At 43.5% G+C, this 288,358-nt stretch overlaps 1 protein-coding gene, 1 long non-coding RNA gene and 1 pseudogene across 5 annotated transcripts; 2 read left to right on the top strand and 1 right to left on the bottom strand.

The window, feature by feature from the left end:
- Positions 1-59,579: 59,579 nt before the first annotated feature.
- Positions 59,580-62,959, bottom strand: LOC142007467 (uncharacterized). Its single transcript, XR_012643942.1, has 3 exons — positions 62,842-62,959; positions 62,655-62,705; positions 59,580-60,498 (listed from the first exon to the last, which is right to left on the bottom strand). It is a non-coding gene; the product is annotated as an uncharacterized LOC142007467 (long non-coding RNA).
- Positions 62,960-68,409: 5,450 nt separating this feature from the next.
- On the top strand, positions 68,410-235,156 carry POT1 (protection of telomeres 1). Of its 4 annotated transcripts, none has more exons than XR_012643941.1 (20): positions 68,410-68,454; positions 115,616-115,740; positions 130,954-131,026; positions 137,405-137,496; positions 144,439-144,549; positions 150,492-150,539; positions 152,065-152,179; positions 171,765-171,895; positions 181,877-182,167; positions 187,347-187,502; positions 202,876-203,039; positions 204,160-204,248; positions 205,799-205,840; positions 207,133-207,289; positions 213,218-213,423; positions 219,228-219,363; positions 223,143-223,237; positions 226,616-226,720; positions 232,100-232,205; positions 233,149-235,156. XR_012643941.1 is itself a non-coding variant. In XM_074984120.1 (20 exons), the coding sequence occupies exons 2-20, from the start codon at positions 115,627-115,629 to the stop codon at positions 233,259-233,261; spliced, it is 2,256 nt and encodes a 751-aa protein (XP_074840221.1). In that variant the 5' UTR covers positions 68,410-68,454; positions 115,616-115,626; the 3' UTR covers positions 233,262-235,156. The 4 variants fall into 4 exon arrangements, 3 of the variants coding, with proteins under 3 accessions (XP_074840221.1, XP_074840220.1, XP_074840222.1); XM_074984120.1 differs by having other exon boundaries at positions 171,840-171,895; positions 226,616-226,707; XM_074984119.1 differs by having other exon boundaries at positions 226,616-226,707.
- LOC142019209 (zinc finger CCCH domain-containing protein 13-like) lies at positions 71,069-71,853 on the top strand (annotated as a pseudogene).
- Positions 235,157-288,358: the final 53,202 nt, after the last annotated feature.

Genomic DNA, 288,358 nt, shown 5'->3' with positions numbered 1-288,358 from the left:
CTTCACTTTTTGCGAATAACCCAGAGTATGTCTCCAGTGGAGCTGGAGGTGTAATGTCCAGCTCACATAGATAGTCCCACAATACTTCTGATTAAACTAAACCAGAAGGGTAAGCACAGAGGTGTGAGCAGCAGGCTGAACTAGCCACCCCAACTCTTAGGAGATGTTCAAGCTGTACACAGATCTGATCATGCCAGAGGATCGTAATAGCAAGACAGTAAAACATGTTTTACCTTATTGAGGAATGAGGCAATCAGATGTTCACCTTTCACCACTGGCTCAACTTTCTTGGAAATCCTAAGAGGTCTTGCGATCTGTTTAACACAAAGCAGAATAAAACTAAGGAGCAACACAGGTTATTGTTATTATTATTATTATTATTATAGACCCCTATAGTACTGGCTTGTGCACACTGGCTGACACAATGCAATTTTGGATATTTGTCAGATCCCTGATGTGAGTGTGCACAGTCTGTGGTGCTTGGGCCAACCACTTGCAGAAACAGTTGTTCCAGGAAAGTCATCTTGAATTACATAGATGCTTAGATATTTGGCAAGCAGCAGAAGCTTCAAGAGAAAGGATTAAACCTCTAAAAGAAGTGAGACAACAGCAAAGAAGCAGTGGTGTCCAGAGTTTCATATCCATAGTAAGATGCATTTCCAGTAGGAGATAACACAAGCAAGTAAAGTGTGCCCCACATGGGAGATGGCACTGCAATGTGGCAAGTTGAACCATTTTAACAGTGTGGGCAAAAGCACAGGGCAGTCCCAGAAAGATTCAGTAAGACTGAAACAATAGGGAGATGGCATGTTGGTGAGAACATCAGGACCTCTTCCTTGATTCCATTAGCATATCGGTTTCAGGATGATGGGACAGGAAAGCAACAGGGGATAATGACAACCTCTGTACATGAAACAATGATAAGAGGAATGGCAATTTCAGCTGAGTAGCAGGATGTCCTGCACTGTGATTCTCTTGGGTGAATTGGGGAGTCAAATGCACCCATTGCATACAGCAGACACACTCCATTAGTATCATAGAACATTAGGACTGAAAGTGACCTCAAGAGGTCATCAAGTCAAGTCCCCTGTCCTCTTGGTAGGACCAAGCACCATCTATATCACCCCTTTTAGATATTTATCCAACCTGTTCTTAAACATTTCCAGTGATAGAGATTCTACAACCACCTTAGGCAAGCTATTCCATTTCTTAACCTGACAGTTAGAAATTTTTTCCCAATGTCCAACCTAAAATGCCCTTGCTGCAATTTAAGCTCATTGTCAAATAAAAGCACAATGTAAGCTGCATGAAAATATAATCTCATAATAAGTAACCTGAAAATAACAGACAGCACCAAGTAAATTTTGTCCTGGCAGAAGATCATCATTCCAGTACCCTTGTGCAGAATATAGCCCGACAAGCCCTTGGTCTGCTCAAGGTGCAGCATCAGAATGTTATTGCTGCTGTACAGGAAGCTAAAGGGTGAATCCCGTGGAAAATAGAGACAATTTTAAAAGCATATGGGAATATTTTTAAATGTAATGGGTACTTTGAAGGAAAGTAGTAACTGGCAGTAGATCCCTGTGTGGATGTTCTGGTACATACCATGAAGTAAAATTCCAGTGGGGAAAGGGCTGGAATAGCTCAAGGCAGGAGGAGGAGGGAATCTCCTCCACCCCAAATTTGGACTGGCCTATGGTGAACATGGCTTGATAAAGGGAGACCCTTGCCTTCAGGAAGTCCCAGGGCAATGAGATGGTCCTCCCTGAGTCTCTGAGGCCCACAAGGAGGCACCTGGAAGTACAGGATCCTTTGGGGATGCTCAAGCCATCTGTCACAATATCCACCATCCACTGGTTTTGGCACATAAGCCTGGATAAAGAGTCCAGCATGTTGACAACCTTTGCAACACCATTCAATTACTACAAAGACGGCTGTGCATGCTGATGGGTGCAAGCCCAGTATCAGAGGTGTTCCAGAGAAGACCTACCTAAGCCCTGGAATGGCTGCTTGAGATGAAGATAATTGCAGATTATATCTTCACTGTAAATGAAGAGAGCAATGATGTGGAAGTTGAAGGAGGTCATGAAAGAAAACCTCAGGACTTTCTGCAGTAACGTGGGAAAACACATAAAACTGAAACTAGTAAGAAAAATGCGTCTTAAGCAGTGCAAGGTATCTACTCACAGCAGAGTGTCTGTAAGCAGACCCTAACAAGATCAAGGCAATTAGAGACATGCTGGCTCCAGTGGATGTGAAAAGAATACAGTGCTTCACAGGAATGATAAATTTTCAGTACAAATTCTGTCCATACCTGGCTGCAGTGGCAGAACCCATAAGTTGGCTCAGAAAGAAGGTTATTGATTTGAACTGGGCAGATCCGTCCCACCCCACAGCACAGAAACAAGTAATAATGGATAATCATGTCCTGAAGTACTACTACCAGGAAAGCCAATGACAGCACAGTGTGAACCATTGAAAAAGAACTGTGGGTAGCTCTTTTGCAGGAGTAGTCAGTCAGTTATGTTGGCAAAGGCCTGCCAGAGATTAAACAGGGATGCACCTAAACTGAAAAAGACCTTCTGGAGTAGGGCAATCTGGAGTAGGGAAATTCCATCAACAGACCTATAACCACTCACTATAATAAATCAGACCAGAACGCCCTAGAGACAGTCCTGGCAAATCCCTTTGTGAGCATTCCTGTATACAAACCCAACACTAAAGAAGATAGGGTTAAGGAGATCTCTCAGGCAGGTGGACTTGCCAAAGCCACAGCTGTTTTAAAATGAATACAACTGCACCAAATTGAATGTATTTGTTTGCACCAGCTGAAGTCAATGTTCTTAATGCTCTTTACTGGGATTTACATACCCTATATGTTAACAAATACGTAAGCATAAAAACCTTCCTAGTGGAGCCACATCTAAGGAAACTGTTGCACTATCAGAGGGACAGAATAGCTTGTATGCCAACTACGGCTTTCATTTAATCCTGGATTAAGAGAAGAGGGTACACCTCACACATTTTGACCATACCATTTCCTCTGTTTGCAACAGCGGAAACATGCCCCTACTGAGATCACACAAAATGCAATTTGAAGCATAGAAGCATCCAGCACAGCAGTATTTATGTGCTGCAGCTAAAACAATCCATCATTCCTGATGCTTATCTGATGCCCTGCAGATCTGCTGAAATGATCTAGCTCTTAGTCCTGAGCATCTAAAGAGGTAGGCTATTCTGACTCAATTTTGTCAGATTATGTACATTTGTAACATGAAGTATGCGCCAATCCTTTGTGACCAATTGAGAAAACTATTCATTTTATTACACCCTAAACACATGACAAACGATGGACCTTTGGGAAACTGCAATGCACCTTCACTCTGTGCTTTAACATTAAAATAGATGAATGTGTCTCAGAAATAGTTTTTCCACTGGATTTCCAAAAACATCTGTAAACTTTAGTGGTTGTTAGGATTATTCTTTATTGAAATGGTAAGACATAGAAAGGAAACAATAGTACAGATACTCTACAGATTCTACTGTACTTTTTAATTAAAAGCTTTAAAGATTAAGATACTTTAAATACCACAGAGGCATAAATGTAGGTATTAAAATTAAATGTTGTACCATTTGATGTGTTAGATTCTAATGTTATAATAAAAAATAACTTCACTGGTCACTTTTGGGAACATTTTACTCTCTTATTTTAGGCTAAGTCTAGACTGGAGTGATCTGTTAACAGAACCATCTATTGGACAACATCTTCCAATAAAACTTCTGCCAACAGATCACGGCCAAACTGCCGACTGATCCACTCTGTCAACAGAGAGCAGCCGGACTGCCACTCTATCAGCAAAATGGCCAAGCAGAAGCACAGCAGACAGGGCAGTCCAGTGTTCTGGAAGCCCTGTCTGTTGACAGAGGGATCCCCAGAACCAAAGTCTGTCAATTAAGACATTAAAGAAAAGCCATTATTACACTAGTTATGATAACATCGTAAAATGTATGCACTGCTACTATGTCAAGAGCTATGTCTATAATGTGGGAAATATATCCTTAAAGTTTGTAGCAAGGTGTTAATCCCCAGAAGAGGGGAAAACCTGTTTCCTTGCCAGATATATATCCCTCTGTTGAAACAGAAATTGAATATCGCCTTTTTCATAGTCACCAATCTGAGTTAAATGCAGATGAAGGACAATGCAATTTAACAGGAAATAAAGACTAGCTTCATTTTGGGGGTACACTTCAAAGGCTTACTGGACTTCACCTAGAGGACAGGATAAGCCTCCTGTTAGTCTACATGTAGCTTTGTCTGTGCAGCAGCATGAGAGATTAGGATAAGTAATGGAGCTTAACACACATCACCTGAAATGCAAGGGAATGGAGCCACATGTTCATGCTGTACACTAGGTGGGAAGAGTAATTAACTGACTCCTGGAAAAAGGAGATCAGCCATATAAGTAGACTTAAGGAGCTCAGTTGGAGGGAAACTTCAAGAAAGGTCAGGGAGTGGAGGGAACACCCGACTTGCCAAGGTGTGTGGAGTGGGGGGATCTCTGAGCTTCCAGAAGGGGAAACATCAGCTGGAAGGGAGAGATGGAGGGCACGCTGGCCCCCTCATCCTTAAGTCAGCCCTGAAAGCTTCCCAGAGAGTGCTGTGTGGCATTCTGGCAGCAATTGAAAGGACCCAAGCCACCGATGCTCCTGCAGTAGCAACAGCAGCAACCAGGAGCCCCTGGTACTTTTGAATCACTGAGCCCTTGATCAACTGCCTCCTGTCCCTCCAGCACCCTTCCACCATCAGCAGGCCAGGGATAGGTAGATCTTCTCTAAGGGCAAGAGTATAACAGGCAGGATACATCAAGGAATGACAGTGAAGCTGGAGGGTAGGAATCTGAGGACTTGTGTGAATTTTTATTTGACTTGTTCCTGCTGCCCTGGAAGGGCTTTAGATCTTTATGTGACTTGACCAAAGGGGCAAGCTACAGAATGCCAGAGACGGGGAGTCAGGAGAAGATGCAGACTGAGAAAGGCCAATGCTGGCCAAGGAAGTGGCTGCTGTAGAGAAGCAAAGGGTGACGTCCCCTACAGTGCTGGCAGGTACAAAGTGGCATTCTAGAGGTGACAAGGCACATTTACACTTAAGTAAATCTGTTATTAACTTGTGAGGCAATGTAAATGGAGGTTGTTGGGGTGATTAACAGATTGGTGGTGTTAGGAAGCTGATGCCTAGTTAAATACAAACCTCTTAAATAAAGAGAAGGTAAAAAGGTGATTCTCAGTCCTAGGCACCACCACACCAAGATCCCACACAAAGTCTGTGGGAGACTGGGAAATTATATCTAGTTTTTACAACTCCTGTGTTAGCATCCTGCCCACTGGACCATCTCCCCTCACTGCTTCATGAAATCTACTCTCTCCAAGAGGAGAACCAGGGCTCATCTCACTTTCTCTCCCAGCCCCACACCCAGCCCACTTACTTGCAGGGGAGTGGAGAATGTAAGTGTGTCAGATTAGCAACACTGTGTGATTTGAAGAGGGGAATAACCCGATAGGTTAAACTCCCCTATGTGGCTAAGTAAGGGCTCTGAAAATCTGGTCCAATGAGGGATTTTAATTATTTCCATAAGTAGACTGTAAATCTATAAGCATGCTTTTAGGATTCATTTAGAAACATGCCTATACAAATTTGCAGATATGTAAACAGCTGCACCGTTACCTGTATTGAAGCCAATAAATACTTAATGTATTCTAAGTAACATAACCTTTTCAAGCCAATGCCACATCCGAGCCTAATGCTTGCTGACACAATCTATTTTGGCAATTATTTTTAAAGGTCTGTTTCTTTTCGTTTTATTAGTGCATGATAACGCTAAGCCGCAAGGCATCCAATTTCTGAACTAAACATTGAAAGACAGTAGTTACTACAGAGGACTAAATGAAAAAGATAGAAATGATAGTAAGTTGTTTGAAAAAAAATTATCTGCATTCTTTTTTTTTCAGAAAGGTAGAAAAGGTTCTTGCACAATTTAGCCAGTGAAAGAATGGTTGCATTTTATTGCCAGCCCATCCTCTTTCATTTAATTCATGTGCCTTCTAGTCATTTTGAAGGCTAAGGGTACATGTTGTTACAGAATGTGAGAGGAAAAAATTAGCCGATATGAAGTTGTGCAACTAACAGGCATTTGGCAGTTAACTGTGTTTGTAGAAGACATTGACAAGATGAGCTGGCAGGGCAGCTAGGTGGCAAGTTAGGAATCTCTTCATTTTGGATTTAAAATTACAAAAGCAGGGAAATGAACAGAAGGGCTTTTTCAGTGTTATAAAACACAATTTTCATTTTTTTCCTTTCACATTTATTCGCTCTGAATACTGTAGAACTATAAAATGACTGCTCTAACACGCACTGAAGTTCACTAATTGTTCAGGTGTACTGTTATCAGGACTTTTCTGAAACAAGAGGAAAGGCAGGGTGTATTTTATTTGTTCTGGTTTATATACATTTCATAGATTAGCCCAAGGACTGAGTGCTGCTCTGAGTTACATCAATGCAATCTTGGCTTGCTGCAGTGTAACTGAGAACAGAAGTTGACCTTTGCTTTTTTTGGACATCAGGAGAATACTGTAGTATGAATAGGAAGCTATTAATCAGTAGACATAAAAAGCTTGTTCAGTACTATTTGGGTTTCAGACATTTGAGAAAGGGGATCTTATGATGAAAATAATGATATGGCTTATATGAGCTGCAAGTTTGTAGTTGGCATTTTAATAACAGCAGAAAAGTACCATTACTAAAAGTTTTGACCATAATAAATACAGTAGTTAAGCAGGGAAGAAATCAGTTGACCACCTTCTCCTATATGTGTAATATTACTGCTTACTGGAATGACAATAATGAGAGAAAGACAGATGTTACAGCACGAAAGTGATACACTGTCTCAGTGAAAAGGTTGTGAGAATTTTACATGACAATAGATTTTTCTCTACTCTCCTTTAGAGGAACAGTTGAACCATTTTTGATGAAATTTTTCCAAAGAAATTCAACCTGAAACATACCTCAGATGGAAAATTTCAGCTCAACTGATTAAAATGTCACAAAGTTATAAGCAAAAGGAATTAGACATACATATATATATATATATATATATATATATATATATATATACACACACACACACACTGACAGCAGAGGAACATATATATGACATATATATATATATATATATATATATATATATATATATATATAAAATTCCTGTTGCTTAGAAATAGTATCGAACAAGGCTTTTTATGTCTACTGATTAATACCTTCCTACTCATATATAGATATATATACATATAGGCTACGTCTACACGTGCACCCAACTTCGAAATAGCTTATTTCGATGTTGCGACATCGAAATAGGCTATTTCGATGAATAACGTCTACACGTCCTCCAGGGCTGGCAACGTCGATGTTCAACTTCGACGTTGCTCAGCCCAACATCGAAATAGGCACAGCGAGGGAACGTCTACACGGCAAAGTAGCACACATCGAAATAAGGGAGCCAGGCACAGCTGCAGACAGGGTCACGGGGCGGACTCAACAGCAAGTCGCTCCCTTAAAGGGCCCCTCCCAGACACACTTTCATTAAACAGTGCAAGATACACAGAGCCAACAACTAGTTGCAGACCCTGTATATGCAGCACGGACCCCCAGCTGCAGCAGCAGCAGCCAGAAGCCCTGGGCTAAGGGCTGCTGCCCACGGTGACCACAGAGCCCCGCAAGGGCTGGAGAGAGAGTATCTCTCAACCCCCCAGCTGATGGCCGCCATGGAGGACCCCGCTATTTCGATGTTGCGGGACGCGGATCGTCTACACGTCCCTACTTCGATGTTGAACGTCGAAGTAGGGCGCTATTCCCATCCGCTCATGGGGTTAGCGACTTCGACGTCTTGCCGCCTAACGTCGATTTCAACTTCGAAATAGCGCCCAACACGTGTAGACGTGACGGGCGCTATTTCGAAGTTACTGCCGCTACTTCGAAGTAGCGTGCACGTGTAGACGCAGCCATAGATATATATAGATATATATGTGCACACATACATATATGGAAACAGGGTTTTATACTAGACATGCAGGCATCTTAAACTATTTTATTTACATATTTACTTAACTATTTACTTAAACTATTTTATTTACATCAAGGACAGATGATGTAATCAGGAATAGCTATAGTTTAAGATGCCTGCATGTCTAGTATAAAACCCTGTTTCCAGGGTTCCAGGGCTTATAACTTTGTGCCAGACTTTAACAATTTTGGCTGAAATTTTCCAGCTCAGGTGTTGGTCTCAGGCTACATTTCTTTGGAAAAAATGGTTGATATTTCTCCAAAAGGAATTAAAGAAGAATACATTGTTATAGTCACGTTAAATTCCTTCATCCAGTTCACTGAAAAAACAGTATTAACTTTGGGCTTTGGAACAGGGACTTGAATTTGACAGAAGACATTACTGTGGTGTGAAGAATATATCTTTTGCATCTCCTGTGTGGGGGAAAGAAACCATAAATTTAGCTAAGTTTTCAAAAATTTCAGTTCATGTGATGAGTAGGGATGTTAGATTTTTGACAGCTAAATTCTCTGAATAACTCATCTGAACTGAGAATATTGCAGCTGGGCTTTCACTAAAAGTGTTCTTCCTCCCAGCAGGCAAGGCTACTATGGTGCCAGGTACTGAAACACAGAGCTGGTAAACTTCATCTCCTGTGTTCTCAGTGCTTCCACACTGCTGAAAAGAAGCTGCCTCACTCAAATACAAAGGGTTGAGGAGCTGGACTTGTGGGTGTAATGGTGCGGGAGGGGAACACTATGGAACCAGGAACCAAGGAAATGACAGGGTATGAGAAACCAAATATGTATCCATGATGTGGAACATGGGGTAAGAGACTGGGGCAAGAATCTGAGAGGATGCTAGAGCTGCTCCATGGAGCTGAGTGGGTATGGGAGGTGAGGGGAGTGGGAGGAGGAACTAGGAGTGAGTAATGGAATGAAGAGCTGTGGGACAGGGGGCACTGGGACTGCCATGCTGAGCTGGTGCAGCAATGTGAAGGAAACAATGTGAAGAGACAACAGGGAGAGACTGGCACTGGGTTGAGGACATACTGCTGTGGCCAGGGATGGAAGGGATCAGGATTATCAAGGACAGAGGATGATGGTCTGTAACCATTAGAGTACTGTCCCTTCACAATCCAAAATGAAACCCAAGATTTCCGGGTTTTAATTTTCCTCTGCTGTCAGTAAATATGCCTGAAACTCACTGCCAAAGAGATATATGTCGCATCGCCTTCTGTGGGCGAGGCCGTACAGAGGATTGTACCCTGTTGTGCTATCAGGTATTCTGTTAGCTGCAATAGCTAGGGTCTATGCTATAGACCCAAAGTTTCTAACTCTGCTGTTAAATCACATTGGAGTCATTGATGTTCCACATGAAAAAAAAATGTTTTTTCAGTTGCCTTTTCTGAAAAAAATTATATACAAAAGCTAAGTTGAATGGTAAGGCTGAAAAATCAAGCACTCAGAAGTTTGGAAATGACAGAACTAAAGCGTTGCCTGTGTCCTCGGTCCTCAAATCCTGTCCTCCCATTTCTAAAAGTGGAACAAACCCAGATCTGTTGTAACAGAGCAGCGATAGAGATGTAGCAGTTACTGTAGGTGACTGTGAAGACAAAAGTAGCTGACTGTAGATTCAGTTCCCATAAAATAATAATTAAGCCCTAATGGTTAAGTGGCATTCCAGCAAAGGGAGAGATAAAGGCCTATTCTATTATTTGGTACACTGATTTTGGACTTTATGGGAAGAATTGAGGCTCCTCATTACTAATTTCTATTTATTGATCCAGGCATCATAAAAAACAAAATAAAACCACTCAGCATTTTGAACGAACCAGTTCCCCTAACAGTGGTAACTACAAGCTCTGTATTCCACATTGTCCAACCTAATGCGATGACCCCTCCCAACCTTGGTCACTCAGGATAAGTGCCAGTAAAATTTAAATAAATAAAAGGAAATGCTTCCTTGTATCACATGCAGTTAATCTGTGCCACTCAGTAACATAGCACATCTTAGAGTCAAATACTGCACCTGGGTTTTTAAAGAATTGGCTAAATTTATGGTAATAATGACATGCATGCTAAGGCAGGGGGATCAAATCTCATGCTTCAGTGAATCAGCTGTTCAGTGCAGAGGAGAAAAGGATGTTCCATCATCTGCAAATGTACACAGTTAACAAGGCTCATTATTGGGGTTGAGAATGGAGTGTTGCAACTTTCCTAAAAAGCTAATGATCTTGGCCATTTTCTGAAGCAGTTTATTAAACAAAATTGTCCAGTGCTCTAGTCGGGCATAGGAATGTCATATTATATTGGCCAGATCCTTGACCCCTGATATTGCCCCTTTGTGCCACTCTTGTGATACCAAGGAACTAGAAAGCTCCCATGTTGGAGAAATGTCCAGCTTCCGTAAAACAGGTGTAGCCAGCTTTAAACCACCAATAATTATCTCCCAGCCCAATTCTTAGAAAACAGATTTGTCAGGCATGTGGTAAAGACAAGAGAACTCATGCATCCAGCATCTTGAGCCATAGCAATAGGATGGAACGCTGGAGCAATGAATCAGAGGGGTCATTGAAGCTGATGTGTTAGTGAAGCCCTTTATCTGTGATGAGCTGACTGGTTTTTGGCTTTGCTCAAGAGATACAACAAAACAGCAAAAATGTAACACTTTAAAGACTAACAAAATGATTCATTTGGTGATGAGCTTATGTGGGACACAGCCACTTCATCAGATCAATCTCATTTCCAATACAGACTGACATTTATAAGTACAGAGGACCAGGAGATCCAGAGAGGAACCACACAGTGCGGGTTTTGAGTCCAACTTTCTGAATCCCGGTCCCTGGCCTTATGAAAAGCAATTTATACCACTTTCAGTGCTGCTCCCACTTCAGGCTCTATATATTATTTAACACAACTATAAAGGTTTTTAAATGGACAGTTGCCATTCTGGGTGCCTTCAAGTAGATCGATATATCTATGAATGCCAGTTAATTATTTCTCTTTCAGGAATTCTAGGATACTAAAATAAAACAACATTCAGACTAGCCAGGAGGCTTTGTAATAACTCACATCTGTTTTTTAATAAAATTCTGACTTTTTCCTTTGAGGAGAATCACATTTTATGGCAAGAGATCTGTAAATTAAAATTTTAAAACTGGAGGTAAAATTCTGAGGAGACAACTCTCTGCTTTCTTACATGATAATCCTCTGAAACACAGAGATCAAACTATCAACTTATTTTTTAAGAGAGAATCATGACAGTTATTCTCTTTCCATTTTATGGTTTCACTGGCTCAATCTGAAAGTCACTGCTCATTTCTTAGCTTTCACTGCATTTGCATTGATTTCATCTGATTTAGGAAAGATTTTAAGATTTGGTCCTGTGTTTTCAAAGCCCTTCTTATCTACTTGGGCTCTGGTTCTGTCAGGACTTACATATGTGCTGAATTTTATTGCTTAAACTGATGATACCATAAAGTAAATACCACTGAATTAAGAAAACTTACTAAAACCTGTTACTTTGTTGCGCTAATAGAGTGTCTGATCAGAGACAGAATTATTTGTGACTATGAGGAGTAGAGGAACCCCATCCATCATGAGATGGGGAGGATCTCTTCCTTAAGGCTGCCCTCTGTCTCTAGGCAAGAAGAACTCAGGGTTCTAAGACCCAGTAGTTGGAGTCTATATAATGCCCCCTGATCCAAAGGAACCTAGACAATAGGGCAGCCCTTCTCTGCAGGGTAGCAATGCCTAATTGCCAGAGTCCATTGAACTACCTTGGCTTACAGGGCACTGAAGCCTAGCAGCCAGAATCAATAATGATACCATGGGTTTGTGGGGCAGTAAACCCTAGAGTCCAAAGTCCATAGACTTAGCTTTATTCACAGGGAAGTGTGACCAAGAGGCCATCATCCACAGATTTACCCTAGTTCATAGGGCATCGTGGCCTACCAACAGAGTCAGTAGGATTCTCCCTGGAGTGGAGTTGTATGGCCTACTGGCCAGTTGGTGTACACAGGCTGCAACCGATGGAGGTTGGTGGCAGTCAATATATGGTGGACCCAAGCCCTCCTGGTTTCACCAGGTCCCAGCCTAGTACCCTGTCAGCAGTGGGTGCATCCACCATTGAGGCATCAGAGATCCTTCCACATCACACTGACTGTCACTGGGACAATGGCTAGTTCTCCCAAGGCTGCTTCCTACTGTGATACTCAAGGTGGCAGTCTGTGTGGCTTTCGGATCTCCAAGTTCCTTATCCTCTGCAACTCCCTGTAGCTCAGACCTCCCTAGGTTGTCCACAGGCAGATGGACATCTGCTTGGGTCTTGGCATCCCCAAATTTTGCTGTATAAGTCTGCATATGTTCCTGAGTGGGAACCAGACCAGAGTATCCTTCTCTTCCAGAGATCAGCACTGAATGAGCAGAGCTGTTCCCTCCTATACCAATGCTACAACTGGAACATGCGCAGCAGCGAAATGGGACATGGCTCCCTTCACCCACAGCGAGGAGATAATCTTTTTCCATCCAGTGCAGCATCAGTTTGCCTGTGGCATTAAAGACATGTTGGGAAACAATGAAAGCACAAGCCGAAGAACTGAATTTACCAGAACAGATTGCCCATGTGCTAAGTCAAATCACAGAGTGCAATCATTTGCTATGAAAATAACTAATGAAGGAAGACTTGATAGAGATGTTCATGTGGAAGGTGTGGATCACAGCTTGGTACCAAAAGTATGTTCCCTTTGGGAAACTCTGTCATAAACATGGGAAAAATAATCATTTTGCAAAATGCTGCAGATAGGTCAAGAGCATCCAGTTCCAGAAAAGCCTTATGGGAAAGTAGGGACTAACTTATTTACAGGGGCAATCAAAGGATTATTTTATAGTCACAAATTGTTAGTCTCTATATCCAGAAATTTGCACACTGACAAGTACTAACGGAAAATCAGTGAGAACCAGCATGAAGGGATTCTTCTCCAGACATGGAATTCCAGATGAAGTCAGTAGCAATAGTGGGCCCCAATTTTCCAGGGTAAGTTTTAGGGAATTTGCCATAGATTGGGATTTTCATCACATAATATCAAGTCTGAATTACCCCAAATAAAATGGATCCATGGAATGATCCATACAGACAGTAAGGAATCTTAAGAAAAATACTATTGACAACAGGATGATTTGTATAAAGCTTTGCTGGTTCATCAAAGTGCACTTGTGAAGAATGGCTTTCATCCAGTTCAGTTGTTCAGGGGAAGAAGGATCAGATCTAAGTTACCAATTGCTGATAACCTGCTGAAATCCCATGGCGATGAAACCATACAGAAGATGAAATACAAGCAGAAGTGGAATAAGAAACATTACTTTAATGAAAGGGCCTGTGTTCTTCGATCTCTTCACCTATGTGAGAGAGTGTGCCTGAGAAATCACACCTCTAATACCAGGGAGCAAAGAGGTACCATTAAAGAACAGCTACAACCAAGGTTTTGTGTAGTCCAGGCAGACCAGGGGGACACATTTTGATATAATCAAAGGGATCTCTGAGCAATCCTCCAAAATTCCAACACATTGACATCTAAAGTGGGACTCTGGCATTTCCAATCTGACTGATCCTTTATCATCAACGCACAAACTAGGAACTGTGACGGCAGAAGAGAACAATTCGGACTCTAAAGAAAGGCTGATGCTGAGAAGATCAGAGCTGGAAATCAGATGTCATGAAAGCCTCACAGAGACTTTCTAACTACCTGAAGAAGGGACATTTGAGGAAAGAGAGTGGTAAATAGTCACTTCAGAATGATGTGCCAGTAACCTCTCAAAGAAACCACACATTAGGTTTATGGAAATGTGCTACACCAGTTAAGAATTTAATGCATGTGTTATCAGATAGTTGTTAGCTGCCTGTATATATTTATTTAAGAGTTATTTCATTTTTCTTTCAGAGGAAAGATGTAGAAATATGTTTGTGGATAATATGTATAATTTACAGATGCTGCCTCATAAGGGGCAGTGTTACGAACATAGGAATTTGGAGATCTGCTGTGGAGTCAGGCGTTGGAAACAACACATAGCTTTGTGCAGTACTTCAACACAATAGCTCCCCAATTTCTTTTATGAAAGTTTTATTCGTGTTTCATTCACTAGTTGGTTATTTAATGAACTCCAAGATCATAGCACTTAACATTGGTGAAAGAAAGGGTTGAGCGAAAGCAAACCAGGAGAATGACAGAGCAGAGCTTGCCATTGGTGAAGGGTTCCTAATTATGCTGATGGTATAAATTAGGTCTGCCCTTACACAATCCCAACTTGCACCAGATCCAGGCAACCCTGAATCAGGGAGTCACCACTCGCTGCCTGTAGCTGTCCTTCTCCACTTTGTCCAAGGACAGCTATTACTTTCAAATACAAGTTTAATGAGACGTCTTGAATGAGCAGTTCCTGATCCTGAGGTGAAGAACATTATATATGTTGCCTATTTTATGCTGGTTCCTGATAGGAGAATTTGGAAAGAAGACTGCTATGCCTCCTGTAAATTTTGCATTAAAAATCAACACTGGTATCCCTCTGATTTCACCATCTCTGTTGTTAGAACGTATTCAGTCTTAAAGTGCAAGAAACTGTGCAAGACCTTGTGAGTAACCCACTTTCAGTTGTAGCAAATGCCGCAGACCAGAAAGAAGTCAAATTGTCCTGTCACTTCATGCTATTTTTCATCTCAAGGACAAAATGTCAAGCTTTTGGAATTTACAAACTTGTTGTGTGAAACAGCTGAATTGATTTCCAACTTTCTGAAAAGTGTTTTGAGCAAGAATGGATTGAACTTGTCAAACTTGGTAGCTCTCTGCGCTGCCAATGAAAATGTCAGGTACAGCTGCACAAGTCAAACTGGTTCAAATCATGTCTGCATGAATGTAACAGAAGCAAAAGGATCTTTTTCTTGTACTAGGCTCTCAAATGTGTGATAGTTAGGACAGAAGCAAGTGTTCTGATAAGTGCTAGGCTATGAGAGAAAAGTAACTGCATCCAAGATTGCAAGTCACAATTTTTCTGGTTCTACTTGTACCATAAATCCTTCAAGGACCCTTGTGACTTTGTGAATATCAATTACACCTCTGCTCACACATTCAACAACTCACTGGCTTATACTGCTGCCAATAATTGAATGAGTCCTGCCGCTTTGGCCAGGTTTGAAATACCATTTCTTGTTCTCTGAAGGAATGCCATATATATTGCAACAGTTCCATTAAACAGTGAAATTGATTTTGTCTTTCTTTAAAGCCCATTATTCTTATTCAAAAAAAGTCAATCCAGTTGCTGAAATAGGCTGAGCTATCTCACCAGACTTCGTGCAAGAGATTAAAACAAAAAGGACTAAGTTGGAAGACTCAATCCCCCATGAAAAATGTAAAGTAGAATCACGCAAAACTACTTGATTTGCTGGAGTCAACTGATGTGGAAAAAATTCAACGGGGGAAAATGTGGAATTCCACGTTGTAGCCATTAGCTACTTTTATAAAAGGTTCATCTACTAAAGAACATTTCCATATTCTCATCATTTCAAGCTAACTGCACCTGTGTTCCTCCCTCAATGCCTCATTCTCAGATCTTCAGTAGGGCAGGGAATCTTCTCTGATTTCCTTATGAATGGGGAGTTTTAAGGTGATATTCCCTGCAAGCCAGTCTGCATATTGGCTAGAACTGAGGCTTAGGAACAGCGTATAGCAACAGTTACATGCTACCATGTTGATCCTTCGAAGCAAGTATATTTATTCCTCACACGGGTAGCCATGTTAGTCTATATCCACAGAAACAATGAGAAGTCCTGGGCACCTTATAGACTGACAGATATTTTCGAGCACAAGCTTTCATGGGCAAAAACCTGCTTCATCAGTTGCATGTAGTGGAGATTCCAGAGGTCTAATTATACAGGTTCATGAAAAGGAGGAAGTCCCAGTCAAGAGGAAGGCCAGAGCTGAGGAGGTCAATTCAGTCAGGGAAGGTGTGGCCCACTTCCAGCAGCTAATGTGGAGGAGTGAACACCAAAAGAAGAGAAACTGCTTTTGTAGTTGGCCAGCAACTCCCAGTCTCTGTTCATAAAGTGCCACAGGACTTCTCGTTGTTTATTCTTCAGGGAGGAGCATCATAGGGAAAACATAAAACAATTAACAGATTTAAGGTTCCAAGAGCCGCCCCTCAGTTTTATGGGTCCCAAGCGAACCAAAGTCTTTCAAAGTTCCTTTGTAAGTTAATGCCTGCTGTGGTGTCTGTCTGTTGATATGCCCAGGGGTCTATTCTCTTCCCCTCCCCAGCACAAAGGCGTACTTTTGTGTTAGTTTTGGTTTTTCTGCTTGTACAATAAAGCTACCACAAACCTCAGTTGTGTTTCCATCAGCTCCCTTTGCATCTGTTTCCTTGTTTGCTGGCTCCAGAAAGATAACAGCTGGTGATAATGAATTTATATACCACTAACATCCCGTGCTCACATTGCCTGGCCATGAAGAAGAAAACATAAGCAAATAATACTATGAAAAAGGGAACACAGGCTATGTCTACACTAGCACACTACGTCGAAGTAGCCTATTTCGAAGTAAGAACATCGAAATAGGCTACTTCGATGTGTATCATCTACATGTCCTCCAGGGCTGGTGCTGTCGATGTTCAACGTCAAAGTAGTGATGAGGCATGTTGACAGGAGCCACCCTGGAAGGAAAAGTGGAGTGTCCACACACACAAGCGCTCCCCATCGAAATAAGGGGCCAGCAAAGCCTGCGGATGAGGTCACAGGCTGGACGAGCTCTTCTGGGGCAAGAGCAAGCCGCTCCCTTAAAGGGCGCCTCCCAGACACACTCGGCCTGCACAGCACGAGGTCCACAGAGCCGACAACCCGTTGCAGACCCCGTGCACACAGCAAGCAGTGACCATAGAGCCCTGCAGGGGCTGGACAGAGTGTCTCTCAACCCCTCAGCTGATGGCTGCCATGGAGAACCCCGCTATTTCGATGTAGTGGCACGTGGATCATCTACACAAGCCCTACTTTGACGTTGAACATTGAAGTAGGGCGCTATTTCCATCTTCGGACGGGAATAGCAATTTCGACGTCTCACTGCCTAATGTCGATTTCAACGTCGAAATAGCGCATGGTGCACGTAGACGCGATGTGTGCTTTTTCGATGCTGTGCCAGCTACTTTGAAGTAGCTGGCTAGTGTAGGCGCACCCACAGAGACACAGGAGCTGGCAGGTAGACTAGAGCTGCATTTTGCTGCTGGGATAGCAGGTACCAGCTAGCTACAATGGGAGGAAGTGGGCAAATAAAGACAGTACACAGGATAAAAGTAATGAAGTTAGTGGTGCCACTGTTCAAACAGAAGCCTTAAAGGGAAAGCTAGCACAGACTGAGCATGTGCAAGTAGGGTGGGCAAGGTAATATATCTTATTGGATCAGCTTCCATTGTTGAGAGAGACAAGATTTCAGGTATACAGAGCTCTTCAGATCACATATGCAAGCAGACAAACAATATTAGCTTAAACTGAAGGCCTATAATCAGCAGAGGGAGTTCAAGTACAGCCAAAGGGGTATACAAGTACACAGGGAACAGAAGGCAATCAGATGCGAAGAGTGCACAGTGAAGGAAGAGGGTGAAAGAGAATTTCCTGTGCAAAAGGCACCCAGGAAATTTAAAGGGAGATCAATGATATGGCAATTTTTGTGGGCAATGTTGGTGAGTTTGATGAAAACCATGAACCATGGGTGGATTTCAAATATTTGAGCAATTTTGTAACCTGTGACATCATTCCAGATGAACAAAAAGTTTTAACCTTGCAGATATTGATGGATGTATATGACTGGTGTGTGACCTGTTAACTCCCACTGTGCCTGAACTGCCATTTACACCATAACAACTGCAGCAATTCAGGAACATTTTTCTCCTACCCCACTGATGGCAGTACAACGAATTCTGTTCCATCTGCAATATCAAGGAAGTGGAGAGTCAGTAGCACAATTTGTTGCTACTTTTAGAAGCTTATCAGAGTGTTCACAGTTTGGAAAACAAATTATGCCTTGTGCGATCAACTGGTCTCTGGAATACACGATGGTGAGACCCAGAAGAAATTATTGACTATTTCAGGTCTTAAATAAAGAAGCTTGTTGAAGTTACTATTGTAATGGAGACCACAGAGGAGTCTCTGCCATAAAGGGGGAGCTGAAATGTTTATCACCTGCATCAGTAAGACAGTAGACTGTGAAAACATTAGGGTTTCCTGTGTGGCCATTTTATGCAAACTATGCATTCTGAAAAAGACTGCTAGGTACATTAGGCAGAAATTGTCAGAAGAAACCACACATCACTAAGACCTGCCATACTGTTCAATGACCAGCAACAAAGTGACCATACACCCAAGAAGAAACCTATGAAAGGGTCAATGCTGGGAATTCATAATGCAGAAAAAGAAGAATATTCTAGTCATACTGACCAAGACTTAGCAGTACACATGTTAAGGGAAGCTTGAGTCAGATGTAACACGTGGGTCATTCCCATAACCATCCCGTACATTGGATGAACTGGGGCAGCAGCCCCAGGCCCTATGGTGGCTGCCTCAACCATCTATGAATGGGAGGGAAGGGGTGTTACCTGGTGCCAAAGGCTGGTTGGCAGAGGGGTCACGGATCATCACACCATGCAGGCTATGGGAGCAGCAGCCTGCTCTGCCCTGCTTCACCGTGCTATGCTGATCTTCCAGCCTGCTGTGCCTCACTTCTCCACAGCAATGCAAATCAGAGCACCCCTCTGGTTCCTGCTGCTGCAGAGAAGTGAGATGCAGCAGGCCAGGATGGTGGTGAGACCTGGTTGCAGCAGGACAGAATAGGCTGCTGCTCCCATCACCTGCGACGGGGGTGACCCCTGCTGCCTCCACAGTACCCAGCCCTCAGCCCCAAGTGAAGCCTGGATTCCATTGCCTGTGGGCAGCGATATAGTGGCAAGGTGACAGCAGAGCAGGGGTGGAGTAGGGACTGCAGCATGGGGAAGATTGTCCTGGGCCTCATACCTGGGGCACGGTGGGGAGGGGTTTCCCCAGGCCATGGCCACCCATTAACACAGCCTCCTCCTTGATTATAAGAGTTCCCACAACAATGGAGCTTAATACTACAGATGCTTTTTAAGCAATTTCTGCATCTACCTATCACCCAACATTTTCACAAGTCTTGCTGAAAAAACCCTCCATAGTTTTGAAGTCTTACACCAGAGACAAGCCACTTCCAAAAAGCAATACACCTGGTAAAAATACTGTCAGTTTGTGATTGAGGAAAGTATTTGGCAGATGTTGCTTTAGAAGTTCAAGGTGAAATGGACCAAGATCAAGGTCATCTGAAAAATACCTTGAAATCTTCAACAAACTCCAGGCAGTCAACCCACAATTTTTTAAAAAGAACTTAGACAGATGAGCAGCATATCAGTGAAGTTCACTGTTGAGTCTTAGCCAGCCAAAAAAATGCAGGCCTAGAGTCATGCATTAATCTCTAAAGCCTCTTATGAAGACTAATTTGGATTATTTAGTGATCACTGGACTGTTGTTATTAGTGTCATACTGTGAGTCGTCTCCACCTATCACACCAATGATCAAGAAGGATGGCTCAGTCCTAATTTGTGGAGATTTCAAAAGGACACCAAATCTAATTTTATAAACAGACTAATATACACTATCTTGTATCAAAGACTTGTTTGCTACTTTTTGTGGAGGACAGTGTTAGAGTAAATTGGATTTGCTCACTACATACCTACAAATGGAGATTGAGTTGGTGTCTTGCAAATATCTCACAATCAACACACAAAATGGCTCATTTTGTAACAACAGGTTACTTTTTGGTATCACATTGGCACCTACCATATTCCATAAAGCCATGGATGAGATCAGAAGGGAATAAAAAAAGTTCAGTGCTATTAGAACAACTTCCTTGTTTCAGAAAAGTTTCCAATGGATCATCTTCAAAATTTCAAAGCTGTTTTCATTTGGAAGACCCTGGACTGAGACTACATTAAGACAAATATGAGTTTTTCACATCTTCCATTGAATGTATTGAACCTATACATGTGTAAGGAATTTCCAGAGAGAGAGAGAGAAGGTATTTCTTTGAGTCTCCCTGCCAGAGAACGTGTCACAGTTACTTTCTTAGGACTGCTTAAGTATCAGGGCAAATTTTGCCTAGTATGGCAACAGCACTTTACATTTGTTGTCACAAACAAAGAGAAAATGTAAATAGGCTAAAAAGTGTGAGCACGCATTTAAGGAAGCAAAGAAACTGTTAACACTAGCCAAAGTTCTTGTGTACTTTGATGTTTCATTGCTTTTGCAGTTGGCTTGTCATTCTTCACAATATGAAATGGGTTCCATTTCTCCCATTTTCTTGAGCGCATGGTGAAACCAATTTCCTTCTGTGGCAGGGTGTGACTCACCACTGCAGTTCCCCATGCTGGATGTCCCGGGGATCAGCTCTGCTAGTCAGCGTCCTCTCTTCTGGTGGACTCTTGCCACCATCTCTTCTGCTCTAGGGACCAATGTCGCTCCCAAGACTTCAACTTCCTCTTCATGAGACAGCCCTTTGGCTATGCCACACTACATGTTCTTCTCAATATCTCAGTCCCTCAGTCCAGCCACATTTTCAGTCATGAGTTTGGGAGGGAACCTGGCCCTGCCCACGACTCTGGGTACCAGCCCAGGGACCCTGTAGATGGCAGGCACTTCCTAACTGGATCACCTTCTCCCATTTTGCCCCTTCTGATTACTCTGTAAGATCTTTCTGGGCCACTTCCCTTGTGGCCCTAGCACCATCTTTACCCTTACTTCAGGGCCTCAACCTGCACATTCCTGCAGCCCACCAGGAGCTTCCTTTTGTTCCCTGGGTCTCTGAAAAACTGCTGTGTGCAGGGTGCTTGCTGCCCTCCACCTGCAAGGCAGCTAGTCTTCCTCCTTCCTCAAGCTCCAGGGTGTGACTGGAGCTGTTCTGCACCGAAGCCCTTGTGTGGGTTGCCCATGCCTGACTGACTGCTCCTCTAAGCCCTTCTGTGTTTGGTTGTCTCCTAAGCAGCTTGGGAGGTAGGGCTCTATTAACCCCTGAGAGCCCAGTGTTGGTCAAGCATCCCATCACACCTTCACTGCGTGAACACTGGAGAAGAATTATGTGCATAAGAAAGGAGGAAGTGCGCAGGCTTTACTTTGGAATTTGTAAGTTCCACTAACTATCCAACTACAGCCTTGGTCATTGCCTCAGACTCCTTGGAAACATAGTGAGGTGGATTTTGCTAGATCTTTAGAAGCTTATATGTTTTTGGTCATAGTCACTGCCCATTCAAAATGGCCAGAAGATTTCAAAATGACTTCTGCTACAGCTACCAAGATCATTGGACATCTTTGTACTTTGCACATCAAGTTTGGTTTACCATCAGCATGGCAAGTTATATAGATCCACAGTGGTGGAGCTCTGGCAAAATTCAGGACTAATGTTCAGGGACAGATCTCTGCAATGGCCCCATTTGCCACCCCTTTGTGTCCACATCCCACCGCCAAGTGTCCCCCAGGCAGCAGGCAGCTGCCCCTAGCAGCTCTGCACTGTACTTATTGGTTACTGCTGCCAACAGCAGCAGCAAGCAACCTAGCCCCAGCCTGCTCTGCTGGCTCCCAGCATCAGCTACTGCCACAGGATTCTAGCACCCCCCAATCAATAGTGCCAGGGCAGTCTGCCTCAGAAGGAAGGACCCTTTCCTTTTCTGAACAGTGGGCCCCTTTGCCCCAACACAGTTGAGTGCCAGCCTGTAGTCTCCATTGTTGGTTATCCAGCAAGGATATTCCCCAATACCTCACACCCCTGTGTCCACTGCTTTCTCCCTTCTCCCACCACTGGGTGTAGTCCTCCAGTGCCACCTCTAGGCCAGGGCCAGCCCTTATAAACCCTTTGCCTCAGAGTCCTCCTTGTCTTTTTCAGATGTCCAGCCTTGGAGTCCTCCTCCCCACAGTACCAAAACCTGAGGTCCCACAACTCTGCTTTCTCCACCACCCACCAGAACTGGGGGCCTCCATCCATCTGCTTTTCTGCCTCTGCCTCTCTCTCTCCCCACCCTCAGAAAACACAAATTTTAGAGCCCTTCCCCCATGCTCAGGGGTTCTGGGTGTCTGCCAGCACCAGGCCATATATAGGCCCTCCAAGAGCCACCCATTTCCTGAATCTTCATTGTAATCATAAAAAAAAATTGCAATATAACATTATAATTATACAGCTGGGTATTATCAATATTTAACCTGCAGCCAGCAGCTGCCCTTAAAGTTCACTATAACTAGGTACCTACTGTATGAAAAATGTAAAGGGGGGATCACACACAGGCTGATTTGCCACGACCTGCACCCCCTCAAGGGATGGCCGATGGCAGTTCCTCACCCCAGCAAGAATTCCATCTCTGAGTGGTCTTATCATGACATCTGGACCTAAGCAGCAGCCTGGGGCCTGAGTGAATGTTATGACATCCCACCTTCATTCACTGTTTTTGCTCCACTCTGGACAACAAGCAGACTCAACCCCCACCCTCAGGTTACAGTGAGTGGCAGAAGCAGGGGATAAGGTGCACATATGATGGCTGCCCTCCTCAGTACTCGCCACTGGGGAGATAAAGGAGCTTCCTTGACCCAAGAGAGGCCTTAGGAGTACTTGCAGTGACAGTGGTGTGAGGTGAGTGTGCTGCTGAGGGTGGAGAGAGAGGGCCCCGCCCCCAGAGCTTACTGCTGCCAGTGGGGCAGTGCTGCTGCCAGAGTCCTCATCCTGTCACACTCCAATCCTCTGCCACGTCCCTATGCCCCCTTCTGCACCACAAACCTCATGCCCTTATGCATAGGAACCAGGGGGAGACATGCTGCTGCTTTTTGGGAGCCCCATGGAGTCATGGCTCACACATAGCAGGGCAAGCCCCAGACTTCACTCACCAGTGGAAGCTCTAGGGCCTGATTAAAATGACTGAATGGCCAGATGCAGTCTGTGGCCATAATTTGCCTGTCCTTGAATTAAGCATAATACCCAGAGGCACTGAGACCTCATCTGGGGTGAGTGAAGACTCTGCTCTACAGCCTCAGCTGAGAACCAGCTGGCATTTAGCTCATGTGGTAGAGTGCAGGGCTTTAGGCTCTATGCTTGCAGGTTCTATTCGTGGGGCTGGCACCCTGGATCTGTTGGCGTTAGATAAGGATTGTGTCTTCTTTGCCTCTGCAAAAGATAGCACTGCCAGCTGCTAATATCCTGCTAACTGCCGGGGGGGAAGGAGCATGAAGAAATACTGGCTGTGAGGTTTATGGTTAATGAAGTTGGATAATAACATGAGACAACCCTTGCTTATAAAACCTGAGTACCTCTTTTTCAAGAAAACTATTTACAGAAGTACTGCACCTGCCTCTCACATTCCAGGTTAACTTCCTGGTGTCTCCTCCAAACTCTTGTCTGCTTCAACCTATGCTCCTGTCTCCAAGTTAGATGAAGATTGCAGAAGTGTGTGCCACCTACTGACTTATCCATTTCATCTCCTATAGTACCAACCATTATTATGTTAAAAGAGATACACCACATTTTCCTGAAATACATCTTTGCTGTCTGACAATTTCTCAGCTCTGTTAGCTAGTTATTAGTATTCACATGGCTACCAAGGCCAGCCCACTGTCCTATGACATACTTATTTCTTGAGATTTAAAGTTAACTCAATTTATTTCTAAACTAGTTAACAACCTCCAAGATGTCCCATGAAGGTCTCTCAAGACTAGCTGCTGCTGAGTGATATTGGCTTGATGGACTACAGAGAGATCAGAGAAACTGTCAAATTTGGCACATCTGAACTGGTATTTAAAGACAGTTTGACAAAGTAAGCCATGTGAAAGCTATCTTCAAGGAAACATATGACAAGTGGTCAGAACTTTCTTAGGACAAACACTGAGTAAAGTTACTCAAAGATGAAATGATGGCTGTGTTCAAGAAACTTATGCCAGCTTTGTTCTCTTTAATACTGCTCTTGAAATATTTTGTTTCTCCTTTGAAAATCCAGTAGATCCATGACACAAATAATCCTTGATTTCCGATTGATTTTGTATGTCAGGGAACTATAATTTGATTGGTTAAAAGATGCACACTGAGGTTTGATCATGAATAGATAGGAATGAATCCAGCTCAACTGACTTCTGTGAAACTATGATCACTTAGAACAGTTGATAATGTGGCACCAAATCATAGGAGATCATAATACGCTCCAGAAGAGTCTTTCTGATGCGAAGTACAATTAACTGAATATACTGTCTTAATACTGAGATCACAACAGTGCTTCATTAGCCAATGTGCACGGTATAGATGGATCTAGCAACTCATGTCTTTTATGTCCCTTGCTAGGTGCAACTCATTTTGTGCTTTAATCTTTCTTGCTACATGCTTCTGTTATTGTTTTATATTCTTCTTTTGCAAAAGGTCCTTTTTATACTTTTTGTGTGATTTCTTTCTGATTATCAGGTCATTAAAGAGCTCCTGTTGGACCCATATTGGCCTCTTAGTATTTTTTCTATATTTCCTTTGCATAGCAATAGTTGTGTGTTTATGTCTCCTTGAGAAACTGCTAGTTTTCCTGAACTGCTCTAACCCACAGATGTTTTTCACGTGATGTCATGGATTCCCATGGTGTACATGGCAGGTTGTAGGGTTGCTGCCTCTCAGTCAGACTTTTGAACCATATTTTGGCTGGCTGTAGCACTTACATAAGGGAGACAGAGTATGTGACGCATTATTTTAAATATATTTAATGCGCTCCCAGGTCTGCTATTAACCAGCTCAGGTGGCACATGGCACCACCTAGTGGCTAAAAATTATACTAGCTTTAGCATTCCATCATCTTTTAGACCTTCCCTGCCAGTTCTCTAAGTTGTTAAAAGTCTGTTTTTTTGAAAGCCATTATGCTAATTCTGCTATGGAGCAAAGAACAGCAAGAGGATAGAACTGTTTCAGGTAAGGAAAAGCGAATCATTTCCCCTGTTTATGTTAGACAGGTGGAGTTGCAGGTGAAGAGCAGGTCTTAATTTCACTCACGCGTTTTGATACTCCGCTGACATAATCCCACTTCATATACCCTGATGCAGTGGGGTTTTGGAGCATGAAACACATGCCCAAATAAATCTGTTAGTCTTTAAGGTGAAACAGGAGTCCTTATTGTTTTTACAAATAGAGACTTACATGGCTACCACTCTGATACTTACCCTGAAACTAGGACTCTTCAGAGACTATCTATAAAGTCTCCTCACTGGATCCCCTCATCACTAAAGTCCTCTTGGGGTCCAGAACTGAAGACATTAAGAATCATCCCACACTACAGTAGTAGCAGCACTTCTTGTGGACTACTGAGGAAGCTACCTATCCTTGCTTTTACCTACTAGCTAAGGTATCTGGTGGTGATGGACAGCTATCTGGATTCCATCGATGCACATTGTTCTTTACAAATTTGTCTTTTTACTGCCTGAGGTTGACTTCCTTTGTCCTCCTTTACCACGTTCTGATCTTGTCACTACTCTGCCCTCTGCCTCCTCTTCCCTGTCCTAGCCCCAACCCCCCCTCATTATCTATCTGTTCTTGCCCCCCATGGCTCAAAAGCCTCCCATTCTCACATCCCTGTCACCCACCTCAACTCCATCACCTCAGATCTGCCCACCTCTCTGAGCACATGCACAACCCCTTAGGCCAAAATGGTTCAATCAAGGGGAACATATCAGTGTCTTAATATCTCTTATAAGCAAGTCACTGATATTTGGTAAATGAGCTTGCAGCCAATTTTCTTCCTCCCCATCTGTTTTCCAGGGGACAGCTCAGGCCATTCAGCACAACTCAGAGCTCAATCGGGATTTCTCTATGTTATGTTTGCTGCTCCTTTTGGGTCATACACAAAAGCAAGAATCCCAGAAGTGCAGTGGACAGCTTCTACATCTAAGGAGTTGGGAGAGATAAACCTAAAGATTGCAGTATGCCATGCATGGTTTCCCCTGTACCAAGAATTTCCCAGTGATCTGTTCAAACTTACATTCTAGACTCTTTGTGCTATCAGAGTGGTGCACAGGAGTCAGAACTGAGACCAAACTGTTGTCTAGTCTGTGCAAAATTATTTTATGAACTCTTCAACTTAAGGATCATATGAATATACTCACTGGCTGAGTCTACATGAGAAGGCTCTGTCGACAGGTCATGGTCAGAAGGGATTTCCCAGAAAAACTTCTGTCAACAGATTGCATCTACACATAAAAGCAGCTTGAAAGAGTAATCCGCTCTGTTGACAGAGAGCAGTGAGACTTCCCGGACGTCTCTCGACAGAATGGCTCACAAGAAGCTCTGCAAACAGGACTGCCCGGTGAAGCAAAAGCCCTGCCTGTCAACAAAAGGGTCCCTGAGTGTCGACACAGTTTTTTTGTTGACAGAACACTGTCATGAGAGGCATTATATGTGAATGGGAAGAGGTATAATGCTGCCAGTCGATGTGCCAGGTTTTGTCAACAAACTGTTGACAAAGCACATTTTGTGTGTAGATGCTCCACAGTTTTTCCCAACAAAAGCCCAATTTTGCTGGGAAAAGTCTCGTGGGTAGACAAAGCCAGTCTGTAAAGCATTGATCACACTTTTTGACATAGTAAATGTTAGCAACAGTAGTAAAAATAAGTAGTGGTAATCTAATTGAAAATGTGCATTTTACAATCATAGTATGAAGTTTCATATTCAGTTACATATATTTAGGGCCCTATCAATTTCACAGCTGAAATCTGATGTCTCCTTGTTCCTAGGTGCATCCTCTGACGTGGTAGAGGATGACTGGACTTGTCCCTACTCTGTATACTGCTCTGGGGACAGGAGGGAGGGACCAGACCAGATCCACCTCTGGGTGCAACCTCTGCTACAGGATGCTCTAGAACTAGGCAGCAGTCAGATGTTCCTGCAGCTGGGGGAGACTTATGGAGTTGGACTGTAACTTCATTGTGCTGCTGGAAGCACTCCATCAAAGAGGGCTCCTAGTTCTGGCTCACATGAGAGGGACAGGATTTATCGCTATCCTGCATACCCGCTGGGGTGGGTGGTGAGGTGAATCAGATCTACCACCAGGTGCCTCTCCCTGCTACAGGATGTGTTCTGAGTCTGCGCAGCAGCATGAAGTTCCCATAGCTGGAGAAGGCAGTTCGATCAGATCTTCTTGGTGCTGCTTAGAGCACTTGAGTATTATTTGCTGCTATAACGTGTCAAGAAAGCCTGTCAAGATTCACATGACCTTTTTTACCGAATTGAAACAAACTAATAATGGTAACTGGAAGGGGGCACACCCTGTGCAGTGATGAGGGCAAGGAATGAGAGTGAGGTAAAAGGTGGAGAGGTTTCTGCAGCTGGGAGAGATGCCCAAGACCAGACAAGCACAGGAAAAGTAAACATGGTCCTACCTAAACTGGTCAGGACTACTAGCTAGGAGTCCCTGGTAGGAGTGCTCTCAGCAGCACAAGTGGAATCAGACCCACTTCTATCTCTTGGAATCTCCTTAGACAGCAGGAAACTCATCAGTTGCTGTCTTCAGAGTCCGGCAATTGAAGCAACACAGAAGTGAGGGTGGCAATCCCATGACCCATTGACAAGAGGTTTGCAGTACTCCCCATCTTCTTTTGGGTCAGAACACCATGCTTACAATAGCAGGAAATTTCATGGTATCAACAGGGGAAAATGTGAAAGATACCAATGTCCAAATCCCATAGCTATGAAGGACCATGAATTTGATAGGTTGCTACATATATTACATTTATGCAAGTCCAAAGTTTGTATGTATGGAATTGAGAATAGAATTTAATCCAGTATATGCACACTTAGATTTTGAGAAAAGATGACTAAGTGGGGGATATGATAGAGGTCTATTGAATCATGAATACTACGAAGAACGTGAACAAAAAGTGTTAGTTATCCCTTGCAATAACCCAGGAACCAGACGTCACTCCATCTAATTAATTAGCAACAGGTTTTGGACAAGCAGAAACGGACATCATGAAAGCCAAAAGCATAACTGGGTACAGAAAAGAATTAGATAAATTCATGGAGCAGTGGTCCATCGGTGACTACTAGTCAAGGTGGTAAGGGATGCAACCCCATGCTCTGGGTGTTCCTAAACATCTGACTGCCACAAGCTGGCACAAGACAATATATGAAGGAACTGAGCTGATTTGTGCTATATGATCCTTCTGTCTGGAAGATCAGTGCTGAAAGAATGCTTGTGGGCCCACTGGCAGTGCCTTCTGGAAGATTCCAGTATTCAGTATTATTGTGATAGGGACATATCCAACACATGGATCATTCAATAATTGCCCTCTACTGTTCATTGCCACTGGAGCATCTTGCACTGGACATTGTCAAAAGACAGGATAGCTGGATTAGGTAGACCATTGGTCAAATCCAGTTTGGCCATTCTTATGTTCTTAACAAACAACTTCATTGCCCATAGGAACTTTTTGCTTTAAAATTGTGGAGGGAATCTTGGATAGTTTTCAACTGTAGTTAAAAGAGAAATAATTATTTTTTCATTAATTTAAAGAAAAAGCATTATCTTAGTCAGACTCCTAGCCCAGCGTGATAAGCTCTGATGGCTCACCAGTTGTTATCATCCTTTAGCTTTTATGTGTATATTAGAAATATTAAAGTCTACTCTAGGGATCCTTCTGCTGAAGTAATCAATATTCCTTACTCCCTATTGTTAGTGATCCCTTTCTTAAAGTTTTTAATCATTCTAGCTTATGCTGTAAGAGGCATGCTATGGATCTTTTTCAAGCTCATTAATTTAAAATAGTCTTGACACAGAATTAAAAAACCCAAACCTATCTTTTATTATAATGTTTTTTTCTAATCTCCTTTTTCTTGTGTGATCACTGTCTACTTCATTTTGCTCTTTATTCCTTCACATCAGCTTTCTCCTCCTTTCCATTTAGCTATGCCTAAATGAGATGATTAACTAGCGGGTGTCGTGTATAAGCCATCTACACAAGCATTATCACCCCTGTGAGTCAGGGACAGCATGATTTTGGCAGGAAGGGGCTGTATGATAAAAATCCCCACAGATACATGAAGCTTTAAATTGTCATTGCTTGCCCATTGGCAACACTGTAACGGTTCTTTTCGACTGGTAGCTCCCCCGGGAATTTGAATTGTTCCATGCACTCATCCATATTCATGAGTCAGGGGTATTCAGATTTGCATAGGGGCAATCTGATTGGGTGAGCCTGGATACCTTCCAGAACTTTCCATCAGATTGTGGACCTAGTTGAGGACTTTACCTGCATGGTAATGATCTCATGAATTATACATGAGGACCTTCTATAAAAGCAGGGCACGCAGCCCATTCTGGGTGGCCCTGGACGGGAAGGTGTGGCTCGCAAGAGCGTCCGCCAAGTCCCTAGGCCAGCCCTTTGGGGCAAAGACCCAAGAGAGGCGCAAGACTGTCACCAGCTTGCTTTCCTGGGGCGGCGGCTTTGGCTGCAAGGCGGCGTCCCTGAGACCGAGCACACCAGAGGTTGAACTGGCCTGCATCCATGCAGGTACTGCCTCTCTGGTGCTGCAAACCCCAAGGCCTGCCACGAGACCAGCAGCGCCCGCCTTCATCGCCTGCTCAACCAGCAGCGATCTACTACCGGACATGACAAATCTTTATCAAATAAGTATCCTAACATACTGGCAGGCCTGTGCTTTGTGCAGGGTCTGCATACGGAGGCAGCTGCATTTCTGCCAGTAGCTTAAGGGACCCCTAGTAGGGGAGCGGGGCTGATCCCCCTGCTGTGTGCCTGTCAGGCATGGCAGGCACAGTACCCCGAGGACAGACCTTAGGCCGGGCCTTGCTGGACACTGGCTGGGTTCTCGTGCAAGAGACACTTATTAAGACTTTTTTCAGTTCAGAACTGTTACCACTTCAATTAATTTGTTTATCATAGATAGTTCTCTTAAATAGATAAGCTGTTTTATTAATAAGAACCTTAGTGATAGATAGGATTGTTAATTAAGTTAGTAATAGATAGGATTGTTAAACCATTTAGTAGTAAATTATAGGTAATAATTGTTAGTTTATTAATAACCTAGTTAGGAGGAAATATGTTATTAGCCTGTTAAAATATTGGTACCAACAAAGAATACTTACCAGGGTGAAGGCGTGGCCTCCCCTCTCCTTGTCTTATCTATTTGGCTTGATGGAGAGGTAGCGACCTCTATCAGCTTTTCAAAAAATCTCTATTACTATTGGGATCGGAGTAATACCGGTCCCCAGTAAGGGTAAAGTGGAGTAGTGCCCTCTCCCTTCCTTTTATTTCAAAATATATACATACAAGTTACTTTCCTTTGAACTGGCCCTGGGCTGAATTTACCTGAGACCACATCACAGTCTGGTAGTAAAAACGGTCATCTTCCTGTTAATTCAAGTAAGTGTATACTAATATTAGAATAGGACTGGCAGTAATACTTACCGTTCTTTCCTAGTGTATTAATAAACCAATTGTGTTTCTCATCTCTGTTGCCTGCCTCATTGCTCTCCTCGACCTCAGTCTTCCCAGGGGGTGCCAGCGTGGGTCCGCATCCCCTAGGGACGCACCCCAACAAAGGCCGTGGGGGTGGGTTCTGGGACCTAAAAGGTGGCAAGGGTCTTCCCACCACCTGTCAGGAGCCCAGCATTGCTGGAGAGTCCCTGGGCAGCAGGATAGTTTTAAAAACTCACTACAGTAAGAACTGTTCATGACAATCCAGAAACATTCATTAATTTTGGGCTGTTTATATACAATATATATTAAACTTTCATATGGGCGCATGTAACATCCATCAACTTCCCCGGAAGACTTGAACTTGTACAAGAGGCCTGCACTTGACTTAGTACTCATAAAATAAGCATCACAAAAAATTCTAATTTTTAACCTCTCCTGTGTGGGTAAGTGAGTTTGTAATGGTTTTTACAGCATGTAATTTTATTTTGCTTGGACATTGTGAAGTAATAGGGTTAAACCACAGAAATGGAGGTTTAGGTTGGACATTAGGAAAAATTTCGTATCTGTCAGGATGGCTAAGTACTGGGAAAAAAATGCCTAGGGTGGTCATAGAATCTCCATCACTGGAGATATTTAAGAACAGGTTGGATAAATCTCTACCAGCGATAATACAGATGGTGTTTGGACCTGCTGCAAGGGCAGGAGACTGGACTTTAAGACCTCTTAAGGTCCCTGTCAGTGCAAGTATTCTATGATTCTGAGACAGTAATTCTAAGACTGCATCTACACTGTGAGATAAATTGGAATGTATTATTATTAATTTTGTAATGCTGGAATTTATAAATTCAAATTTGACTATCCTTATCTCCCCATGTGCTCCTCACAAAATCACCTTATTGCTGCCACGCTTGATTGGCAAACATTGAATGTTGCAGCAGTGCATTGTGGGACCCTATCCCACAGTTTCCTTCTCCTGTAGCTTTCTGGGTATGATTGCTGGTATTTGACATTATCTCCCCACATTGCACTGCCCTCATTCCCCTCCCGTGGTAAGCAAACATCCGTTTTTTCAGTCAGAAAGAAGGAAAAGTAGGGCATCAAAAAGATGGCCAAGTTAACAGAAATCTCTTTCTTCTGTAACTGAATTATCAATGATTGAACAAAATCAGCAGGTAGAAAAAGGGGTCTACCATCAATCAAACTTTACACATGCCCCCTTTTCCATTTAGCCAAGTCCCCTTTCCCCTTTAGCCCCACCCCTTTTGCCGGAAGTCCTGGCCTGGCCATTTTGGCTCCACCCACCCCATCACTAGAAGTCTCGTCCCCTTAACCCTTTCGCCCCTCCCTCCTGTCACTGGAAGTTCCGCCCCAACCCCTTTAGACCCGCCCCTGTCACCGGAAAATGTGCCCTTGGGGGTAGTAGTACATCCGGGTCAAGTGGGATACATGACAGGAAGTAAAGGGTGTCATGTGACCCCTCGAAGGTCTTGCCCTGCCACCCTCTACCAATCAGAGCATAACGTTACCCCAGAAAGAGGCCATCTTGTTCCAAGAGCATGAGAGGCAACCCGACAAGGTAGACGGCTTCTCCTTGTCCACCCCTATGGAGAAAGGCAGCCACAGCTTGCAGAAGTCAGACAAAGAGAACAGAAGAGAAGCCAAAGAGCTAAAATGAATGAATGAGCGAGGTATGGGGGGGTGGTATAATGGGATTTGTAAAACCTGAAAAAAAAAAAAAGACCACAGGATCTTACATTATTTTCTTTCTGGCAATCTCTCCACAGCTCGTCGCGGCCTTCCTAGAGGACCCTAAAACCCAGGACAACGTTGGTGTCAGAGAACGAAGAAGAACTGGGCCCACCTTGTTTTTGCTCAACACCGATACAAACCACTGAAGATAATGCCAAGGATGATGGCTATGAGGAACTTAGGAAGAGGCTTGGTGTGGAACTGGCTGAGCCAGTACCAGGTCATCAGTGTAAAAGAGTTATGCATTCGATTGTACACATTGCTGTTTGTGCTGTCCTTAAGCACTGCCTTTGGGAAAAGCTTTTTGAAGATTGTGAGGGCTGTGTCATAGGTGTACCAGGCCAAAGGCACCATGACTGTGTGACTTGGACTTCTGAAGATATAAACTGCAAGCTTAAGGACCTGTGTGCTGAAGTGTGTTTGGAAAGCTTGTTAAATACAGTTATTGCCGTAGGTTACGCTATGCAATGTCTGTGTTTAACTCAAGAACATTTAGCGCAAGGGATGACCTTGGTAAATGCAGGGCAATTCAGTCAAGACCCTTACAGCCTTTTAAAGAAAATGACCAAATCAGAAGACACTTGCTTGGAGCTTTATATTGACCGCCTGGTGCGTACAAAAAGTTACAGAAACCTGCTTAAAAAAACACTATTTGTAGGGTATCTAAAATGATTAAGTTAGAAAATGGAGAAGGATCATATATGAGACATAAAACGTGGCAGTTTTAAATATAAACAAGTATTGAAAAGAGTTTTTGCAACAATCTGTTTTTCTGTTAGAAGATTTGCATGGCCTTTAAATCCATAAAAGTTTGGGTAGAAGACCATGCTCTGCATGTCTTTTTAAAATAAATAGATGAAAGTTTTGTAAGAACCCAGCTAGCTCTTGTATTTTTGTGTAAAGGGCCCCCATTTACAGAAAAAGCCTGAAAGGGGGTATAGTATAATCTTTTGGGGGGAACCCTCCAGAAAGGTGTTTAAACAAAAAAAGCTGAATTAAGACAGGGACATGTGCTTGTGTACAATAGAGCTGGCTCACCCTGTTGAACTCAATGGTTTAACCACACCTCACTAAATAGCCAGGGTGCTCTACTCAGTGGCTAGGGCTAGGTGTGACCACTTACCCTTGCTGAGGTTAGTGTTCACCACTTAAATTCAATGGGCATTCATTAAGAGAAGAGGTTGGATGGGTATGGGAGGGGTTTGAGCTCTGATGAATATGAAACTGAATTAAAACTCAGACCCTATTGGACAGTTTAACGATCACCTTGGCTTTTGTAAAACTCTATTGGTCAGTTTTAAATAAAACCTCAGGAGCTGACTAAAGGATATGAGTCACCCTTTCTAGCAACTCAGGGACATTAAAACAATATATTTAAAATCCCTACAACTGCAATGTTTTAAGAGTCCCAATTTTTCCACCATAGTTCAGAACGAGCAATTGTTAAAATTGTCAAACATTAAAAACCTACAGGTATGTGTAGAGTGCTTCCTATGCTTGCTTCTAACATATGAAATATTTAAAAAAAAAGAAAAAAGAGAAAAACATTCCTGGCTATTTGCAAAGGGACCCTGATTCAGGAGAGGGTACAGTAACATTAAGGATAGTTATGCATGATGATTTACTGTTTAATACTATAAGAAGGTACTGCAGGGCTCTGGTTTCCACTGAAACAGGAAAAAACAAATGCATTTTAAACTAAAAGCAAAAATTGCCAAAAGATAAAAAAAACCAGTTGTGCAGTCAACCCCCACCAGAAAAGGAGAGCAGTAGGGAGGGGTGGTGATTTAATCAACTTCATTGACTTTTATTTTTGAACAAAGAGTTAAAATGATATAAAAACCTCAGGGATGTGGAGCAACTTCTCTTTTCGCCAGAAACTATCTTGAGCTGAAGTGCTGTTGGATCTCAGGACCAGGTATATGGCTTGTTTTAAAATCTGAAAATTAAATTCTCTATTACCACTCTGTCCATGTCGGCCTTACTAAATAAGGATGCCTGTGTTTTTTTTTTTACAGTGTGTTCTGTTTAGCATGGAATCATCAACGTCAAGATGTATTTTAACAAACCAAGGTAAAACTAATTTTAACTATAGTAGTGCTTAGTGCTGCTAATTAGTCTTAAAAAATGTGACATAAAGCTTTGATGCATTTTGGGGAATAATACTTTTGTTTTTTGGTCTTTTATTTCATAGGCCCAAATACATATGGGGAAAAACAGAAGAGCCCAGGGCCACCATGCCTTTACCTTGCGGTAGAAGGTAACTTTCTGTAACCGTGGTGCTTTCTTTTAATTAGTTGTAATGTGCTGTTTGATTTGGGAAAGGGGGCTCTGCAAGTCATAGGTGTGTTTATGGGTGTCATGCTTTTTAAAAAGCATATGGTTAGCAAACTCCTGGTTTAGAGTGCTTGGTGGGTTTCTTATTTGTGCAAAATGTGTTTTTAAAATAAATGGTCAGTTTCGTGTTGGGGACCTATGCTAGAGATAAGTGGGGGGTTACAGTATTTTTATTTTAAAGCAGTTTTGGTTTGTATTCTGCAAAAATGTGCTTTTTTAATCTTAAAAAGTGCTGGCTGTAAAAGATTGGGGGGCTTGTGCTACAGAGCAGTGTGGGTTCTTTTTAAAAAAGTGCTTTGTTGCAAACTATTGGTTTAAGGTGTTTCAAATGGCATGGGATTAGGGGTTTATTTTTAAAAAATTATTTTTGCTAGAAGTTTTTAAACTGCCTCTGTGTGTGTGTGTGTGTGTGTGTGTGTGTTAGCAAACTGCTGATTTAGAGTGCTTGGTGGGTTTCTTATTTGTGCAAAATGTGTTTTTAAAATAGATATTCAGTTTTATGTTGGGGACCTATGCTAGAGATAAGTGAGGGTTTACAGTATTTTTGTTTTAAAGAAGTTTGGGTTTGTATTCTGCAAAAATGTGCTTTTTTAATTTTAAAAGTGCTGGCTGTAAAAGATCAGGGGGCTTGTGCTGCAGAGCAGTGTGGGGTTTTTTAAAAAAGTACTTTGTTGCAAACTGTTTGTTGGTTTAATGTGTTTTATAACGTATGTTGTTCGCTTCACAGTAAGGTCACAAAATGAGACACCCTTAGAACAGAAGGCAAACAAACTCAAAAGAAAAAGGAAAGAGACAACTGAAAATGAAAATTCACCAGCATCAAGGACTGATGGATGGATGAAGCCCAGTAAATATCTGTTACATATACATATATTATATCTGCTTATTATGTCTGCTTATTGTTTTTTGTTTTGAATGAGGGCTTGTTTATTAAGTAAAATACATAGGCGTAGGTGAGAAAAATGGTAAAGTTAAAATCTCTGATGTGTTTTTTAACATTTTTATATGCTCCACCTCATTAGGCATGTGCAGCTCCCCTGACAACGTCATAGTCAGAGCCATGGGGACACTTCCACCAGAACTGGTAAAGAATCAGGAATCTACTAGATCACCAACAACGGCAACAGCCACGCAAAGCAGCACAAGAGCAGAGATGAAGCTGCAGGACAGGCCACAGCTTGTACTCAAGGACGAAACAAAAGACTCTGCTAACACGCAATCAGACTCCATTTTCTCAGTGGTCAACACCACACCGACCCCTGAGGAAACCGTGAGCGAAAACACTTTCATTCACAAACCCGGAGCGCATGCTCTAGGGGTTGTGAATAAAAAACCAAGGAGTGACAGCACCAGCCATGCAGGGGCATTGCAGACACACACACACAACTCCAGTTTCTCGGCAGTCAACACCACACCGACCCCTGAGAAAACTGTGAATGAAAACTTCCACATTCACAAACCTGGAGCACATGCTGCAGGGGTTGCGAATAAAAAACCAATGACTGTTAGCACCACCCCCGAAGAGGGTAGTGTTTATGAGCAATCTAACATGTATTATGGATTAGTCTCCTGCCTTCATAAACTTACCACAACCGTTCGTAACTTTGAAAAGATTTTGCAAAACTCATGCACGGAGTTGTGGCAGCCTGTAATTTCAGGGGGTTTAGATAAAAGGACAGCTAGAAAAAACATCAAAAGGGCAAAATCTCTCATGAATAACTTGAAAGGCTTTAAGTTTCTAGAGGGTAGTTCTAAGCAGACATGCCTAGTCGTGGAAAGGGTCAGGGGCAAAAGAGGAATCCTCAGGGGTTCCCACCAGATAAGGTATAAACAAAAGGGGGGACAGCATTTTGCAGATAAAAAGTTCCAGGCCAACATCACTGCAAGAGTTTTAAAAAAGCCAAAGAGGTGATGAGATAAAAATACCAGAAAGAAATGCCCCCACTGGAGGCTCACAAATGGCTTATCTGACCTGCGGGGTGGTGAGGAGTCTGTAGATGGGCTCCTGTCTAGTCCTGATGACTCTCTCAGAGGCCTCTTTGACCCTGAAATACCAACTGATGAAGAAGATGCCCTGATGGTCCTGTAGAACCTCCCAGTTCCCCTGGTAATGCAGAGGTGCATATGGAGTGAGTGAGATGTTGGCAGTGTGAAGTACCTAGATCTGGAGGGGCAGTGAATTGTGAGGAATTTCGTTTTGTAAATCTTGAGCAAATAAATTCAGCTGAACAGGTTGTTGAAGCCATACGTAGCGGGATACAGTCAGCTCTCGATGCTGTTAATGGAAGGACAGGTCCTGATGATTATGTTCAGTTGCACTTAGACAGCCGTAATTTAACTGACCCCTTATTTTCAGTCAGAAGAACTAGGGATGGCCTCTCAGCTGGGGAGTTCTTAAATCAGAACTGAAAGCTGTTACAGAGTAATAGAGAGCTGCACCTCGGTGGGACGTTGCGCCTCGTTGTGACAGTTGTAAAAAACATGGGTGGGGGTGGTCATAAAATTTTAAATTCTATCCTCAGTAGTCAAATCACCCATAGAAACAGATGCTATTTAGTAGACCTCACTTACGCCCTAACCCTAACCCTAACCCTATGGTTCTATAACTTTTTGTACACACCAGGCTGCCAGTATAAAGCCCCAAGCAAGTGTCTTCTGATTTGGTCATTTTCTTTAAAAGGCTGTAAGGGTCTTGACTGAATTGCCCTGCGTTTACCAAGGTCACCCCTTGCACTAAATGTTCTTGAGTTAAACACGGACATTGCATAGCGTAACATACGGCAATAACAGTATTTAACAAGCTTTCCAAACACACTTCAGCACACAGGTCCTTAAGCTTGCAGTTTATATCTTCAGAAGTCCAAGTCACACAGTCATGGTGCCTTTGGCCTGGTGCACCTATGACACAGCACTCATAATCTTCAAAAAGCTTTTCCCTAAGGCAGTGCTTCAGGACAGCATAAATAGCAATGCATACAATCAAACGCATAACTTTTCTACACTGATGACCTGGTACTGGCTCAGCCAGTTCCACACCAAGCCTCTTCCTAAATTCCTCATAGCCATCATCCTTGGCACTATCTTCAGCGGTTTGTATCGGTGTTGAGCAAAATCAAGGTGGGCCCAGTTTGTCTTCATTCTCTGACACCAACATTGTTCTGGGTTTTAGGGTCCTCTAGGAAGGCCCCGTCGAGCTGTGAAGAGATTGCCAGAAAGAAAATAATGTAAGATCCTGTGGTCTTTTTTGTTTTTTTCAGGTTTTACAGATCCCATTATACCAGCCCCCCAAACCTCACTCATTCATTCATTTTACCTCTTTGGCTTCTTTTCCATTCTCCTTGTCTAACTCCTGCAAGCTGCGGCTACCTTCCTCCGTAGGGGTGGACAAGGAGAGGCTGTCTACCTTGTCGGGCTGCCTCAATAGTGGTTGGGTTTGGGGGTCAGGTTCCGATGTATCCGTCAGCAAGGGTTGGGCCAAAGGGCTCCCCTCGGCTACTGCCTCCCCCTCGGAGCTGTCACTGACGTAGCACTTTCTCCACATGCGGCGGAGACCCGTCAGCACATAAACAAAGTCCGAACTTCTGGCAGGGGTGGTGAAGGAGTCCATCTTCCCGCTCAACATTTGCACGATTTCTGAAACACGTGCTCTTGGAACAAGATGGCCTCTTTCTGGGGTAGCGCTATGCTCTGATTGGTAGAGGGTGGCAGGGCAAGTCCTTCAAGGGGTCACATGACACCCTTTACTTCCAGTCACGTGTCCCACTTGACCCGGATGTACTACTACCCCCAAGGGCACTTTTTCCGGTGAGGGGGTGGGCCTAAAGGGGTTGGGGTGGAACTTCCGGTGACAGGAGGGAGGGGTGAAAGGGTTAAGGGGTGGGACTTCCGGTGACGGGTATGGGTGGAGCTAACATGGCCAGGGCAGGACTTCTGGTGAAAGGGGCAGGGCTAAAGGGGAAAGGGGGCGTAGCTAAAGTTTGGTGGCTGGTAGGCCACACCCCCAGAAGTGATGCACCAGGGTGGGACTTCCAGTGACAGGTGGGTGGAGCTAAAATGGCCAGAGCAGGGCTTCCGATGAAAGAGGTGGGGCTAAAGGGGAAAGGGGGCATGGCTAAAGTTTGATTGATGATAGACCACTTATATTACTTATGTGTCTTCTCAACTGGCCAGCCACTGAGGCCATGTCTACATGGGTGTTTAGCACAACATTGCTGCCAGCAGCACTATGCTAATGAGGTTTCTAGAAATTGCAAATGGTGCCCATTTGCAAACTCATGCAGCTAGTTAGCATAGCTGCATGAGATTTCTCTGTTGGCAGAGTGGGGTGCTGGCAGTAAATATGCCATATGAACATACCTCTGCCGGCCAACCCTACCTCTGTTTCCAGTCCTGATACCATTCCCATTAAGCGTGGGAAAGACCTTCTGTGAGTCAATGAATGCTACAAAGAGAGGTTCCTATTGTTCACAGCTTTCTCAAAGTAGGGCACAGAAACAATTGGCAGGGGCTTGTATCCCTAATCTTGTACTTAGACAGCCAATTGCATTTTTTTCAGCATAATTAAATGCCTACTCGAGCAACTAAATTTAGTCAATGCATTTGATCGTGTGTATAATTATGATTTATTGGAAATGACTTTGTGTGCAGTACTTGCTTTCTACTTGCTACTACTCAAATTACTAAAGGACATATTTGGTGTGGAAATCATTTAAAATATTTTCATGGTAAGGTTTATTTCTGTTAGAAACTCTATCAAAAGCAATAAAAGATGCACATAACCACTGCCAATATACAAAACAGAACAAAGAACTAAAGTAGCATAAACAAGAAAAATGATGCAATATGATACAAAATAAGGTACATTCAAGCCTAATAAGTGCATTAACCGTATTCAATCAGATGTATATATTCAAACAGCTGACAAAAAACAAATGCAAATCTATTTCATAGTTCAAGCAAATAAGAACATCGTCTTAAAATGGCTCAGGGTGGCAGTTTAAATTGTGTAAATACTTTAAGTAGTGAGTATGAGTTAAACAGCAGTTAGCTTGAAATTTTACAGCATCAAAAGCCTAGAACTTCAGCAAATGAGTCTCTAGGATTCTTTCTTCAGGACACCCTGCTTCCCAGAATTTCCTATTTTAGGGAGCCATGGGAGCAACAGAAGTGATGGTCGTCCTCTTTTATGATACACCAGTGATTAAATTGGGAACCCTAAAAACTAAAAACAAACTATATCTTGAGTTAAAGCACACTAACTAACTGGGAGCAATAATAACTCATATTGCTCTGGATAGACACAGAAGGGATGAGTCACAAATCTGCCATTGAATTGCACGTGTGCGCTTCTTTTTCTTTATTGTCCAGTCCCCAAAGTGTTGAGTGTATATGAGAAATTCTGAGCACCTGCAGTGCCTGCTGACTTTAACAGAAATTGGGGTCTCTCATACCTCCTGGAATATCTCAGTACCAAGCCTTAATTGAACTGAACTGAGGGAGGGCTCTTGAGGAAGCAAAATCCTAAACCCATCTCATGTGGAACTTGTTGCAAATGGACAAAGCTCAGTACCATGCAGGAGCACTTTTCAGGATCAACTGCTAGCAGTTAAATGATTGCAATTATTTATGAACAAGTCCACCAATTATATTCTGGGGGGCAATGTCTGGGTGAAAAGATTAACATAGTTTATCCTAGTATTTGCTATGTCATATGATGGAGAAACAGTTTCCAAACTAATCCCCCTTTTTCAATAGCTCAAATAAATTTATTTTGAGTTGAAATTTAAATTTGACCAACTTATCATCTAGATGTGGAAAATATACACATTTTCGGTGTTCTGCTTAATATTTGCGCTTGCCTGTCTCAATAATGGCAAAAAAAAACACTTCAAAGGTCACTAGAGGAATAATAAACAATTGAAGATTAAAGGCAAATGGCACTGTATTTCTAAAGTTCTGAAAGTTTGAAAATGAACTAGTCTCTCATGCATGATAGAACAATTTCTGTTCAGTTCCTCATAGACCCCTGAAGCTAAAACAGATAAGGACTATGGCGCTCACTGAACTGCTTTAGCTTTAGCGTACCTTTAACTTGTTGAGATCTCAGAATTAATACTGCCTGAATTAAAGATGCCTTAGTAAATGTCTAGGATGCCTCAGATAAGGGCACACTGTACAAGTGTTTTAGCAGCTGTCAGTTAGCTCTAATGATATTGAACAGAAAGGAGGTGCTGCTGAAGAATCCACACTGAGGTACAGTTAACAAAATATTCCCTTTTCTTCCTTATTTTTCTGCTTTCACATGCAGGTGCATCCATACACATACACCTTGGCTATGGTTACACTGACCCAAACTGCCAGCTGCAGTATGCAAATGAGAGGTCTTGAAAAGGCAAACGGCTGCTCATTTGCATATTCACTCACCAGCAGGTGCTGTCACCAGCACTAAAAAAGCTGTGTAAACGTCATTCTGTCGGTAAAACTCCTGCTTTGTCAGTAGCCTCTTATGCCCAAGCAATTCAGTTGTGCCAGTTCAATCACTGATGCATCATAAAAGAGCACAACCATCATCTCTGCTGCTACTTTGGCTCCCTAATGCCTGGTCATAAGAGGCTGCTGACAAAGGGGTTTCACCAGGGATATAAAATGCAACAATTAACATGAATGCAAAATTAAAGGAAAGAAATCAACACACAAGAAAAGGAATAAAAATCAGGTGGCTGAGTTTGTTCTTACACTGGTGTAAATTTGGAGTAACCCTGCTGAAGTCAACGTAGTTACACCAGTACAAATATAGTGTAAATCAAAGGTGAATCAGGTTTAGTGTTTTTAAAACAACATTAATTCAACCACATTGTATATAGATAATAATCTGCATTTTTGTTTTCTTTGCAAAATTTATGCCTTTGTATTTTCTATACATAGATATAAATAGATATACACATAGATTATATCTATTATGTATATCTAAATATCTATATAGCTCTGTATCTTCACTGACTTCAGCAGGGTTACTCCAAATTTACCCCAGCGTGAAATGATGCACTTAGGCACATGCTTTACTTTAGTACAGTGGAATGTGCTTAAGGGTAAGAATGTATGTAACTGACTGCCCTATCTTGGTTCTACATATTAAATATGCAATATACAGGCTGTGCAATGTAGCTGAATAATATTGATTGCAATCATGTTTTTAAAATGTTGGCTGTAATTTCTTATCCTTTAAAATACATAGTTATTTTTCACGTAATTGCTATGTATATGTGCTAAAGTAAAATTACGCTAGCAGATTTAAACAGAATCCATTTAGGAAATTAAACTACTCTCAGCTACAGTGTGTTACCACATTGCACATACTGGCTATGTCTACATTCAGGTGGATATTAAGTGAAGCAATTAAGCATGTGCTTAACTTCAATTTGCAATTAAATTCATTCCTACTCAGAAAAGTATCAACTTAAGAACTTCAGTAAACCAGGACCTTTTTTATATATAGTCATTTATGAAATATTGAATACTAAATTAGTTATACTTATCAAGAATTTTAAAATCTAGCATTGTATCATATGGAGATGGCTGAAGAATGACAATTCAGTTCTGTAAAGGAGTGTGAAATTTCTGAATTTTAATACACTTTTGACTCAAATCCCCAACATTTCAAAATCCTCAGCAAGGGAAATATCCGGAAAAAAAACCTAGATCAATTACAACTTTTTTATTTTAAAGTTAATATTGTATATATAATATACAATGTTAAACATTGAAACAAAAGTAATTTCAAAACACAAAATATTTAAATAGAACATTTCTACATTGCTGGAACTTTTTTAATGTTTTAGTGCTCTTTCAAAAGAGCAATTCTAGTGTAGACAAAGTCAAAATGATTCCAGCAATATTTTTGAAACCACATGGCATAAATTAACAATAAATTTTGCACCAAATCTCTCATTTCTATGTGTCTGTTTCATTTCTAATGAAGATGAAAGCTGTTAATGAAGGTTATTTGTGCATATATAAAAGGCAGATTAATTGGGTTCTAACATCCAAATTTTCAAAGGTATCTAAACATCTAGGCCGTAGCTACACTAGCCCCCACCTTTCGACCGGGCGATGCTAATGAGACACTACCATGAATATGCAGTGCCTCATTAGCATAATGGCAGCCATGTGCACTTCAAAAGTGCTGCTTTCTAAACACACACCACTAGTGTAGATGGGGGCCTTTTGAAAGGACTCCCTGGATTTCAAAAGCCCCTTCTTCCCAAAACCAAGTGGGAAAAAGTGTTCTTTCGAAGACAGGGTTTACTTTTGAAAGAGCTGCATCTACACTGCTTTTCTTCTTTCAAAAGAAATGTAAATCTGTACCTCCTTTGCATTTTCAATTTCCCTCATTTGCGTGTCTCTTTCGAAGAGGAATGCAAGTGTAGACACAGCCAGTGTGTTCAATGGCTCTATTTTGAAGTAGTCTACATTGTGTGGCTGCACCTACACTTGCATTCCTCTTTCGGAAGAGACATGCAAATGAGGAAAATTGAAAATGCAAATGAGGTGCCAGATTTACATATCTGGCACCTCATTTGCATATTCTTCTTTTGAAAGAGCTTCTTTCGAAAGAAGAAAAGCAGCACAGACACCGCTCTTTCATAAGTAAACCCCATCTTCGAAAGAACCCTTCTTCCCATAAAAAAAGGGAAGAAGGGTTTTTCAAAGATGGGGTTTACTTCCAAAAGAGCTGTGTCTACACTGCTTTTTTCCTTCGAAAGAAGAATATGCAAATGAGGCATCAGATATGTAAATATGTACCTCATTTGCATTTTCAGTTTCCCTTGTTTGCATGCATCTTTCGAAAGAGGAATGCAAGTGTAGATGCAGCCTGGGTGCACTTACACTAGCCCCTTGTTTCGAAATTAATTTCTAAAGGGGCCCAATTTCTAAAGAGGCTGCAGAGTGTCTACACGCCCACCAGCCTCTTTCAAAATTGTTTTCCATGGAAAGGGGCACAAATTTTGAAACTGCTCTTCCCATCTGAGATCAGGAAGAGGAGCCCCTTTCGAAACCAAATTTCAAAATAGGGCATGTGTAAATGCTCTGGGCCCACAATTTTGAAATGGTGGGTCCACCATGGCGGTGGCTTCAGGGAGTGTGGAGACAAGCTAGCAAGCCCCAGCGGGGCTCTATGGTCCCCAGGCCAGCCCCTTAAAGCCACACGGCCCCGGAAACCCTGTGCAGGAAGCTGAGAGTGTGCCCAGGGCCTGAGGACCATGAGCACTGCCTGGCAAATGCTCCAGCAGCCCAGACAGACATGCCACACAGCTCACCAGCTGGATGGCGAGCCCCCCACATTCCAGGGACCCCCAGGAGGCCCCCACCTCCCAGCCTGAGGGGTCAATGGAGGAGAGCCAGGGCCAGAAGAGGAGGGGCCCCTCCTGGACAGAGGACGAGGTAAAAGACCTCCTCTGCCTCTGGGCAGAGGAGGAGGTGTTGCTTCATAGCATTCAGTGGCCCTGCAATGCAGCTGCCTTTAAGCGTCTGTCACTGGGGCTCTGGAGGTGGGGACACCCCAGTGCATGGCCAATCAGGTCTGATCAAAGGTCAAGGAGCTGAGGCAGGCCTATAGCCGGGACAGCGACACCTGCAGGTGATTGGGGGCAGTGGCCAGCCCAAGGTGCCTGCATTACTGGGCATTGGAACAGCTCCTTGGCCTAAAGGACATCCCTGAGCCATCGGCAGTGGTCAACGCAAGCGGGCCCAACACGAACCGGGAGATGGACCTGCACGATCAGCCGGGACCATTGAGCCAGACCACACTGGCGAAGCCAGGGAGCGACTCAGAGGAGGTGGAGCTGCTCATGATTGCCATCAGCTCTGGTACTTCCAGCCAGGCCCCCTTGAGGCCGGTGTCCCCGGACCTGTTCTCCAGAGCCCCAGGTAGGTAATGGGTGGATTAGGTGGCCTGGGAGGGCCTATCCCACGTTCTCCTGCTCCGTCCCAAACCCAGGCGTGGCACCAACCAGCACCCACACCCATGGACAGCACCCTGGCCCTCCCGACTGGGAACGGACCCGGGGGCCAGGCTGCAGCCAGCGGTCGCCCCACAGATGCGGTCCAAGTGGGTACATGGGAGCCCCAAGGTGGGGTCAGCAGGGGAGGCACCACCTTGGGGAATGGTGGGGGGATGGGTGGTGTTTCCTAGGCCCAGGCAACAGCACTGACGTGTGGCTTCTCTCCCCCTTGTGTCTCCACAGCACCATCCTCTGAGGGCCGGACCACACCTGCACCACCATCTGACAGAGCTGGAGAACCCTCCTCCCCATCATCCAGGCTGCCGCCTACCCAGGCCCAAAGGGCCCGACAGCACTGCCATTATGACCCTCAGGAGGCGGCAGAGGCCCACACTGCAGCCATCCATGAGCAGATCGCCATGTTCCAGAGGTGGCTGCAGATGCAGCAGGAGGACAGGGCCTGGTGGAGGGAGGTCTGGGCTGAGGCAGCCGCAGCCATCAAATGGCTATACCCCCTGCTGGCCCCCTCTGCTGCCCCTGAACCCACTCCGCCACCCCCGAACCCGCTCCTGCTGCCCCAAAAATCACTGCCCTGATCCCACCCACCCTCACCCCATCTGCCTGGCTCACCCTGGGCTGCTGGCTGATTGCTGGTGCAAGCTTGGGGGAGGCTGTCCCCTCAAGGCCCCCCCCAGCATTCCGTCACCCCTGCCTCACCCAGCCCACCCCAGCCCCAGCCCCTGACTCACCCTACCTCCCTGTCCTGCCAGCCCCTCCCGGCCCCAACGGGGCCACCGCACCCAGGGTGTCAGGGGCCCCCATACCCACCAGTGGTCTTGCCCCCCACCCCCGTGGGGGACTAGACCCACCTGTGCCTCTGGCCCTAGCCATGGAGGCATGCTCTTCCCGCATTATATATAGTTCTCCCCCATTATCCCCCGTATTTAGCTCTGTTAGGACGACCCCACACCATTTTACCAGTGCTGTTTATTTACTTGTATATAGTTGGCTCCCAGTAATTAAACCCTTTTTTTGTGCACCCCAGTGTCCCCTGTGCATGGGGGGACTGTTCTGCAGGTTGGGTGTGAGCTGGAGTGCCAGGTGGAGGTCAGCATGGCTCCCACTCAAAGGCCTCCCAGAGGGCTTCCCAGACCCTAACCCATTGCGTTGTGCTTGACAGCACGGGGCCATGGGCAGCCGCTCATAGACAAGGCCACAGTCCGAAGCCCTCCCCAGCATGTAGCACTCGTGCTTGCCGTCTACTACATTGTGCAGAACACAACAGGCCGCAACCACCCTGAGGACATTGGGCTGGATGACGTCCAGCTGTGCATTCAGGCATCAGAAATGCCCCTTGAGACATCTGAAGGTCTGCTGTACCATGTTGAGGGTGTGGTTCATGCGGCTGTTAAAAGTGTCCTGGCTGGCTGTGGTGTGCGCATGTAGGGGTGCATCAGCCATGGCTGCAAAGAGTACATCCCATCAGCCACTATACATGGTGGCATCATTGTGTCCCCCAAGGGGAGCTCCCAGGCAGGGATGTAGTTGCCCTCCTTGATGTGCCGCCCTAACCAGGAGTTGCTTAGTACCTGGGTGTCATGAGCTCACCCGGACCAGCCCACACAAATATCACAGTACCAGCCCCGGGCACCAACGAGCATTTGGAGCACCACCAAGTGGTACCCCTTGCAGTTTATGTAGCGTCCTGTGCTGTGGTCCGGGGCACGGATAGCTATGTGTGTGTCATCGAGTGTGCTGAAGCAGTTCGGGAAACTGAGGGCTGCAAATCCTGCCATGGCGTCATCCAAGTCACCGAGGCGGATGGCCCTCCGCAGGATGAAGCGATTGGTGGCATGGACCACTTGTAGAATGGGGGCACCGACATGTGGGACCTGCACACTGGGGGCCCCCTCCCTCTTCCCCTGCAAGCCCCCCACCCGGGAGCCCCCTGCCCCCTCCCTTTCCCCTTCCCCTGCAGGCCCCCCACCCAGGGGCCATCTGCCCGCCTCTTCCCAGGGTGGATGTGGGACCCTTGTCTGACTTTCCTCCAGGAGGATGGCTCTGATGGTGACCTAGCCCACCCTGAATTGGTGCCCTGCTGAACAGTGGCTGGCCGGGGTGGCAAGTTTCCGGAAGGTGATCCCCACACTCTTCTTGACTGCGAATGCAGGCCACATGTGGGTGTCCACATGCTGCAGGGAGGGTGTGAACCACTGACACAGCTCCATGAATGTCTGCTTTGTCATTCTAAAGTTTTCGAGCCACCTTTCATTGTCCCACTGGCTCAGTACCAGCCTCTCCCACCAGTCCCCACTGCTGCGGTGGCTCCAGAGGCGCCATGGGGGATGGGAAATGGGGAGCGGCAGTTGTCCCGTTGCCAGGACCTGCAGGACCCCACTGGGGAAGTAGGTGGGCCCCAGGGCATCCACCACACCCAGGATGGCAATCACCATCTGGGTCCCACGGTGGGTGGAGGCATCAGCATCAGGCAGCTGCTGTTGCTCCATTCTCCTCCTGTTCTAAAAGCATGGTCCACACAGTCCTGTGTACTGCTCTGCGGTTCTCTGTGTATGCAGGGTGGATGTGTTTGGGAGGGGCCCTTTAAGGTGGCTGCTGGCTGTGGAACCCAAAAGGGCTTGTCGGCCATGTGTGACCCCATGCGTGGTGTTTCCAAGATGATTATTTCGAAAGAGCCCGTATTCCTGTGTGGACGCTCCCTTTCAAAGAATGGGGGTGGTTCTTTCAAAACAGTGGATCGGTGCAGCGATCCATTTTGTGTGTGTAGCTGCACAATTTCGAAATCCCTTTTTTCAATTTTGATTTTCGATGTTCCCCCTTTTGAAATTTCTTTGTAGTGTAGACACAGCCCCTGTGTGGACATTCTATTTCGCAATAGCTGAGCGTTATTTCGGAATAAACTAATCTGGAATAGCTTATTCAGAAATCATGGAATCATAGAACACTAGGCCTGTGGCCACACTTGGCCGAAACGTCAAATTGACCATGCTAATGGCCAGTTTGAAGATTACCAATGAGGCGCTGAATTGAATATTCAGTGCCTCATTAGCATTAGGATGCTTCTGGCCGTGGCACTTCGAAAGAGACACTTTTGAATGCACACAGCTCGGGGCGGCTACACAGGGGTCCTTTCAAAAGGACTCCGCACATTTTGAAATCGCCTTATTCCTTTCAGCTGAGGGGAATAAGGGAATTTCAAAATGCACAGAGTCCTTTCAAAAAGGACCTCCATGAAGCTGCACCGAGCTGTGAGCATTCAAAAGAGGTGCTTTCTAAGCACCGTGGCTGGAAGCATCCTAATGCTAATGAGGTGCTGAATAATCAGTTCAGCACCTCATAAGTAATCTTTGACATGGCTATTTGCATGGCCATTTTGAAGTTTTGGCCAGGTGTGGCCACAGCCTAGAACTGGAAGGGACCTCCAGAAGTCATCAAGCATCGTCTAAACCATTCCCAATAGGTATCTATCTAACCTGCTCTTAAAAATCTCCAGTGATAGAGATTCCACAATCTCCCTAAGTAATTTATTCCAGTGTTGAATCATCCCGACAGTTAGGAAGTTCTTCCTAATAAACCTCCCTTGCCATAGTTTAAGCCCGTTGCTCCTTACCCAATCCTCAGAGGTCAAGGACAACATAATTTGTATATTTTCTAAGGACCGGTATTTTTTTTTCCAAGGACTGACACTGGGCTGTGGCACACAGTTTGGGAAATGCTGCCTCAGACCATTTCTCCAGTTTGTCCAGATCATTTTGAATTTGAACCTATCCTTCAAAGCAGATGCAGAATCACAGGGCTGGAAGGGACCTCAGGAGGTCATCTAGTCCAGCTCCCTGCTTCAAGCAGGATCAACCCCCACTAAGTCATCCCAGCCAGGGCCTTGTCAAGCCAGGACTTAAAAACCTTGAGGGATGGAGAATCCACCACCACTCTAGGCAACGCATTCCAATGCTTCATCACCCTCCTGGCGAAGTAGTTTTTCCTAATATCTAACTTACACCTCTCCCTCTTCAGCTTCAGACCATTACTCCTTGTTCTGCCATCTGATACCACCGAGAACAGTTTCTCACCCTCCTCTTTAGATCTCCCCTTCAGGAAGTTGAAGACTGCTCTTAAATCACTCCTCAGTCTTCTCTTCTGTAAACTAAACAAGCCCAAATCCCTCAGCCTATCCTCATAGGTCTTGTGCTCCAGCCCCTTAATCATTTTTGTTGCCCTCTGCTGAATCTGCTCCAGCAAATCCACATCCTTTTTATACTGGGGGAGCCCAAATCTGGACACGATATTCCAGATGTGGCCTCACCGGTGCTGAATAGAGGGGAATAACTACTTCTCTAGATCTGCTGGAAATGCTCCTCCTAATGCACCCTAATATGCCGTTAGCCTTCTTGGTATCTCCCAGCTTGGTATCATCTGCAAACTTAAAAAGTGTACTCTATGCCAGTATTTAAATAATTGAAGATATTGAATAGAACTGGTCCCAAAACAGATCCCTGTGAAACTCTACTTGTTGTGCCCTTCCACAAAGACTGTGAACCATTAATAACTACTCTCGGATAAAGGTTATCCATCCAGTTATGCACCCACCTTATAGTGGCCCCATCTAAGTTGTATTTGCCCAGTTTATAGATAAGATTGTGTGGGACCATATCACATGCCTTACTAAATTCTAGGTATACCACATCCACCTCTTCTCAAGATTTATTATACTGTAAAAAAAAGTTATCAGATGGGTATGGCATAATTTATTCTATACAAATGCATGCTGTCTGTTACCTATCACCTTATTTTCTTCCAGATGTTTGCAAATGAATTCCTTAATTATTTGCTCCATTATCTTTCCCAGTGAAGAAGTTAAATTGTTGGTCTGTAGTTTACTGGGTTATTGTTTTTTCCCTTTTTATAGATGGGCACTATGTTTGCCCTTTCTTCAGTCTTCTGAAATCCCTCCTGACTTCCAGGACTTTTCAAAGGCGATAGCTCAACGTTCAGAACCCTCCTCTATCAGCTCCTTAAGTGTTCTAGGATGCATTTCAGCAGGTCCTAGTGATCTGCAGACAGCTAATTTTTCTAAGTAATTTTTAATTTGTTCTTTTGTTATTTTACCCTCTAAACCTACCAGCTTCCCACTAGTTTACATTATTAGGCATTTCTGCATTGGCCTTTTTGGTGGAGACTGAAAAAAAAAGAAGTCATTAAGCATCTCAGCCACTTCCAAGTTTTCCTGATGCTGTTTCTCCCTCCTCACTGAATTACAGGCCTATCCTGTCCTTGGTCTTCCTCTTGCTTCTATTTTATTTATAGAATGACTTCTTGTTGCCCTTTATGTCTCTAATGCTGCTGTGTAGACATAGCCTTTGTGCTGTAATCTGTTTCATCACAAATGCCAAGGGAGTCAAAATTGATTAATCATTAATCAATAATTAATCAAGTCAGGAATTTTTGAAAGATTGTTAAAGTCTATTTTGTTTTCATTAATACCTATTTAACTTGTGTGTCAATTATCAATTTGAATAAATACCAATTTAAGTGACAGCATTTGACTAGTCATCCCTGAAACCTTCCAGAGGTATTCCAGCAAAGCTAGGAAGATCAAATTTGGTGCCTCATACATTTCTAACAAAATTAACACACTAGAAAAATTATTTAAAATGAAGACCACAGAAAATGTTCCCAGACACTGAAATATATCATAAAGAAGCACATTGGGGCACAACTGATAAAACAAATACAGGGCACCACTACATAGCTCTGATGAAAACAGTTTTGTTAATTTGTGCACACAGATTGCAGGTGGCTAAACTCTCTCGATGCTTTCTTTGAAGTTATAGACATTAAGGTGAGTGACTGAGATTTTTATCTATTGTCTTCTGCCACCTGAATGCACTTGCTAAATTTCACATGCCATGAACATGTGTCATGGTAACGAATGTTCCACTGTTATATATACACATTTTAAAGATTAACCACACTCAGTAATACCATTTTGATTTTAATTAGCTTATATGTGCTCATGCTGCATTTATTCCTGGGTTTGCAGTGAAAAAAAGGATTCATTGCTTCTGATTTTTTTTATTCTACTATCCTAATAGCAGGATGTGTGTCAATAATAAGACATTACCTCAAAGGGAAATGATCAAAAAGAGATTTATTTTTGCAATAGATTCACTAACAAATATATACACACAAACTACTTTATAAGAGAAAACAACACAAACTACTATCACAAGTCAGACATTTTAGGTTTAAGCACAAAGAGCAATACTGCATCACAAAGAGCTAGAGAACACAGCTGAATGTAGAAAAGATATGAAGACAAAGACAGACGCAAACACCTAGTTTTTGTTCACTTTTACAAAGGGCTATTGGGAGGCAAGATAAGATTAATTGAATCATCTGCAAATTTGACAAGAGGATGATACTGCTAAGTTAATTAGCCTACTATGGTATTGCAATGAGAGGATAAATGGTAAGTATATTAATTTAGTGGAAGACTTACAATTTTTAAAAAAGAATAGATTCTGCTTTGTACTTTTGGCAAACAATTTCCAGCCTTTAATTCAATCTCCCTTACCTTCTCCCCCTGAAATGTCTCTTTAAGTGAAATATGATCCAAAGTCCATCGAAGTCAATGGAAGGATCCTTACTGATCAGGTTCCAAAACCTCATGTTGACTTTTGTGATTTGGGCTATATCCTGTTAGCATCAGTGTTGTTTAGCAGGGTCACTGATAGGTGTGCTGTCTCAGTGAGATTGTCATGTTAGTTTGTAATAATATCCAATAAAAATCCTCCAGCACCTTAGGCACTAAGGCTATGCTAGACTGTCTCCCTAACTTGAAATAATTTACACAATTTGCATAAATTACTTTGAGTTACCTTATTTTGAAGTTTTTGGAGAATGTTGGTGATAACTTCCTGGCACAAGTGCTTAAAGGAACTGACCAGGGGCCATATGCAACTTGACATGCTGCTCACAAACAGGGAAGAACTAGTGGGTGAAATAGAAGTGGGTGGCAACCTGGCCTGAAGTGATCATGAGATGGTAGATTTCAGGATTCTCACAAAAGGAAGAAAGATGAGCAATAAAATACAGACCCTTGATTTCAGAAGTACTGACTTTGACTCCCTGCGAGAAATGATAGGCAGATCCCCTGGGAAATTAATATGAAGGTGGGAGGAGTTCCGGAGAACTGGCAGTATTTTAATGAATTCTTATTGAAGGCACAGGAACAAATCATCCCAATGTGTAGTAAGAAAAGCAAATATGGTAGGCAACTGGCTTGGCTTGCCAGGGAAATCCTTGGTGAGCTTAAACTCAAAAGGGATGCATATAAGAAGCGGAAAAGTGAACAGATGACTAACGAGGAGTGTAAATATATGGCTGGAGAATGTTGGGGAGTAATTCAGAAAGCAAAAGCACAATTGGAACTGCAGCTAGCAAAGAATATGAAGTGCAGCAAGAAAGGCTTCTACAGGCATGTTAACAAAAAGAGGGTTATCAAAGAGGGTATGGGGCCATTACTGAATGAGGGAGGTAACCTGGTGACAGATGCTGTGGGAAAGGCTGAAGCACTCAATGCTTTTTTTGCCTCAGTCTTCAGGAACAAGATCAGCTCCCAGACTATGGCACTAGGCAATGCAGTATGGGATGGAGGTGGGAAGCTCTCGGAGGGTAAAGAACAGATTAAGAGCTATTTAGAAATGCTAGACAAACACAAATCAATGGGTCCATCTTTAATGCATCCAAGGGTACTGAGGGGATTGGCAGAGGTTATTGCAAAGCCTTTGGCTATTACCTTTGAAAACTCGTGGAGAAAGGGAGAGGTCCCGGATGATTGGAAAAAGGCAAATGTAGTGCCTGTCTTTTAGAAAGGAAAGCAGGACAATCCAGGGACCCATAGACCGGTCAGCCTTACCTCAGTCCCTTGAAAAATCATGGAGGGGTCCTCAAGGAATATATTTTGAAGCACTTGGAAGATGGGGAAGTGATCAAGAGTAGTCAACATGGATTCACCTAGGGCAAGTCATGTCTGACTAATCTGATAGCTTCTATGGTGGGGTAACTGGCTCTGTGGACATGGGGAAGTCAATGGATGTGATCTACCTTGACTTTAGCAAAGCTTTTGATACAGTTTCCCACAACATTCTTGCCCATAATTTAAGGAAGTATGGATGGTATACATAGACTGTGAGATAGATAGAAAGCTGGCTAAATGGTTGGGCCCAAAGGGTAGTGATCAATGTCTCTATGTCCAGTTGGCGGTTGGTTTCAAGTGAGGTACCCCAAGGATCAGTTCTAGGGCTGGTATTGTTCAACATCTTTATTAGTGACCTGGATGAGGGGGATGGATTGCACCCTCATCAAATTTGCAGATGACATTAAACTAGCGGGAGAGGTAGATATGTTGGAGGGTAGGGATAGGGTCCAGAGTGACCTAGATAAATTGGAAGATTGGGCCAAAAGAAATCTGATGAGGTTCAACAAGGACAAATGCAGAGTCCTGCACTTGGGACAGAAGAATCCCAAGCATTGTTACAGGCTCGGGACCAGCTGGTTAAATAGCAGTGCAGCAGAAAAGGACCTGGGGATTACAGTGGATGAGAGGCTGGAAATGAGTCAACAGTGTGCCCTTGTAACCAAGAAGGCTAGCAGCATATTGGGGTACATCAGGAGAACCATTTCCAGCAGATCTAGAGCAGTTATTATTCCACTCTATTCAGAACTGGTGAGGCCACATCTGCAGTATTGTGTCTATTTCTGAGCGCCCTCCCCCGCCCCCATATAGAAAGGATGTGGATGCATTGGAGTGGGTTCAGCGGAGGGCAATGAAAATGATTAGGAGTCTGCAGCACATGAACTATGAGGAGAGGCTGTGGGATTTGGGCTTATTTAGTTTGCAGAATAAAAGAGTGAGGGGGTATTTGATAGACTTCACAATAAGTTCCTCCTCCTCCCTTCTAACTTTGAAGGGTGGCTTTAAGAGGATTGGAGAAAGGCTGTTCTCAGTAGTGATGGATGGCAGAACAAGAAGCAATGGTCTGAAGTTACAGAGGCAGAGGTGTAGGTTGGATATTAGACAAAGCTATTTCACGAGGAGAGTGGTGAAGCACTGGAATGTGCTTTACCTAGCTCGGTGGTGGAATCTCCATCCCTAGAGGTTTTTAAATGCCAGCTTGACAAAGCCTTGTTTGGAATGATTTAGTTGGGGCTGATCCTGCCTCAGGCAGGAGGCTGGACCAGATGACTTCCAAAGGTCCCTTCCAGCCCTAGGATTCTATACTTGTATGATTCTATGAACTCGGTGTCATCCAAATGGTACTGAAGTTTGAAATAAGTGCCTATTTTGAGGTTTCTGCTCCATCTGTCATGATGAGGGGTAGAAGAAACAGAATACTGCACTCTAAATAGCCATGATCGAAACAGTCTTGCTATTTCAGGCATGGAGAAAAGCTGCAAGGTTGCTATTTCAAGATACAAGTGTATCTTGAAATAGCAACTGCAGTCTAGACATAGCCCCACATATTTCTTTGTTCATGAGCTTTTTAGGTAAAACCCACTTCTATAGATGGAAATGGAATGAAAAAACAGAATCCAGGATTTATATAGCAGGAAGCAGAAGGGGGAAATTCAAAGGATATAAAGACTAATACTTTTTGGAAAGCCACACTGACTGACCACCTACCTTTACAGAAAATCTAAGATTTTTTATTCCCTTTTGAAGCCCTAATTATGGGGTTGCTACCAGATTCTTCCATAATCACATGATAAGTTACAGTGCCCCTTCCACAGAGTCAGCAAAGCAAGCACCGCATCTCAATCTACCACTCTTTCTTAAATTCTCTACTCTTTCTTTATCTCCTGGATAGGCAGGAAAGTTTTCTTCTGGTCAGCCTGAGTCTTTCTGCATCCTGTACTTTAATGATAAGTCACTGGAACTTTGTTTCTTCTGGCCAGACAATTTTGTTTATGAGTCAGCAATAAAGATGGTGCAGTAAGGATGCTACCTTGAAATACTGACAATGGACTGGAAAGCATTCCGTAGTTATAGTATTAGAACCAATGAATGCTCTATAAACATGCTAGCAGCAATGATATCACAAAATAGTTGCCATTAATTGCAGTTATCAAGGTTCAAGCATTATTGTACGCTAGGAATTATAATAACTTTTCTTCCGAGAAGAACTAGAATGCTTTATCTCTGCCTTGGAGTTCTTCTTGTCTAGCACAACAAACCTTAATAATAAATAAGACCCTGCTTGAGATTCTGATTTCAATTACACCAAGATCCATTTTGTTAGGAACACCTACAACTAGTGTACTGCAGGAGAGATTTCTTAAAGCTAGAGAATTGAAAAAACTGATTGTCTGATAATTATTAACAACACTTAACTATTCATTGTCTTAGGTCTGTGTCCAGTACTGGAAATTCTTATTTTAATAGGTATTTTTATGTAAGAACTAACCAGCTTTGGTCTATTTGTTCTTTTCTCCCCAAATGTCTTTGTATTTCTTCCAGCCTGTCTCTTCAAAATCACACGTAACTCTATGATTCCATCCTATACCAGGTAATACTGAATAAGCAAGTGAACAACTGGGACTAATACTCCTGATACACTGCTACTACTAATACACTGATACACTAATTTAGCTGACCTCCTCCCCCTCCTGTTTTACCTCCAAATTCTTCACACAGTTAGTCAAAGCCAAAGCATAGTTATATTATTATCATATCATTCTGCTTCTGCCATCTCCCATTTTCTTATTACAGCAATTATTGCATCTTGTATTATATTTAGATTATAAATTACAGCAGGCATTATCTCTTGTAACATACTTATATAGTGGCTAGTACAATTGAATCTTGGCCTAGGCAAGGCATCTAGACACTACTGTAATATAAATAATATTAATAACAAATAATTTAGGCAGACAAATTTTATGTGAATTTTAGTTGGTCTTGGACTTTTAATTCTTGATTTTTCTGCAAGAATGTAAGAAAAGCCTATGTGTCTTCCTGCCAACTACAGAAGGTAGATTATTAAATACTAAATCTGATGGTGGCAAGCACAGAGAAACAATTATCAGAGAGGTAGCTGTGTTAGTCTGTAGCTTCGAGAACAAGAAGTCTTGTGGCACCTTATAGACTAACAGATATTTTGGAGCATAAGCTTTTGTGAGCAAAGACCCACTTCATCAGATGCATGGGGGGCAGGTTTCAGTGTGGTATTTAAAGAGTGGGGTCCCAGTAAGAGGGAGGGCCAGAGCTGACAAGGTCAATTTAGCAAGGTGGAAATGGTCCAGTATCAACAGTACTTATCAAAAGAGGAAAAAACAAGTCAGATCAGATAGGGGGATGTGAGCCTTTGTCAGAGTCTAATGGGGAGATATGAGCTCCCAGAGCAGAGAAACTGCCTTTGTAAGCTGCGAGTCACTCCCAGTCTCTGTTTGATCTGTGGTTAATGGAGTCAAATTTGCAAATAAATTGCAGCTCAGAGATTTCTCTCTTCATTTGACTTTTAAAATTTTTTTTTGTTTCAGGACTGTCACCCTTAAATCTGCCACTGAGTGTCCAGGGAGATTGAAGTGCTCCCCCACAGGCTTCTGTACATTACCGTTCTTGATGTCTGATTTATGTCCATTTATTATTTTACAGAGAGACTGTCAGTTTGGCCAATGGAAATTGCAGTGGGGCTTTGCTGGCACGTGATGGCATATATTATATTAGTAGATGTGCAGGTAAAGGAGCCCTTAACACCAACTATACCATCTGGTCATCCAGACAGGCTGGCTTCAGGGACTGATTCCATTGCACACACATGCCACATTCACATCTTCCTCACTCACAGAAAGGAAAGCTCATTTTAGAGAAAGCAATTTCTTTTACAGAGAGGAACAATCAGGATTTCTTTGACTTATGGTATCTATAAACAATTTCTTATCAACTTATAACACTCTATAGACCCAGCAGCTGCCACAAAACAAAGCTCATAAAACAAAACACAACCATATAGAACAAAGCTACATCTACAAAAAAAAAAAAAGCTACTGTTACAAAGCTTACAGAGAGTTACAGGAGAAAGTTACAAAACTTACATCTTCATTTTACTGGACTGAGCAAATGCTTTACACAACAAGAAGTACACACCTTATTTAATGACTCATTTAGGGATTTTTGAAAATCCCACCTTTTAATATAGACACTCTTTAGGTACCTAAATACCAATGTATGAACCAAAATCTAGCCAGCAAAAGTTTACGACTTTAATGACTCTATACGACTCATTAAAAGTCACACAGTAATTCAGTGCCAAGGTCAAGAATGGAACTTTGGTTTTCAGTTCTCTCTCTGCAGAAATGTTGTATTATTGAAAAATTATAGTAGATTTCAAACATTTAGGCCATGTCAATGTGGGCAAGGTTCCTCGACAAAACCAGGCTTTTGTTGACAAAACCTGAAGATCATCTACATGGCCAAAGCGTGCCGTCGAAAGTTCATTGACAAAGACTGGATGTTCAGGCAACAGCATTATACCCATCCCTGATTCGGTATAAGGCTGTTGTTGACACTGTTTTGTTGACAAAGTGCATGTGTAGGAACTCCAGAGCCTCTTCTGTCTACAGAGAGGTCCTCCACATGGCGCCAACCAGCTGGAGCCAGGTGGTGCTCCATTTGGTTATCTGAACTCTTTGATACCTATCCACGTTTAAAGGCACAGGAAGCCTCAGAGGTGCTGTTCAGGAAGCTGGAGGTGTGTCTGCCAGACAGCTATGAGGGTGATGGGTATACTCCACACACACTGCTATGGGATGTGGTCGTCCGGTCACGGGCATACCTGCAGCTGATACCCTGCCCCAGCAGCCTCTCCTCAGAGGGATAAAATAATGTCCCAGCCCACTCAAGACTGCCCTACCCCACTCCATGGACCTAGGTGAGGGATCCCAGGATCTCCCCTGGGGAGTGAGAAAACATGCTCCTCTTGGTCCGGCCCCAAGATCAAGGACTTGCTGGCTCTCTGGGCCAAGGAGCTGCTCATGCTGGACCTGAGTGCCAAAAGGCAGAATGCCCCTAGCTATGGGTGCATCAACCATGCCCTGGTTGAGCATGGCCTCCCCACCTGCATCCTTGAGCAGGTGCATGTGAAGATTAAAGGCTACATGCAGGCCAGAGATGCCCAATGGAGATCAGGCAAGGAGGTGCCCACCTGCGCTCACTACAAGGAGCTTGACCTGATGCTGAGGGGCATTGATGGTGCCCCAATCCTGGAGGCCATCAATACTGGGGAGGAGGCCCTCCCCAGCTGAGACAGTATAACAGGAGTCCGGATCATTACCCAAGCCAGCTGAGGCACCCTCTGACCCCAAGTCAAGCCAGTGCAACCTGGTGATTGCCCTCTCCTCTGATCCCTCCAGTGCCAAGCCATCAGCATGGGCATCCCCAGACCAGTTTGCTGGATCATCCAGTGAGTCCCCCATGGAGCATGTACACCCAGGCCGGTGAGGTGGGGTGGATGCACCACAAGCGCCACTGGAACAGCCCATGCCCGGAACCCACATGGCCAGGTATCCCACCCAGACCCCCAGGCAACCTGCAGACATAGCTGTTGGCCCGCTGACATTCCCACAATGGGCTACATAACCACCAGGGTCCCGGGAAGGAGGCTGCCAGCCCCTGCCATGCATGGGAGCAGGCTGCCTATGATGATGGGCATACCCCACACACCCTGCTACAGGGTGTGGCCATCCGGTCACAGGCATGCCTGCAGCTGAGACCCAGCACCCACCCCCATGGACAGCACCACTCCTCTGTGGCCCTTCCATCGGGTCACTATCCTGTCAGGCTGGGCTGCAAGCGGGTCTGTGGCTGGCCCATCCTCATCACACCACTGCATCCCTGTATGGTGGGGCCCTACATGGACAGGCCATGGGCACGCACACCCAGAACAGCCCCATCCCATGGCCCAGAGGGTGGGGACAGTACTGCTCATAGGTGGCTGGGAACTGGACATTGGGGCTGTGCATCAGGAAGGACTCACCTTTCCCACTTTCCTCCATACTGCTGCACCTGAGTCCAAGGGCCACGACAGCCCCCATGCCAAGACAGGCAGACCCCCTGAGGAGTCAGATCCATTGGAACCCGGACCTGCACCTTGGAGGAAGGGCACCCCACCACCAGTGTGCTGTGCCCGTGTTTGGAGGGCCCATCACTGGCTGGATGAGGAGGGGCAACGGTTGCTCGCTGCTGCCATCTGTGAGCAGACTGAACTCTCCCGGAATCGGCTCTGGAGGGAAGAGGAGTGGCAGGAGTGGAGGGAGCAGCCCTCTGAGTGGTGGCTGGCCATGGTCGACTGCGCCCTGGACCTCGTGGAGGCCTGTCTGGCCCAGGGCACTGAGTCCCTGGTCCCTGCTGCCACCCTTCTGCCGCCACCAATGTCCTCCCTCCCACCCCTGTTGCCGGCTGCCCCTAACCATGTCCTCCTTGAGCCTGTTCACTAGGTGCTGCTGTAGGCTTTGCAGAGGGCAGTGGAGGGGGCTGGTGTACCTGCCCCCCGGGTCTCCCAGCCCCCCCTGCCCCTGGGTTCCCAGGCCTCCCTGCCAAACCTGACCCAACAGTACTCCCCACATGTCTGAGCATCCCCATTCCCCCTGCCTCATCAGCACCCCAATGAGGACCCTGGATGGGAAAGGGTCCCGTAGCTGGCATGGCTCAATGCTGTCTACCCTCTCACTTGACTAGGGCCCCTGCTCCTGGTTTGGAAGCTCCCTCCCCATGCCCCACCTCATAGTTGGACATGTGGCACTTTTGTGTATAGTTCAAAACACGTGTTTATTTTTGCACACAGTTATTTGTACAGTTTAGAAAATAGTTCTATTTATTTTGTATGCACACCTTTGGTTTTTAGTTAGTAAACTGTTTCTATTCACCAAACCTGCATCCCTCCTTGTGAGATGGGTTTGGGGGAAGGGAGGGATGGTGGTGGGGAGGATGAAGGGCTGCAGCTCCAGGGCACCTGCCGGAGGTGACCTGGGGAGGATCACTGGGGCCTGTGGGCAAAGTGCTGCTGCAGGGCCTTGTGGATGCGCACACCATCAGCATGTGCTTGGTGGCTGGGGTCGGCACCCCGGTGCTCATAGGGGCACCTGCCCTCTGGCACCCATCTCTAGGGGAAGTCCTCCCCACTCTGCTCCACCAGGTTGTATATCTGGCCATGATATGTGGGAGTGTTGTGCTCCCCCACATCTAGCTGATGCAGGAGGCACCTGAATGTCCCCTTGTGAGTTCAATGGAATTCCATGCCTGGGTCACTCACAAGTTGTATAGGTCCTGGGTGGGGTCCAGGTGCCCAGTGCATGGCCTCATCAGCCATGGCAGAAATGGATAGGCTACACTGCCCACGATGCACAGGGCCATATGCATGTCCTCAATGGCCAGCTCCCAGAGGGTGACACAGGTGCCTGCCTCCATTCTCCAGAACAGGCTGGAGTTCCGGAACACCCTGGTGTTGTGGCTCCTGCTCGACCACCCAACGTAAATGTCCAGGAACTGTCCTTGGTGGTGCACCAGGGCCTGCATGACCATGGAGTGGTAACTCTTCCTCTTTATGTATCATCCAGCACTGTGCTTCTGGGCCTGGATGGAGATGGGGGTCCCATCCAGTACCCCGAAGCATATGAGGAAGCCGATGTAGTCAAAGCCAGCGATGACGGCGTCTACATCTCTGATCCAGCATCAGCCTCCACAGCAGGATGGCATCAGTGACTCACACCACCTGTGATGGGTCAGAGACAAGACATGCCTGTGAGGGTCTGGGGGGCATAAGGCCCCTGGGCTAAAGCAAGCCCCACGTCCATCAGCTCCCATCCGCTATCCCATTCTCCTTCTCCTGACCTCTCCCCAACCCCCTGTGCCCCCGGCCTCCCTCCCACTGTGCACAGCCTGCAGCAGGCTGGTTTCCTCAGTGCATCAAGACGGCCCTGACATAGGACCTCCTGATGCTGAATAGGTGACCCATGCAGCAGTAGCTGTCAGGAGTGGCCAGCTTCCAGAGGGTGATTGCAACCCTCTTTTCCACGAGGATGGCAGGCTGTGTGTTGGTGTTATGTCATTGTAGGGCAGGGGCAAACCAGTTGCACAGTTCCAGGAATGTGTCCTTGCGCATCCTGAAATTCTGTATCTGTTGCTGGTCACCCCAGCATTGTCCCATGATCAGGAGCTTATGGGGTGCCGCCAGATCCGCCTAGGCACCCGAGGAGGTGGGTGCAGCTGGGGCACTATGCCATCAGGGGCCCGCTGTGCAGGCTGTCTCTGGAGGTTGTCTCCCCAAATGTGCTCATAGAAACTGGTGATGGCCAGTGGCAGAGAAAGCAGGAGCTGCTCCACAGCCCTGGGTGTGCTCAGGGGCTGTTCTGCCATGGTCATGGTTGGGAATGGTGGGAGTTGGACAGTGGGGAAGAGCGTTGGGTTAGGGAGGGTGTGGGGTCAGTGGGATTAGGTGTCAGGAAAGGAGGGGTGTGAGGAAGCGTGAGAAGTCAGGTAAGGTACAGTGGGGTTTGGAAAGAGCTGTGTCTCTCTCAAAGAGCAAGGAGCCCTGCAACAGCTCAGCTTTCCCTCCAAGAGGTAGACAAGCCTCCGTATGGGCAGAGAGTGTGGGTCGGGGAGGGTCCATTAAAGGTGAGCAGCAGCTGCATTCCAGGAAGGGTTTTCCTTCCATGCATGCCTGCCCTCTTGGGTTACAGGACTGGTTCTGTTGACAGAGCAGCCAGAAAGTGTAGATGCTCTCTGTTGACAGAGCAGCTCACTGTTGTGAGCCGCTTTTGTGTATGGACATGATCTGTCAACCAAGGTGGTATCAGGTACACCCTGCCAACAGGCATGCCTGTCAACAGAGGAAGCCCATGTAGATCTGGCCTTAAAGTATGTACACACATCATTCCTGCCAGTTGCATTCTTTAAAATGATCTTATGTATAAGGTCTTACTGCCTAGTTGTTTACCTATTGTTCACATTGGTTATAGTTAATTACCAATCCAAAACACAGGATAAGTTTAGATGTGAAACTTATCAGTGACTTTGGGAGGGTGAGGAGGAAGAGGAATTTTCAAGGACACAATCATTAGGACCCCACAAATTTCAGAATTAAGATTGAATTTATGTGACCCAAACATTTGAAAGTGAGAAAAGGCCCTTTTAACCCAGCCTGCTGGAATCTTGCTGTGTTTCTTAAGCTCTCCAGGTGTACTGATGCTAGAGTTATTCCCACTTCCCTATTCAATTGTGTTCATGATAACACAATGCAAAATTCAGTGCATTCTAAGCTTTCATAAATAGTAAGTAGAATTGACAATCTAATTTCAAAAAAATGCTAAAAGCATCATGAAAAGTACTGGGGAAGGAAAAATGAAGGCATGTGTAACAGTGCATGGGTATATAGATTAGCTATACACAAAGTTTGATGGTTCCAAATTGTTTGACGTGTATGTTACAGAATGTATTCTATAGATAAATAAATAAGTGAATTACTGTGTCTACTCAGCATTAGCTGGCAGATTTCTTACAGTCATTTCTGAAGATGTGGATCTTAAGAAAGACTTTTCAAGGAGAGGATAACAGCTTTATGATTTAGTTCAGGCATCAAATATCTCTTGAATGATATGTAAAGGTAAACCCAGTTTAACTTTGTGATTTCCAGAGTTTTTTTGACTTATTGGATTGAATGCCACTACAAGAATCTCCTTTCCAACTGCATAATTGCTTCCTTCCTTTATGAGGTGTTTCTTTCTAAATTCAACAGTAGAACAGGTCACAAATTTTACGGTTTACTTTGAAACTGAGACTGGAAATTTAATCCTCGCCCACCCCCAGGTTTCTGATCTCCGTTGGTGGCTTCAGAAGTAAAGGTTCTACATACAGACCTAGACTGCCTACCTCTATCCTGCTTTGGTGTAGAGGCAGACATCATCACATGTCAGAAGGGATCTGGAGAATAAAAACGCTGATGAAATGCAGTCAAAATATTTTATGAGAATATGTCAATTCCATGAAATCTTTCAATCAAAACCAAGCAGAGAGGTGTCCCTGGTTCTCTGAGATACCCAGTTCCCCCACAGCTTACCTGGTGAATTGCTGGAGAATGGGACTTCCCAATTTCCCAGACACCTGGAGATCCTTGGGATTGTATTTTGTTTAGCAAACATCAAAACACAGTCAAAAATTAGAGTTTTTGGCTTTTCATTCTGATTTGGGATGAAAAAAATGAAAACATTTTTCACAGGACAGAAATTCCAATTCCCATTCACCTTTAGCTAGCAAACACAGGAAAGAAGTAAACCAAAAAGTAACTGGAGAGATGAGAGCACTGAAGACTGCAGGCAATCAGGGAAGAGTCAGTACCTAGTAAATGTAAAATCCTTTATCCATGCAGTGAAAATAAATAGCACAGATCCAAAATGGGTTATTTTCATCATGTTGGTAAAAAACGGCCCTAATATTACCTTTGCATGAAACCAAGCAGTCCAGTTGCCACAGGGAAATAAAACCTAGAAATTGTGAGTCGTGGTGGAGATCCACAATAATAAATCTGTTCTTATATTAGGTTGGCAATCAAGAAAATGACTGTAAGAAATATATCCAAAAGAATCTCCTTGAAAGAACTTCTTTACTTAAACCATACTTTACTATTCAGCTATGTTTTTATTGTGTCTTTTACACGAAGTATGATCAATATACTTTAGAGAAAAAGTATAGTTAAAAAAGAAAGAAAGAAAGGAAGAAAGAAAGAAAGTAAGTAAGTATTGGGAGGGAGAAATAATTTGATTTTTTGCTGTAATACCATAATATGACCATTTATGATTTAATATCACAATTTATATTGTGACAAGCAAGCAAAAGCAAGCAGTATTGAGAAAGTGAGAACTGTAGACATGATGAAGTGAGGAGAGAGGCAGAGTAGGTTGGCTCTAGAGATGTACTAGAGTAGGGGTGAGCCAACTTTTCACATCAGGTCTCCATTTTTGGCTCTGCAATTAGCTGTGTCCCCAAACTGTCTACTAAATCCAAACCAATGGAAATTTCAGTTGTTCATATTAAAAAAGCTTTCAGCAAGTATAAGAAAATAAGTACGTAGAATGTAAAGATATATTAATCATTATATAAATGTGAATATACATTCAAAAAAAAACAGTAACAGAGGTACAAGAGTGAGAAGAACTAATTTTGATTGGGGGAGAAGCCTGGCTATCATGTTGTGTCATGTACTTTATAACACTGCATTCGCATACAGGGTAAACAGATTTTTGTCACATCAAAGCTCCATTTAAACAACACCATGTCTTGAGGATTATGTATCACTGAAATGCCAGTGCCCCTTTTGTATCTCCCTGCAGACTTCAGGCACTCTCACCCTCAGAGTCCTCTTAGATTCCTTCTAACCCTTTTTCCACACAACAGTCCAACAGCACTGCAGAAGTAAGGTGGGCATGGTATGATATTGCCTCCCTTACTTTTGTGCTGCTGCCATCTGAGCTGGGCCCTTGGCAAACAACAGCTACGCTCTGGCCACCCAGCTTTGAAGGCAGCAACACAGAAACAAGGGTAGGATTTTATGGTATTGCCAACCTTAAATCTGTGTGCTCCTTTAGGTGCTGGATTTCGGGCTAGCAGCTGCTATTCTCTGGCCAGCCCAGTAGTGAAGTCGTCATAAAAGTTAAGTGTGGCAATAGCACAACACCCCTACAACAAAACCTCTGAGTTGGGCCCCTGGTTTGAGAAACACTGTTGTATCCTATAAAAGCATACAAGATTTTATAGTGAATCTGGTAGGGCCATACCCCAAACCATCAAAAACATCCAGTGTTTCCCATGGCTTGCTAATTTCCATCTTTGATTCATCAAAAGGTTTTCTAAACTGGTATCCTCACTTCTATAAATCCCACCCCCATCCTTTTTTTTTTTTTTTTGCCTGTCTATATGCTGGAATCCTAACTTGTTTTGAAAGAATTTTAGAAGGCCTTCACCTCTGCATCTGTGTTAATCCTGCCAGACCCATCCAACCTTTTCATTATTGAGCTAAATGCATCCAGTTAGGCAATCAAAACCATACTACCAAAACAGCAGATGCCACCAAATGTTTTTCACCTCCGTGGATTCTATTCCAGGCAGTTAACACCCACAAGACTGAACTGTAATCTATGACAAGGAGCTATCCATCATGGCTGCTTTTGAAGAGCAGTAACACCATGTGGATGGTATATGCCTCCCCATTCAAATGTTCACTGATCACAAAAATATTGAGTATCTATATCCTGTGAAGGTCTTTAAGACCATGCCAGAGCCATTGTCTTGTATTTTCTTGTGTTTGGAGTTTATTCTGCGTTACCAGCCTGGGGACTACAATGGCAAGCCTGAAATGTTCTCCTGCAAAGGAAGTACCTCAACAGCAGTGAAAGGTAATTAGAACCTTGCACAATCTTGAAATCCCACCATCCTGTTATGTGCTCTGTGTAATGTTTAGAAAATAAGGTAATAAGAAAATATAATTAATGTTCAGTATAAGATAGAATAGTTGTTATAGAAAGATTCTTTGTTGTTTGTTGTTATTATGAAAAAAGATATATTGTTAAAAATTTGTTTAGAAAGGAAAAGTGTCTCCCGTTATTTGTATCTTTCAGAAGGGGAAGATGAGTGGTGGAAAATGAGGTTCTATTTATCTTGACTCTTCTGGGTATTTGTGCCTATGGGATTCTACTAAAGTGGAGTGAATTCAGGCAAGATGTTCACAATTCAATGGTCCCATCCAAACAAACAAAACCTTTGCCAATTACATAGAGGAATGTGTATTTATAATTCCAGAAGTTAGGAAAACAGCAACTAAAATAATAATGGGATTTATAAGGATAATGGAGGATCTATAGCCCAAAATCTTATGAAGATAAGGTTTATCATTGATGATACCCACATATATATTTTTTATTTAATAACCAAGGAAAAGGAATGTTATGGTAAACATCTTAAGAAAATTCACCACAATTCTTAAATTGTACTTGGAAGTCAGTAGAAGGAGTAGGCACCATAAGTAGTAGAGTAGGTAGAACTGGATTGTGGCAGTAGCATTTTTGGAAGAGCTAAAACTAACTGACAAATTGTAATTTCCCTGCAGCAATGATAGGAAGAACAATGGACAATATGAAAGCAACTAGGAAATTTACCTGGCCTTGCTCGTGTGTGTAGGTCAAGTAAGACTTTTTTTCCCCCATTTTTTGAAAATAAAGGGAAGGTCTATATGGTTTATTTAAATTAGTGTATTTTTGGAAAATAAAGTAAAAAGAAGTTTGTAGTAATAGAAGTCAGAGCAATTCATCAAATTTCTTTGTGTTCCTCACTGTTGTTTGCTTGAGCTATTGGTGGGAGTGGAGACACCGCATCAGAGATTTTGGTGTGTGTGGGAGCTCAGGCCAGGCAGTGGAGCGAGGGTAAGAGGTGGAGGGCTCAGGCCAGAAGCTTTGGTGTGCGTGTGGGTGATGGGGAAGGGTCCAGCCAGAGGAGGAGTGGCAGAACAGGCCCTTAGGACGGGGTTTGGGAGGTCTCAGAGAGCTTACTGGGGGCAGACACAGTAGCGAAGGAGGAGTTGGTCCATGGGGAGCCAGGGCTGTGTTGTTTGGCCCTGGCATTTCCTTGGGAGGGTCCATGCTGTGATTCCTGGCCCGAGCATCGTGGAGGGGGGAAGGGGCAGAGGGGACAGGAGCTGGGCTTCTGAAGCCACTGCATTAGCTCCTGGGCGGGAAGGACCTTACCACAGTGTGGGAGAGGATGGGATCCTGTGGCCTGGGCAACACTTTCTGCGGCTGCACCCTGAACTGAGGAGCAGGGGGCAGGAGGAGGCATGGTGCTTTTCCTCAGCCATGGCAAAAACAGTAGGTGGGGGCCTCGCATGGCGACTCTATTTGCTGGCCCCTGGGATAGTGGTGAGTGTGTAGGGCAGGGGTCAGGGAACAAAGGCATGGCTGTGGTTGCCACCACAGAGGTTTTTCTTGTCCAGGTGGGGTGGTGGTGACCAATGCCATAGCCAGCTTGCCTAATCCCTGCAAGACCAGGGGAGAGGGAAGTGGGTGCTGCTCAGGGGTTTCTGCTCAGCGTTCCCCTCTGGCTCCCTTATTTTTGCCCTCTGACTCCCACACCCATTCCTGTTTTCTCATTAGTTGTCCCCTGTATTCACTTCGGGACCATGCCGTTTAATGGACCCCCCACTCCTCAGGGGGATCTTTTAGTTGTGAGTGGGCTGTGCCTGCCCACTCCTCAGTTTCCAATCAGCAAGAACAGGGGAGAGGACAGGGCTGAGGCTTTTGTGCTTAGTCCCACCCCCCAGAGCAGGAGCAGTTTGTTTCCTGGTGCTGGGCAGAACAGTGGGGGGCAGGGGGAGAGGGAGGCTGACATACTTTTAGAAGTCCTGTGGCACCTTACAGACTAACAGATATTTTGGAGCAAAAGCTTTAGAGGGAGAAGACCCACTTCATCAGATGCATCTGTTAGTTTATAAAATGACATAGGACTTCCTGTTGTTTTTGAAGATACAGACTAACTCAGCAACCCCTCTGATACTTGACATATTATTGGCCTGCCAACAAAAGACCTGATATCATAGAATCATAGGGCTGGAAGGGACCTTGGGAGGTCATCCAGTCCAGCCCCCTGCTTCAAGCAGGATCAACCCCAACTAAGTCATCCCAGCCAGGACCTTCTCAAGCTAGGACTTAAAAACCTCGAGTGACGGTGAATCCACCACCTCTCTCAGCAACACATTCCAATGTTTCACCATCCTCCTGATGAAGTAGTTTTTCATAATATTTAACCTCACCCCTCCCTCGCGCAACAGGGGAGCACAGGCTTGCTTGGCTGAGCCTGATGGAGTGGTGGTGGTAGTTCTAATGGTGTACCTATGTCTGCCCTAGGAAGGGCACAGCAGTGCAGTGAAAAGGGTTATGAATTGTACACCTAAGCAAATCAAGAATGCCTAAGCCTGGGCACGAAGCAGAGAGAGAACAGAGGGGACGATGCTGGGAAGTGCACCAGGCCTGAACAACCCGACTGTCCCCATATTGGACTCCTGCAAAAAGCTGCCTGCTAGAGGCTAACGGTTAGTCTCGCCTGTGCACGATCATACACCACCCGCTCTCCTGCCCAGCACCAGCCAGGAGTGAATGAGTGACACGTAGTCCCCAAGGAGAGGGTAACCCTCAGCTCCCCCTTCTGCCCAAGACCCAGCCCGTCTCCTCCCCGCCAGACCCCTGCCCTCCCCCGCTGCAGCTGCTGGCTCTGCCCTAGGCCCCCAGCCCGTTTCAGGGCCAAAGCGGAGCCGGCGGGGCGGGGCACTGGCCTCCCCTGGTTTACATCTCGCTCCGCTGGACACTGGAGCCAGCGGGGGGAAGAGGGACGCTCGCCCGCTCCTCCTGCCGCCGTTGCTGCCCTCGGCCCGCTGCCGTCCTCCCCGCAACCCTTCATTCGTCCTCACACGCCCCAGGCCTTGCGCGCCCGCCGACAACAACACGCCACGCCACAGCTTCCCACAAGTGCCACTGCGCAGGCACAAGGCGCTCGGGAGTTGGGGGCGGGGCAGCTGTTTCTACGGTTGCTACGGCGCATGCTCAGAGCTCGGTGACATGCGCAGTGACAGGTACGTGATGGGGGACTGAGTTTGAGCCTGCGGCGCGCAGCCTTCTTTGCCCTGTGCCAGGTACCTGCCCGCCGGCTGAGAGGCACCGCGGTCCCGCCTGGCTGCGGGGTGGGGAGGGTGATAATGGGAAGGGGGGAACTGTGCAGGGCGCAGCGATGGCGGGTTTCGCTTCAGCTGCAGCGTCCTGGGATTGGGGCGAGGCTGGGGGGCGGGGCAGATCCAGGTTTTTTCTTTAAGATGCCTCCCTCGTCAGCCGTCCGTGCTGTCCCCGGGGGCGGGGGCGGGGGCGGGGGCTGCGCTCTGGTCACGAGCCCGGAGCCTTCCGTCCCCCGTTGTGCAGCGAGCCCCTCTGCAGAGCTTTCCCTGCCCTCTGACCTTCCTTCCGGTCCTAGCTGGCAGGGTTGTGAATGGGGCTGAAGTAAACCACTGCCCCTGGCTTCATAACGGGCTCTAAATATAAACATCGCTCTCAGCCGCTCTCAAAGACTTGGCATCATTGATTGGTACCTGCACTAGAGAAGATGCTTCTCATTGTATAATTACGGTTGGTTTCTCCCTGAGTGAGTCTTCATTTAGAGAGGCAAAGGTTTAACTTCTGTGTGTTTGCAGGCCTAGGTTATCTGCAAAATGTTACAGCTTGGAAGGATCAGCTCAGCCTTGTCTTTTCATTTTGAGATCCTTTCATTTCACCATTTGTCACTTTCAGTGGTGCTCATTTTACAGAATGAGCTCTTGTTTGTTATGAGCAGACACTAAAGATCCCATGGAACTCTTTGTACCTTAGTTCACGTGCTCACTGCCAGTGCGTCAATGGCCTCCCACCCCAGAACTTTACAGGTGTTGCACAAGTAGCAAATAAGTTTGAAATTCTTTGAAATGAATGACATCACATAAATGCAAAAAATCTGCTCAGAACTTTCCATGTCAAATGATAACATGGGGTGAAAAGATATAAGGGAGTTTTTATGGTTGCTATTGAGATAAGAATGTTCTTAGCCCCTTGGCTAGATACAGACTTGAAATTCTGCAAAAGCAGCTTACAAGGCCTTTATAAGATAATGAGTTCTTTATATTGCTCCATGGCCAATTGCCTTGCACGTGGATACCCTACAGTTGTTAATACATAATGTTACAGGCACAAATACATTAAGCAAAAAACCCAACAACAATAGTTATTTTTTTGCATATGAGTTGTCCGAATAAACTTAGTGTCATATTTACATGCATAAAGATAAACATCTGTGTAGTCAGGACTGTAAACTGTTTTGTGCTCTGTTTGCATGTACTTCAAAACTATAGTTTGAAACCACAAATTTTACATTATTGTTAAAGTGGCATATTTTATGAGGGAATTTAAAGCTTTCAGCTTGTCCCAAATTTTGCTGAAATATAGGCAGAAATTACATTGGCCAGATATCAGGCAGTCTGTGCTAATGGACTTGGCTTTTGCTGATGTCCACGTTTTTCGTAACACCTTGAAGAGAATTCTTTTAGAAGCTCTGTTTCCACCCTGTGGTTTGAAGAGTCCCTTCTTGTCTGTCTGTGTTCAGTTGTCTAATAAATGTTCCCTCCCATCTCTGTCTTTTAGAGCCTTCCAACTATTGTACTTTGTGGACTCTATCCAGACTAGAGCATCCATCATTGAACCATCAATATGCTTCTTGTATAAATGTAGTTGATTTTTATATGAAAGTCCTTAATGGTCTTTATGGATTCTTCTATTCTGTCTTCACTGGTTATTCTTTACTGCTTTACTCTTTACTCACCACTCAGCTGCTGTGAGGAGGTTTTTCTGCTGTTTGTCTTTTGATCGGCTTACAAATTGCTTCAGACGAAAGGTTACAAAGTTTGCAGAGAACACTTATAAGAAATGTAGAAATTACTGTTTGGTAGAGTTGATGTAACCTGCAGTAAAATGAAGAGAACTCTGGTGGTTGCCATTTCGTTAAGAATGTAAAAAGCTGGATATTAGGAGGCTGCTAATGTTTTCCAGTGGTTTTGGACAAACTAGGGCTAAAATGTATTTAGATCTTTGCAGTCAAAACCTACTTGTGTTAAGAAAACAATTTCACTTATGTTGGTAAAACTTCTGTTGCTCAGGCTTGTAAAACACATAACATCACTACAAGGGCAGTCTTTCAGTGGCATGACCATATCAGGACAGCTGTGCTGTTTTAGCTTGTAAGTGTATACATGGCCTGAGACAGGCCAGCAAACTGTGGCTCTGGATGCTCTTTAAGGAGTCATTTGCGGCTCTGGATGCTGCTGCTGCTGACTCCTCTTGCAGCTCCGTACCACCGCTGAAATAACAGAACTGAGTTTAATTGGCTTAATGGCTATCAGGGCTGTAGGAGGGAACTGGCCATTAAACCAACTCAGTTTATTTCTATTATTTCAGCATGAGCAGGGCAGGGAGCCACAGAGAGCCCCTCACTCACCCTGCTACCCAAACGTCCACACCTCTCTGGTTGCGCTACTTTTCTGGCGGCCCCCATGTCTGCGCAACGCTGATCAGTGACTGGAGCATGCTGTGCTCTTGTCTTTTTCCCTATCTCGCTCTGTATGCAGGCCCAAAAGAAGGACTCTCCCCTTGCCCCTCCCACCCTCTCTGCCCCAGGCAGCGCAGGGAAGGTGGTGGGGAGCAGGCAGGCAGTGGAAAGAGCAGTCATGCAAAATGTTAAAAATTAGAAGGAAGTTCACAATAGAAAATACCAAGGCTATATCCAATAGCATATTCCAAAGACACAGGTGTTTGAAAGGCTTGGACCCAGTACAAGAAGTACTGCAGAGTCACAGTGCTGTAATTGGCTGAAGACAGGCAGCTGCTTCTATGGGAACACATGTAGATTCATACATGGCCCTTCTTTGCGAGGTAAAGGCTATGACAGCAGTTATAGAAGGTCACCAGAAAGGCCCACTGGGCATCTTCGGAAGAGAATGAAGAGCAAGTGTCCAGATGTGTAAACTGAACCACAGAAGCAAAATACAGAGGAATCATCCTCTCCCGTTAGGAAAGAGTGTTCAAGAGGAAGGCATATAGAGAAAGAAGACATCAAAATTACAAAGGAGAGGATTCTGAAAAGTAAAGAGGAATATGGAGACTGGGAAACAAATAGAAAAGTCTCTGATAATGGAGAAGTTAATTATGACTATGAACATGAGCTGTCTTTGGAAATGAAATGTCCAAAGATTCAGAGAGAGCTCATGAAGCTTGAACAGGAACACATGGAGAAGCGAGAGGAAATAGTCATTAAAAAGGAGATTTCTCCAGAGGTGGTTAAATCTAAATTATCGCCTTCCCCTTCACCAAGAAAATCTAAATCTCCTCCAGTGTGCATGTCTTGGCTAACCCCTGGAGCAGAACACCTCCATGCCAGCCCTCTTGCTGCGTGCATGTGGCCACCCAGCATAGGCTCCCCAGCCACTGCCATGGATCAATTTCTGTATCTCATTAATTAGTGATAATGTGAATAAGGGAAAGACAATCCTAAGATTCAGAAGATTTGCTAAGTAGGATTTGTGTTTTGTTTCATCATCTTAGTTCCTTTTCCCATTGCATTTTATAATTTGATTTAAAAAGTAGTCAACGTGTCTTTATTTGTGCTTCTGTTACAGTTTTTTGGGGCCCAGTCTTGTAAATACTTACAGGCCTGCTTAAGAATGGATTAGGGCCCAAGGTAATAGCTATAAACAGGATTACAAAGAACCAGACACAGAAGACAGAGTTGACTGGCTTACCACATGTAGTGTGAAGCATATGCAGAAATGTTTCTAGGATCAAAGATTTGTAATATTGATTCCTCCCTTTCCCCTGAAACTGTCATATATTAGAAAGACAAGGACCAACTTTTTGTTAATGAGAGAGACAAACTTTCATGCTACAGATACCTCTTCCTCAGTTTTGGGAAAGGTCCCTTAGAGTATGTGCAATCTGTGTGGGCTGAATTATCTGTTTGACCTTGTGTTTAGCTTTGATACTCTGTGTACCTATCTCTGAACTCTGGCAGAGCTTTGTGTAAGTCTGTATTGCTCACCACAAGTTGGTCCAGTAAAAGATATTATATCATCCATCTTGTCTCACTGATATCCTGAAACTCAGGCTGCACCTATGCTACTAGATAAATTATAATTTATTAATATTGATTTCATAATTCTGGAATTCATGAGGTCAGATTTGACCATCCTCACCTCCCCATGTGCTCCTCATTAAGTCGACTTATGGCTGCAACACTCAATTGTCAAATGTCACCTGTTGCAGTAGTGTATTGTGGGAACCTATCCCGGGTGCTCGCGAACAGGGTGCGTGCTAACAGGAGGGAGTTTTGAGAGGCTCTCCTGGAGGAGGAGAAGGAAGGAGCAAACTAAAGCACCTTGGGGTAAGTGGCTGCTTATATTTGGAGGCTTTGGGCTTGTGTGTGTGTGTTTGTTTGTTTGGAGTGCTGAGCTGAGTGTTTGTTTGAAAGGCCATGTGCTCAGGCAGGCAGTTGGAAGCTGAGAGTCTTGATTAGGTTTGAATTGAACCACCGTGTGCTGATCGGCTGAGCTGTAGGCAGAGGGAGGAGCTATCAGGGAGGCCGAGCACTTAAACCCTGCTAGTAAGCGACCAGGGAGCTTTGCGACCGGGTGCTCGCGAACAGGGTCCGTGCTAACAGGAGGGAGTTTTCAGAGGGGAGTTTAGAGGAGGAGCTTGGAGGCAGCCAGTGACTTCTATTGCCCTTAAACTAAATCCTTTATAACAACCTCTATCTGAAACATTTAATTAACCCTCATATATAATTAGAGTAGGAAATGGAGGCAGAAGCCCAGCAGCAGAGTGGGAGCTATCCTGTTTATTGTGTCGAGTGCAGTATGTATGACTACCTACCCTGTGGGTGGGTGGCGTATGTGTGCGCTCGATGAAGGAGCTCCTGGCCCTCAGAGACCGAGTGCATGCTTTGGAGGCCAGGGTGGCTGAACTGGAGGAGCTAAGGAAGGCAGAGGTGTTTGTTGATGAGACTTTCCGGGACATAGTAGGGCTGTCCCACCTCCAATCTGACAGTCCTGATGCTGTTACGGAGGATGAAAGGCTCAGGGAAGGAGAGCAGTCAATGGGAGCAGAGGGAAACCATCCCATAGTTGGGACCCTCCTTCCAGAGGGTGATGTTGTATCCTCTCGTGCCGAGGATACTTCTCCGGGGGAGGGAGCGCCAGCTGTTAGGAAGAAGCAGGTTTTAGTAGTGGGGGATTCGATCATTAGAAATATAGATAGTTGGGTTTGTGATGACTGGGAGAACCGTATGGTGACTTGCCTGCCTGGTGCGAAGGTTGCGGATCTCTCGAGGCATCTAGACAGACTTATGGGCAGTGCTGGGGAGGAGCCGGTCGTCGTGGTACATGTTGGTACCAATGACATAGGGAAGGGTAGAAGAGATGTTCTGGAGGCCAAATTTAGGTTACTAGGAAAGAGACTGAAATCCAGAACATCTTTGGTGGCATTCTCTGAAATGCTTCCAGTTCCACGCGCAGGGCCAGATAGACAGGCAGAACTTCAGAGTCTCAATGCGTGGATGAGACGATGGTGTAGGGAAGAGGGGTTTAGATTTATTAGGAACTGGGGACACTTTTGGGGTAGGGGGAGCCTATACAGGAATGATGGGCTCCACCTAAATCAAGGTGGATCCAGACTGCTGGCATTAAACATTAAAAAGGTCATAGAGCAGTTTTTAAACTAAGAGGTGGGGGAAAGCCGATTGGTGCGGGGGAGCACCTGGATCGGACGGAGACTTCTCTTACACGAGGCTCCATAGATAGGGATTCCCTAGAAGTTAGTCAGATAGGGAACGTGGGAAATAATATATGGGCAAGATCAGATGTGAAACAATCGCATATAAAAAAATCCAACGCGTCTGTGAAAGGCGGACATATAAATAGTGGTAGTTTTCTAACGTGCTTTTACACTAATGCTAGGAGTCTGTCTAATAAGATGGGTGAACTGGAGTACCTCATATCAAAGGAGGAGGTTGACATAATAGGCATCTCAGAAACATGGTGGAATGAGGACAATCAGTGGGACACTATCATACTGGGATATAAATTATATCGGAAAGACAGAACAGGTCGTGCGGGTGGCGGAGTGGTACTATATGTGAAGGATAATATAGAATCAAATGAAGTAAAAATCCTAAAGGAATCAAAATGTTCCATAGAATCATTATGGATAACAATTCATTCCTCTAATATGAATATGGCATTAGGAATATATTACCGACCACCTAACCAGGACAGTGATAGTGATGCTGAAATGATAAGGGAGATTAGAGAGGCTATCAAAATAAAAAACACAGTAATAATAGGAGATTTCAATTATCCCCATATTGATTGGGTGCATGTCACCTCAGGACGGGATTCAGAGATTAAATTTCTTGATGCCTTAAATGACTGCTTCTTGGAGCAGCTAGTACAGGAACCCACAAGGGGAGAGTCGATTCTCGATCTAGTCTTGACTGGAACGCAGGATCTGGTCCAAGAGGTAACTGTTACTGGACCGCTTGGAAATAGTGACCACAATATGATAACTTTTAATATTCCGGTGTTGGGAAGAACACCGCAGCGGTCAAACACTCTGGCATTTAATTTCAAAAAGGGGAATTACACTAAAATGAGGAAGCTAGTTAAACAGAAACTAAAAGGTAGAGTAATTAAACTAAAATCCCTGGAAGCTGCATGGAAACTGTTTAAAGACACCATACTAGAGGCCCAACTTAAATGTATACCCCAAATAAAAAAACACAGTAAGAGACCTAACAAAGAACCACCATGGCTAAACAGCCATGTTAAAAAGGCAGTGAGAGAGAAAAGGGCAGCTTTTAAAAAGTGGAAGTCAAATCCTAGTGAGGAAAATAGAAAGGAACATAAACACTCCCAAATTAAGTGTCATAATGAAGTAAGAAAAGCCAAAAAAGACTTTGAGGAACAGCTAGCCAAAAATTCAAAAAACGATAGTAAAATGTTTTTTAAATACATTAGAAGCAGGAAGCCCGCTAAAAAAGCAGTGGGGCCCTTGGATGATAAAGATATAAAAGGAGCGATCAAGGAAGACAGTGCCATTGCGGAGCGATTAAATGATTTCTTTGCTTCAGTCTTCACGGCTGAGGATGTTACAGAGGTTCCTAAATCTGAGCCAGCCTTTTTAGGTGACAAATCTGAGGAACTCACTCAGATTGAAGTGACATTAGAGGAGGTTTTGGAATTAATTGATAAGCTGAATAGTAACAAGTCTCCAGGACCAGACGGCATTCACCCGAGGGTTCTGAAAGAACTCAAATGTGAAATTGCGCAGTTATTAACAGTGGTTTGTAACCTATCCTTTAAATCCACTTTGGTACCAAATGACTGGAAGACGGCCAATATAACACCAATATTTAAAAAAGGCTCTAGAGGAGATCCTGGCAATTATAGACCGATAAGTTTAACATCAGTACCAGGCAAATTAGTAGAAACACTAGTAAAGAGTAAAATTGCAAGGCACATAGAAGAGCACGAATTGTTGGGCAAAAGTCAGCATGGTTTCTGCAGAGGGAAGTCGTGTCTAACTAATCTATTAGAATTCTTTGAAGGGGTTAATAAACATGCGGACAAGGGGCACCCAGTGGACATAATATACCTAGATTTCCAGAAAGCCTTTGACACGGTCCCACACCAAAGGCTTTTATGTAAATTAGGTGGTCACGGGATAGGAGGAAAGGTCCTTTCATGGATCGGGAATTGGTTAAAAGACAGAAAACAAAGGGTGGGAATAAATGGTAAATTTTCACAATGGAGGAGGGTAACTAGTGGTGTTCCCCAGGGGTCAGTCCTGGGACCGATCCTGTTCAACTTGTTCATCAATGATCTAGAAAATGAGGTAAGCAGTGAGGTGGCCAAGTTTGCAGATGACACCAAGTTGTTCAGGACAGTCAAAAGCAAAAGGGATTGTGAAGAACTACAAAAAGATCTCAGCAGACTGAGTGATTGGGCAGCAAAATGGCAAATGAAATTTAATGTGGGTAAGTGTAAGGTAATGCATGTTGGAAAAAATAACCTAATTTACACGTAGTACATGATGGGGTCAAATTTAGCTACGACAGATCAGGAAAGGGATCTTGGAGTTATAGTGGATAGTTCTCTGAAGACATCCACGCAGTGTGCAGCGGCAGTTAGTAAGGCAAATAGGATGTTAGGAATTATTAAAAAAGGGATCGATAATAAGACAAAAGATATCATACTTCCCCTATATAAAACTATGGTACGCCCACATCTTGAGTACTGCGTGCAGATGTGGTCTCCTCACCTCAAAAAAGATATATTGGCATTAGAAAAGGTTCAGAAAAGGGCGACTAAGATGATTAGGGGCTTGGAAAGGGTCCCATATGGGGAGAGGCTAGAGAGACTGGGACTTTTCAGTTTGGAAAAGAGGCGATTGAGGGGCGCTATGATAGAGGTATATAAAATCCTGAATGGTGTGGAGAAAGTGAATATAGAAAAATTATGTACCTTTTCCCATAATACAAGAACTAGGGGACACCAAATGAAATTGATGGGTAGTAGGTTCAAAACTAATAAAAGGAAATTTTTCTTCACACAGCGCACAGTCAACCTGTGGAACTCCTTGCCCGAGGAGGCTGTGAAGGCCAGGACTCTATTAGGGTTTAAAAAAGAGCTTGATAAATTTTTGCAGGTTAGGTCCATAAATGGCTATTAGCCAGCGATAAAGTATGGTGCCCCTAGCCTTCATAACAAGGGCAGGAGATGGATGGCAGGAGATAAATCACTTGATCATTGTCTTCTGTTCTCCTTCTCTGGGGCACCTGGCATTGGCCACCGTCGGCAGATGGGATGCTGGGCTGGATGGACCTTTGGTCTGACCCAGTATGGCCATTCTTATGTTCTTATGTTATGTTCTTACAATTCCCTCATCCCTGTAGCATTCTGAATATGCTTGCTGGTCTTTGAGGTCATGTTCCAGCATTGCATTTTCCTCATTCCCTTCCTGTGGTAAGCAAATGTCCTTTTTTCCCGTTTGGAAGGAAGGAAAAGTAGGGTGTCCTCAGAGACGGCAAAAGAAGCTTGCAGAAATGTCTTTCTTCTATAGCTGAATTCTCAACTGGTCATCTGCTGAGCATTCCCCCTCCCATGACTGGATCTGATCACTGAAACTAATACAGGGAACCAGACTATATTCTGAAGGTTAGAAGAAAGAGAATAAAAAGTCTAGGAAAAAAGATTTTTGACTTTCCTTTTCTCTACACAGACATTGCAAACTTGGGTGATGACAGTGAAATGTCTTTTGGTATACTATAAGGCTTCTGTGCAATGACTGTGTTCTCGACTCGCCATCCATGGAGTGACTCCCCTCCAATCACTGCATCCGATCTGAAAATAATATGGGGCCTGGACTGTATTCTCAAAGTTAGAAGAAAGAGTATAGACGAGTCTAGGAAAAGAGATTTCTGACTTTCCCCTTCACTAGACAGGTATTGCCAACACAGGTGATGGCAGTGAAATATCATACGCTGAACTTATAACGGAAACAGGAATCTCAACTAGGCCGCCCCCCTCCTCCCCATGTTTCTGAGGGGGTTAAAGCATGAAAACTGATAGAAAATGTTAGATAAAAAGATTTTATAAATGAAATAGCAAATCAGCAGGTGTCTGCAATGGACAGCAAGCTCCCAAAAATATTTGTGGGGTGGGGTGTTGGTCTTTGGCTGCAGAGCTGCTTGGAATGTCGAAGTAGCTGAAGTAGTCCCCAAGGCTATCTTAGCTGCTGGGGAGACTTCCCCCTGGTGGCAGCAAGCCCCCGAATGTCTTAGCCACTGCACAAGCTGGGACATCACCATGCCTGGCAGGGTGGTCAGCACCAAACAGCAGGCACGTCCTTTTATTGGGTCGGGGCTACCCATGTGATGTTGATGAGCGCAGGAAAGACCCTGATTGCATGGTGTCTGTAGGGAATGGAGCAGGGTTCGCGCACAAGTGTAAAGTAGTTTCTCAGCATCTTATGCAAACACAACCCCCACAACAACCAGGTGGTGTGGTGGGGAAGCAACTGGCTCTGGGCAGCACAGAAAAAAATAAGTGTGGAGTCAGAACCACCGACTCCATGCTGGGGCTATTTATAATGGGTAGATGCGTTCACAGCACTAATTGCAAAGAAAGAAAGTCATTTCTCAGGCTCTTGTACAAACATGAGCCCACAGCCACAGGCTTGCTGCTCCCGCTTTGAAATTTATGGTCTTACTGTTACCTAATTCCAATGCACCTGGAGAGCAGGGGCCACAGTGGAGCACTGTGGGTTAGATGTAGGACACCTCTGGAGGCTAGTAAATTTGATTTTAAGACAAGGTGCTTCCACGCTGGCCTATAATTGAACTTCTGAATTTGAGCTTGACGCTATACTGGTCAGGTAACAGCGATATTGTAATCTCAATATTAGTGCTCCGAAAATCAAGCTAATGGTATTTAAAGTGAAGACAGTCATTTGGAAATATTGAGCTAAATGCCTTAAATTCAAATTTATCTCGTAGTGTAGATGCAGTCTCAGATGGTCACAGTAACGCTGCATACCCCCAGTATATGATGATGATGATGATGTAGTATTAGGCACAGCATGAAGATTTTTAACATTTTTTCTTTTATAAAGTTTAATGCCATTTTATTTATTTTTTAAAGAATACCTGTTCCTCTAGTTCTTAAAGGTAACTTTCTGGTGAGTCAGCTCCAGGGAAGCAAAAATACAGTGTCTCCACTGTCTCACAATGCTGCTACACAGTTTGCTCAAGAAGGGCAGTGATTTCAGATCTAGACTGAATGTATTGGCAGATCTCTTTGGGTAACTTTATATAGCTTCTAGACCACGTTATCTGGCTGAAATCATAGTTATTAGACCTGCATTTTCCCAAGTAATAATGCAATGCAAAAAAGCAAAGTTTAAAAACAACCAAAAGTACAACTGTATTCAGCAATTTTTAAGCAATCCAAATGTGTGAAGTGATTGCTAACAGTAACAGGTGGTCAATTTGATCTTTGTCATTGCTAATAAGTCAGGCACTTCACATTGCTAAAATATTTACTTGAGATTTTTATTTTTTCTATATTGATAATTGCGTGCAACATTGTCCCTGTGAAAGAGCGGTTTTTATACTGTTTGCTACCTGTAGGCTATGCCTACACTAGGACACTATGGCTACGTCTACACGTGCAGCCAACATCGAAGTAGTTTATTTCGATGTAGCAATAATGTCTACACGTCCTCCAGGGCCGGCAACGTCGATGTTCAACTTCGACGTTGCTCAGCCCAACATCGAAATAGGCGCAGCGAGGGAACGTCTACACATCAAAGTAGCACACATTGAAATAGGGATGCCAGGCACAGCTGCAGACAGGGTCACAGGGCGGACTCAACAGCAAGCCGCTCCCTTAAAGGGCCCCTCCCAGACACAGTTGCACTAAACAACACAAGATACACAGAGCTGACAACTGGTTGCAGACCCTGTGCCTGCAGCATAGATCCCCAGCTGCCGCAGAAGCAGCCAGAAGCCCTGGGCTAAGGGCTGCTGCCCACGGTGACCATAGAGCCCCGCAGGGGCTGGAGAGAGAGCATCTCTCAACCCCCCAGCTGATGGCCGCCATGGAGGACCCAGCAATTTCGACGTTGCGGGACGCGGATCGTCTACACGGTCCCTACTTCGACGTTGAACGTCGAAGTAGGGCGCTATTCCTATCTCCTCATGAGGTTAGCGACTTCGACGTCTCGCCGCCTAACGTCGAAGTTGCTGCCGCTACTTCGAAGTAGCGTGCACGTGTAGACGCAGCTTATGTCAAAGTAGCCTATTTCGACGTAAGAACATCAAAATAGGCTACTTCAACACGTATCGTTGAAGGCTGGTGCCATCGACGTTCAACGATGAAGTAGTGACGGAGAAAGTCAAAAGGAGCCGGCCCAGAAGGAAATGCGGAACATCCACACACACAAGCACTCCCTGTCGAAATAAGGGGCCAGCAAAGCCCCTTAAAGGGCCCCTCCCAGACACACTTGGCCTGCACAGCACGAGCTCCACAGAGCTGATAACCGGTTGCAGACCCTGTGCACGCAGCATGGACCACCATCTGCAGTAGCAGCAGCAGCCAGAGGCCCTGGGCTAAGGGCTGCTGCACGCGGCGACCATAGAGCCCCACAGGGGCTGGACAGAGTGTCTCTCAACACCTCAGCTGATGACCGCCATGGAGGACCCCACTATTTCGAAGTAGTGGGACGTGGATCGTCTACACACATCCTAGTAGGGCACTATTCCCATCTTCATATAAGAATAGTGATTTAGATGTCTCGCCAACTAACATTGATTTCAACTTCGAAATAGCTCACGGCGCCTGTAGACGCGATATGTACTATTTCGACTGTGTGCCGGCTACTTTGAAGTAGCCAGCTAGTGTAGACGCACCCATAGTTTTGTACTGAAACCTTTTTTTAAAAGAAGGATAACCTGTTACCATGCTAACTTAATTACTAATAGGTACACAGCTTTTTCACTTTGTTGTATGGAGCATAGAAGAATAGTAACGGATTGTCTTGAAACAAATGAGTTGTCTTTCAGACTCAGTATAATTTCCTTTTTGTCCTATATCACAGTCACGTTTTGCTTACTTTCAGATCAATAATATTGTATTGTTTATGTGCATGGAGCATTAAGCCTTAGCTTGCTAATGTTCAGTCTTCATTATTCTATTTGTGCACTGAAGGGATGATAAAAACTAATCTGCGTTTTATTTCTAGAGCATATTTAGCATAAATACAAAATTTAAGATTTGCTGTATTTTTTCTTAATGTGAGTCCAGAAATTTACCAAAGGGCTAAATCTTTTTATATGGAAAGTGCTATGTTGGTATCCATTATGCTTTAAAGCAAAATCCAGTGTTTTGTATTCCAGTATTCAGTACCAAAGTGCATTTCCAATAGGAACAAATGTTTATAAAGGGCATAAAATTAAAGGGAACAAAAGACTTCCCAAATTAAGCATGTTATTTTCTGTACGTTTTTCCATCGATTACTGGCATATTTATGACCATTATTTTAGTACTTAAGAAGAGAGGAAGCATATAAAACAGGAAAAAATAAATATAAAAAGGGACACTAGAGACTTACATGTGTACATGTTTCCTGTGTGACTTCTTTAAGGAAATTCAGTATATTGTCAACATAAGAATACCAATACTAAGTCAGAACATAGGCTATCCAGCACAGTTTCCTGTCTTCTCACAGTGGCCAGTGCCAGGTGCTTCAGAGGGAATGAGCATAACAGCGTTTTGAGCAATTCACCCCCTGTAGTCCAACCTTAGCTTCTGTCAGTCAGAGGCTGGAGAAAACTGGAACTTGGGATATTCCTGTCCTTCTTGGCTAATAGCCTTTGAAAGCCTTCCACTAACTTATCTAACTCTTCTTTTAAATCAGTTATACCTTTGCCCTTCACAACATGCACTGGCAAAATGTTCCACAGATTAATTGTGCATTGTGTGAAGTACTTCCCTGTGTTTGTTTAAAATATTCTGCTTATTAATTTTATTGGTTGATTTGCAGTTGTGTTATGTGACAAAATAAATAAGAGTATTCTCTTCACTTTCTCTACACTGCTCGTGATTTTAATAGAACCATAGGTTTGGAAAAGACCTCAGGAGGTAATCAAGTCCAACTCCCTGCTCAAAGCAGGACTAATCCCAACTAAATCATTCCAGCCAGGACCTATAAACTTTTAGGGGTGGCAGTTCCAGCACCTCTCTAGGTAATCTATTCCAGTGCTTCACCACCCTCCTAGTGAAATAGTTTTTTCCTAATATCCAACCTAAACTTCCCCACACTTCAACTTGAGACCATTGCTCCCCACTCTAAAATATGTCACCACTGAAAACAGTCTCTCTCCATCCTCTTTGGTAAACCCTTCAGGTAGTTGAAGGCTGCTATCAACTCCCACCTCACTGTTCTCTTTTGTAGAATAACTAAACCTAAATCCCTCAGCTTCCCCTCATAAATCATGTGCTCTAGCCCCCTAATAATTTTTTTTGCCCTTCGCTTGACTGTTCTCAGTGTATCTACATCCTTTTTGTAGTGGGGAGAGGGGACAGAACTGGGCACAATATTCCAGATGTGGCCTCACCAGTGCCAAATAAAGAGGAATAATCTCTTTATTGTGAAAACTGGCTGTTTATTCCTATCCTTTGTTTTCTGTCTTTTAACTAGGTACTGATCCATGAGAAGATCATCCCTTTTATCCCATGACTCTTAAATATTCTTAAGAGCCTCTGGTGAGGGATCTGGTCAAAGGCTTTCTGGAAGTCAAAGTATAGTGGTTCAGCTGTAACCCCTTGTTCATGTGTTCATTGAAACCAATGAAGAATTCTAATACATTAGTGCTGCATAATTTCCCTTTATATAAATCGTGTTGCTACATCCCCAGCAAACTACATTCCTCTGTGTGTCTGATAATTTCGGTCTTCGTTATTTCGGTTAATTTGCCTGATACTGATATTAGATTTACTGACATAGTTGTTATGATCGCCTCTGGAGCCTTTTAAATCAGTGTTACGTTATCTATCTTACAGTCATTTGGTACAAAGGGTGATGTAAGCAATATGTTATGTATCACGTTTAGTAGTTTCATATTCGTGTACCTACAGCAGTGTTTCTTAAACTGTGTTCCGTGGAACACTGAAGTTCTGTGACCAACTCGCAGGTGTGCCAGAAGTGTTTGGAAAAATTCACTGTTGGTATATATTTTCTGATATGAAAATCAGATATGTTACTTAATTGCTCTGATACTTGATTACATTACCTCATTTTCTTGTTGCTATATATGTTGCTCTTTTGTTTTTTGTTTTTTGTTTTGTTTTTTTGGTCTGACAACAAGTTTTTGTTTTTTGAAGAAAATTTTCATAGATGTTCCATGGTCTCAGAAAGTTTAAGAAACACCGACCTTCAGAACTCATCTGCTCCTGATGACTTATTTTTAAAGGATTTATTTTTTAATTTATCAAATTGTTCCTAACCTACCTCTGTTGATAGCTGAATCTGGGACAGTTCTTCATATTTTATCACCTAAAAGAATGGCTCAGGTGTGAGGTGCTCCCTTATATCCTTTCCAGTGAAGATCAATGCAGACAATTTAATTTAATTTCATTGCAATGGCCTTGTCTTCTGTGAGTGCTCCTTTACCAACTTGATAATAGAGTGTGTCTGCTGAACACTTGACAGATATTGGCTTCTGAGATCAATTGTAAATCTATTAGGATGGTGGTGTTCAGTATGTTTGCTACGCACCACGTGTGGGGAATAGGATACTGCATTGTTGTGAATACGGGTGCGGGGCGGGGGTTGGCCAATCTGTGGCTCTTGGAGCCTTTAAATGCAGCTCTTCCTGAGAGCTGCATGCTAAGCGTGCTGTCCATCCACTCCACGCATGCACCCCACCGCTTAGTGGGAGAAGCATGTTGCGACGGCAGAGGCTCCAGTGATGACCTTGGTGGCAGCCCCAGTGACCGGTCCAACAGTGGCCCTGGCGGTGGCTTTGGTGAGTTGGTGGCATTGAATTAGAGCAGATGGTGGGGGGTGCCTGGCTGGGGGTTGGGGAAGACGTTTATTTAGAGCAGGGGAGGAGGGATGGGGACTTGGAGTACCTAGCTCTGGGGGAATGTGGTGAGTATAGAACAACAACAACCAGAAGTGTGGTGATCTTTGAATTCTTGCTGGATGGCGCTATTTATTTTTTTTGGTATTGTTTTTAGCTTTGCTGTTTGCTGTTCAAATTCTTTCTTCACTTGCCTTATTATTTCACATTTCTCCTGCATGAGTTCGTGCTCCTTTCTGTTTTCTTCACTAGGATTTGATTTGATTTTTTTAAAGAATGGCTTTTTGCCTCCACTGCCTTTTACACAGATACTCAGCCATGGGGAATCATGTTAGAGGCCCATCTCCTTTTGTTCCAGAAAGAAAAGTAGTGCAAGATTGATGCTGACATGAAATCAACCCTAAAATTTTAATTGTAATCTAAATCCACTGTTTATGTTCATTGCAACACTCAATGGGGGAAAAGAAGAGAGAGACATACACAATTCCCAGGCATGATTTTGAGCTGTTTTTAATTCACCTGCATTTGCTCCAAATTCTTCACACAGAGTACACTCATTTTCTTCTTGCTCTCTTCTAATACATATGTACAGTAGAATTAACAGATGACTCAAGTGCAATTGTGTCTTCTACATACCTACTTGCTTTGTTTTAGAAAGCATAGCGATTAGTAGAGACACCTTCATTGAAAGTCATGTACAGTAAGTAAATTCTTGTTTTAAATGTTCAAGCCAAATTATTCCTAACATTTCCAATGCAAGATTTATGACCACATAAATATAAGTGTAAACTCTGATTTGCAAAGTGCCCACTTTCTGCTGGAGAGGATTGAGCTAAGGGCAAGTTACACTATAGCAATGTATAAGTGCAGCTGCACCAGTGTGGTGTATCTGGTGAGGCTGTTTTGTGCTTACAAGTGAGCCCTCTCCCGTCAGCATAATTACTCCACCTTGGCAAGAAGGATAAGCTGTGGCAGGAAAGCATCCCCCTGCTAACAAAGTGCCTGTGCAGACAGCACAAAACTTGCATTGTTCAGGAGGTTAGGGAGACATTTTCACACTCCTGAAATACATAAATTAGATTGTCTGCCATCGAGTTTCTCTCTTGCTTTCACTGTTGGATGTGGAGATGGGGGTAATCTGTGAGTTGCAGAGCATGAATGGGATGTGGTTGCTCTTCCAGATGAACAGAATGGCTGAAGTGGTTGTGATTGGTTAGGTTAAGCCAAAGGCTGACCTTTTTTAAGACCATCCATTCTAGGCAGCTGCTTGCTAGGCTTTTGTGTGGTGATTATGTTTAAGTGCACATGGTTTTCTCCATAAGTTTTCATTGTTTGAATTTACATTATTTTTCACAAACAATATAAAAGTAAACTGGTCAAACTTTGCTATACAGTTCTGTAGTACAAATGAAAATTCTGTTAATTGCCAGGAGTTGGAAAATTTGCCAAGCATCTGCTAGCCAGTGGGCAAGAGTTTGGAATTGTGTACAGGAGTGTTGTTAGTAAAAGTTCGGGCCAGCCTTCGGGAAGTGATTTATTCTGAAACCAGCTATTGTTGCTAGAGATGGGAAGTTTTCTCTGATTTCTTCTTGAGTGTTGTCCTTGAATTCCATTGGGTGCTTCATTGTTTTGTATCTGTCATTGGCTATTAAGGTTATTAATAAATATGAATCTCTCTTTGTACATTCTCCTTGCACCTTCTAGCTACTTGAAGAAAGAGAGAATTTTTACCCTTTTGCCCTGACAACTGAGAGCTACCTGTTGAAAGTTGGTTTTGTGGCTGCTGGTGTGTGTACGTGAGTGTGTGCACGTGTGTGAGAGAGACTGTTACTCTATTTATACATTTCCATATCTCCCTTTTTTGCCACAAGAGGAAAATTCTGTGGTGCTCCACCTACCTTTCTTGCAGCCACTTTACCTTCTCCTTTCCTATGAATAGCTCCATGTATTGCCTGTCAAGGACTTCTCAAATAGCAGAGTGACATCGACATGATTCTTTCCAATGTTGTATTTCTCACAGTTGCGAATATCAGCAGAGAAATTTGGCAGATTTTGCAAATTCACTGTGGTGCTGTTTTGGAAAGCTCTGAACACCAGGGAAAGTGCTAGAGCTGCCTGCCGGAACATGTAGAAAGACATTATTGCATCAATTCACATTTATAAAGTTACAAATGGTAACCAAAGGGATAGATATGTGTGTTCTGATTTTCATAGCTGCCATGAACCAGAAACTCTTGGAAGCTTCGGTTGCTTGGCAGCTGTGCAAATTAGGACATACATTTTTATGCATGCTCAAGTTAGAGTTCTGCAGAAAACGATAGCTTACACTCCTAATTTTATTAGTATGTTATGTTTAACTTTTTATATGTGTCTAGAATATTTGATAAACAATTTAATATAAAAAAAACTGCTGAAATTGCACAGTATTTAGAGGTCATATTTCATCGTGATTTCCTTGGGCACCTGAAACTCCAGTTGAAATCAAGTAATGTATGTGCTTGTGCTCGGTCTTAGTTTTTTTGTTTTTGTTTTTTTTTCTAGTAATAGTGTTACACAATCTTAACAGAACACTTTCAAATTAGGAAGCTAACCTATTTATTTAAAGTGATTTCTGGTCCTACAGTTCCACTTTTTTGTTTTTGAGGCTTTTTGTGTCTTTTCATTTATGTTTTACTGTTCTTAATGTTTATTCTCTGTTGTATGAAAGACGCATGGAAACAGAATGATCCTTTCACAGGCTTCAACCGAACATGAAATTTAAGTGCTGCAAGAAAATCAAGCCACTATGCACAACTGAGACTCATGACCCTTGTAATACATGAGAAATACAGGAGCAAGCTTGTCCTCTCCTGCTAGATTGTTCATATGACATTTAGGCTATGTCTACATTTGCCCTGAACTTTGAAGGCGGCATGGTAGTCAGCCTGATGGGAGATTACTAATGAAGTGCTGCGATGAATATGCAGCACTTCATTAGGCCAGTTCTCCTCTGCGGCAACTTCGAAGTCTCAAACTTCAAAGTGCTGACAAGTGCCCGCACTACTTCCAAGTGCCTTTACTCCCCAAAAATTTGGGGAGTAAAGGCACTTGGAAGTAGTGCGGGTACTTCAAAATAGTGCGGGTACTTCAAAATACACAGCATGCCGGCGCTTCAAATTTGCTGCTTGGGAAAATTAGCCTAATGAAATGCTGCATATTCATTGCAGCACTTTATTACTAATCTCCCTTCAGCCTGATTACCATGCCTCCTTTGAAGTTTGGGGCAAGTGTAGACATAGCCTTAGAGAAAGAGATCTTCTACCCGGTGGTATTAAATCATACAATAATTTGCCAGTATTACAGCAACCACTGTTGAGACCTATGGACCCTGTATTGCATGCCTGCTATTTAATCTGTGGTCTTTTCTTCAGCAAATTAAGTGATGAACTAGCAAAAAGTTGTAAAATGTATTTGTTATCAAAATTATTCCTGCCTTAAGAGTACACATTGGACCTCTCTAATTCATAACCCTCTGGTTTGTCAAACTCTGTAATCTGGTATGGTTTTATTTTGCTGGGTGACCACTTATCATGGGTGTGGCTGTGTTCCCTTGATCCCATAAAGTTTATTTCCAGCCCCCATTCCTGGCTCTCATTATTCTGTGCTGTAATTTAACTATAATTTACCAATGAATGTGTTCTAAGAGCCCAATAAGCAGTGGAAGCATTGGTAGTGCTGCTAGACAACATGACTTGCCATGGTCCGGCAAATTCTCTCATCCGGCACCGGTAGGATCCTGAGGGTTAGAGAAGATTCAACATGTACTTTGGTGGGGCTGCCAGTCCCAAGCCTGGCCAAAGTGATGAGAGTTCAGCATAAGGCCAATTACCCAGCTGTTTTTCAAAACCGAACTGAACCCACAACATTGCTTTGTTATAGATATAGAACCAGGCTACTATTCTGCTACAAATGGTTGCTCAGTAGAGAATGCTGACCCCTCCTACTGCATCAAGGTTGCTGGTGAAACCTAGGACCTCAACAAGTTTGATGTTAGTAGCAAAATATCCCTTAAAACAATTCAGAATCAGTTATTGAAACATGAGAACAGTATTTCTAACATCATGTAGATCATGCGGGAGATGGCCAACTGTGGACTTCAAGTCCTATGCACCAATGAGAGCCCACTAACAGGTACAGATGATAAAGGATGTTGAGTAGGAGATATAGCTCACCTATTCAGGTCATACTCAGCAGAGGTAGCATTCATTATGACAAGATCCTATGGAAAAACCACTTGTGAGTTGGGAAGAGATGTGATCCACCTAATGAAGAGAGGAAAGGGCATCTTTGTGGGCAGGCTTGCAAACCTAGTGAGGAGGGCTTTAATCTAGGTGTTGTACTGAAAAGTACTGCAAAGGATGTTTTCAGAGGAAAAGGCAAAATGCTGCATTTATTGGTAATACACATATAGCAATCAACACTTATATGTATATGATATATCCCATTCCCATTCTCTCACACACACACACACATGCTTCTGTCTTGTTGCTGTTACCAATAGTTGCTCCCCATAACTGCACTGGCCAGGTGAGATAGATGGGGGAGCGGTGAAGCCAGGCTTCTGCCGATCCAGATCGGTGCTCCAGTGATGACAAGACAAAACCTGGGATCCATGTGCAAGATGTCTTCATTTATACAGTCCTCTCTCTCAGGCAGGTTGCCACAAGTTAGCCATCTCATGCATATGCATAATCTGGGAGAGCAGTCTTAAGAATATGCATTCAGCACCTTCTTCTGGGTGGTGCTTCAAAAGACAGGCACTTGCTGGTGACTCCCAAGGCATCCAGGTTCCATTGTTCTTCTCCCTGGTCTTGGATCTACCTTCTCCATACCTGGAGGTGCTTTTCTCCCACACCTTTCCATTCACACATCATTCACTCAACAGGGCAATCAATTAAGCAATCCAAAAAGAAAGGGTATAGAGAATTTTGTCTTTACCTTACCTACTTCTAGGAACTGTTCTACAAAATATAACTAAATTTCTATATAACAGGGGTTCACACAATGATACATTAAATGACAATATTTAAAAACTCCAATGAGAAAGAAGAAGTTAAAACAGAGATGTATCTACATAGGTTCATTGGGGGAAGGCGATACAAGCCCTGAGGTAAGTGGGGAAGGAGGAGGGGAAAAATAAAGTAGGTTTCCTCAGTGAAGAGGAGAAAGTGGGCCAATCAGCCCCTTCTCTAAGATGCTTGTACACTAATGCCAGAAGCCTAGGGAACAAACAGGAAGAATTAGAGGCCCTGGTGCAGTCAAAGTAGTATGAAGTGGTTGGAAAAACAGAGACTTGGTGGGATGATTCGCATAACTGGAGCATGGTCATGGAAAGTTATAAACTGTTTAGGAAGGACGGGCAGGGGAGAAAAGGAGAAGGAGTTGTGCTCTATGTGAGGGAGCAATAGGATCACTCAGAGATCCAGTATAAGGAGGGAGAAAATCCAGTTGAATATCTTTGGGTTAAGCTTAGAGGTGGAAGTAACACAGGTGATGTTGCAGTTGGTGTCTGCTATAGGCCCCACTGCTTTGTGAGTTATCCTGGGAAGGAGCAAGGCTAAGGGAGTAAACCCTGAAAGAAAAGCCAGAGGGCAGTCCTAAGGCAGTTCTATGCCAACTTCTGGCATTGACCCGGCAACTCCTGCAGCTGAGCTGGTACCAGACGTAGAGGTTATCCTCTCCTTTGGACTGTATCAGTAAAGCCGAGAGGGGGACACTGGCATCTGGGCAGCCCAGGGTCCCCAAAAAAAAAAAAAATTGCCCAGGCTTGCGCCTGGAGAGGTACTCCAGCATCACTTAACAGCGTTGAACCAACACGGGAGGTAACAGATACCGGTTATAAGCTCTTGCTTGATTGGCGTAGAGAATGAGCAGCAGGGTTGCCTTCGATGGTGGGAGAGATCATCGCATCTCACTGGACAGTTACCGCCTGCCTCAAGCTGGGCAGCCCCCAGCCGGTAGGGTACTGTCCCGCCACAGTTCACCTGCCTTACTGGGTGCGTGAGGCTTGAGGTTCCCAAACCTGACAAGTGACTGAAATTTGAGCACCAGGCAAACCAATAAGAAAATCAACAAGAAAAGGAAACCATCAAAGTTTTAAGCTTGCTTGCTGGAGTGTGCGGACCGTGCTGACTGGTTTGACTGAAGATCTTCAGGACATCAGCGACACCGGAAAGACCACTGTCATCAATGAGGAACTGAAGAGGCTCCAAGTTGACATTGCTGCTCTGCAAGAGACGTGACTCACAGACTCGGGATCTCTAAAGGAAAAGGCCTACACCTTTTTCCAGCAGGGTAAAGCCCAAGAAGAACGCAGGGAGCATGGTGTTGGCTTTGCCATCAGAAACACCCTTCTACAAATGGTGGAATTAGTCATGGGCGGATCAGAAAGACTCCTTCAGGTCATATTTCAAACTTGCGTCAGTCGTGTCCACCTGATCAGCGCTTACGCTCCAACCCTGTACGCCACACCAGAAGTAAAAGACAAGTTCTATGATGTGCTTAGTGCTGCCATAGCGCAAATACCTGCTCGCGAACAACTGTACACTTTGGGTGACTTCAGTGCAAGAGTTGGAGCCGATCGTGACTCATGGCCTTCCTGCTTAGGCCACTTTGGTGTGGGAAAAATGAATGAAAACGGACAGCGTCTTCTTGAACTTTGCACGTGCCACAATCTGTGCATCACAAACACATTTTTCCAAACCAAGCCACAGCACAGAGTGTCATGGGGACACCCATGCTCAAAAAACTGGCATCAACTAGATGTGGTCATCACTAGATGTGATAACCTCAAAAACGTCCTTCTGACACGCAGCTATCACAGTGCCGACTGTGATACAGATCACTCGCTAGTTTGCTCCAAACTCAAGGTGATTCCCAAGAAGCTGTACCACTCTAAACCAACTGGAAGGCCCCACATTGATGCCAGAAAGACAGCAAACTCAGACAGAGCCGAAAAGTTCAGAGAGACCCTTAAGGAGAATCTGCACAGCAGCCCTGGAGGTGCCAATGTGTCATCCAGATGGCAGCATCTGAGGGATACAATTTACAACACGGCCTTGTCGGTGTTTGGAAGAAGAGCTAGAAACACAAATGACTGGTTCGAAGCTAACTCCGATGAGATGATTCCAGCCATCGAAAAGAAGCACGCTGCACTCCTGGAGCACAAACGCTCACCAAGCCAGAGTACCCTGCAAGCACTCAGAGCAGCCAGAAAAACAGTACAGCAGACAGCCAGGCGCTGTGCGAACAACTACTGGCTTGAGCTATGCAGCAGCATCCAGACCAGTGCTGATTCTGGTAATCTCAGGGGAATGTACGAGGACATCAAGAAGGCATTAGGACCCACCCAGAACAAGATGGCACCTCTGAAATCCAAATCTGATGAAGTCATCGCTGACAAAGCCAAACAGATGGAGCGCTGGGTCGAGCACTACTCCAAGCTGTGCTCACGTGAGAACATTGTGGTTGATAAAGCCCTCGATGCCGTTGAGCTCCTACCAGTAATAGATGAACTGGATGAGGAACCGACTGTGGAGGAACTGAAGAAAGCCATCGACAGCATTGCAGTAGGAAAGGCCCCAGGCCAGGATGGTATGCCACCAGAGGTAATCAAGTGTGCCACCGACACCCTCCTGGAACCCCTACGTGAGCTACTGTGCCTGTGCTGTAGAGAGGGAGAGGTTCCACAGGATATGCGTGACGCTAACATCATAACCTTGTATAAGAACAAAGGAGACAGAAGCGACTGCAACACTTACCGTGGAATCTTTCTCCTAAGCATCACTAGTAAACTGTTTGCTCGCGTCTTCCTCGGCAGACTCCAGAAGATTGCTGAGAGGGTGTATCCCGAATCACAGTGCGGATTCCACGCAGAGAGATCTACCATTGACATGGTCTTCTCTCTGAGGCAGCTGCAGGAGAAATGCAGGGAGGGGAGGAAGCCACTCTATATTGCCTTCATCGACCTGACCAAGGCCTTTGACTTGGTCAGCAGGGATAGACTGTTCAAACTGCTCCACAAGATAGGCTGTCCTCCACGGTTACTCAAGATGATCCAGTCTTTCCATGAAGACATGAGAGGAACCATCCAATATGATGGTAAATTATTGGATGTTTTCAGAATCAGGAGCGGCATCAAACAAGGATGCATACTTGCTCTGACATTGTCCGGGATCTTCTTCGCGCTCGTCCTGAAGCACACCTTTGGATCTTCAACAGAGGGCATCTTTTTGCACACAAGATCTGATGGGAAACTGTTTAATCTTGCAAGGCTGAAAGCTAAGTCTAAGGTGCGGGAAGTCCTCATCAGAGATATGCTGTTGGCAGATGACACTGCTGTGGTGTCACACACAGAAGACCAGCTTCAGAAACTGTTGTATTGGTTCTCCAAAGCGTGCAAGGACTTCGGGCTTTCCATCAGCCTAAAGAAGACAAATGTACTTGCTCAGGACGTTTCTGAACCTCCATCAATCAGCATTGACAACTATATGTTAGAGGTCATCCATGAGTTCGTTGACCTGGGGTCCACCATCACTGACACCCTGTATTGGAGACTGAGCTAAATAGGAGGGTTGGAAAAGCAGCCACAACTCTGTCCAGACTCAGCGAGAGAGTGTGGAATAACATCAAGTTGTACACCCACACCAAAATGCAAGTCTACAGAGCCTGCATCCTCAGAACCCTCCTCTCTGGCAGCGAGTCTTGGACCCTGTATGCCCACCAGGAAAAGAGGCTGAATGTCTTCCATTTGTGCTGCCTCAGGCACATCCTTGGAATATCATGGAAGGACAGAGAGTTCAGTACCGCCGTCCTTGATCAAACTGGAATCTCAACCATGCACACCCTCCTCGGGCAGCAGGGCTCCGCTGGCTTGGCCACGTCCACAGGATGAATGATGGAAGGATCCCAAAAGACATCCTGGATGGTAAGCTAGCCTCTGGCAAAAGACCTCCCGGACACCCCCAATTGTGCTACAAAGATGTTTGCAAGAGGGACCTCGGGGAGGTAGACATCGAGCCAGATAGCTGGGAGGAGCTTGCAGACGATCACAGCAGATGGAGGCAGGAACTACACAAGGGCCTTCAGAAGGGTGAGATGAGGTTCAGACAGCTGGCAGAGAAGCAGAAAGCACAGTAAGGACCTGCCAGACACCCATTACACATACAACAGATGCAGCAAGGACTGTCACTCTCGTGTGGGCTTTCACAGTCACAGTCGACTCTGCAAATGGTGATCCCAAATGGAACTACGAAGGGTGCGATCCATCGTCTATGTAGACTGAAGGATGCCTACTGAGACTGTCTGCTATAAACCGCCAGATCAGGGAGATGAGATAGATGAGGCTTTTTTCCAGGCAGCTAAGTGAAGCTTCCAAATCACAGGCCCTGGTTCTCATGGGAGACTTCAGTCATCCGGGTATTTGTTGGGAGACCAATACATCAGCACACAGACAATCCAGGAAGTTTTGGAGAATGCTGGAAATAACTTCTTCGTACAGATGCTGAAGGAACCGACCAGGGGCTGTGCGCAACTTGACCAGCCGCTCCCAAATAGGGAAGAACTAGTAGGAGAAATAGAAGTGGTTGGAAGCCTCGGCTGCAGTGACTATGAGAGCGTAGATTTCAGGATCCGGACAAAAGGAAGAAAGGTCAGCAGTACTGTATGGACCCTTGATTTCAAAACAGCAGACTTCAACTCCCTGAGAGAACTGGTGAGTAGGATCCCTTGGGAAACGAAGATGAAGGGGAAAAGACTTCAAGAGAACTGGCAGTATTTTAAGGAGGGGTTACTGAAGGCACAGGAACAAACCATCCCGCTGCATAGTAAAAATGCAAACATGGTAGGCAACCAGCTTGGCTTAACAGGGAAATCCTTTGTCAGATTAAACTCAAAAAGGATGCGTACAAGAAATGGAAACGTGGATAGTTGACTAAGGAGGAGTAGAAACATACGGCTGGAGAATGCCGGGGAGTAATCAGGAAGGCGAAAGCACAATTGGAACTGCAGCTGGCAAGGCATGTGAAGGGTAACAAGAAGGGTTTCTACAGGCATGTTTATAATAAACTGGTTATCAGAGAAGGTGTGGGGCCATTACTGGATGAGGGAGGTAACCTAGTGACAGTTCATGTAGGAAAAGCTGAAGTACTCAATGTTTTTTTTTGCCTCAATCTTCACGGACAAAGTCCAATTCCACATGACGGTCCTAGACAATGCAACATGGGAACGTGGAGGGCAGCAATCTGTGGGGAAGGAACAAGTTCTGAGCTATCTAGAAAAACTAGATGTACACAATTCCATGAGTCTGGATTTAATGCACCTAAGGGTACTGAGGGAATTGGCAGATGTCATTGCTGAACCTTTGGCCATTTTCTTTGAAGACTCTTGGAGATCGGGAGAGATGCTGGATGAATGGAAAAAGGCAAACGTGGTGCCTATCTTTAAAAAAGGAAAGTAGGACAATCCAGGGAACTGTAGACTGGTCAACCTTACCTCACTCCCTAGGAAAATAATGGAGGGGTTCCTCAAGGAATGCATTTTGGAGCACTTGGAAGAGGGGAAAGTGATCAAAAGTAGCCAACATGGATTCACCAAGGGCAAGTCCTGCCTGACCAATCTGATTAGCTTCTCTGATGAGGAAACAGGCTCTGTGGACATGGGAAAGTCAGTGGACGTGATATACCTTGACTTCAGCAAAGTTTTTCATATGGTGTCCCATAACATTCTTGTCCATAAGTTAAGGAAATATGGATATGATCCTTGGACTATAAGATTGCACCCTCAGCAAGTTTGCGGATGACACAAAACTTGGGGAGAGAGAATCCAGAGTGACCGGAATAAATTGGAGGACTGGGCCAAAAGAAATCTAATGTGGTTCAACAAGGAGAAGTGTAGAGTCCTGCACCTGGGGCGGAAGAATCCCAAGCATTGTTATCAGATGGGGGCCGACTGGCTCAGCAGCAGTACGACTGAAAGGGACCTAGGGGTTATGGTGGATGAAGGCTGGATATGAGTAACCAGTGTGCCCTTGTAGCCAAGAAGACTAACGGCATACTAGGGTGCATTAGGAGGAGCATTTCGAGCAGATCTACAGAAGTAGTTATTCCCCTCTGTTCAGCACTGGTGAGGCCACATCTGGAATACTGTGTCCAGTTTTGGGCCCCCCAGTATAAAAAAGATGTGGATGTGGTGGAGCAGGTTCAGCAGAAGGCAACAGAAATGATTAAGGGTCTCGAGCACAAGACCTATGAGGATAGGCTGAGGCATTTGGGCTTGTTTAGTTTACAGAAGAGAAGACTTAGGAGCCTTCAACTTTGTGAAGGAGAGCTCTAAAGAGGAGGGTGAAAAATCTATTCTCAGTGGTGTCAGATGGCAGAACAAGTAGTAGTGGCCTGAAGTTGAAGAGGGAGAGGTGAAGATTAGAAATTAGGAAAAACTACTTCACCAGGAGGGTGATGAAGCAGTGGAATGCATTGCCTAGAGAGGTGGTGGATTCTCCATCCCTCGAGGTTTTTAAGTCCTGGCTGGATGAGGTCCTGGCTGGGATGACTTAGTAGGGGTTGATCCTGCTTGAATCAGAGGGCTGGACTAGATCTCCTGAGGTCTCTTCCAGAGCTATGATTATGTGATTCTGTGAACCTACCGACATGTCCTGTACCAGACTCCAAGCCAGATTGCCAATCATATAGTGCTGTACCAAAAGGGGAATATAGTGATGAGAATACTGGTAAGGTCTATAATTTTCTGCAGTGGGTGATTGATGAAATACTGAAACATGATTTTGTTCTCGTGATGGGTGACTCTAAAGTATTATGTTGTGAAGGAACTCAGATACGAGGTTGTTGACATACTAACTGGTAAGCCACCTGTCTTTTAAATCAATTTCTATTCCAGATGACTGGAGGTATAGCTAGTACTCCAGTTTTATAAAAAAGATTCCAGAGGTGATCCTGGTAGTTATCGGCCTGTAGGCCTAACTTCACTGCTGGGAATATTGGTTCAAACTATAGTAAAGAACAGAATGCTCAGACACGTAGATGATTCATGGTAGCACTTGGGAAGTGCACCGCCTCTCTATGTCCCTGTCAAAGTTTTAATTACTGAATGGGGTGTCCCCACATACCTTCCATCTAAAATAGTTGTTGATGGGGGGGGCACACTGTCTGGTGGGACCAGATCGCCTGGGCCTGTGTTTGTTGGTAAAGAGTGCTCTGGTGTCAATCTACAAATCAGTGCTGAGGGGGAGGACTCTGGCCCAAGAGATTCTCAGCTCTGCAAATCCCCAGGACTGCAACAGGAGGCATAACCCCAGTTTTAATTCCACATTCCCAGTGCTGCCAAAGCATCATAAAGGGGCCGAGAGTGAGCACCCTCCTCAAAATGCTGCTAAGCCATCAGTTGGTCAGAGGCCCCTGCCTGGGCCACAAAGCGGCGTGAGCAGGTACCATTGACTCACGCACACAAGGCATCATTGAGTCCGATGCCTAGCAGCTCTCTAGGCAAGGCAGGACTTGGAGCTGTTAGAGATCTCTCGACACCAGACACTTTGAAGGCTGCCAAAGACCTTATTGACTTGATGCACCTCATCTCCTGATGTGCAGGGGTAAGCCTCTGCCACTGCCCAGACTAGTAGTGCCTAGACCCTAGAGGCAGAATCTCAGTGATGCAACACTCATTGTCTTTGGATAAGCACTGTTCCCAGACTCTAGCATCCCTTGAAATGTGATAGAGTAGTGGTTATGTGGTCAAACATGCCAGACTGAGGATTTGACCTCTCTGAGCACGACTTGCCTTAATGTATCACCTTGAAAGACACAATTTTACATGGTGGTATCTGTGCCAGAGTGAGTCCCAGACAATCTCCTCTGGTGGTTAGACCATCATATGGTTTGTGGGAGTTCCATTCAGTTCTCCTCAATGACCCTCATGACAGACATGTCAGATCTGGGCTGGGCCACCGACTTATGGAAATAAAAGACAGAGAGGCAGTGAGCACAGGCAGAAGTCCCGTTCCACATCCACGTAAAGGAACTCAAAGTAGTGAGACAAGCCTTCCAGACTTTTCAGGACACACTTCAAGGTCAGTTTGTAGTAGTGCTGACCGATAATACCACAGCCGTGTTCTACATAAGCAGAGTGACGCCTGCTCCTCCCCTCTAAGCTGAGAAGCTCTCCAGCTGTGGAAAGTTGTATACCCCATTCAATTCACTGGAAATATCCTATGTCTTGGGGAGTTAGAACAACCGTGAGAATAATCTCATCAGGTCATTTCTCAACTTAGAAGGCTCAGTCTACCCAAACGTATTGCACTCCATGTTCTGGAAATTGGGGAGTCTTTGGGTGAACCTATTTGCTACTAGGAGCAATAGGATGTGCTTGGTGCTCTGCTTTTCCGGAAGCACAGTCTAGTGTGGACCGTGGATATCTTTCTCATATTTTAGGAGTGCGGAGTTCTGCCTCTTGCATGTTTTCCTTCTGCTCCCATTAGTCCGCTGTTCGAGATACGCAGAGATCAAGTGGAGGTGATCTTTTTGTCTTCAGAGTGGCCATGTCAACATTGGTCCTAGATATGTCATACATGGCTGAGTAGTTCTGCTGCATTACCCAGATCTAATCACCCAGGACCATGGTCATCTGGGCCTCCAGTCCCTCCACCTCATGGCTTGGAAGCTTCATGGCGAAACCCAGTGCTTGGATTTGGTGGAGGAGGTGTTGCTTGGTAGCAGGAAACCTTCCACTAGACCCACTTGTGCTGGTGTGAGCACTGTCACACATCTTCACTTCAAGTATCCATATCACTCATTCTTCCTCGAGTGTCCCCGTGGGTGCTCCATGATAGGTGTCAGGCTCGCCCCGGCGCTCTGCTGGACCGTGCATGTGCCGGCGCGCACCGCTCCCTTGCGCGCTCCCAGCCACATGCGCGATCCAGTCCCCACCAGTTCCTTCTTAGCCGTCATCGGCTGCAGACGGAATCCGCTCAGGCTGCGGCCAGAGTCAGCGTATTTAGAGTTTTCAGAGTTTTTAGAGTTTCTTTTCAGAGTTCTTAGTTAGATTGTTTGTTGCTTTATTGCAAAAAAAAAAAAAAAAAAAAAAAAAAAGTAGAAAGTCTTAGTAAACGAGAAGGAGGAGCGGAGGCAACCTGGGGATGTGAAGGCCAGTAGGCCTCCTGCCGCGGCAGGCTGGGGTCCGTGAGAGGGGAACAAGCACAGAGAAGGTGCTAAGTACCCTATTAACAGCTCAAAGACTCACCGCAATGTCCTCTTCAGTATTCAAGAAGTGTGAGTCGTGCTGTGAAGCTATGCTGGCCTCTGACGGGCACAGTCAATGTATTAGGTACCTGGGGGAATCACGCGTCACCCAGAAATGCTCCTTTTGTGCAAAGCTCACGGCCAGAGCCAGAAAGGATAGAGAAATGCGGCTGAAAATGCTGCTGTTTGATAAGGCCCTCCAGCCAGACGTGCCGGAGATGCCTCAACCGGAGGGACTCACAGGGCTCCATAAAACGAAGGCGGTGTCCCTCACCCCCTTGGTGCAAAAACGGAGGAAGCTCTCTCCAGCCCGATCCCTGACGGCGGCCACAGCGAGTGGGACGGGCGTAACACACAGCCCCCAGCCGCAGTCACAAACAAGCGGCAGCGCAGCAGCGCACGTGGCAGAGGCTGAGCCTCCGATTACTAAGTAGCCGGCCCGCGCAGCATTCAGAGCGGCGGCCAGGCAAGTGCCGGAACCGGCGGCACAGACCCCCGCAGCGCCAACGGTGCAGGGCCAACAGGCACGCAGCCTGCAGGCACCAGAGGAGACCACCCGCGCGGCACTGCAGATAAGCGTGCCGAGTGCGGCGCCAACAGCGGGGCCGAGATCCCCGGCACGGGAAGGGACGGAGCCAGCCCTGCAGGGGAGGGGAAAGGCAGCAGCGAAAACCCGGCACCGCAGCCCTTCTCTGGACAGGGCTGCAGGGCTGCTCTCAACAAGTCCTCCCCTTATGCTGCGAACACCAACCAGGAGACATGGGTCTCCCCCAGTCTACCCAGAGCCTCCTTCTCCGTTCCTCCAACCAGTGTCACCATGGCTCGGGCCACCCTCGCTCTTTCTGGGATTTGACCCTCTGGAGTACTATCACAAACCAGTTTCACCATTGTCTCAATCATCCAGACGATCTCGCTCCCCCAGACATCGGGGGTATGCACCTTGAGAGTGGTCCAGGTCTCCATCCCAGGAACCGTGCCCGTGCTGCCACGGTCGTCCTTATCACGCTGGGCATAGACACCACAGGCATACACGCAGGGGCAGGTCCCCCTCGACCGTCCAGTACCCCCGTGGGCACTCACGGACGGGGCGGAAACACAGTTGCCTCAGGGGGAGTTGATTTTGGAACCCCGAGATTTTCCCTCGCAAGCCTCCAGTGAGAGGGTGTACCACCAGCAGCAGGACCCTGAGAGTTCAAGGGAGCTCTGCCCTAGTGGTTCCTCCTTGTTCTCCCCCGACGAGGCTACGGCCCCGGCGATGTTGCCCCCCCGGACGACCTCAAACAGTTTCAGGAGCTGTTTAAAAGGGTGGCTTTCATGCAAGGCATCCAAACAGCAGAGGTGCAGGAGAAGCACCACAAGCGCCTCAAAAACCTGAGGCTTCCGGCCTCGTCCAAAATCGCTATCCCACTCGACGAAGCAATCATGGAGTCTGCTACCACCATATGGCAGACCCTGGCTTCCGCTCCACCTATAAACAAGAGAGCGGGTAAGAAATACTTCGTCCCGGCGAAGGGCATGGAGTTCCTGTTTAGTCACCCACAACCTAATTCACTGGTGGTAGAATCGTCTCAGCAGAGATCGAAGACTTCCCAGTACAAAGCGGAGGGAACAGTCAGAGATGCCAAGAAGCTAGAGCTATTCGGCAGAAAGGTATACTCCTCCTCCACCCTGCTGCTGAGAGTGGCAAATTATGCAGCACATCTAGCGAACCACAACTTCGACAATTACTCCAGGCTTACTTCTCTCATGGATTCACTTCCAGGAGATAAGAAGCCGGTGCTGAAGGCCATCATGCAAGAGGGCTATGCAGCTTCGAGGATGGGAGTCCAGATCGCCCTGGATGTAGCGGACACGGCGGCACGCTCGACGGCTACGGCAGTGGTCATGCGCAGGGAATCCTGGCTCCAGACCTCGGGTATCCCGAGGGATCTGCAGGCAAAAATTGTTGATGTCCCTTTCGACACGCAGAAGTTGTTTGCAGAGTCAACTGATTCGGTCCTTCATTCCAGTAAAGACTCAAGAGCTACACTCAGAACCCTGGGTATTTATACCCCTCCAAACAGAAAGAAAAAGTATTACCCTCAACAAAGGCGATACCCGTACCAACCTCAGCGTGCTCAGTACCAATGGGGCTACGACCAAAGGCGGCATCAACAGCAACAACAGTATAGAACTCCTAGGCAACATTCCTAACAAGGCCGTGCATCCTCGGGGCAGGCCCAAAGGGAACAAGTTTGATGGACAGGTTGAGGGCTGCACTATTACTACCATTGCGCAATGTCATCCACAATTAATATTCCCTCATCGCCTCCGACCGTTCCACTCACAATGGCAAAAGATCACCACAGACAAATGGGTACTGGAGATCATAACCACGGGTTACGTGATCCCCTTTCAGTCGCTCGCACCGCCGAGACCTCCGCCCAGGTCTCATCTCAGGGATGCCTCCCGCGAGGCGAAACTCAAGCACGAGGTGGACCACGTTATGCTTATAGGGGCAGTGGAAAGAGTGCCGGAGCGACTCCAGGGGAAAGGGTTTTATTCACGATACTTCCTCACAGAAAAGAAATCAGGAGGCTGGAGGCCCATCTTAGATCTTCGAGGCCTCAACCGGTACTTGTGCAAACAATGCTTTCGGATGATCACAGTCGCCTCTATACACATGGCACTGGACGATGGAGATTGGTTTGCAGCCCTCGACTTACAAGATGCGTATTTTCATATAACAATCCACCCGGCTCACAGATGTTTTCTGCGGTTTATGGTCAGCAAAGAACATTTCCAATACAAGGTTCTGCTGTTCGGCCTCTCCTCAGCCCCCAGAGTCTTTACCAAGACCCTGGCAGTGGTGTCAGCCTACCTGCACAGACAGGGGGTATTTATATTCCCATATCTAGACGACTGCCTACTGAAAGGGGCCTCGAAGGCAGAGGTACTACACATGATACGCGTAACAGCAAACACGTTTTCTTCACTGGGCCTGGTCATCAACCTTGCGAAGTCAAAGATCGACCCCACACAGGACATAGAGTTCATAGGGGCACGCATAAATTCTATCACAGCAAGGGTTTATCTACCCGACGCTCGCTTTCGCGCCATCGGTTCCCTAGTACAAGTCATTACATAGATCCCCACGGTGCCGGTTTTAACGTGCTTGCAGCTGCTAGGCCACATGGCAGTGGCAACGTTCGTGGTACAGAACGCCAGATTGCATATGCGCAACCTGCAACATTGGCTGGCGAGTGTCTACAAGCCGGCGTCCCACACCGTCCGCAGGGTGGTGTCGCCCATGACAGAGGTGCGCAGATCCCTGCAATGGTGGGTAAACCCCAAGAACCATGCTAACAGGGGTACCCTTTCATCAACCACAAATCTCTATCTTCCTCACCACCGACGCCTCCCACATAGGGTGGGGAGCACACATTGGCGAAAAGGTGACGCAAGGACTGTGGTCCCCTACGGAACAGTCACTGCATATAAATGTACTGGAGTTCAGAGCAGTGTTCAACGCCTGCAAACACTTTCGAGACCATATACAAGGCAAGGTAGTCAGGATCAATACAGACAATACTTCCACCATGTTTTATATAAATCGACAAGGCGGAGCTCGATCCTGTGCCTTATGTGCGGAAGCAGTCCGGCTGTGGAAGTGGTGTATCGCCAACAATATAACGTTGAAAGCCTCGTACTTACCAGGCGCTCACAATGTGAAGGCAGACCAGCTGAGCAGGCGCTTTGCACTCACACACGAGTGGCAGATCTGCTCCGATCTGCTCTGATCGATCTTTCATACATGGGGATTTCCCCAGATAGACCTGTTTGCCACTCAGCATAACAAGAAGTGCCCCCAGTACTGCTCCAGTGCAGGAGTGGGGCAGGGGACCTTGGGGGACGCGTTCGCGATTTCATGGAAGGCCCCCCTGCTTTACGCGTTTCTCCCACAGTGCTCGTCCACAAGGTCCTGCAGAAAGCTGGGAGGGAGAGAGCCCGCACGCTCCTAGTGGTCCCAACATGGGATCGACAGCAATGGTTCCCCTTGCTTCTGCGCATGTCGGATCTTCCACCGCTTCCCCTTACGGTAGTGCTGGACCTGCTCACGCAGGCCCAGGGGTCCATAGTGCATCCACACCCCCGAGGCCTGCGCCTACAAGCGTGGTTAATCCATGGCTCAGCTCCCTAGAAGGTACATGTACGGAGGGAGTACAACAAGTCCTGGAAAGTAGCCGAAGGATCTCCACCAGGAAGACCTACAAGCAGAAATGGACTCAATTCACTGCATGGTGTTCCACCAAGCAGTTAGCTCTCCTTGAGGTGCCTATACCTGTAATACTAGAATACTTACTGGACCTCAAGAGAGGTGGGCTCTCCCTCTTCTCGTTGAAGGTCCATCTCACCGCTATATCGGCGTTTCGGCATGAAGAGGAAGGGCCCACAGTGTTTGCCCATCCCATTGTTACCAGGTTCCTGAAGGGGCTGATAAACCTGTACCCCCCTCGGAAACCGCTTCCACCTTCGTGGAGTTTGGACCTGGTGCTCAGCGTGCTAACGGGACCACCCTTTGAACCCTTAGCCACAGTTTCTCTCCGTCTCCTTACGATAAATACAGCCTTCCTTCTTGCAATCACGTCAGCTCGCAGGTGAGTGAGCTCACGGGAGTTATGGCAACGCTGCCCTGCACAGTATTCTCAAAGGAGGTGGTAACCTTACGGCTGCATCCAGCCTTCGTTCCGAAAGTTTCTTCAGAGTTCCATCTTAACGAACCTATAGTTTTATCCTCGTTTTACCCGAAGCCTCATAGCTCCAGCAAGGAGGCACGCCTGCACCTCCTGGACGTGAGGAGGGCGTTGGCCTTCTACATAGACAGGACTAAGTCCTTCCGGAAAACGGACAGACTCCTAGTCTCTCTCGCTCCATGATGAGGGTCTCTCTTCACAGAGAATCTCGAAGCACATTGTGTCCTGTATAAAGATGTGCTACGAAGTTCGAAAAACTCCTTTACTGGCCCCGCCTAGGGCTTACTCCACCAGGGTGGTGGCGGCATCAACAGCCTTTTTCAAGGGCATCGCGCTAAAAGACATCTGCAGAGCGGTGACCTGGTCATCCTATGACACCTTCGCCAGGCATTATGCCCTACACTGGGTATTCCAAGAGGATACCCGCCTCTCGACAGCGGTCCTTTCGGGGGCAAGCTGCACATAAACCGATTAGCCACCTCCTTTCTTGGGTTACTGCTGGGTAGTCACCTATCGTGGAGCACCCACGGGGACACTTGAGGAAGAAAGAGAAGTTACTCACCTGTAGTAACGATGGTTCTTCGAGATGTGTCCCTGTGGGTGCTCCACCACCCGCCCATCCTGCCCGCTTCGGATCTCTGTTTGGTGTTTTTCAGGAGCATCCGAGGCGGTTGGTCAAGGAACTGGCAGGGACCAGATCGCGCACATGGCCCGGAGCGCGCAAGGGAGCGGCGCGTGCCGGCGCATGCGCGGTCTGGCAGAAACTTCCGGAAAGATCCGATCTGCGGCGCCGGGGCGAGCCTGACACCTATCGTGGAGCACCCACGGGGACACATCTCGAAGAACCATCGTTACTACGGTGAGTAACTTCTCTTTGTGGAGTATTTACTTCATCTGAGGCGGCAGGGGCTGGCAGATTCATGTGTTAGAATTCACCTTGTGCCCATCTTGGCATTTCACACAGGAGAAACTGGGCTCTCTGTATTTGCCAGCTGCACGATGAGCTGTTTCCTAAAGTGTTTGGACAGACTTTACCCACATTCTTAACCTCCTGTACTGACTTGGGATCTTAAGCAGGTTCTCTCTAGGCTAATGGTAACCCTTTCTGAACACCTAGCCACGGTCTCTTCTGTATCACTCCTGGAAGATATCCTTCCATGTGGCTGTTACTCTAGGCTAGGAGTGTCTGAGCTGAAGGCCTTAACCCATGACCTGCCCTACACCATCTTAAGGACAAGGTGCAACTCTGGCCTCACCCAGCCTTTGCACTGATGGTAGTGCCTCAGTTCCACATGGGGCACGACACCTTTTCTTTGTCTTCTATCCTAATCTGCACTCTCAGCAAGGGAACTGGCTCCACTCACTAGGTTCCCGATAGGTGCTGGCATTCTCTACTGAGCGCACGAAACAGTTCATGAAAGGAAACCAATTGGTCATCGCAGTTGCACACCTGATGAACGTATTTCCAGTCTTCTCACAGTGCATCTCATTGTGGATCACGCTCTTCATTGTACTTACTACGACCTTGCCAAGGGTCTGGCTCCATCTTTTAGAGCACAGTAAAAGGCTCAAGCCACATTCTCTGTTTTCCTGGTCCAGGTGCCCATCCAGGAGATTTGTAGAGCAAAAACCTGGTCTTAAGTGCACACATTTACTGCCTGCTACACTCATACAGCTAGCCAGGAAGGATGCAGCTTTTAGAAGGGCAGTGCTTAAGTCCCTTAGCTCCAACCCCACCGTCTAGAAACACCTTGTGAATTGCTTGATTGGAAACAACACAAACAAGCACTTGAAGAAAAAAACAGGTACTCGTAACTGTCATTCTTCAAGATGTGTTCACATCCATTCTATAGTATCCTTCAAAAAGCCTCGTCCCAAGACCCTTGCTTTATAAATGCAGAGTATATTAAGCTATGTGCACACTGTCCTGCTATAAGAAATCCCTTGTAGCTGTTGTATACTGACAAATATCAAATCCTTTGAGCCTGGTTATAGCAAACAGGTGCTAAGGTAATGAGGAAGTTTTAATGCATCTGTTTTTGTCTGCAGTAAAATGCTTAGGAGGGTAGCTTTTAATGATACTTTGTCAGTAATTTGCACAGGTTCTGATGTTGACGTAGCTTGTGTTGCTGAAATGTTACTAAATGAGAGCCACAAATGGGAGCACAGCTTATGTTAAACTTAATAACTCCTCTATCAAGAGCCTTTTGCCTTTGTTTAGATTATATTCGAAGCAGAAAATGTTAAATGCAGTTCTGGCAGTTAGAGCTGCTAGCATGGAAAAAAGCATAGATTCGTCTTCGAGTGGTCCCCGTGGCTGCTCCACAATAGGTGTCAGGCTCGCCCGGCGCCGCAGATTGGAAATCTTCTAGCAGTTTCTCCTGGATCGCGCATGCGCCGGCGCGCGCCGCGCACACAATCCGGTCCCCGCCAGTTCCTTCTTAACCGCCATCGGCTACAGACGGAATCCACTCAGGCTAAGGCCAGAGTCAGATTACTTAGTGGTTTTTCTTTTCCACATGTGATTTGTTTTTCGGTTATTAAACAAGGAAAAATTGAGGAGCGGGGAAGAAAAGAGCAGACGTGAAGGCCATTAGGCCGCCCGCTCCCGCAGGCCGGTTATCACTCTTTGGGGTGGAAAGGCACGGATTAAGTGCTAAGTACCCTCTTAACAATAAAGGACTCACCAGAATGGCCTCTTCAGGTTTTACACAGCGTGAGTTATGCCGTGAAGCTATGCCGGCCTCTGTGGGGCATAGCGAAGGCATCCGACGCCTGGGGGAATTACAGGCTTCCCGGCCGCGTTCTCCCTGTGCTCTGACTCCCCTCCGCCTTCAGTGCAGAAACGGAGGGAACTTTCCCTGGCTTGATCCTTGCTGTGCATCTGCAGCGAGCAGGACGAGCGGAGCACACAGCTACCGGCCGCATACTCAGGCGGCGGCACCCTCACAGGCGGTACAGACCCCGTGGCACCAGCGGTGCAGGGGTGCCAGGCATGGAGCCTGCAGGCACCGGAGGGGGATACCCGCGCGGCACTGACAGCGGGGCTGAGATCCCCGGCAAGGAAGGGGGCGGTGCCGGCCCTGCAGTGGAGGGGCAAGGGAACATCAAAAACCCGGCACCGCAGTCCATCTCTGGACAGGGCTGCACTGCTGTCAGCACCAAGCCCTCCCCCTGTGATACACACGCCGCACTGAAGGCCTGTGTCTCCACCGGCCCATCAAGGGAAAAAAAAAACAAAAAAACCAAAACACCCTCCTTCTCCGTTTCTCCGTTCCTCCAACCAATGTCACCATGGCTTGGGCCACCTTCACCATTTTCTGGGATTGGATCCCCTGGAGTACTATCACAAGCCAGTTTCACCTCTCTTGGTGTCGTCGCGGAGGTCTCGCTCTCCCAGACATCGGGGGTACACACCCCGTGAGTGGTCCAGGTCTCCATGTCCGGACCCTTGCCCATGCTGCCATGGTTGTCCTTATTATGCTGGACACAGACAAACCACAGGCCTGCACCCAGGGGCAGCCCCCCCACCCCCGGCCGCTCAATACCCCCGTGGGCGCTCCCGATCGGGGACAGAAACACAGTTGTCTCAAGGGGTGTTAATTTTAGAACCCCGAGACTTTCCTTCACAATCCTCCAGCGAGCAAGTGTGTCATCGCCCACGGGAACCCGAGGGTTCGAGGGAGGTTTACCTTAGGGGTTCCTCCTCATCCTCTCCAGACGAGGCCATGGCCCCCGGGGATGTCTCTCCCCGGGATGACCTTAAACAGTTTCAGGAGCTGTTTTAAAGGGTGGCTTTCACGCATGACTGTCAAACGGCAGAGGTGTGGGAGAAACATCACAAACTCCTGAAAAATTTGAGACCCCCGGCTTCATCCAAAATTGCTATTCCTCTGGACGAAGCCATTCTGGAGTCAGCCATTACTATATGGCAGACTCCGGCCTCTGTTCCGCCTACGAATGAGAGAGCGGATAAAAAAAAAACAAAAAAAAACTTCGTCCCGGCAAAGGGCATGGAGTTCCTCTTCAGTCACCCACAACCAAATTCTTTGGTGGTCGGGTCGTCCCAGCAGAGGTCAAAGGCTTCTCGGTACAAATCGGGGGATCGGACAAAGATGCTAAAAAGCTAGAGCTGTTTGGCAGGAAGGTATATTCCTCTCCTATCCTGCGATCGAGAATGGCAAATTATGGGCACACCTAGCAAACCATAATTTTGATAATTACTCCGGGCTTACTCCCCTCATGGATTCACTTCCAGAAGACAAAAAGCCAGTGTTAAAGGCGATTGTTCAAGAGCGCTATGCAGCATCGCAGACGGGAGCCCAGATTGCCCTGGACGTGGCGGACACGGCGGCACGTTCAATGGCTACAGCAGTGGTCATGCGTAGAGAATCCTGGCCCCAGACGTCGGGTATCTCGAGTGACCTACAGGCGAAGATCGTGGACCTTCCCTTTGATACACAAAAGCTGTTTGCAGACTCAACCGACTCGGTCCCTCACTCCAGTAAGGACTCGAGAGCTACACTTAGAACCTCAGACATTTATACTCCCCCATACGGGGGGCGGGGGGTGGAATTTATCCTCAGCAAAGACGCTACGCTTACAACCACAGCGTGCTCGATATCAATGGGGCTACGGCCAAGGGCACTATCAATAGCGGCAACAGTACAGAACTCCTAGGCGACGTTCTCAACAAAGCCGTACGCCCTCAGGTCAGGCCTCAAAGGCAACAAGTTTGATGGGTATGTCGGGGGCTGCACTATCAATACCCTCGCTCAATGCCACTCTCATCTCATGTTCCATCATTGCCTCAGACCGTTCCACTCCCAATGGCAAAAGATCACCACAGACATATGGGTGCTGGAGATCATAGCCACGGGTTACGCGATCCCCTCCCAGTCACTTCCACCGACGAAGCCTCCCACCAGGCCTCACCTCAGGGACGCTGCCAAGAGGCGAGCATCAAGCAGAAGGTGACTCACCTTATGTTCATAAGGGCGGTAAAAAGAGTGCCGGAATAATTCCAGGGGAAGGTTTTTATTCATGCTACTTCCTACCAGAGACGAAAACAGGACACCGGAGGCCCATCTTAGATCTTCGGGGCCTCAACCATTACTTGCGCAAGCAACGGTTTCGGATGATCACAGTTGCTTTGATACTCATGGCACCGGACGATGGAGACTGGGTTGCAGCACTCGACTTACGAGATGCTTACTTTCATATAACAATCCACCCGGCACACAGACGCTTCCTGCGCTTCACGGTCGGCCAGAAGCGCTTCCAGCACAGGGTTCTTCCGTTTGGCCTCTCCTCGGCCCCCAGAGTCTTCACCAAAACCTTGGCAGTAGTGTCAGCCTACCTGCACAGACAGGGGGAGTTTATTTTCCCAGATCTGGGCAACTGCCTGCTGAAAGGGGACCTCGAAGGCAGAGGTCTCACACATGATACGCATCACAGCGGACACGTTTCTTCGCTGGGTCTAGTCATCAACTTCGCAAAGTCAAAGTCCGAACCCACACAACATATAGAGTTTATAGGGGCACGCAGAAACTCTATCACAGCAAGGGTGTGCCTACCCGACGCCTGCTTCCGCGCAATGAGTTCGCTGGTGAAAGTCATTACATACAGCCCCATGGTGCCGGTCTTAATGTGCCTACAGCTGCTGGGCCATATGGCGGCAGCAATGTTTGTGGTACAGAATGCCAGGTTGCACATGTCAAGCCTGTAGCATTGGCTGGTGAGCGTTTACAAACCGGCATCCCACACTGTCCACAGGGTGGTGTCGCCCACAACAGAGGTGCGCAGATCCCTGGCGTGGTGGGAAAACCCCGAGAATCTGCTAGTGGGGGTGCCTTTTCACCAACCATAAATTTCTATTTTTCTTACCACCGACGCCTCCCACATGGGATGGGGAGCGCACATCGGTGACAAGGTAATGCAAGGGCAATGGTCCCTTGCGGAACAGGTACTGCACATATCCATACTGGAGCTCAGAGCAGTGTTCAATGCCTGCAAACATTTTCGAGATTACCTACCTGGCAAAGTAGTCGGGATTCAATACCGACAATACCTCCATTATGTTCTACATCAATCGACAAGGAGGAGCACGATCCCGTGCCTTATGTGCGGAAGCACTCCAATTGTGGAATCGGTGCATCACCAACAACATAACGTTGAAAGCCTCGCACTTGCCGGGCGCTCACAACGTGAATGCAGATCAGCCGAGCAGGCGCTGCGCAATCACACACGAATGGCAGACCCGCTCCGATCTGCTACAGTATGCTTTTCATACATGGGGGTTTCCCCAGATCAATTTGTTTGCCACCCAGTAAAAAAAAAAAAAAATGTCCCCAGTACTGCTCCAGGCCAGGAGTGGGGTGGGGGTCCCTGGGAGACGCATTCATGTTTTCATGGAAGGGCTCCCTACCTCACACGTTTCTCCCGCAGCTCTTATGCGCAAGGTCTTGTACATAGCCAGAAGGGAGAGAGCTCGCATAATACTGATAGTCCCGCTTGGGATAGGCAGCAATGTTTTCCTTTGCTTCTGCGCATGTCGGACCGCCCACCACTCCCTCTACCGGTGGCGCCGGACTTACTCACGCGGGCTCAAGGGTCCATAGTGCACCCGCACCCTCAGGGTCTGCACCTACAAGCATGGCTAATCCATGGCTCAGCTCCTTAAAGAGCGCATGTACGGAGGGAGCACAACATGTCCTGGAATGTAGCCGAAGGACCTCCACCAGGAGGACTTGCAACCAGAAATGGACTCAATTCACAGCCTGGTGTTCCTCCAAGCAGTTAGCTCCCCTTGACGTCACTATACGTGTAATACTAGAATACTTATTGGACCTCAAGAGAGGCGGGTTTTTCTCTATCCTCGCTAAAGGTCCACCTTGCCGCTATATCAGCCTTTCGGCATACAGAAGAAGGGCCCATGGTATTTGCCCATCCTATCGTTACCAGGTCCTTGAAGGGGTTGGTAAACCTGCACCCCCTTCGGAAACCACTTCCACCATCGTGGAATTTGGACTTGGCGCTCAGCACGCTATCGGGTCCACCTTTTGCACCATTAGCCACACTTCCCATACGTCTCCTTACGATAAAAACAACCTTCCTCCTTGCAACTATGTCAGCCCACAAGGTGCATGAGCTCGCGGCAGTGATGGCAACGCCGCACTGCACAGTATTCTCAAAGGAGGCGTTAACCTTAAGGCTGCACCCAGCCTTTGTTCCAAAAGTCTCTTCGGAGTCCAATCTTAACGACCCAATAATTTTACTCTTGTTTTACCCGAAGCCTCACAGCTCCGGCAAGCAGGCACGCCTGCATCTCCTAGATGTGAGGAGGGCGTTGGCCTTCTACACAGACAGAACTAAGTCCTTCCAGAAAACGGACAGGCTTCTAGTCTCTCTCGCTCCCGGGTCAAAGGGAGAAGGTCTCTCTTCACGAAGAATCTCAAAGCACATTGCGTCCTGTATAAAAATGTGCTTCGAGCTTCGAAAGGCTCCTTTGCTGGCCCTGCCCAGGGCTCACTCCACCAGGGCGGTGGCAGTGTCAATAGCCTTCTTCAAGGGCATCGCGTTAACAGACAGACATCTGTAGAGCGGCGACCTGGTCATCATATGACACCTTCGCCAAGCATTATGCCCTGCCTCGGGTATTCCAAGAGGATACCCATCTGTCGACAGCAGTCCTCTCGTGGACAAGCTGCACATAAACCGATTACCCACCTCCTTACTTGGGTTACTGCTGGGTAGTCACCTATTGTGGAGCACCCACGGGGACCACTCGAAGAAGAAAGAGAAGTTACTCACCTGTAGTAACGATGGTTCTTTGAGATGTGTTCCCGTGGGTGCTCCACCACCCGCCCATCCTCCCCGCTTCGGATCTCTGTCTAGCGTTTTTCAGGAGCATCTGAGGCAGTTGGTCAAGGAACTGGCGGGGACCGGATCGCGCACGTGGCCGGGAGCGCGCAGGTGGGGCGGTGCGCACCGGCGCATGCGCGATCCAGGAGAAACTGCTAGAAGAATTCCGATCTGCGGCGCTGGGCGAGCCTGACACCTATTGTGGAGCACCCACGGGGACACATCTCGAAGAACCATCGTTACTACAGTGAGTAACTTCTCTTTCTGGTAGAGGTTGAACCTCTCTATTCTGGAACTCTCTTGTCCAGCATAATCCAGCATGATTTTTGTTATCTGTACCATCACTTATCATGGGTATGGCCATGTTTCCCATGGTCCGATAAACTTCGTTTACAGCCACCAGTCCTGGCTGTCAACATTCTGTGCTCTAATTTAACTGTAATTTACCCCTAAATGTCTTCTAAAAACCCAGTAAGTAGTGGATGTGTTGGTAAACTGCTCGACAATATTGACCTCCCGTGGTCTGACAGATTCTCTGGTTTGGCACTGGTCAGGTCCTGAGGCTGCCATTTTGTTGTATAGACAACCATTTTTGTCAGTAGTAAGCTTTTGTCCTCTGTGTGGATCAGAAGCTACCAGAAGGGAATGAGAGACATTTTACAGTAGATTTCATAGCTGCTTGCTAATCAGGAAAGGAATATTAATGTTCTCTGGAATTCCGGTTACAGTTCCAGATTCTGTAGGACTTCAGCGTATTGTAGTGAATGTGGGCCAGCGGGCAGGTGTGATAGTATGGGCAGCAGCACAGCGGCTCGGGGCTTTGCATGGTGGCTCCTCAGGTGTAAAATCCTGTAGTAGTATAGATTCTTTTTTTCAACCTTGCTTTCTTCACCTACCCAAGGTAAGTAAAACAAGTCAGTGTAATCGTTGCTAGTTGATGAGTGTCTGCTTGGTGAATTGAACCATAAACGTGAGTCTAACTTTCCTTGCAGCTCAAAGCCTAAAATATTCTGCGTATTATGCTGAAGATTTTTGACCTTGATAGGTGTTCTGTATGTCACAGAGCCTCTTTATTGGGAAGAAAGTAGTGAAAAAGACAATTGCACCATTGGCCAAGGTAGTATTTTCAGCCTTTTATTCAGTATGTTTGTGGACTATTACATCAGCTGTCTCAGATGTGGCATCAAGTGCTTCATGAAGGTTTGCTGCTTACCAAGATTTCAACTCTCATGTTGCTACATGGTTATAGAAGGTATTGCTTCAAAATTTGCATTACAGTGTAAAAAAATCCTTAAAACACAACCAACTCCTACAAAAAATGGCGTGCATAATCTCAAGTGAGAAGTAATTTGACAGAATTTCTAGATTATACTGTGATTTCTCATACATATCTCATTGCCCGGATACAGTAGACAAAGAATCTAAAAATTAGTTTTACTGGTATTGCTTTGTAACTCATTAATGTCTGTAGGGAGGACTTGATATTAGTTTAGTAGAACCTCAGAATTACAAACAAAGTGGTTAACCACATACCTTATTTGGAATGGGAAAGGACACAGACAGCAGCAAAGACCAAAAAAAAAAGAGGGTGGTGGGTGGGGTGCAAATAAACAAATATAGTACAGTACGCTGTTGAACTATGGAATAAAAAATTTTAAAAATTGACAGAGTAAAGAAACTGTATTTTTCATGTGTATTAAGAAGGTTAAAAGCACTTTTCTTCAGCATGGGGGAGGGATATCTCAGTGGTTTGAGCATTGGCCTGTGAAACCCAGGGTTGTGAGTTCAATCCTTGAGGAGGCCATTTAGGGGGTGGGCAAATAGATGTCACAGCTGGTGTTTAGTCCTGCCAAGAGGGCAGGGAACTGGACTAGATGGCCTCCCAAGGTCCCTTTCAGTTCCAGAAGATGTATGTGTATCTCAAAGGGTAAAGATTCAAAGTTGTTCAGTTGTAAACTTCTGAAACAGTGTCCATAATGTTTTGTTTTGATTCCATTCCTGAGTTGTTTGAAAATCTGAGGTTCTACAGTAGTTAGAATTTAACAGCTTTTTAGGTGCAAAGGTATAAGACTACACTAAAAAATTCAGAGAATGTATTTTACTACCAACTGTAGATGGTCTGTACTACAGGTATAGCAAATGAAGAGGTCCCAGGTGCAGTAACCAGGTTGATGAAGAACAACTCTCAAATCCTCATCCATTGCAATTGCGTCATCTTAATAGTGTATCAAGAGCCCACTATAAGACATTTGCGCAACCTTGCCTGGCCTAGCTGAGTATATACACATGTTGTTAGACTGAGTTGTCACATCTTCAATCCTCTTTTAGCAAGGTAGGGAGATTAAGGTTAAAGTGAGTTCATCAACATGAGCTACAGATTATGGCCTGGGTTGGAGTGTAGCTGTATCTTAGAGGGAAGCAGCAGTGGATCACTGATGAGGGATGTGTGAATAGTGAATGGACTTGACTAACTTTGGATGCTGGGAAGGAAGGAATTAACTTGGAAAAGAACAGGGGAAGTAGTTACTTGCTTGGGGTCTTGAGTTGCTAGAAAACTGTGAGATAGCAGGGCCTCTGGCTCCATAGGCACTGATTTTGTTTTTTAGTGTTCAAAATGGTTCAATCATTACTTATTCTCATTTTTATTTTAGAAAATTCCAAAGCTTACGATCAATATTGCAAATGGCTCATAAGTGTTAAGCGATTCAACAAGCCTTGAGTTGAGAGGTCATAGGAAACATACAGTTTGAATGGATTGAAGTAATGAAAACAGTTCTTTTAAAGTAAATTATAAACACTGTTTTATGAGTTCTTAAGTAGTGATGCGAAAAAGCATTCGTGTTAACTTGAAACCTCAGCAGATTAGTTTGTATTGTTTAACATCTAATATACTGTTAGATAAAATCCTGTTTGTTGAAAAGTACAATAATGTATTGAGTATGATCCTGCAAATGAAAGGCTTTGTTATACAGTAGACCCTCGAGTTATGCGCGGGTTCTATTCCATGCACCCTCGCATAACACAAATTTGGTGTAAGTCGGGGTCTGGCTTTTTCCACAGTGGAAAACATGTTCTGCTGCTGGGGAAGCATCAGAGAGGTAAATCCTGTGGTGGAGGGGCAGTTGGAGAGGGTTAAGCCTGACAGTGGTTTGGGACTGTGGGAGACAGGTAGGGGGTTTGTGGCTAAGCCTGAGGTGGGTTAGGGCTGCAAGGGGACAAGGGGAGGAGTTGAGCCAGATCTCTGCGCAGAGGTGGTGAACTGGATCCCTGCTTGGGTGGTGAGCTGCAGCACAGGGGGTTTGAACTGGAGCTGCGTGTGGGGGGTTTGAACCAGAGCAGGGGTGTTGAACTGGATCTGCACTTGGGGGGACTTAAACCAGAGCCGCGCATGGGGGTTTAAACTGGGGTGGGAGGATTGAACCAGGGCAACACACAAGGGGTTTGAACTGGGGGGTGAGTGGGTGTTGAATCGGAGTGCGGAGGGTTTAAATTGGGGATGCGGGGGGGTGTTTGACCCAGAGCTGGGCTTGAGGTTAGGGGGTGAGCCAGAGGCACTCACGGGTGGTGAGCCGGCAGGGGGGTTGAACCGAGGCTGGGTAGGTTGAGCTGGAGTTGCGCCTGAGGGATGGTGAGCTAGAGCCGGTGGAGGGGTGAGCAGGAGCTATGTGCTGGTGGTGAGTGGAGCTGGGGTGGGGGCGGGGGGGGGGCAGTTGGGCCAGGGGGTGAGGGGGAGTGAGTTAAGCACAACTGGAAAGTTAAGCACAACTGGACATCACACATTTTCAATGTTTACTGTAGGAATCGGGTCAGCTGTGTAAGAGCAGGTTTACGTACTCTGGGTTTGCGTACTCTGAGACCTTACTGTAATTGAAGTTAATTAAAAATATAAAGTATTTTGGTTAGCTTGCCTGAAACCAACAAGAGGATAGAACTGAAAAATCTGAAAGTTCTATTTAAAATAGACAGCTTTTCAAAAGATTAAGTGTGAAGAAATAAAGCAATATTAACTAAAACTATATTTTATTATCTGGTATCTTGAAAACTCAGTTGAGTGAGGTTTATATCACCTCATTATGCACATTAGTCTCATGTCTACTTCGTTATATGAGGGCCTGTGCACAATGTTCTGTTCTGTACATCATTTAAAAGTTGTTTTTATGCCAAAGTCATGCTATACTTTGAAATGCCTTTCTCTTGCTCTCCTGACCCCCCAAATAGAAACTGTTGTAGATTTTTTTCTATGGCAGTAAACTGTTGAGAAAAACATTAAAATAGCTCTTCTGGCTTCCTAGATCAGGGTCTGATACTATTTCATGAAGATTTTATGGGCAGATGACATGATGCTCACTTTGTTCTTTGTTCTGTTTTAAGTGTTATAATTGAGTATTTTTTGTTGGAGAAGCTTAATATAAAACAATTTTTAAAAAAAAAAAAAAAAAAAAGCTTGTGAACTAAAGAACCTTAACTTGATACCTCGTGTCAGGCAAGTGCTACTTTGATACGCTTCACATACGGTTAACATCAGTAAAATATTTGAGATCATCTTGTGTAGAAAATTATAAATATGCCAAATAAAGCAGTTGAACTCCAGCTCAGTTGAAGAGGCTTCATGTTCTAACCAAAGTTTCAGCTAAGTTTAATTCTTTCTTTACTGTATAAGGTAGTAATATGGTAGTAATTAGTGTTTTTATTTTTTAATCTCACTTAGGTAAAGCAGCTATGCCCATTCAAGTCATTGATGGCCCACCTGAAACTCTACTGCCAAGCCATCTGCAGAGAGTGGATTTAAAATACCTGCAAATGGGTTGTGATCAGGCCAACAAATACTTTCAGGTAACTTACTAGCAAGTTAGATCTGAAGAAGTGGGTCTGTCCCAGGAAAGCTCATCACCTAATAAATTATTTTGTTAATCTTTAAAGTGCTACATGACTGCTTTTTTGTTTCGCAAAGATGCAGACTAACGTGGCTATCTCTCTGTTACCACTAGCAAGTGCGTGCATTGGTCACCCTAAAAATATTGCCAAAAGTACAAGAGATGTGTAAGCTCCTCTTATGTGGCCCTGGAATCTCTATATCCTCACAGGATTAAAGGAGTATGTGATTGTAAAGGGCTGTATATCTCTAAGCTGTAGTTCACACAACTTGGGCAAAATCCTGATTCCCAATGAAGTCAGCAGTTTTACTTTGTGGGTACTCCAGCTGTGGAGCACCCACCAGCAGCCTGTTCGTTCCTCATCCTACCCAGCAACTCTCACCAGCCAGTGATTCCACCAATCAGTATCTCCCCTTGCCTCTCAGCACCTTCTGCCCACTGTAATCAGCTGTTCTGTGTCATACGAGAGGATCTGTGAGGAGAGGGAGGACCGAGGATGGGGCATTTTTAGGGGAGGAGGGTGGAAGTGGGTGGGAGTTGGCAGGGTGGAGCAGGGATGAGGAGAAGTGGGGAGGGGATGGGGAGTTGAGGGAAGGATTGGAGAGCAGAACGGCCTTGATAGGAATGGGATTATGTACTCCAGAGCAGAGAAGAACCCACTGCCCGTGCTGTGCAAAGTTTTAAATGACAAGGTTTTTCTTATTTAACTATAGAAAATTTGCATAAAACACATCTCCCTTTTCTTTATAGCACTGGTATTCCAAAAAATAATTCAATTTTGGGAGGGATTTTTGGGACTTGATTAAATAATCAATCAAAGGGAAGAGACCCATCAAAAATACATAACCTAAAAGGACAGCACTGTGGATAAAAATCACTTTTCTGGTCTGCTGACTTTTAACGGCGTTTCACATTTCTTGTACAAAGCAAAGCAATCTCCCACCTTTATTGAGGCAATTATTCTAATAGGTGCTTCCACATCAAAATGTGATTGTTTTTTTCTCTTTATTGCCTTACCATAAAATGTACTACATAGATAATAGCCAAATAGTTAGCTGTTCCATCCTGGGAAATATAGAGAGTGTGGAGCTGTTCACATTTAGAAGTGAGTTCTTAGCTTTAGGCACAGAATGCTAGTGAAATAGGTGTTCAGACACATCAGATCTGTTTCTTTAAAATGTGAGGCCACATTGTGTTCTTCTTTTATCAAAATGTTTACTTCAATAAGAGTTCTGTGATTGTAACTTTAAATCCTTTTTATCATCCCAAACACTTGGGGGATAGGAATCAATATCCTAAACTTTCATTATGTCTGCTTTGAAAAACAGTCTCTGTTTAGAATAAAAAGCCAAACATAGCATGTACTTCAAACTTTTGAGTGTTGTTTTGCAAACTGGGCACATTCAGGTGGATATGAAATAGAACAGTGTTTCTTAAATTTTTTGAGCCTATGGAACACCAATCTATAGTTTTTATTGGGAACACCTATGAAAAATTTCTTCAAAAAAAGTGTTGTCAGACCAAAAAGACAAACAAAAACAAAAAACCAAAATAGCAAAATATACAGCAAAAACAAAATTAAGTAGTTTAATCACGTTATCATAGCAATGAAAAAATAATATTGTATCTGTTTTTTTAAACAGAAGATACATACCATCAGTTTAAGATATCAAAACGTGTCAGATGCTCGTGAGACACCTGAGAGTTGTTCGCAGGACATCAGGATTCTGCGGAACATAGTTTAAGAAACACTGGAGTAGAGAACAATTTTCCTTAAGGTCTGGAAATGCAAGTGAGATCTTGGCAAGAGCCAACTGGTCTGCTTTTTTTCTTTCGTGGGGGCTGACTACGCAGACCAGGTCACTATAATAGGAGAAGAGGGGGAAATGCAGGAGGTGAAAAGAAAGGAAATGCAGTTCTCCTATCAGTGGTTTCCAACTTTTTTGAGACAGTGACCCATTTTGACAATTCATTAAGACTTTATGACTTAACACAACTCAGAACAGTGTGTGTATGTCGGGGGAGGTACTTCCCTGGGAAAATTTCTTTATAAATCTTGATTTCTCCCTGAGGCTTAAATCCCTCGCATCCCCAAAATGCGCCCCCCGTCTACCTCACACAAGTGCCAGTGCTGCCCCCCTGCTGCTCCTCCGGGCAGTTCCCCCCAGCTCTCCTACTCCCTTCTCCCGCCTGCAGCACAGGCAGTTCCCTGCTCTGCCTCCTGAATGGCCCGATCCCTCCTGCTGACCATTAAACCAATTAAACTGAGTTCCATTTAAGCATGACAGGGCAGGGACTGGGAGCTGAAGGAGTGAGTGGTGGGAGCCGAAAATGCCTCCTTAAAGAGCCACCAGTGGCTTGGAGCTGGCCAGCTGGTGACTCTTAGAAAATTTAATGGTGACCTCTCTTTGGGTCCCATCCCGTAGGTTGGGAATCCCTGTCCTAAGTGCTATCATCTTGCATGTGACAAAGAGATTTTGGCCTTCTTTCTCCATATTTGTGTGAGTTGTCTTCAGTTCTCTGTATGTTAATCCCTTTAGTGTGCAGGAAGGGCTTCTTGCTGCAGTGTCTTCAGGAGGACTGAACTATGCCCAAGAGGATGAGAGGAAGTATTTTGAGAATTCAGGCGCAAGTGAACCTAACATCCCTATCCCTATTTGCTATAACTGACTCTACAGGGATAACCGTGAAATTAGCTAGACGTGAAGTACTAAACTGCAAAAGCAGACCCAATCATTTTTAGATGGTTGTTTAGGTATAGGTTTTACAGTATTTTCATACAAAAATTAGATTTTTCTAAGTTGAACTGCTAACTGAAAGTGTCAGAGAGATAGCCGTGTTAGTCTGTATGTTCGAGAGCAACAAGAAGTCCTATGGCACCTTATAGGCTAACAGATATTTTGGAGCATAAGCTTTTTGTGGGCAAAGACCTGCTTCATCAGATGCATGGGTGGGAGGGATGGGTTCCAGAGGGGTATTTAAAGAGTGGATCCCAGTAAAAGGGAGGGCCAGAGCTGACAAGGTCCATTCAGCAAGGTGGAAATGGCCCGTTATCAGTAGTATGTATCTAAAGAGGAAAAAACAAGTCAGATCAGACAGGGGGATGTGGGACCATTGTCAGAGTCTAATGGGGAGATATTAACACCCAGTGCAGCGAAGCTGCTTTTGTAAGGGGTGAGCCACTCCCAGTCTCTGTTTAATCCTTGGTCGATGTAGTCAGATTTGCAAATAAATTACAGTTCAGTGATTTCTCTCTCCAGTAGATTTTTGAAATGTCTTTGTTTTAGGACTGCTACTTTTAAATCTGTTACTGTGTGTCCAGGGAGATTGAAGTGCTCTTCCACAGGTTTCTGTACGTTACCATTCCTGATGTCTGATTTATGTCCATTTATTCTTTTACACAGAGACTGTCCAGTTTGGTCAATGTAAATTGTAGGGGGGCATTGCTGGCACATGATGGCATATATTATATTAATAGATGTGCAGGTAAAGGAACCCGTGATGGTATGGTTGATGTTAGGTCCTGCGATCGTATCACTGGTGTAGATATGTGAGCAGATTTGGCAGTGAGGTTTGTTGCAGGGATTGGTACCAGGTTTAGGGTCACTGTCTTGTGATCTCTAGTTGCTGGTGAGAATTTGTTTAAGGTTGGCAGACTGTCTGTAGGCGAGGACAGGCCTGCCTCCCAAGGTCTGTGAGAGTGAAGGATCATTGCCCAGGATGGGTTCCACATCACAGATGATGTGTTGGAGAGGCCTTAGGTAGGTGCTGTATGTGATGGCCAGTGATGTTCTCTTGTTTTACTTGCGAGACCTGTCTTGTAGCGGGTGGCTTCTGGGTACCCATCTGGTTCTGTCAGTCTGTTTCCTCACTTCCTTAGGTGGGTATTGTAGTTTGTGGAAAGCTTGGTAACGGTCTTGTAGATATTTCTCTCTGTCTGATGGATCAGAGCAAATACGGTTGTACCTTAGTGCCTGGCTGTATACAATGGATCGCGTAGTGTGCCATGGATGGAAGCTAAAGGCGTGTAGATAAGCATAACGGTCTGTGGGTTTTCGGTATAGGGTGGTATTTATGTGACCATCGCTTATCTGCCCAGTAGTGTCCAGGAAGTGAATCTCTTGTGTGGACTGGTCCAGGCTAAGGTTGATGGTGTGGTGGAAACTGTTGAAATCACAGTGGAATTCTTCAAGAGCCTCCTTCCCATGGGTCCAGGCGATAAAGATATCATCAATGTAGCGCAGATAGAGGAGGGGCACTAGGGGATGAAAACTGAGAAAGCATTGTTCCGGGTCAGTCATAAAAATGTTGGCATACTGTGGGTGGCATATGTGGGTGCCCATAGCAGTGCCACTGATTTTAAGGTATAACTTGTCCTCAAATCTGAAATAGTTGTGGGTGAGGACAAAGTCACAAAGGTCCACCACCATTTTTGCCACGGTCCCATCAGGGATAATGTTCCTAACACCTTGGGGTCCATCTGCATGTGGGATATTGGTGTAAAGGGCCGCTGCATCTGTGGTGGCCAGGATGGTGTTTTCAGGAAGATCGCCAATGGATGATTGTTTCCTGAGGAAGTCGGTGGCATCTCGAAGAAAGCTGGGAGTGCTGGTGGCATAGGATCTAAGTAGAGAGTCCACATATCCAGACAATCCTGTGGTGAGAGGGCCAGTGCCTGAGATGATAATACTTTTGATAATGGGCCATTTCCACCTTGCTGAATAGACCTTGTCAGGTCTGGCCCTCCCTTTCACTGGGACCCCACTCTTTAAATACCCCTCTGGAAACCCCACCTCCCCACTCACGCATCTGATGAAGCGGGTCTTTGCCCATGAAAGCTTATGCTCCAAAAATCTGTTAGTCTATAAGGTGCCCCAGGACTCCTTATTGTTCTGCTAACTGAAATGTTAGTCCAAACTCATTTGTTGGAATGTATTATTCTGAAGGCTGTGAATTGTAAGCCATTTTTCTTTTCACAGGGGTGTTGGGGTACATGACAGACAGTGCTGTGGAAATGAGCAAGAGCTAGGCAAAAATCTGAAAGATGTACTACTTAATGGAACACTCTTAACTTTTATGGGGAACTAGTGAAACTGACTAGATATGTACTTCCTGGGGAACACCTGGAGAAGGGAGCTTTAGGAGAGTAAGTTTTCTAGCAGTAGTTGAGATAGAAGAAAGGTGTGGTGATTAACAGCTTCAAGCAATCTACAAGCAATTCTTGTAGTGTCAGTACAAATGTTCAGTACTGTATTGCTTTCTTTGTTGGTCATTGCAGTGTGCCCTGCTTGTTTTCCTGATGCTTTTTGCTATGTAGGACACCAAAGAAAAGTAGAGCACCCAACTGTGGTGTAATTTTGTCACTAAGTATGATGATGTGTTAAATATCTGTAGAATATATAGAGTATGTACCTGCATCAGCAGAAATATGTAAAACATGGGGCAGAATAACCAAAAGCCCACCTGGTTTATGTTACAAAACTGGACTTTGTTACTTTACCAGAGGAGACAGATAAACTTTTGAACACTATGGTGCAAAAAGAAAGGAGGGGAAAAAATTCCAGAACACACACGTGGTATGATATACCTAGACTCTTCATGAGTGCTTAGAGCAGAATGGTTTCTTATATCATCTGGGGGCACCTAAGTGAAAAGTGGCTATGGTCTGAAGAAGTGGGTCTGTCCCACAAAAGCTCACCTAATAAACTATTTTGCTAGTCTTTAAAGTGCTACTTGACTGCTTTTTGTTTTGATAGTGTATAGACTAGCACGGCTTCCTCTCTGTTACTAAGTGAAAAGGTGCAAGTGCTTAACCTTTAAACTTCCTACTTAGATTATCAGCTCTCTTTCTAGGAAAGCAGAATGGGATTAAATGACAAGGACATTATGAAGTTTTAGCAGGTCAGTGGAGCATTTTTTTTCCAGACTTCAGAGTTGTCTTTAAGTGCCAGTCCACAGTGCAAATGATTAAGCTTGTTTTCATGTTGTACCATTGGTGCTTAAAACTTTTTCTGTTGCATTTCCCCTTATCAGTAATCTGTCTATATCTGCCCCTGCATTACTGCAGAGTGTGCTCGGTGGAGCTGAGGGCTGAACTGGGGATGTGGGCAGAGCTGGGCCTAGTTGCAGAGCTGGTCTGGGTGCAGAGAGGGAATGAGGGTGAGGCTGGGCTGGAATGGAGCTGGAGTTGGAGCTGGGACTGAGCTCTGGGAAGAGTGGAGCTGGGCTAGGGGAGAGTGGAGTTGAGTGGAGCTTCTTTCCTGCTCTTGTGGGAGGTGGCCCAGGCCACTCTGTGTGCAGCCCCCTTTTGCATGTTCATCTGTGCTCCTATAGGGGACCACAGTGTTATACCAGTGCTAGAACCTAAATGCAGGGGCATGAAACCAGAGAAATTAGATCAGTCCTTTGAGCTGCAGGAGAATGAACTCAAAGAGTAGTTCTCACCAACAAAAGTTCTGTAACACTTATTTTTGCTCTACTTTTTAACGATTTGTTCACAGGTTATCCTTTGTTTGTAATTAACTCTTCAGTTGCTTTTCCCTTTTTTTCCACCTTGAATCAGTTTCTGCTCTGTTACACTGGCAACTCTATTACATTCAGTTGGACTTAGATTTAAACTTACTTTGCTCTTTTACATCCCGATTTGTTAATATCCTGTTACATGACTAACTGATAAGCAGAAGCTACCAGTTATTTGCAGCCCTTCCCCACAAGTAAATAGTTAGTGGATGGCTCAGCCTATATCCTTGCTTGCTCCAGGATCAGGCATTCTTCTCTCTCTCTCCATCCCCCCACTTCTCTCCCTCCTGCTGCTCTCCGTTTAAAAGGCTGACTGAGCCAGCATGCAGACTGGTTCAGCTTCTGTCTCCCTTTCCCACCCTTGCCACTTTGCATTTAAAAGGTTGGGTCAACACACAGGTGAGAAATGGCGGGGTGGGGCCGTGGGAATAGAAGTGAGCCAGCCTGTATGCTGGATGAGCTTTCTAAATGCAGAGCAGCAAGGTGTGTGTGTGTGTGTGTGTGTGTCTATTGGGGGATGTGCATGTGGGAATCGGGACAGTTAACCGAGTAACCAGTAGAAATTTTGGTGCTTTTACTCAGTTACCAGATTACTCACTGTTTTAGCATCCCTAATAACAAGCAAAATTTGATGTATTTTTAACAACTTGTGCTAAGATTATCCTTTTCTTGTAATTTTAAATAACTCTCCAAGTTAAACTGAAAAATCTATTTCTCAACTTATCTTTAGAAATATTTCCGGTATCTTCATAAAGTAGTAGTAGTAGTAGGCATCCTTCAGTCTGCATAGACTATGGATCGCGCCCTTTAAAGTTTCAATTGAGGACTTCATTTACAGCGTCTATTGTGACTATGAAGACCCACACGAGAGTGACAGTCCTTGCTGCATCTCTTGCAGATGTAGTGGGTGTCTGGCAAGTCCTTATTGTGCTTTCTGTGCGCTCGCTTCTCCTCTGCTAGCTGTCTGATCTTCATCTCGCCCTTCTGAAGGCCCTTGTGTAACCCCTGCCTCCATCTGCTGCGGTCGTCTTCGTAAAGTATTGTTTAGTGATCATAAATGTGCCTTTGTGATATTAAATGTTGCCACATAAAACTTGCCATCTTTCTAATGAAAATTGGCACTTTCACCATGATTAAATACAACCCAAGTTATAACTTTGTTACTATTTTGGCATCAATAAAGCTGACGAGTAGAAAAATAAGGGCCAAGACTATGGGATGTGGGCGGGAGGGACAGTGGGTGCAGGAGCAGGCTGGGAATTGGAGTATAGGAGGGGGTGCAGGATGTAGGTTGGAGGGGGTACAGGAGCAGGCTGGAGGTGTGGAAGAGGAAGGGTGTATGTGGGTTTTTGATCTGGAAGGGAGGGGTCAGAGTGGAGATGAGTGGTCTGGGAGGGAGGGGGCAGAAATAGGGTGCAGGTGGGGAGCTTGGGCAAGAAGGTCAGGAGAGGTGTGTGGGGTCTGGGTGGGAGTACGGGGTCTGGGCAGAATGAGCAGAAAAGGGGTGGGAATGGGGGTCTGGAGCTGCCTGGTGGTATAGGGTCCATGAGACAGGGGTGCACTTACCCTGGAGCACCCATGGATACACATAGCTAATACGAAGTTGTGTAATACCACTTTTCTAGTTATCCAGATCTTATATACATTTAAACAGAGGCTTATTTGTTCCTCTCATGAATTTCCGTAGTCTTTTATCTCTTAACTCTAATTTTGATTTCACAAACACCTCAGCAGTTTCCCCCAAAATATTTGCAGTTCACCATATCTTCTGATGATCTTACATTATCTCTGTAGACACTTGTTTTACCTCTGTGAATTAGCCCTTCATTTGCCCTTTACAAGCAAAATTTAACTTTATAGTTAACTCCTTTAATGACATCACCTGTGTTTCTGAAGTACTCATTAGCAACTATTGGCAGAATCTCTTGCAGAGAAAAATTGTTGAGTTCCTTGTGTGTGTGTCCATTCACTTGACTCTTCCACAGAAATCAAATTTATTTTTTAGTGTCTATACGATGTTAGCTCCTGTTTTGTAACTCAGTTAATTATGTTGTTATGCTCCTTCTGCATCAATATTATTTTGCATATTCTGAGTAGCTACTGTTTTCCTGCCTTCTTTGGGTTACTTGCTATCATTAACTTCTCATAGAATGTGTGCCTTCTTCGGGTGGAAGGTCGAAGAACATATCTTAGAAAATATACTAGATGTAATAAAAAGCAGTGGTTCTTCCTCGAGTGTCCCCGTGGGTGCTCCATGATAGTGTCGGGCTTGCCCCGGCACCGCAGATCGGATCTTTCCAGCAGTTTCTGCCGGACCGTGCATGCGCCGCTCCCTTGCGCGCTCCCGGCCACGTGCGCGATCCGGTCCCCACCAGTTCCTTCTTAGCCGCCATCGGCTGCAGACGGAATCCGCTCAGTCTGCGGCCAGAGTCAGCGTATTTAATGTTCTTAGTGTTTTTAGAGTTTCTTTTCAGTTAGCTTGTTGTTTTCTCTTATTGCAAAAAAAAAAAAAAAAAAAAAGTATATGACAGCATAGGCAGAAAGCCTTAGTAACCAGAGGAGCAGCAGAGGCCCGGGGACGTAAGGCCATTAGGCCTCCTGCCGCAGCAGGCTGGGTCCGAGAGAGGGGAACAAGCACAGAGAAGGTGCTAAGTACCCTATTAACAACTCAAAGACTCACTGCAATGTCCTCTTCAGGATTCAAGAAGTGTGAGTCATGCCGCGAAGCGATGCCGGCCTCCGATGGGCACAGTCAATGTATTAGGTGCCTGGGGGAATCTCACGTCACCCAGAAATGCTCCTTCTGCGCAAAGCTCACGGCCAGAGCCAGGAAGGATAGAGAAATGCGGCTAAAAATGCTGCTCTTTGATAAGGCCCTCCAGCCAGACGTGCCGGAGCGGCCTGAACAAGAGGGACCCACAGGGCCCTATAAAAGGAAGGCAGCGTCCCTCACCCCATCAGTGCAAAATCGGAGGAAGCTCTCTCCAACCCAATCCCTGCCAGCAGCTACAGCGAGCGGGACGGGTGCAGCACATAGCCCCCAGCTGCAATTACAAACAAGCGGCGGTGCGGAAGCGCACATGGCAGAGGCTGAACCTCCGATGATTAAACAGCCGGCCCGCACCGCGGTCAGAGCGGCAGCCAGGCAAGCGCTGGAACCGGCGGCACCGCAGCTAGCGGCACAGACCCCCGGGGCGCCAACAGTGCAGGGCTCGCAGGCACGCGGCCTGCAGGCACCGGGGGAGACCACCCGCGCGGCACCGCAGTTAAGCGTGCTGAGCGCGGCGCCGACAGCAGGGCCGAGATCCCCGGAGCGGAAAGGGGCGGAGTTAGCCCCCACAGGGGAGGGGAAAGGCAGCAGAGAAAGCCCGGCACCGCAGCCCTTCTCCAGACAGGGCTGCAGGGCTGCTCTCTCTAAGCCCTCCCCTTATGCTGCGAACTCCAACAAGGAGTCAGGGGTCTCCCCCAGTCTACCCTGAGCCTCCCTCCCCGTTCCTCCAGCCAGCATCACCATGGCTCGGGCCACCCTCGCCTTTTCTGGGATTTGACCCCCTGGAGTATGACCACAAATAAGTTTCACCACTGTCTCAATCACCCAGACGATCTCACTCCCCCAGACGCCAGGGATATGCGCCTCGAGAGTGGTCCAGGTCTCCATCCCAGGAACCGTACCCGCGTTGCCATGGTCGCCCCATCATGCTGGGCATAGACAGCACACCCCCAGGGACAGGTCCCCCCAGACAGTTCACTATCCCCGAAGGCAATCGCGGACGGGGACGGAAACGCAGCTATCTCAGGGGGAGTTGGTTCTGGAACCCCGAGATTTTCCCTCGCAAGCCTCCAGTGAGAGGATGTATCATCGTCAACAGGACCCCGAGGGCTCAAGGGAGGCTTACCCCAGTGGTTTCTCTCTGTCCTCCCCCGACGAGGCTATGGCCCCAGGGGATGTCCACCCCCCCGGACGATCTCAAACAGTTCCAAGAGCTGTTTAAAAGGGTCGCCTTTACGCAAAGCATCCGAACAGCAGAGGTGCAGGAGAAGCACCACAAGCACCTCAAAAACCTGAGACCTCCGGCCTCTTCTAAAATAGCTATTCCGCTTGATGAAGCAATTATGTAGTCCGCTACCATGATATGGCAGACCCCAGCGTCCGCTCCACCTATAAACAAGAGAGCGAATAAGAAATACTTCGTCCCAGCGAAGGGCATGGAGTTCCTGTTTAGTCACCCACAACCAAATTCACTGGTGGTGGAATCGTCTCAACAGAGGTCGAAAACTTCCCAGTACAAGGCAGGGGGAATGGACAAAGATGCCAAGAAGTTAGAGCTATTCGGCAGAAAGGTCTACTCCTCCTCTACCCTACTGTTGAGAATGGCAAATTATGCAGCACACCTAGCGAACCATAATTTTGACAGTTACTCCAGACTGACTTCTCTCATGGACTCGCTTCCAGAGAATAAGAAGCCGGTGCTGAAGGCCATCGTGCAGGAAGGCTACGCAGCCTCGAGGACAGGAGTTCAGATCACCCTGGACGTAGCAGATATGGCTGCACGCTCAACGGCTACGGCAGTGGTCATGCGCAGGGAATCCTGGCTTCAGACATTGGGTATCCCAAGGGAAGTGCAGGCAAGGATTGTCGATCTCCCCTTTGACATGCAGAAGTTGTTTGCTGAATCAACTGGTTCGGTCCTTCATTCCAGTAAAGACTCAAGGGCCACTCTCAGAACCTTGGGGATTTATACCCCTCCATACAGAAAGAAAAAGTATTACCCTCAGCAAAGACGATACCCGTATCAACCCCAGCGTGCTCAGTACCAAAGGGGCTACGACCAAGGGCGGCATCAACAGCACCAACAGTATAGATCTCCCAGGCGACGTTCCCAACAGAGCCATGCATCCTCGGGGCAGGGCCAAAGGCAACAAGTTTGACGGACAGATCGAGGGCTGCACTATCACTACCATCGCGCAATGTCATCCACAATTAATGTTCCATCATCACCTCCAACCGTTCTACGCCCAGTGGCAAAAGATCACCACAGACAAATGGGTACTGGAGATCATAGCCACGGGTTACGCGATCCCCTTCCAGTCGCTCCCACCGCCATGACCTCCACCCAGCCCCCATCTCAAGGACACCTCCCACGAAGTGAGACTCAAGCAGGAGGTGGACCATCTTATGCTTATAGGGGCAGTGGAAAGAGTGCCGGAGCAACTCCAAGGGAAAGGGTTTTATTCAAGATACTTCCTCACAGAGAAAAAAACAGGAGGCTGGAGGCCCATCTTAGATCTTCGAGGCCTCAACCGGTACTTGCACAAACAATGCTTTCGGATGATCACAGTCGCCTCTATTCTTACAGCTCTGGACGATGGAGATTGGTTCGCAGCCCTCGACTTACAAGACGCGTATTTCCATATAACAATCCACCCGGCTCACAGACGCTTTCTCCGGTTTATGGTCGGCAAAGAACATTTCCAATACAAGGTTCTGCCGTTTGGCCTCTCCTCGGCCCCCAGAGTCTTTACCAAGACCCTGGCAGTGGTGTCAGCCTACCTGCACAGACAGAGGGTGTTTATATTCCCATATCTGGACGACTGCCTACTGAAAGGGGCTTCGAAGGAAGAGGTACTACGCATGATATGCGTTACAGCAAGCACGTTCTCTTCGCTGGGCCTGGTCATCAACCTGGCGAAGTCCAAAGATCGACCCCACACAGGACATAGAGTTCATAGGGGCACACACAAACTCCATCACTGCAAGGGTTTATCTACCAGATGCTCGCTTTTGCGCTATTGGTTCCCTCGTACAAGTCATCACCTTCAGTCCCATGGTGCCGGTTCTAATGTGCTTTACAGCTGCTAGGCCACATGGCAGCAGCAACGTTCGTAGTACAGAACGCCAGATTGCATACGCGCAGCATGCAGCATTGGCTGGCGAGCGTCTACAAACCGGCAACACACACCGTCCGCAGGGTGGTGTCACCCACAACAGAAGTGCGCAGATCCCTGCAATGGTGGGTGAACCCCAAGAACATGCTAACAGGGTTACCCTTTCATCAACCACAAATCTCTATGTTCCTCACCACTGACGCCTCCCACATAGGGTGGGGAGCACACATTGGCGAAAAGGTGACGCAGGGACTGTGGTCCCCTACGGAACAGTCGCTTCATATAAATATACTGGAGCTCAGAGCAGTGTTCAACGCCTGCAAACACTTTCAAGACTATATACAAGGCAAAGTAGTCGGGATCAATACAGACAATACCTCCACCATGTTTTATATAAATCGAAAAGGCGGAGCTCGATCCCGTGCCTTATGTGAGGAAGCAGTCCAGCTGTGGAACTGGTGCATCACCAACAATATAACGTTGAAAGCCTCGTATTTACCAGGCGCTCACAACGTGAAGGTAGACCAGCTGAGCAGGCTCTTCGCACTCACACACGAGTGGCAGATCCATTCTGATCTGCTACAACCGCTTTTTCATGCATGGGGGTTTCCCCAGATAGACGTGTTTGCCACTCAACACAACAAGAAGTGCCCTCAATACTGCTCCAGGGCAGGACTGGGACGGAGCTCTCTGGGGGAAGCATTCGCGATCTCGTGGAAGGGCCCCCTGCTCTACGCATTTCCTCCCACAGTGCTCATCCACAAGGTCTTGCAGAAACCAGGAGAGAGAGAGCCTGCATGATCCTAGTTGTCCCAACTTGGGATCGACAGCAATGGTTCCCCTTGCTTCTGCGCATGTCGGACTGCCCACCGATGCCCCTTCCTGTGGCGCCGGACCTGCTCACGCAAGCCCAGGGGTCCATAGTGCATCCACACCCCCCGAGGCCTGTGACTGCCAGCATGGTTAATCCATGGCTCAGCTCCCTAGAGAGTACGTGTACGGAGGGAGTGCAACAAGTCCTAGAAAGTAACCAAAGGGCTTCTGCCAGGAAGACCTACAAGCAGAAATGGACTCGATTCACTGCATGGTGCTCTACCAAGCAATTAGCTCCCCTTGATGTTCCTATATCTGTAATATTAGAATATTTACTGGACCTCAAGAGAGGCGGACTTTCCCTATCCTCATTAAAGGTCCACCTTGCCACTATATCGGCGTTTCGGCATAAAGAGGAAGGGCCCACGGTATTTGCCCATCCCATGGTTACCAGGTTCCTGAAGGGGCTGGTAAACCTGTACCCCCCTCGGAAACCACTTCCACCTTCGTGGAGCTTGGACCTGGTGCTTAACGCGCTAACGGGACCACCCTTTGAACCCTTAGCCACAGTTTCCCTCCGTCTCCTTACGATAAAACAACCTTCCTTCTTGCAATCACGTCAGCTCGCAGGGTGAGCGAGCTCGCGGCAGTTATGGCAACGCCACCCTGCACAGTATTTTCAAAGGAGGCGGTAACCTTACGGCTGCATCCAGCCTTTGTTCCGAAAGGTTCTTCAGAGTTTCTTATTAACGAACCTATAGTTTTACCCTCGTTTTATCCAAAGCCTCATAACTCCAACAAAGAGGCGCGCCTACACCTCCTGGACGTGAGGAGGGCGCTGGCTTTCTATATAGACAGGACTAAGTCCTTCCGGAAAACGGATAGACTCCTAGTCTCTCTCGCTCCCAGATCAAAAGGAGAAGGTCTCTCTTCACAGAGAATCTCGAAGCACATCGTATCCTGTATAAAAATGTGCTACGAACTTAGAAAGACTCCTTTACTGGCCCCGCTTAGGGCTCACTCCACCAGGGCGGTGGCGGCATCAACAGCCTTTTTCAAGGGCATTGCATTAAAAGACATCTGCAGAGCGGCGACCTGGTCATCCTATGACACCTTCGCCAAGCATTATGCCCTACACAGGATATTCCAAGAGGATACCCTTCTTTCGACAGCGGTCCTTTCAGGGGCAAGCTGCACATAACCCGATTACCCACCTCCTTTGTTGGGTTACTGCTGGGTAGTCACGTATCGTGGAGCACCCACGGGGACACTCGAGGAAGAAAGAGAAGTTACTCACCGTAGTAACGATGGTTCTTTGAGATGTGTCCCCGTGGGTGCTCCACCACCCGCCCATCCTGCCCGCCTCGGATCTCTCTTTGGTGTTTTTCAGGAGCATCCGAGGCGGTTGGTCAAGGAACTGGCGGGGACTGGATCGCGCACATGGCCGGGAGCGCGCAAGGGAGTGGCGTGCGCCGGCGCATGCGCGGTCCGGCAGAAACTGCTGGAAAGATCCGATCTGCGGCTCTGGGGTGAGCCCGACACCTATCATGGAGCACCCACGGGGACACATTCCGAAGAACAATCGTTACTACGGTGAGTAACTTCTCTTTACTTTTGTTTTGGTCACCTATTAGCCATTTGTACCTCTTTGGTTCTTGTTACTCTGGCTCAGGTGATTACATTGATCATTATCTGATTTGCTGTCACTTGACACCTTTTGGTTAAAATTCAGTTACATAATCTCATATTTTCTGAACCTTGAACAGCAAACTCCCCCACAATCTGTTTGTCAGGCTATGATAACATTAATTCATGCCTGACTCTCCAAACCAGAAGATGGCTTTGAGCTTTGAATCATCTACAAGTTAATTCTGTTTCAGTGACCTAGAGGTGCTCATGACCTTATTTTTAGAGTTTTTCGTTAAGCAATTTTTTTTCTCTTTTCTCATTTTAGGGAACAGTTATTTCCTCTTACCCTTTAACTAAACTTGGAAATGGAACAGAATTTTTCAAGATTGTACTTCAAGGTATTCCGATTTAAACTTAGAGTTCTTTGTTTTTGCTGAAGTTACTAATGCATCTTTTAAAATTTTATAAGATGAGTATTAATGAATCTTGGGGAAGATCTGCTTAGTTGTGTTCAGTGCTTAATTTAATGTTTGTATACTTACCCCACAATATGATATTTTAAGTTTACATGCCACTGTGTGGTTTGAAACAATGTGACTGTAATGCTTAAACAGGCTTCCTGGAGTTATGGAACCTTGTAATCTATTGTTATAGATTGTTCCAGCAATACATTACTTTTATATATAGTCTTAATGATGAATTTCTTCAGTTTGTAATCACTTGAGAAACTAAGGAGCAAAGTGCATCAAATTCACTTGTTATCATCATTGTTGATACATGGAAACAAAATATTTACTGTGACTATTGAGTGGACAGAAGATAATTTTTTTTAACATATATTGAATCGTAGTCTGGGTTGAACAGATTAAAGCTATCTTTTTAATGGATTTGTTTGTTTTTTGAACAAATGAGACGTTTGGGCTTTATCTACACAGCCAACTTTTATTGTCAAAAATAACAAGAAGTCCTTTGGCACCTCATAGATGAACAGATATTTTGGAGCATAAGCTTTTGTGGGCAAAGACCCGCTTCATCAGATGCATGAGCTGCGGGTTCCAGAGGAGGGTTTAAACACATGGGCTTATGAAAAGGAGGGTTATTCCTGGGGAAATGGGAGTACTCCTGGAGTACTCCCTCCTTTTCATAAGCCCATGTATTTAAACCCTCCTCTGGAACCCCCCACACATGCATCTGACAAAGCCAGTCTTTGCCCACAAGAGCTTATGTTCCAAAATATCTGTTAGTCTATAAGGTGCCACAGAGCTTCTTGTTGTTTTTGAGGAGACAGGCTAACTCAGCTACCCCTCTGATAATTGTCAGACACGCCTTTTAGTGACAAAACAGTAAGAGCATACGTGCTGCAAGGCAACTTTTGCTGGGAAGAATGCTCAGTATTGACAGCAACAAACTTCCATTCCTAAACTTCCCAGCCTTTATTGTCCACCCAGAGCCAATGTAGATAATGCTGTTTGTTTCATTGACATAACTAGCTTCCGCCAGTATCCCACAATGCTTGCCCTGATCGTTCTGCTCAGTCTTTTAATCTCTGCTTCCCTGCAGGCATACACCCATCCCCCTTCAGAACTGTGGGAATTATCTAACCTCCAAGTGTGCTGCTCAGTTTGGGGAGCAAAGAGCAAATCGTTAGAATGTTCTTGTTCTCCCCTGTACTATAAACTTAGTGGCAGGCAGCGAGGTGTCACTGGGGACTGGGGAGGGAATGGGGGGAACAGGAGGATGGGGGCAAGAGACTGCAGCAGTACTATGACGTTTCCTAGGATGGAGAGCTTACAGAGGTACTCATAACTCTACTCCTGGAAGCTGAAGAGGGTGTGGGAGAACTCGGAGGGAATCACAAGATGATCAGTGATCAGCTCTGCCTTCCCACAGCATGCTGGGATACATACCCACAGTGCATTGCTCACACTGTTTATGATGATGCCCCTATTGTTGCCATGATTGTGGACCGAGACAGTGTGAGAACACCCTTTGGTGATTTTTGTTTTGTTGACTTTTGTGTGTGAACATAAGTTTTATCAATGAAACTTGCAGGGTAGACAAGCTCTTTCTATTCAAAACTGAAATGCTCATCTAGAAGATGGAAGAAAATGAGGAAGGGAGAGATTCCTAGTGAGATTCAAAACAACTGTTGAGAAGCCCACCTTTCTCAGTTCCTGGGGAGAATGCAGATGGTGTTCCCAGGTATTCCTCAAGGGCTGCAACTCTTGTATTGGACTCTGACAGTTCAGTATCAAGGTTTTGAAGCCCCTCTCCCTGGCCCAGAAGAAAATTTCCTACTTCTGTCTTCCTCCTTCCTCCTTTACTTTTTCTACCCTTCTATCCTATCCTCCAGTAGAGAACCTCTGCTACTTCACCATTCTGTCTGGAGCCTCGGGGGTTATTTTTAAGTTCTGTCCTCTGCTGTATGGGTACATTTCAACAATCAACAAGAAATGAGAAACATCAACAAGAAATGAGAAACATCAACAATTTAAGCTTGCTTGCTGGAATGTGCGGACCATGCTGACCGGCTTGACTGAAGATCTTCAGGCCATCACTGATTCCTGAAAGACCGCTGTCATCAACGAGGAACTGAAGAGGCTCAGAGTTGATATCGCTGCACTGCAAGAGACGCGACTAACAGATTCGGGATCTCTAAAGGAAGAGGCCTACACCTTTTTCTGGCAGGGTGAAGCCCAAGAAGAACCCAGAGAGCATGGCGTTGGCTTTGCTGTCAGAAACACCCTTCTACAAATGGTGGATTTAGTGATGGGCGGATCAGAAAGACTTCTTCGGATCACACTTCAAACTTGCGCCGGTCCTGTCCACCTGATCAGCGCTTATGCTCCAACCCTGTATGCCACACCAGAAGTAAAAGACAAGTTCTATGACGTGCTTAGTGCTGCTGTAGTGCAAATACCTGCTCGTGAACAACTGTACATCTTGGGCGACTTCAATGCAAGAGTTGGAGCTGATTGGGCCTCATGGCCTTCCTGCTTAGGACACTTCGGTGTGGGAAAAATGAATGACAATGGACAGCACCTCCTTGAACTGTGCACATACCACAATCTGTGCATCACAAACACATTCTTCCGAACGAAGCCACAGCACAGAGTGTCGTGGAGACACCCACGCTCGAAGCACTGGCATCAACTATATGTGGTCATCACTAGGCATAATAACCTCAAAAACATCCTTCTGACACGCAGCTGTCATAGTGCTGACTGTGATACAGATCACTCGCTAGTTTGCTCCAAGCTCAAGCTGAGACCCAAGAAGCTGTACCGCTCTAAACCTGCTGGAAGGCCCCGCATTGACGCCAGAAAAACGGCAAAGTCGGAGAAAGCTGAAAAGTTCAGAGACACCCTCCAGGAAAATCTGCGCAGCGGCCCTGGGGGCGCCAATGCGACATCCAAATGGCAACATCTGAGGGATACAATTTACAACACGACCTTGTTGGTGTTTGGAAGAAGAGCTAGAAACACAAATGACTGGTTCGAAGCTAACTCCGATGAGATGATTCCAGTCATTGAAAAGAAGCACGCTGCACTCCTGGAGTACAAACGCTCACCGAGCCAGAGTACCCAGGAAGCACTTAGAGAGGCCCGAAGAACAGTACAGCAGACAGCCAGGCGCTGTGCGAACAACTACTGGCTCCAGCTATGCAGCAGCATCCAGACCTGTGCCAACTTTGGTAATCTCAGAGGAATGTGCGAGGGTATGAGGAAGGCATTAGGACCCACCCAGAACAAGATGGCACCTCTGAAATCCAAATCTGATGAAGTCATCGCTGACAAAGCCAAACAGATGGAGCACTGGGTTGAGCACTACTCCGAGCTGTACTCACACGAGAACGTTGTGGTTGACGCAGCCCTCGATGCCGTTGAGCTCCTACCAGTAACGGACGAACTGGATCAAGAACTGACTGTGGACGAACTGAAGAAAGCCATCGACAGCATTGCAGCAGGAAAGGCCCCTGGTCAGGATGGTATACCACCAGAGGTAATCAAATGTGCTGCGGACACACTCCTGGAACCTCTACATGAGCTGCTGTGCCTGTGCTGGAAAGAGGGTGAGGTTCCACAGGATATGCGCGATGCTAACATTGTAACATTGTATAAGAACAAAGGAGACAGAAGTGACTGCAACAACTACCGTGGAATCTCCCTCCTAAGCGTCACTGGTAAACTGTTCGCTCGCGTCATCCTTGGCAGACTCCAGAAGATTACTGAGAGGGTGTACCCCAAATCGCAGTGCGGATTCTGCGCAGAGAGGTCTACCATTGATATGGTCTTTTCTCTAAGGCAGCTGCAGGAGAAGTGCAGGGAGCAGAGAAAGCCACTCTACATAGCCTTCATCGACCTGACCAAGGCCTTTGACTTGGTCAGCAGGGATGGTCTGTTCAAACTGCTCCACAAAATAGGCTGTCCTCCACGGTTACTCAAGATGATCCAGTCTTTCCACGAAGACACGAGAGGAACCATCCAATATGACGGCGCATTATCGGATGCTTTCAGAATCAGGAGCGGCGTCAAACAAGGATGCGTGCTTGCTCAGGCATTGTTCGGGATCGTCTTCGCACTCCTCCTGAAGCACGCCTTTGGATCTTCAACAGAGGGCATCTTGCTGCACACAAGATCTGATGGGAAACTTTTTAACCTTGCAAGCTGAAAGCTAAGCCTAAGGTGCGAGAAGTCCTCATCAGAGACATGCTGTTCGCAGACGATGCTGCTGTAGTGTCTCACACAGAAGACAAGCTTCAAAAACTGCTGGAACAGTTCTCCAAAGCGTGCAAGGACTTTGGGCTTACCAGCAGCCTAAAGAAGAGAAACGTACTCGGTCAAGATGTTGCTGAATCCCCATCAATCAGCATTGACAACTATACGTTAGAGGTCGTCCACGAGTTCGTTTACCTCGGGTCCACCATCACTGACACCCTGTCGTCGGACACTGAGCTAAATAGGAGGATCAGAAAAGCGGCCACAACTCTGTCCAGACTCAGCAAGAGAGTGTGGCATAACAACAAGCTGTACACTCACACCAAAATGCAAGTCTACAGAGCCTGCATCCTCAGCACCCTCCTTTATGGCAGCGAGACTTGGACCCTGTATGCCCGCCGGGAAAAGAGGCTGAACGTCTTCCACTTGCGCTGCCTCAGGCGCATCCTTGGAATATCATGGAAGGACAGAGTGACCAACACCGCCGTCCTCGAGCAAGCTGGAATCCCAACCATGCACACCCTCCTCAGGCAGTGTCGACTCCGCTGGCTTGGCCACATCCACAGGATGAATGATGGAAGGATTCCAAAAGACATCCTGTATGGTGAGCTAGCCTCTGGCAAAAGACTTCCCAGACGCCCCCATTTGCGCTACAAAGATGTCTACAAGAGAGACCTCAGAGAGGTAGACATCGAGCTGGACAACTGGGAAGAACTAGCAGACGACCCCAAGCAGATGGAGACAGGGGTTACACAAGGGTCTTCAGAAGGGCGAGATGAAGATCAGACAGCTAGCAGAGGAGAAGCGAGTGCACAGAAAGCACAATAAGGACTTGCCAGACACCCACTACATCTGCAAGAGATGCAGCAAGGACTGTCACTCTCGTGTGGGTCTTCATAGTCACAATAGACGCTGTAAATGAAGTCCTCAATTGAAACTTTAAAGGGCACAATCCATAGTCTATGTAGACTGAAAGATGCCTACTATGGGTACATTTACACTATATATCGTTTTCAGCAGTGTGTAGTGTACATCACAGTGTGTACGTTAAACATCACAGTGAAAAACACACTGATGTGTGGCAAGAGGATTCAATTAAACGCTCTGGTAAAGGAGGGGCAGCAGAGAAAGTCAAAGTCTCTGTAAAGTGGGAAGAAGTGGGACACCTTCCTGCTAAAAATAGCCATGTAGATGGGAAGGCAGGTGTTTGGAGAGCATTGTAGGATATTGGGCTTGGACTTGTAAAGAGCATTGTAGGATATGAACTCAAGTATATATCCACACCTTTCCAGTATTCCTTTATTCTATTTTTGTAAGCTATGCCTCACTATCTACATTTCTGTTATGTACACCTGAAAAGCATGCATTACCAATGAAACTTATCTATAGTGCTAACGCTCAGAGCTGCAGCAGGTGTAATCGATTCAATCCTTGCCTTTTTCATTGTGACTGTGGAGGTCTGAATAAGCCTGAAACTTCCCCAGAGTTTTATTAATTTCACTTTGCTGCAGTTCAGTCTTTCTATGAGCCTCAGCAGAAACCCCGGAGTTCTTTTCAGTTTCAAGAAAATTACTGTATTGTTTCCCATGTGGGAGGTTATTTCTGTAACAATAACAGCTAGAAATGTTTTAAAATGAAAGCTTAATTTTAGCAGATATTTATGCTTGTGTCTCTCAACTCACCAGAGGAAGCTTCTTGTGGGTGAAGGGACTTTTTCAAGTTCTGGATTATTTAACTATAACTTGGTACAATAGTCTAATAGATCACGCAAGTGTAAGCTTTGTCTTTTCTATGTTGATTGATACATTGATGCACTCAATATGCACCTGTTAAATTGTGATCAAATACATGAAAAAATATTCTCTTTCATATAGGCAGTATTGACTTTATAGCTGATTTTTCTGTGCCTTTTTAAATATTTTGCATGCATATATCAATTTTCATATTCAAAATAAAAATGTCTTGAATTGTGTAGAAAAATATCATAGAGCCTTTTCTGTGGCCATTTTGATATAAAAAGGTTGTGGTAATCTGTATTCTTCACGCTGCTTTTTGTAGAATCGGAGAATTCATGTTCAAGGACCAGAAGCATCAATATTTCACTCTTTGGAAAGTTGGCAGAGGATTGTGGAAAAGTTATACATCAAGGGGTAAAACATTTTAATTAATTCTCATTCTGAGAGGCTTTTCTAAAAAATCTAATTTAATTTATTATTCTATCTAGATTGTATGGTTGCCATTTAACATAGAATTTCAGTAACCTGGTGCCAGTGTTAAAAATATTAACTGGAAAGGATACCCTTTTTTGCTTATGTTAATTTCTTTTTGACCCAAAAATTAAACTGAGAATTTGGTTATTTCATATACTTATAATACCCAGCAAATGAATGGGGTAAAATACTGGTGACTTAGAGGCTGACGAGTTATGAAGCACAACCCATTTCCTTCTCCCTATTATGCAATTCCTTTCCTATCTGGCAATTTTTTTAGTAATCCCCATCTTCTCTAATAATTTCCCACGTGGTGTAGTGTATCAAATGCTTTACTGAGGTTTAGTTACATTAACTCTACTGTACTTTCCTTATCCAAAATATCATCTAACTTCTCAAAGAAAGGTAGTCTGGCATACTATACCTTACATCCTCTTTTCCATTTACATCAAGAACCTTTTATTCTTCAAATTTTTGAGAGCCTTTTATACCTTCTTTTCTAGCCCAGTTGTTGAGGAAAAACCAGATTGTCAGTATTGACCCTGACAGAAGCCATGATTTTCATGTCTGCTGAGAGCCACACTTCCTCTACCCTCTTCTGAAAATTGACTTGAATCAGAGATGACCTCCATTGGCCTGAAAAATGTACATGCTTGCAAAATGGAGACAGGAACAGTGAGCCTCCTAGAGTGCATGATAGACGAACTAGTAAAATCAGACGCTTCATGTTATGGTTACAGGCTAGCTGCTCCTTTGTCCCATTCCTGGTTTCTCTAAATCAGGGGTCAGCAACCCCCAGCATGGGTGCCAAGAATGGCATATGAGCTGGTTTTCATTGGCACACAAGGTGGGAGCTCAGCCCCTTTCCCTCATGCAGATGGGAGCTTGCTGAAAGCCATGCCACCTGTGAATTAACAAAAGGCCAGAAAACCACCACTTAAGCAGTAAAGCTCCGCATCTTAATTTATTTCTTAATGCAACTGTTATAAGTAGGACTATGAGTGACTTTAAAACAAATCACCGACACTTGGACTGTACACAGAGGTCAAAAGGTCAAGATTTGGCACTGCTCCTCAGAAACATTAATGACCCCTGCTCTAAATGCACTTGTCTCGCATCTTGGGGCAGAGTTCAACAACCCTGAGGCTCTTTTCTGATTTACATCTTATGTTCCAAAAAAATTCATGCCTCGTGGTTTCTGATTGTCTCTTTCATTCAATGAGTATCTTTTATCTTCTTCAACTAAAGCATCCAGGCTGTAGAGGGAGGTGTTGGACAGGAAAGGTGAGTGCTCTGAGGCAGAGCTAAGCATTCTCTCTCTCAGGTGTTTGGCTGGTTGGTTCTTGCTTATATGCTTAAAGTCTAACCGATTGCCTTATGTAGGGTCAGGAAGGAATTTTCCACTAGGTCAGATTGCCATTGACTTTGAGGACTTTTTGCATTCCTCTTTAGAATGTGGGAGTGGGTCAGTTGCCACAATGATCTAGGTATATATCACTGAATCATTTTCCAGCCATTACAAGGGCCTAGGGCACTGTGCATCTCGGTCCCTCCTATTTTCAGTCTGTGGAACATAGCAATCTAATCTCCTGTGGGCTATAATATCTTGGCCTAATCTTGGTTGTTGAATTTAGTGTTTAAGTGATGTTGGTGATTTGTGAAATACAGGAGGTAGTAGTAGATAATCTGGTGGTGCCTTCTGGTCTTAAACTCTGACCTGTTCATGATAGAAATATGTTTTTCTCTCTTCTGTAGACTGGGACCCAGATACACTATGCAGTGTTTACTAACTACTTATTGCCAGGCAAGCCTCTCTGTTTTGATGCCTCTTTGGTCCTCCTTTCAGCAACATGTGACCATGAATGACCAACAGCCTTCTGAGAACACTGTTTTAATTTGGTAGTTGAAACAAAATGCTGAAAGGAAATGATTGTAGAACAACAACTTAAATACACGTATATTGTTATGTAGTGTACTGATGCCCCATAATGGTGCCCTAGACAGGTTTAGTTTCTTCATACAGGAGGACCCATCTTTTTACGTACAGCTCTTTCTGTATAAATCCCAACCCTGTAATGAGATGCCCTGGAGCCGCCAGTATCTGAAGGAGGCTCATATATCTGCACGTAGGATATATTTGGTACTGTTATCGTTGTAACAGTTGCAAACAGATTTTAGCTGAATGAACCTTGGTCACCCCAAAAATGTAGATCACTTTATGTTTTCAATTCAGAGGTAGGATTTTCTTTCTGTAATTGTTTGAAAATCCCAGAGTAAAAACAGGTTTTCCTTTCATTCATTAATCAAGATCAAAGTTTTCTAGTGCAAGAGGAAAAATAATTAATTACATGACAAGATATGGAGAAGTCCAAGATGTACATCTCTGGTCAGTTAAAATCATAGGATTAGAAGAGACTATAAGGGTCATCTCGGGTAACCCTCTGCCAAGGGTCTAAGCCATCCATCATACTCATTTTTGAAGGGAACATTCTCTGACACCTTTGTTCTCTACCTCATGAAGATGTAGTTAATTTCCAATTTATGATCCCACATTTGTCTAGGCTCCACTAATACATACACTGCCATTTGTGAATGAGTAACACAATTAAAGTATTCAGTTTTGGTTTTGATGTTAAATGACCTGTCTCAACTGTGATCCTGGCCAAAATATATGTGTGTTGCATACATTTGTGACTTGCCACATCTGTTGGATGTGTCACTTCAATTTATGTAAAGAGTTACTGCATAGATGTAAAATAGCTGAAGTGTGCACAGGATGGAAATTTCTTATTCATTTTCATTCTTAAACCAGGAAGCGTATAAATCTTCTCCATTCCCTCTGTGACTAATAACGTTTTTTTATTCCTTTTGTGACAGGCCAATGGTACAACATTCTTTCTCAGATAGAACCATTTCATGCAAGCATTTTCCATTATGGGTTTTATATAGTTTTCAAATCATTGACATTTAAAAGCTATTTTAAAAAACCCATAACTGAATGTCTTTACAAAAGACTCTCTCCATAAAATAACTTCCCTTTGGCTTTATTCCAGATGAACTGTTGAGCAAACAGCTTTGTTTGAAAGAGAAAGGGGGAGAGAGAGAGGGTATGTGTGAGCATGTATTTCAGATTTAAAAACTTACACTGGAGGAAGAATCTTTAAAAATATTCATCTATATATATCATTTGGCTTGGAATTTTGTGTATAAGTTATAACCAGCAAATTACCTACATTGTTAAAAAACCTGAAAATAAGCGGTTTGCACATTTCAAGGACATGGAATATTTGAATCTTGTTAGTGCCATTCTCAAGGTTAATCCCGAGAATACTTACTGCTGTTCGTATGCTCAGTCCAGTAGTTAAAAATTGTTTTTAGAAAGGTATGCTACTAGCATATTTCCTGTGCTTGAATTTTGACCTATATTTCAACAAAAATGTTCCCCAGGTGACATTTCTGATATTGCTTTTCATGGCGGAAGTATTTTTCTTTCAAATAAGCCTAAGCAGTAAAAGTGGTGGATGTAGGGGATCATGGCCATGCTTCATATCATGAACTAATGTACTTTCATTTTACAAACAAAAGGTATGATACTTGGGGTTCCAAACAACATCTGAAACAAAGGAAGGACACATTTTTCAAGGTACCTCATAGACTTCTAAGTCAGAAAAAGGACTGTTGTGAAATTTCATCTGACCTTCTCCCTAATATGGAAACATAGAATTTTATTCAGTAATTCCTAGTCATAATAAGAGGTACAAGAGTTTGAAGTCTAGGACTGTTTGAATCTGTAGTGTTTTTTGGTTCAAATCACACTGGCCGTGTCTACAATACAGCGATCTTCCAGAATACAGTCTTCTGGATGTCTTCCAGAAGATCATGTCTACACATAAAAGCAGTTCGAAAGAGTCAGCCCTTCTTCTGGAAGAGTGCATCTACACAGCAATGGGCTCCCTTTTGAAAGAACTAGCCAGGAAATGCCGCAGATGGGGTTGCATGGCCAGAAAGCCCTTCCGGGAACGCTGGCCGCACATCACATTAAAGAGGCCCCCTCATAGAGCCCCTTCCTGCATGTGCTGCTGAGGTCTGCAGAGCTGTTTACAGTGAAGCTGAACCTGTGTCCAATTCTGACCCTCAACTTTGAGAGCCATGGACTCACAGTAGCTGTGAACCTGCAGGATTGCCCTGGTATGCCTTCTGGCTACAATGCTGGCAGTTCTCTACCTCCTGCAGTGCTGGAGACCCGGCACCATGGGGTCACAACCCATCACAGCCCCTGCCATGGCCCCCTCAGGGCCATCTGGCAGGTCTGGATCCACCCCACCAGCACCAATTGGTGGGATCGGGTGGTTCTGACCAAGTAGGGTGATGTGTGCTGGGTGCAGAACTTCTGGATGCAGAGAGACACCTTCATAGAGCTCTGCACCTGGCTCACCCCCATCCTCCAATGCCAGGACACCTGGATGCAGCCAACCCTCTCCATGGAGAAATGCGTGGCCACTGCCATTTGAAAATTTGCCACCCTGGGCAAGTATCGCTCTGTTAGACAGCAGTTCAGAGTGGGCAAGTCCACTGTCGGGGCCATCATCCAATCAGTAAGGCATGCTCCACACTCTAGCCCATCATGGGGAGGGGCCTCTGAACGAGCAGGACCCTCAGGGACCGCGGATGCGAGTGGCTAGTCCGGGAGAAGCAGGAAGTTCAGCCCTGGGAGAACCAGGATGCCCTATGCTTACACAGGCCACCTGCTGAAGGGGATGTCCTATGCAGGGGGGTTGGTGCCCAGAGGACCTGTGGTGGGGGAGCGGAAGGCCAAGAGGGGACAGGGGCACGTCGGTTCACATCCACAAGCCTGCCTGCTCTCCGTTTCCCACAGGTTGTGAGAGCCACCAACCAGGTGCTACTCTGGGGATTAGTGCACGTTGGGGACCTGGATGCAGCTCTTGTAGGGTTCTCCACCCTTGGCTTTCCCCGTTGCTTTGGGGCAATCGACGGGACGCATATTGCCATCAGGGCCTCAGCACACAGTGGCGGCCAGTAAATCAACAGGAAAGGGTACTGCTCCATCATGCACCAGGTGTTGGTGGATCACTGGGGCCACTTCATGGACATTTATGTGGGCTGGCCAGGCCAGGCGCCCGATGTGCACATCTACAGAAATTCCGCCCTGTCCCAGAGGATGGAGGCCGGGACCTACATTCCCCAGCGGGAGCGTGCCAGTGGGGACATTGCTATGCCCGTCTGCATGGTGGGCAACCCAGCATACCCTCTGCAGCCCTGGCTCTTGCACCCCTACATGGGCCACATCACTCGCTCCCAGGAGGTCTTCAGTGGCCAGCTCACATGGGCACACTATGCTTTCAGGTGTGCCTGTGGCCACTTGAAAGCGAGATTCAGGTACCTACTCATGCGCCTTGACGTGGGAGTGGAGAACGTCCTCCAGGTTCTGGGGGCCTTCTGTGCCTTCCACAACCTCATCGAGGCCAGGGAGGGCAGGTAGGGGATGAGAGCTCATTGGTCCTGCAGCTGGGTGCTGAGGGCCATGCCTCCAGGGAACGTGCTGGCAGGCCAGGGGGACCCCTGGACACAGGGGTCCCTTCATGAGGGGGGCATGTGTGCTGTGCATGGCAAGTCTGTGCATGTGGATGCTGGATGTTATGTGCAGGTGTGCTAGAGCGGTGCTCTAGTGTGGGTCCCCTGGGGTCAGGGCGTGGCTGTGTGGCCAGCCTGCGTGGGAATGGGACAGGATTTTGCACTTCCCCACCTTGTTCTGTCCTGGCCTCTCCCGCCCTGCCAGGGGGTGTGCAACGAGCCAGGTGCTTCCTGGCAAGTTCCTTGCAGGTGGGTGGCCCTGCTGGTGCTATGATGGGTTGATGATGCCGAGGGCCCTGTAATGTTGAGGGTGGTGGTCTTGGGATGGGACCTGTGGGCCCATGTCCATGTCCTGACATTCCCCTCCATGTGCTGTCCAAGGAGTGGGCCAGGGGTGCAGGTGTCCACCGCTGGGGTGAGTGTGAGGACGTGTTGGTGCCCAGCTCATGCGATGCCATCAACTTCGTGTGACGGGGTCTGCAGGACTCCTTGAGACTTTAGGTGTGGCTGGAGCACAGGACCATGAAGCTCTGCTGGTGCTGTGTAGAGTGTCTCCGTTCTCCCTGTGGTCAGCACTATGGTGGACTATTCTTTTGGAAGAGGGGATTGTGGAAAATCTGCACTGACTTTCTTCCGGAAGATTCTTTTTGAGGAGGGCAGTCTTCCTGACATGGGAGCAGAGTGTGGACTCTGGAGGAGGTGCCCTGTTCTTCCGAATTCCTTCCAGAAGAAAGCCTTTGCTATGTAGATGCTCCTGGGATCTTCTGGAAGATCACTGCCTTCTTTGGGAAGAACTTGCATGTGTGGACGCGGCCATTGTTGTTTGGTGACAAGTAACTAAGGGGTAGTTGTGTTAGTCTGTGTCCACAAAAACTACAAGAAGTCCTGTGGCACCTTATAGACTAACAAATTTATTGGAATATAAGCTTTTGTGGGCACAAACCCAGTTCGTCAGATGCATGTCATGTCATGTCATAAGGTGCCACAGGACTTTCCACTGTTATTTGGGGGTGATGTGAGTCATTTCACATTTATCCCTCATTAAGGCATTTCCATAGATTGATCATAAATTTCACATCAATTTTAGTGAGTACAAGGTGATACTTATTTCAGGGTCACTCCTGTTATCATGTGTGCCATTTCACCATATCTGGGATACCTGGTTTTTCTTATAGCAGTTGAAACATTAGTTGTTTTTTTTTTTTTTTTTGGAAGTCGGCATAGGGATACAACATGTCGAATAAAAAGAAATGTCAGTTATTGGTTTAGTTTGTTTCTTTTTCTTAATAGGACACCATGGTAGTAGCTGGATTTAAGGTGGCAAAGTCACCTTCTACAAATGAAGATGACCGACACAGCTGTCATCTGGAAGTATCTGAAGATGCAGGATCAACCATTTATGTATGTGGCGCAAAGGGTACCATTTTTCACTTTAAATGTCCAAGTAATCATTAATTTCTTAACATAAGAGAAAAAGTACAAATACAAAATGTTTATTACTGTAAGTATCATAAGCTGTATCTACCCTGTGCAAGTGCTGACTATGGGCAGTGCACGGGGGGGAAGGTGGAGAATCATGGGGAGTGGTGACACCGAAGACAGAGAGGTGGTGAGTTGGAGCATGCACCAAAGTGCTGTGCTGCAAGCCTCCTATCTCAACATTGCTGGCGTGACCTGAAAGTTACCTTAACGTAATATTGTTTGAGGAGGATTGTGTTAACACGAATGAGATAACTTTTAGTTCACATTGACACCGTCCAGGATGAGCTGTTAGAAAAGCGCTTTCCATCTTGCCATTCACATTCATGTAGTCAGAAATTGATGTCTGTCTTGACAAGTGCATAGAGCGTTTAGTAAGCAATAGCCAATTATGGTGCAAAACCTTGAACGTTTTTAGCTTTGAGAGCACCTTGTGGGTTGTCTCTTCATATTAAAAATTAAATGTGAAAACGTTTGGAATCATTGTGGTAGTTCTTGGAAAATATCCAATCAGTGTGCCGTGGCGATCAAAAAAGAATGATGGAATGTTGAGACTCATTAAGAAAGGGATATATAATAAGGCCTAAAATATTATATTGCTGCCATGTAAATTCATGATACATCCACATCTTGAATAGTGCATGCACATGTGGTCACCTCATCTCAAAAAAGATGTATCAGAACTGGAAGAAGTTCAGAAAAAAGCAACAAAAATGATTAGTGATATGGAATGGCTTCCATATTTGGAGAGATTGATAGGATTGGAACTTTTTAGCTTGCAAAATAGGTGACTAAGGGGAATACATAACTGAGATCTATAAAATTGTGACTGGTGTAGAGAAAGTTGCTAAGGAAGTGCTGCTCAATCTTCATAACACAGAACTAGGTGTCACCAAAGGAAATTAATAGCAGCAGGTTTAAAACAAACAAAAGGAGTTATTTCTTTACACAATGCACAGTCAGTCTGTGGAAATTTTGGCTAGAGGTTGTTATAAGGGCCAAGATCATAACAAGATTGAAAAAAAAGCACTAGATAAGTTCATGGAGGATAGGTTCATCAGTGGCTATTAGCAAAGATATGCAGGGATGGTGTCCCTAACCTGTGCTTTTCAGAAGCTGGGAATGAACAACAGGGAATGGATCACTTGAGAAATTACCTGTTATCTTCAATCTCTCTGGGGCAGCTGGCACGGGTCACCATCAGAAGACAGCATACTGGGCTAGATGGACCTTTGGTCTGACCTGCTATGGCCATTCTTATTTTCATACTGTAATGCAAATTTAAGGTTGTACAAGCAACATTCTTAAGAAGTAAAGTCAATATTAAAGTTTGTACAGTAGTGTTCATTTGAGTATGTTTGCTCACCTATTTTTTGAAAGTGGTGTATCCTGTCATGAACATTTATATCATAAGATATATGGGAAGTACAATAGGTCCTGGTTTATCCCTGCTGTTGGAACCTGGGAATTATGTAGGGGATAGAGATAGGAGTTCTCTCTGCTCCATAGCTTTCATAAAACTGTGGTGAGTAATAGGACTCTTAGGTTACAGTTACACTAGCAAGTTTTGATTACAAAACTGGTGGAACGTCCACACACATAATGAGTTTAGTCAACATTTTGTCAACACAACTAAGCACTTTCTCCTGCAGCATTCTACCCCAGCCATAAGGTATAATGCATGTTGACAGAAAAGCTTGGGAAGAGGGTTGGGACAAGAGGTGGTGCGGAGCAGGCTTCTCTCAGCAGACAGGGCATCGAGACCAATGGGCAGCCTTGGGTGCCTGTTTTGTCGAGAGAGTGGCCAGGCAGTCCAGACACTCTGTCAACACAGTGGAGCTCTCTTCTGATTGGCTTTTGTGTGCGGCCGCACTCTGTCGAGAGAAGTTTTGTCAGGAAGTCTCTTTCAATAGTGACTTCAGTCAGTAGAGCACTGTAGTGTAACCGTAGACTTAGAGTGCTGGAACTGGCCAATAAAGAATTTCTTCTGATGCATGCTTTATGCAATGCAGTTCATATTGCCCAGTGAGGCCTCAGATGTGGGTGACATATTGAGATAGGGGCTTACACAGGAGACACTGGAGACACATGTGGAAGGTTTGAGAGGCCACATGTCCCACTAAACATCATGGGGTGGGTAGAAGGCCAGAGCCTTTGGGCTGCCCAGGATACAAACAGGGAGGCCTGGTACCTGCTGCAGGGCTCAGCCGCCCCTCACCCACTCCCTGCATTCACCAGCTGCTGGAGGGAGAAGCAGAGTAATGTGGTTCCGCATCCTGGCTCCCAGCACGTCGCTTGGGTGAGGGTGAGTCTGCCCTCTGAACTCACTGATGGGAAACAGAGCAAATGTGTTTGACAGCCAGGGAGCTGCGCCGTTTCATTCCACTTCCTCACACTGCAAACTGTGAGTGTAGGGGAATGGACTTCTGCTTCTGGCAACTGTCCCCTTCCAGAGTCCCCTGTACTGCCTCACTTAGGGAGGGAAGAGGTAGGGCAGTGGTGGGGCCTGTGCCAGAGCGGGTGTTATTCCAGCCCTTGCCCAGGTGGCACCGGTAGGAGTTACATAGCCAGCGTTCCCGCTGTATCCTTCTTCACCATTCGTCCTCATGGGAGAGATGTATTAGGAGCTCTGGCAGGGGTCACAGCATCTAGTGCTTTGGTGATGCTGCCCGTAGGCAGCCAAAGGTGGGCTGTTGAATTTAAACACCCTCCACAGCTGCTTGAGTTATTTTATTGCCTGCAGCAAACAAGAGTTGAGAGGTTGCAAAGGTGGTTTAAATCAGAGGTGTCCAACCTTTTTTCATTGGTGGCCATGCATCATTTTTTACATGTTCTGGGGCCGGACACAAAATAGCCCCAAATCTGCTCTCCTCACAGCCCGAAACCACTCCCACCACCTTCAGGCTTAACGCCTCGCAGCCCTAAACATTCCCCCTCCCCGCCCCCAGGCTTAACTCTCCCCTCACAGCCCCAGGCTTCCCCAAAGCTTAAACCCCACCCCCCACCGCTTAGCCAGGCACCCTACACCCCACCCCGATGACTCACCAGCGCTGCTGCTGGAGCCCCGAGACCCGCCCCACCTGGAGCTACGCTGCTGGAGCCCCAGGAGCTGTGCCAGCTGGAGCCTGTGCAAGTTGCAGGGCCCACATGAGCCACGCCGGAAAAATGGTAAAGCTGCTGGTGGGGTGGGCCAGTTAAAAAGGCTCCATAGGCCGGACATCTCTGGTTTAAGTCATCAAAAACTCCTCTCTTCCTTGGCTCTGACATTGTTTCTTTCAGGCACAGTGTAAAATTGCACTCTTTATATTAATTATTTCCAGGCTGTTAAGTTTTAATTATGGCCACATTAAAGGGTATGTTAATCTAGAGTTATAGCTTTATCTTTGTTGTTTATGAAGAAAAAAATGCTTTAATATTTACACTTAATTGGTGTTAGCCTTAGATAGTTCTGACTTACTGTGAAGTGGGAATGGTCATTATCCTCTTGCTGCTGATGTTTGCTTGGGATAATAAGTTCATGTGTTTATATAGTGATATCTGTGTATTTTCTTTTGAAAAAATTTCGAAGTGCCTTCCTTGTAGGATCAGTTTTTTATTTCAGACCCATTGCTCTCTTTTACCTTTCATAAACAAGGCTTCTGTAATCTTCCTTGTATTTTGTCAGTTTTTCAGTATCTCTCTTGCAAATGATCTCAGCAGCAATTCCAGGTACCTGGCTGGTGAAACACTGAATGTATGCATTTCTTCCCTACAAGGTCTGTTGAGATATGAAATGAGGCAGGATTGTATGCTGAAAACATTTTAGCCGGTGACGATTCTGATCAGGCTCAAAAATATCTTCTCCAGTTACTTATAACTTTTATTTTAAAATTTCTCACCCTAAATTGTACACCAAGGCTGTGTCTACACTAGCAAGTTCTTTTGAAAGAGTTTTTGAAAGAAGGGGGCTGTTTTGATAGATCCCACAGAGCGTCTACATACACAAAGCATTCTTTCGAAAGTAAATCGAAAGAACGCAGCACTCCTTTCAACAGCTGTCTTCCACTCCTTTTTCAGGAAGAGCACCTTTTTTTGAAAGCTTCTTTCAAAAGCAAATGTGTGCAGGTACTCCCCAGGGCCCTTCTTTCGAAAGAGCGGTCTTCATGGCACCTGATTTTTTTTGATCCCTGGTCCGTTCTTTTGAAAGAGTGGGGGCTGCGTGAACGCTCTTTTGAAAGAGCAGATCACTTTTTTGATCCACTTTTTTTGTATGTGGATGCACTCTTTCGAAATAAAGTTCTTTTGAAAGATCTCTGTAGTGTAGATGTAGACCAAATAGCTGACTCATGGCTAGTAATGTGCTGAGTAGTACCAAGCTTCCAACTTCTGTTTGGCTGGAATTTTAACTCATTTTTAACTCTTCAGATTTCACCTCCAAAAAGCCTTCAAGGGGTATTAAAGCCCACAGAAGAGGTGTGGATCAGTGAAAAAGTGTTATAGTGCAAACTGTTTTGTTTCATTAGTTGTTAGTGATGATGATGTGTGTATATATAGGATGCTTAAACACTCTTAAAAATAATACATATGTAATAATGGGTTGACAAAGTATTAGCCACATTCTGTAACATAATTGCTAGCTAGAAACCCATTTCAGACATCTTCCTGTAATTATTTGCAAATAATGCTTAATTAGTTTTACTGCACTTGTAAAACAAACACATGCCAAACAGATATATTTGCAAATGAGGGTCTTGTCTAGATGAATAACCAGTCTGCAGAAAACCATGGTGTAGATTGAAGTGTATGAGCATCTCCCTAATACATCTATTTGCCCTTATCCCTAAATCGCATCCTCGAGGATCGAGCTCACAACCTTCCGTTTTGTAGACTAATGCTCAAACCACTAAGCTATCTATCTCCCCTGAAAAATAATGGAGATATACATCTCCTAGAACTGGAAAGGACCTTGGGAGGTCATCTAGTCCAGTCCCCTGCCCTCTTGGCAGGACCAAGCATCAACCCTGACATCTATTAATACGCTTTGATCGATCCTGTTTTGTAGTGTGTGATCACCAATTTATTTAAAATAAGAATGACTGAGAATAGAAATATTTAAATGTTGAAAAACATAAAACTGTTTGCCTTCTTACCAGAGTTTAAAAAAAAAAAAATTGGGCTCATGCGGTGTCTTTGGTTCCAGACTTCCAAACACATAAACTTCACTCTTAAGACCAGTGTCTTTTAAATTAGGTTTCAGGTTTTTTACTTTAGTCAACCAAATATAAATTTTCCACTTCTTTTAGTTCAGAGCTTGCTGAAGACCGTGGACTATTTGAATATAGAGGGACGTAGAATTGTTGAAATATATGGGGTTGGAAGGGATCAGGCACTGAGATAAGACCAACTAAATCCATACTGTCCCTGACAAGTGTTTGTCCAACCTGTCAATAACACACAGCCCGCGTCCCTAGTTCTAGCACCTATGCTCCTCACACACCAGCAGGGCAGGGATAGGAGTCAGGACCTGATTATGCTCATGATGCTGTCGTACATAGAGGCTAAGGGTCTTGCCCTAAGGCACATACAGGGCATAGCAGAGACCTGAACTCTGCTGTGCCCACTCCTAAACACCCAGTACTGTCCTTTCTGTTTTTATGCAAAGTAAAGTCTTACTCTTGTAGTTTCATAAATTATGGAAGAAGGAGAAGAATGGCGTGCTGTTGGACTGCCTTTTGTCCCCATAAGTTAGACTAGTCGTTTGTTGGAGAATAAATATCTTTTTTTAAAATGGTTGCTACAACAGTTTAACATTGCATTTGTTATTACCATTGTACCATACTGTCCACAGATATGTAATCCATGAATCTTCTGGTCCTTCTCTGCAGATTTATACTAAGCCAAGTACAGTCACTGCTTCAGAAACAGCATCCATGGTGAGTTTATATTTCAGTAAATTTAAAAAAATACATTTATCATTTAAAAGGTTCACTGAATATGAATGAGTAGAATTTCGGTCTTTACTGGAACATAATTTTTAAGTTACCATTTCGTGGCTTTTCATTTTTCAAAAAAAGAAGCATGGAGAATACACTAAAAGTTTGTGAATAGCACTTCACACTTCTGCAGTGTATTTCTTGACAAAATCTCAAAAAGTTCTAATAAGCTCCCACTCTTGCAATATGTTAAAGTAGGGCAAACACCTGCACCCTAGAAAGGTTGACTTTGTTGGGCTTCACATAGGTTCAGGAGTCTGTCAATATACAAAATATTTCAGGAATGGGTGCAAAGTAGATAACACAACACCCCTGGTGAAGGAATACAGCCCATTTGAATCACCTCTGAAATAAAAAGGGGGTTCTGGGTTGGAACACAACTTTTTAACGGGAGAGGACAGGAAATGAAAAGCAGAACCTGAAACAGGGGAAGCCAAACTATTTTAGTTCCCATCATTTTTTGCCTTTTTTTAATTTACACTTATATGTGTTAGCTTAATATTGGAAGTGTTTATTTCTCTGGTGCAGAAATCTTGAGCCTAGATTTGTACTTTTTACAAGTTGGAGCTTTCTGATAAAACACGATGCTTGAACATTGGCTCCATCTGACGCTGCCTGTTGCAGTTTTGTGGGTGTGCGCGCGCACATGCATTCCTGCAGAGCGGAGATGTGTGTGAGGTATTTTAATAGCAGGGATAATTACATAATTCTTTGAAACCATCCCACAGGATTCTCACTTATCCACACCCTCCCTCCCTCAATTTGGAGATTCAGCTTTTTTGATGTGTGACCTGGGTCTTCCATCTGCATATTCATTTTATGTTGTTTTTTGTAGGAACAAATCCAAGAATCTCTCTGTCATCCTCAGTTAAACTGGGGTACTGTTATTTTTTTGTTTTTGAAAGCAGCTGGCAGACACATTGTGGGACTTTATGTTGGGAGAATGCTCAGTAAGACAGAGCCCTTGAGCTAGCCTTCAAGTTTTAAGAGCTGGAGAAATTTCCCAGGATGACTGGTGCAGGTAGTGTGAGACTCGAGCAGTTAATGATGTGTGGTGATCCCTGCAAAGACTAATTACAAAAATATTTTACCGGAGTACTACTGCATCTGTAAAATGTCCTCAGATGCCATGGCAATGGATAAAGATAAAATTGCTTAAAAATATATTTTCAAGTAATATTGTTTGCATTCACACATTCAGATAAATTGGCTAGTTTATATTTTATAACAAGGGAAACACAATCACAGGAAAAAATGGACAGTGAAAATCAAATATCTCATGTTTGCTTCCTATCTGTGGGTAGCAGATGTATTTGTCACCAGGGGGGACTATATAGCTCTTATTTAAAAAAAAAAAAAAGACCGAAAAGATCGTATTTGGTGTGAGGGTTAAAAGAAATAATTTTGTATTGATATTTTTGGAGTAATTTTTCATATGCATGTGCTTTTTATTGTCTCTTTCCAGCCTGTTGCACCAAAATACACATATACTCCTCTGAATCATCTTAAAGGTGGAACTATAGTCAATTTGTATGGTGCTGTGAAATTCTTCAAACCCCCATATATAAGCAATGGAACAGGTATGCACTATGTCGAACAGAAAAGTTAAAATCTTTTAATGTCACACTGTCTTGAATGCCAACCTTAGGGCAGACACTCCAAACTTGCTGTATACTCTATAATTAGATTTCACCCGTCTAGTTATGTTCGTGAACTGCTGAAGTACAGTTTTACCATGGAGTCACAGACTGTTCCTTTAAGCATTCCAGTCTCTCTTGCCACCCAGGCAAGTTGAACTTAATGTTATCTTGTTGCCAGACATCAGAGATCACAAAATACTTAGGTTTCTTTCAGTCCTAAGAGACCAGTCATTTACTCCAGGTAAATTTGTACCTCAGATACCACGCCAAAGACAATATAAACAGAGAGGGAGCTGTGCTAGTCTATACACTGTCAAAACAAAAAGCAGTCAAGTAGCACTTTAAAGACTAGCAAAATATTATTATTAGGTGAGCTTTCATGGGTAGCCAATCATGGGGTAACCTAAAGATTTATTTATTCAGGGAAAGAAATGACTTATTTACAGATTAAAGCACCCAAAAATGAGTGTGCATGCGTGTAATGAGTTATAGTCTATGAATTTAAAAGGTGACAATTGTAGTAATCTGTTAGCACCAAATGTTCTTAGGGCTGTGTTGCTGGCAAACCAGGTTGTTTAAGGGCCGTAGGCCAATTTACTTGCTATTTAGCTAGAGTAAAGTAATTGTTGCATACAAAAAAGTATATAGGGTGTTCAAGGTGTTTAGAACTTACGGGGGAATTACTTGTATTGTTCCCACTTATCTATTCCTTTACAATGCAATAGCAAACTTTTACATTGTGTGTATTCCATCAAATTTCAATGAAGCCTTGGGGATTGCAAATGAGGAAGAGCGCTATCTTCAGAACAAATGTCCATTGTGCGTAGTGATCAGAGATTAGAGATTCAAAATTAATTCCTTGCTCTCTGACATCAGGAGAAGAGCGCACGTGAGTAATGATACTGTCAGCTTCCTTTCTGTGAAGCTATAAATATGGACTCAGGAAATGCTGGCGATATCTCTTACAAGGAGATAAATAGTCTCAGAGGGGTAGCAGTGTTAGTCTGTAGCTTCCCAAAAAAAAAAAAAAAAGCCAGTCCTATAAACATTAAAGACCCATTTCTTCAAATTCTGAACCAGAAATGAGCAAACAGGATAAATATAAAACAATAAAGCAGACGTAGCTCTTTAAAGACTAACAAAATAGTTTATTAGGTGATGAACTTTCAAGGGGCAGACCCACTTCTTCAGATCAGATAAATATAAAGCAGGGAGGGGAAGAAAGAAGAAGGGAATAAAAAAAAGAGAGTGGGGAAAAATGGGGAGCGGAAGGGAAAGTCACCTATCATTAAGATGGCCTTTGGAAACAGTACATTAAGTGGGTTGTCTGCCATTCCTGCGATTATCAATGATGCAGAAATTGTCTTTGTAATGCATAAGATATTGAGATCCAGTTGAACTCTGGGTTAGATGTGTCAAACTTGCAAATGAAGTCTAATTCAGATGTCTCACTTTTTAATCTGGTGTTAAAATCCCTTTGTAATAGAGTTGGTACCTGGAAGGTCCATTTTGGTATATCCTGTGAAATTAAAGTGTTCCCCTACAGGTTTATGTGTATTCCAGTTCCTGATGTCTGATTTATGTCCATTCATCTTTTGGCACTGGCCCCCAAGAAGAGTTAATCTGGTTTGGTGGAAGCCCTGAACCTCAGTTTCTACTCCTCCCACTCCTTTGATCATCCTCCTGCCCATGGTGCTGGAGCGTGAGGAGATTGAGGTGTCTCAGACAGGCCACATCAGTGTTTTTATTGCTTCTCACTGTTATGTGGCCCCCCAACATACATACAATAACGCATTAATACCACATGAGTTGGTAGATACTGATACAGATATGCTCCCTCTCAGGAGTGTCCTATTTTTTGAAAGTTCAAATATGGTAACCCTATTCTCTAGGGACCAGTAGACAAATACCTTTACTTTAACTGACTTGGTACCTTGATTCTGATCCAGTAAATTAATTTACTGTCTGATCCAGTAAATTTCATGTTTTAGACTCATTTTTCAAACATGTGCCTGAGTACTCCTATAGGAAAGTCCTGTTAAACTTGATAGAGCTACCCATGCATAAGTGTTTGCAAAACCAGGTCTGTAGTGTGCCATGTGATACTTACACACTTTTGGTGTTCTAGCATGACTGAGATGTTTTGTTTTAATTTTCTTGCATGATGCATTTCTTGCATCATTTTGCATCTTGCAAAATGATAACTTAGAAGAGAATTATTTTTTACTTGCTAGTAAATCCTTTTTATCCTTCTCCCCTTTCCTATTCAAGTGATATTGTGCTGAAGGGTGTTTATTCTCTATGGTTTTCGTTCTCTGGAAATTGCTGCAGATTATTTTACTTTCCTAAGGTGAGAATGCATATTTGAGTTTATCTATGGCTCTAGTGACCTCTTGAAAATTTCAAAGAAAATGTTCCTTACTCAAATGGACTTTTTCCCTTACTGTTGGGATTTGATCATTAATTATTAGTAGGTATGTGTCTTTATTTGTTTAGAGGAGCTAGGTGGTCTCAGAATGTAGTGTGTTTATGAATGGCATTTGACAGATTGCAGTGGTACGCTTGACACTCTGAAGACGTGACTCCTTTGAAAGTAAAAACTTGATGCTAGATATTTCATTTTATGTTTTACATCAGATTGGGCAACTTGCAGCTCCCATGGGCTGCAAATGGTGAACCACGGCCAAAATACACAACCTATCTGGCTTTCTACCAGTGTCTTACCCTGATGAGCCCGCCCCTGTTTTAAATCTTTGACTGAAAAAATGTCTAGCACTTTTAATATATGTGCTAATGTTGTGTTTTTGTTTTTGTATGTATTCTTCCACTTTCCATACCAATACCATATGTATTGTTCCTTATGCCTTTAAAAATGTTGCAACAGTAGTAGCTGTGTATTTTGAGCAAACTGCAGTTTTACTCCAAACACAATATGCTGTGTCTTCCATATTTGTAGTTACTGGTGCATTCTCCTTTCTTTTGAGATTTCTCATAGAGCAGATAATGTTGACATCCCTGTCTGGGAAAAGTAAGGCTACTAATTCTCAAGCAGTGGGCCAGATTGCAGCCTCTATTATTCAGTATACATTGCCAGGTAAAGTGGAAGCTCCTACTGCTTTCCTTGTTCAGTAGCATATTTTTGGACAGCCTCTGTGTGCTAGAATCTGGCCTACTGTTGTGTAAACTGCTTCCCTATTATCAAAAGCAATTTCATTTTTTGATGTAATTGTGATTGATTCATTTTTCATTGATTACTATTTTGTTACTGAATTCTGCCTTCAAAGAGTTCTTAGCTTTGATTTGCCATTTACAGTAAAAATAAAAAATAATTTCCCACAGTTCAGGTACATGTTACAGTGGTATTCAACAAGCGAGTTAGCACTCCATTTTATACATGTTAAAACAGTTTTCAGCTGGAGTCTGGGGCACCACGTCTACCAAGCTGGAATAGTGTTAGACTTTCTGGGGCCTAGGGCAGAAAGCCAAAGCTCCACTGAATGGGACTGAAGCTCAGGGCCCTGAGCCCCTCCACCTGGGTCTTAAGCAGAAGCCTAAATAACTTTAGGTTTGTGTTGCTCCACGTAGCATAGGGCCCTGGACACTTGTCCTGTTTTCTACACCCTAACAATGACCCTTACTTTCATGTACAGAAAAGCAGTTGTTCTGGCACAGGTGAGCTAGGCAGTTTTTAGAGCATGTTGGGAAGAGGTGGAGGGGGTGGGGGGCATAGAAAGAAAACTGTTGAGAATTCCTGTGTTGATGTTTATGACAGCTTTCTGTGAGAATTGGCGGCTGGCTTCCTTAGAAGCTGTGCCATATTACCCCGAGCTAAGATTCAAACTATAAGCTGGAATGTCATTGGAATGGCTTACAATGACAGATAATTTATGAGCCAAGCTGATACTGTAGCACAGGGGTGAGCAAACTTTTTATGTAGAGCCCCACTTTTCGTTCCTGCAATTAACAGGGCCCACAGGAGGACCACAGGAGTGGATGTGTGGGGGGGCACTCAGGAGAGGAATGAGATACTTGGGAAGGGAGAGCCCTGAAGGGGGAAGGCTGCTCGGGGGAAGACCCCAGGGGGGGTTGTGGGAACTCAAGGGGTGCCCAGAAGGCAGAGGGGCACTTGCGGGGGATGGGCGGGGGGGACTCAGGGAGCTCACTTGTATCACCAGTTCCAACTCATAGGCGTTTCCCTTGTTGCGCAGCTAGCTGTGGAAATTAGCATCACTGTAAAGCAGGGAGGTGGTGACCCAGGGCTGTGCCGTGTTAAGGGGTGGCGGTGACACCAGGCCAGAGATGGCCTTGCACCCCTCCTTGGGCAGCAGCACTTGCTCTGCACTGGCATCTTGATGGGAGGTTCCTGGGCACCCGCGTGACATTGGCTGCAGAGACTGGACTGGCCACCTTACCAAGCCAGAAACTCCACTGGCCGCCCCTGCCACCTGGCTCAGAGCCTCCCAGTGATACCGCCAAACATTCTAATTTGCCCAATAGGCACTGCTGACAGTGGGGTGCCATTCCCATTGGTTATCGTACTCCCTTGGCAATGGTGATAGGAGAGGCAGGGGAAGCAGCAGAAGACACGGAGGTGAAGGGCTGATTGTGCTGTGCTCCCCTTATGAAATTTCAAACCCCCCCACTTAGAATCACAGAATGCTAGGACTGGAAGGGACATTGAGAGGTCATCGAGTCCAGCCCCCTGCCCTCATGGTAGGACGAAGTACTGTCTAGACCATCCCTGATAGTCATTTATCTAACCTGTTGTTAAATATCTCCAGAGATGGAGATTCCACAACCTCCTAGGCAATTTATTCCAGTGTTTGCCCACCCTGACAGTTAGGAACTTTTCCCTAATGTCCAACCTAAGCCTCCCTTGCTGCAGTTCAAGTCCATTGCTGCTTCTTCTATCCTCAGAGGCCAAGAAGAACAAGTTTTCTCCCTCCTCCTCATGACACCCTTTTAGATACCTGAAAACTGCTATCATGTCCCCCCTCAATCTTCTTTTTTCCAAACTAAACAAGCCCAATTCTGTCAGCCTTTCTTCATAGGTCATGTTCTCTTGACTTCAGACCATTCTTGTTGCTCTTTTCTGGACCCTTTCCAATTTCTCCACATCTTTCTTGAAATGCGGCGCCCAGAACTGAACACAATACTCCAGCTGAGGCCTAACTGGCACAAAGTAGAGCGGAAGAATGACTTCTCATGTCTTGTTCACAACATACCTGTTAATGCATCCCAGAATCATGTTTGCTTTTTTTACAACAGTGTTGACTCATATTTAGCTTGTGGTCCACTATAAGCCCTAGATCCCTTTCTGCCATACTCCTTCCTAAAGAGTCGCTTCCCATATTGTATGTGTGAAACTGTTTGTTCTTTCCTAAGTGGAGCACTTTGCATTTATCTTTAGTAAACTTCATCCTGTTTACCTGAGACCATTTCTCCAATTTATCCAGATCATTTTGAATTATGACCCTATCCTCCAAAGCAGTTGCAACCCCTCCTAGCTTGATACCATCTGCAAATTTAATAAGTGTATCATCTTTGCCAATATCTGTATTGTTGATGAAGATATTGAAGAGGACCGGTCCCAAAACAGACCCCTGCGGAACCCCACTTGTTATAGCTTACCAGCAGGATTGAAAACTATTAATAACTACTCTATGAGTACAGTTATCCAGACAGTTTTGCACCCACCTTACTGTAGTCCCATCTAAATTGTATTTGCCTAGTTTATTGATAAGAATATCATGCGAGACCATATCAAATGCCTTGCTAAAGTCTAGGTAAACCACATCCACCGCTCTCCCTTATCCACAAGGCTCGTTATCCTATCATAGAAAGCTGTCAGATTGGTTTGACATGATTTGTTCATTGCAAATCTATGCTGGCTGTTCCCTATCAGTTTACCACCTTCCAAGTGTTTTCAGATGATTTCTTTAATTCCTTGTTCCATTATCTTTCCTGGCACAGAAGTTAAGCTGACTGGTCTGTAGTTTCCTGTGTTGTTCTTATTCCCCTTTTTATAGATGGGCACTATATTTGCCTTTTTCCAGTCTTCTGGAATCTCTCCTGTTGCCCATGATTTTCAAAATATGATAGTTAAAGGTTCAGATACCTCCTCTATCAGCTTCTTGAGTATTCTAGGATGCATTTCATCAGGCCCTGGTGACTTGCAGACATCTAACTTTCCTAAGTGATTTTTTACTTGTTGTTTTTTTTATTTTATTTTATCTTTTTATTTTATTTTATTTTATTTTATTTTATCATACTTCCCCTATATAAAACTATGGTGCGCCCACATCTTGAGTACTGTGTGCGGATGTGGTCTCCTCACCTCAAAAAAAAATATATTGGCATTAGAAAAGGTACAGAAAAGGGCGACTAAGATGATTAGGGGTTTGGAACAGGTCCCATATGGGGAGAGGCTAGAGACAGTGGGACTTTTCAGTCTGGAAAAGAGGCGATTAAGGGGTGATATGATAGAGGTATATAAAATCATGAATGGTGTGGAGAAAGTGAACATAGAAAAATGATTTACCTTTTCCCATAATACAAGAACTAGGGGACACCAAATGAAATTGATGGGTAGTAGGTTCAAAACTAATAAAAGGAAATTTTTCTTCACACAGCGCACAGTCAACCTGTGGAACTCCTTGCCGGAGGAGGCTGTGAAGGCCAGGACTCTATTAGGGTATAAAAAAGAACTCGATAAATTTTTGCAGGTTAGGTCCATAAATGGCTATTAGCCAGGGGTAAAGTATGGTGCCCTAGCCTTCAGTACAAGGGCAGGAGATTGATGGCAGGAGATAAATCACTTGATCATTGTCTTCTGTTCTCCTTCTCTGGGGCACCTGGCATTGGCCACTGTCGGCAGACGGGACACTGGGCTGGATGGACCTTTGGTCTGACCCAGTATGGCCATTCTTATGTTCTTATCTTCTAAACCTTCCCCTTTCCACTAGCATTCACTGTTAGGCATTCCTTCTTCAGACTTCTCGGTGAAGACTGAAAGAAGTCATTGAACATCTCTGACATTTCCAAGTTTCCTGTTAGTGTTTCTCCCTCCTCACTGAGCAAAGGCCATACCCTGTCTTTTGTCTTCCTCTTGCTTCTAATGTATTTATGAAAAGTCTTCTTGTTTCCCTTTATGGCTGTAGCTAGTTTGAGCTCATTTTGTGCCTTTGCCTTTGCCCCTGCTGTAGCAAACCAAACTGGGGCTATTTTGGGAATGCATGTCCTGCTTGTTCACCTGGATAATCAAAGCTGCGTCTACACGTGCACGCTACTTCGAAGTAGCGGCACCAACTTCGAAATAGCGCCCGTCGCGTCTACACGCGTCGGGCGCTATTTCGAAGTTAACTTCGACGTTAGGCGGCGAGACGTCGAAGTCGCTAACCTCATGAGGAGATAGGAATAGCGCCCTACTTCGACGTTCAACGTCGAAGTAGGGACCGTGTAGACGATCCGCGTCCCGCAACGTCGAAATTGCCGGGTCCTCCATGGCGGCCATCAGCTGGGGGGTTGAGAGATGCTCTCCCTCCAGCCCCTGCGGGGCTCTATGGTCACCGTGGGCAGTAGCCCTTAGCCCAGGGCTTCTGGCTGCTTCTGCGGCAGCTGGGGATCTATGCTGCAGGCACAGGGTCTGCAACCAGTTGTCAGCTCTGTGGATCTTGTGTTGTTTAGTGCAACTGTGTCTGGGAGGGGCCCTTTAAGGGAGCGGCTTGCTGTTGAGTCCGCCCTGTGACCCTGTCTGCAGCTGTGCCTGGCATCCCTATTTCGATGTGTGCTACTTTGACGTGTAGACGTTCCCTCGCTGCGCCTATTTCGATGTTGGGCTGAGCAACGTCGAAGTTGAACATCGAAGTTGCCGGCCCTGGAGGACGTGTAGACGTTATTCATCGAAATAGCCTATTTCGATGTCGCAACATCGAAATAAGCTATTTCGATGTTGGCTGCACGTGTAGACGTAGCCCAAGTGTTCTTTTCTTATTCCTAGAATTCAGAACTTTTGTTATGAACTCATCATTTTATTCATTTTCTTGGTGATTTGCAAAGTGTCTTTTCAATTGTGTTCATGGCACAGAATGCTCAGAGCCAGGACTGGTGGCTGTAAACAAATTTTATGGCACCACAGGAGACTTGGCAGCACCCATGGTAAGTAGTCATCCAGCTAACTAAAATCATGCTGGGTTGTGGGTGTTGCTGGATGAGAGAGTTCTGGATCAGAGAGCTTCAACCTGTATCGGGATTTTATGTTTGATCACCTCTGTGTTTTGCTGGGAATTTTATTGTGAGTTTTTTCACAATCTAATTGACAGACTATGGGTTTTTTTGTTTTTGTTTTTGTTTTAATTTAAACCTGTTAATAGAGGTCTTGTTCATACATCTGCCTCTACAGAGCCAATCTTCAAGAATCACATGCTTGGCTATGGAATCTTTTACACTGCTAGATCCTGCAGATTGTTATATAAGATTATTTTTTTTGACCTAGCAAAATCCAGTCCATGTTACACTTTTTTTACCCTGAGAAGCTGCTGTGAAATGAGATATGTCGTACATTAAATGAAGATAACAGCTAAGCTTACACAAATGTGCATTAGGAGAAAGGGTGATTTTAAAAAAATCCACCCCATTTTCACCCATAGAAATACACGTTCAAAGTAAATTTTTTTAAAAAAATTGTGAACCAAATCCCTATTCAGTTTCAGGATTCTACCCCATGCAAAGTAGTTCCTTTTCAAAGAACAGTTGTGAAATTGTGTTGTTAGCTCTCTTCACCTCAAAACAGAACAAAGACAACAAAAGGTGAGTGAGGTGATATCTTTTATTGGATGATGTGTGTTAGATAATATATTTTATTAGACCAGATTCTAGTGGTGAAAGTGGCAAGCTTTTGACCTACATAGAATTCTGCCTCAGGTCTAGATGTTGGTGCAATAAAACTCTGTTACCTCACCCACCTTTTCTCTAATATCTTGAGACCAATATGGCTACAACAACTCTGCATAAACTCTTTGCTCGAATTCTCAGCAATGATTTTATGTTGTGCTGAGGACGTGAAAAATTATAGCATGACAGTTGTTTGAGCTAAACATGTTTGAAAAGAGTACTGTCAAACCATAATGCTTGGTCCCTTTTAATTAGCATTCTCACCCTTCAATAAATAACAGCACAGATAACTTCAGAATGGTATACAAATAGTGATCACACACATGCACACCAATGAAGGGGTTTGTAGTATCCTCATTGTCTAGATGGGAAAACTGGAAGAAGGAAGTTACCTGCTTTATTAGTACAGTAATTCTGATATATGCCTCATTCTAGAATATTTATTATAGTCCAACTGGCAGAGTGTAAAAGCTTTCCAGCATAACAAGAAACACACTGTGAAGATAATTACAGCAAAAGCTTATTTCTGAGAAGATAATGTGGACATGTAACTAGTTTCTGTACTGTAATAGAGAGGAAGCCGTGCTAGTCTATACACTATCAAAACAAAAAGCAGTCAAGTAGCAGTTTAAAGACTAGCAAAATGGTTTATTAGGTGAGCTTTCGTGGGACAGACCCACTTCTTCAGACCATAGCCAGAGCAGAACAGACTCAATATTTAAGGCGCAGAGAACCAAAGACAGTAAGCAAGGAGGACAAATCAGAAAAAGATAATCAAGGTGAGCAAATCAGAGAGTGGAGGGGTGGGGGGGAGGTCAAGAATTAGATTAAGCCAAGTATGCAGGCGAGCCCCTATTGTGACTCAGAAAGTTCCCATCCTGATTTAAACCACGTGTTAATGTACCGAATTTGAATATAAAAGCCAGCTGGGCTGTTTCTCTTTGAAGAACAGTGCGAAAGTTCTTTTTCAGTAACACACATACATTTAGGTCATTAATAGAATGCCCCATTCCATTAAAATGTTGACTGACTGTCCATATACATTGGACAGACTTCTAATTCCCTTAGACAAAGGGTTAATGGGCACAAAACAGACATCAAAACACTCCAGATCCACAAACCAGTCAGTCAACATTTTAACTCTTTAAATTATATGAGATCTATTTGGGAAAGGAATTGTACAGTGTCCATTTTGTAGTGCTTGATTGTACTGAGATGTCCCTCCTGTTCATCGGTCATCAAAATAGGCAGTCTTAGAGCTTTGCCTACTTGAGAATAGGGAAATCAGATCTCAAATTGATCTTTCACAGATATAATAAATACAGCAGCTATGCAATTTCTTGCCCTCCTTTTGTAGAAAATAGGTGTTGCTCCTTGCAGAACCTGATAATTTGGATCAAAAGGAAATCTGAGTTTTTGCTAGACCTTGTGAGGTATTTCTTTTTTACCCCTCCTCCATGACACACATTCTGTACCTTGATGTTGTTGCAGAGGATATTGGAACTCTAAAAATAATTAGCTGTCTCCCTGTGTTCTGCTTACTAGGACATATTTCTCATTATTATTCCTCTGAGGGTGTTTCAGTAAGGGTAACTTCAGTTACTGGAAAATAACTTCCTTATCTGCTGTTTACAGGCTTCCAAATAGGCCTCATTAGGAATGAAAATATAAAGTATTATTAGGACCCTACCAAATTCTTGCCCCATTTTAGTCAATTTGAAAATGGATGAGTGTTTGATGGCCATGAATTTGTTATGGCCCTAAGTGTTGTACAGCAGGGGAAAACACTGTAACATTGTCGGGTTTACTGAAAATTGCTGTTGACTGCCGGGTAAATACTGACTTCTTAATGCATCTGGTTTAGGAGCAACTATACCAATAATTTGATTAGAAACATTTTACTAGTCACTGATGACACTACTTACTTGAATTTAATTTTTAAATAATACATAATTCAGTTATTAATTTAAATACCGTTGATCTTAGAAACACATTGTGCAAATAAAGGAAAGAATTCTTTGTATTTATTTAAGCAGATTATATAAATGGATCTATTCATGAATTTTTGATTAAGAATTAGAAGTACTAGCCTATTTTCTTTTATAATAATACTCCCTGGAAATTTTCAATTATTCACACCAAGGGCTTTAGGTAAATTGGTCATGATTACCTTTAATGCCTAACAGAGAGTTTTATGTTTCATATATTTGATTTATATCTGCAAATTCCACCTCCCTTGTCCCACATGGTTGCCATCTGACTGGTCCCAGACAAGAGAATTTGCCAGACAAGGGAAGGTTTCCTGCCATGGCCCCAAGCTGCCACCTCCCCCCACCTCTCCTCCTGCCGCTGGGTTGCTCCCCTATCTGGCGTGGGCCCATGCAGGAGATGTAGCTCCAACCTTGGGTGGCTACCCTTGAACAACAGGACTGCAGAGTAAAGCTGTCTCTGGCCCTGCATGGCTGTGGAGGAAAGCTGACTCCGAGCCTGCATGGCTGCGGAGGAAAACAGCCCCAGTTCCATGGGGGAAAGCCAGCTACAGCTCCACAGCCCTGGTGGCTCCGGCTCCACAGGGGAAGTTGGTTCTGGCCCCGTGGGGCTGCAGGCGGACACCAGCCCTAGCCCTGTGCACCCACCCTCCCACAGGGGTTGCTTGGGTAATGCAGGATCTTCTGCAACCCCCCCCCGCCCACATCCCCGGGCTGCTGGAGGATGCAGGTTGTGCTGTCCTGCCTAGCTCTCTGAACTAGTGACATCCCTCTTCCTGCTGGACAAGGGATATTGCCAGACCAGAGAGTGATGGATTTAGGAGTTTCAGCCTGTAGTTAGGTAAATTATTGCTAAAATATGCAATTTTTCTACTTTCCTGGGCAATCTAGTGAACTGTGTTTAAACTCCGTCATATTTTTAAAATTTTTTTTTCAAACTTTATTTTAGCCAGTCAGTTAAAAACTTGGTTAAAATGGTGCATGTGGTGGGGAGAGTGGGGGTTTTATTGTAATGGTGGCTATCAGTCTAGTAAAGGAATCTGTTGTGTTTGGTAAAGCAAAATTGTCCTTTGATTATTGAGCTTCATTAATATTTTAAAGTCTGTCATTAAAATTAATCTGTATCAATTGCATCATTAAAATTGTGATTAATTGCACTCTTAAGAATGGAATGTTGTTATTTAAACAGTTTTGGATATTTTCTACATTTTCAAATATGTTGATTTCAATTACAACACAGAATATACAGTATAGAGTGCTCACTTAAACTTGTTTGCAAAAAATTTGACGTGAAAAAGTTAATATTTTTTACAATTTACTTAAAAATTCTGTGTTGCAGGCTGTCATGAAAATTGAACTTACAGATGTAAAATTATGTACAAAAAAGCCTGCATTCAAAAATAAAACAATGTAAAACTTTAGTGCCTAAAAGTCCACTCAGTCCTATTTCAATCAGTCAGACAAGGAAGTTTGTTTCATTTACAAGAGATAATTCTGCTTGCTTCTTGTTCATGATGTCACTTGACAGTGAGAACAGGCATTTACATGGTACTAGTATAATCCATATCTCAAAATATTTACATGCAGATGCAATAAAAACTGAGAGATCAAATACATAGGACTGAGGGAGGTGGGGTATGTTAAATATCTTTCCTGAGATAATTACTGACATAAAAGGAAGGGAAGCAGTCCTTGTAATGCATGAGATAATTTCTGTCTTTGTTCATCCCAAGTGTTAATGTGTTGAATTTGAATATGAACCCCAGTTCACAAATTTCCCTGTGTAATCTGTTTTTAAAGTCTCTTTATTGTAGGACGCATTTGTCTTTTTTTACTTCTCCTGGTGGGTGATTAAGTTTTATGAATGCTTGGTAGAGATCTTGAAGTTTCTGGTCTCTGTCAGTAGGATCAGAGCAGATACCATTGTGTCTAAGGGCTTGACTATAAATGATGGATCATGTGGTGTGTTCTGCATGGAAGCTGGAGGCATGTAAGTAAGTGTAGTAGTCGGTGGATTTATGGTAGAGGGTGGTGTTGATGTGGCCATCAGTGATTTGTACTGTGATGTCAAGGAAATGTATCTCTCGTGTGGAATAGTAAAGGCTGAGATTGATGGTAGGGTGCAGGTTGTTAAAATCTTTGTGGAATTCTTCCGGAGTCTCTTTACCGTGGGTCCAAATGATAAAGAAGTAATTGATGTAGCGTAAGTAAAGGAAGAGTAAGAGGGGACTCGAGCTGAGGAATCATTATTCTAAGTAAGTGATAAAAATGTTAGCATATTCTGCGGCCATGTGGGTGCCCCATAGCAGCCTGCTAATCTGGAGGTATAAATTGTCCCCAAATTGGAAATAAGTGTGGTGAGAACAAAGTTACATAGGTCAGCCAGCAGATTTACTGTGATAAAAGCAGGGATGGTATTTCTGATCGCTTATATTCCATCTTCATGTGGAATATTCGTGTACAAAGCTTCTACATCCATGGTGGCAAGGATGGTATTGTCAGGAAGGTTTCCAATGTTTTGTAATTTCCTTAGGAAGTCAGTGGTATCTCGGAGATACGTAGGAGTGCTGGCAGCATGGGGTTTGAGGAGGGAGTCTACATAGCTGGATAGTCTGGTAGTAAGGATGCCAGTATCCAAAATGATAGGGCATCATAGGTTTCCAGGTTTATGAATTTTAGGAACCAAACAGAATAATATGAGTAGGGGCTCAGATGGTGAGTCTGATTGAATTTGGTCTCGAATAGAGGCCAGGAGTTTCTTGAGTAGATGGTGTAGTTTTTTTTGGAATTCTAAAGTGGGAGCAGAGACAGAGGTCCGTAAAATGTTGTGTTGGAGAGTTGTCTTGCAGCCTCCTGTTTTGCTTCTTGCTAATCTAAATTGTTTTATTGGGGAAAAGTACCCAGACTTCAGCCTTAATATCAAATGTTTTAACTGTATAATTGTTTACGCTACCTGCTGCAATGTTGGTGTGATTTGTATATAATTTTTTATACATTACCCCACGAGATGTAGGTGCTGTTGTAATATTATACAAAATGATAGTTTTACCTTCCTGATTGATGACTGGTTTCTGCCGTCGATTATAATAATTTGATTAAACTGACATGGCCTTTGTAGTTTGTTGATTGCCATATGAGGTATGACTCAAGCTAGCATTGATCTAAAATAGGTGGTTGTCATAATCCCAGCACTGAATTTGAATGTTTTTTGTCTGCCTTGTGAAGATCTCTGTAACCCCTGAGTTGAGTTATACACACTCCTGTCATTTTATGCAGTCATTACAGAAGCCCCAACAGCATTCATGTTGTCACTGAAACAAGGCAAAGTTTCTGGGGTATGTGCTCTATTCTTACTGTTTGTACTAGTAGCAATAATCAGTATAATACTTAAACTAGGTTATCCGTTGCTTTCATAATTTAGCTTCATAAGGTAAGAATTGGTGCCACTAACTGAAGACTCTAGACAACTTGAGACACCAGAGTTGCAACTGAGTTGGATGCAGGTTGCTTGAACTCTGACACAGGCCATGAGAAATGCCCAAACATTGTCCCCTAAAGTTTACCATCCAACCCTGAAAAATATCATGCTCAACTTCTGAAACCCCAAAGATGCTCTCTTAACTCTGCATCTTCCTCTCTGACTATGAAACCATTGTGAAAGCAGAGATCTGCCTTCTCCACTCTGACAAACAAAATGTTGTCTGGGCCTGATGGAAATCAGCTGATCGCTGTACTGCAACAAGTGGCTGCAGATACTGTTGACGTTAAATCTGCAGTCTCCATTCTACAGACCACTGTGATGGAGATTCAGAGTATATGAAAAACGCTATCCAGGTAAATGGGTAAAGCAGAATACAGATTTCTGAAGTGAAAGGTGCTCTCAAAGGAAACAAGTTACAGAACTGTAATAATATCAGCACCAATAAGACCAAGCTAATTGACCTAGTTGATCTAACAGCAAAATGGAGTGTTATTGTGTGGACAAAGAAAGGCAAGCCTTCTGAATTTGTCTCTAAACTGCTAACTTGTTGAATCTATTTGTAGATTTCCACGAAAGCTCACCCAGTAAACTATTTTGCTAGTCTTTAAAGTGCTACTTGGCTGCTTTTTGTTTTGATAGTGTATAGACTAGCACAGCTTCCTCTCTGTTACTATTTGTAGATGTTTGTTTTGATATAGAACGAGCACAGTGGGTTCTTGCCCCAGGCCAGTTCCAGGATGTTGATTTAGAGCATTTCCTGTGAAGTTTATGGATGCTGCTTTACCACTAAGGAGCTTATATTGCAGTAATCAAGAGGTGATGTGGGAAAGAAGTAGCTATTATGGCAAGACCCAGAAATTAAAATACTGCCCTTTCATGATTATGCCCATGATGTGGCTCTAATGAGGCAGCTGCAAACCAAGCCAAACAATTCCCTGGAAAGATGGACTTGAAATTCCTTATTAAATACCTGACAGTGCTCCATGTTAAGAATGGAGGCAAGATAGTTATCATTCAGTTCCCCCTGAGGCAGAAAAATGCCTCAAAAATCTACCTCCTCCCTTGTGAAAGGAAGTGTCTTTGCAGTGATGTGGCCATATAGAATTAGTTTTGTTCTCTGAGCTCTGGTATGGTTTGTCTAAACAAATTGATAGACACTAGCTGAAATTGATATTGACATGTCAGTTCTGTTTTTTTCCGCTTTCTCATTGCTGTTGAAGGATTAAAGGGTTATCAATTTACTTGGTCTTGCCTTAGCTCATGGAAAATGATTTTCAAAACGGAAAAATCAATCATTTGATCAGTGATTATTTTTTAATCATTGTCTCATTAGATGGTGTGTTCTCAGAGTTCTATTGGTAGCAGGCAGTTTAATCATCAATTTTTGCAGGTCAGACAAATGTGATCCCAATTGTTTTCATAATTTCTGCAAGTATAAATGACATGGGCCATCAGACTGTTGTCACAGCTGTAATTGTTATATGCTTGCATCCTTTTGACTGGCATTCCGCAGAAGGAGAATACCTGAAAACTTCGGAGCAATTTGGACTCATTTTTCAGCAGTTGGTGATAAATGCACATGCTGAAAATAGATGTTTCATTTCCCCTCCCTTTATCCTCACCCTCTTTACTTACTCTGTATACTATAATGAATCTTGTACTTTGGTATGTTTGTTTTACAAAGCTGTCAATGTGTGTGTGTATATATGTGTATGTATACCTGTGTGGGTGTTTATATAAAAAATACAATTTTTAAATGAAACTATTTCATTTTTTTCGCTCTTAGGAATGCTAGTTTTCTACATTTTGGAACAGTGCGCCTGGGGACAGAAATTTTAACGTTCAAAAATATGCACCAAAAGATAGAAAAAAATTAAATGAAAACTGACAATTCAGCTACATAGGATAGAAGGAGGTGAGGGGAGATGGGGAAGCAAATTATTTACTGCAAGTGCCTATTAAGTGGGCTGTCCCCTTCCTTTTGTCCTATGTTAGCCAGTTCATCAGTTTTCATTTCATTTTTTTCTATCTTTGTGTTGACAAAGGTGGTATTCCTCATCGCGGAGAGACAGAATGCTGTTGGCGGAAGTGCTGAGGTTTGTCAACAGACTGTCAACAAAACGCATTTTGTGTGTAGACTCCCTGTGTTTTGTCAACAAAACCCTCAGTGTAGACATAGCCACAGACTTTGAGTTTGCCTTTGTGGTTTGTTTTTGAAGTGCAGTGCAATTTCCTGTGTCTCTAACAGACCCCTCAACAAGATAAAGAGCTGTGCATATGTTAAGAATAAATTTCAGTGTGAATTACCACCTGCATGGGAAAGATTGCAAGCACATATCAGTAGTTTGAAAGTTTATTACCTGTTTATTACTGTCAAGTTAGGCCCACTGGCAAAATGTTTTATATAAGAGAGAAAATAGTACAGAGGATGAGAACTATTTAACTAATGCATCTTCTGTAAAAGATGTCCCCAGAAGAACCTCTGCTATGGTAGTTTCAGAAGAAAACGAAATAACAAAGAGAGAATGTCAATATAAGTGTAATAAAGTGGTGTGGAAGCCCCTAATATCATTGATGGGGGGGCAGAGGAGGCAAGAGCTGATAGACCCAGTTGACATTGTCCCCTCATGGGGACTTAGTCCCCCTACCAGCCAGCCATCCCCCAACAATATTTGTGGTCAGAAGACTCAGCCCCCAGATCCTGTCAGTTGGGTTTTGTTTTTGTTGTTGTTTTGTTTTTTTAATGACAGGAGCAAGGAGGCTAAGTCCCTTGGCCACAAATATTGTCAGGGGCTGTCTGGCCCCAATGGGCATTGCAAGTGGGAGGTGGGGGCTGGCATAAACCAGGTAAAGGGACCGTATCAACTGGTCCCTCAGAACTTGACCCTCCCTCACAATGACAGGGTCTGGGGGCTGAGTCTTCTGACCACAAATATTGTCAAGGGATGGCTGGTTGGATGGCTGGGGGAGAGGACTGAGTCCCTGTGAAGGGACGGTGTCAACTGGGTCTATCAATGCTTGCCCCTCCAGCCCCCTGTCAATGATATTAGGGGCTTTCACCCTGCTTTATTATACTTACATTACAACAAGAAGTCCCAGTAAGAGGATCCCACTCCTTAGATACCCCTCTGAAACCAGCCGCCCCGCACCCACTCATGCATCTGATGAAGCAGGCCTTTGCCTACAAAAGCTTATGCTCCAAAATATCTGTTAGTCTATAAGGTGCCACAAGACTTCTTCTTGTTCTTGAAGCTACAGACTAACACGGCTACCTCTCTTAGGGGGCGTCTACACTAGCCAGCTACTTCGAAGTAGCTGGCACAACGTTGAAATAGTACGTGTCGCGTCTACACGTGCCATCAGCTATTTCGGTGCTGAAATCGACGTTAGGCGGTGAGATGTTGAAATTGCTATTCCTATCTGAAGATGGGAATAGCACCCTATTTCGACTTTCAACGTCAAAATAGGTCGTGTGTAGATGATCCGTGTCCTGCTACGTCGAAATAGCGGGGTCCTCCATGGCAACCATCAGCTGAGGGGTTGAGAGATGTTCTGTCCAGCCCCTGTGGGGCTCTGTGGTCGCCACGTGCAGCAGCCCTTAGCCCATGGCTTTTGGCGGCTGCTGCTGCTGCTGCTGCTGCTGCAGCTGGGGGTGCATGCTGCGTGCACAGGGTCTGCAACCAGTTGTCGGCTCTGTGGATCATGTGCTGTGCAGGGCGTGTGTCTGGGAGGAGCCCTTTAAGGGAGTGGCTTGGGGCTTTGCTGGCCCCTTATTTCGATGGGGAGCACTTGTGTATGTGAACACTCCTCATTTCCTTCCGGGGTGGCTCCTTTTGATGTTCTCCGTCCCTACTTCGACGTTGAACATCGATGGCACCAGCCCTGGAGGACGTGTACACGATACGCGTCGAAGTAGCCTATTTCGATGTTCTTATGTTGAAATAGTCTACTTAGACATAGTGTGCTAGTGTAGATGTAGCCTTATACTTATATTGACGTTCTCTTTGTTACTTGGTTTTCTTCTGAAACTACCTTAGCAGAGGTTCTTTTGGGGACATCTTTTACAGAAGATACATTGTTTAAATAGTTCTCATCCTCTGTACTATTTTCTCTCTTACGTAAAACATTTTGCCAGTGGGCCTAACTTGACTGTCTCGTCTCCTTTTCATCTACTTCACCATTCTTCCCAGGGTGGTTTCAAGGTGGGGCAAAGTAGCTGAGGTACCAGTTGACATGGTATGGTCACCTGGGTGATCCCAGAGCACATACTGATGGTGGCAAGTGGGTGTGAGAGTTCCCTGGTGCACTAGTTGGCTTATTACACAAAAGTCATACCTAAAGGGAATACTGCCCGTTAGTTAAAATGGAAGGTGTTCTTTCAATGCTGGAAAAGCAACTGAGCAACCAGTTTACATGGTTCAGTCATCTTCTGATGCCAGCCTATTTGGTTTTCTTTTGCCTGGGATTCCCTACTTTTCCTTCTTTCCTTCTGCAAAAATGGCCATTTGCTTTCCATGGAAGGGGAATGATGGCAATGCAATGGGAGAAGATGACATTGCGTACCCACAGACAGTTTCAGGGCATTTTTTTTCCCCCATATTCCAACAGCAAAAAACAAAGAAACAAAAAACAGAATGCTACAGGGCTGAGGGAACTGTGGGACAGGTTCCCACAATGCACTGCTGCATCAGTTGATTTTTGGTGATTTAGTGTGGCAGCACTAACTTGAATTTGTGCGTCATTTGTGGGGAGGTGAGGATATTCAAATATGAATTTATAAAACCCGGCATTACAAATTCAAATTCAATAAATTTGAATTTATCTCATAGTGTAGACATAGCATCGCATGAGAAACTTTAATTCTTGAAATTATTTAAGTAGCTGCTTCCCGATTTTACCAGTGAGAAAACTGAGACTTGTGAAGATGTGAGATTCCTCAACCTTACAGTGAACCAAATGCAGAACAAAGAGTAGAATATGAGAGTTTGTGATTCAGAGCCCTTTGTTCAAGCATCCATGACCTATTCTGACAGTTTCTGCAGTGTGTGATAGGACAAATTTTATTATTTGTTAGCATTGCTCCCTTGATTTATGTGTTAATCCAAATATGAATGTGAATATTAAAATATCCGTAAGCTTTATACGTTTTTAATATATTTTACAGATTATTGTTCAGTTGTAACCATTGTGGACCAATCAAATGTGAAGTTAACATGCACACTTTTTAATGGAAATCTAGATGCCCTTCCAAAAATCTACAAAGTTGGAGATATTGTTCGGTTTCATAGAATAAAGGTACATTTTTTAAAATATATTTTTGTGTTTTGGTTGGGAGGCTTTGGGATACTTCCATTCATATTGTGAAATTTGTTCAGGACAGTGGTGGAGGGCAGACGTTCACTAGTTCATGAACCAAGATTAAACTGATTTCAAAACTTATAAAATCACCAGTAGGGAGCCTATTTTAAGGGGTAATCTGGGGAATTCTAGAAAGGTGAGAATTGTTTGAGTACTAGTTAAACTAGATAAATAATATAATTAAATATATCAAAACAAAAAGCAGTCAAGTAGCACTTTAAAGACTAGCAAAATGGTTTATTAGGTGAGCTTTCGTGGGACAGACCCACTTCTTCAGACCATAGCCAGAGCAGAACAGACTCAATATTTAAGGCACAGAGAACTGAAAACAGTAAGCAAGGAGGACAAATCAGAAAAAGATAATCAAGGTGAGCAAATCAGAGAGTGGAGGGGTCGGGGGGAGGTCAAGAATTAGACTGAGCCAAGTATGCAGACGAGCCCCTATATTGACTCAGAAAGTTCCCATCACAATTTAAACCATGTGTTAATGTGCCGAATTTGAATATAAAAGCCAGCTCGTCTGTTTCTCTTTCCAAAAAGGTGCGATAATTCCTTTTCAGTAACACACATACCTTTAGGTCATTGACAGAATGCCCCATTCCATTAAAATGTTGACTAACTGGTTTATGGATTTGGAGTGTTTTGATGTCTGTTTTGTTCCCATTGACCCTTTGTCTAAGGGAGTTAGAAGTCTGTCCAATATACAGAGCATCTGGGCATTGTTGGCACATGATTAAATATAGGTATTGAATTCCTGTGTAAACAGAATATTTTAGGAATAAGCCAGCCTGGAGTGTGTAAATGAAAATCATGCCTCTTCAGTCTATTAGAATTTTTTCAGCTAGTTACTCTGAAGATCACCTCAGCTCTGGAGAATATTAGAACTATCTGGAGGCTGCTCTGAAGTGTCCTGGCTATGGTCCTGTTTAAAATGGTGGCCGTGGAAAATCTCTAGCTGTTATTATGTATTGGCACATGCACTGTAAAAATATACATATTTCTTAAATGCTATTCTCAATTTGTCTCCCAAGATTTAGTGAGTACCATGCACCACTTTGGTAAAACTCAACAAACTGAGACATGCATTACTTCAGTAGTTTTTTGTCTGTAGGTCAGAGCCATAAAAATAAATAACAAACACAGACCTTGGAAACTTTTTGAAAAAATGGCTGTTTTATACATCTCCACAATCTCTGAGTAAATAATCCCAAACTGAGTCACTAAACCAACACTGCAGCCTTCTAAGGTACACCACATTTTAAAAGAATCTGACTAAGCACACCAATTTAAGAGGCCTAAAAGTTTGCTCTTTAGATCAAAGTCATGACACAATTTTAATTATAAAGGTGCTGCTGCACCAATATAACAATTATTAGAGATGTTGGCATGTACACATAGGTCACAGCTAATAATTTAATGGGAATAAGTGTTCTATTGGGATTAGTCTAGATACAGAATTACTTGCTTTACTCAGTGTTTCAGGAAATGAAACTTTGAATGCATGACAGGATTGAAAGTTTTTTTGCATAATTGTATTTCTGTTATTGTTTCTTTGTAATGGATTCTTGTAACTTAAGCTAATACCTAATGAATTAATACAGATGTATCTGTGCCTCCTACTGCATTAGTGACTACAGATATAACTGTTCCTTTTACTACTCTGCAGAGAGCAGAGTGAATGAAAAGACATTTAACTTTCTCCCTAACAGTGAAAGCACATGGTGTCATGTTATTTTGTGTCAAGGCCCTGCATACTGTACTCACCTTTTGACCTAATTACACCCACTAAAACTGCATAAAAAAGCATGTTGAGGATATAGACTCCAGCACTGAAAAAGTTAGGCCATACCAAAAGTAAAATACCTGTATAATCTGAATTTGGCTACTTGTGAATAGGCATTATGATATGGTCTTTCATTACATGACCATGTGACATTTCAGGGTGCAGTCCAGACCACAGAGGGGCTCTGGCATGCCAGTCCTGCAACTCAGAATGCCTGACAATACTTCACTGTTGTAGTTCCTACCAGAGCTGCTCACAAGACAGCCAAACAGCATGCAGATAACACCCTATGTGATATTGGACGCCTGTATCCTGCTAGCAACACTTCATTTACATACCAGCCATGGTTACAACATTCAGGGTGATTCCAACACACTCCCAGTCCCAAAAAGTGTGTTTAGCACTGTCCAACACTCTCCTGGACAGCCTAGTTATATTAGATGCATGACCCTTCTAAGGGGTTCAACGTACAACTGGTTGTTACCTCAAATAGAGTTTCTCATACAATTCATAATCCTGGATTAATTTTGATTAATGAGTAAAACAAGTTTACTTACAAAGAGGTAAATGTTAAATAAGTACACAAGCAGCTGGGCCTATTACAGAGATTTTTGTTTCTTATACATCTGTTTTCTATTAGGGAGTTACTTGAAGTCTTCCTTAGAGGTATTTTTTCAAGTCTTTCACAATTTTAAAATTCTACAAATTAACTTTAGTTAGGACAACTATCAAATTTGCAGGCCATTTTGGTTAATTTCAGACTCATAGCATTTTTAAAATAGTAAATGTCATGATTTCAGCTATTTAAATATGAAATTTCATGATGTAATTGTTGGGATCCTGACCTAAAAAGGAGTTGTGTGGTCACAAGGTTATTGTACAAGGAGTTGTGGTACTGGTATGTTGTTTGTGGTAGTGCTGCCTTCTAAGCTGGGCTGCTGGAAAGCAGGAGCTTCTACATGGGGATCCAGCATGGAATGCAGAGCCCACAACAGTGCAGAAGTAAGGAGGGCATGTATTAGAAATGTCTCTTCAATAGAATGTTGAAGATATGCATCTCATAGAGCTGGAAGGGACCTTGGAAGGTCATTGAGTACAGTCCCCTGCCCTTTTGGCAGGACCGAGCACCACCCCCTCTTTTTTTTTTTGTTTTTAAAGCTATTTGCATCAGAGCCCTAAATGTCCTCCTCATGGATTGAGTTCACAACCCTGGGTTTAGCAAGTTAATTTTCAAGCCACTGAGCTATCCCTGCCTCCTGTTGTTGTTTGCACTGGTGTTGGTAGCCAAGCTGTTCTCTGACTATTAGAGAGACCAGCTGGGTCAAGTAATGTGTTTTATTCGACCAACTTCTTTTGGTGAAAAGCATGTTGTTGAGCAACAAAGAGCTCTGCATGTCAGGGTCCAGATGTGAAAAAGAGCTCGGTGGACCTTGAAATATGGCCTCGCCCACCTTGTTTGTTCAGTAAGATCACAGTTTTCTTATCTTTTTAACACTGACTGTGAAGTGGGAATTTTGTGGGGTATTGGGTCACATGGGGCAAAAGAGAAGTTTTGGCTCCAGAGACTAGGACAGCAGTACCTATTCTAGTAAATCAGGCAGGGTAGTGTTGTCTATCAGCCAGATTCCTGAGGGGCTTCCCTTGTCCTTAGGGCAGGATGGGCTAGCAGCCTGAGCCCTGTGATAAGTGTGGGGAAAGGAGAGGGACCCAGGGACCTGTGAAACCAGTAGTCCACAGTTCGAACTGTGTTTCCTGTTTTAACAACACTGTTCCATAGATTCTTCTTACCCTTGGGTCCAGCTCTGTCAGTTCTCCTGGGGGTGTCAACCTTCTGGCTCACTCTGATCCTCCAGGTCAGCGAGGTTTACCACTATTGATCCCACTAGCTAAGTCTGCATCAGCTGTATCTCCAGTAATTCCTTATCAGGAGCCCACCGTATGTGCCTACTCTCCCCTCAGCCACTCTGGACTGAGCTGGTCCACCTTCTTTGCTCTGCTGTCTCCAGGTTGAGCATGCCATTGGGGAGAAGTGGCGTACCATCACAGGGAAATGTTTTCCAACTCGTAGAAAAGTATATTCAGAAATTGTCATGAATCTTACATCGGCCCACAAAAAATATTTTAATATATTTGATGTAAACTCTTAAATGAAGTTTGCCATGCATTTTATTACCCTTTGCAGTTTTCAATCCTTTTAGTTTTTATTCTGATACTAAAAAAGTTCATGCTAATCATATTCAGGGCAGTGATATACTGAGATAATGGGAGTTGGAACCTTAAGATACACCTGTTTTATATTTTTCATACATTCACAGGAGTTCATTTTGTATTGCCTCCATGCATGCCAGTCTCACTAACATCTTACTGTTGTTTTTGCCAGTGTATAAATACTGGAACTAGAGCTGGTTGGAATATTTTGAATTAAAAGAAACTTTTATCAAAGCTGAAACATGGCACTGAGATGCATTGATTGCAGTAATGTTTTTGCTCAAAGGAGTGGATGGAAGGAGATTACTTGTAAGCTGGTGGTTACAGTACTGACTTGGGATATTGAAGAAATAGGTTCATGTTGCTGCTTTGCCTGACTGAGAATGGTTTTTCATCTCAGATCACCCTGAGTCATAAAAAGCAAGGACTTGAACTTGGGTCTCCCATATCACAAGCGTCTGCCATAGCCACCAGTTTAGGCACAGATATCCTCTCACAGGGACTCTTTCTTTCTCCTCTTCTGGGAGAAAAAGCTGAGTGTTTGATCTGAAAATAGAATAGCTCGGAAGGGGGCTAATGCATGTGTCTTAAATGTAAATTCTATTTAATGTTTATACACTTCTGAAATAATGCACACTATCACAAGATGGAAATTATCCACCCAGATTAACAATATCTGCACAGTAGAGATGTTGGTTATTTGATAAATAATGGCAGGCTTATTGGGAAAATCTTGCACAGCACGTTGTCCAAATTGTACTCATTTAAATGGATCCATTTGTAGAAACTGATGGATATTCTTTTCAAATCATCCCTAAGAATCAGGTTGTCTAATGCTTCTTTTACTAATTGATTTCTATTAGATTTCTGTTTAAACATATGCACAAAGACTTATTAACAGTGGGGACACAGCATATTTACTGAAGTACTTACTTCTCTCCTTCATTAGCACCTGCCTTCTTACGTTGCCTCAGATAGTATACATCTTTTCGGATAAATGAGTTAAAATATTAAAACCTAAATACAACAGAGTGACTAAATCAGTACATGATATTATCAAAACTAGTTTAAGTGGAGGATTAGCAAATTTAAAGGACTATGACGGAACACGTACAAAGTACAAAGTAATGTTCCAGAAGACATCTTGTGGGAAGGAAAATGTTTTCATAAAAGTAGCTGTCATAAGCAGCAATCCTCTATCTCAGGAATAATATGAGAATCGGATTGAGCTGGTCAGTGTAGACCAGTAAAAGTTAACTAAATTATGTGTATTTTAAGATGTTTAAGTAAATTGTGTTTTTAGTGTTTTGTCAATGCCTCATAGCAACATGCAGTATGTTTTTTGTCTGGTTTCAGTTCAAGAATATAATACAGATCTCTCTTCACAGTGGCATATTGTTCTAGTTCAGAAACAAACTCTGTGTTGAAACTACCAGGCATTCTTTGAAATATGTAAATTATTATTAAAGCCTTTGAACTTGTGGCATCCAAACTTGAAAAAGATGCCCTCTGTTCCTAATACAGCTGCAAATCATCTTTCAGATTTTCTTTAGTCTTCTTACTGTAGCAGTAAGAGGTTAGCTTTATGTTGTCTTTGTGAAACATTTTGATGATCTATGACAGCAGTAATTTTGTAATAGTCTTGCACATTCCTCTTTCCTTTGTAATTTAACAATCAGTTTTGATGGAAATTACCTCAGAGATGCTATTATCCCAGTTTTATATTCTATTTATTATCACACTTTCCATTCCAAAACTAGGCAGATAACGTTAGCTCCAGTAAAATTGAATCCAGCTATATTTAGCTTTTTAAAGACTATTCATGAAGCACTGGAGATTAGTAGCTGTTGTGTAAATATATTCAGAGTGAAATCCTGTCCTATGGAAGTTAAGAGAGATTGCCCTTGACTCTAGTGGGTTCAGGATTTCTCCCTCAGTTTGTCAGATTTAAAATTACTTATTCAGCAGCTTCTTTAAACCATATGTGAAAATAGTTGTTTTGTTTGGGTTTTTGCCCTTTATAGATCCCCATAGATGTTTTACTGTAGTGATAATTATTGATTGAAGAGAGCCTCACTCTTGCCGCTAGCCAAAATTCCAGGAATAATAAAAAAAACTTTTCTAATAGGTAAAAGTTGTCATCTTTTACTAAAGTCACAGGTTAGTTTTATCTGCGCTAGCAGGGCCAAGCCCCTTTGTGGCAGCAAACATCAACTGCATACTCACTCCAGAGTGGACAGCCTTTACATACTTTTGGCTATACCTTCTATCCTAATCTACTATATTATAGAATATTCAGAAACATTTGAGCACATTCAAGCCACTATGTTCTAGACTATTACAAAACATTCTAGACCATTATGCAACATTCGAGGAAGAATTCTCACATATTTCCAACATTCCAGAACAATCTACCAGGTTCTAGAACATTCTCGAAAAATTCTACCGTATTCTAGAACATTCCACACCCTTCCACCACAGTCTAGACTATTCTGTATTTCTGTACCATTCTACCACATTCTGGACCATTCCAGAACATTCCAGCCTTTTGAGCCCAGTTTTTCTGTAACATTCCACCTCATTCACTCCCTCTTTCCCCAGCGGGAGGAACCCGCTGCCAGCAGCCACTTCCTTGGTGTTGTCCATAAGCAACAGGCACAGCACGTGCAAGGGCATCCCGGGCTTCTCACTGCATTACCCCACAGCATGATTGTGAGGGACCGAAAAATGGGGCCTGAGGAGAGTTCCTAGCCGCTGGATCACCGAGGAGTCATGGGGGCAAAGCCATCATGGACAGACAGCTCCTGGCTGGGTGAGGAAGGGGAAGAAGCCTTGGAAGCTGAGAGAGGGGGTCCCAGTGGTTTCAGGTTGGTGCAGCATGGAGTCTGCGAGAGGGAAACATGGGATGGGGGTGGTTCCTTTCCAAAAGCTGTCTCTTGAGCCCCAAGGTTTTTTCCTTCCCTTCTTTGGCAACCTGCTTCCCTCCCAGAGCACGGAGAGGTGGGCAGGGGAACTGCTCCCATGCTAACCCCGCTCTGGCTCTGTGCCTTGCCATTGGGCACAGAGGTTGGGTTTTCCTGCACTGACCCTTCCAAATCTTCACATGCACCACGACAGCCATGGGGAACGTTCAAGGCTACAGTGGGATGGACTGATAGACAGACAGGGCTTCTTTTATGATAGTATAGATTTAATTGAATTTAAAATCAGTTTAAGTGCCAAGTGCATAGCTGTTTTATAAAGTATCACTTAACATAGTTTGAGGTTGATTGACTGGTTTAACAAGCCTGATTTTACAGAACTCTGTCCATAAATTTTATTCAGATGACACTCCACTGATTTAGTCATGATCCTTTGCCAGGGACAAGCCAAGAATATTTCCCTGTTGTATCTGTTCCTTCAGTCTCAAATTGTCAACTAGGTATTCTTCTCCTTTGTGCCCTTCCTCTGTATACTTGTCTGGTCGCATTGTCAGTGGCTAAATATTACCATTCATTATCTTCATTGTAAAATCTCTGAGAGTTTTTTTTTTTTTCCCTTTGCAACCATAAGGAATTTCACAGAAAAAACTCTCCCCTTCAAGATCATTTATTAATGCCCTCCATCTTGCCTCTTGCCATCTACTTTCTTACCTTTCATTTTTTCGTTGTTTAATTACTCTACTTAACTGTGTTGTCTTTGATTTCATTTATAATAAACTAAGGTCATGCATAGAGATCACAGGAGTATGGCACGCACAAAGAGAACCATAAGAAAGTAGGTGCATGAAATCAAGGCCACAGTTGGGGGGAAAAGTTAAAATGGATGAAGTAGGTGAGAGCTAAGTGGACCCTCACATGAGGTAGTGTAGTTTCCCATGTTACTTACATAGGAAGTTAAGAGTTTCATAAAGTTCTCTCTTAGATGTAGTGATAAGTTTTCAAATCTATAACTTACAAAGATACTTTGGCAATGGGTACTTGGTAAATTATTGAACAAATAAAAGGGAAATAAAAGCAAGAAGGGTTCATTTGAAATGCCATATACAATATTTGAGGATATTGCTGAAATCTTGTTGGTCATATATAGAACTGAAGAAAGAAGGCTTCCCTTTTCCCTCAATGCTGCGTAGTTTTGTCTTAGAATGGAATATATTGCAGATGACTGGAGTAGAACTAAAGGATATCCATTTATCACGGGTTCATGGTGTTTATAATAGCTTACTTTTTGCATTGAGGTGGGTGTTGAGGCAGAATTGATTCACTTCAAAAGAATTATGAAAAATGTATACATTCCAGCTTTATATAATTTGTTCTGTGGGTGTTTTTTAGGGGGGTGGTTTTAACTAAAGGTCAAAAGATTAAAATTTATGATATTGTATTTAGGAGATTTTCCTTACTTCATCTGCCAGGTCTAGACAACATATAAGTGCATGTAATGTTGCCTTTTATCACAGAAATGATCCTTGAGGCTCTTATAATTTTAGACAGGGCTTATGCCAAAGTACCAAGAATTAAAGGACTTCCTGATGTCAAGCTCTCTCTAGATGCTTTGTGTATGAATTCATGAGGGTTTTTTCATTTAATTGTATGCTTATGTTACAAATTGTTCACTGGAAATATTGGCAGCTTCTTGATTAAATCTCCTTCTGTTTAGAACAGTTTTATAGCGCAGGTACTTTTGGGTTTGTACTATTTTCTAAGTTGCCAGGGTATTTACTTGCTCTGAAAACAAGGCCCTGGTAAGTCTGTGCTGACATTTTACAGCATGGCTAAAATTTACACTGTAGAAATGGCAAAATAATTCAGATAAGTTATTCTGAACAATTATTACCTTTTGATAGCCATCTGTCAAGTTAAATGTGGCTGGATTACCCAGTTGGTGAAGTGGGCCAGTGTGCAGCACTTCTAGTTTATGGGTCATATATCCGAAGATGCTGATAACATCGCATAGATACTGGAGAATATAAGGAGCAGGCTGCCTGCTGCTTGAGGAAACACTTCAGGATCTGAGCTTTCCAGAATGTATTGAGTAGTGGCAAGTATGCGGTTAAATTAGTCATCTGACAGGCAGGTGTGTCTCAAACACTGATCATTGCAGAATAGTCAGATAAAGAGTACTTGAGTCTGAACTCCCACTAAGGTAAGTTACATACATGAATCAAGAGGAAGACTGATCCATTTATTTGTGTTGTCATATGAGTTGAAGTATAGCTCACAGAACTGGTATATTTTATTACTGAAGAATGTTCAACAAGCTATTAGTTGGCAGTGTGGTGTAGTGTATCATAGAATACTAGGACTGGAAGGGACCTCAAGAAGGAGCTGGAGTGGGACTCGTGATACTGGGGCTCTACTAACAGTCTGCTGAGTAACCTGTGGCAAGTCATAAGAAAATAAGAACCGCCACACTTTTCGGTCTTCTAGCAGCACTCAGGAGCAGATGCTTCAGAAGGAATGAACATCCGTGACCATCTTGGTTGATAGTTGTTAATGGAGCTATCCTCCATGAAGCTATGTAATTTTTATCCCATTTATATTTTTCACCTTCACCATTCATACTTTTGACGTTCACCCTGCCTTGTGCCTCTGTTTCCTGTGAAGGGTAGTACAGCAAATGCTTTCCTCCATTTGGAATGAACTTTGATGTCGAATGAACAGCTCAGTATAAATGCTAAATATTTTCATAATTTATTTGTATCTACATTTTGGATCTTGCCAGTTCAGAAACTATTGGCGTTAGATGGCATTTTCTGTGGCTTGTCTGGTTGGTTTTCTGAGTGTACTTATTTGTTTTGGGTTTATTTCGTTTGGTTCTTATTTTGTAGGAATAATATATTTTAAAGAGAAGTGACAGACAACAATAATTTTATGCATATAAAATATTGAAATTTTTATGCATTTTGGTGTGCCATATTCAATATTTTTCTTGCTCTTTATGTGTTGTAGATCAGGGAATACAATGAACAAATGCAAGGGATTACTAGTATTGGCTTTGCATCCTTGACATTTGACGGAACTGTGGGAGCACCAATAGTGCCTCGAACTTCTACTAAATTGTACACTTTCACAGAAGAAGAACAGAAAACAATAGAAGAACTACGTATTTGGGCAGCTAGTAATCTTTTAGTCTTTGGGCCAACACCTAAATTGTCTAGTGTCCAGCCAATGCTGTTTTTTGACCTCACTTGCCAGCTTGTGGGAAAAGCAGAAGTGGATGGATCTTCCTTTCTTCTCAAGGTGAATTTTTAAATAATTCAATTTAGATAGTTAATGATTGGCTGTTAAATTCCTATTTCAAAGCTATGTTTCAAGGTTTTCATGAATGCAGGCTTATAGTTAAATAATTTTATGTAAGAGTATTTTAAACATTTAAGGCTAACCTTAGTAAATATATGATGATCAACCAATTCACTTTCATACAAATGAAAGATATGTGTTTAGAACACAATTTCACAATTATTTATAGTTAGAAATCACAGCATTTCTTAATGCTGAGAAAGTGATATTGTCCACTTTAAGTTTTTACCTTGCTGCTAGTAAAATATGACTTCAGTTATATACACTTATTTGTACTATAATTAGAACATATGAGGGATATAATTTAATGCAGGATGTAGAATTGTTTAGCAGATGGATAAGTAGATGGAGTATGCTATCTTTTTGAGGTGTTTGAGTTAGCCTTTATTGCTTATGTTTAAGTTCTTTATGGGAATCAGTGCTTGAGTAAAGCGACAAAATACAAAATGTCATACTGCTTGAAAGCACTTTCTAAGAACAAGTGATTAACATCAGCTAAATGAAAAGGGATCTGTGTAATTTTTCTGAATTAGCGACAGCTACAGTGGACTGATTTTGTCCTGGAACCCCTCCATGAGTTGCCTCTTAAGAAATAAGAGGCAGCCTAATGTTTTTCATCTCAGTATTTTGGCTTTTATGTGTAATAGTACCAAGAAACTATTATCTAAAGCTATATTTTAGTATTTTAGATAGGCAGAAAATAGTGCATTAGTTCTTCATTAGAGCAGTAGATGTTCTCATGCAGAACATTATTTACACAACATAAAAAGGAATGTTATTTAAACTGCATCCTGCAAAATGCCCTACAGCTGTTAAAACATTTTAATTCAAACAAACCCATGTAAAATGGATGTCAGACAAGACCTAATAAAATGATTTTAAGCCTTTTGTGAACTGGAGGTAACATGTTCAAAGTTCATTAGCTCAGTATGCAAACATTGTGGTGTGAGTTCCTTTTGTGAAGCCACAGACAAGTAATTTCTTAATTTCTTAATATTTCATTGCTCTCTCTTTATTTCAAGTTTAATAGAGTCTTGTACTTGTCTCAGTTTTATATAAACAAGAAACTAACTGGGAGGGTGGGATTAAAGGATCTCCTTGTATAAGTAAAACTTTGGTAAAGCCATAGCATGGTAGATCAATTTGTTTGTACTATATCGGAGAGGTAGCCAAGTTAGTCTGTGTCTTCGAGAACAGCAAGAAGTCCTGTGGCAGCTTATAGACTAACAGATATTTTGGAGCATAAGCTTTCGTGGGCAAAAACTCGCTTCATCAGATGCATAAGGTGGGGCGGGCATTCAGAGGGGTATTTAAAGAGTGGGGTCCCAGTAAAAGGGAGGGCCAGAGCTGACAAGATCTATTCAGTCAAGGTGGAAATGGCCCATTACCAGTAGTATGTATCAAAAGAGGAAAAAACAAGACTTTTACTGGGACCCCACTCTTTAAATACTCCTCTGAAACCCCTCCCCCCAACTCATGCATCTGATGAAGTGGGTCTTTGCCCACAAAAGCTTATGCTCCAAAATATTTGTTAGTCTATAAGGTGCCACAGGACTTCCTGTTGTTCTTGTTTGTACTAGTAACCCTGACAGTGTCATTTTTGTAGAAGTAGCACAAAGATTTCACGTGCAAATCTTTATTAAAATATAACAGGTAGGCAGATTCCAAAATGCAAAGCAATTCTTGGTTGATATTATTACGGCATTGCTAGTGCACTTCAGTGTGCTTAAGCACTAAAGTCCATCTGTTTTTCTAGCAAACATTGATCTAGATGTAAGTAAGGCTCATACTCTTGGCAGAGTCTCTGCTATCCTGTGCTGAATTGCTAAAGGGTTGTGTTCATGCCACTGGCGTTTCACATTCTTCAGATGTTCCTCTTGTATGTCTGTCTTATGATTTAAAGACATGATTCATTTGACTATTTTGTAGTGTTCAGAAGACCAGTTGCTCAGTGAGTAAGTATGTGAAGTATTCATCCTTGTTGCTCCCTGATAGACATTTTGAAGTTGACACAGGGAAACAAATTTACTTCTAGTGCTTTTTGTGCATGGTCCATGGTGTTTGTTTATCCAGTTTTCAATACTTTATTTGTTGCACAGTACTAATAAGCCAAATAACCATTAACAAGGCTGTACAAAAAATGAGCAAAGAGCATTTGGCAAGTGCTTACCAAATGCTTGGATAATTTTCTCTTCAAGTCCAGGGATACTCAAATCTTTACCCTATGAAAAAGCTATCAGAAGGTAACAAAGAAGGAAATAACCAACACTGAATTTAATTTTCAATGAATAAATAAGATGAAGTATCCAAAATTAAAAGATATAAATTTCTTCATTGACTCTACCCACCTCTGTCATAGAAGTAGCGTTCCCTGCCATGGAACCATTCAGAGCTTTAGCAACTGAGGTGTGCATGGATGTTTCCTAATACAACATTTGTATCCATGAGTATAAAAGGCCTCTGCTCCTGACTGTTCCTTAGTTCCCATCCTTCCATCAACAGTGATGGAACCAGTTTCCTGTTTCCTTTCCTGCACAGGTTTGGTTTAGTTGGCATGCTAAATACTCTTTTTAGCCTGTTTTTCAATTTTTTGGTTCATAGTATAACAGAAATTGGTCCAAGCTGTAGCAGGAGAAATGGGGGTCTTTAAAGAAAAAGAGTCAGTACCTTTCCTGTTCTACCAAATATTAGTTCCATCTACTGACTCTTATTTGTGTTGAAACTGCTTAAACGGAAAGTTTTAGTTCATGCACATCTATGAAATTAGAAGAGGACCCATAGATTAAAGGCCTTCTTGGAAAAGGCCTTAATGGCTAATGGCATTAAAAGAAATATCCTTAAAAGGTCCTCCAGGTTTGTTCACAATAAGGACTTATCAAAAATTAAATTAAATATTTGTCTCAAGATCTGACGCGGAGGAGTCAGATCTTTGGACCAGAGTTATTCAATTCCATCTTTTGAGAATAGGATTACGGAGTTGTTCCGAATTCAGATAGTTCAAAAATGAGGGGAGAAATTTTATCAAAATCCACAGACACTACTGCTATTTCTGTCAAATGACTAGCTCTACTCCAGTGAAAGAAATCCTTTGTCCCTTATTCTGGTAATTTAAAATATAAAAAACACTGGCAACATTTGAATAGTTAGGATAATAGGTACCGGTCTTCCAAATTAGATAACTTGTCAGATCCAAAGTTTGTTTCAATTATGATCTGGTTCAAATGTTGGTGGAAGTCAAAATTTCTGGGGATTGTTAGCAGCAAGTTCCTTGTCCTGCTCTGGGTACTCAACATGGTTTTCTCCTTTTGCCCACTCTCTCAGGTTGAGCATGTGAATCTTACGTTTTCTCCCACTTTTTGCAAATAACTTATCTTTTTTGTCAGTGCATCTTGTGAGGCCATGTCAAACGGAAGATTTTTTTTTTCTGTCTAAGCTACAGGAAATAGACAGAACAGGAAAGGTCTTTTTCTTTATTCTGCAAAGTGCCTCTGCAGATTTTAATGCTTGGGAAACCATGCTTTGACACTCTACTGAGAACTGCCTAGAAAACTGTTTCTATTGGAATTATGAGCATGTCTTGTAGACCCGACATTTAATTGTTGTGGCCGCATCTACCCTCAGTTTCTATGCTGTAAGAACAGCTTTCTGAACCATTGTTTTATTACAACTCTTATTGTCTACTTTGATAAGAACTTTGGCACTTTATTTCATAGTGTATAGATTAAACTGTAATTTAGTGCAGCTTCTTAAACTGTAGTTTAACTCTAAAATATTAGCAATTACTTTCTTCTAAACTACAGTTAAGAAGATAGTAATTGCTAACATTTTAGGCTATGGTTACACGAGAGCGATCTGTTGACAGAAGTCACTGGCAGAAGGCATTTCCCAACAAAACTTCTGTTGACAGAGTGTGGCCACACACAAAAGCCAGTTGGAAGAGCGCTCCTCTCAGTCAACAGACCAGCCAGACTGCCTGATCACTCCCTCAACAAAACACGCACCCGGAAGCAAAGCAGACAGGGCTGTCCATTGACCTGGATGCCCAGTCTGTCGAGAGAATGCACTGCCAGGGCACCCACACAGGTTTTTTGTCGACAGAACCTGTCAACAAAAGGCGCTTTTCCTCATCTGGGAGAGACAGAAGGTTTTTGACAGAATTGCTGTTGACGTACTGTCAATAAAATACATTTTGTGTGTGGATGTTCCAGCAGTTTTGTTGATCATACTGGGGTTTTGTCATCAAAACTCACGAGTGTAGCCATAGCCGTTGTGTTTTAAATTAAATCTCTGTTACTGTGCCATTCTAGACTGGTTGTTTTCTCTGTTGCTAGTTATCCCAGTGGTGGACTCGCATAAAATTCCAGCTTTGAATGGTATATATCAAGTCACAATACAAAGAAATACCTCACCAGATACCCTCAGGCCTGGAGAAAACAACTTCTTACAGAGACTTCCTAACATGTACTCGCTTTTCCTCCTGTGGCCTGCCTTTCACAGCATTAGCAGCAAAAGTGTGTTGACAGAGAGGAGTCTCTGAGAGGCCAGCTAAATGTCACTACATGCATTTCCTTCAGTTGAGTACCATGAGTGAGCACACCAAAAACTTTCCAAGGCTGGAATCCTAGGCCAGGTACAAGCTTTGTACTTGAGACATTTTTTCCTTCTTCCAATCCAATTGCCTGATAAGCATCCTAGAAAATCAAGCCCATATTATCTGTAGGTGTTCCCTCAAGTAGTCTTTGTGTTACATACCACAGCCAGATCTGTGGCATGACACACTTTCCATCATTACTACTTAGTTTTAACTCTTTGGCTTTCCATAAATTGTTCAGGCTAAGACGTTAGAATTACCTTTTGGTAGAGTGTTCATCATAAGAACTGACAAAGTTTGGAGAGTAAAAAAGTGACAGATACCAGTTCAGATTATACAGCATAAAAATATGCAGGGGTAATGATTCACATGACTTAAAAGTGAGCATTTTGACTCAAAATAGTTAATCACATAAGGTAAGTAGTTATATATGTTTGTAGCCATTTACAGTAATCTGATTTTTACACATATTTTTTTCTCAGTAAAAGTGTTAAAAGTGGTTATTGAAATAATTTCTTTTCACGGCAGGTGTGGGATGGTACTAAATGTTCCTACCCAACTTGGAAGGTGCTTGTGGAAGAAAGTGACCTTGAAGGTGATAAAGTTCTCATCCATCGTCTAAGAAGTCTGACAGTTGATGTTCTAGTTTATGATAACCATGTGCAACTGGCAAAATCATTGAAGGTAAAATAGAATTCAGTATTTTTAACTTCGATTTCATGGGATATTTTTGTCTTGTTTTGGATTCATTTCATGAAAACTAGCTATTCACTTCTGCAAGTAAGTGTTTGGTTTCTAATAAGCTTTTTATCCTTAAGGATCTTCCCGTACATGCTATTTTAATGCAGACCATCTTTGGCAGGTGTGGAACTGCCTCATTACCTTAAAATGACCATGAAAAAATATCTTTCCAATCAAAGCTCTTTCCTGACATTGTAATGCCATGCTTTACTATGGACATAATGAATTATGAAAAATGTACTCTAGTTTAAAATTATTTTTTGGGATCTATGTAAAATGAGGTTAAATTTGTAGCCCAATTAAATGATAATTCTATCTATAAAAGTGTATTGTATATTCTGTGAACTCTGCTGCATTGTGCAATACATATCTTTTTAGTGGGTCAGTAATGCTGATTATACTTACATAGGAAAAAGAACAACATAATTAAACACTTGGTCTTTAGCAACAGTGCCATCTTGCTTCTGCATAAAATAGATTAGCAGAAAATGTTCCTTTTGTTTTACAGCATCACTGCTGTAATTATGCTATTTAAGATCCTTGCTTTTCTGATCCATTTTGTAAGTATAAATGGGGAGAGAGCATAAAGATATAATTCATGTGGAAAATATTAATGCAGTGTTATGGGTAGACTTAAAATCACTTTCCCATACTAATATATTAGTAAAGATATGTTCATGAGTAAACTGCAGATGATAAGATGGCTCTTGTTTATGTAAGAATTGATAACTGTATTTTTATTTATCTTAGATTTTTTTCAAAATATAGATTATCTCTTACTAAAAGACTCATTCCAAAAGCAGTATCAAATCATACTTCCTGAGAATTACGGTGTGGGAGAAGTGCAAGGGTAGGGAGGATTCTAAAAGATGATCGGTTGTTTTGTTTACTGAGAAGTCTTGGGAATTTTGGGTATTTGTAGCACCACCACCAGACCTGCTCAGCAAGTAATGTTGGTAATAGAAGTAAATCTTCTGAATCCAGGCTTTAATGTAAGGACATATTTATGGGATGGTTTCATGAATTGTCCCTAATTTTCCTCCCAAGTATCACTTCCTACTTCTATCTTATATATTTGTCTCTTACTAAGAATTTGTGTTGTGTTCTTAGATTTTTAGGCCAGAAGGAGTCACGGTGACAATCTAATCTGACCTTCTGTGTAATACAGGCTGTAAATTGCGCTCAGTAGCATAAGCAAGGCTATTCAATTTACCCACTCACGTTATTAAGACATTAACCAGCACAGTGCTAAATACCAACTATTGGTCAGTGTTGTGTGAACTAGTTGTTGGTTAAATGCTGCCAAGCCTAGTTGAACTGACAGACCTAGTTTAACTCTCTTGCTATGTTTTCATCTGATTAAGTGGGTTTTACCCTTGAAAGCTCATGACCTAATAAATGTGTTAGTCTTTAAGGTGCCACATGACTGCTTGTTTGTGAATCTGCAAACTAACACAACTACCCCATGAGACTGTCTTACACAGTGCTGATCATGACTTGTTCTTGATTGTGCTGAGCACAATGCTGAGTTATGTTTATGATCCTGTCATGTTTTATGTGCTCAGAGTTGTATAGCAACATGAGATTTCCACGTGAAGATAAACACCAGGAAGGTCTCTCCAGACACAACTTACGTAAACATCTTCAAGGAATGGAATGTGGTATCTGTGCTTTTCTGCCCTGTTTGGTCTAGCATGTAAGACCATATGACTAGACTGTAATTGTTACTGACAAGTAGGCTTTAGTTTATATACAGTTGATGCCTATCTTACCAAAATATAGCTCTTTAACATTGCTGCATTGAGGGAAATGTACACGTATACAGTAATCCCTTGAAATGTGCGATTGTGAGTTGTGCTTAACACACATGAACATAAGTTAAGCGCAACTCAAAATCCCACTCCCCAGAGCCCTGGATCAACTCCCCCTTCACCCCTGGCCCCGCACAGCCTCGGTTCAAATCCCACAGCCACAGTTCACACACGCACACCCTGCCCTGCATGGCCCTGGTTCAACCCCCCAGCCCTGGTCACCACCCCTGCATGGCTCTGGCTCACCACCCCCCCTTGTGCCCAGCTCTGGTTCCAGCTTAACATCCCTCATGCACGGTTCTGGCTGAACACTGCCCACCCCCGAGCCCCAGTTCAGATGCTGTGCTAGTTCACCACCTGAGTATGGCTCCAGCTCGACCCCCGCCCTGGCATGTGTCTCTGGCTCAAACTCCCCACCCCTACCTCATTCAGCCCCCTGGTGCACAGCTCAGGGTCAACCCCCGCAGCCCTGGTTCAACCCCCCCCTGCACGTGGCCTGGGTTCAACACCCCCTTCCCAAACCCAGTTCAAACCCCCCCAGAGCCTGGCTTACCACCCCCATGCATGGCTCTGGTTCAACCCCCCACCCCGGTTCAAACCCCCTGCAGCCTGACTCCAGCTCAACTCCACCCCTGTAGCCCTAACCTACCCCAGGCTAAATCTTCCTGCCCCCACCCCCCCATGGTCCCATCCCACTGCCAGGCTTAACCTTCCCCCACTGCTCCCTCCCCCCAGCCCCAGGACTTACCTTTCAAAACGAGCTCCAGGTGCTCCTGCTGCTTCCTCAGCTGCAGAACGTGCGTTCTGCCAAGGATGAAGCTGCCCTCAACTTACGCAAAATTTGAGTTATGCGAGGGTGCATGGGAACGTAACAATTGTGTAAATCAAGGCACTACTGTATTGTCCCAGAAGAAGCTCTTGGATTTATTGTATCAGCAAGTACATTTTCTCTTGGAGTATCAGAGAACTTGGCACCTTCTGAACACATGAAACAAGGGGTTATATCTGCAGTAGTAGAAAGTCATGCAGGGCAATCGTTCTTCCCCACCTCAACCTCTTCTACTTCTTTGAAGGTGTGTGTGTGTGTATGTGTGTGTAAGTGGAGCTGCCAATTGCACATGTATTTAGCTCTTTTGTTTCCTCAGTGCAAAGTCTGTGATTGTGCCCCATGTTCCAAACTCCCTTCTAATCACTTATGAAGCATTGGGCACAATTTAACCTATTGTGTGTTGCTTTGTAGAAAGCAGATGTGATAGATGGTCAGCAATATAAGTTGAACACAATTCATTTTGAGTTTTGCAAATTGATTAGAAAATTAATATTTGCTGGTGAGTACAATACAGATCTCAAAAGATGACTGATTGTGGTCAATACCATGACTGCTGCTCTAAGTGTTCTTTAATATACTGTTCATTCTTTTTCATAAACATAGGCATTATCCTGTACGGTTGAGGTTACTGGGAAAAACTTGATTTACTGAAAAACCTCTTTAGCTTTTAATTTATTTGCTTTAATTGTCTTATGTAAATTTCTCATATTTTATTGGTAGCATTTTCTTTTATATATTATTTTAGAATCTTCATCTATGAGTCATATTAGTATGTATTTCTGGTATGTTCTTGAATGCTATCCAGAATGTTTTGTTGGTGATTTCCATTTTGATGGTTCATTCTTTTTTTTAAATATACATGTCATATAAGTGTCAGTTGTAGATCTATTTCAAATAGAGAGCTTTTTCTTGTCTTTCATTGACATTTATAATTAAAAGGTGTCAAGTATATAGACTGATAATGGCAGTTTTCCTTTTAATATTTTTCCCCAGTGGATTATATCTTGGCACAAACTAAAATAAGTGTCATATTTTTTTCTACAAGCATTCTCTGAATTGGCAGGTGATATTACTTCACATGTTCAAAGCTTCCTCCTTAATGTGGTGCTAACAATATGCAATGCTGCCTCCCAAAGGAATTTATGTATATTACACTCTCTTACATGGTACAAAAAAGCAGTCATGTAACACTTTAAAGACTAACAGAATAATTTATTAGGTGATAAGCTTTTGTGGGGCAGACCCACTTCTTCAGACCTGGAAATCTGAAGTAGTGGGTCTGCCTCACGAAAGCTCATCAGCTAATAAATTTTTTTGTTAGTCTTTAAAGTAGTACGTGACAGCTTTTTTGTTTTGTGAAGATACAGACTAACACAGCTACCTCTCTGTAACTATTTCTTACATGGTATATTACAAGCTAGTGTTATACTGTGTTGATATTCATAACCTGTTATAAGACGTTGTCACATGTCTAAAATGAATAATATCACCAGGAATGAAAAGGCATACATGTGGATATAATCAAATATAAATATATGAGGGGAAAGCAGTGCTTTATAGTGATTTGAAAACTTGGAAAGAGCCATCATTCATTAATACAGTACAATATGAGGTTTGACTGACTTTGCTTGAAATATAACATGATATCCATCCTTAGGAATTATATTGACATTGATAGTTTGCAAACTCCAGTCTGTCTTTTAATTCAGCAGTTTCACTTCTCTTTGCCAGTTGGAACAAAAATGGGTTCATAATGTATTCATTTGGCTCTATACTTGTAATTATAATAAGATTTAAAAAAAGCAGATCCAAAATTCATGCTTAGCTAAAGGGCGGGGGGGCATTTTACGTGACACTACTATCTAGGCCTCTGGTCTCCAATGAAATGGAATCTTCACAGATGTGTGCTTGTGCTAAGCTTAAAACATCAGCATCTTCCCTCTCTAATTCAGAATTATATAATCAAAATTCTCAGGCAATATGGCATACGTGTTTTATACAAACTGCCAAGAGGAGCTCGACCATACAACCTCTATGCTGAGACAGTCCATCTTTGGAACTGTTTCATCACCAACAGTATGGACATCTTATCTACCAGAATGTCAGACCAGCACAGCAGACCAACTGAGCAGGGACTTCTCTGAAATACACAAGTGGGAGATAGATACCAGATCCTCACAGCCGTCTTCAAACTATGGGGTTTCCCCACTGTAGATTTATTTGCAACAAGTCAGAATGCCAAATGCCCTCAATGCTGCCCCCAAGCCAGGCCGAAACACTAAGCGATGGGCAACGTTCTCCTGGTGAAATAGGAAGCCCCTTCTTTTATTCCTCTTCTCTGATCACACAACTGGGCTGCATCCTTCACAAGGTCACACAGAACAAACCCAGGGTCATTTTCATTTCACCTACATGGCTTGGATTAACATGGTTCCCATAACCTGACACAGATGTCAGGGAAGCCTCTTCAAATTTTTCCCTTAGTGCAGGGGTCTGCAATCAAAATAGCAATTACAAAATAAATACTTCAAGAGCTGCAATGCATGCAAAGACAGTCCTTAATAAATAACATCAAACCATACTTTTTTAACCCGTATTTTAAGAACAGCATGCACACAATGATTTGTACCAATTAGAAATTTTAAGTCTGATCTCCTCTGGATTGGAGAGCAAACGAGGGAAGGGAAAATGCTGTGCCTGGAGAAGGGCTCGTAAGCAGGAAAGAGCAATGTTCACATCAATTCTCCACGCTGAGGAGGAGGAACCAGGCAGCAAGTTTCCTGCAGGTGTCACTCAGTGTCATACGCGCTTTCTCTGCCAGAGCCAAAGCACCGGCCCCACTTGCTGTCCCAGGAACTGATGCTGTCGCTGGTTTGAAGCAGCCCGAGTTCCTGTGGACGCAGTAGTTGCTTTGTGTGAGACCCAGTGCGAGCTCCCTGCCCACCTGTTGGGTGGAATCAGTGTGCCCTGCCTCCCAACTGCCCCGTGCGCTGCAGGTGGAGTGGGGACCGTTCCTGAGGCAAGCTCTTTAGCCAGGCCCTGCCTGGGGGTGGGGGAGGGAGGGGCACTTGTTGCCTGCAACAGAGGTAGGCAATCAGAGAGGCCAATTCCCCCTCCATCACCCGGTGCCTGTTCCACCTTCCCCTCCCCTCTCAGCCCCTGGATCCACTGGCTTGCATTGGGCAGAGGGAGGGAGGAAGTAAGCGAAGCTGGCCAATGTGCAGCATGCAGGTGGGCAGGGGAGGGAAGACATAGAACCACACACTCTTATTCCCCACCCCCTCTGATGCCAAACCATTCTCTCCTGGGGCCCGAATGGAGTCACTGCAGCTCCAGAGGCTGCTGCTGCTGACTCCTCTGTGGCTCCCTTCTCTGGTGCCGCTGAAATAATAGAACTAAATTCAGTTGGTTTAATGGCTGAATCCAGTTTATATATATAAACTGGATTTTATTAACTTTTTTGGGGTGAAAACACGGAATATTCCACAAAAACAGGAAAGCTCTTTAGGGTAAGAACATAAGAACGGCCATAATGGGTCAGACCAAAGGTCCATCTAGCCCAGTATCCTGTCTGCCAACAGTAGCCAATGCCAGGTGCCCCAGAGGAGGTGAACTGAAGACAATGATCAAGCGATTTGTCTCCTGCCATCCATCTCCCACCTTCGACAAAAGGCTAGGCACCATACCTTACCCCTTGCTAATAGCCATCTATGGACCTAACCTCCAAACATGTATCGAGCTCTTTTTTAAACTCTGTTAGAGTCCTGGCCTTCACAGCATCCTCTGGTAAGGAGTTCCACAGGTTGACTGTGCGCTGTGTGAAGAAAAACTTTCTTTTATTAGTTTTGAACCTGCTACCCATTAATTTCATTTGGTGTCCTCTAGTTCTTATATTATGGGAACAAGTAAATAGCTTTTCTGTATTCACTTTCTGCACACCATTCATGATTTTATATACCTCTATCATATCGCCCCTCAGTCTCCTCTTTTCTAGACTGAAAAGTCCCAGTCTCTCTAGCCTCTCCTCATATGGGACCTGTTCCAAACCCTTTATCATTTTACTCACCCTTTTCTGAACCTTTTCTAATGCCTGTATATCTTTTTTGAGGTGAGGAGACCACATCTGCATGCAGTACTCAAGATGTGGGCGTACCATAATTTTATATAGGGGAAGTAAGATATTCTTCGTCTTATTTTCTATCCCTTTTTTAATTATTCCTAACATCCTATTTGCTTTACTGACTGCCGCTGCACACTGTGTAGATGTTTTCAGAGAACTATCCACTATAATTCCAAGATCCCTTTCCTGATCTGTTGTAGCTAAATTTGCCCCCCATCGTATTGTATGTATAATTGGGGTTATTTTTCCCAATGTGCATTACCTTACACTCACCCATATTAAATTTCATTTGCCATTTTGCTGCCCAGTCACTCAGTTTTCTGAGATCTTTTTGAAGTTCTTCACAGTCTGCTTTGGTTTTGACTATCCTGAACAGTTTGGTGTCATCTGCAAACTTTGCCACCTCACTGCTTACCCCTTTCTCTAGATCATTGCCAAATAAGTTGAACGAGATTGGTCCCAGGACTGACCCTTGGGGAACGCCACTAGTTACCCGCTTCCATTGTGAAAATTTACCATTTATTCGTACCCTTTGTTTCCTGTCTTTTAACCAGTTCCCAATCCATGAAAGGATCTTTCCTCCTATTCCATGACCACCTAATTTACATAAGAGCCTTTGGTGACGGACCACGTCAAAGGCTTTCTGGAAATCTAAGTATACTATGTCTACTGGATCCCCCCTGTCCACATGCTTATTAACCCCTTCAAAGAACTCTAATAGATTAGTAAGACATGACTTCCCTTTACAGAAACCATGTTGACTTTTGCTCAACAAGTCATGTTCCTCTACGTGTCTGACAATTTTATTCTTTACTATTGTTTCTACTGATTTGCCCGGTACTGACGTTAGACTTACCAGTCTGTAATTGCTAGGGTCTCCTTTACAGCCCTTTTTAAATATTGGTGTTATATTAGTTGTCTTCCAATCATTGGGTACCAAAGCTGATTTAAAGGATAGGTTACAAACCACTGTTAATAGTTCCGCAATTTCACATTTGAGTTCTTTCAGAACCCTTGGGTGAATACCATCCAGTCCCGGAAACTTGTGACTGTTTAGCTTATCAATTAGTTCAAAACCTCCTCTAATGACACTTCAATCTGGGACAGTTCCTCAGATTCATCACCTATAAAGGACGGCTCAGATTTGGGAATCTCTCTAACATCCTCAGCCGTGAAGACTGAAGCAAAGAAATCATTTAGTTTTTCTGCAATGGCATTATCTTCCTTGATTGCTCCTTTTATGTCTCTATCATCCAGGGGCCCCACTGCTTTTTTAGCAGGCTTCCTGCTTCTAATGTACTTAAAAAAACATTTTACTATTGTTTTTTGAATTTATGGCTAACTGTTCCTCAAAATCTTTTTTGGCTTTTCTTGTTACACTTTTACATTTAATTTGGCAGTGTTTATGTTCCTTTCTATTTTGATCCCTAGGATTTGACTCCACTTTTTAAAAGATGCCTTTTTATCTCTCACTGCCTCCTTTACATGTGAACAAATTTAAGTATGTAGTTTATTCCATTGGTTGCAGTGACCCTACTTTCACACTTTTGTGCTTTGGTGTGTTGGGACTCAAGGCAAGAAAGGAAAACACAAGAAGTTAAGAGAAAGGGACCCTATCCTTGCCACTTTCTGATGTAGAGTTTGTTTTGTTTGGGGAATGGGGGGCCAGGGGAAGGGCGAAGAGTAAATCTGTGTTTTTTTTGTTTCTTTTCATCCAGTTATTCTAGTGGCCTAGTACTTAGGTTGAACCCAACAAAAGGGCAGCTGTCACCAGCCAAAACTCTACTGTACCTGCCTTCTGCATTTTTATCCCTAACTCAACAAGATCAATCACTCAGTCATCACATATCTCAGGTTTTCTCTTCACCTATTCAGTAGGCAGAAAAAAGACAATATTCCTCATTGATTACTCTGGGGCAAATGGAACTGAAACTGCAAAATCTCCAAGTTGCAATTTGTTTTTCATTGACATTTTCTAACTTCTCTGTAGCTGGATTCATGTGTTCTGTTTCCATCATGCATCTCCATATGGATATATGGGCAGCTCATGCAGTTATCTGATTATACCAATGCTTGGAAAGTGGGAGAAAAGAAAATATAAGCATTTATCTTTCTAACCACCAATTTCTAAAGTTTCAGAACTGGTTATGAATATCTCAGTTCTTATTTCTGATATAAACAAAGAAGAAAAAGAGTGTACCACTGTTAACATTCTGAATAAAACTCATAAAATAGCTTTTTAAAATACAAAAGCAAGAACTCCGATGGAAAGTCAACTTTAAAAAAAAAGAAAGATCATCGTAAGAGATGGTGAAAACTATAATGTGAATATCTGTGGATTAAAAGCTTTAAGGAGAATGAGATGTTTATACTTTTTCAAAGGAGGAGAGAGACAGCTTTGATTAGCACCTCTGTATCAAAAGTACAGTCTGTTGACTTCAGACGCAATACTAGAAACTCTGTGCCACACAGACAGTATAGAGTCTTGAAAGACAACTACACTTCCATTTCCTTGGTGAAACACATTTGACCATTATCACGTATTTATTTTAAGGCATATTCCAGGAATGAAGTGTAGCAATATGTCTTAATGACTGGTCTCATCTATAAAAAGGCTACTGAGAGATCCAGCGTAAACACAGTGGGCAGTTGTTCAGTTTAAATCCTCCAGATACTCTTAATATTCTGCTTAGAACAGTCTCAACTGTAAGAAAAGGCCAACATTGAGATTGGAAGGTATGTCATTGGTATCCAAGTGCACCTGGGATTGAATAATCACTGATTTACCAAACACCATCGCTAAAAGAGAAGGTATGAGAGCAAGCAGTAATGCAATAAGCTCTTCATTGTCCAAATGAGGTTGCTTAATAAAAGGAATGAACCCAGAATTGAATAACTGTTGGCACTTGACCATGTACTTAGTAAGTTGCTGATAATACCCATCGGTAATGACAGCTAATGTACAAACCTCAAGTGACCAAGATGGAAAAACAAATGGAAACTCAGAAGGCTATTGAAACACTTGTCAGAGAACGAATTGAATGGAAAAAGTGCCTTTCAATCCGTTAGGATATCATAGCTTTCATAATCAAAAGCTTCACTTTTCACCAGGAATCTTATAGGTAACCAGGCAGCAAAATGGCATATGAAATTCAATGTTCTTTGAGTAATTGCTCAATATAGTAATACTATAGTAATTCCAATATAGGTGTGCACACTTGTGCATGCCAAGTTACTGGAAAACTTTTCCCCTAGCTGGTAGCTGTTGGTGCATTGCCCCCTGGAGTGGCACTGATATAGCACATAATATAGGCACCACCCACTCTGTCCCCCACTCAGTTCCTTCTTGACATGATTGTTGGTTGCTGGAACTCTACTTTGCTAATGTGAGCAATTGTATGAGTATCTGGTAGCACTTAGTCCTTATCTGAAGATAGTTTTTATTAGGAAATAGTTATAAATAGTTTAAATAGTTCAGTTATTTAAATAGCTGTAATTGTTCTTAGTATAGTAGTTTGTCAGGCCCGAGTAGGGAGTCTGCTCTCCCTTCTCAAGGCCTCGGTGCCAGGGCATGCAGCTATACCCAGGCTTCAAAGCCTGTGGACACTATGGAAAGCACATGGCAAAAAGCTGCCCACACTCCACTTGCTTAAAGTGTTTGGGTGAGAGCCACCGGGGGGACCACTGCCCAATTTGCAGGACTTTCAAATTGAGAACTTTGAAGGACCAGGCACAGCGCCTCAAGTTCTTGTTGATGGAGGCAGCTCTCCAGCCCAAGAAGTCTCCATCTGTTGGCCAAGCATATCTTTTTCAGTGCAGAGTGCAGTAGCACCGAGCTCAGCTGCGGTGTTGGCAAAAGAGAATGGAGCTTGGCACCATGGTGGAAGGCGGGCACCTCACCCTCCCAGAAGACATAAGTCTCAGTCCCTGGTGTCTCACAAAAAGAAGAGGCATGACAGGGTCTGCTCCCCTGAAGTGTTGAATCAGAAGATGATCCCCAGGTGCTCTCAGGCTAGCCGCGATATGGGCATAACTTGGAAGGATGAGCATTGACGCTCATCAGGAGGTCCAGTCCCTGTTCTTCAGAGCCGCCATCGACACCAGAGGCATTCAGAGAAGTGCAGAGCTTCCTCCAAATCATGGCACCCTTCTCTTCACTGAGGAAAACAATGTCCCCAAAGCAGGTGTTTAGTCCTTCTCCATCTCAGTGCAAACCTGCCATGACAGTGTGGCCATCTATGTCCCTGGCACCACTGGTGACTATGGTGCCAACGAGGTCAACATCCCAGCTGGTGCCGATGCAAGCACCCTTGGCACAGCTGCCACCTTAGTCTTTGGCTTAAGAGTTGTTCAACTCGTAGTCTGACTCCTACTTCTCTGGTTCAGGCAGGAGTTAGAGAGCCTACTCTTCCTCTCAGCCGGGCCAACTCTTGGCACAAGGGCAGTGGGCGACAGACTAGCAGCCGGAGCCAAAATTGCCCTTTTGAACCCCATGGGCTTTTGTGAGGGCCAGGAGCACATCATCTGGCCTTAGTCCTGAGCCCCATTGCTGCTGGAGGGATCAGGAGCCTCCCGCAGTACCACATTTGGCACCGTTGGCTTCACTAGTAGGAGCCCTGCCACAGGACGCATTGTTGGAGCAGCTAGTCTCCAGGGACCATTCCTTGTCAACACCTTTGGTCTTCTCAGCACCCGAGCCCCTTGGTGCTGGTGCCATCATCAGCTCTGGTGGTTTCACTGCCTTTTTGTTCAGTTCCATATACTACAGTGCCAACCATGGTGGCACCTATGGGACCTGGAGGGTTGCAGGTGGTGTTGGCGTTGACGGCTCATCCTCCTCTTCCTCCACCAGTGCAGGTCTTGCCACCTTCCTCTATGGGCTCATCTGTGCATAAGCAGACATTGTTGCTCTTTCCACCACACTGAGGGGTGAATGCACTGGACCCGGTGGCAGCCATGGTCATGGGCTTGCATGGTGCAGGCTGGCAACTCCTTATCTTCATCTCCAGACAAATCGGTCACTGGTTCTTCTGTATCCCCGGTCCTGGAGGACAGCTGGGCCCTCCAACAGCTGGTCCACCGGATAGCCCAGAGCTTTGGGGATACAGGCAGAGAAGATGAGGCCAGATTGATGATGGATATTCTGTCCTCATCAGTTTCCACCAGAGTGATATTACCTCTCATAAAGACCATTGCCCACCGCCAAAAACGTGTGGCAGACCCCTGCATCAGCCAGGCCATGGTGAGGAAAAATGAAAGGCGTTATTTTTCCCCTCTGCAGTGAGCAAACACTCTTATACTCACCTCTTCCTGACTCCCTGGCCATGGATGTGGCCAAGCACTGGGAAAGGCAAGGGTTCCAAGGGTGCTCACCCAAGAACAAGAGAGGCAAAGAGACTAGATTTATATGGTAGGAAAGTTTATTTGACTGGTGGGCTACAGCTCGCATAGGTAATCAGCAAGCCCTAGGGAGCAGGTACTCATACAATACTACCTCTTCCCTCTCAAAGTTTACAGAGTTCGTCCCTCCAGATGCCAAACCTGAGTTCAAGGTGGTTGTGGAGGAAAATAAGTTAATATCACGTGTGCCTTGCAAGTTGCATTGAACACTGCCAGTGCAGCAACAAGGGTAGTGGCATCAGAGGGCTACGTGAGAGAGCTCAGAGCTATCAGGTTGGCTTGGGAGGTGTTTCGGGACAGCCTAGCAGGGCATTGCATGTCAATGAGATGGGACGCCACGACAGCAATTTGTTATATCAACACATGGTGGAGGTGCACACTTCTCTCCCCTGTCAAGAGGTTTTCAGGCTATGGGAGTTCTGCATTCATCACAATTTTCCTGCAGGCCCATTACTTACCCAGGGTCCACAATACCATGGGGACCACTTCAGCGGGTCCTTCATGAACAGTGGTCCATTCACCCAGGTGTGCTACAATCAATTTTCCAAGTTTGGGGCTATCCCCAGGTGGAACTAATTGCCACACACCTCAGTGCAAAATGTCAAAGGTTTTGTTCTTACTGGAACCAGACTCCGGGTCCTGGGCAGATGCATTGACGTATCCTGGAGGGGAACCCTGCTGTATGCATTTCTTCTGGTTCCCTTCATCCATAGGGTCCTCCTCAAAATTCAAGTGTACCAAGCCTCAGCAATCTTGGTAGCTCCAGCGTGGGCCAGGCAACACTGATGCTCGGTTCTGTTGTACCTGGCAGTGTGGAAGACGACAACACTTACATTACACCTGCACCTATTTACTCAGGAGGAGAGGTGGCTCCAGCACCCCAACCTCCTGTCCCTTCACCTAACAGCATAGAATTCATGGCTGAGTGCCATGGAACTTTCCTGCTCAAACCCAGTGAGGGAGGTGCTTTTAATTAGTAGAAAGCCCACCATGAGGGCCTCTTACTTGAAGTGGAAAAGGTTTGTTTCTCCCTTTCAGGCCAGAGTCCCCTCAATTCTGGATTATTTGTGGCACCTACGTCAATTGGGGCCGTCCCTTTCCTCCATGAAAGTTCACCTGGCAGCTTTTTCCACCTTACATCCTGGTCTAGGCCATTTGTTGGTGTTCTCGAACTCTGTGGTTAAGAGATTTATTAAAGGCTTGGAGAAGGTTAGGCCATTGACGCAGGACCCGTTTGTCCTCCTGGGATCTCATTTTGGTTTTGCTAAGTTTACGGGGCTCCCTTTCAAACTTCCTGCTCCCTGCTGTTTCTAAGTCAACCAGGATATTTCATTAACTGTTTTTACCCTAAGACACATGCTACCACAAGGAAACAGAGTTTACATACCATAGGTGTCCATAGGGCTTTGGCTTTTTTACACAGTCAGGCCCAAGCCATTCAGGAAGTTGCAGCAGCTGTTCGTGGCTGTACCTGACAGGTGAAGGGCCTCCCAGTTTCCCAGAGAATTTTCTCCTATATAGTGCCTTGTATTAAGGAGTGCTATAAGTTAGCAGGCGTTCCCCTTCCTCACATCAGCACTCATTCTACAAAGGCACAGGCCTCTTCCATGCCCTTCCTAGCCCATGTCCCTATTCAGAAAATCTGTAGAGCTGCCACTTGTTCTTCCATTCACACCTTTTCAGCTCATTGCGCTAGCATGCAGCATACTAGAGAGGATGCTGCAGTGGGTAGGAGTGTTCTCCAGTCATTCCGGGGCTCTGACTCCTCCAAACATCAGCTTGCATTTACCTATATTGGAATGTGAATGAGCAATCACTCGAAGAAGAAAAGACAATTACCTATTTCCATAACTGGTGTTCTTCGAGATGTATTGCTCATATCCATTCCAAAATCCTTCCACCTTTCCCCACTGTTAGAGTACCCAGCAAGAAGGAACTCTGTGGGGGGGGGGGGGGGGGGGAAGGGAGGGGACTATATTGAGTGCTATGTCGGTGCCACTCCAGGGGGCACTGCACCAACCCAGCGGCTACCATCTAGGAGAAAACTTTTCCAGCAACTGGGCATGTGTGAGCACACACGCCTACATTGGAAAGGACATGAGCAACACATCTCAAAGAACACCAATTACAGAAGTAAGTAACTTTCTTTTTATAATTACAAAATAATGCACATTGAAAACATAATCCTAATAAAATATCTAAAATGATGTGGTCTCAATTAACTTTTTCCACTCAAGAAGGAAATCTTGGGATCATTGTAGATAGATGTCTGAAAACATTTACTTAATGTTCAGTGGCAGTCAAAAATGCAAAGAGAATGTTCGGAATGATTAGGAAAGGGTAAATGATAAGACAGAAGATAATATATTGTTTCTATATAAATCAGTGGTATGTCAGCATCTTGATAATGAATGTTGATCTGGTTGCTTCATCTCAAAAACCTTTATTATAATTTGTAAAGGTTCAGAAAAGGGCAACAAAAATGCTTAGATGCGTGTAACAGCTTCCATATGCAGAGAGACTAATAAGACTGGGACTTTTCAACTTGGAAAAGAGATGAGTTGGTTAAAAATATGAGGTGGAGGTATAAATCATGCCTGGTTTGGAAAAAAATAAATAAAGAAGTATCATTTACTACTACTTACAACACGAGTTTAAAACAGTATCAAAAGATGGGAGCTTTGAAAGTGTTGGTTTTTTAGGGTCAAAGTAAATTATTTGTTCATTGAACAATAAGATATGGCTGTGCATGAGTTTTATTGTATTTACTCTGAGTGTTATGGTAGATATGAAGCCAAATACTGAGTGCTATCAAATGAACCCATCTGTACTAGAAAATTACAACACAGTTTTTTGTCTGGAAAGTCTTATTGCAGTTATAAAAACTGCATGTTATTCTTCATTGGAAAAAGTGCCTGGTCTAGTTTGCTTTGTAGCAAAAATTTTGGCCGATTAGAGAGCAAAATTGATAGACGTTGCAGAAAACAAGATCCAGTCTTACTCAACTAAGGGGACAATTGCACACCATCTTAACACTGAGAAATGGTGGAGTAAAAGTAGACAATAAGATTGATCCTTGGGGTTCATAGGCTTTTTCTAGGAGGAAAGAGAGATAATTGTGTGCATTTTGTATCATGAAACCATGTGTTTGTTTAGGTTGGAAGCTTTCTGAGAATTTACAGTCTGCATTCAAAACATGCCAGTGCTGGGAACCAGCCTGATGTTTCCTATGTAGAATTTCATCTTCATGGAGGCACCTGTTACGGTCGAGGAATTAGAGTCCTGCCAGAAAATAATCCAGATGTTAAAGAACTAAGAGCGTGAGTTTCACAAATAATCTTTGAGACTAGTCTGGAAGTTTTAAATGAAGTGTTTTAGAATTTTAGTTCCAGTAAACATGAAACAATTCACATTTGTAAGTTCTTTGAGTACTGAATATATGTAAGCACCCAGCAGTTCTAGAATTGAAAGAGGTTGTCATTTGGTATTTCTGGTTAAACCTCTGTTGTCTGGCACTCTCTCATCTGGCAACATCCATAATCTAGAACGGTTTTAGTTAGCTAAATGACCACTTAACATGAGTGTGGCCAAGTTTCCTGTGCTCCCATAAAGTTCATTTACAGCCACCAATCCTGCCTCTCTGTGCTGTCATTTAGCTGTAATTTACCACTGAATGCGTTCTGAGAGTCCAGGAAGCAGTGGAAGTGTTGCTAATGCTGCTAAACAATATTGACCTCCTGTGGTCTGGCAAATTCTCATTTGCCACCAGTCAGGTTCCCAGGATGCCAGATTAGAGAGGTGCAGCCTACATTATACAACAGTTTTTAAGAGAGGGTAAATAAGTGAGGATTAAATTTTCCAACTGAAACTATAGGAGGAGTTTGGATTAACAAATTATAATTGTCCAAATTATGATTTGGCCAAGTTGCCAAGTGTTATAAACATAATCCTCTCTTAAAAAGTGGCATGCAGTCACTCAATAACCAAGGTGCCAGTTCAGCAAAGTAATTAAGCACTTGTTTCATGTGAAGCATGTGCTTGGGTCTAACTGTAGTCAGTAAGGTTTAAGACCATGCATAAAGCAAGGCACATCAATAAATACTTTATTGAATTGGGGCCCATAGGCAGAGAATTGTTGAGTAATCAAGGTCTCAATTTTATATTTGATTGGAAAGTCGGCACTTCCAGCAGCACAGTTTTCTCTCCCTGCTGTGTTGGATATTGATTCACAGTTTTCTCATACTTGAATCTTCAATAAACATGCCACTAGCCTTTGGATTCTTTTCTGTTTTTAATCTCCGTTCAAGAGTTTCTATTATACCTGAACATTGTAGCTTAACTTTATGAAGAAAATGTTCATATCTTTGATACCTTTAAGAGAGATTGAAAACCACAGAATATATATTCTTACCTTTAAAATCTTTTGTACTTTCTTTATAGATTCATGGATTCTGTGAGTCTTACAGAGAGTCAAAATGTGGAGAGCATGTCTTCAATGGAATTGGATGGCACTTTTGACAATCTGTCATGTAAGAGCAACCGCAAATTGGTTCATTCTTTCTTGCTGTGTAAAAACGGTAGCCTAGCCATGTTATTCTGAAAATATATTTATTGTTCAAGCCAACTAGCCACAATCGGTCAAAGAGCCACATGTGGCTAGTGTGTTGGACATGATGGCAGTATGCAGTTCTTTGTTAACAAATACAGAAAACAAGATTTGTGTGCAAATAAAATGGCAGCTCAAATGTAACAGGAAACATTGGCTGTACCACCATGCACTGGGTGGGGGTCTCCACAGGTAAAATAAATCTAAGCTAATTATTATTATATATGTATAGAGATACCTGCACACAATAAAGCTGCTTACTGTTAGTCTCTTCTCCTCCTATACTAGTGTTGCCCAACTGGTGTTCTGTGGAACCCCGGGGTTTCGCAATGTGAAAATAAGGGTTCTGCGAGAAAATTCCATTACAATAGCTGACTCCTCTGAAGCTCCCTGCCCTACCACTGCTGAAACAGTAGAACTAAATTTTACTGGTTTAATGGACAGGAGGGCAGCTTGAGGGGCCTGGCCATTAAACTAGCTAAATATAGTTCCATTATTTCAGTGGGGGCAGAGAGCCGTAGAGAGCCCCTCACTTGCTCGGCTACTCGATCAGCAACACCCATCCAGTGGGTGTGGCTTGGCTCACCCCCGCCCACCTCACCTCCACACTAGTCTTCCTTCCACTGGGTGCATGTGGCTGCCTGTTGCAGGCTCCCCAGTCAGTGCCACAGATGGCGTAGTCCCAGGGTCCAGTTTCAGGATGAGAGGGGTTAAGCCTGGAGATGGTGTCGGGGGGTAAAGCTTGGGGATAGGGGATGGATTTGAGGGCTGAGACATATAAAGCCTGGAGATGGGGGGTAGATTTTGGAGCCAAAGGGGGTAGAGCTTGGGAATGGAGGTCCACAAAACTCTTTCAAGTTTAAATGGGTTCTGTGGCCAAATAAAATTGGGAAACACTGTCCTGTACCATTTGGGCAAAACCTAAAGGGCACTGAAATAATGAAAAGCATGTCTTCTCCAGAGAATGGAAGGAACCCTCTTATGGTAAGAGGCATGATCAGATATAGACATTTATCTGTTGCAAAGCATAGTTTTAAAACAAATTAACTGACATGCTTATATGATACCTTTAAACTATTTGCTATTGGACTGTGTTTGGTCTCATTACTGGACACACAGAATACATATGAAAAATAAAAGAAAATGCCAGGTGCAAGCTAGGGATCAAAAGCAGACGGATTCTTGAATGATTTGGGGTTCAATCACCACTAACAATGGAAACAGTCAAGGGAAAGATTATCACATCTGGAAACTTCTTGACAAATGACATCAAGATATATATAAACATAGCTTTACACGGAGTGGCAAATTTTCATCAGTTATGACATGGATTTTTTTCTACTAAGTGAAACATAGCAATCATGTATAACTCATAATTAATAGCAATTATATAATGTTAAAAACTGATTAGCAGCAATATCCTACTCAATTAACACAGTTATTTTTCTTTCAATGCATGTTATTTCTTAACAGACCAGTCATATTCAGAGAGATGCCAGCAGTTATCTGTTACAGGTAGGAAATATTTTTTATACTGAGGTGGTAGATGTCTTATAAATAGTCTTGGATTAGAACGTTCTCTGTAAATGTCAGGAAATTTTTATTTCAGTGTATAGACACAGACTGATGAAAAAGTATATCCATTGATGATTAACAAAATTGACAGATGGTCCAGGTAACAAAAATGCTGTTAGAGAGCTCATGAAATTTTAATATAAGGATATTTGCTTTGCAGAGTTTGATATTTGACATTGACAGTTTCTGTTAGAAAGCTTTATATTTTTGAATCATTTCTGTCTGACCCTACATTATTTGAAGCCATTATAATTTCCCATATATATTAAAAGTTAAAATGATAAAAGCACAAAATCTAAAAATGAAAGTGGATATTGTCCATCACAATTATAAAAAAGAAAAAAATTTAATTCTGCAAAATCCAGTTGTAATAAGGATTGTTGTTCAGATGTTAGCTTCCGAAACTGTTGAAATAATTGTAATTGTCTACTTTCCATTGTAAAGGTTGTTTTTTAAGGAAGATAAGCATTTAAATGTATATAAAACTACAAAATACATTGTGAAGTTATGTCCGTGGGATGCTAATATATTAAACCTTTTATCTTAGTCTTCTCGTTGGAAGCATTTTGTTCTACCCACCTTGGTTGAAATATCGTAGTGCTTTATTTTCCTTGTATTTGAACATTTTTAAATGGGAAAAAATTATAACATTTTAAAAGTAATTCTTATTAAAATATATAGGGCTTTTCCCTACTTGAATCCTTTTCACCCAGGATTAAATCACTGTAGGATTTGGGAATATCTTACGTCTTAAAGACCAAAGGAACCATTTGAATCAGCGCACATGTGAAGCCAAGGCTATAGCCATAGCTCTACTTCTCAAGAGCTGTGATGGCTTAGCTGGTACATGTTGCTGCCACTCTTTTCATAGAAATTAACATCTGCTGGGTAAAAACTGGCATAGGTGCTCTAAGACCATCATTTTACCTTTTCCAGGGTTTGCAAATTTAACATTTGTGCCATAGAACGTGGAATGGTACCTGTAAACCATCAGTTTTAGCTACTTCTGTTCTCAGGTTCTGCAAAAGTAATTTCGTACATGTACTTATAGACTTTAGAATTGAAGAGAATATCTTAATCATTTTAAAAATAATAAAATTTCTAAAAATAAAATAAATGAAAATTATTTAAAAATATCTCTGTGATGGTCCCATGCACTCACCCTGTTGTTCACTTGTATTGTTCCAAATATTGTTTTCTTGATTAATAATTGTATATTTGTTACTTTACAGTATTAACAGATCATCAGCATTTAGAGGACACCACACTGAATACTATTTTGAATAGTGCAGTTCCTCAACAGTATCGCATTAGAGCAAAACTGAGAACTTTTAAACCACAGAAGCTCCATCAGTCCATTAAACTTTATTGTTCAAAATGCAACTCTCTGTAAGTGTTTTATATAATAACATTTTAAAGTTACAGACTGCTCAGTGTATTTTAGAAATCTTAGATAATTTTTTGAATATTTTCATCTTTCTTAACACTGAAGATGAGTTGAATTTAAAACCATCTGATTTCGAGCAAAGGTTTAGAAGTTTATTGAGATTAGTTGGGGAAAACTGTAGTCATATGGGATCTGCGTACTAAGTTCTATTCTAATTTCCAGAATTCTAATTTCTGTTCCAGTTCACAAATTTGTCACTTAATTTTGTCCTGAACCTAGAAACAAAATTTACCTAACCTTACTCTTACAATTTTTTCAGTAAACCAGAACATTTATTTGGAAATCACAATAATCTCTTTGTGTCCATGAGCAGTCCCTGTAAACTGAGCATGTGGGTGGGCTTCCAGAAGAGATTCAGATGCTGCCCAGCTGATTAGCAGAGTGCCTTCAGCTGCCCACATTGGGCAGTATGTGTTTCTATTAATGATGCACATCTGCACAAGGAATGGTGCACATAACAAAATGTATTCCATCCATGAATCACAAATATTAGAAGGAACACTGGTGTTCACATAATGGTCTGTGCTTTGGCTTTTAGAGTGCTAGAATGGAGACTGTCGTTTTATTTAAGTGAGAAAAATACCATTTGAAAACTGTCAGATATCAATTTTATCTTACTGTGTAAGTAAAGTCGTTTTTTGGAAAATTTCTGTTTCGAGAAAGTACAATTAATGTGTTAAATAAAAATATTATTGTTTTACCTTCTGGCTTTATTGTGAAAAACTGAATAGGCTGATAGGTTGTGTGTGTATCTAAGGCTATGTCTAGATTACAGGGATTTGTCAACAGAAGGTTTGTCGGAAGATAAACTGCCTGGATGCTCTTTCGGCAAAATGGCCAACCAGAAGTACAGCAGACAGGGCAGCCTGGTGTTCTGGAAGCCCTGTCTTTTGACAGAGGGTCCTATGGAATGTCCAAACTGGGTTTCTGTTGACAGATCTCTGTCAACAGAGACATTATTCCTCGTGGGGAGTGAGGTACAGCATATGTTTAACTTTAGATTACTCAGATGCTTAAAGTTAAGCCTATGCTGAGGTGTTTTGATAAAATGGCACCAGATCATTCAATTTCTTTCAAGATCAAGCCCTTTGTATTGGGAATATAAAGAGCACTTAGTACATCACTGTGCGTTGTTCTTCAAGTGATGTCCCCATGGGTGCTCCACTGTAGGTGTTGGGCTCATCCCAGTGCTGCAGATGGGAGAGTCTTCAAAGCTGCATCTGGCTGGTCTGTGTGTGCGGGGCCCCAGCATCTCTCCATTCACACTCTTTTGATCACGTTCTCAGACCGGCTCAAGCCAATTCATCTCAACTGCCCCAGGCTGCAGATGGATCTAACTGCCTCTCTTCAACTTAACTTCATGAGACTCAAAAAACTCTGTGTTCTATGTATAATTCTTCTTACTTATGTTCCTCAGTTCATTAGTTGTTTGCTTTAAAAAAAAATTAATGTTCTAAGTTTGTCTGTTCGTTATGCTTAAACCTCAAAGCTAAGTTTTCATTTTGGACTCAAGTTAGAAGTTATAGTTTGGACTTCATTTTTTCTACCATTTATTGTTTGCCAGCTACATAACCGCAACAACAATTGGGCTGCATTGAACCTTCTCACCACTCCGGGCTCACAAGGTTTTAAGAAAAGTCAACACTGCCATGAAGTAATGCCTGCCTCAGATGGTCACTCGGAGTACATAAGGTTTCTGGGAGAGGGTCACATCCCTCAAAAATGTCCACATTCATGAAACTAATGGCCAGGGCTCAGTGCGATTGAGAAATGTACCTAAAAATGATGTTATTTGACAAGACTCTTCAGACTTCTGCCAAAGAGACCACGAGGGTCCTGGAACAACCTGCACATAAATGCAGAGCCTCCTCTTTAACCACCATTCCCACCAAGAAATCTAAAACTTTGCCGACCGGGCTGTTGCCTGCTATAACACAGAGCACTCCTGAGGTCACAGTAAGTCCTGTCACCTCCAGAAGCACCATTTAAGTTCTAAAGCGTCTGTGAGGAGCAAAAGGGCAAAGTCCAAGGCACTGACACAGAAGTCTTCAGCTATGAAGCCCTCAGAAGCAAGAGTGCAGACATCTTCCTCCAAGTGCCCGGTTCCCAGCATCAGCACCGACAACATCCTTGGCTCCAAGACTGGCAACAACCCCAGCACTGTCATTTTCTTCATATCGCAGGGATCTCTCCTGGGACTGGCATAGGTGCTCTTATGAGCCGGTACACTCTTGCCACTCCAGCAGCTGTCGCTATCATGACCACTACCACCATTATTCTCGTTGGCAGTACTCCACTAGATGGGAATCATTTTGCAGGTGTCGATTGCAGGGTCACTCTATTGCAGGCTATGTCTCTCCTCGACTGTCACCTGTTCCGGCCCCATCTCCACTGCCCCAGTCACCATCACCCCTGTGGTTGGAAGTGGAAGAGGTGCTTGCATCGGACACAGAGGAGCAGGAGCCAGATGCATCTTGTCATCTTTGTCACATGACAAGGCCATCATTTCGGGGGACATTTTGCCCCTGGATGACATAAAACAACTTAATGAATTATTCGAAAGGGTGGCTATTAGCCGGGATGTACCACTCGCTAACGTACAGGAGAAATGGCGCTGGCTTTTAAGGAACCTACAGCCAGCGCAGTCTTCCAGAGTAGCCATACCCATGGAAGAGGAAATTATAGAGGCATCCGATGACATACGGAAGATCCCAGCTTCAGTACCTCCCGCTAACAAGAAGCTTGCTAAGAAATACTTCATTCCTTCAAAAGGGCTGGAGTTTCTGTTCACACATTTGCAGCCAAACTCACTGGTAATAGAAGCTGCAGTGCATAGATCACGTGCACCGTGTTAAGGGGAGCGACAATAGACAAGGGGTTCTGTTCCATCCTGGGCAACTTTCCCAACATATTACTATGGATGCCTCCTTACAAGGGTGGGGAGCCCACATGGATGCCGTCCCCATTCAGGGGGGATGGTTCCTCCAGGAATGCCTGCTTTACGTCAACCTACTGGTACTCAGAGACATTCTCAGAGCCTGCCAGCATTTATGGCAGTACTTTCAGGGTATTATGGTAGAAATACTAACAGACAATGTGGCAACGATGTACTATATCAGTCGCCAGGTTGGGTCCCGTTCACGCATCCTCTGCGTGGAGTCAGTCTGAGTTTGGAATTGGTGCATTTGGAATGACATCATGCTTGTGGCATCTTACTTGGGCTCAATGACGCTGCAGCAGCTTCGCTGAGCGGATGCTTCACACTGGATCATGAGTGGGAACTCCAAAGTTGTCCGCTTCCTATTCCAATATTGGGCACTCCTCTTATCAACCTCTTTGCCGCCTATCACAACAAGAAATGTTGCCATTACTGCTTCAGAGTGGGAACAGGGCACGGGTTGCTAGGCAACGCATTCTTAAGGACATGGGAGGGCCCTCTCTTTTATGCCTTCCCTCCATGGTACTCATTCCCAGAGTACTTCACAAGGCCAGAGTGTACGGCACCACCATGCTATTAGTGGCCCCTGCATGGGCTCGACAATACTGGTTTTCCCTGCTGCAGTGAATGTCATCATGTCCTCCATAGCCTCTGCCCCTCCTACCAGATCTTCTAATGCAGAACTAGGGAACCCTACAACATCCTCAGATATGCAGGCTACACCTTACAGCTTGGTTCCTAGTTGGTTCAATGAATCTGAATTCCTCTGTTCTACACAAGTCACGGAAATCTTAGAGTATAGCAGGAAGCAAACCACTAGGACTTCTTACCTTTCCAAGTGGTGCAGGTTTGCAGGCTGGTGCTCAGTACAGCACGAAGAACCACTGATGTCTCCCCTTTATGCTATTTTGGACTACATCATGCACCTAAAAGCTTCGGGATTGGCACTAACCTCCCTAAGAGTACATCTTGCTGTGATTATGGCGTTTAGAGGGCACAGAGATGGGTTCTCAGTGTTTGTCCACCCAATCACTAAAAGATTTTTCAAAGGGCTGACAAATATGTACCCTCCATGCAAACCAACCTGTCCCCCATGGAGCCTTGACTTAGTACTATGGGCATTGATGAGGCTGCCGTATGAGCCCCTGGCTACTACCCTTCTTAAGTTACTTACCAGAAGATAGCTTTTCTTCTCACCATCACATCTGCCTGTAGAGTCAGTGAAATATCAGCCCTTAGGGTGGGGCCTCCATACACAATCTTCACTAAGGACAGAGTAACCCTCAGATATCACCCAGCTTTCGTTCCAAAATCTGCTTAGATTTGCACATCAACGAACCAATAATTTTACTTGCATTTTATCCTAAACCACGTTCATCACCACAGGAAACGTCACTACATACTTTAGACGTACACAGGGCATTTGCTTTCTGTGTAGACCGGACAAAAATGTTCTGGAAAACAGACCTCCTTCTGGTTTCACTGGCAGAGTCCTCCAGGGGCAAACTCCTATTGTCCCAATGAATAGCTCATATCATCTATGCGTGCATCACTCAATGCTACTCTTCCAGCCAGACACCTCTCCTAATGCAACCACAGTCTCATTCCACGAGAGCAGTGGCAGCCTCGACTGCTTTTCTGAAGGGAGTTTCCTTAGAGACATTTGCAAAGCACTTACCTGGTTATCCCATGACACCTTCATGAGGCAGTACGCCACTCAGAACCGATGAGCTACAGACACTTCGCCAGCCACAGCAGTCCTCTCCACTTCAATTACACGGTGACTCCTTTCTCCCCTCTCCTATGGTTGGGGAACTGCTGGGCAGTCACCTACAGTGGAGCACACATGGGGACGTCACTCGAAGAAGAAAGTGAAGTTACTCACGTCCGTATAGTTCTTTGAGACATGTCCCCCCGTGGTGCTCCACTATGCATCCTCCTTTCCGCTGTGGAGTCTCCCTTGTTGTCAGTTTTTCAGATTCCAGAGCAGTTTCTAGGAACAGGCTTCAGCCGGTCTGTGCACGTGATCAGAAGAGCGCAGACCGGACGGATGCAGCTTTGAAGAGTCTCTGATATGTGGCACTGGGATGAGCCCAGTACAGTGGAGTGCCCACGAGGACACACATCTCGAAGAATGATAGTTACAGCACCGAGATAAGTAACTTTGCTTTATTATCGGTGCTTAATGTTCATCTTCTGAGACTTTCTTGCAATATGTTATGTATATGGAAACTTTCAGCCCAAGGTACTTTACAAACAGAGCTAAACTCTGGCTACATCTGTAAACACAATGTAAAATTACAGCCAGAGTGGGGAGTTTTATCATGTTCCTGCCTCCCCCAAACCTGCAGAATGACTATTCTGAAGGTGCTCAGTAAGAGGAGCAGAGGAGAGGAGCATTTAGTCATGCTACCAAGGGATCTATATAGTCCAAATCCTCATATATAAAAATAGCTAGAGCTGTGCAAATCTGCTGATATCTGTTTTAGATCACATTTTTGCAGGTATGAATGTGGATACAAATTTTACATCCATGCTGGGCTCTAATAAAGGCCTGTTCCCAAGCCCTGTGAAGTCAGTGGGAATTTTTCCATTGCTTTCAGTGGCCTTAGGTGATGGTATTAAGCTGTACCCTTGCTGATAAACAGGATTAGCTTTCTTGGCACGCAGGGGTGGGCTCATTAATGTAGGACTAGTTTTCTTGGAGTTTCCATGCACGACACTCCAGGCTTGTGTTGCAAACCTTCAATTCCTACAACTTGTTGAAAATTATCTTTTTCAAAGATCAGTGTGGAAAGGTGAATCTTCTTGTATCTGCTGTTGTTAAAATGATATTTCAATATCTTGTTTGTTTAAAATACTTCATTTCAACTACAAGATTATTGAAAGAGAAGTTACTACTATTTACCTGTTGCTTTCTAAAATGCTTTAGGCAAGAAGTTCCAGATGCAGATGATTTTGACTTAATATTAAGAGACTCTGCAGCTACAGCTCCAAATCCAGAAGTACAAGATGCATTGTGGTATGAGTCTGCAGTATGGGATACAGAAAATCAGGGGCAAAGAAAAATAGCTGTTCATTTTGTGAAACATGATGAGCTGCTTCAAGAGCCAGAGGATACTTTAATTATGGTACAAGGTAATGATTCAATTACAGTTATGCCATCAAGACTGTCACAGTGATCTTTTCCACTAGATATTTTGGATTTAAATATTTCTGATTTTAAAACCAAAATTAATTTTCTTTAAAAAACAAACGTACACAATAGCATCAGCTTTAAGAGATGGTAAAATACATTCAGATGTTAAAGTTAGAGATGGTTGGCTGAGTCTCTAAATTTTTCAGATAAAATCAAACTTACAAAAAATCATGGGTTTGGATTTCTGTAACACAGACAGAAGTCAGATGCCTTTGCTTCTGATAAATCGATACCAAGAAACACGTTCATGGTGCAGTTTGTACAGTCTTTATTAAAAAAAAAAAAATCTTCAGCTGGACTTCCAGGTGGGCTCAATTCTGACTTGAAATGTGATTGCAGTCATACCAGAAACCTTCAAATGTGGATAAATAAAAGGTTTCTGATCATGCACACCCACTATTAACTTTGTCAGCCTCTGGATGTCAGTGTTGTGTCACATAAATAAACCTGAATCAGTGGTCTTTTTCATCCGATTGCTTTCTAGGAGGAGCAGGAAAAAGGCCATTTAACTTTAAACAAAACAGTTTAGGCAAAGATATAAATAAGGATAGAATAGAATATAAATAAGAAGTATTTGTATGGCTTCACAGTTTGAATTTAAAACAAGGTCACAGTATTCCAGTAGATCAGTGTGGAAAGGCAAGAGTGACTCAGTTGTCACGTTCCATGGACAGATCATGAGGCTTAATAGCAAAGCCTCCTCTCCTGGTACTTATCTTATTATCTGACTAATTTTAACAGTAGTCTGCTTTGTGAAGTGTCCCCATATTCTGCCATCTGTTAATATAATTTTCTTCCTTTGTAAGAAAGCTGTTCCCCCGTTTCTTTGTCTGTTTCCTCCTAAAATAAGCAAACAGTGCCCAGAAGCTGCATGTTTGAGAGCATGCGCACATGGAGTGGAAGTAAAAGACACAATTGTAAATCTTCATATATTTACCAAAAGAAGCTCTAGCTGACCGGTGTTTCAGATCTTTTTTTTCTTCAGAATACTGACAATGGAGGATGCCCCCCCCCAACCAAAAAAAAAAAAAGCAGGGGAGGAAATAGCTGCTCACAGAATTTAGGCTTTTTACCTTTTTCATTTACAAGTTCTGAGAGGAGTTTTTGAGTGTTCCCAGATACAGCCTCCCTTAATTTCTCCACTTACACACAAGAGCAGAGATCTAGATATTGCTCTTGGAGTTGCATAAGCAGCTTGCTTTCATACAATATGAGATCCTCCCTTCCCCCAGGGACCATATGCTGAACCATTTTACTTCCATGGGGTTTTTTGTCTCTGTTCATCTGAGAGTTGGGACAGGGCTAAATGCAGGGAAGACATTCACTGCTAGGTCCACCTTAATTTAAACAACTTCTAATGAACGTAAATAGAACTAATTTCTGGCAAACCTTAACAAAGATGAATTTTAAGCTACTGATGGCATTTACATTAATGTGTACTCTTCATCTACTGCAGGTTTTGTACAGTAAGTTCACTCTGATTTATTTCAATGGCAGGTATTGTTAATCTGACATATTTGTTGTTGTTGATTTGTTAGTACACTGTATATATTGTCTAGAGTGGCCTTATATTCCAAATACTTTTAAATTATGGAGGTATCCCAGTGGTTCCATAATTATAGCTATATTATGCTTAAGGCATGATTTAAATCCTTTGTCTGACCATAACATTTGAAGCATTGTGTTCTGAAGAGCTTGTTGCTATGGCACTGGACTGGATTCTATTTTTGGCTGTGCCGTGTAACCCTGAGCAAGTCATTTCATGTCTTTGTGCCTCTGTTCCCCAAGCTTTGTTCATCTTTTATGGTTAAGTTATAGGTAGGTACTGTCTCTTACTATATATTTGTACAGTGCCTAGCATAATATGGTCTTATTTAGATGGCTTCTCTAGTCTCTCCTGCGTGATAATAACTTTAATAACAATAAAAAAGAGACAGAGCCATAATTCCTATAATAATGTTTTTGTAAGATCTTAAATCTAATATAAGCAAAAGTTGTTTTTGCAGAAAGTTACTTATTTAGGAAATCCACTGCTGTATTTCTTCATAAAATTATAGAATCATAGGGTTGGAAAAGATCTAAGGAGGTCATCAAGTCCAACTCACTGCTGAAAGTCCAACTGATCCCCTGGAAGATTGACCCTGTATGGACCTGCAAAATCGTCACAGTTGACCCTTCTACTCGTCACAAGAAACTCTCCCATCGACCTTCCACACTGTGGATAGCCAAGTTAGACAAGTGCAGATGCATCAGTTTTAACTATGCAATTGCCATAGCTAGAATTATGTATCGGTGGTTAACTTACTTTGCCTAGTGTAGACATAGCCTAATCATCTCAGCCAGGGCTTTGTCAGGCCAGGACGTAAAAACCTGAATTTTACCACCTCCCTAGGTAACCCATTCCAGAGCTTCACCACTCTCCAAGGCTACATCTACACTAAGAGAAATCTTTGAAATAGCCATGCTAATGGCCATTTCGAAGATTACTAATGAGGCACTGAAATGCATATTCAGCACCTCATTAGCATGCCACCTGCTGCAGCTCTTCGAAATTGCAGCGTCGCTCCTGCGCAGCTCGTCCAGACAGGGTCCTTTTCGAAAGTACCCTGCCAACTTCAAAATCCCCTTATTCCTATCAGTGCCTTAGTAGTAGTCTTCGAAATGGCCATTTGCATGGCCATTTCAAAGTTTTGTGCCAGTGTAGACACAGCCCTAGTGAAACAGTTTTTCCAAATATCCAAAGTACACCTCTCCTGCTACAACTTGAGACCATTGTTCCCTGTTCTATCATCTTTCACCACTGAGCATAGCCTCTTTCCAACCTATTTGGAAGCCCCCATTCAGGTAACTAAAGGCTGCTATCAAAATTCCCCCCCGATTCTTCTCTTTTGTATACTAATTAAGCCCAAATGCCTCACCCTTGCCATATATGTCATGTGCTCCAGCCCCCTAATCCTTTTTGCTCCCTTTACTGGATTCTCTCCATGCATCCACATCCTTCCTGTAACTTGGATCCCAGAATTGAGTGCAACACTCCATACGTGGCCTCACATAAAGGGAAATAATCACTTCCCTAGATCTGTTAGTAATGCTTTGACTAATTCATCCCAGTATGTCGGAAGCCTTCTTGGCTACAAGGGCAGACTGTTGGCTCATATCTTTCCTGTTATCCATACATGAACTAACTAGTTTATGAAATAATTGTCATTTAGCCAAAAGATAGTGGTTATTGTATGCACAACAGTAATTATAGGGTTAAGTTTATCAAACTGGTTCTTGTGGTTACAAGGAAACACAGTTACATTGGTCTGAGGTCCGACAGTTTCTACATTCAATCCAGCAGCCATATCAAACAAGCACTGCTGTGAATGAGTGCCCTATGGTCATTTTAAGAAATTACATTCCTATATCTCTAACGGTTAAAAATGCATGTCATGACAGTAGGGTCAGAAAATTATAGCTTCCCTTGTCATCACCAGTGCTATAAAGCTTTCATTTCTAATCTTGGGCTGCATCTATGCTAAGAGATGAATTCAAATTTAAAGCAGTTACCTCAATATTACCACATGACGGTCTTCACTTAAATACCATTAGCTTGATTTTGGGAGCACTATATCGTGATTACAATATCACTTTTACCTGATGGATATAACATCAAGCTTGAATTCAAAATTTCGGTTAGAGGCCAGCGTGGAAGCACCACATCTTGAAATCGAATTTGTTAGTCTGCAGAGGTGTCCCATATGTATCCCACAATGCCCCTCAGTGGTCTGCTTTGGCTGCTGCTCTCCAGATGCACCAGACTTAGGTAACAGGAACACTGTGAATTTCAAAGCAGGTGCAGCAAGCCTGTGGCTGTGACCTCATGTTTGTATGAGAGCCTGAGAAATGTATTTCTTTCTTTGCAATGAGCGCTGTGAGCATATCTACCCATTACAAATATCCCTTTCAGGGAGTTTGTGATTCTATTTCTACACTTGTTATTTTTGTGAGCTTCCTGGCACCAGCCACTGCCCCAACACACCAGATGTCATGCTTGTATAAGATGCTGAGAAACTTCTTCTCAGTGGTTTACATTTGTGCACGAACCCTCTTCCCTCCTCCACAGGCGCCACGTAGTCAGTTGCCCCCAGCCCAATAAAAGGACATGCCTGGCTGTTCGGTGCTGACCATGATGCCAGGCAGCGCAATGTCCTAGCTTGTGTGGGAAAGAATTTTTGGGGCTTGCAGCTGCTGCAGGGGGAAGTCTTCCCCAGTAACTAAGGTAGTTGGGGGGACCACTTCAACTTGCCCCTCACTAAACCTCCCCACACTCCTAGCGAAGGACCAGTGGTGCTTGCAGCTGCCAGTGGGGAAGTCTCCCCTCTAGTGGTCAATTGCAGAAGAACTTTGTATGTGAAAGCTTAGGGGTCATGAGGCACAGACCCCCACCCTCCCTTCCCTGGTCTAATGAGTCAGGAACAGGCCTCAGGGAAAAACTACTAAACAAGAACAAGGATGGCATTGTAGAAGAACAATTTGTAGATAGAGATAAGCAGAAGGGTGCAAACATGCACGAATCTTGTATGATGAGATGTGGTAAACACATAAGCAGTGTTAAATAAAAAGTGATAGAACCAATAACAAATCAATAACTGACAGTTAAGGAAATACCGTAAATGATAACGAGTGACCTAACAGAACTGTATAATGAGGCAGAAAAACTATAAAAGCAACACAGAAACCAATGCAATTTGGACTTCACTGATGGGCAACAGCACCAGTGCCTCAGAAGATAAAGGGCAATAAACTGCTTATGGTTAACAGGTATCTTGTCAGCATGTTTTGTACTCAGAGAACCCAGTGTTGAACCTGAGACAACTTTTGACTGTAACATCCCCTTAGCGGCTAAGATATTTGGAGGCTTGCTGCCACTGGGGGGGATGTCTACCCTGGCGGCTAAGATCGTCTGGGGACTACTTCGTCTACTTCAACATTCCAAGCGGCTTTGCAGCCACAGACTACAGCACTAAATTTGCAGGAAACGTAGGGAAAGAAAAAGCACAGTGTAACTTCAGTAACATTACTTTCAGCTCTGCTATCATATCAGCTACTAATCTCATCATGAAATATGTTTAAAGCATATGTTCTACAGTTTGAATCTCTCTAGTTGGGCACCCTCAGTACCTGACTGGTCCTGAACCGGAGAATTTGCTGAACACAGGGAGGTCAATATTGATTAGCAGTGTTAGCAACCCATCCACTGCTTACTAGGCTCTTAGAAGGCATTTAGAGGTAAATTAGACCTGAGTAACAGAACAGAACACTGAGAGCCTGGACTGATGGCTATAAACAAACTTTGTGAGACGTTGAGAAACTTGGTCACACCCGTGATAAGTGGACATCTAACTAACTAAAGTCATGCTGGACCACAGATATTGCCAGACCAGAGTAGGCCAGACTAGAGAGTGTTCAGCCTGTAGTAACTTACAATTTTGTATGTGAAACAATGTGGAGGTATTAAGATTTTGATGTCTGTGTGTGCAGTAATGAGTCACTTTTAAAATTTTGTGATTGTTTCTATATTTGTAATACATGCATTATACTAAGGAGTTCCATCAACACTAACATCTGTACAGTGATGAATTACGGATGCTGAAATGGGTGTCTGTTATGCCAAGAAAAATAAATCAAGTAATTTAGTATTGTGGTGTGATTCTGCAGTATGGGATGCAACTGAGTGAACTCTTTTTGCTTTTGATAGGAGGGACGCTAAATGAAATTAGAAAACTTTCAAGAAGATTTAAATGTATTATGCCTGTGAAATCATCAAAGGAAGATCTTGAGTTACTAGACCTTGCAGCTCCATTCCTTTTACAAGGGAAAATTTGGCATTATGGGTAGGTTAAAAGAAAAAGCTTACTTAATAGTTCAGAAGTAATTATAATTACATGTATAGAAAGTTGGCTTCACTAACATATATTCCAGCGTCAATCACAAACAGCTGTTACTTTACCTTGTAAAGGTTGTTCTTGAAAAGAATCTGTGATTATCTGTGGCAATTGCAAAAGTTAAAATTGTGTGGAAGAAGAACACATTGATCTGAACTCTGAGCATGAAACTTATGCAAATACTACTTTAGTTAAATGATAGGCCCAAGAAGATCAATAACAGAACACCACTTGTCATCACCTATGGCCCCCAACTCAAACCCCTGCAATGCATCATTAAAAACCTATAACCTATTCTAGATCATGATGCTACACTCCAGAAGGTCCTAGGTGACAGGCCTGTCCTCTCCTATAGACAACCTCCTAACCTAAGAAAGATTGTCAGTAGCAATCACAAGCTACACCACAGTAATGCTAACCATGGAACTTTTCCTTGCAACAAACTCCACTGGCAACTTTGTCCACATATTTATACTGGGGATACCATCACGGGACCTAACCGTGTTAGTTACAAGATCAAGGGCACATTCTCATGTACTTCGACCAACATTATGTATGCCATTATGTGCCAACAGTGTCCCTATACAATGTACATTGGACGGACTAGGCAAAATCTTTGCCAAAAAATGAATGGACACAGAGCAGACATCAGGAATTTCAATACACATAAGCCGGTCAGTGAACACTTCACTGGAGTGGGCCATTCTGTTAAAGAACTGAGAATGTATGTCTTAGAACAAAGAGACTTTAAAAACAGATTACATAGAGGAAGTTCTGAATTGGAATTCTTATTCAAATTCGACACATTAACACTTTGTATGAACAGAGACACCAGTTACCTCACACATTACAAGGACTGCTTCCCTTCCTTGATGCTCATAATTATCTCAGGCAGGACAATTAACATCCCCCAACCCAAAGCCCCCTCTTTCAGTTCTATGTCCTTGATTTTTCATTTTTATTGCAATTTTTTTTGGACCTCTGTACTCATAAATGTCAGTCTGTATTGGAAACAAGATGCACCTGATGAAGTGAGTCTGCCTCACAAAAGCTTATCACTGAATAAATCATTTTGTTAGTCTTTAAGTGCTACATTTCTGCTGTTTTTGTTTTGTTGGAGTACAGATTAACATGGCTACGTCTCTGTTACCACTATAGTTATGTACTACTATTTGCAGTAGCTAACAGCATATATATATATATATATATATTTTTAACATCAACATAGGTTGAACAAAGTTTATTGCCAGCTCACAGATTTTCCTATAATTTTTGGATGGTAGCTAGGGGTAGGTGGGTTTCCTTTAGGGCTGATGCTTGTAGCAGGTGGAGGGTGAAGGAGCTTATGGGCCTCGAGGGTCAGGCAGCTGTGCTGTCAGTGCTTGAGAGGGGAAGAGGACTCAGGCAGGGAGTCAATTCTGTGCCTCACTGGACTTTAAACAGAGCACCATAGCCACTACTTGATGATACGCAAAGATGGTTATTTGAACTTACCAGCTTTTTCTGCTTAAAAATAGAAAAATTATTGGCCATCAAGAGATGCCTACTTATATGCCTCATTGCACTTTGACACTTTAGGTTTCTGGAGTGCACCAGTGCTAAGTATTATGAGCTTTGAGCATGTCCATGTGATCACTGTGAGTGATTGAAGCCCAACTTTGCAGGTGGGGCCTGCAAGTATTTCTTTGTCTCTAGGCATCTGTCTCATAAGAGCCCTCACAGCTATTCCATAGGGGAGGTATTTTTCCTTTTTATCTTTGTGTGTTAGTGCAAATATCAAAAAATCATACTAGTTCCTATGAAGTCTTTCAACTTCTTAGGGGCCTCGTTAGATCTGACAAGAGCCCTACCTTTTGTGCCTTGAGATGGATTTGAGATCTTCTTCAGGCAGTACACCTAGTCAGGTCCAGATGAGCAGGAGTGGTAGTTCTGCTTTTCGCCTGATGGTAGCTCGTAACCTAGTTGCCCTGTTTGCATGGTGCAGATATGTCCCTTGCAGTCTGTTGAGTCTACTGTGCATACCAAATCATGGCCCATACATGACCGTTTCCCATATTCAGTAGATTCAAGATTGTGGTGAAAGCTCCCAAAGTTTGTCCTGAAGAGAAGCCCATTCCATAGCTAGCACCTTGATTAATGTTGTGCGCAAAAGTCTCTAACCTTTTATGGGGAGCTCATTTAGGAAACTTGAAGATTTGTGATGTTTCAAAGCCTCCCTTCTGTGTACTTACTAAATCTCAATATGTGAAGGGTTTGGACACTAATATGAAATATTTACCAAGGTATCGTTGCCGTATGCATGATCTTTAAATTTGTGGACATTTATGCACTTAAAATCTCAGCCTTCATAATTGACATTAACAGTTTTACATTTAATCTCTGTAGAATTTTTGAATATTGTCTTACTGCCAGTTTAGCTGGATGACACATTTTGGCTACATCTACACTAGCCAGAAACTTCAAAATGGTCATGCAAATGGCCATTTCGAAGTTTACTAATGAAGCCCTGAAATACATATTCAGCGCCTCATTAGCATGCAGGCAGCCGCGGCACTTCGAAATTGATGCAGCTTGTCCAGACGGGGCTCCTTTTCGAAAGGACCCCGGCTACTTCGAAGTCCCCTTATTCCCATCTGCTCATAGGAATAAGGAGACTTCGAAGTAGCCGGGGTCCTTTCGAAAAGGAACCCCATCTGGACGAGCCACGCGGTGGCGAGCTGCATCAATTTTGAAGTGCCACGGCCACCCACATGCTAATGAGGCACTGAATATCTATTTCAGCGCTTCATTAGTAAACTTCGAAGTGGCCATTTGTATGGCCATTTCAAAGTTTTTGGCTAGTGTAGACACAGCCTTTATGTAACAATTGAAAGACACAAATTATTTTATGCATCTTACATATATTAAATCAAATTATGCTATAATTTACTCCACTGTCAAGCCAGATTGACTTGAACTGATTTGAAACAGGTATCAATAAAGTGGGAGCAATATTAGGTCCACCTATTCTACATAACAAATTTGCTTTTAAAGCTAACCTTAAAGATAATAAATGTCCATTTTATGTGGCAACTGTACATATTGGCATAAAAACTTATTTTGAAAGTGGAATATTGCTATTGTAATTTTGGTTCTTGTGACAAGTGAAAACAATATGGACACATCCCTCAATTTCAGATACTTCTATCTACTTACAAAATTTTACTGTAACTGCTGTCTTACATCCTGTTAAGTTTGAGGATAATTCATGATTATTCCATGAAGAAATAGAAGAGGTTCTTTTAATAACTCATAATTAAAATATTTGGGGCATTTAAAAAGCCAAATTTCTATGCTAATAATGTTGTAATCCAATTATGTGTTAAATACATAGTACTGTTTCAGATTTATTACTGTTATGATTTGTATTAACAAAAAGTAAGAATATGGTATTGGTGCACAGTCGTTAGTCTTTGTTATTTAATTAGGCTATTTCATGAGTCAAAATAACTTACTTTTTGTAGGTGATGATTCCTAAGGAGCATTATTATAGTTTAGTACTTTAGATGTTGTGTAAAGCTGCTCCGCTTAAAAATACTGTCGTGAAACTGGACCTTTTCATAATGGAGTTCCTTTTCATTTGTACTGAGTAAATTTATTGGAATAAGCTTGTTTCGCCCAGCAGGAAAAAGCTATTTGTGTACAGACTTCAAGGTGATGAATGATCAACATCTTACTTTAAATGTCAGGTGCAAACATTGTTCGAAGCAGAAGACTGCCCAGAGTCTCAGTTCCCTTGCCGCGGATGAGCATCCATCATGGGAGCCAACTGAAATAGCACGAGGTTAGCTAACTTAATTATGACCTGAAATAAATTGTGCCTGGATTATTAAGGTTAGATACTATTTGTCTCACTGAATGAATGAATCTTTTCTGCAGATCTTGGTATTCCCTATGGACGCTTGTGTATATGGATCTATGCAATTATTTCCATTTTATGGGCTGGATTAAAATATTTGATTACATTCTTAACTGAAAACCTTTTTACCTGTAGGAATGTGAGTGTTTAGTGTTTATTCTGCAGTGGGTGGCATTTTTAACAGGTAAGGTAGTGCAGGTATTGTGGATCTTCAGTTACAGGCATTCAAATATCTGTAAGCATCAGTTGTTTAGATGCAAACATCTAAAGTATGTTATGAGCCCAAAGTGAAAAGTCTTCCCTATTTTACAACTGTAAATTCATTTCAATGGAGTCTAGATTCTTAGGCTATGTCTGGACTGCAGGCTTTTGTCATCAAAGCTTCTGTCAACAGAAGTTTTGTCAACAGAGCACACGTCCAGACTGCAGATCTGTCGGCAGAGATCTGCTGGTTGGGAGTGTGCTCTTGGCATCCCTGTGCACCTTATTCCGTGAATAAGAAGGGATGTCTTGGCAGAGGGGGGGTTTCCAACATATGGCCCTGTATGGACCGGCCCAATGTCGGGAAAGCCCCTCCTGACAGAACTGTCGGCGGGAGATACGCAAATGTATTGCACAGTTTGTGTATCTTTTGCAGACAGTTCTTGGCAACCTAGACATAGCCTTACTAAATCAAATTTCCTAAAAGTGGCCTAGTCTGGAATCATCAGGAGATATTAAATAAGTGGTACCTACACAGGTTATCCACTTTTTTCTTGAAAGAAACTTTGTATTCTCACATAACTGTTTAAACATATACTGCTGTTATTTTTTTACTTATCTTATTAATTTGTTTTATTTTTAAATATGGGAATGTATTTCTAGTTTTATGTGATTATAGACTATTCACATACAGAATCAGGATCATAGAGATGAATGGCTGGAATGGATCTCAAGAGGTTATCTAATTCAGCCCCATGTGTCAAGCCAGAACCAACTAAACCTAGACCAAGCCTGACAGGGGTTTGTCTAACCTGATTTTAAAAGCCTCCAATGACAAGGAAACTTTTAAGCTTATTCCAGTGTCCTGTAGTTAGGCAGGGTGTTTTCCCCCTAATACCTAATCTAAATCTCCTTTTCTGTAGAATATGCCCATTACTACTTTTCCTGTCTTCAGTGGACTTTAAAAACAGCAGGTCACCATCCTTTTTGTAACATCCCTAAACATATTTAAAGATTATTACCAGGTCCTTCCTCCATGCTTTCTCAAAACTAACATGCCCAATTTTTAAACCTTTCCTCATATGTCAGGCTCCCTGTACATTTTATCATTTTAGTGCTTGCAGACTCCAGTTTGACCACATTGTTCTGAAAGTGTGGCACCCAGAACTGGGCTTTGTAATCAACCTAACTCTTCCCAGTGCCAAGCAGAGCAGAACATCAACCTCTCAAGTCTTATTACTTATGATACACCAGTTTATGTACCCAAAATAGCCTTTTCCACAACTGCACCAAACTGACTCAAATTGAATCTGTTATTCACTCTAACCCACAGATCCTTTACTGTAGTGTTACGTCGTAGCCAATGTTTTGTTGTTGCACTTTTTTCATTCCCACTTGTAACATTTTAGGCTTCTTGTTGAATTTTGTCTTGTTGATTTCAGAACAGTTCTCCAATTTGCCAAAGTCATTTTGAAATGCAGTCTGCCTTCCAAAGTACTGTAAACCCTTCCCACTTTGTAATCATAATTTCTATTCCATTATCAAAGTCATTAATGAAAATGTTAAATAATACTAGACTTAGGGCAGATACCTACAGAACACCAGTAGTCATCCAAAGTGATATTCAAAATATAAATCAGACAGAGACCCTCAATAAAGATAGCTAGCGGACAGAATAATTTGTAAATAGTTTCAATAATCACATACTTTAGGTATCTAGTTTTCAATTCTGTTTTGTTTGCCAGATGACACAGTATATATCAGCTGGAGAATGTACGTAGCCGTTAAATTTTCACAGATGGGTTTAGTTAAAGAGTAGCAGTCAGGCGGCTTTTTATTTGATTGGAAGTTACCCAGGAGTTTTATCTACATCATATGGACTAAATTGTTTTCCCATAGATATATATTTCTTCATATATATTTCAGTATTTTAATTTAGAGCATAATGCTAGTATCCCTGAACCTAAGACAGAATTCTCATTGATTTACGTGGAAGATGATGGAGTAAAAGATTTACTAAAGAGTGGGCAATAAAAAAGCGATGGTCGACAAGGGTTTGTCCCTGGCAGGCCGCCACCGCTATATTTACTTTCACCCCCTCAGACGTCAGGCAGTTGCAGCTCTTCTTGGCTGTGGATCACTCTTTTTGACTAATGGGAGTGGTAAAAACCAGCATAAGGTGGGATACTGCTTCCTGCCACTCCCATTGGCTGTGAACAGTGATCCTTGGCCAATGAGAGCTGCGATTGCCCAATACCTGTGGAGACGCAGGTAAATATGGGAGGGAGCACATAGGATTAGTCCCAGCAGACTCGATCCAGCTCGCAGGCTGGTATTTTCCCATCTCTGTTCTTTCATATAGACACGGGTGGGGTGTATGCAGATAATTGCAACATTTTACTATAGAAAAAAAAGAGGTACTATGAAGCATTTTCTGTATTTTTCTAAACTGTTGAGCAAAACTGAATTTCCATATTAATAGGGCACTCTGTGTAAATCTTTCTGAATATCTCATTTTACTTGAAAGAGAAAATGTTTTCACTTAGTATATAAGAACGTTGTCCTGAAACATATCTTATAAACAGAACAATGTGATTTTTTTGGTGAAAATACATTTTTCAATTAAAAAAATGAAGAATTGTTTCAACAAAAACAATTTCAGGTAGATTTTAGAGATTTTTTTAATTGGGAGAGTAGAAATGGGGAAAGCTTTTTTTTTTTCATTACAGAAATGCATTTTGTTTTGGAATTTCCCTCAATTTTATATAAAAATTAAAACCTTCAAATAAATGTCTAGTTTTAGGCTGAATGAAATATTTCCATTGTTTGCTTTAAAAAATAAATAGTTTTTATCAGGTCAATCAGAAAAGATTTTGTTGTTTATTTCTTGTTCCAACGTTGAACTGAAAAATCTGTTATTTTCACAGCTCTAATAATATATTCATTGGTTCCTGCCCCCTTCCAAGTGTCAGATTATAATTTTAAATTATGATTGTACAGTCAGTAGCATCATTAAAAGCAAGTCTATTTCAGTCACCTTGTTTTGTCGTATTTTTTTCCTGAATATTCAGTGCTTAAAGCAAAACATTTTTCCCACACTAGTTTTGGGGATTGAACCCCTCCAGTATGTCTTCATTATGAAGTTTACGCTTGATGATGGTACAGGAGCACTGGATGCATACCTCTTTGATTATGTAAGTGAACAAAGTGAGTACGTAAATCATGGTTCTTCCTGGGTATGGTCACAGTGATGTATATATGAATTTATGCATTCTGTTTGTCATCTTCATTGTCTTAAAACAAAACTATTAAAATGAATTTACATATTATCTCCCTTCATTGGTGAAAATGCTGTTTATGTCACTGTCATATCAAAGTAAAATGGGAGAGTTCAAACGGGGATTTAAAATGGAACTGAAGAGAGGAACTGGAGTGCGGGTCATGACATCCCCCACCCACAAAGCATAACCTGGATTAGGGAATTGCTGTTGTCCCTTTAACAATCTGAGTCAGAGAACTTGCATGCTGCTCTGTTAGCGACAAGCAGCCCCTTCTGGCTTTGCTTTAACTCAGCTGTTAGCATGCGAAGGTACATCTAAAGTTACATGCAGTCTCCCACACCTTGTTATGAAGTATACACGGGGAGACACCAGGAAATCCCCTAGCTGTAGTCTTGCACCCCAGAAATGTTCCATCTTAGACTCCTCAAATCCTTAAACAGTGAAAGCTTATTAATTAACTACTTCTTCAAGGGATTATAGACATGCTCCAACCTCCATAATCTGAGCAGAGTCCCCAAGATATTTAGAGAAACTTACTGGTAAAGGTAAAATATTAAAATATAAGTGGTAGACACAGAGGTCAGAGTTGGTTACATATGAGGGTGGGCAGGAACAGCACAGACTCATTATTCCCCTATCCCTTATTATATATCCTCAATTCACGTGCCTGGAAAAACACTGGCTCAGAAATGGAGTCAAGCATCTTCTTTCCTCATACCTTGCTGAGTCACTGAGGTCTTGTCTACACTACCTCCCTACTTTGAAGGGAGCATGGTAAGTAAGATTTGGGAGATTATTAACGAAGTGCTGCGCTGCATATGCAGAACTTCATTAAGTTAATTCTCACCTGCAGCAACTTCGAAGTGTTAAATTTCAAAGTGCCGGCTCACATCTAGCCGCAGCTAGCCCACGGGTACTTCGAAGTGCCTGGGGAACTTCTAAGTCCCTTTACTCCTCAAAAGTGCCCAGGCACTTCGAAGTACCGGCGGGCAAGCCACAGCTACACGCGAGCTGGCACTTTGAAGTTTAACACTTCAAAGTTGCTGCAAGGGAGAATTAGCTTAATGAAGTGCTGCATATGCAGCACAGCACTTCATTAATAATCTCCTGACACCCTACTTCCCATCCTCCCTTCGAAGTAGAGAGCTGGTGTAGACAAGCCCTGAGTTAAGCAACCCCCATTTTATAGCACAGGAGGACCGTCTCGTGTTGAGTTGTACATCTCTTGTGTGCAATTTCACCTGCTGGTCAGTGGCTGGTGAATGTTGTGTAATCCCTCTCTGGGTGCTACTCCCCTTTTGTTGCCGCTGGAGAGTTTGCTGTGGATGTTTCCTAAGGTAAGTCTACAGAGCAAAGTTATTTCAAAATAGCAGCCGTTATTTTGAAATAACTATCCTAGAGTCTACCCAGCACAATCTCTGTTTTGAAATAACTTTGAAATAGTGGCTGGCTTATTTGGAAATTGGCAATCCTCATTCTACAAGGAATAGCTATTTCAAAATAGGTGCTGTTAAGACAGGGAATAGAACCTATTTCAGAATAAGCCATAGTGCATCTAATGGCTCTAGTTCGAAATAGGATCTATGTATGTAGGTGCTGTATTTGAAACTAGTTAAGTGCTATTTCAAAATGCATTTTGTGTGCATAGTAGCGTTATTTCAAAATAAACTATTCCAGAATAGCTTATTTCAAAATAAGGCTGCTGTGCAGACATACCTCTAGACTCAACATATTTCAGAAACAACCATATAGAAGAATCTCAGAACTCCATGTTCAGTGATGATACGCATATTTTGACAGAACAGTGAGTTTCATCAAATTGACTTATCGCAATATATCTTACAGGACATTCTTTATACAAAATATCATTAGCACATAAAAATGGTGACTGTGTAGGGTACACGGTGTGTATTTGAAATGCAATATATCATGGCGTATACATACACTTTCCTAGAACTAGAAGGGACCTCAGGAGGTCATCTAGTCAAGTCCCCTGCCTTCTTGGCAGGACCAAGCACCATCCCTGACATCTATTTGCCCCAATCCCTAAATGGCCTCCTCGAGGATTGAGCTCACAACTCTGGGTTTAACAGGCCAATGCTCAAACCACTGCTGTGTGTCCTCAGAGTCCCTGGATGACCTGGCTGAGTTTCTCTGTGTCATAGTATTAAATCACCCTCTCTGATTGCTTTGGATGTGATGAGTGAGAGTCTTTGAGGGTACTATTTTTTTTTTTTGGGGGGGGGGGGGGGGACGACGGAGATTAGCTCAGGATTTTGTAAGTTCTCTGACAACTGGTTCCAGAGTAGATCCCTGCCAAAGCCACAGTCTCTCAATCTAGTTTTTTGATCTCGAGGTTTACCTAATAGGGTTGTTGTTTAGCATGGATTGACCAGTGCCCCGTAGGTTGTATTCATCTAAGCTCCATCTAAACACTTGTTCCTGTCCCAAAAAAATTATCGTTTGCCTTACTGAGACATGTGGATTCCACATTTATCCTATTATACATTCACTCTTTATGACTTTACACACTTAGCTTAAATTACATCTCTGTCTCCCAGTTTTCTAAAATAGAAGCAACATTGACGTGCCAATGGGAATGTGAGGAAATAACTAAATGATTCTGAAGTGCTTTGTAAATGCATCATGTTATTTTTCATATGCCTGTGTAATAGATGTATTACTGTGTGGAAGTAATGGAAGATCCTTTTTCATGCATTTTTGATGGCAAAGTTACACTAGTCGTGAGTACTCGTATGTCCCAGATTTTGTGTAGGTGGGTATTGGTGTTTCATTTATATGGTTGTTTGAGTACAATAGACCTTTATTTTGGTTGTCCATTTGCTTATTGCGTATCTGGTGATAATTTCAGGTCAGAATGTGAACATTAAGTAGGAGGGCTTGACAAGATAAGTAGCTGTCAGTAATACTAACGTAAGATTATATTTGTAGTATGTTACACTGCAGCCTTGGAATTATCTAAAACCAGTTGGGTTTTTTGGTCCTTATATTTCAGCTCAAAAATACATACATAGTAAGATATTTTTACTCACTGTGTCAAGTGGTATTAAAATGGACAATAATGAGCAAATGTTTTCCCATTTCTTTTCTTTAACACATTCTCTACAAGAAGTTAAAAAGCTCTTCTCTTAAAATATGAATACCTTTAGCTACAAAGGAAACTGAAACCCAGCAGTCCCCCACTTTTTTCTCTTCTTTACTTTCTGCTGCCCCTCCTACCACTTTGAAAGCTGTTCTTTCTAATTGACAAAGGCATCTGGAGGAGCCTGCGGAGTGCTACAGCTGGACTGTGGAGGGAGAGAGAACAATTTTCTTTTGAAGTGTCACCTGCACTTCAATGGGAGATTGCCATTTTCCTCTGCCCAGACTAGGTGCTCCAGCAGTGCTTGAGAAGAAGTTGTGCTGCTTTGAAGTGTAACTTGAAACTAGCTTCCACTCAGATTTCTATAGTAACGCTCCCAGTTCATTTTGTTATGCTGGTAGTATGAGTTAAAAGACCTTGGGAGAAAAATCAGCAAAAAATATGGCATGGTGGCGGAAAAAACGTGGGAGGTGAGAGTGAATGATCTGAAGGTGAGAGTGAATAATCTGAAACTGTCCTTCTCTGACTCTTCCTCACCTTTTGGGCATTTTTCATTAGATATCTAGTGTAAAAATTAAATTTGAGAGAAAGTATTCCACATTAGTTCTTCTAAGAGAGAGCGTGAGTTGAAAATGTCTCTTTTATAATAAAACTTTTAACAACATCTATATTTTAGTAGTGTCTAAAGGTCAACCAGAAAGGACCCCATTTTGCTAGGTGACAGCTAGTCAGCTGGGTTCTGGGGAAAGAGTCAGGATTCAGCAAGAAATGTGTGGGAAAGGGGAACTAAATGAAAGTCTAGTTATGTTTGCATAATTATGTTGTTGTGAAAACTGTTGTCAATAGGCATTGTAGGTGTTGGGGGAAGGGATAACTCAGTGGTTTGAGCATTGGCCTGCTAAACCAAGGGTTGTTAGCTCAGTCCTTTGAGAAGGCTGTTTAGGAATCTGGGGCAAATACATTTAAATAAGAAATTTGTCAGGGATGGTGCTGGGTCTTGCCAAGAGGGTAGGGGACTGGACTCAATGACTGCCCAAGGTCCCTTCCAGCTCTGTGAGCTGTGTATCTCCATATATATTACAGTTCCCCTACTCATGTATTTCATCATTCTGCCTGCCCCACTTTGTATAGTTTATGAAAACTAAAGGTTGGAATTCAAAATGAGTATTCTACAGGCATACATTCAGATTCTAGCACCCTTTCTCCTTTTTTATCTTGCTCCTTAGGATATCCATTAAAAGCAATTGGAATATTTGAGGATCTAGGTATTATTGAATTTAAATAAGGACGGCATAATTATCTTGACTATAATTTGTCTGTCTATCATACATAGGTGGCCCCATCACTACAGTATGTCCAGCTGGGCAGGTTTTTTGTTTGTTTTTTTGTTTTGTTTGTTTGTTTTTGGTTTTGGTATGATGGGTATTATTTTTTACAAATGATGTATTTTGGGGGCTCTGAAACTATTAATAGATTTTTGCTGAATTTGTCATATAGTTTTGCCTGGAAAATATGATTTGATTTGATTTTTGAAAAGTCAAAATGTTTCATTGCAACCATTTGAAAACATTGCTTTGACTTCTTGTTTCACAATGTTTCATTTTGAAAATTTAGAAATTTTTAACTTCTCATTGTGAAATTATGTATAATTATTTTATCCAATTAAAAAGCCCACACAAAATGATGAAAAAATCCAAAAGCTGACTAAATTAAAAAAAACCCCTAAAAATAACTATTTTGTGTCAACCTAAATCATTTCAGTTGATTCAAAACAGTAAAGAATTGAAAAACTGAATTCCGTTTGAGTCAAACCATTTTTTTCACATTTTTTTTATTCAACTCCTCTACCAACTGAAAAATCTATTATTCACTTAGCTCTAATAAGTCAGAGCACCTCACAGTCTGTATGGATCTATTCTCATCTAGTATGTGTGTTACTAAGGTATTAATGCACTGGTTTTTTTTTTGTTTTTTTTTTTGGGTTATCTAAGTCATTGAGCATGCTCTATATCTCAAGGTTAATAGCATACCCCTGAATGTTCTGGTTTGTTTGTACCTGTATCTGGACATTTTAAAAAATACTGAACTGAACTTGTTGCTGTCTTTTGGCATTTTAATCTCTTCATAAGAGCCTCCTAAAATGACTCTTAACTAGTGACACTTGATTTATTTTTCTCTTCAAAACCCTTCCACTTTCCTCAGGAAAAGTTTTTCCAGATTCCTGCCTCTGAAGTCCTTACCAGCAGTCTTCTTCAGGAGAAGATGGAAATGATCATGGGTATACTTTGTCCTCCAGAAACAAATCCAGGTCAGCTGTCGCTGTTTGTAATCTGTTACCAGTATGTATAAAGTTAAACTGAATGCACAATTCATTTATTATAAATATGATGAGAGCACAGGCCAAATTCAATACTATTTACTTTTGTTTAGTTAATATGTTTGGCTTGTCCTTTATAAAAGAAGGGTCTTCGGAAACAGGAATAATAATTCAGTCCCTACAAATGTCATTGAGGGTATGATAGTCATTTATGCTGAAATAGATTGTTTAAAATGTACACACCTTTGTCCAGGCAGTGCAGAATTCACATACATATGGAAGTCCACCAAAACACCTTTATTTAAATATCAAAGTAGCATAGTGACAGTGGATAGCGAATTCCATCTGATCCCCTTACTTTATGCTGGATTCTTCCATTGAATGAACACGCAAGGTTGCAGGAAACCTGTAGGGAAAGTGACTCAGGGTAAGGAAATTTCCATGAAGGTCCCATCAGAGTTCCCTTGCACATTTCATCTGAGGGAACCAAAGTGGAAGCTTCCTCTGGAGCTGTCTACATAGAACAGTTTGTCTTTGCCGTAACCGCCAGGAACCTTCTTCATCAGCGCAAGGCCACAGCCCCAGGCAACTTTGAGGACCTTTTCCCACACAGTGCAAAAGGTGTTCCATGTAATAGAAAATATATTGTGAGGCTGCATTATCTGCTCCACTTAGAATCCTTTCATGAAAACAAGGGAAAATAATGATACAAGTCCCACCCTGCTACCTCCTCCTCCAAGGTGGCTTTCTGTACCAGCAGAGACTGAGAAGCCCTTTCTGTTTATAAGAAATTTCAAAATTTGGTTTTAGTTTTCTTTCTGGTCAGCTTAATTATGTGTTAGTGTTCCTAGTTAAAAGCTCTTTTAAAGTTGCACTTTTCTTATAAATGCTGGAAATCTATGTCAACTTGTATAATTTGTTTTTTGATTTGTAGATGACTTACCATGGTTGGAATGCTTCATCAGGTCTTACAATGTCAGCAGTGGAATGGAGCAGCAAGTTTGCTATCAAATTTTTGACACTATGGTTGCTGAAGATGTTATCTAGATATCAGTGACAAAACAGTTACTGACATTGATTTTTGACCTTGATTACAAAAAAAAACTTTTGAAGCTCTAAATACCATAAAATGTTCTGTACAATATTTAGTGTATAGCGTTCTGTGCTAAGAGATACAAATCAGGAAAGCAAATGTCTTTTTCTGCATCTCACCTGTAGAGGACGGTTTTAGCTCTTATTTTCCTGAATTAAATTAATTAGACATATGCTAACTGGTATTTATTACTTGCTCTGGGCCTAACCCAGTAAGTTAAATGGTAATTGAGGTGCTCAGCACTTCACATGATTACTCAATATGTGGTAAAGACTTTGTTAAAAGTTGATTAATATCCAAAGCTGTTACACCCTTGAAAATAATGGTTGACCTACCAAGTCAAATTTAAGCGGATGTTGTAAAATGTAAACATCTTTTGTAATGTATGATAAATAAATGTGATTACATTTTGTTTATTTACCTATTTTTAATACAACATAGTAAGTGACTTGAGAACATCTGTGGAAATGAGGCTCTTCCATTGACTCGTATTCCCACACTTTAGTCCGTACAAATCTATTTTAGGGTTCTAAAAACACGTGTTTTTTTATCCTTTCTTTGATTTCTCATTGATATGTAGATTGTAGGGTGCTCTTCCTGCAGCCCTGACATTTGCAAGTAGCGTTTTGACCTCAGCGGAGCAATTTGCATGAGTTATAATTACTCATCTGGTTAAGAATCAAAGACAGGCCATAAAAGCAGGGATATTAAGATATTAAAATGAATACTAATATTTCTTAGTTTGTAAGGATGGTAAAGTCACAGATATTTGGGGTCATATCTGACATCACTGCTCCTTTAAATTGTTTGCAGAGGTTCTCACACAGAATTTGGCTAAATTTAGAATCTGATTATGCTTTCTCAGTTGTTTTTCTCTTGTATATCATTGAATTGGTTGGCTAAATTTAGAGATGACATTTTCAGGCCAACAAGTGACTAGTTGGCTACCACAGGGGAAAAAATATGTGTACTTTTACCTTACATTCTAAAGTATTTGCCCCAAATTCAGAAAAATTTTCCAGAGAACAATTTTAATGTAAAAATTCTCATTGGGGGTCATATGCTTCTTGTCAACAAGAAAAAACATCATATAACACTTACAAGGAGCGTTTGTTTTGAAAGGAACGTGGATAGTGCTCATAGTTGACTTGTACTTTGATACGAAATGCAAATGATTTTATAGTGTTCTGAGATGATTAGTAAAATAAGCTATTGTATTCACTTCCTGTCTCATCCAAATATCAATACATTTTGTGTGTGTGCTTTTGCTTTAAAAATCTTTCTGGGGTATAAAAGCACTGAGTCATAAACCTAGCAGTTATATGCTTTATCAGTTATCATGTGGGTAGAAGGTGCATTAATGTTGGTAGTTGATAGCTCACTTTCAAGGAGACGAGAAACTGTCAGCCTGATTGAATGGGACCATCAGCATGCCAAGCAAAGGAACAACACCTGCACTTGTTCTGAGAGCAGCTGCTTATCTGCTTTTGGCCTGATGAGAGATACAGATAAGTGAATTATTTTTAAGACTTGAACACATACCCGGTGTCCAGATAATTTCCATGTAATTAAACTCTTGAAGCGTTCATCCATAAAGAATATAGAAGGGTTTGTTTGCTGTGTAATGGGTGTTTTATCACAAAAACTCTAGAGCAGACCTCTTTTGGGATAAGATTTGCATAGAGGCCTGTATTTCTGATTGTGTTATGTGACAGCACAGACTATTTTATACATTGCAAAATCATTAGTAGAAATTGTTTAAATTGTAAATATTTTTGTAAATAAAAAGTCATGTTCTTCAGGTATTAATAAAATAGGTATTAAAGGAGACCTTTTGCAAACTAATAGATACGTATATATGACTCACACTTGTGTCAGTTTATTTTCACCGTCTCTTATGTTTGAGATTATTGGCAGAATATTTTCAAGTCATTTTATCATTGTAGATGTAACACTTAGGCTGTTTCTACACTAGCACTCCCCTTTCAAAAGGTGGATGCTAATGAGACACTTCGGGATATGCTAATGAGGCACTGTGTATTCATTGCAGTGCTTCATTAGCATATCCTGAAGTGTCTCATTAGCACCCCCCTTTCGATGGGGGGGTGCTAGTGTAGACATAGCCTTAAAGTTGTCACACTTAGTTTTTGGATACCTGTTCTTAAAAGTATAAAAACTGTCTGTTGCCAATGGCCTTCATCCAGCAAAGCACACTCTTAGAAAGGCTTGCTGAATTGGAACCTAAATACTTAAGTTTCTACCAAACATATTTCATTTGAGATTTTCAGAACTATGGAAGATGTTGAATTTGTCAGAACCACTGTTCAGAAACATGTCTCAGTGATGACCTGAACAATCCTTCTGCAAATGTGATTGGGCAGTGTTCCATCTGACTGTTTCATTCTTTAATCCTTCTGTGGAGACTTCCAGCTTGGAAGTCAGTTAGGTAGTAGCTTCTGTGACACAGTTTCCGCTCTAATCTAAACTGAGAGCACAAACTCACTCCAACTTCCTGAAGGCCACGCCTGTTACAGTAATGGCTTTCAGTCACTATTCACCTGGACCAGAGAAAAGCAAGAAATTCCAGCTCCCATTTTCAGTCCTTTGGTTGCATTTTCTGGTTTCTGAAACATATTTTAAAATTAAATCAAAACCACCCTGTTGAACTGAGTGAGTTGGCTGAGAGCCATTGGTGTTATAATAGCTGTCCATAGAATTAATTTGCTACAGTGGTTTCAAACGGTTAAGTTTACATTACATTACCTTACATGGAATGCAGAACATTTCATTTAGCATACCCGCTTTCCCTCTTCTCCTTTTGCCCCTCCTCCATAATATTCAGGGCTTCACTGATTTGAAGTGAATTCTCTGCTTATAACTTGTATTAAAGCCAGAAGAGTTTTCTTGGAAAAAATCTCCTCACAAAAATCATCAGTTCTTTGCTACTCTGTCCAGGCTCAGATCGAGACCACTCCTCCGTCATTATTTCAGGGTGTTCTCCGTATGTGTATTCTCAGTGTCTCTGAGGCATATTTGGGAATCTACTTTTAATGTTCATCAATTAGTTTTTGTTGCTACCTCTTCTAGATAGTTTTCCATTTCTATTTTGGTTAAAATATGGCAAGAATAACATTTGATTTATTGCATCTGTTTAGTTTATAAAACACATGTTTTGAAGCCATAATGAGCTTTTCTTCAGGTCAGACGGCAAGTTGCAAAAAATATATTTTTACAGACTGAGTTATTTTAACCTCTTTCTTGTCATCTAGATCTATCATTCATACAGGAAATGTAATGTAAAGGACAACATGGGAGAGGAGGAGTAAATAGGAGAGCAAAGAAAAATGTTTTTAATCTTGCTAACTTTCTCCCTTTCATTTTTTGTATTGACCATTTACGTAGAATTGTAAATGTTGTATGCTACAGCTATGTATATCATTGTGCTATATACAGTAGAGCCTCAGAGTTACAAACTGACCAGTTAACCAGACACTTCATTTGGAACAGTCAGTATGCAATCAGGCAGCAGAAGAGACACATGAAAAGCAAATACTGCACAGCATTGTATTAAATATAAACTACTAAAAATAAAGACAAAGTAAAAAAAGAAGAAAGTGCCCAGGCACTTCAAACTACCGGCAGGTTAGCCGCAGGTTAGCCACAGCTACACACAAGACGTCACTTCAAAGTTTAACACTTTGAAGTTGTCCTGGGTGAGAATTAGCTTAATGAACTGCTGCATGTGCAGTGCAGCAGTTCATTAATAATCTCCCTACACCGTACTTATCATGCTCCCTTCGAAGTAGGGAGGTAGTGTAGATAAGCCCTTTCTGTACTTGCTCATTTAAACTAAGATTGTTAAAAGCAGCATTTCTTCGGCATAGTAAAATTTCATAGCTCTGTTAAGTCAATATGCAGTTGCAGACTTTTGAAAGAACATCCAAAATGTTTGTTTTCGATTATGAACAACTTCATTTCCCAGTGTGTTCATAACTCTGAGGTTCTGCTGTACAAAAATCCTGTCATGGAGCATTTACAGAGGTCATATGCTGATATAATAATAAATCAATGTACGCATCTCATAGAGATGGAGGAGACCTCAGGGGTCATTGAGACTAGTCAACTACCTTTTTGGCAGGGCCAAGCACCATCCCAAACATATTTTTTGAAACCTGTTTTCCCCAGACCTCGAAATAGCCTCCTCAAGGATAGAGCTCAAAATACTAGGTTTAGCAGGCCAGTGTTCAAACCACTGAGCTATCCCTCCCTCTTCACATAATACAGCATTTGGGTTCCTGTTTATTTTGCAGAAGAGTCCGTCTTAATTCATTGACAAGACTCATTTTTACATCTTGAATTGTGTGGGTCGCTGAAATTTCTATGCAAAAAATGTTCTAGGACATTCAAAGCAGGGAGAAAGTCCCAGCATTGGGAAGCACATGTAAAAGTGAACATGCTTAAAAGTTGGGCGAAGGTCTGAGTTAAAAAATAGAAAAGTAGATGGTTGAAATCCTTAATTTTTTTAAAGACATAAACAGTATTCAAAAGCACCTAAACCAACTTGAGAACGTAAACCCTATTTCCATAAGAGATTTAGGACCTTGTCTTATTGAAATTCAATAAAATATAGGCTCTTAAATGCTTATGGGCTTATATAGATGAGTACACCCAAAGTGAATTAAGCTAAATTGAATTAAGACCACTTTCATGAATAATGCATCTTATCTAATAAACTTCAAATTCAAACATTTACTTAATTTTGATTAATTTTCCTCAATGGCCCCAAGCCCATACACCCCAAGTGACTTTTAAATGCACGTCATCTCATATTAAAGGGAATGGCTACATAAATTAGAAATAAACAAAGAAAAAATAAACAATTTGGATGGCAGCTCTTAAGTAACCAATTGCTATTCTCCTTTTGTCATAGCAGGAGCCAGACATACAGAAAACTTGGAATTCTTTGCTTATGTTTCCAGTAAATCCTTTAACTACTGACAAAGAGAGAAGGAAGTGAGAATGGGAAAAGAGACAGTGGGGTAAAGCATAGCAACAGGAGAGAGATGATATTTTGTCTAAGATGAGATGAATGGCCCATTTTACAGGGATTTTTCGGCCACAAAACTTCAGTAATACCTGAATTTGTCATGCAGTATTTCAATTATGCCCAGTATAACTATTTATTTCAAAGGAGCTACTCTGTACAGTTGTGAGAAGGCCCAAAGCTTATAAAAATAGAACCAATATGGAAAGAACAATGCACTCATTACAGATAGTAAGAATCATGGAGGTAGGCTTTGTCATACGGCTTTTTTGTTGGAGGAGAGGGGAGGGGATATGAATGAGGGTTATTGCAGGTGTGTAATGAGCAGTGAGAAAGGAAGGGAGTTTAAGGAGCAGGAAGAGGGACAGCAGGAAATTATGGAAAAGATATGATACAGAGCTGGTGACTTTAGGGCCCAGAGCCTGTCAGTGACTCCTGCATAAAGACCTATGGGACCGTATCAAATTTAATTTTTGTTACTGGGACTCTGATTGGTACAAAGCTCCACCAGCATGCAGCAAGGCCCACCATCATGCTCTACCTTTCTTAAAAGATACAGAGGAGAAGCTGAATTCTGTACAGCAGAAGACAGAGATTTAAGGATGTTTGAAACAGTGCTCTGAGTGGACCAGAGAGAAGAAAGCTTTTCGTTGAGGCCAAACTCCTTTATTTTATTGGGCACTGTTAGGTTTCAGAATGGGTAAATTTTTATCTTCTCCATATACATCTATAAGATGGTGTTTCAAAAAAGCTGCTCTAACTTCGTGATTTGTCTTCCCTATCAGTGACCCGAAATTCCTAACACCAGTTACAAACCCTCTATCCAGATACTTCCTGTGCAAAGTTAGTCCACTTCTCAGTTAGTGATGTTCAAGTATTCTGAATTTCAGATGCTTTTTGTTTGTGGTTTAAATGGGTGACTTTTGTAAATAAGTTGTTTATCTTTAGATAGGAAGTTTGGATAATAGCACTTGACTGGCTGTCTGAAATAAAGCTTTTTTTTTTTTTGAAAAGCTATTACATTGTATTTGCATTAACCTATTCCTCCTGTTTCTGGATATGCATTTTGACCATACTCTTTACCATTCATGCAGTGTGCAAAATGTCAGTGATTTAAATGTGGGTTTTTCTATATAGGTTGAACCTCTCTAGTCCGGCACCTTCAGGACCTGAACAGTGCAAAACAACAGAATTTGCCAGACCACAGTATCGTCTACCACATTACCAACACTTCCACTGCTTATAGGGCTTGTAGAGGTAAATTACAAGTAAATAACTGCCCAGAACCCTGAGAGCCAGGACTGATGGCTGTAAACAAAGTATGGGACCATGGGAAATATAGCCACACCCATGATAAATGGTCACCTGGCTAATTAAAATCATGCCAGACTATGGATATTGCCAGAGGAAACACTTTGAGATTAGAGAGGTTCAACCTGTGCTATGGTTTACATCTTCATAGATGTATTCATTTTTAGCTGCAACTTCTGTAGGCTGACTAGCAGGTAGCTATGAATTATATGGACTGTACTTTCATTGATGGACTTCTGGGAACAGTGATAACCAAAGTGTCACTCACGTTGTAAAAGATAGAAGATTAAATTTGGAAGAAAACTCAGCAGGTGTTCTAGTCCTACCACCTTACCCCACCAAAGCAGGACCGATACCAACTAAATCATTCCAGCCAGGTCTTTTCGAGCCTGGCCTTAAACCTTTAAGAACAGAGATTTCACCACCTCCCTAGGTAACCTGTCCTATTGCTTCATTGTTTTTATCATGAAACAGTTTTTTTCCCCTGAGATCCACCATAGTCCTCTCACACAGCCACCTCAAATTCTTGTCATCTGCCACAACAGAGAATAGCTTATCTCCATCCTTTTTGGAAGGTAGTTGAAGGCTAGCAAATCCCCTCTCATTCCTCTGTTTGACTCTCTCACATTTGTCCATGTAGTGGGGGGCCTTAAACCTGGACACATTACTCCAGATGTGGGAATAATCATTTATCACAATTTGCTGACAATGTTTCTATAACGCAGCCCAATATGCCATTAGCCTTCTTGGCAACAAGGGTATATGGTTGATTCATATCCCACTTCCTCATCTACTATAATCTCCAGGTCCTGTTCTGCACAACTGCTGCAGACTATTCACTTGCCCTTGTTGAACTTCAGATTTTATTTGTCCCAATCCTCCAATTTATCTAGGTGACTCTGCTCCTTCTCCCTGGGCTCCTGCATACCTACCTTTTCCCCTAGGTTAGCATCAGCCACAAGCATGCTGAGGGTGAATTCCATTCCCTGATCCAGGTCATTAATGAAGATACTAAACAAAACTGGGCCCAGTCCCAATCCCTGGGGCAGACTGCTTAATATCGGCTGCCAACTAGACATTGTGCCATTGATCATCAGTCATTGAGCGCAAATGGCTAACCGGCTTTTTAACCAACAAATAACCCATTCATCCAGTCATACTTCTTTAAGCTGCAGGCAAGTATACTTTGGGAGACTGTATCAAAAGCCATCCTAAAGTCAAGGAATTTCATGTCCACCACTTTCCCCATATCCACAAACCCAGTTCTTCGAGTAGTGTCCCCACAGGTGTCAGTGTGTCCTCAGAGATTCTTCTATAGCCATGGTTTTAAAAAGTTTAAGGAGTTTAAAAAAAAAGTTGATTTAGTATTAGGATTAGTTAGTGTCTCAAGAGCACGCTGGGGTCCCCAGGCTTCAAGTGGTACATGCCAGTCTCTCATGGCCACGCTTCCTGCATTAAGTGTTTGGGTGAGGGCCACCCGACCCAGTCCTGCTAACCCTGTTGCTCCAGCCTCACGGTGAGGGCTAGGAGGGACTGAGCCAATTGGATCAAAACTTAGTAGTAGGAATCCTTCAGTCTACGAAGACTATGGATCACGCCCTTTATAGTTTCAATTGAGGACTTCATTTACAGCGTCTACTGTGACTATGAAGACCCACATGAGAGTGACAGTCCTTGCTGCATCTCTTGCAGATGTGGTGAGTGTCTGGCAAGTCCTTAGTGTGCTTTCTGTGCACTCGCTTCTCCTCTGCTAGCTGTCTGATCCTCATCTCGCCCTTCTGAAGGCCCTTGTGTAATCCCTGCCTCCATCTGCTGCGGTCATCTGCTAGTTCTTCCCAGTTGTCCAGCTCGATGTCTACCTCTCTGAGGTCTCTCTTGCAGACATCTTTGTAGTGCAACTGGGGGCGTCCGGGAGGTCTTTTGCCAGAGGCGAGCTCACCATCCAGGATGTCTTTTGGAATCCTTCCATCATTCATCCTGTGGACGTGGCCAAGCCAGTGGAGCTGACGCTGCCTGAGGAGGGTGTGCATGGTTGAGATTCCAGCTTGCTCAAGGATGGCGGTGTTGGTCACTCTGTCCTTCCATGATATTCCAAGGATGCGCCTGAGGCACCTCAAGTGGAAGATGTTCAGCCTCTTTTCCTGGCGGGCATACAGGGTCCAAGTCTCGCTGCCATAAAGGAGGGTGCTGAGGATGCAGGCTCTGTAGACTTGCATTTTGGTGTGAGGGTACAACTTGTTGTTATTCCACACTCTCTTGCTGAGTCTGGACAGAGTTGTGGCCGCTTTTCCGATTCTCCTGTTTAGCTCAGTGTCCAACGACAGGGTGTCAGTGATGGTGGACCCGAGGTAAACAAACTCGTGGACGACCTCTAATGTATAGTTGTCAATGCTGATTGATGGGAATTCAGCAACATCCTGACCGACTACGTTTGTCTTCTTTAGGCTGATGGTAAGCCCAAAGTCCTTGCACGCTTTGGAGAACTGATCCAGCAGTTTTTGAAGCTGGTCTTCTGTGTGAGACACTACAGCAGCATCGTCTGCTAACAGCATGTTTCTGATGAGGACTTCCCGCACCTTAGACTTAGCTTTCAGTCTTGCAAGATTAAACAGTTTCCCATCAGATCAAAACCTATCTTTACGAAAAGTACCACCAATCACCAGTGGTGCAGCAGCCTCCAGCTAACGATTCAGCACAGGAGACCAAAGGTATGGGCTCTGCTCATCCCTCTCACTCACTCGGCACCCCTACCACCTCGGCAGACCCATCTCTGGCACATTCCTGGCCGCTGGAGCTGTCTTCATGGGCTGCACCAGTGGAAAACATAAGAACATAAGTATGGCCATACTTGGTCAGACCAAAGGCCCATCTAGCCCAGTATCCTCTCTGCTGACAGTGGTCAATGCCAGGTGCCCCAGAGGGAGTGAACCGAACAGGTAACAATCTCTCTCCTGCCATTCATCTCCAGCTTCTTACAAACAGGTCAGGAACACCATTCCTTAGCCATCGTGACTAACAACCATTAATGGACCTAGCCCCCATGAATTTATCTAGCTCTTTATTAAACCCTGTTATAGTTCTAGCCTTCACAGCCACCTCTGGCAAGGAGTTCCACATTTTGATTGTGCACTGTGTGAAGAATTTCCTTTTAAACCTGCTGCCCATTAATTTAATTTGCTCTCCCCTCGTTCTTATATTATGGAAACAAGTAAATAAGTTTTTCCTTGTTCTCTTTCTTCACACCACTAATAATTTTTTTACCTCTCTTATATTCCCCATTAGTCTCCTCATTTCTACAATGAAAAGTTCTAGTCTCTTTAATCTCTTCTTGTATAGGATCCATTTCAAACCGCTAATCATTTTAGTAGTCCTTGTCTACTGCCAATATACCTTTTTTGAGTTGAGGTGACCACATCTGTATGCAGTATTCAAGATGTGGATATACCATAGTTTTATATAAGAGCAATAAGAACCTCTCTCTTATTCTCTATACCTTTATTAATTATTCCTAACATCTTGTTTGCTTTTTTGACTGTGACTGCATATTGCATGGATGTTTTCAGAGAACTATCCATGATGACTCCAAGATCTCTTTCCTGATTAGTTGTAGCTAAATTAGCTCCCATCGTCTAGTATATATAGTTGGAGTTATTTTTTTTCAGTGTGTGTTACTTTACATTTATCCACATTAAATTTCATTTCCCATTTTGTTGCCCAGTCAATTATTTAAGAGGATCATGTTGAAGTTCTTCACAGTCCGCTTTGGTCTTAACTATCTTGAGCAGTTTAGTATCTTCAAACTTTGCCACCTCCCAGTCTAGCCCATTCTCCAGATCATTTATGATTTAGTTGAATAAGATAGGTCCTAGGACCGACCCTTGGGGAACGCCAATAGTTACTCCTCTCCATTCTGAAAATTTACCATTTATTCCTACCCTTTGTTTCCTATATTTTAACCAATTCTCAGTCCATGAAATGATCTTCCCTTTTATCCCATGACGATTAACATAAGAGCCTTTGGGAGGTACCTTGTCAAAGGCTTTCTGAAAATCTAAGTAAACTGTATCTACTGTATCCCCCTTGCCCACATATTTGACCCCTTCAGAGAACTCCAATAGATTAGTAACACATGATTTCCCTTTCCAGAAACCATGTTGACATTTGTCCAACAAATTATGTTTTTATTTGTCTGACAATTTCAATCTTGACTATGGTTTCAACTAGTTTGCCCGGTACCGATGCTAGACTTACTGGTCTGTAATTGCTGGGATCAGCTCCAGAATATTTTTAAATATTGGCGTTACATCAACTATCTTCCAGTGACTGGGTACAGAGGTCATTTTAAAGGATAGGTTACAAACCACAGTTAATAATTCTGCAATTACACATTTGAGTTCTTTCAAAACTGTTGGGTGAATGCCATCTGGTCCCAGTGACTTGTTACTAGTAAGTTTGTCAGTTAGTTCCAAAACCTCATCTAATGACACCTCGGTCTTGGACAATTCCTCAGATTTGTCACCTGCAAAGGACTCTCAGGTTTGGGAATCTCCCAAAAATCTGCTGTGGTGTTCCCAGCACCATCCATGCCGGCATAGCTGATGAGGATGCTCTTGGAACTGAGCTACCAACACTCAATGCCTCCAACACCATCAGCACAGTTGGCACCATCTGCTTCAGCTGCCTCTACTCCAGGGCATAAGAGGTCCTCAACGACTAAGACCCCATCCTCCATGTCAGACTTGGAGCACAAGCAGCACCACTCTGTCTTCGCGCTGCTCAAATTAGGCACCACATTCAGCAGCAGGCAAATGCAGGGCTGAGGTACTGCCCCACTCCCATGTGGCACCAGAGTCAGCACCAAAATAGCACCAGGACACCACTTTGCCGAAGCCTCCAGCATAGGAGTGCAGCATTGTGTTGGAACGGCAGAGCAAAGACTTGACTCTGAGAACACATGGCACCGGGCTTGGCACCACTCTACTCTCTACACCAAGTGTCCCCTTTGCCACATCTGTCCTGACATTTGGGGTTCTCACAATGCTCAGGGGCTAGACTACTCACTCCAGGAAGAGGCAGCTCCAACCATAGGAGCATGTGTTTATCTCAGCATTCCAGTCATATGCATTCCACCTTGGAGGACATGCTGCCTACCCTGGCCTACCTGAAGCCACCTCCACCATGGTTCACACACCATTATTTTCATCCTTGGGGCCCAAGCATGAAGTGTACATCCTGGCTGCAGCTCTCAGGGGTCCCCAAGGACCTACAACAAAGTGGAGGACCTCCCCTGTGATAAGCAGCACCTGTTTGCCAAAAAGACTGACGAGGTCCTTCATTTTATGAAGGATTCCCATACAATGCTGCAGACATTGGGAATATGAACACACACACACACTCTCTCTCTCTCTCTCCCCCTACCAAATAACACAGGAGCAGTTCCATCAACAACAGTAACACTTTGAACCATGCCAATGGCATAGCTCCAAGCGGTGACAGCCCAGTAGACAACGGCTACAACAGTACATTGTTTCCCACCCGCAACAACCCAAACAGTTTTTAGTGTGTAGTCAAGAATTTGAGAGGTCTTTCTGTTCCAGCCATCACACAGTATGGGCACCATACATTCCATGTCTGCCTCCTCCCTTTTTTCCACTGCTGGGCCACCATTAACTCGGACACGTGAATCCTGGAGCTAGTGGCCTGGGGGTACTCTATCCCATTTACCTCTACCCTGTCACCCTTCCCTATACTCCATAGCTCTTCAGGGACCCTTCTCACAAGCATCTTCTTGAGCAAGAGGTTCAGCACCTCCTCTGTCTGGGTGCCATCCAACCAGTTTCCAATGAATTTTAGGGACAGTGGGTTCTATTCCACATACTTTTTAACGGAGAAGAAAAACGGAGGGTGGAGACCCATCTTCAACTTCAGGAGGCTCAACAAACATGTTCTCTATTGACAGTTCAAGATGGTGACTCTCATTACCATTATCACTGCTCTGGACAGAAATTATAGGCTCGCAGCTCTCAACCTATAAGATGCCTACTTTCACATCATGATCCACCCTGCCCACAGATGCTTCCTCTGGTTCACTGTGGGGTCCTACCATTACCAGTACCGGGTCCTCTTGTTTGGGCTCTCCACTGTCCCCAGAGTGTCCTCTGAGACTCTGGCAGTCATAGCCACTCCTCTGCATTGGTTCAGGGTCATCATTTTTCCCTATCTGGGCACGTGTCTTATAAAAGGACCATTGTTTTCGCAGGCTCTTTGCACATTGGAGGTCACCATGGACCTCCTGTTGGGTCTCGACTTCCACATAAACTATGAGAAGTCCATGCTTCAACCCATGCAATCCCTAGAGTTCATCAGAGCTCACATAAACACCACACTGCCCCCCAAAAGTTCCAGGCCATGCATGAACTCATCCTGGGGATACGACTGTCCCCCACCCTCATGGTGTGCATCTGCCTCAACAACATATGTGGTCAAACTAGCCAGACTGTACGTACATTTGCTTCAATCGTGGCTGGCCATCTGTTATGCCCCAGTAAGGGACCTCACCACCTCCACCCCTTTTTCCACTGCTGGGCCACCATTACCTTGGCCAGCATGGTGGCCCTTCTGACGTGGGTCATGGCCTCCCTCCAGTGGTAGACATGCTCAGGCAACATTGTCACTGGGATGCCATTCCACCAACCACCCCAATCTATTACCCTTATGGAATGGGGGTCCTATTTGGGTTCTCGCACAGTTAAGAGCAAATGGACCTGCAATGAGCAAGTACTCCATATCAACCTCCTAGAACTCAGAGCAGTCCATTATAGTTGCCTACATTTCCAATGGCATCTCGTGCACAGGTCAGTCAACATCCTCATGGACAACACCACCTATATGTATTATATCAACTGTTAGGGTGGGGTTTGATCCCCGTCCCTGAGCGCAGACGCCATAAAACTGTGGACTTGGTATCTTCAGCATCACATCACTCCACTTTCCACATATCTCCCCAGGGTGCTGAACATGATGGTGGATGCCCTCAGTTGCCTGTTCAGCAACCACTACAAGTGGGAGATTGATGTGGCAGTCCTCAGCCACATGTTTCAACTCTAGGGCTAGCCATGCATAGACCTGTTTGAAACCCTAGTCAACAGAAAGTGACACCAGTGTTGCTCCAGCACGGGCCTGAGGAGACACTCACTCAGGGATGCCTGCTCCATCAAGTGGGATGTTTCCCTTTTTTATGCATTTCCTTCCCTTCTCTTCCCTTCCCTTCCCTTCCCTTGGCTCACAAGCTCCTGGTCCAGGTCAGACTGGATTGGGCCTGCCTCATCCTTATAGCCCCAGCATGGCTGAGGTAAATCTGGTATCCTTATCTGTTTCTGGTGTCAGCAGTGGCTCCTTATCCCTTTCCTCCTCACCACAACTTTCTGTCTTAGGACTTCAACCACACCCTTCACCCCAATCCATTCAAGTTACAATTCCACATGTGGCTCCTTCATGGTTTCAGAATGACAAAATTTCTCTGAGGGGGCGAGGAGTTCTCATTAACAGCAGACTGGAATCCACATGCAAATTTTACCTCTACAAGTGGAAACGATTATCCTCTTGGTTGGGTGCTAACCATCCTGTGCCTCCTCATACTGTGCCCCTTCCCATCCTCCTCAACTACCTGCTGTACCTACGCAAGTCAGGCCTACCCCTCAGTACTGTCTGGGTGCATGCTGTAGTGTTGGAGTAGTCCACCAGGTGGATCGTGGGATCTCCTGTCTCACCCATCCCATCACCAAATGTTTTCTGACAGGTCTGCAAAGCACCTTCCCATCAGTACATCCTCCAGACCTTATTTGGGACCTTAATCTTGTACTTAATGGTCTCATGAAACTGCCCTTTGAACCCCTGGTGACGTGTTCCTGACTCCATCTGTCAACAAAGGTCTCATTTTTAGTTGCCATCACATCATCCAAGAGAACTGGGGAGCTTGCTGCTTTCATGGCTGAACCTCCTTATACCATATTTACTAAGGATAGAGTCACCCTTCGCCCTCATCCTAAGTTTCCTCCTAAGCTTTCAGATCAGTGAACCTATTCATCCGTCTGCATTCTTCCTGAAGCCGCACTCTGATCATACGCATGCGGCATGGCATACCCTGGACATCCACTGGGCATTGGCCTTCTACATTGATTGTACAAAGCCTTGGCGTATATCTCCTAGTCACTTCCTCTCCTTACACAGAGCAGTCCAAAGGCCTGCCTGTTTCATCTCAATGGCTGTCCAAGTGGATCTTCACTTGTGTTCACACTTGTTACACACTACATCAAAGCTAGCTTCCAGGTGCCATCACTGCCCATTCAAGCTGGCCTGTGTCCTCCGCTACTGCCTTTCTCAAGAATGTACCCCTTATGGACATATGCAGGGTGGCAATGTGGTCCTCCAGCAACACATCTGTGCAGCACTATACTCTCGCATTTTCCATTGCTTCCTCTATTCAGGTGGGACAACCAGTTCTGTCAACTGTGATTGTAACTGGGCTCCAAATCCAACTTCAAAGTGCGACTATTGCTTTGTAGTCACCCAGAGTAGAGCACCTATGGGGACACTACTCAGAGAAGAGGAACTTACTCAACTTATGCAGTAATGATGGTTCTTTGAGATGTGTCCCCCTGTGGGTGCTCCAGTTCCCTTCCTCCTTCCCCTACTTTGTGGTGTCCTGCTCTATTTGCTGGGAAGAGAAGAGATGGGGCCCTGTGCAATGCCAGGTAGCATGAGGAGGCGCTAATGTGCATGTGCAGCATGGGAAACCATGACGATAGAAGAATCTCTGACCACCGGCACGAGGATGCACCAACACCCATAGTGGAGGACCCACAGGGACACTGCTCTAAGAACCATCGATACTGCACAACGTGAGTAACTTCCTGTTATCTTGTCATAGATGGCAATGAGGCTGGTCAGGCTTCTTTTACCCTTGGTGAATCCACATTCACTGTTTGTTTCCTCCAAGTGTTTCAAAATGATTCTTCGAGGAACTGTGCTCCATTTTTCCAGGGACTGAAGTGAAACTGACTGGTTTGTTGTTCCTCATATTCTCCTTCTTCCCTTTCTTAAAGATGATCCTACTTTTGCCTTTTTCCAATCATTTGGGACTGCCACCAGGCACCATGAGTTTTCAAAGACAATGGCCAGTGCTGTGCAACCACATCAGCCAACTCTCTCTGCATCCTCAGATACATTAAAACCAACCCCATGCACTTGTGTAGGTTCAGCTTTCTACATAGTCCATAACCTGTTCTCTCATGACTGAAGGCTGCTCATCTCCTCCCCATACAATGCGGCCGAGTTCAAGAGTCTGGGAGCTGACATGTCTGTGAAGCCTGAAGTAAAAAAAAAGAATTGAGCACTTCAGCTTCTTCCACATCACCTGTCACTAGGTTGCTTTCCACATTCAGTAAGGAGCCCACACTTTCCTTGACCTGCTTCTGCTCCTTTCATAGCTGTAGGAACTGTTCTTGTTACCCTTTACATCCCTACTTAGGTGCAACTTCAGTCGTGCTTTGGCCTTCCTGATTAAACCCCTGCATGCAGAAGTAATATTTTTATATTCCTTCCTAGTCATCTTTCCAAGTTTCCATTTCTTGCAAGCTTCCTTTCTGTGTTTAAGCTCGTGAAATAGTTATCTGTGAAGTCAAGGCTGGTTGCCTGCCATATTTGCTATTCTTTTTACACATTGGAATGATTTGTTCCTGCACTCTCAATAAGCCTTCTTTAAAATACAGCCAGCTCTCCTGGACATCTTTCCCCTTAGCCTCCGAGAGGATCCTGCCCGTCAGTTCCTTGTGAGAATCAAAGTCTGCTTTTCAAAAGTCCAGGGTCGATATTCTGATACTCTCCTTTGTTCCTTTTGTTAGGATCCTGAACTTCAACATCACATGGTCAGTGCTGTCTAAGTTACCACCCACTTCTCCTTCCCCTACCAATTCTTGTGTGTTTTGTGAGCATCAGGTCAAGACGAGTGTGACCCCTAGTTGGTTCCTCCAGCCCTTGTTCCAGGAAATTGTTCCCACACGTTCCAAAAGGTCCCTGGATTGTCTGTGCATTGCTCTGTTGCTCTACCAGCCGATGTCAGGGAGACTGAAGTTCCCTCTGAGAACCAGGAATTGGTGTGTCACCAGAACCCCAAAATAGAATGCTGCAACCCATGCATTGGAAATAATACTATATTTTAAACATAGATCTGATTTTTTTCCTTTTTCTCATTCTGAATGACCTCTGTAATAATTGATCCTCAGAGCATCACTGGAGCACCTCTTCATGTGAGCTGGATATAATTCATAGGCATGATTGGAACTGCTAGAAGGGATATTTTTCACTAAACAGTAGTGTGTTGAATACAGCTGCCCATGTACTTCTCTACATTTATTTGCTATTCCATCTGGAAGCATGCCCTCTGTTCTTCATGTTACTGTCTATGATGTTAAAGGTGCAAAATCCTGTCAAAATCTGAAGCAGTTGCAGTAATTGAGTCTGACATAAACCCACAAAACAAGGAATATCAAAGATAATGTTGCCACTCTGTCCTTAAATTTCCCACTGTGCCTGGATATCTTAGTATATAGTCATGCTATTCTTAGACTACTAAAACTGAAAACAATGCTATTTACTAAAATCAACCTACTCTAAATTGTGGGTTTGTTTTATTATTTTCTTTTCATTATTACAAGCAAACCTAAAAGTACTACAACTTGAAATATACTGAGGGATATATATATATATATATATGTACGTTGTTAAATGAATGTGATAGCACTGTGTGCACTGTTGCTTTCTCCATTTGCACTCTGTAGTCAGTTTCATCTGGTTTCTGTGTGAGTCTTTCACACAGCAATGAGGGACTTCAAAACATTTTTAAACGTAGGAAATCTGATTGTAAAACCACAAAATTTCACAGGACACGTAGAGGCCAGGACCGTACCTAAAACCACCTTTATATTTCAATTTTAAATTGACATAGCTTTAAGATCTGAATTCTTTTGCATTTGTCTGTTGATATCTGAGCATGTTAATTTAAAATAGTATTTGTTGCTTAATTTTTAATGTAATTAGTTTAAAACAGACCCTCTTTTCTTGAGTTCCAGTGAAAATTGACAGTTCATTTTCCAAAATATAATTTCCCATCCTAGTGGACAAATTCCTGGCCTAAGTTACTCACACCATCATCACTTCTGTGATTGGATGACAGCAATGAGCTACACGTACATGGAATCTTCAGCACCTAAGAAATCCCAACCTGTTCAAAACACTGCAGCACATCTCAGAACAAAGGCAGCCATGAGCACATCACTTCTGGCCTCTGCTCATGACCAAGAATTTCAAATCAAGTTCAACATGTCAGTCCTCTTCAAAGCACTGCATGGCCTGGGCCTGTGATACTTAAATGACCATTTAAAGCTCCATGATGAAGACTGTGGTTGACAACTTAACTCCGCTGGAACACTCAGCAACAATAAGAGTGAAGCTTACTTTTGCATAAGACAGAGACCTTCTCTGGAGGTAGTCTGCAACCACAGCACTTTGAACTAGAGATCGTCCCAAAGCTCACCACTTTCTACGCTGAAGGTAAGGTGCATTTCTTTGAGCTTTCCTTCCCTAACATAAAAACATGCCATGCATATTTATTTAATAAATAAAAACCCTACCAAACCAAGACACTTCTCTGTGCATGCTGCTCCCCTGGGGAAAGGATAAGGAAACAAGTACGTGACAGATGCATAGTTACATTCCTTAATGCACTACGTGAAGGAGCTCAGATGATACCGTGATGAGCACAATATACAAACCCAAATAGAACAGTATAGTTTTAGATAGGCAATTCAAATCTATTTGGAAGTCATTCATGATTTCTTTTCACACCATCCCTGAAATTTGTATCTTTGTCACAATCTTCTGTAAAGGGGTCAGTTTGTTTTTCCTGTGAGTGTTAAGTTGACTGTGGGCAAAATTCTGACCAGAATTAAAATGCAAAATCTCTTCCCTGATTATAAAGACACTTTTACCTCGAAGTCTTATTGTGCGTTACCAGTCTGTCACTTCTCTGACAAGGACTTTGTCATACAAGGATTACTTGTGACGTGCCCTTTCATAAAAGGCATCTCAAGGTATTGTAAAAATAGGAAAACTTTCAAAGCTCATTTCAGTCTCCTCTAGGACTTGAGAAAACATGAATATCTTTAGCCTGCTTTTCAGTCCGGGCAGACATTTCTAATCTGATATGAATGGGGAGCAAGTTCTCATGCTTTTGAAACATTTCAAAGAGGTTGTTGGTCCAGGTACTATTATTGTCAGTTTAAATATTGAGGACACTGATTACCATGTCAGAAGAGCACAAGGTTGAGGTGGGAGGTCAAGCCCACATAAGGTAATTGATTCCAAAGTGTAGGGCCACTGATTCAATGCCTGACAGGCCTGGGGTAGGTGGAAATGTGGTGATATTTGCTGCTTGCCAATTAGCTTTGTTGGAGAATTCTTGACTGACAAGCTTTGTTTTAGGGATGAGGGTCATAAAGTACTTGTCTAGCTAGATTTTAGAATCCATGACAGATATTGGATTGACAGTCCTGAAATCTAATCGTACCCATGTAAAGAACAGATCAAGCTTCTATTCTTGTGTACCAAGCCTTGAGTCTCCCCTTTGGAGGTAAGAGTATTTAGGCCTCTGTTCTTATCCAATGCTTCACCTCCCTGCCCAGACTGTCAGCAAGGGTGTCAATTGGTCACCAGCTGTGATTTGTGTCATATAGGCACAATACTGGGCCTGAGCAGAAACAATTTATATGTTTCTCATAATTCACTGCAAAGCTATCAGTTACCCACTGATCTAGGCTGGGAGTCTGAACCCAACAGGCAAGGAAAAAACTGCTGAATATTTCACCGACAGCCGCCTCAACTGTTTGTTTTCTTCCTACAAATCCTTGTTTTGGTCGAAACGAATTGAAGAGAACTTAATGTTAGAAAAATACAATCGTCAATCCAGATTGGAATGAAAGTCTGCAACAGCCTTATAACATTAGAAATACAGGGGGAGTTTCTGCATCTTTACAAAATGGTGGGAGGAATAGTTTTCCATCTGGTTACAATATGCCTTAGATAGCTAAAAAGATCTGAATTTCATGGGGCAGTTAAAGGAGATGATGAAGGCAGTGACTAGCAGCAAGTTGGGAAGTGTCAATATTCTCAGTTTTATTAGAATGAAACATTTCAGGGGATTGGATGCAGTAACGGAATGGAACAGTAATAATACTAAGCACTTACATGGCACTTTCCATCCAAGAATCTCAGAGCACTTTGTAGATATTAAAGCAAGAGGGCAGATACGTGGAACATCATCCTCATGCAACAGATGAGGGAAAACATAGGCACAGAGCAGTTGCAATTTAGACAAAGTCACATAACAAATCAGTGTCAATACTGGGAATTGTTCCCTATTTCCTGTCTCCCAAATGCTTCAGAATCTGCTGCCTCCCACAGTGTCAGTACGGGATATTGTCATTTTGATATACAAAAAGCACTTGTCTGAGACATTATAGCATCATGTCTGGAGATTTGTAGTCCAGTGCAGCTAATAGGTGAAAATAAGGTTGGTGTTTCTTTGTCATCCCATTGGTGGAGCTCACAAAGCCACATGAATGTGTACCACACTTTATTATGATTAGTATCTCACTCAAGTGAGACTAGGAAAAGTGAGTGAAATTGGCGATTTCTTTTTGTTTTGTTTTGGGGTTTTTTTGTTGTTGGGTTTGTGTGGTTTTTTTTGGAGAGCGAAAATAAACCCGAAATAACTTGGCGTGTAACTTTTGTGGCTGTATAATTCCTCTGCCTTCTGAAAGTAGATCTTCTGATATAAATTTTAGGAGTTGGAAACTTATTCATAGTGAATCCTGTGAACAAAAAAAAAACCCTTTCACTCAAAAATTCATATGTGCAAATGTTGGAGGGGGACTGGTAGTGGTGCTGGTTCCCCAGAGCCAAAGAAACACATTCCCCTACCCAGTTAATTTTGAGTGTGCCTAAAAGGGGTTCATACAAACAAAGGAACCATTTGTGACTGGCAATGTGAAGAAAAGTGTAATTCAGGCTCTCACAATTATTAAGACAAGACCATTGGTGGCAGAGGTTATTTCTTACTTTTGGTAAAGAACCATGCACGAAAAAAAGATCAGTTGTGTTATCAATATCAATATTTTAAGAGTAAACCAGAAGAAGGGTGTTAACTCAGAAATTCCAGCCCGTTCACTTAGGGATCAGTGCCAGCCTTTAATGAGCAGAAATGAGGTTCTGGCAAAGGCAAATACATTTAATTATGGTTATAAACAGTTTTATTTTCCAAATTAAGAAATGAAATACCATGTTGCCGAAATGTAAAATATTTTACCTTAAATGTGTTTTCAGACACTTTGAGAACACATTATTAAATACTTAAGGGCAAATTCTTCCTCTTAACATGTGCACATAACTCTGCCTAATAGTAGCTACTCTTAATGGGACTTCGACATTTTCATCAAGTGAAGAATTTAACGCATAGGACCCAATTCCACACATAACCCATCTGTCTTGCTCAGTGCAGGAACCAGAAAGATAATGATAGTGTTTAATCAAGCCCTTAGAAATGAGACTTCACCACAGCCCAGCAGTGCTTTGTGAGTTGTCACTAGTGTCCATTAGTTTCTCTAGTGCTATATGAGATGCAGACTGAAGCAAAGGGCTTTTAGCAGCCAAGAAAACTGATGTTTCATTGCAGTTGTCTTTTAATCTTCCTGAAGACTAAAAGCAGCTCCAAAGGTTTACACATTAATTAAGAGACGAAATGTTACTTTATTTATGTGAAAAGGGTAAGGTAAAATGGAGAAAGTTCTCTACAGTTCTCACATCACTTGAATGCTCACAGTGTATTTTGTCTAGAAAGCCCCTCTCATTATGACTAAGCCAGCAGCTTTCAACCCATAATCCTCAGGCAGCATGTGGTCCATTAACCACACAGTTGCAGCCCAGCTCAGATGTGTGCTAAAGGCCTGTAGGCTGGTGTTTGCTGCCCTGCTGTATGGTCCAGGCAGCCAGGTACCCCTTTGCTGTGGGTTCTGGGGTTCTAACAGCTGACTGGTTCAGCAGGGTTGGACTCTGGACTGCCAGTTGCCCTGTGGCACAGGGCTTTGGGATCCCAGCTTCTGGCTGCCACCCAGCGTGGCAGGGTTCAAGCTCCAGGGTATCAGCTGCCTCCAGCCCTGCACAGCTGATGCTAGGGGTTGGGATCCAGAGTGCTGCCAAACCCTGAGTGGCTGGGGTCTAGTGGCCACCCAGCCCAATGCAGCAGGGTCAGGGTATGGGATCACACTGGCTCAGAGGTCCCTACATAATGGGGTCTGAGGTTGAGGTCTCAGTCACCCACCCCATACAACAAGGCCTGGGGAGTCAGGGTCCCTGCTGCCTGCACTGCAGTCTGCTCTGTATCCTGCTTCACCACCTTCTGGCCCTACTCTGTGGAGCAGCCTCTGGGCAGAGGGGTTTGGGTAGGTTGGGTATGTGGGGGCACTGTGATTCTCAGCCTGTGCCTCAGAAAATAGTCTGTGGGTAAATACGTTGAGAACCACTGGGCTGAGCACTTCGCACAAATAAAATGCTTCATAGGTAGGGTTCTAGTCAAGCTGGGCATGAAACTGTTTGAAAATATTGCTTGAAAATAGTGAACTTGAAAAGGTTGTGGGATTTCTCAGTGTTGGACACCCAACTTCAATTCCTGCTCCAAACCAGAGAGACCAGGAACTTGAATCTCCCCTCTTTTGAATGAATGCCCTCACTGCCAGGCAATGGGCTACTCTAGGAGAGGGTGTGCTCAGGTTTTCCTGCCGTCACTGTTCCACTTTGCATAAAAATGTAATTTTCACTGGATGAGACAGAGGGCAATTGCAACTGATTCTGTAGGCCAGTAGCTAGTGCACTCACCTGGGATATAGAAAGCCTTTGTTCAAGTTTTTCCAAATCACATACTGTTTGTGTGCATGCAGCTTACTAAGCAACCCCCATCCCTCTCCATGCTCTTCAACATTTATCAGTCCCCCAATCTGCGTGTCATCTGCAAACTTTATTGGTGATGGTTTTGTGTGCTTTTCCAGATCATTGATAAACATTTTAAGCAGCATGGGGCCAAGAACAAATCCTGGTGTAACCCAGCTCATGCAGTGGTTCCCCATGTACAAATGCTTGTTGGCACCTGCCAATGAGTCACTTGGAAAGCCATGTAATGTGCATTATGTTAATTTTATATTTTTGTTTTGTGGCAGGGCCACAGGGGAGGGCCTCTTCAGAGGGAGCCCAAACAAGCAGAAGGGCCTGTAGGACAATCACAGACAGCTGGGCAGGAGATGGCTCAGCCTAACTGGGGTCAGCTGACTCCATGACTGGGCTAATAAGAGGTCTTTAAAACCCTTCACAGTGGGAAGGGTGGGGGAAAAGTGTGAGAGGCGAGTGGAGTGAGGTGAGGAGACCAGAGTGGTGAGAGAAAGCAGGTTGGAGAGGAGCAGAAGAAAGGAACAGGAACACCAGAAGCCACAAAGGGAGTGAGGAGCTGCAGCACATTGAGAGGGGGAATTGTTACAGCTTCAGCCTAGAGAGGGTAGCGGGGTAGTTGTCTGGGGAAGTGGCCCAGGGAGAAGAGCTGCTGCACCAAGGGCAAAGGGAGTCAGCCCTTCCCACTACCAGTTGCATAAGGCTCCTGGGCTGGAACCTGGCACGAGTGGGTGGGGGCCAGGTTCCCCCAGACCACCCCTCACCCAAGCGAGGGCAACTAATGCTATCCTCCTTTACTGATCAAGTCCCATATTAGCCACCACAATATCTTCACTGCAATATCTTACTTAGATTGATGCAATTACCCCAACTTCCCGTTTAACCTTTTTAAATATTGGCACAACACTAGCTTTCTTCCAATCCTCTGGAAGTTTCCCAGCATTCCAAGGCTGATTGAAAGTCATGTTAGTGGTCCCGTAAACTCCTAAGACAGCTCTTTTAAGACTGTTGGATGCAAGTCATTTAATCCTACTGATTTAAAAATGCCGGTTAACATCCTCCTGAGATATTAGTGGAATGGGAAAAGTAGCATCATGTGACAGCCTCATTTTCCCCAAAGACTGAACAAATATATTTATTAAACAATTCTGCCTTTTCTGCATTGTTATTGATAATCCTATCAATTCCATCTGTAAACGAACCAATACCATTCCGAGACATTTTTTTTCTAAAATACTTTTTTAAACACTTGCTCCTTATTTCTCGTAACTCTGAAGAGCATAGATTTTTCCCCTTGTCTCTTTGTTTCCCAGTCACATAGTTTTATGACATCCCTTTGTATCTCTTTACAATCAGCTTTGGAATTAACAATCTTGAATGATTTTGTCATCCTCAAACTTTGCTTCTTCACAGCCGCAAAGCAAATCTGTGCTACACTTATGCAATAAAGTGCACTCCAAGACTTAGGCTGAGTCAACAAACCTGTGAAACACGTGATTATGCACACAAGTAATCCCATCTTTTTGCAAAATGCTTACACGCTATATGTCCTTTTGGAGTTCAGTTATATTTAGAGATGTCCTTAATGCTTTGCTGAGTTTGGGCCATATGAGTGATGGTGCCAAACATAAATGATTTTCAATCCTATTCTTATTTGGCTTGAGGAGCAACCTTGAACAAAACATTCATGTACAGTCACAGTGAGCACTCAGCTGCAGGATACTAGACTGGGGCAACAGCTGGGGTGGGGCAGAGGAGCTGCGCTAATGTTATACTATAACAGTGGTCCCAAGCCTTTCAGTGCCCAAGATCACTTTCTGAATTTCAGGACAACCCAAGATCTACCCAGGCCCTTCCCCAAGTCCCTGCCTCGCTCTCTCCATCCCCTACTTTCTCCATCACTCACTGTCCCCTCCCACCCTCACTCACATTTACCAGGTGGGGGGTGGGGTTCAGGGGGCAGATTGGTGTGCAGGAGGGAGAAGGGTGCTGGGTCTGAGACGGGGATAGGGTTGTGGCAGGGAGTTTAGGTGTGCAAGGGGATATGGGGTGCGGGGTCTATGGAGTGAGGGGTGAGAGTGCAGGAAGGGGTATGAGCGCTGGCTCTGGAACGGGAGTCATGTCTGGGATGGGTGTTCAAGGTGCAGGAGGGAGTTCAGGGTGCAAGAGGGCTATGAGCGATGGTCCAGGGTTAGGGCAAGTGGTTGAGGTGGAAGAAAGTATATGTGTGCTGGCTTTGGGAGGTAGTCAGGGCTTGGGCTTGGCATACATGAGGGGATATGGGGTTGGCTTGCAGCCTCTTGCCAGGCAGCACTTGCCACCACTAACTCATAATTGTCAGCATAGCAGGGCTGCAGCAGGCTCACAGCCTCCTCTGGCCCCAGAAACTGGGAAACAAGGCTTGTGTCTGTGTACTGCCCCTAATGTCCACCTTAAACCTCCCTTGCTGCAGTTTAAGCCCATTGCTCTTTGTCCTATCTTCAGAAACCAAGGAGAACAATTTTCCTTCCTTATCCTCGTAACCCTCTTTAAGATACTTGAAAACCACAATCGTGTCTCCTCTCAGTCTTCTCTTTTCTAAACAAAACAAGCCCCATTCTTTCCGTCTTCCCTCATACCTCATATTCTCTAGCCATCAGTCTTGTTGCTCTTCTCTGGACTTAATCCATTTTCTCCACATCTTTCTTCAAATGTGTTGCCCAGAGCTGGACACAATACTCCAATTGTGGCCTAATTAGTGCTGAGTAAAGTAGAAGAATGACCTCTCATGTCTTGCTCACTGCACTGCTGTTAATGTATCCCAGAATCATGTTTGCTTTTTCTGCAACAGCATCACACTGTTGACTCATATTTAGCCTGTGGTCCACCATGAATCCTAAATCCCTTTCCACAGTACTCCTTTCTAGATGGTCGTTTCCCATTCTATATGTATGAAGCTGATTCTTCCTTCCTAAGTGGAGTATTTTGCATTTTGTCCTTATTAAACTTCATTCCATTTACCTCAGACCATTTCTCCAGTTTGTCCAGATCATTTTGAATTATGACCCTATCCTCAAAATCTGTGGCTACCCCTCCCAGCTTGGTATCCTCTGAAAACTTAATAAGCATACTCTCTATGCCAATATCTAAATCGTTGATGAAGATACTCAATGGAACTGGTCCCAGAATAGATCCCTGCAGAACCCCACTTGTTAATGCCATTCCAGCATGACTGTAACCCATTAATAACTACTCTCTGAGTACGGTTCTCCAACCAATTATGCATCCACCTTGTAGTAGCCCCATCTAAGTTGTATTTGCCCAGCGTATTGATAAGATCATGCAAGATCATATCAAATGCCTTACTAAAGTCTAGGTATACCATATTCACCACTTCTCCCTTACCCACAAGTCTTGTTATCCTGTCAAAGAAAGCTATCAAATTGGTCCGGCATGATTTGTTCTTCACAAGTCCGTGCTGTCTGTACCTATCACCTTATTTTCTTCCAGATGTTTGCAGATGAATTCCTTAATTACTTGCTCCATTATCTTTTCCTGCATAGAAGTTAAGCTAACTGGTCTACAGTTTTCTGGGTTGTTCTTTTTTTCCCTTTTTAATAGATGGGCACTACATTTGCCCTTTTCCAGTCTTCGGGAATCTCTCCTAATTTCGTAGCTACAGGGGACGGTGCTCTTAAGCAAAAACAATACACGAATAATCCCACCCCCTTTCCCTCCCCTTCACATGTGGGGCTATACTGGCTGCTCTTGGGAACAGCTACCAGCAAGGGGCCAGTACATACAGGGAGCCTGCTGATTGTAATCAAATGGGATTGACCAGTCGTCCAGTGGTGACTGGTTTATATGATCAGATGTTCGTTTTAACCAGATATACATTATCCATAATATTTGGGAATTAGTATATTTACTTGTGTTTTTCCTAGTCTCGGGCTGGTGATAAGAATAGCATTTTAATTCATGTTATTCGTATTTAAAACTAAGAATATGAGACAGAGAGGCAGAAAAATAAGATGGGGAAGGAGACAAATCTTGGCACAACAGTCCAAATGGGAAGACACATTAGTCAGATAAATAGTAACAGAGAGGAAGCCGTGCTAGTCTATACACCATCAAAACAAAAAGCAGTCAAGTAGCACTTTAAAGACTAGCAAAATAGTTTATTAGGTGAGCTTTCGTGGGACAGACCCACTTCTTCAGACCATAGCCAGACCAGAACAGACTCAATATTTAAGACACAGAGAACCAAAAACAGTAAGCAAGAAGGACAAATCAGAAAAAGATAAACAAGGTGAGCAAATCAGAGAGTGGAGGGGTGGGGGGAAGGTCAAGAATTAGACTGAGCCAAGTATGCAGACGAGCCCCTATAGTGACTCAGAAAGTTCCCATCACGATTTAAACCGTGTGTTAATGTGCCGAATTTGAATATAAAAGTCAGCTTGTCCACTTCTCTTTCCAAAATGGTGCGATAATGTCTCTTCAGTAACACACATACCTTGAGGTCATTGACAGAATGCCCCATTCCATTAAAATGTTGACTAACTGGTTTGTGGATCTGGAGTGTTTTGATGTCTGTTTTGTTCCCATTGACCCTTTGTCTAAGAGAGTTAGAAGTCTGTCCAATATACAAAGCATCTGGGCATTGTTGGCACATGATGGCATATATGATATTAGTAGAGGAGCATGAGAAAGTGCCCGTGATTCTGTGAGTAACCTGGTTAGGTCCAGTGATGGTATTTCCAGAGAAGATATGTGGACAAAGCTGGCAGCGGGCTTTGTTGCAGGGAAAGGTTCCAGGACTGGTATTCCTGGGGTATAGACTGTGGCTGTTAGTGAGGATCCTCATGAGGTTGGGAGGTTGTCTGTAGGCCAGAACAGGCCTGTCACCCAGGGCCTTCTGGAGTGTGGCATCCTGATTAAGGATAGGTTGTAGGTCTTTAATAATTTGTTGCAGTGGTCTGAGTTGGGGGCTGTAGGTGATGACCAGTGGTGTTCTGTTCTGTTGGCTTTTTTGGGCCGATCTTGGAGTAGCTGGTTTCTGGGTATTCGTCTGGCCCTGTCGATTTGTTTTTTTAACTTCTCCTGGTGGGTAATTCAAGTTTATGAATATTTGGTAAAGTTCTTGTAGTTTTTGGTCTCTGTCAGTTGGATCAGAGCAAATGCGATTGTATCTAAGAGCTTGACTGTAAACAATGGATCTAGTCATGTGTGCAGGATGGAAACTAGAAGGGTGTAGATAAGTATAGTGATCAGTAGGTTTTCGGTACAGTGTGGTACTGATCAGGCCATCCTTGATTAGTACTGTAGTGTCCAGGAAATGTATCTCTTGCATGTTGTAATCGCAGCATATGTTGATGGTGGGGTGTAGATTGTTAAAGTCTCTGTGGAATTCTTCTAGAGCCTCTGTACCAGAGGGCAGCAATGTCTCCTCAGCCTGGGGTATGCACAAGGTAAAATTCTGTCTCATCTGTGCCCATTGCAACTACACTGAAATTAGTGGCATGAAGGAAATGATTAGTACCAGAACAGAACATTCATGCAATTTGACAGAAAAAAAAAATTAACTGATGCAATGTTGTTGTATCCATGTTGATTTCCGGATATGAGAAACACAAAGAGGCTGAGGTAATACCTTGTATTGGACCAAGCTCTGTTGGTGAAAAGGCTGTTTCTCAGGACTGGGGAAGGTACCCCAAATGTTACAGCTAAATACAAAGTAGAACCGATTGTTCAGAGTAAGTGGTTAATACAGATGGTAAGAGACCATATAAGTTGAAGTGTCCACTTAATACCTCCTGAAGAAGAGCTCTGTGCAAACTAGAAAGCTCGTCTCTCTCACCAACAGAAATTGATCCAATGCAAGATATTAGCTCACCCACCTTGTCCCTAAAGACGATGAGAACATTTTCCTGGGAACTTTTTGATCATTATCATTATCCCTTTATTATATGCTGATAGCTGTTAGAGACCCAGTCAAGAAAAGTCTCATTGTACTATGCACTGTGTGCACAAGCAACATGTCCTGGGCTGGTAGAGGTCATAATCTGGGTTTGTGACAGGATGCAATGGTAGGGTATGAAGACAAATGTGAATGGTCAGGCAAAGGAAATCAAAATACAGGTAAAACTAGTAATATTTGCATAGCAGGCAATAGGCCCACTTTGCTACCTGCTTGCCACTGACAGCAGGTGGAAACCCTGCACTCTGCCTCAATAGTGTGGCTTCATCCTATAGCAGATCTGGCTTCCATTTCTTTTTCCCCACAGACTTTATGGTCAATTTTCAGAAGAGCTCATTTCCCCCTTAGGCACCTAAAAGAAGTGGCTAGATTTTGAAAAGTGCTTAAGTGAGCGGTTTGTGTGCGCTGAGCTGCTCTTTTGAAAACAGCCCTGGCTGTATGGACTTGAGCAAAGCACGGCACTGTTCTGTGCCTCAGTTTCCCTAGTTGTGAGGATGAAGTCAGTAATGTTTCAAAATACTTTCTGATCCTTGGATGGAAAGTTTTACTGGCATGCAGCAGTTGTTCCCAACCTTTTCACTAGTGTAAACCCCCAAGCACCCCCCCAAACCATTTGCAGATCCCCCAACCACCCTCCCATCCACCCACAGACCCGCACGTCTTTTCTATAATCATTTAATGTATTTTTTCATCCTTTTTATTTTTAATACCCTCGCAGACATTTCAGTGGTCTGTGGACCCCAGGTTGTGAACTCTGCACTATAGTATTATAAATAAGCTTTCTTCTGTGTTGAAAGGTATACCAGGAGAGCTATGTGTGGAGAAGAACAAAACAAATTTGTTACCTAATAAACATAAAAGCAATTAAGAAACAAATATAGGACAGTTCTCTATATAAACTATCTTAATTCCATAGCACGTATGCATATCTGAACATTACTTTTTAAATTTATAAATATTTTAGTATACTAGGAGACAGCATCACATTTGAAATTTGCAAATAGGTAGTAGTTTTCATAGCATTTCAGGTTTATTCTATAGTTCCTGTAAGTAACGCATGATTCAATAAGACAGGTGTTGATTTTAAAGTAACCTGACACACTTCTTCATAAAATCCACCTTGTGTTACAATCATATGCTCCAATTCAACTGAGCCTATAAGTGCTAAAGTAATATCAATAATAGATGCGAATTAGATACTTAGGCACATGCTGAACTTTAAGCACGTGAGTGCCCCACTGGAGTCAGTGAGTGTTGTGCTGGATCTAGGCCAGAGACTACTCATCATATCGGAAGGTCAAGCCTTTATTGTTTCACCGTACATTATCTTTAGAAATTTAGAGCCAAATCCTCTTGCCTTATTCATATGAGTTGTTTCACTGAAATCAATGGACCATACTCATGCCTGATCTAGCCGCAGACTCCAAAGGCGTTACACCAAGCCTAAACTTGTGCTATTGGGTCTATTCATAGCCATCAGGTAAGCAGGGTGTGGTTCTGCAATAACATCATGCTAATACAGGAAGTAACAAAGATCTGAGGTTAGTCTCAAAGTGCTGCAGCTTATCAGACTTTTAGTCTTAATAACAAAATTCTAATTCATATAAACAAAGAGATGTTTTAATACCGTCGGTTTTCTGGAGCTGAACAGTCTTCAAAACAATTATACAAAAGTAATAAGTATGGCCTTTTGTGCCTAAAATTAGCAGAAAGCTCAAGTGCGTCTCTTGCCAATAAAAAGTGTAATTGTTTTGTATTAACAATCCCCAATTTATTATGTCTTGATTTGGTACATAGCAAATTACTCATCTAGTCAAGCTATTTCTTTAGAAGTTCTTGTTGCACTTTTGCACTCCTTGAATAAAGGATGAAAAGTGGCTCTGAGAAAATGGGGTCATGAATGTCTGAATCATAGAAGATTAGGGTTGGAAGAGACCTCAGGAGGGCTTGATCCCCCTTATCAGAGCCACCATCCCATCCCCCTGCCCTCCATCTAGTGACAATCCCCTCAGTACTGGCCATCAGGCCACTCTGCCCTGAAAGCAATGGCTACCTTTATAGACTCTGGCTATCATGACATGCTGCCCTACAATCAAGGGCTATCATGATAGACCTGAACTATAGCGCCACACTACCCTGTGATTTTTACCGCATACAGGTGAACCCAATGGATGCCGTTATCCAATCAGGGAGGTTGAGGTGGACTATGTTTAGGGCACCTTTTCTAGCCCTTACCCCATGTGGAGTGAGCAGAGCAGATCCTAAATAGGGGTCCTCAGTTGTGGATGCAGGAGCCAAACTGTTCTACCATCTTGGTCCTCAAAATGGAATGACTGATACATACATCCACTGCCTACATGCTGGTTCATGACTAAAAGCTTCCAGATTTCACAGTCCTACTCCTGTTGCCATTCACCAATTATGGTAGGGCATACGTGTAGGAGAGCGGTATGCATAGGAAGATGCCTGTGCATGACTCCTTTTAAAAATGGGTGGGGGAATGTTGCACTGCAGCCACCACACGATCCCTGATGGATAGAGGGCCCAGGTCCAATGTTATGGGAACCAGGATGATTGGGAGTCTCCTGTCTGCTACAGCCTTCATCTGCCTTCACAGCCAGTGTAGCATTACCCTTGCTATCCTCTGCCTGCTCTGCCATTGAGGACTTTTAGGATCAGTCTTCCTCTGGTCTCTCCCCATTGATCTTGCCACCATGTGTGACTCTGTCAAGAGCACAAAACTCCCCTACAACATTGCTCTTGAGTTCACTGGAACACACAAACCCACTCATCACAACAAGGTGATGATCTGGAGAGTGGGAGTAGGGATAATACAATCCCCTAATATAAGCAAAGTGGTGTGAAAATAAATTAATGTCTGTGAAACACTCAGATGTTACAGTATTTGATGAGGATGGGTTTTGACTAGGAACTATTGCGTCCACGGGACTCATTTCTACTCTGTCTTAAGCAATAATTCAATCTTGGCTTCCAGATTGTCCTCGCCAGTTCAGGCAGTCTTTTTAGTAAAAGGAGTGTGTACATCTCAAACGGAGTCAGCAGTCCCAGAGGCTAGGATATGAAGAAGAAAAGAAAAGCCTTGGTTGTGGTGACTTCCTTGTACTAATGACCCTGGAATGGTTTGCATTTTAGCTTTCCAGGGATGTTCGACAATAACTGCCTGCATGCATGGTTTAGGGGTCTTGCTGAAGTCCCACTTGTCCCAGATCACCAATTTACTTCACCTACGTGATTGGGCAGCTATCTGATTGTCATGCTCCTGAGTGTCTACTAATCAGAGCAGATGAGCTTCTCTTCCTCTGGCATTTTATTGACAAGAACACAGTTGTATGCTCCTGGCAGACCGAGGTGATGCTTCATCCTGCAAGCAGCAAGTCAGGTTGGTTATGCCACTTTGTGTTTCTGCTTGAGCAGTTTTGTACTTTCCTCCAGAGGAATTGCATAAAGTGTTTTGTGTCACAACTTCATTCCTTAGTATCGGGAAGTCATTGCAATTGCCAAAGGAGTTTTTTTATAATGAAATACATACTATATTCACTTTCCAGTGGAGATTGTCATCCGAACTGACTTATAAAGGTGAAGAAGCAATTTAGAACAGTTACTAAATGCTGAACTGTAACAAATCCAAAGCATGGTGGATCAAGTTGACAACAGAGGAGTCTACTGTCATTTTCAAAAATACACTCACACAGGGGAAGCTGCAAGTAGGGCAATATTTCCAGGGCTAGAGTCAAGCACTCCTTTGAATGTGGGAGACTCGGATGACAAGAGCTGCTGTGAGATGGTCCTGTTCTCGCACAAGTATAGTCTCTGGTGCATAAACTGCTACACTGTTGCCCATGGCAGGGTGACGAAGGAGGACTGGTAAGTGAAGGAAGTGGGATCAGTCCTATAGGAAGATCTTGGTCATCATAGCTCATAATTTTTATTGTTGCATGGCAAGGGTGATCTTCTTCTAATGGTGGTCATTGGTTTTATTGCTTCCTGCATTTCCAAACAAAAAATTCAAGATGCACTCAGTACAAATGGTGACTAGTGGTTCTACATTCCATATGTGGCTATTAAAATTACTGACCTCTATTAGGCTAAGAGCAAAGCAAGCATATTCAAAAGTTTATTAAAGTACTAAATACCACGTAATATCAGAGCTGTCAGTGGTAGCTAATTAAATGTCTTGATAAAGGAAGATTATTTAAAAAACAGCTGAATAGTGTTTCCATGGTAAATGTATATTACACAATCCCTTTTTTCATAAACCGAAGTTCATTCATTACAAAACCCATCTGCTCCAGAACTTGCCATGTTATAAAAAACAAACAAAACCACCACCACCAAAAAAAACAACACACAAAGTGGTGAAAAAAGCAACCTCAGTATCAGCTTCCAATATTTAGTTAAAGGCAAAAGCCAAACAACTCACTTAACAAGGACACTTCCACGGAGGCATTTTGTTCTCTTTTGCAGCAAATTGTGATCACATGGTAATTAAGACTTTTGACGCATTTTTTTGCGAACTGCTTCGAGGCCGAAACTGTATCATACAGGCAAATGTGAGAAAGAGATATTTGTTAAAATGTTGATAATACATGCATGTCAGCTCTGTGAGACTCTTTCTCTTTCTCTCTCTCTCTCTCTCTCTCTCTCTCTGATGGGGGAATACAGTGAAAGACATGGGCTGCAGTGGATGGGGGTTTTCGTGTGGGGAAAATGTAGAAATATGAACAGCAAAAATTCCACTAACCATTTTTGTTTATGTAAATCACAATAAGCTCTGATTCGCATTAGTAATAAGTGTGCAGGTCACTGGCTTAACTGACATTTTTGTGTCATCTGCTCTTAAGTTGTGTTTGCTCTTCAGCAGTTAGGCAGCATGGTTTATTTTAATAATGAAAGAATACACTTAATCTCGACCTTCTCTCACTGAAAGTTTATTAAATGGCTCTACCACTGAAGTGCTTAATTATGAGGGAGGCCCAGCTGTCTAACCACTTTAAGATGTGTGCTGAATGACAGCAGGCTTTAATTAAGTGAATGCAATTAGACGAATATTGTTCTAAGCATGGAAACTGAAATTGTGCACTGCACACCGCCATTTTAAAGCCATAGTGCTTTGTTTAAAAAGAAAATTGCGAAAAGATTCGTGCCTCCAAAAAGAAATATTTCAACCTTAGGACAATTTATGTAACACTCCTTGGAAGAGTGTGGCCCATAATGACCCCATCTCCTGTAGGACTGATGCACCGGTTTGTGGTAAGGTAGAGAACTGCACCCTTGTCTGTGTCTTCCCCCATCCTAACACTCCCTCTGCAGACAGGCACGGGAGAGGTGGTGTAGAGGAGGCTACATTGGCTCTATACCGCCCTGGAATCCTCAGGCACCTTTTTGGGTAGTTTGGTGCCAGCTCTGTGGAAAGCTGGTTGAATTGGAATCTGGCTCAGGCTCATTATTTATTAAACTGTCATTAGTGACGTGATGTGTTCATGTTTGTGTATGGTTCCCATTAGACATGTTTGCAGGCGGATGCATTTTAGTGTAGTGTAGTTTGGTGTGTGATCATTCACTTTGAACCTTAACAAAGCCATCATGATTTTAAAAGCAGAAGTAAATTTAGTTGGACATTTAAAGTTGCTCAGCTGCTTTTAGAACAGTGTGACACTTACCCTAATAATAACAGAGAGGGAGCCGTGCTAGTCTATACACTATCAAAACTAAAAAGCAGTCAAGTAGCACTTTAAAGACTAACAAAATAATTTATTAGGTGAGCTTTCGTGGGACAGCCCCACTTCTTCAGACCATAGCCGGACCAGAACAGACTCAATATTTAAATGGCTATGGTCTGAAGAAGTGGGGCTGTCCCACAAAAGCTCACCTAATAAATTATTTTGTTAGTCTTTAAAGTGCTACTTGTCTGCTTTTACCCTAATAATGTAATCGAAACCAGAAGGCTAACTTTTACAACCCAACATTTCAATAATTTTATTTGAGTAACACAAAATTAATTATGCTCACTATCCATGCGGGTGCCAGTATTCTGATAATCAATTTGGTTAATGTTGCACATATTTTTTTTCCTTTTCCTTGTAAAGATTGTGCAGCTCTGTAAAACTTTGAACTCTGCTCTTAAACACTGAGACAAAAGGTTTGCTACCCATAAATGAAATAGTAACTGGAGATCTGTTAGCAGCATTAATGATTCTTAAAACACTGCAAAAATTCAAGACAGTCCCCCCTTTAATTCCACCTAATGTGATCATTCCAGTTCACTTAGATTAAATGCCTACTAGAATTATTTAGACTTTTATGATATTGCAGATGCAGTCTGCCCCTCTACCTAGGTCATTGGACCAACCTTTCAACACTTTGCCATGCTGAACTGGAGCAGCGGTAGCCTGGGCAGCCCAAAGAGATGTGCTGTTACAGGTGGTGAACGTCAGGGAAGGTGGCAGTTGAATGCAAGGAAGAATTACCTTGATTTTAACTTGATTAAGAAAAGGAAAAAAATACCTACAGATTGTGGTAGAATGGCTTGACGGACAGGTACTTGGGAGTTTTGACACTGGCTTCAGCAGAGCCAAGATTTCTGCCAGTGCATTTCCAGGATCAGCAGTTAAGATCTGACTGGGATAGGTAGTAATTGGGGTATTGCCATCAGACAGTTCTTGGGTGGCGCGTGTGAGATGAGTTGATGTTCTCAGTATCATTCCTAGTATACAGATGCCCCCAGATATAATATGGTGGTTCCAGCACAGAGGTCAAGGTCTGAATGAATATAACAAACCTGCTCCCCTGTCTATCTTTGAGTTCCTCTACAACATCACACAAGCAAATTTATGTGACCTGTGTAGTAGATGGAGCAGAGACCTTCAAGCTGGGGAAACTGTGACTTTTATCCATCCTAACTCTACAAATAATATGCTGAGTAACCTTGGATAAATCATATAGTCTCTGAGTCAACAAAACACCGAGGCCTGTGCTTAACTCTCATAGATATCAATGAGACTTACACAGCAGCTCAAGTATATTCTTATCAGAGTTCCCATATGCGGGAATAATACTGCCACTAGAACAGTGAAGTTCTTACTTCACTATTATTGTTAAATCTTTTCTGAATGTAAAGAGTGAACATTCCATGTATGTTTGTTCTGTATTATTCCTCTCCATAAATGGAAAACGTCTACTTCCAGAGAAGCTAATGCCAGCTGGGAGCAAGAAAATCACTTAATTAAACATTTTAATTACTTCCTACCAGTCCCGGAATTTAGAAGAAACTTTATAATTTTTGACAAAGTCTGATTTAAAACTAGAAAATGTTTCTGTTAATAGTCATACAGATTCAATCTCTATAGTCTGGTGCTCTCTGGGCTGGCAACATCCATGGTCCAACATGATTTTAGTTAGCTTGATGTCCACTTCTCATGGATGCAGCCAAGCTTCCCAAGGTCCGATGAAGTTTGTTTACAGCCACCAGTCCTGGCTCTGTGTTGTCTGCTGTTATTTAGCTCTAATTTACCCCTAACTGTCTTCTAAGAGCCCGATAAGCAAGGGAAGGGTTGACCTAACAAATTCTTGTTATCAGACCATTTTTAATATAAACTTTGTCAATACAGGTTGAACCTCTCTAACCCGTTACTCTCTTGTCCAGCAACATTCATAAGCCGGCATGATTTTAGTTAGCTGGATGACCACTTATCGTGGGTGTGACCAACTTTCCCATGGTCCTATAAAGCTTTTTCCAGCTCCCAGACCTGGCTCTCAGTGTTCTGTGCTGTTATTTACCTGTAATATACCCCAAAATGTTTTCTAAGAGCCCAACAAACAGTGGAAGTTTTGGTGATATGTGCTAGACTATATTGACCTCCTGCAGCCCAGCAAATTCTCATTTCTGAGGATGCCAAACTAGAGCAGTTCAACTTGTACTTCACCCTCCTCTAATTTAAGTACCTTTTAAGTCTAAATAAAATCATGAGGCCGTGGGAGAGAAAGGTATATATTCCCATAGGGTGTGTCTACTCTAGCAAGTACATTAGAAATTAAGATTGGAAGACCAAGCTCTTTCAAAAGAAGCCGTGGAGTGTGCACACTGACACGGCGCTCTTTCAAAATTAACGTTGAAAGAACACCCCCATTCTTTCAAAGTTGGTCCTCTGTTCCGGGGATGGGAAAAGCGCCCTTTTTTGGAAGACAATTTCAAAAGAGAACACGTGTAGATGTTCCACACCCCGCTCTTTCGAAAGAGCAGGTCCTCCATGGCTGCGATCAGCTGGCAGGCGGTAGCGCCGCTCACAGCACAAGCGGAGCTCTATGGCTCCAGTGTCCGGCCGCGTTTCCACACACAGGCCCAGAAGCCCTCAGGCAGGAAGCTGAGAGTGTGCAGGGAGCCCACACTGCTGCCCAGACATCCAGCAAAGGTGATGCTCCAGCCCGCCTGTCACCATGCTTGGCACCATGGCCAGTGACCCTGACTCCTGCACACCCCAGGGGCTATCCAGGGACCGGGGGGAATCCTTGCAGGAGGGGAGCCAGCCCCGCAAATGCCAGGGCCCCGCCTGGACCAAGGCTGAGCTGCAGGACCTCCTCGCCCTCTGGGCAGATAAGTAGGTCCTGCACCAGATGGGGGTCCGGCGCAGGAATACAGCAGTATTTGAGTGCCTCGCTAAGGGCCTCACCAGCCAGGGTCACCCCACCCGAACACTGGCCCAGGTGAGGTCCAAAGTGAAGTAGCTCCAGCAGGGCTACTGTCGGGCTCGGGACACAGCTGGGCGGTCAGGGGCAGCACCCACCAGCTGCCCCTACTTCAAAGCACTCGACCACCTCCTTGGGGCCAAGGAGGCGAGACCACCAGATGTGTACCTTGACATGGCAGACCCCCAGCCAAGCCAGAGGAGACAGGTATGGGGACCAAGGGGGACGACTGCCCCAGACCAACGACCACCTGCAGGTGCCCCCCATAGATCCAGGACACCAGTGATGACAAGGGCTCAAGCAAGGGGGCCCTCATCATCTATGTTCTCTCGGGCCCATCCAGCCTGGCCCCATCCAACTGTGCCTTGCCTGAGATCCTGGAGGGACCCACATGTAGGTACCATGCACATTGGTGGCTGCAGGGCCGTGGGAAGGGGCATGCAGTCCCGTCCAGGGTGGCTGCAGTCTACCCACAGGAACATCAGCCCCAGGGCATGGGCAGGCCAGACACCTCCACCCACCGCCGGCCTCACAGGGCTGACATGTGGCACCCAGCATCATGCAACCCAGACAGCATCATGGGCCTCCAGGCCGTGGAGGCACCAAGGGAGGCAGAGGAGAGCCAGAGCTCCCACAACCCAGATGGGAAACCCTGGATGCAGTCCATGTGGGGCCCCCCAGGATGGGGTGGGAGGAATGTGGGACGTTCGAGGGGTCCCTCACCAGGACTAATGTCCCATTCCTCTCCCCTTATGTCTCCACAGCTCCAGCAGCTGGCAGCTGGACCAGCCCTGCAATGGGCCCGGGGAGCCCAACCACAGAGGGCGAGGGAGAGCGGCCCAGGCCTCAGTCTGGGACTGTGTGAGGCCGCTGCTGGTCCCTCCACCGGTGCCACAAGTCCGGGGAGGAGGAGGCAGGGGACACGGCCCAAATGGCTGCCCTCAAGGAGCCGACGGGCATCATGCGGTAGTGGCTTGCCATGGAGCGGCAGGCATGGCACCAGGTGGCATCCAACCTGGACACCCTCACCCAGGCTGTGGTTGGCCACCTGGCCCCTGCTGCTGCTCCATCGCGGGTTGCCCCCCCACCGTCCCCTCCCACCTCCGTCGCCCGTGCATCCCCTCCCTCTCAGCAGTCCCCCCCTGCCCCAATCCCCCACAATGCCCCCACCCCTGAGGAGGCCGACCTGGAGGCCCTGCTCCCTCCCTACCTCCCAACAGCCAGCCTCATCCCCCTAGCCCACACCCTGCTGGCCAGTGCTGGCCAGCTGGAGGCTCAGCCCCCAGCCTCGTGCCGAGCCGGCATAGGCATGGGGACCACATCCGAACTGTACCCCTACCTCCCTGTGCTGCTGGCCCCAGCAGGGCCCCTGGACATGGGGAGGAAGGGACAGATGCAGGCAATAGGGCTCCCGGCCATTGAGCCCCGTGGAGGGGTGAAGCCTCCCACCCTGGCTCCCCATTCACCCTCCCCCCACACAAGTAAATAGTTTTCCCCACTCATCCTCCCCCCACATGTATATAGTCCCCCCCAGTAAATGAGGGGCACAGGTTTGTTAAGTAAATAGTTTATTTTTATGGTTTAACCTCTGTTCCCTGTGCATGTGTGCTGGTGTGTGTGTGTGTGTGTGCAGGGTGGGGAGAGAGTGTGTAGGGTGGAGGGGTTACCATGGTCCCTGCTGAAAGGCCTGGTGCAGGGCCTCCCATACACACCCCCTGTCCAGCTGGGTCTGGTGACACAGGGCAGCAGGGGGCTGTTCATACCCGCGCCCCACCTTGGTGGCCCACCCCTTGCATATAGTTTCATCTCCACCAGGTTATGGAGGGTGCAGCAGGCCCCAACCACTGCCAGGATGTTGGGGAGGCCCACCTCCAGCCTGGTGTAGAGGCATCTAAAGCGCCCCTTGAGGCAGCCAAATACCCACTCCATGGTGTTCCCAGCATGGTTCAGCTGCTCATTAAAAAGGTCTTGGCTCAGCTGGATGTGCCTGGTGTATGGCCGCACCAGCCAGGCCTGCAGTAGGAAGGCCACGTCTGCCACAATGCAGGGTGGCAGCATCATGTCCCCAGTGGGGAGCTCCCGCCGGGGGTTGAAGGTCCCCTCAGCCATATGATGTCCCAGCCCTGAGTTCCAGAAGACCCTTGTGTCATGTGTGTGGCTGGACCAGCCCACGTAGATGTCCTCGAACTGACCACTGGCGTCGACCAGGGCCTGCAGGACCACCAAGTGGTAGCCCTTGCAGCTGTGCTCTGGAGCCCAGATGGCGATGTGGATGCCATCCAGGGCCCCGAAGCAGTTGGGGAAGCCCAGCTCCTGGAATCCCCAGATGGCGTCATCCAGGTCCCTGACACAAACCAGCTGCGTCAGGAGCACCTTGTTGATCGCAGGGCATAGAGGGACATGCTCATGGGTGTTGGCTGGGATGAGGCTCCCACCCGTGCCCATCCCCCCCGCCCATCTCCGGGGTGCCCACCTGTGCCTGTCTCCATCCCCACCCCCATCCCCAGGGTGCCCACCCTTCTCCTGACAGTTTCTGTCACCAGGCTGCCCCCCTAACCCCCCTGCATGCAGTCTAGGTGTGAGCTGGGCGTGGCTTACCTTGATGAGGACGGCTCCAATGGTGGCTTTGCCCACCCCAAACTGGTGGCCAATGTATTGGTAACTGTCTGGGGTGGCCAGCTTCCATAGGGAGATGGCTACCCTTTTGTGAAGGGGGAGCGCTGGCCTCAGGTGTGTGTCCCAGTCCTGGAGGACTGGGGTGAGCCAGTGGCACCACTCCAGGAATGTCCCCTTGGTCATCCTGAAATTCTGTAGCCACCGGTCGTCACCCCAGTCCTCCAGCACCAGCTGGTCCCACCAGTTGCTGCTTGTGGGGAAGCTCTACAGGTGGTGGATGACCCGGGGGACCTGCTGGGGACGTTGTGCCCTGAGGATGGCGTCCAGGAGGGTGGCTATTGTGGTGGCCACCTGGAGCTGCTGCAGCACAGCGGCCAGGACCACAGTCAGGGCACTGGCCATGGCTGCGATTGAGGGGGGGTGCTGCTCGGGATCCATCGGGGCCTAGGATGCCACCTCTGATGTCTCTCTCTGCCTGGGGACAGGGTTGCAGGCCCTTTAAGGCCCTTTAAGCAGATGGCAGGTAGTGGCCCCGGAAGGGCTCGTCCGCCATGCAACCCTGCCTGTGGCGCTTCCTGCCCCTGCACTTTTGAAAAAGTGCCCTGGTATGTGTGGACGCTCTCTTTTGAAATTGTCCTGGAGGCCTTTCGAAAGAACAGACCGAACCTTTGGTCCCTGCTGGTGTGTGTGGACGCTCTGTCTCAAAAAGGCCATCTTTCCATGTTCTCTTTCAAAAGACATTCTTTTGAAACAGAACTGTAGTGTAGATGCACCCAGACTGTCTACCACTTGCTCATTTAAATATTATGGGCCACATCATGTTCTGATGTAAATTGTCTTAGCTTAATTGGCTTCAGGGAAGCGCTGACATTTTAAATCAGTTTAGGTTTTAGCCCTATTGTAAAATTTCCACAGAACAGTGCATAAGCTACCCAAAGAACAAAGGCGAATAAGCTTGGTTAACCAAAACCAAACAAACAAAATCCATGCATCCTCGTGTGCGGTCCATTCTTCTTTTCATGTTTCCTTATTCCGTCTTGTTATTTTTCTGGTTTGTTCATTGCATTATTGAGACCTAGTAATGATTGTGCTCAATTTTCAGCAGCTAATGACCTCCGATTTTTATGAGAATTCTTGTGATCTGTCAGGAATACTAAGACATCAAGAAGGACTAAGAGTAAGAGTCACAAATGACACAAGACTATTGTGATCTGCATTTTAACGCTTTAAGCCCTAACTAACGATTTGCACGCAGGAAAATGGCAGTAGAGAAGAACCTAATTCTACGGTTACACATTTGTATTATTAAAAGAAACATCAATTTCTGTCAGTGAATTTCACCATAAATGCATGTATGTTACCAATGACTAGAGAGCAGATTTCCTGTTTATTACTCTTTTTATGCCATATGTCATGGTCAAGAACAAGAAGCTCTGTGGAATATTTTCTTCCAGAAATATGCCTTCCTATTTTCCCAGTTAGACACTGGAAAATGATTGCTGTCAACTTTTGACAGCTAAGTCTAAAGACTTCATATGAAAATATTGTGTATGAAGACACTTCAACACCAAAAGGAAAATGGTCATATTTGTGGACAGCACAATATGGAAACACCACATATAAAACAGCATAAAGATTTTGGTCAGAGAGCCAAAGAGAGAGGAAAATTAAAATTGACATTTAATAACCTTTTTTCCCCAATACAGCAGAATTTAATTCCATCTACATAGCTCCGAGGACAATTTCACAGCCTCAATTTTAAGCAAACCAAGACTTGGATGCAATAGCTTATAGAAACACATCAGGTATTAAAAGACACATAACAGTGCTTTGAAAACTATTATGTGCATGTATCAGTGTGTAGCACAAACTGGGCGGTCAGCTCTGTGGTCATGGGCCCACAGACCATGCAGGCCCTTGTGTTTATAATTGCTTTAATTTCTCAATGAAGCTATTTTAATTTTCAAACCTAAATGTCTCATCCCTGCCACCAGTCCATCAGTGCTGCAGGTGCACATACAGCTGGAGGCAGCGGAATTATTACAATTCTACTGCAGTGTGAGTGGGGGAATAGGCTGTAGTGGCTGGATGAGGAAGGCTAGGGAGAGGAAAATTGCATCCACCCCTATCCACCAGGGCTCCCTTTGCAGCACCACAGAGGCAATATGAGACCAACTCATGCTTTCATTGAAGCGAATTGCAAAACTCCCAGGGACTTCTCGGTTCAAGACCTTGCCCTTAGCCCCTCTGTTCAGGTTCCTGATTTTGAATAGCATACAGTCACCTGTCCTCAAACATCCTTTCACCTTCACAGTGCCAAACTCCTGTGTGCCTACTGCCTATTGGAATCCTCAGCCCTGAGCTATGTGCTAAGGGTCCCTGTGCAAGGCAATGTGCTAAGAAAAGGGATCCTCACTCCCTCGCAAGCCACCGAGAAGCTGGTTTAGGGAGACTCCTAAATTAGCCAGTAGGAAATGCTGAGGTCAGCCAGGGCTAAGTCAGGTAAGCTTTTGGCCTGGTCAGTCTGGCTGATGGACCAGATAAATGCCTCCCTTTGCTTAGGAGTCTCAGTCGTGAACCTTCTCTGGGAGTTAGGCACTCGTAGGTTAGTCACTTAGGTAGCCTACACCCAAGCAACTGAACTTTCTACAGCTCATGTTCAGTACTTCTTCTGCTCATGCTTATGTTTTCTTGTGTCCTGTCTTTGTTCAGGTACTATGCTGCCCGTCTCCCTCCTCCATCACCTGCTAATCAGTGGTCTACATTGAGTCCTCCTGCTGCAAGGGTTCTCAGAGATAACTGGTCTTAGGTGGGCACTAAAAGTTCAGGCCTTGCTGGTGAGACAGGGTTCTTTTCAGAATCCCATTTCTGGGGCTTTGACTTGCATTATGCTCCAAAGCAGCTTATTAGTTGTGGAGCAACATCAGAGCTTAGGCAGCTGTGATAATGCTGACCAGGGGAGACTTAGGTGCCATGAGTCTAGCAGCTGCTGACTGGTGGTTTTGAAAATGTCAGTGGACTCATAATGTTCAACTTAATTACCTAAATAGCTTTGAAGAGCTGAGCCGCATGTCAAGGATAGGCGTGGGTTAAGAACCTGACTAGAACGTGATCCTAAGGCGGTGATTCCCAACCTTTAACAGCCCATGAGCCTTTTCACAAAAATGTCAAATCATACAAACCTCCTCATAAACATGAACACTTCCAGATATTTTCTCCCGTAATTGAGCATAAATTATAAAAGCAGCTGTCTTGGAAATGTAAAAATTGTACCTGACTATATTACATTAAGGCTACGTCTACACGTGCACGCTACATCGAAATAGTCTATTTCGATGAATAACGTCTACACGTCCTCCAGGGCTGGCAACTTCGACGTTCAGCTTCGACGTTGGGCAGCACCATATCAAAATAGGCACTGCGAGGGAACGTCTACATGCCAAAGTAGCACACATCGAAATAAGGGTGCCAGGAACAGCTGCAGACAGGGTCACAGGGCAGACTCAACAGCAAGCCGCTCCCTTAAAGGGCCCCTCCCAGACACACTTGCACTAAACAACACAAGATCCACAGAGCCGACAACTGGTTGCAGACCCTGTGCATGCAGCATGGATCCCCAGCTGCTGCAGCAGCAGCCAGAAGCCCTGGGCTAAGGGCTGCTGCACATGGTGACCATAGAGCCCCGCAGGGGCTGGAGAGAGAGTGTCTCTCAACCCCTCAGCTGATGGCCGCCATGGCGGACCCCGCTATTTCGATGTTGTGGGACGCAGATCGTCTACATGTGCCCTACTTCGACATTCAACTTCGAAGTAGGGCGCTATTCCCATCCCCTCATGGGGTTAGCGACTTCGACGTCTCGCTGCCTAACGTCGATTTCAACTTCGAAATAGCGCCCAACACGTGTAGCCATGACAGGCGCTATTTTGAAGTTGGCGCCGCTACTTCGAAGTAGCGTGCACGTGTAGACGCGGCCTAAATGACATAGCGTAAATGACTGTTTCCATGTAAGAAAAGAAGCATCTGGCAGAACTAGCAGCAGCGCTGCAGGTTAGGACTCAGATGTGCTGCCAGAGCTTTGGCAAATGCTTGCAGAGAGTGCTTGCCCATCTCATGTCTGCAGTGAGGTTTTTTGATTTTATGAGCACTCCAATATATACATTGTTTTAATTGATTAGAGTGCATCTTTCTTAGTTTCATTTTAAACTGTGAATATGAACTATGGGGAAGAGCAAAATTTTATCATTCTCAGCAGCTCTTGTTGTGTTATTTATTATTTGTATTGCAGTAATAGCCAAAGGACCTAGTTAGAAAGGCTGTTTATTTACCCACAATAAGTTGATGTAGTCAGAAAATATTATCTGAGGCATTTAATTTTTGCCAAATCCATTAAATACTTCATGCATTACAAATGGCCAAAAGCAGGCTGTCATGTACAGTGTGCACAGATTAGTCATTTCAATTGTCTTCCATCAGGTACAGTAGGCATTAGGATTTAAAAGGAAACAAGTATCAAATTCAAGCTCTTTATAGTGATGAAAGCTGTGTAAATTGTAGATTTTTTGGTTCCTTGGTAGTTCTAATTTTTTTTTAATTCTTTCAGGTTAATTCAAAGACTTTTTTCATGAATGGATAAGGTTTTAAAAATTGTGGTTGGGGTTAAATTTGTCTATATTTCCAAATATTTTAAAATAAAATTAAAGGAAATTTCAAAATAAAGAGGAGTTTTGACTCCAACCCCTCCACATTTTGACTCTTTAGAATTTTTATTTTTGTTTGCATTCAGGCATAACAATTCAGTGTGTCTGATCATTAGTTTTTGAAAAAAAGAAGGTTTGGCTAAAAAAGTGTCACCCACCTCTAATTGTGGGTTCAATGCACAAAGCAACACAGATCACCACAAAGGTCACAAAACAAGATATTAGATACATGCAACCCCAGAGACACTGAGACCTTGACAAACCCCCACTTGTAAGGCTAAAGGAGCCAGTTTGTCAGCACGAGGGAATGAGATGGTGATCTTAGTGGCTAAAGCCATGTGCTCTATCACAGAGATGAGAACAGTCGGGGTGGGGGGGCGGGGAAGCCCTATGGGCAGTGGGGTGTGAAATGTTGTAAGGCGGGGGGGCCGCACCATGATTGCCTGCTGGGTCTCAGGCCCATCCATCTAATTCAAAATGTTGAACTATGTTACTGGTTTTATGTCTGTGTATTCACATTGATACACCAATTAATGAAGTTTTTACGTTCTGCAGACCTATTTTCTTACACTTACTGAAAGGGTTTTTTTTCATATGAAAATAACAGAAATTTCCATCAGTTTGGATTACATTAGAGAGGTTTGGGCGGGGGGGGGGGCGCTGCTAATTGCCGGGACAAAAAGTGGGACCCTACGTGAAACGTTTGCTCATTCCTGCACTACCCTATTAGTTAAAAGCCGGCTGGCTCCCAGCTAAAGCTGTAGAGCAGGGATTTCACTCTCCCTTGTCTGTGGTCTCAGTGTCTCTGGGTTGACAGATGTATTTAGCAAAACTCTTTAGCTGTCTCAGGGACTTAGAATTCTCCATAGCTTTCCTAATGTACACCTTATATTACTTTGATGAGCATTTGTCTAGCAATGCTCATGAGCACTCTCTTACACCGATATACCTACTGCATGATGACTGTCAGCTAGTGGTTCCTGTGTAACTTTATCACATTTATGGGAAGGAAATATAAAGCACCACTGAATAGCCTTCTAACCATAGAAGAAAAACAGTGTGGGATGCAGAGATTATTTTTTATTTCTGAAGAACTTTATGCAATGATCTGTTACCTCAGTGTTTCCAAAGAGGCGTACTTCACTTGTAAATTAAGTTACTGCTTATCTGTACAGCCAATTCACAAATCACATACACTAAACATAGGAAATATTGTATACGTTGAAATGCAAGCATAATTTACTAAGCAGTCAAAGTAAACAGGCTGACTTTGGCTGTAGCAATTAATGAATAGGTCACTGTGTGAGCTTAAATAAGTTGCAGCAATATTGTCTGTTTTGCAGGGGAGGGAGCTCTTTCCTACATATTCTAGGAGGTGGATGTGTAAAATTGCATGCTGCCCTAGCTACAAGTGCACACTAAATGCAGTGAGGCATCATGTATTGGGATGTACATGAAACACAAATTGCAATGCTGTATTCTTTGGACAAAAAAAAAAGCGATTAAATTGACCCCCTGAGAAGAACAGAGAAATAACATACACTGCCCTGTAGATCACAAGATTAAACCCTTCTGCCTGCCTCTACTATGTTAACATTGGCCCCAAAGGAGGAGGGGATGTTGAGCTCCTCATGTATGTTCGTAAGACACTTCTTTTCCCATCCATTAGGAATGGGCCCTGGTGATTGTGCTCAATCTTCTTTTAAATCTCAGAGATTGGTTGCTCTGCAGACCTCCATAACATGTTGTATGGACAGGAACCCCAAGCAAACAGAAGGCATGCAAACATTTTTATACATACAGGATGCACTTTATCCTATAACAGAAACCATGCCTCTCTCTGAGCACAAACGTAAGTTTCAGCAGGAGTGGCCTGTGCAGAGGGATCTAAAATACAGATTTACAGTGAATCACAATGTGAGTACACAAGTACGTTGATTTTTTTTGTTTGTTCTGTTGGGCTTTTTTGGTATGCTCTGCGTATATGCATGCTCACTTTGCTGCCAAGGATGCTAAATTTGAGTTAGAAAAACTACATTCCTTTAAAACGTGGCAGTGTTCAGTATTTAAAATCAGGGAAATATGCTCCAAATCCCATTTATTGATACTGACAGCTGAAATTATCCCTGCCTCCTTTCATTTACTTTCCAACTCACCTTCCCATTAGGGGGTCTATCTGTGTTGCTTAAAAGTTAATGTTCTGTTCTATTCTATACAGATTTTTTTCTAGCATATCATTCCACCCACCCCAGTATGTGAGTGCCTTCCAGTAGTTCATTAAGCAATCTGACTACACATCTGTTATGTTTTTCATTTGCTCATTCTCTGTCCAGATGGAGAAGCATGTGGAGTGTTTTGCATTTGTAGGGATTTTTTTTTGGGGGGGGGGAGGTGGGGGGGGGGGTTGGGGATGGGGTTGTTAAACATACCTGTTGCTGTGCATTTAATTAAATTAGCAAAGGTAAGGTCAAAAAAAATATGCCGTGCACTCAGACTACACAGTGGTGAGGTTTGTGATAGTTCTTAGTTCCAGGAGTTCATTCCCAGAGACTGAACAGAGGCTTTCAAAGAAGGGTCTGTCTCCTGCACAGATGAGCTTCTCTGTGTAAGAGACTGCCATTGCGCAAATGCAGTAAAGTTGTCAACCTGATCACTGCAGAGCTTTAAATGGTCTTTGAGATATCGTGGGCCTAAGCCATGAAGTGCTATCAAGATAAGGACCAAGACCGAAAACATGATTCAAAATTCTTTAGAAAGACAGAGTGGAAGGCAGAGGACCCGTGTGATGAATCGCTGTCTGACTTCTCCTTGCTTGGCGTGCCTCTCTACAGATCACGTTATGGAGGGTCTGCAATACAACCTGCCTCTAGGATTTAAAGGATGAGTTGGAGCAATCATCAGGGCACCTCTCATGCAGTAGGGTATGGGAAGGGAGGTTACCTACAAACATACATAGAGCCACATTGCTGAGAAGATGCACAGCAACTTTTTGTACTACGGTACAAGCTTTATTAGCCAGCATCCTGGGGAAACCGAGGGTGACGCATAATAAAATGTGCAGGATATTCAAACTCCTTGCTCTGTGCCCCTCCAGCTGAGCAGCAGGCAGCCAGCCCCACTTTGCCCCCCTCCTGGCCGGGCAGTGGGCATCCAGTTCCACTCTATTTTTGTTTGTTTTGTTTTGTTTTGCTGTTTTGTTTCAGGAAGAAGGTTTCTTTCGAAAACGGGAATTATTTTCGGAGGAGCCCTGTCTCTGCAGCTGTTTTTGCTTTTGAAATAGTCCCTTCTGAAAATGCAATCATGTGAGATTATGCAAATGAAGCATGAGATTTATAAATCAGCACTTCATTTGCATTTTCAATCTCCCTCTTTTGCATTCCCCTTTTGAAAGGGGAATGTAGCATAGATGTAGCCTCTGAGAAGGCTTCTGGGCTGCATGGCATCATTTCATGAAGTAGGATGGTAGCTCTTCACAGAGCTCAGTGCAGTATACTGACATGATTGCAACGTAAAACATGGAGTCTTACACAGCAACACAATCATTACATGGAACAGTGACATCAGTGAATCACGTGCTTGAAAACTGTGAATCACAGTGGGTCCAGTCATCTAAGGGGAACATCTGTTGTGCCCTCAAGGGCATACACAAAATCTTCAAGGAGACTTTCTGACTCTCCCAAGATTGAGTTAATTACTCTGATACACTTGCAGGGAGTTGAATGTTCTCACACATTTGTCTATTTATGCACAAACTCCAGTGAAAATCCAAGTGTGGCATATGTTTATAAAACCACTTATCTGCAATGCCAACTAAAATGAAAGTATACTCTCAAAGCTGGTGGGTCAAAATGTGACTTGCCTTTTTTTCTTCTGTTGTAAAACTCAAGTAATTCTTCAACACATTAGTGGTGGGCCACCCCATTCTACATGGGGCTTGCGGGACATATTGTTTACCAGTCCATTTCACATATTCAGGGTTGCCAGGATCTTCTGGTTTCTGTCTGTATAGATTTTTTTTCCTATTGGTATTATTAAAGTGATACAGGTGAAGCAAGGGCATGTGAAGTCTGTGATGATTACATTACATTGACTGTACGAGCCATGTGCTCCCTCTGCAGCCAATCAAATCACTATTGCAGTCCAGTCAGCACATACTGCAAATTCTAGGGACACAAGTGCAGTTAGCAAAACTACCTTATCCTGGGAGACTGTCTTAGTTATGACAATCTTGCAGCCCACTGAGATGGAGGGCCGCTCATGTGGTCCAATCACTAGTCTAGGCTGCCCACTGTTGCTTTTATGGTTTTATTTCTAAATGAACAAACCTCAGTGCCAGCAGTTCAACACACATATGCCAAAACTGGGAAAAATCATTGTAATAATGAAGCACCATTCACTTGCATGCTGTCTTGTGGCTTTTTGCGCACAAGAGAGAGAACATTTTTTCCCCCTAAATGATGACCATCACTTTCATGGTGCCTTCCTCTTTCCTTTCTCTTTGTTGGCCACTTATGCTTCTGGTGCTAGCAGACATTTTATTTCTGTGAAGTTTCTCCACTTGCTAAAATGTTCCCACAACTACAAATTGTTTGTAAAATCCTCTTTAAAGCTACATTAAGCACTCTGGACATTGAAGGAAAACAACAGTATTATTTTAATTAGGGTACATAGAGGCGGTCTTCATGCTAGAGAAATCAGTGTCTGCTTCTAACATTGCAACTGTATATTATTCATAGCCTGCTATTTGTTACTGTATAGAACTATAACTTTGATATAACTTTACATTTTAAAGGGTTTGCTAACTGACAAAAAGCATTACAGTCTTGTAAGACAGATTTATAAACAATATTTCCCATTGTAAAAGTGTTATTTACACACTTTTCTTGGCACTGCAAGTATTGCTGTACTTCACTGGGTTTTATGACAAATGCACTGTAACAAACATTTTAGTTTGTTGTGGCTTTAACAAGCACCTAAAACAGCAGCTTTAGAGCCAGCTCATACAGTATGGAAGGCAGAGGAGGAAAGAATGATTTTTGTTCCCTGATTAATGTCACTGCCAGTCAAATCAGAAAGGTAATGTGTTACACCAAAAATATGCACTTACCACTGGGATGGACAGATAATGACATATGCACAGCAATCTCACAAGATATCGAGTGGCCAAATTCTAAGGGGTGGATTCTTATCTTCCTGATAGTGGTATAAACCAGGAATAACCCCTCTGGTGTCAATGGAATTACACCAATGAAAAACAGGCGTCTGATTAGTTAGGCATTTACTCTTTACACCCTCAACTTAAGGAGAACTTCAGAAGCCACTTACCTCAGAAGGACACAACCCTTCCAGGAGCTCCTGGGCATGCCTACAAACAGTATCCCTAGTTCAGCAGGCCAGTGGATAAAACTGCAAAGTATCAACCCTCTTCTCCTTCCAATCCCTCCTTGACACCTCACACACGGTGTTCCCACTGTGATTTCTCTTGTGAAAGATGCCTGTGGAATGTTGCCACCTGGTAGTGGGATGGACATGCAGCAAGCTACAGCTACTGATCTGGTACATTAGTAATAGGGCTGGTCAGAAAAGAAGAGCCCTGTTTTGTGAAAAATGTCAGGATTTGAGATTTGTTCTTAGTTCCTAGCTGGAATGAAAAAAGACCTTTCAAAAATGTTGGAGGTTGGGGCAATGGCCTATTCCAAGGGTTCAGATTTTCCCTGGAAAGGAGGAGACTAAATTTAGGTCCCACTCTACCTTTTTGATTAGTCAATGTAGTGGCAATCACTAGACTACCCATATTGTTCAATAATAAAAATATATAAGAGATCAAATAGCTTTGAGTCAGTATATTAGTTTAAGACAAAGCAGTTTAATATGAAAAGAAGGCAGATACAACACTACTTCCAAGATGTAATGAATCTCTCACCATTCATTCACCTTACAGAGAAGGTCTGTCTTGGGTACACAAACCGAGGCCTAGCAACATTTCTAATACACCTATTTACAAAATAGAAATCATTATTTACATCAACCAATGCTCAACCCACCAATCCATGTCCGGTTCTTATTGTGTTTTTCTGCACCACCCTGTACTATCACTTATCTTTGTTTCAGGCACCATATTCCAGCTATCAGTGAGTCTTGAAATACCTCACTGTACCAAACATACCGTTAAGAAGTCTTGCTTCTAACAGGATTGCAGCTGTCTCTACCAAACTGTTGCAAAGTGTTATGGGATATACCTTAGCATGAGTGACCAAGAATGCCCAACATATTTGGGAAAACATAATATACAGCATAAAGCTTAATATAATTGCCCCACATTCATATATGATATAGCACATATGAATGTCATTGGTGTAATACACATCAATAGGGCATGCAACACACATATGTTGGCCAACTGGTTGATTCAGAGAAGGAACTTGAATCTGGGTTTGCCATATCCTCCATGAGTGCCCTAACCACTGGACTATTGGCTGTGCTGGGTGTTTGCTTTCTCTCTTTCTCAATAAGAAATGCCATTGAATGGTGTCAGTTTTGATGAATCTGCATTTTTGAATGAAAAAACATCAAAAATTACTGCCTAGCTGTAATTAACAATAGCCTACTCTATGCTTGTATTACTGTTGCCTGTTCACCCTTCCAGTTTGTTACATCTATCTGTTATATCTTGGTTGAAACTGTGTCTTTTAGTATGTACAAAATCCAACACTGTAGGCTCTGGACTTGATAGGAGCCCTTGGGTGTCACAGCAAAACAAATTAATAACAATAATCACAACCTTCACACCACCTCACCTTTGCAGACAGGGGAAGCTCTGTTTGCCACCTCACACATTGTGTTCCCAGTTAAAGGACAGGCAGGCTCTGTCCCTGAGCAAGGACCTTAAGATGCAGTCCCTGCTAAATAAAAGTATCTTAATTTTAGTTAAACATTATCTCCATTTAACGCTTAATCCAAAGTCCATTGATCTCAATGGGACTTTTTCAATTGACTTCAATTAATATCTTATTAACATCTCAATAACCTTACATACCACCGATTCCCAAACATCTCTTCCCTTTGCATCACCTCCAGTGACACTGTATCTGGTACTCCTGAGCCCATTCTTCTCCCCCCAGCTGCCCCACCCACTCACCCAGCCCAGGTACCTCTCACTAATACTTGCTGTCAAGTTCTCCTTTTGCTACATCTAGGAATTCTCAGGCTGTAACATATGTGAATTCTGCATATATCTTATTGTCAGATACATTGCATCTCATCAGTTTATTTTTTTAAGCTGGTACAGTGGGATTGCTGAGTTTTCAGAGGTAATAACAGTAGCATCCTTAGAGGATATTCAGAAAGGGGTATGTCTAATGGTACTAACACATCATTAGTCTCACATTGATAAATTTTTCAAAAACCCTGTCAAAGTAGCATTTTTTTCTAATACATAGCTCCACAAAATTGCTAAAAATCTCACTCATCCTGCCTGAGCTGCTATGTGATTTCATAAGCCCTTGTGAATTAATGTAGTGCTCTGAGCCAAAGGGAAACATGAACAGCTTTTCCATTCACATTTCAATAGTAATATCACTGCACGTTTCTTTTCTTTTTATTATGCATATCATGTCAGGTGATATACAGCAGCATGACCACTACATTAAAAGAATGGGCACACCTTGAAATAGGCCCTGGTTCTTTTTAACAGAGTGCCTAGTTCTGAATTAATACATTGTAAAATCATAAGCCATGGAAAAAAAATCTTCTAAGGGAGACTCTGTGAGATCTCCAGCGCCTCCTGGATCATTTTGTCTTCTCCTATACATTTGAAAACTTTGGGGTATGTCATTGAAGAGGCTGGGTCCCTGATGGCTGCAAGGTTGATCCTCACACAAAAGACGTGAGCCACCAATGACTGTGTAGCAGCCAGAGAGTGATTATTCACTTCCTAGGGCCTTCCCCTGGAATGCCTCATCAGTGGGTATTCTGCAGTACAGGAGGGTGCAAGCCAAAGTTACTACTGACTCCATCATTAGTATTTCTAAAAGATCCATACAGAGCTGTAGGGGGAATGATACACAGGAAGCCCCTTATCCCTACAGTCCTCCTTCCAACCTATCAAGATGGACCACATTTCTAGAATATTACCTCTTTGGCCTCAAATGCCAAGTGTAGTTGTATACAACATGCAGGATGTCACAGCTGGCAGAAACCAGTTGTGAATCCATAGTTACAAGTCCACATGCACGCGCGTGACAGAGAAAGAGAGAGAGAGAGAGTGATACAAAACAACCCATTATTATATATATTAACAAAATTGCATTTCCTTTACTAGAAGGCTTGGCTCAGTGGCTCTATTGTCAGACTTGTCAATGACTGCTGGGATAACAAATGACCATGAATAATTGTTACCTGGTTGTACGTCCAGTATATTTTTAGAAGATTGCTAAAAAGCACTGAAGTAGGAAGCACAAGTGTTTTAAAATTCATGCACTAAAACATAATAACAATGTCTAATAAAATATTGAGTTAGTGATTTCTAAGTGCAGTGCCTTTGTCTCTGTTTTTATTGTACTTTTATCATTAACAATTAGCAGGAATAAATTTGGTAGATACCAACATTGTTTCTAAAGTGGACATGTTTTTGTCTTTTAGCCTAACAAGCCATCTGACTGAGATGTATACTTGATTATAGACAACTTAGGGCACTAGAGGACTTGAGAAGAACATTATGTTGGAAAAATACTGTGACTATCAGACATTGCATTGAAAATAGACTGAAAGTATGACCACCTTGGCCTGATAAATGCTAGTAGGAATAAGTATTTTATGCATTATACTGTCCCAGAGAAGTGCCTTAGGAGGTATTAGTGTTCAGCTTTTTAAACAGCTGTAACTGCTGCCAAATTCCTGCTGCTTCTCTTTTGTGCTGACTGCCAAATCCACTCCCCTCTCTTTCTTTCAGTGAATGTGAATCACAGCAAAATAAAAAAAGAACTTCAGCAGCACACACACAAAGCCAAGATGGAGAGACATTTAACTTAGGGTGAGAACTTGTACTTCATGTGGCTGAGGAACCATTCTAATGTGTATTCAGTGTATCCAGCATTAGATATGCACTGGCTTAGGGATGCTGTCAGTCCTCTGAGAGAAATAGTTAAACATGTCTTCATGCTTTATTTAAAAACATGGTGTTCAAAATAGCTCATGTTTTTCCAGTGGTACAAAGTTTTCCAGTGTTGTCACTGTTTTATTTCAATTGCTTCTTCTCTTCTTGTGTTCCTGTCCCTTTCTAGCTTTAGTAAGTGACTAATTTGCCATTGTTACTATTAGAAATTCAAAGTAAATTCCATGGCTGTGGGAGAGGAGGAAGGCTCTTGGCATAATTCTTGGCATTTCCTCCAATTCTCTGTCCATATTTTAACGAGAAGGTGTGCCTCTAAGCAGTATTTGCATTAGGTATGCCCCAATACAGCAAAGCTCTTGACAAAAAGTTGACAATAGTTAAGCTGGTAAGCTGCTGAGACTAAGTTTATCATGCTGGCCAGTACTATCTCATAGTTGCCTTGTGCTTGCTCTTCTATTGGTATCCACCTGTTGTCTCTTGTTTTATACACTGGCTATGGCTGTACTAGGCTACGGTTCACGCCACAAAGTTATTTCGAGATAATAGCCATTATTTTGAAACAACTTTGCAAGCATCTACACCATGCACACACTATTTTGAAATAACTTTAAAATAGCGGATGTGTTATTTTGAATTTTGTAAGCCTCATTGCAGGAGGAATAACACCTATTTTGAAACAGGCCCATTAACAGGCCTGTTAAGACCTGGAATAGCGCTATTTCAAAATAAGCCATAACAGCACCCAATGGCAGTATTTCGAAATAGACACTATGTGGCTGGTCATGGTATTTTGAAATAGCTGGGTGCTATTTTGAAATGCATTCTTGTATGTAGCTGTGTTATTTTGAAATAAACTGTTTTGGAATAGCTATTCTAGAATAGATTATTTTGAAATAACAGTGCTGTGTAGACGTAGCTTACAGAGGCAATGCACCTGCACTGCTGTCAGGTATCTAGTGTAGCTGTTCTATGCCAATGCAAGAGCACTCACATCAGCTTAATTAATACACCCTTCATGAGAAGCTGTAACTATGTCAGCAGGCGAAGTTCTCCCGCTAATGTAGCATTCTTCACATCGGCACTTAGGTCAGTGTAATTTGTGTTACTTGGGGGAGGGGAGAGCTTATTCACACCCCTTAATTATATAAATTATATCATCTCAAGAAGTATTATACCATCTTAAGACTTAGTCTTAGACCAGCAGCTCTTTGAGCAAATCTTGTCTTTTTGTTGCATCTAAACAGAACCGAGCACAATATAGACCTTATCCATGGCTGGATCTCATACGAAAAAGTAATATTAACAATGATAAACACTAGTTCTGGCTTTAGATTTCCCCAGAAGTTGTGGATGTTCATGCCTGACATTTTGGATTGGAATATGTTTTCCATGAGCTATTTCAAGAAAGAATTTATTTCAATAAATACTGAAACAAACAGGCTTGATAATACAATCTGCACAGAGCTCTAAGTACAGAATTGCACAGAACCCTGAATACAGGATAGCACAGAAGCACAGTGCCAGGGTAAGCATAAGGACAGATCATGCCTCCAGAGATGCAC

Source organism: Carettochelys insculpta, chromosome 1 (genome assembly GCF_033958435.1).
Source record: "Carettochelys insculpta isolate YL-2023 chromosome 1, ASM3395843v1, whole genome shotgun sequence".
Classification (NCBI taxonomy): domain Eukaryota; kingdom Metazoa; phylum Chordata; order Testudines; family Carettochelyidae; genus Carettochelys; species Carettochelys insculpta.
The sequence above is the reverse complement of the archived record's forward strand: the minus strand, read 5'-3'. Positions and strand labels throughout refer to the sequence as shown.

Bases quoted from the DNA above. Each gene is read 5' to 3' on its own strand.
- POT1 (XM_074984119.1), top strand. From the start codon at position 115,627: ATGCCCATTCAAGTCATTGATGGCCCACCTGAAACTCTACTGCCAAGC. The intron at 203,040-204,159 runs GTGAGTTTCACA...CTTTCTTTATAG, and splicing joins GATGTTAAAGAACTAAGAGC to ATTCATGGATTCTGTGAGTC. The intron at 205,841-207,132 runs GTAGGAAATATT...GTTACTTTACAG, and splicing joins CCAGCAGTTATCTGTTACAG to TATTAACAGATCATCAGCAT.